Source organism: Microtus oregoni, unplaced genomic scaffold (genome assembly GCF_018167655.1).
Source record: "Microtus oregoni isolate MIOR12 unplaced genomic scaffold, Mior012 000014F_ref0000157, whole genome shotgun sequence".
NCBI lineage: Eukaryota > Metazoa > Chordata > Mammalia > Rodentia > Cricetidae > Microtus > Microtus oregoni.
In genome coordinates, this window is record NW_024543073.1 from 39,040,051 (window position 1) to 39,281,199 (window position 241,149).

The 241,149-nt window shown below is 40.3% G+C and overlaps 3 protein-coding genes and 1 long non-coding RNA gene across 13 annotated transcripts; 2 read left to right on the forward strand and 2 right to left on the reverse strand.

Moving 5' to 3' along the window:
* Window positions 1–15,637: 15,637 nt before the first annotated feature.
* LOC121455642 lies at window positions 15,638–19,638 on the reverse strand. Its single transcript, XR_005975529.1, has 3 exons — window positions 19,616–19,638; window positions 18,337–18,426; window positions 15,638–15,674 (listed from the first exon to the last, which is right to left on the reverse strand). It is a non-coding gene; the product is annotated as an uncharacterized LOC121455642 (long non-coding RNA).
* Window positions 19,639–33,434: 13,796 nt separating this feature from the next.
* Cast (calpastatin) lies at window positions 33,435–132,450 on the forward strand. Of its 9 annotated transcripts, none has more exons than XM_041663347.1 (31): window positions 33,435–33,754; window positions 43,341–43,403; window positions 54,267–54,338; window positions 82,842–82,901; window positions 86,348–86,413; window positions 86,940–86,978; window positions 89,185–89,298; window positions 91,608–91,697; window positions 95,516–95,584; window positions 96,939–97,034; window positions 98,314–98,394; window positions 98,995–99,033; window positions 99,705–99,791; window positions 99,922–100,011; window positions 100,941–101,042; window positions 104,099–104,182; window positions 105,352–105,399; window positions 106,951–107,046; window positions 108,151–108,243; window positions 110,031–110,132; window positions 110,784–110,867; window positions 113,992–114,042; window positions 114,204–114,275; window positions 120,668–120,766; window positions 123,413–123,517; window positions 125,126–125,218; window positions 126,424–126,459; window positions 126,964–127,056; window positions 128,090–128,161; window positions 130,680–130,740; window positions 131,866–132,450. In XM_041663347.1, exons 1-30 carry the CDS (start codon window positions 33,680–33,682, stop codon window positions 130,725–130,727), a joined length of 2,319 nt encoding a protein of 772 aa, XP_041519281.1. In that variant the 5' UTR covers window positions 33,435–33,679; the 3' UTR covers window positions 130,728–130,740; window positions 131,866–132,450. The 9 variants fall into 9 exon arrangements, with proteins under 9 accessions (XP_041519281.1, XP_041519283.1, XP_041519285.1 ...); XM_041663349.1 differs by having other exon boundaries at window positions 33,436–33,754; window positions 106,954–107,046; XM_041663350.1 differs by lacking the exon at window positions 33,435–33,754 and adding an exon at window positions 34,223–34,380.
* A 1,443-nt stretch (window positions 132,451–133,893) lies between these two features.
* On the reverse strand, window positions 133,894–167,843 carry Erap1 (endoplasmic reticulum aminopeptidase 1). The gene is made up of 19 exons (XM_041663346.1): window positions 167,775–167,843; window positions 163,871–164,414; window positions 161,877–162,015; window positions 159,233–159,367; window positions 156,909–157,029; window positions 155,744–155,898; window positions 155,057–155,170; window positions 153,827–153,958; window positions 153,414–153,545; window positions 153,225–153,296; window positions 151,853–152,007; window positions 149,795–149,874; window positions 148,884–149,067; window positions 141,965–142,121; window positions 141,095–141,279; window positions 139,528–139,689; window positions 138,701–138,841; window positions 138,227–138,308; window positions 133,894–136,243 (listed from the first exon to the last, which is right to left on the reverse strand). Exons 2-19 carry the CDS (start codon window positions 164,395–164,397, stop codon window positions 136,091–136,093), a joined length of 2,826 nt encoding a protein of 941 aa, XP_041519280.1. The 5' UTR covers window positions 164,398–164,414; window positions 167,775–167,843; the 3' UTR covers window positions 133,894–136,090.
* A 54,565-nt stretch (window positions 167,844–222,408) lies between these two features.
* On the forward strand, window positions 222,409–227,388 carry Gtpbp6 (GTP binding protein 6 (putative)). Of its 2 annotated transcripts, none has more exons than XM_041663448.1 (10): window positions 222,409–222,742; window positions 222,995–223,129; window positions 223,380–223,450; window positions 223,817–223,947; window positions 224,534–224,604; window positions 224,826–224,984; window positions 225,234–225,442; window positions 225,627–225,775; window positions 226,700–226,852; window positions 227,070–227,388. In XM_041663448.1, exons 1-10 carry the CDS (start codon window positions 222,418–222,420, stop codon window positions 227,191–227,193), a joined length of 1,527 nt encoding a protein of 508 aa, XP_041519382.1. In that variant the 5' UTR covers window positions 222,409–222,417; the 3' UTR covers window positions 227,194–227,388. The 2 variants fall into 2 exon arrangements, with proteins under 2 accessions (XP_041519382.1, XP_041519383.1); XM_041663449.1 differs by having other exon boundaries at window positions 225,309–225,442.
* The last annotated feature ends 13,761 nt before the right edge of the window (window positions 227,389–241,149 follow it).

Consider the following 241,149-nt stretch of genomic DNA (forward strand, 5'->3'; position numbering starts at 1 on the left):
GAAATTTATTCAAAAGAGATAAAGATGGACATTTCATATTCATCACAGGAAAAAAATCCATCAAGATAATGCCTCCATTATGAATTTATATGTCCCCAATACAAGGGCACACACATTTGTAAAAGAAACATTACTAATGCTTAAATCACACATCAACCCCCACACACTAATAGTGGGAGACTTCAACACCCTACTCTCACCAATGGACAGATCAGCCAGAGAGAAACTTAACAGAGAAATAAGAGAACTAACAGTTCTTACGACTCAAATAGACTTAATAGATATCTGTAGAACATTCCACCAAACACAAAAGAATATACCTTTTTCTCAGCACCTCATGGAACCTTCTCTAAAATCAACTACGTAATTGGTCAAAAATCAAATTTATTTATTTATTAAAGATTTCTGTCTCTTCCCCTCCACCACTTCGCATTTCGCTACCCCTCCTCCAATTAAGTCCCCCCCTCCTCAGCCTGAAGAGCAATCAGGGTTCCCTGCCCTGTGGGAAGTCCAAGGAACCCCCACCTCCATCCAGGTCTAGTAAGGTGAGCATCCAAACTGCCTAGGCTCCCACAAAGCCAGTACGTGCAGTAGGATCAGAAACCCAATGCATTGTTTGTAATAGCCAGAACCTGGAAACAACCTAGATGCCCTTCAATGGAAGAATGGATGAAGAAAGTATGGGATATATACATTTTAGAGTACTACTCAGCAGCAAAAATCAAATCTTAACAGATACAAAAAAATTGGAGTAAACCCTGTATCTTAGCAGATCACCATGACAAAGTTAGAAAACAACAACATAAATTGTAGAAAACCTACAAACTCATGAAAACTGAGTAAAACTCAACTGAATCTCTACTGGGTCAAGGAAGAAATAAAGAAATTAAAGACTTCTTAGAATTCAATGAAAATGAATGCACAACATACCCTAATTTATGGTACACTATGAAAGCAGTGTTAAGAAGAAAGTTCATTGCACTAAATACCTACATAAAGAATTTGGGGATATCTTACACTAGTGACATAATAGCATACCTGAAAATTCTAGAGCAAAAAGAAGGAAACTCATCCAGAAATATGAGATGCCGGAAAATAATCAAATTGAGGGCTGAAATTAATAAAAGAGAAACAAAGACAGCAATAGTAAGAGTCAAAGAAGCAAAGAGTTGGCTCTTGGGGAAAATCACAAGGTAGACAAACCTTTATCCAAACTAAGCAAAAGACAGAGAGAGATTTATACACATTAACAAAATCAGAAATGAAAGGGGAACATGACACCAGAAACTGAGGCAATCCAGAGAATCAATAGGTCATACACCAAAAATCTGTACTCCACAAAATTGGAAAATCTAAAAGAAATGGACAATTTCTCGATAGGTACCACATACCAAAATTAAAGCAAGAACAGATACAAAACTTAAATAGATGTATAACCCCTGTAGAAATATGGGCAGTCATTAAAGTCTCCCAACCAAAACAAAGTCAGGGAAGGATGATTTCAGGGCAGTTCTACCAGAATATCAAAGAAGAGCTACTACAAATACTCCCCAAATTGTTCTACACAATAGGAACAAAAGGAACATTACCAAACTCTTTTTTTAATTAAAAATTTCTGCCTCCTCCCTGCCTCCCTTCTCCCCCTCCCCCTACTACTCTCCCCCTCCCTCTCCAGTCCAAAGAGCAGTCAGGGTTCCCTGCCCTGTGGAAAGTTCAAGGTCCTCCCCCCTCCGTCCATGTCTAGGAAGGTGAACATCCAAACTGGCTAGGCTCCCAAAAAGCCAGCACATTAAGTAGGATCAAAACCCCGTGCCATTGTACTTGGCTTCTCATCAGCCTTCATTGTTCGCCATGTTCAGAGAGTCCGGCTTTATCCCATGCTTTTTCAGTCACAGTCCAGCTGGCCTTGGTAAGCTCCCATTAGATCATCCCCACCGTCTCAGTGGGTGGGTGCACCCATCGCGGTCTTGACTTCCTTGCTCATGTTCACCCTCCTTCTGCTCCTCATTTGGACCTTGGGAGCTCTCAGTCCAGTGCTCCAATGTGGGTCTCTGTCTCTATCTCCATCCTTTGCCAGATGAAGATTCTATGGTGATATGCAAGATATTCATTAGTATGGCTATAGGATCGGGCCATATCAGGCTCTCTCTCCACAGCTGCCCAAGGAACTAGCTGGGGACATTTCTCTGGACACCTGGAAACCCCTCTAGAGTCAAGACCCTTGCCAACCCTAAAATGGCTCCCTTAATTAAGATATATACTTCCCTGCTCCCATATCCATCCTTCCTTTATCCCAACCATCCCATTCCCCCAAGCTCTCCCCATTCTCCCCTTCTAACTTTTCTCTCCCCATCTCCCCTTTCCCCCATCCCACCCCACCCCCCAGTTCCCAATTTTTTCCAAGCAATCCTGTCTACTTCCAATATCCAGGAGGATAACTCTATGTTTTTCTTTGGGTTCACCTTCTTATTTAGCTTCTCTAGGATCGCAAATTATAGGCTCAATGTCCTTTATTTATGGCTAAAAACCAAATATGAGTGAGTACATCCCATGTTCATCTTTTTGGGTCTAGGTTACCTCACTCAGGATAGTGTTTTCTATTTCCATTCAGTTGCATGCAAAATTCAAGAAGTCATTGGTTTTTACCGCTGAGTGGTACTCTAATATGAATATATTTCACACTTTCATCTTCCATTGAAGGGCATCTAGGTTGTTTCCAGGTTCTGGCTATTACAAATAATGCTGCTATGAACATAGTTGAACAAATACTTTTGTAGTATGATAGGGCATCACTTGGGTATATTCCCAAGAGTGGTATTTCTGGGTCTTGGGGTAGGGTGATCCCAAATTTCCTGAGAAACTGCCACACTTATTTCCAAAGTGGTTGCACAAGTTTGCATTCCCACCAGCAATGGATGAGTGTACCCCTTACTCCACAACCTCTCCAGCAAAGGCTATCATTGGTGTTTTTTATTTTAGCCATTCTGACAGGTGTAAGATGGTATCTCAAAGTTGTTTTGCATTTCCCAGATCGCTAAGGAGGTTGAGCATGACCTTAAGTGTCTTTTGGCCATCTGAACTTCTTCTGTTGAGAATTCTCTGTTTAGTTCGGTGCCCCATTTTTTAATTGGGTTAATTAGCATTTTAAAGTCTAGTTTCTTGAGTTCTTTATATATTTTGGAGATCAGACCTTTGTTTGTTGCAGGGTTGGTGAAGATCTTCTTCCAGTCAGTGGGTTGCCTTTTTGTCTTAGTGACAGTGGCCTTTGCTTTACAGAAGCTTCTCAGTCTCAGGAGGTCCCATTTATTCAATGAGGCCCTTAATGTCTGTGCTGCTGGGATTATACATAGGAAGTGGTCTCCTGTGCCCATGTGTTGTAGAGTACTTCCCACTTTCTCTTCTATCAGGTTCAGTGTGTTCAGACTTATATTGAGGTCTTTAATCCATTTGGACTTGAGTTTTGTGCATGGTAATAGATATGGATCTATTTTCATTCTTCTACAGATTGACTTCCAGTTCTGCCAGCACCATTTGTACAAGATGCTCTCTTTCTTCCATTGTATACTTTTAGATCCTTTATCGAAAATCAGGTGTTCATAGGATTGAGGGTTAAAATCTGGGTCTTCTATTCGATTCCATTGGTCAACTTCTCTGATTTTATGCCAATATCAAGCTGTTTTCAATATTGTAGATCTGTAATAGAGTTTGAAGTCAGGGATGGTAATGCCTCCAGACGTTCTTTTATTGTATAAGATTGTTTTGGCTATCCTGGGTTTTTTGTTTTTCCATATAAAGTTGATTATTGTCCTCGCAAGGTCTGTGAAGAATTTTGATGGGATTTTGATGGGGATTGCATTGAATCGATAGATTGCTTTTGGTAGAATTGCCATTTTTACTATGTTGATCCCCCCAATCCAAGAGCAAGGGAGATCCTTCCATTTTCTGGTATCCTCTTCAAGTTCTTTCTTCAAAGACTTAAAGTTCTTGTCAAATAGATCTTTCACTTCCTTGGTCAGAGTTACCCCAAGATATTTTATGCTATTTGTGGCTATCGTGAAAGGAGATACTTCTCTGATTTACCTCTCTGCATCCTTATCCTTAGTGTATAGGAGGGCATCTGATTTTTTTGGAGTTGATCTTGTATCCTGCCACATTACTAAAGGAGTTTATCAGCTGTAGGAGTTCTTTGGTAGAGGTTTTGGGATCGCTTATGTATACTATCATATCATCTGCAAATAACAAAAGTTTAACTTCTTCCTTTCCAATTCGAATCCCCTTGATCCCCTATGTTTTCTTATTGCTATTGCTAGAACTTCAAGCCCTATATTGAAAAGGTATGGAGAGAGTGGACAGTCTTGTCGTGTTCCTGATTTTAGTGGAATAGCTTTGAGTTAGCTGTTGGTTTGTTGTAAATAGCTTTTATTATATTTAGGTATGACCCTTCTATCCCTAATCTCTCTAAGACCTTTATCATAAAGGAATGTTGAACTTTGTCAAATGCTTTTTCAGCATGTAATGAAATGATCATATGGTTTTTTTTTCTCTCAGTTTATTTATATGATGGATTACATTGATAGATTTGTGTATGTTAAACCAGCCCTGCCTCACTGGGATGAAGCCTACTTGATTATAATGGATAATTTTTCTAATGTGTTCTTGGATTCGATTTGCCAGTATTTTATTAAGAATTTTTGCATCGATGTTCATGAGTTAGATAGGCATGTAATTCTCTTTCTTGGTTGGGTCTTTGTGTGGTTTTGGTATCAGGGTAACTGTAGCTTCATAAAAGGAATTTGGCAATGACTCTTCTGTTTCTATATTGTGAAAAATATTAAGGAGTATAGGTATTAGCTCTTTTTGGAAGTTCTGGTAGAATTCTGCATTGAAACCATCTGGTCCTGGGCTTTTTTTGGAAGGGAGGTTTTTGATAACAGTTTCTAATTCTTTGTGACTGACAGGTCTATTTAGATCGTTCACCTGGTCTTGGTTTAACTTTGGTATATGGTACTTATCTAAAAAAATGTCCATTTCTTTTGCATTTTCCAGTTTTGTGGCATACAGGCTTTTGTAGTAAGATCTAATGAGTCTCTGAATTTCCTCTGTGTCTGTGGTTATGCCCCCCTTTTCATTTCTGATCTTATTAATTGCGTGTTCTCTCTCTGTCATTTAATTAGTTTGGATAGGGGTTTGTCGATCTTGTTGATTTTTTCCAAGAACCAACTTTTGTTTCATTGATTCTTTGGATTGTTTTCTGTGTTTCTATTTTGTTGATTACAGCCCTCAGTTTTATTATTTCCAGTCTTCTACTCCTCTTGGGTGAGTCTGCTTCTTTTTTTTCTAGAGCTTTCAGGTGGGCTGTTAAGTCTCCAATGTGTGCTTTCTCTGTTTTCTTTATGTGGGCATTTAGTGCTATGAACTTTTCTCTTAGCACTGTTTTCATAGTGTCTCATACCTTTGAGTATGTTGTCTCTTTATTTTCATTAAATTCAAAGAAGACTTTAATTTCTTTCTTAATTTCTTCCTTAATCCAGGTGTGGTTCAGTAGTTGACTGTTCAGCTTCCATGAGTTTGTCGGCTTTCTGGGGGTAGCATTGTTGTTGAATTCTAACTTTAATCCGTGGTGATCCGATAAGACACAGGTGGTCTCTAAAATTTTTTTGTATCGGTGGAGGTTTGCTTTGTTACCAACTATGTGGTCAATTTTCGAGAAGGTTCCATGAGCTGCAGAGAAGAAAGTATATTCTTTCCTTTTTGGGTGGAATGTTCTTTAGATGTCTGTTAAGTCCATTTGCTTCATTACCTCCATTAATTCTCTTCTTTCTATATTAGGTTTCTGTCTGATTGACCTGTTCATTGGTGAGAAAGGTGTGTTGAATCTCCTACTGTTAGTGTATGTGGTTTGATGTCTGGCTTGAGTTCTAGTAATGTTTCTTTTACATAAGTGGGTGCTTTTATATTAGGAGCATAGATATTCAGGACTGAGACTTCATCCTGATGAATTGTTCCTGTTATTAGTATAAAATGACCATCTCTATCTCTTCTGATTGATTTTAGTTTGAAGTCAGATTTGTTAGAAATTAGTATGGCCACGCCTGCTTGTTTCTTAGGTCAATTTGCTTGAAAACCCTTTTTCCAACCCTTTACTCTGATGTCTGTCTTCGTGGTTGAGGTGTGTTTCTTGTAAACAGCAGACTGTTGGATCCTGTTTTTGTATCCAATCTCTTAGCCTGTGCCTTTTTATAGGAGAATTGAGTCCATTGATATTAAGTGATATTAATGACCAGTGGTTGTTGACTCCATTTGTTATTATTTTTTTTGGGTAGTAGAGTTTGTGTGTTTCCCTTCTTTGTGTTGTGTTGGTAAAGGGTCGCTAGATATCTGAGTTATTATAGGAAGCGTTGCCAATGTTCTATTCCTTGAGTTGTGATTTTCCTTCTATTACTTTTTGTAAGGCTGGATTTGTGGCTATGTATTGTTTAAATTTGTTCTTATCCTGGAATATTTTGTTTTCTCCATTGATAGTGAATTGGCTGGGTATAGTAATCTGAGTTTGCATCCATGGTCTCTTAGTTTCTAAAGTACCTCTATCCAGGACCTTCTGGCTTTCATGGTGTCCATAGAATTCCGGTGTAAGTCTGATAGGTTTGCCTTTATAAGTAACTTGACCTTTTTCCTTTGCAGCTCTTAATATTCTTTCTTTAATCTGTATGTTTTATGTTTTGATTATTATATGGTGAAGGGGTTTTTTTATCCAGTCTGTTTGGTGTTCTGTATGCTTCTTGAATATTCACAGGAATATCTTTCTTTATGTTGGGAAAGTTTACTTCCATAATTTTGTTAAGTATATTTTTTGGACATTTGAGCTGTAATTCTTCTCCTTCTTCTATCCTGATTATTCCTAGGTTTGGTCTTTTTATGGTGTCCCATATTTCCTGAATGTTTTGTGATGAGAATTTGTTGGAGTTGCTGTTTTCTTTGATCAGTGCGTTTATTTTGTCTATGGTGTCTTCAGAGTCTGAGATTCTTTCTTCTATCTCTTGTATTCTATTAGTTATGCTTGTTTTCTGTAGTCTCTGTTCATTGACCTAGATTTTCCATATCCAGCCGGCCCTCGGTTTGTGTTTTCTTCCTTGCCTCCATTTCAGTTTTCAATTCTTGAACTGTTTCCATTACCTGTTTGATTGTTTTTCTTGGTTTCCCAGGGCATCATTTACGTATTTATTCATTTCTTCAAACTTTTTGTTATACTTCTCTTCCATTTCTATAAGGGTGTTTTTTACATGCTGTTTAAGGGACTCTATCACTTTCATAATGTCAATTTTTCCCCTTCTTCTGGATTAGGGTGTTCAAGACATTCTGTTGTAAGATCAGTGGGTTCTCGTGTTTTCATGTTGTTTTTCAGATTGGTGGAGGAATTCTTGCCTTGGCGCCTGCCCAACTCTTCCTTCAAATGCTATCCAATGGATCTTATGGAACAGGATCACGTTCCCTTTCTGGCCAGGGACCTCGCTGACCAAAGGCTTACCTTGCTGCAGGCAGGCTATTGAAGCAAAGGAACTCCTGCCCACTTGTTGCCCTCAGAACCCCATCCCAGGGCCCAAACAGGCTGAGCTGGCAGATCCTGTGGCCCCGCGGAAGGGAGGAAAAAGGGAAGAGGTTCCTGAGTACAACTGGGATGGGTTAGGGAGAGAGAGACCCCAGCAGAGGGGAGCAGCCCTTGCCAAATGACCTGACCGGGGAGTGAAGGGGGTCTGGGAATGTCCATGCTCTGTTTCTGGGCTCCTGCCGCAGGTCAAGAACACACTCACCCCTCTGATGGGTCCTCTGGAACAGGATCAGGTTCCCTTGCTGTCCAGGAACCTCACTGACCAAAGGCTTACCTTGCTGCAGGCAGGCTATTGAAGCAAAGCAACTCCTGCCCGCCCCTTTGCCCTCAGCACCTCATCCCAGTGCCCAAACAGGCTGAGCTGGCGGATCTTGTCACCAAACTCTTTTTATGAGGCGACAGTTATCGTGATGGTCAAAGACACAACAAAGAAAGAGAATTGCAGACCTATCTCCTTCATGAACATTGATGCAATGATACTCACTCAATAACATACTAACAAACCAAATCCAAGAACACATCAAAATATCAACCAACATGACTAGGCTGGTAGATTCCCTTGTCTCTGATGTTAATCCCCCCCCCCAAGCTTTATACACCTAAATTATAATGCTCAAAGACAGGTATTAGGTAGTGTGCTGTTGAGTGATAATGAGATCATAAATGCAGAGCCCCCCTGAAAGATGTTAGTGCCCTTAAGAAAGAAACACTAGAGAAACTCCTTACCTTTACTGCCTGAGTTATGGTAAGAAGATGTGGCTCTCAACAGACACGGAATATGCTGACACCTAAATCTTCTACCCTCTAACCCATAGAAATGTGGAGTAACAAACCTTTGCATTTATAGCATTTTGTTAAAGAAACCTAAATGCCCCAATTCAGGCTGAAATAGAAAGCAACATCTTTAATCCATATTGATGCATAAATTGTTAAATAAAATAATAAATGCAGAAGAGAAAAATGTTTCACACACAGAATGTCAGTTAGTTTAATAGCTATTTTCTTAGGGAGGTGAGCTTGGCATTCTAGTTAAGTGGTCGACTCTCAAAGAATATGAGAAAAGCAACTTTACAGTGAGCAACTTGCGCCGGGCGGTGGTGGCGCACGCCTTTAATCCCAGCACTCGGGAGGCAGAGGCAGGCGGATCTCTGTGAGTTCGAGACCAGCCTGGTCTACAAGAGCTAGTGCCAGGACAGGCTCCAAAGCCACAGAGAAACCCTGTCTCGAAAAACCAAAAAAAAAAAAAAAAAAAAAAAAAGTGAGCAACTTGCCAAACACTGCAGATAGTAAGGGTAGCATTATACCTGATGGCTCCCATTTGGTTCTTGACAAGATCCTCCACTTCTGTGATAGTCCTCAAAACTCTATATGCACATATTAGACAAGTACTAAACAAACCCAAATTAAAGTACCTGATTTTCATTTCTCAACACATTTAAGGTCATCAAGACCAAGATAAATCTGAGAAACTTAAACATAAGTTCCTATTAAGATATGGCAAATAAATGTAAAGTAGTGTCTGGGACGGGATCTTAAAATGGGAAAAGGATATTATGAAAAGCGAAACATAAATTTAGTTAGAGTTTAGTTAGTGGTAGAAAGCGAGCGTTGGTTGATTAATTGTGACAAGTGTATCAGAGATAGTATTTGAAGAACTGTCAGATGTAGTCATGCATGCTTGAGATCCATCCCTTGGAACCCAGTTGCAAGAGGATCTGACAGAAAGGTGAGTCTGGGATCTCTAATGAAACCAGAGTAAAATGAACTAAATATAAACCAAATGGTGAGAGAAGCCACAGACAGAGCATTTAAAACCCCTTTACATAATCATTATGACTTTTCTATAACTCTATAATTACTTTAAATATACCTTTGAAAAATAACTATGAATTAACATATTAATATACACTTGAAACAGTAAAGAAGAGAGCTGATAAAATTTCCAGGTAAATGTTAGTTTCCATTTGTTGGAGGTAGCCATAATTTTGCAATGGGGCATAGTAGGTGAAGCCAAGGAACTAGGAAATCCACACAGCTGTGTTTAAATCCCAGCATGTCACATTGAGCAACACAGTCACCTGATCTTTTTGTTCCTCAGTTCCTGCACCTGTTACCTCTGGGTAATAAAACTGAGCTTAGGGTCTTAGAGTCTTTCTGAGGCCTGAGTGAGCTGTGTATAATTGCAAAATACATCATACCTGCAATTATTAAATTGTGTGCTACTATTATATATTGAATTACTAAAAACTGAAGGTGGTCTTCTAAACAGGGTAAAGGATTTTTTTTAAATGGATTTTAGGTCAGAAGCAACTTCCTGCTCAATGATGAATGCTCTATACCTATTTCCATTCTGTGAACATTCTAGACATTCTCCAGACCGGAGGGTCAGCCATGTAGGTTGAGCAATAGGATAGCTCTGGCCTAGACAACACTCTTCAAATTAATAGCCAGAATTGAATATGCCCACCCCCAAGAGTGATGTTGTTTTAATTTCCTGAGAAAATAGAAATTTGATTGAGAAGCGAGTCAGTGCGGATAAAATGACTGATTATCTGAAATCACTCCCACATTTGTTATGTAACAAAGAAAATGAATCTCGGATGATGTGTACTTAGTAATGATGATATGCACCACGAATCTCTGTCATTCTCCTGTTTAGAGACTAGTTAGATGTTCATTATTGTCCCTCATACCTAAAGGTAGCAGAGGAGACAACTGACTCAGATTTTTCAGCTATGGTCACTCTCCTGTCATTTCCATTCTTTTCCCACTCTTGTAAGCAACCTTTATGTTGGGTTAATATCTGATACAAAAATTTCAATCCTCTCCAATGCAAGCAGCTTGCTTCCAAAACTTAAGAAAATTAGATAAATTCATTAATGTGTTGATTTTGTCTAGAGTTTCCTAGGAGAAGGTGATGCACAGAAATCGACTCACTGTAGTTGGAACTTTCTTGTTGGGCCACCAGCTCCCAAATCACAAAATAGAGACTTCTTATCAATTATGAAAGCTTGGCTTTTGGCTTAGGCTCATTCCCAACTAGCTCTTATAACTTAAATTAACCTGTTTCTATTAATCTACATTCTGCCATGTGACTTTTTACCTCTTTTTCATTCTGTATGGCTGACTCTCTCTGTGTCTCCTCAGTGGCTTCTCCTGTGTGCCTAAATTTGCCCCCATCTAAGTTACTCTCTCAGCTGGGAAGTCCCACCTATTCTCTCCTGGTTAACTACTGGCTACCAAGCTTTTTATTAAACCAATCAGAAGGTGCCCTGGCGAAGGCATATCTACATGGTATACAAAAGATTATCCCACAACAACTCATAAAAATCATTTATGACAGACAGAAAGCAAAATTAGTAGTGTCATCTTTTCTAATATCTGTATCAAGTCCACCACCTCCTACTAAAAACAAAATAGTCATGTTGGAGCTAGAGAGTTGGCTCAGGAGTTAAAGGTACCCTTGCAGAGGACCTAGATCAGTTCTTAGTACCCATATGGTGGCTCCCAACCATTTCATGACTCCAGGTTCAAGGCATCTAATGACTTCTTGTGACTCCTCAGGTACCAGGTGTGTGTTTTATGCACAGATGTAGAAGACAACAAAACATTCATATACATAAAATAAAACAAATTAATCTAAAAAATTTCTCTAGGCAATAGGCATATATATCCCTGACCCAGCCCTCATTTCCTCTTTCAAGACTTCTTCACGTCTTCTCCCTTCCCCTCCTGACCTCCTCCCCTTTTTATCCTCCCCTCCACTGCTCTCCTTTCCCCTTCCCTTTCCCTCATGCATCCCAGACTATCCTCAGACTCTCCAGCCTACTCAGTCTCACAGATGCTGGAGTTACAAGCATGCGCCAGCACAAGACTTGCTTGCAGAATATCCAAAAAGCATTCAGAGTAGATGGTGTGCTGAACAAGCTACATTCCTTCATTATATAAAAAAAAAAAAACACCTCCCACTATTGCTCATCATTGTGACTCACACCAGACTTCCACCACCACACCCAAACCACACAATATTGCAAAAGATCTGGTTAGACTAATCCAGAAAATATGATCATCATGGGTGAAGCTGTGTTTCAATGGCTGTCAAATAACACTTCTCTCCAGTGTTTATAGTAGTCTTGACTCCTCTGGCAAATCACTTCACATTACATGTACAACTTTTGTCTTATTTATTTTAAAAGTTTTAAAGTTATTTTTGTTTGTGTTACTGGACTAAGCCATACCCTTACATATGCAAGGCAAGTGTGCTATCACTGACTTTAATTCTTAGTCCTTGGGTTTTCTCTTATTTTCTTCTTGTCTTTTCTGTGTCAGGTTCAGGATACCACATTACGACAACATGCTGAGGAGGCTTTTTTGCCTATTTAAAGAATCATACATAGTTACTTTTATTGAGGAAAAAAGTGCCTCTTTAAACAAAAACAATTTGGGCATATAAATAATCTTGGTTTCTTAACCCAATTTAATACTAATGGGAAATGTATTTTGTAAATGTGTGCATATAAAAGTAAACAAATCCAAAAAACAATAGATTATGTTAGATCATTTGGAATTTCTGCTCCATCTCCCTCAGATACTCTTTGGAGTGGACAGTTAATACTTGAACTTCCTTTTCCTTCCTGAGCCCTCATTTGACCAAGGCAGACTTTCTTTGAACTCACCCAAACAGGGTTGCTTTCCCTGATGGGAAGTGACAACTAGATTAAGAAAAATATCTTCAGGTGGCAGGAACTGCAGCAGGAAGCCAGACTGGCCTGTATTATGGGAACTGAGGCCAGAAATCCAGCCTCTGTAATAAGACTGATCAGGTCTCTGAGGAGGGGGAAGAAAGTGGATGTAGAGCACTTCCACATCCCTCAGCTGTGCAAGCCCTCTGTGGAGCCCTGCCCCATTGCAGTCAGAAATCTTCAATTGTAAAAGGTGTTTTATATCTCTGAAGTCATCTCCCTGGGTTTTGTCTGAATGCATACTAGATGCTTTCCTGTTTCTTAAGAACTAAAAGTTCTTGAGCCTATAATTAGTAATCCTAGAGAAGCTAAATAAGGAGAACCCAAAGAAAAACATATAGGCATCCTCCTGAATATTAACCTTCAGCAAGCGATGAAAGGAGACAGAGACAGAGACCCACATTGGAGCACAGGACTGAAATCTCAAGGTCCAAATCAGGAGCAGAAGGAGAGAGAGCACGAGCAAGGAACTCAGGACCGTGAGGGGTGCACCCACACACTGAGACAATGGGGATGTTCTACTGGGAACTCACCAAGACCAGCTGGCCTGGGTCTGGAAAAGCCTGGGATAAAACCGGACTCTCTGAACATAGCGGACAATGAGGACTACTGAGAACTCAAGAACAATGGCAATGGGTTTCTGATCTTACTGTACGCACTGGCTTTGTGGGAGCCTAGGCAGTTTGGATGCTCACCTTACTAGACCTGGATGGAGGTGGGGGTTCCTTGGACTTCCCACAGGACAGGGAACCCTGATTGCTTTTCGGGCTGGGGGGGGGGACTTAATTGGGGGAGGGGGAGGGAAATGGGAGGCGGTGGCAGGGAAGAGACAGAAATCTTTAATAAATAAATAAATTAAAAAATTAAAAAAAATAAAACAGTTAAAAAAAAAAAGAAACTTCCACTAGGCCTAATTCTTAAAAGCCCCAAAACTAATCACTACTTCAACTACGGTAACAAACACAAGTGACTGTGTTTATTTAATAGTATTGATGCCACTTTCCTTGAATCAGCAGTGATGTTTATGTTTAACTTTTTCTTTGTTTTAGTTTCACCAGCACAGTTACTTTACAATTTCTTTCATGTTTATATCTATCACCATCTTAATAAAAATCTTTCAGAACCTCAAAAAAAAAAAAAAGAACTAAAAGTTCCAACAGATTTAAAAGTTAACCAAAATACATAGGAAGTATGCAAATCAGCTTTGGATAAATTGATTTTTCTTATTTTTCTCTTATATAGTTCTCAGGAAAAAAAAAAACATTTTATCCTGCAAGCAGTCCATATAATTTGTTCACATAAGTACAGCATGAAGTTTCATTAAACAAACTTTATTACTTATTGTCAAGTAAAAACATAGTAATGTAAAATATGTCTTATAAGTGTAGAAGGATAAAAGGAACAAACCCAAAAAGTAAAAAATAAGGATTAGGAAAAATATCTTCTAATAATGGTAATCGTCTACTCATTTTTATTTAAGTCTGGAATACATAAAAAGAAGCCCAAATGTGTTTCTGGTACACTATTAAATGTGATTTTGTTTTATTTCTTTTAAAAGAAATTGACTCAAACTTAAAAATCTTGGTTTACTAAAATAAATTATTGAGAATGATTATGGCAGGTCATATATATATATATATATATATATATATATATATATTGCTTTTTTCTTCTGTATTTATCTCTCTGCCACTCTATTTCTTCCCTATTTTCTAACTTGTTTGTTTGTTTGTTTGTTTTGAGACAGGGTCTCACCATGTACCTTTTGCTGTCCTTTAACTCACTGTATAGAATAGGCTGACCTTGAATTCACCTAGATCTGCCTTCCTTTGGCTCCAGAGTGCTGGAATTAAATCTGCTCATAGTGACCAACCAAATTTTACAATATACTGATTGTACCCTGGTTTTAAAAGCATTGGGTCAACTATGTTATTAAGTACCAACCACAAGGACAGTTAAGGGAAAGCAAGCAATACCCTTGCTCTCACCTAGACTGTTCTCAGTTTGGAAGCTCTCCCCATGGGAAATTTCATTTTTACTCCTGTACTACTTTTAACTGCTACTTTTGGGTTGGGGGACAGCATTCTTTCCTGACTATGGGCCCCTATCCCAATACACTTCTCCTTACTGGTCTTCGGTGTTGGTAAAGAAAGGATCCTGTAAGCTTTCCCTTTGCCTAGGTCCCCACCTTGTCCAAAGACAGCTAGCTCAACTGTCCTCCCTGATCATAGTGCCTTCGCCCACTGAACCACACATGAACTGTGTTCCTTACTCCATCCCTGAAGTTTTCCCCATTGCTGTTCTTGCTGGAGAGGGTCTTTTCCTGTAATTCAAATCCTGCATAGTCTACATGACCCAGCACAGTCTAACCTACTATGAGACCTCAACATTATTCTGCTCCACATTTTTCTTTTCCTTTTTTGATCTTTTAAGGGCCTTTAAGCATTTCTATTTATTATTCAGTAACATAGAAAAATGTTCAGGAACAAATGTAAGAAAAAACTGCATATATTATATAGTCATATGAAAAACATGACATGACATGTACTTGGTTGATGTTTTCTCAATCATTTTTACAGCAAACACATAGCATAATAAAAGTAGCAAAGAAAAATATCTAAATTCCTGATGTTGCAAGGACTTTCAGAATTCAAGTCTTTCCATACTTTAGCACCACTTTTTATGCTCATTAATTGTTTTCTGCTAATTAATTCAGCCTAGCTTCCACTTGCAAAAAATACTGCAATATTCTTTTTTTTTAATTTTTTTTTATTGCGAAAAGAAGAAAAAAAACATAAACAAAAAACAAGTTTCCACCTCCTCCCAGCCTCCCATTTCCCTTCCCCTCCTCCCACCCTTCTCCCCCTCCTCCCACCCTTCTCCCCCTCCCCCCACTCCTCTCTCCCTCCCTCTCCAGTCCACAGAGCAGTCCGGGTTCCCTGCCCTGTGTTAAGTCCTAGGTCCTCCCCCCTCCGTCCATATCTAGGAAGGTGAACATCCAAACTGGCTAGGCTCCCACAAAGCCAGCACATTAAGTAGGATCAAAACCCCGTGCCATTGTCCTTGGTGTCTCATCAGCCCTCATTGTTCGCCATGTTCAGAGAGTCCGGTTTTATCCCATGCTTTTTCGGTCACAGTCCAGCTGGCCTTGGTGAGCTCCCCGTAGATCAGCTCCTCTGTCTCAGTGGGTGGATGCACGCCTCGTGGTCCCGAATTCTTTGCTCATGTTCTCCCTCCTTCTGCTCCTCCTTGGGACCTTGGGAGCTCAGTCCAGTGCTCCTGTGTGGGTCACTGTCTCGATCTCTATCCATCACCAGATGAAGATTCTATGATGATATGCAAGATATTCGTCAGTATTGCTCTAGGATAGGGTCATTTCAGGTTCCCAATCCTCAGCTGCCCAAGGAACTAACTGGGAACCCCAGAAGCACAGACATTAAGGGCAACATTGAATAAATGGGACCTACTTAAACTGAGAAGCTTCTGTAAAGCAAAGGACAATGTCACTAAGACACAAAGGCAACCTACTGACTGGGAGAAGATCTTCACCAACCCCGCAACAGACAAAGGTCTGATCTCCAAAATATATAGAGAACTCAAGAAACTAGACTTTAAAATGCTAATTAACCCAATTAAAAAATGGGGCACTGAACTGAACAGAGAATTCTCAACAGAAGAAGTTCAAATGGCCAAAAGACACTTAAGGTCGTGCTCAACTTCCTTAGCAATCAGGGAAATGCAAATCAAAACAACTTTGAGATATCATCTTACACCTGTCAGAATGGCTAAACTCAAAAACACCAAGGATAACCTTTGCTGGAGAGGCTGTGGAAGAACGGGTACCCTCATCCATTGCTGGTGGGAATGCAATCTTGTGCAACCACTGTGGAAGTCAGTGTTTCGGTTTCTCAGGAAATTCGGGATCAACTTACCCCTGGACCCAGCAATACCACTCTTGGGAATATACCCAAGAGATGCTCTATCAAATGACAAAAGCATTTGTTCAACTATGTTCATAGCAGTATTATTTGTAATAGCCAGAACCTGGAAACAACCTAGATGCCCTTCAATGGAAGAATGGATGAAGAAAGTAGGGAGCAATATTCTTAAAGCTCTGCCCTTTGCTTTTCTTTTTCTTACCATTCAGCTTTCTGTTCCCCATATTTTATATGCTAGCTATTACCTAATTAATTTATTTTTGACAACATCTGAGTACAGTCAAATGATAGCTATATTATACATTTCTACATGTTTGTATGATATCAAATGATAGCTATATTATACATGTCTACATGTTTGTATGATATCAAGTGATAGCTATATTATACATGTCTACATGTCTGTGTGATATCAAGTGATAGCTATATTATACATGTCTACATGTCTGTGTGATATCAAATGATAGCTATATTATACATGTCTACATGTTTGTGTGATATCAAATGATAGCTATATTATACATGTCTACATGTTTGTATGATATCAAGTGATAGCTATATTATACATGTCTACACGTTTGTGTGATATCATATGATAGCTATATTATACATGTCTACATGTTTGTATGATATCAAGTGATAGCTATATTATGCATGTCTACATGTTTGTGGAATAACTTACTTCTTTCAAACAGCTGAAAGTTCTTGATACCAGACAGAACACTGTGTTTTAGATTTAAGTGTAACTTTTAAAGAAGACAATGAAGTGTCCTTCACCATCTCCTTTCATTAACTTTGGTTCGAAGTTTATTTTGTTAGATATTAAGATAGCAATACAGCTTGCTTTTAAAGTCCATTTAATTGGAAAAAATCTTTTTCCACCCCTTTACCCTGAGGTATTGTTTATCTTTGGTGTTGAAGTGTGTTTCTTGTATGTAGGAGAAGGATGGATCATGTTTTTGTGTCCATTCTCTTAGCCTGGATCTTTTGGAGGGAATTTAGTTCATTGATGTTGAGAGACATTAGTGAGCAATGATAGTTAATTCCTGATGTTTTGTTTTTTGGTGGTGGTAGTGTGTATGTGTGTGTTTTTTCCTTCTTTAAGTTTTTCTGGTGGGAGGTTATTTATTGCCTGTGTTTTCATGGGTGTAATTAACCTCTTTGGGGTGGAATTTACCTTTTGTAGTACTGGATTTGTGGATAGATATTGGCTTAAATTTGACTTTGTTATAGAATAACTTGTTTTCTTCATCTATAGTGATTGAAAGTTTTGTTTGGTATTGTAGTCTAGGCTGGTATCTGTGGTCTCTTAGAGTCTGCCAGGCCCTTCTGGATTTTAGAGTCCTTATTGAGAGGTCAGGTAAAACAACCTAGATGCCAATCAACTGAAGAATAGATAAAGAAAATGTGGTGTATCTACACAATGGAGTATTACTCATTTATTAGAAACAATGACATCATGAAATTTCTGGCAAATGCATGGAACTAGAAAAGATTATCCTGTGTGAGGTAACACAGATGTAGAAAGACAAAAACCGTTAAGTGGTTATTAGCTGTAAAGTAAAGGATAACCAGGCTACAATTCACATACCCAAACTAAGTAACAAAAAAGGCTCAAGGTGGGGACAGGGATGACACTAATCTCACTGCAGAAGGGAAATAGACTAGACATTACAGGTAGATGGGGAAAGAGGTCTGGATGAATAATGGGCGTGGGAACAGTAGAGATCAGGTGAGGGGAGGATAGACGGAGAGAGTACTGTGAAGGACACGTAGAACCAGGAGCACCTCTGGGATAAGAGAAATCTAGTGCAGTGGAAACTCCCAGGAATCTCTGAGGATTATTCTAGCTAAGACCCCTAGAAATGGAAAGATACAGAGCCTGAACTGGCCATTATCTGTAACCAGGAAAGGCTATCAGTGGAGGAATTGGGACCCTGACCCAATCACACAACTTCTGACCTTTAATTTGATCTACCTATAAGATATGCTGGGACAAAGGTAAATTATGGGAGTGGTAAACAAATGACTGGTCCAGCTTGATACTCACACTATGACAGGGAACACACCCCTAACAAGTCCTTCAGGGTCAGGTCATAGAGCCTAGACAGCTCAGAGATCTTGGATAGACTGAACATGACTGGCAAAAAGAAAAAAAAAGTCAATGAAATGATTCCTAATGATTTTTTTCTACGCTCATAGATCATTGCCTAGCCTAATTGTTATTAGAAGCTTCACCCTGCAACTTATGGAAACAAATGCAGAGACCCACAGCCAAACCCTGCCCAGACCTTGAGAAATCCTGTGGAAGAAGGGAAAGAGGGGTTATGCAAGCCAGAGGACCAAGGACACCATGGAAAAACATGCAGAGTCAATTGACCTGGACTCATAGGGGCTCACAGAGATTGAACTGCCAACCAGAGAGCTTGTATGGGATTGATCCTGCCCCTCTGCACACGTGTTAGAGTTCTGTGGCTTGGTCTTCATATGGGACTCCTCGCAGAAGGAGCAGGAGCAATCTCTGATTCGGTTGCCTGCTCTTGGGACCCTTTCCTCTTGCTGGGTTGCTTTGCCCAGCCTTAATAGGAAAGGAGGTGCTTAGTCTTACTTAATATCCTGTCTGACTGATATACATGGAAGTCCTGCAGTTTTCTGATGGGAAGGGAGAGGTAGTGGATGGGGAGGAGTGGAGGAGGGAATGAGAGGAGAAGAGGAAGGGATGGGAAACTTAATCAGGCTGGAAAAAAAATAATTCATCAATTAATTAATAAAAAATAAAAAACTGAAAAAAGAAAAGACAATGATTTGTTTTTGAAACTGGTAACCTTGCAAACACACGAATTTCTTTGCCCACATCACATTTGCACATTTGCACACTCTCCACACTTCAGGTTCATAAAGGGAAACACACTTAAAAGAAAATGTGGAAATTAGAGGAAGTGAAAGAAAATTTAAAAAAAAAAATTAAGAGAGAATCTCAACAAGAAAACAGCAAAGAAACAGGATATCCAGTAGAAAAGGAGAGGGGAAGAAGGAAATGACTTGTGAGAAGGCAGGAGTTAAAGGGGAAGTCTGAGGTGGGAACTTTAAAGGAAAATTAATATTAAACCAAAGCCTGCTACTAGGAAAGGATTGAGAATGCGTAGGGATGTGTGTTTGCTTGTTATGTTAAAGAACGCTGTTGTCATGCCTGAAACTTTTTTTTTCTTAATGCAGTCAAAATAAAATATTCATTGGTTTTCCAAATATAAGATCAAAACACAAAATAAAGATGAGAGGAGATAGAGGGAAAAGAAGATAATTTTTAAAAGTTATTTGGACTTATCTACTTGTTTTCTTTTCTGAATCCTTGCAGCAGTATTGCCAGGTTTTCTTGGTACCCTCGTGTCACTCGTGTTGCAGAGAAGGAGAAGGCTGGTCCAGAAGAGAAATGTTCATCCCATTCACCCCACAGCTGCAGAGGCAGGCTGGCTACAAAGACAGGTCACAAATTCCTGGTCTCCAGGTGCTGTCCTCTTTCTAAAAGCCTCTCTTTTTCAGACCCCTGCCCCCCCCACACACACACACTGAGTGACACATCATTCAGAAACCTACTTTTCATTTAGCTCACTCCCACATCCATACATACAGCCAGGGCTTACCCCTGCACTCCGGGAAATGCCATGATGATGAACACCTGTCTGCTTATCTTCAATTACAGGTTTGGCCCTGGCTCTGATGCAAAGCAACGAATCTAGATTGGTTGGCCTGATGTCTATTAATACTCCTGGGGAGGTCTTATCACTGGAGAAACAAGATAAACTTAGATACAGAGTAGTATCTCACCGGAGCCTAGGAGAATACAGCCTAGGCAGTAGCTCTTTGATCTGGGGAGTAATGACTGAGGGAATGATGGTGATAGGAGGATCCTGCTGAGTCTTCTGAGAGATGCTCATCTAGCACTCAGCTGAACCAGTCCAGCTCTTTATGTAGCGCTGTCCAGTTCAGCTTTTTTCCCAAACCTATAGAACTACAGGAAAGGGTACCATGCAGTGTGTGTTCCATCACAAATGTGCAATAGTCAGCTCTTGGAATCCTAGTGGCCACAGTTTCTGTCACCACTCTTTCTTGTTTTAAGGATCCTTTACTCATTGTATCTTAAATTTAGCTTTGCATTACATTTAAGATCAATAAAGTGACCACACATCCAAAGAGTACACACCAAAGAACACTCTTGAATGAAGGTGCATGTCTCATTCGTTCTGTGTGTTTGGCTGAAAGCTGGGCATCAGGAATTTCCATGATCATTTAAGGAGGCTTCAAAGAGGAGTCACCTAACCATAGGGTTTCTTCTTGTGGGTGTGCCTGACTGTATCAGTAGCCAAATTTATAATTAGGTACTATAGGTTACTCAGTTCTACTTCATGTCTCTCCTGCAGGGCTTTAATTGTACATTATTTAGTGCTTAGGAAAAAATGAAATTATATCTACTATCTTTGTTTAAAGATAACCCCCACGTCCCATTCATTGCATAGTCTCCCCTAAAGCTTTTTATTCTTACACCGTGAATATCCTACTTATAGACTGAAGGTCAGAAATCACTTAAAATTATTAAATAAAGAAAAACCAAACATTTTAAGCCTGTTGGGAAATATTTAGCATCGGTCAATCTTACATGATCTGAACACTGTCTTCATAAAACCATAAGACAGCAGTTGCCTGCCTTCTGCTCCACATGGCCATGGACAACAGAATTCTATATGGAAAAAATATAGACTTTAGACTTGGATAAAAATAGATTTGAATCACAGCTTTGTGACTTAGTTGCGAGGTACTAAGCTATTTAGTGGACCTCTCTGAGATTCAATATATTTTTCTATAAATTGAGTCTGTTAATAAGAGCTATTGTTTTTAATCCATAACACAGGAAAACTCTAGTTTAATGGGTAGATTGATCATGTATTTTTATCCTTTTTCTCACATGGAACTCCAATAAAATGGGGAATATGAGTCTAAATCAAAAAGGAAAGTTATAAATTACGTAGATAAAGGGACTAGGATATGGGGCAGTTGCAGACATAGATATTAATGCAGTCTTACAACAGGAAAGCAGGAGTGGAGTAGTGGGAGCTGACCTGTTACAGAGTGAAGAAAGCTACAATTTGAGAGCCTTGAGGGTGGACTCTTATAGTACCAAGCAAGGTGCAAGGCCAGTTTGAGGGTTCTAATGTAAACAGAGACTACTCATTTATTTCCTGGCCACTGAGACCCGAATAATCACACAGAAACTATATTAATTACAACACTGTTTGGTCAATGGTGAAAGCATATTCCTGGCTTACTCTTATATTTTAAATCAATCCATTTCTATTAATATATATATTGCCACGAGACTGTGGCCTACCTATAATGTAAAGTTCCATCTGGCATCTGTCTCCTTAGGCAGTAACATGATGTCTCCCTAATTCTGCCTACTCTCTATATCTCTGTTTGGACTTACACCTGGTTTTACTCTGCTAAGACATTGGCAGAAATAGCTTTATTCATTAACCATTAAAAGCAGCATATACACAGAAGGACTTCCCACATCACTCTAACTTCATACCCAGGCTGAAAAGAGAGGTTTTACAGCTCATAGTCTACATTTCAGGCACTTTTCTTCATTTCACACAGCAAGGCAGATACACCATCTTAATGTTTAAAACGTTAAGTGGTTCCCAACAAAGTAGAGATTTCAGGGAGGATAAACTGTTAGACAATCAACTCAAAACACATAGTGTCTGCCTAGTAGATATTCTAAAAAGAGACAGCAACACATATACACACACACTATACACACATACACACCACATACACACCACACACACACACACACACACACACACACACACACACACACTTGGGCGCATCACCAGCATTTTGTTCCAAATGAAAACATTCTAGGGATGCAAAGAATATCCTCTGAGATGCTACAGATCAGGGGAGCCCTCACTTCACCACAAGTCTCTGACATCTTCCTCAGGAAACCCTGCATTGATGTTGAAGAATCTAGGCCACAATAGATCTTTGTTTAATTTATACAAATAACATGAGGAAAACTAAGTCAACCGTACCTTCTCTTCAAAGTTATATTATCTGATTTTTCATTTCTTCATTCAAAAAATGTTTTCAGTATATTCTTAGAGATTATCTATACATACTGTCACCAGTATTCAATCTTGTGAGAAAAGAAATAATTAACAATTAATCAACAAATACTTAAATGTCAGAAATCTGAAAATAGAATTTCAAATTTCAAGCATAGAGCTCTAATTATCAGAGTTTCTCTAATCCTTTGAGAAAAACATCTTTTCTAATTCTCTCTATATCCACCTTCAATTTATAGTGTAAATTTGAAAACCAATAAATATTGTTTATAATAGTATCTTTTCTTTCTTTTCCTCCATCTATTCTCTAAAACAAGCATTCATGGACATGTATGCACACATGCTCATCAATCACCTGGCCATATCACTGGCTCTCTATGTATGTAAATATACATATGTCAATATAGCACACCCAAGATTATTTAAGAGAGAGACACTAAGGCTTTAGATGCAAGACATAGACAAATTAATCAAGAACTGACCTAACAATTTTCCTGTCTGTTGAGTAGCTTTCATAGTGCCAGAAGGTGCTAAATAGAATGCTGGGGGTGGGAAGAAGTTTTAAGAGAATCATCCAGCAGTGATCCGTTCATGCTATTGATCTGCAAGGCAAGATGTGCCTACTGGTGAAACAGTGGCAAGACTGTTGGAAGGTGTAGTCAACCTCTTCTCAATTTGATTCGTTCCCAATGGATGAGTCTTGCTGCCCATAAGGAAATATGTGCCTAGTATTGTAAACCTGGTCAAAACCTGATAAGACCTTAGAGGGGTCTCAGTTTGGGTTTCTAATGTGTGATAAAGCAAAATGACTAAAAGCAACTTGAGAAGGAATGGGTTTATTTCACATTGCAACTTATTAGTCCATCAAAGAGGGAAGCCAGGGATGCAACTTAAAGGCAAGAAAAGATGCAGGGGCCATGGAGGAATGCTGCTTACTGACTTGCCCCTCATGCCTTGTTTAACCTGCTATCTAGAAGGACCAGAAGCCCATGGATGACACCTCCCACAGTGAGTTTTTCTGTCCTACATCAATCACTAATTAAGAAAATGTGTGATAGCCTTGCCCATTGGTCAGTCTGGTGGAAATATTTTTCCAATTTAGGTCCACTGTTCCCTACTAGATCTAGCTTATGGCAAGTTGACACAAAACTAGCCAATACAAGGTGTCACAGGCCCTAGGGGTGAATTACTGCCATTTTTCTGATAAATGGTCATGGCACCAAACTTCTAGATGTTTATGGTTATATGATATGGGATTCCCCTCTGTATGAATACCATTGGTTAATAAAGGAACTGGCTTGGCCTGATAGGGTAGAAGAGAACTATGTGCAGAAAACTAGACAGAATGCTGGGAGAAAGGAGGCGGAGTGAGGAGAGCCATGAGCCGCCAGAGGAGAAAGTTGCTACCTGGAGCCTTGCTGATAGGCCATGAGCCTCATGGTAAAATATAAAAGAATAGAATTGGGTTAAACTAATATGTAAGAGTTAGCCAATAAGAAGTTAGAGCTAATGGGACAAGCTGTGGTTTAATTAATACAGTTTCTGTGTGATTATTTTGGGGCTGAGCAGCTGAGAACAAACTAGTAGCTTCCTTACTAAAGCTATACTCATAGACTTGTGCTGCTTTCAGCCTTAACCACAGAAACTACGTAATCATACTGGTCAAAATATGAAGAATAAGGGATCATTGAGTGCTCAGCCCTAAATGAGACATTTGTGTCAATCCATGATCCTACCCAAGATTCAGGGGATTTCCTAGAATAAGGGAAAGGAAGAATGTAAGAGCTGGAGAATGAAGAAGAGTGCTGTGAAATGCTGTCTTCTGAACATGGCATGGCTGCTACATGCTATTTACCCTCTTTCACTACCTTCACATGGTCAAGTCAAGAGACTCAGACAATATTCAAGCAGTTAGCGTTAATAAGACTCTGGGTTAGGGAGAGGAGGGATATAAAAAGGAGAAGGGGAATTGAAGTGGATATAATCAGGATATGCTGATGCATGGGTAAAAATGTCAGGAATTGTAATTAAATGTAAAAATGTAGAAAAAGTTGAAGGAAGAGCCATTCTAATTGCAAAAATGAATTCTGCATAGAAGTTTATGATGTAGAACTATGTTGGAGGAAAATTATCTGGTTATTGCATTGAGTTTCAAATTCCATGAACTAATTAAAATTTGTAAATACAAAAAAATGAATATTTTTTTACAGTAGTTTAAGATAGGCTAGAGAGCAATAACCAGCTTCCCTTAGACCTCAGTGGCCAATTACTGCTTCCTCGTCACAGCGGTTGGCTTCTCAGTGCCTCTCCAAGGCAGGTGGTCTCCACTGACCCACGCCATTTTCATCTTTAACACACCATTTTAACTTGAGGCTTACAGCAGAAGACAGAAAAAAAAAATGTGGCAAATTCATATTGCTCTTTTCTTCTTCACCTTGGAGCTAGCTACAAGCTAGCTCTTTTAATTCAGTGGTCTGACTGTCCTCAAGGCTGTAATTTAGTTACCAATGAGTCTGGAGCAAAGTGAAATGCATGGGCATTTGGTGAGCATGGAGGGTTTCTTCCAAAGGTTAAGACATGTCTTCAAAGCCTGCCTTCGGCACTTATCTGTTCGCTATAAATTTAATCCATCAACTCTAACTAGAAATAGTGTAATGTATGATTACTATAGTCATCATAAGAGAATAGTCTTGAGTTCCCTGCCTCAACACATCGCAGATAAAATTCTCATCATACTTGCTGTGTCCACTAAGATTTGGCTAAACTACTGGGATGTGAAGTTCAGACACAAGGCCAGGAGGACCACATTACACTGAACAATGTTTGCAGTTGAGGATGCACAATATGTAGACAATGCACGCAGGATGAGGATAACTTTTGTTTCATTATTTAGGAAACAATTCGGAAAATTTTCATTTGCATCATAACACATTGTCACTTCCAGGCATTGAAGCCAGTTCTGAAGAATGAACAGATTACCCACTGCTTCCTGAGCTCCAGAGGTAGAAACCAAGGTGGCAAAATCAGAGGATGGAAGTGAGAAGTTGATGGGGCTGCGGGGTGGGGAAAGATGGGAGAAGCTGGAGGAGGGGAGGGAGGGGAACTGGAATTGGTAAGTAAAATTAAAAAAAAATGATTTTTTAAAAAAATAATATAATTTGGGATTTAAAAAAGAGAAATCAAGTGCCTTTGACTTCAGATATTTAAGAAATATCTCCTCTGAGAAGTCTCGTTTTCACTACCATTGACCATGCCTGTTAGGACAAATCTACAATGTCAAAATGTCAGAAAGAAACATTCATGTTGAGAGGCAAACTGGGGCACATTGGCACATTGTCCCTGTCATACATCCAGAGCCATAAGGAAATTCTGAAATTTGATATTGTAATGGAAAAAAAGAATCTTTTAAAAAACAGTTTAAGCAGGAAAGGGATAAACTTTCTATCAACATTAAAAATTAACAACATTATAGCGCTAAGCTGTATGAAGCTGACATCGCTGAGGAACATAGGCCATTTTTAATGTTTCAGCCTACTGTGTGGATTAGGAAGGCTCTTCCTCTACGGTTACTTCTGCTGCTATTAACACAGCCACACATGCCCAGGTCTGCAAACTGTTTACACAACAAAACTGAATTGTGTTTATTTGTGTCGGACTATTCCAGGCCCCTGGGATAGATCTATAAGTAAAATAGCTGTCAGAGATAGCTAAAAGATACCTTTATGGATTATGAATCCCACACCCAGAGCTTTTGGGTCAATCTAACTTGTGGTGAATTCCAGGATTCACCATTTCCTTGTGACCATGAATAAGTGATAACACACACACAGAGACTTCATGTCATAAAATGTATATTTTATATACTCACTATATATGTATTGCATGTGTGTATATAAATTGTGTCTAATATGTATCTCTTTTAATTATATATGAACAATATGTCATATAAATGTATATATGTATAAATTATACAATATATAGATGTGTGCATAATATATTTATATACACAAAAAAGAATAAATAAATATTTTCCGTGAAATTCTGAAATACTTGAGATTAGATGTGTTTAAGATTCTGGGATATTTCAAACATGTTACAGCATTATGGGGATACAATTCCAATATAAACATGAAATTTATTTATTACCTGTAGGTAATTTTACAAGTATTTTGACATGTCTGTGATTTAACAGTTCCCAATCACATAGGATATGATGAGAATTTTCTGTGTATTATCATATTAGAACTTGAAACATTTCATATTTTATATTTTCAGATTAGGAATGCTAAACCTGTATTTATAAATGATTCCCAAGTTTTTATACAGCAAATTATAGACAATCTTAAATTTCCATCGTTATTCCTACCTTCTGAAATAATCTTCTCATCAATGTTTTATCATTTAAAGTCAGATACTAGACAAGGGGGCAGAAGTAAAAGGATCATGGAAAGTTGGAGGCCAGCTTTGTCGCTAGTATGTTCCAGGACAGCCAGGCTACTTAGTAAGTTACAGGCCAGCCTAGTCTACCTAGTAAGTTCCAGGCCAGCCAGGCTACTTAGTGATACCCTGTCCACAAACAAAACAAAATCTAAAGACCATATTCATATGTGCACATATAAGTAAAAATAGCAGTTCAGATACTGAAATTTAAACATGCAGAAATAGGTCTGCATGGAAATAGGCTGTAAATTGAGTACCTTGAAGCATTCATGGGTGGTGTGGAGTCACCCTTCCTGAAGACCCATCTAGAAGACCAATTATTATGTAGGCTCCAGACAAGTTCAGAAAGTGAGCTTTGAAGGGAAGTGAGGCACACAGTTCAGAGAAAGAGGAGTGAAGGCCACTAAGCAGAAGAAACAGCTTGAAAAAGAGAGTTCTAAGCCTAGTGAAACTGTTACCAAAAACTCAGTTGGTAGTCAGTGCACAGAGCTAAGTGACAGAGCCTTTCTTAGGAATATGAGGAAACAAATCCCACTCTAGAAAGGTTATTTCTCTTTCTAGACTAAATACCAAATCAGAATTCAAATTCACAAGAGGACTTTCCAAGTAAGAAAAAAACAAAACCAGAAGAAAGCTGAATACATTTGAACTGGAGTCCTTTATACTGAGCCAAATAGTCCTTAAACTGATGGAATAAAAAAAAAAAAAGCAATGAACATAGTTGAGCATATACTTTTGTTGTATGATAGGGCATCTCTTGGGTATTTCCCAAAAAGAGGAACATGGGATGTACTCACTCATATTTGGTTTCTAGCCATAAATATAGGACATTGAGCCTATAATTCGTGATCCTAGAGAAGCTAAATAATAAGGTGAACCCAAAGAAAAACATATAGGCATCCTCCTGAATATTAACCTTCATCAGGTGATGAAAGGAGACAGAGACAGAGACCCACATTGGAGCACAGGACTGAAATCTCAAGGTCCAAATCAGGAGCAGAAGGAGAGAGAGCACGAGCAAGGAACTCAGGACCGGGAGGGGTGCACCCATACACTGAGACAATGGGGATGTTCTATTGGGAACTCACCAAGGCCAGCTGGCCTGGGTCTGAAAAAGCATGGGATAAAACCGGACTCGCTGAACATAGCGGACAATGAGGACTACTGAGAACTCAAAAACAATGGCAATGGGTTTTTTATCCTACTGCACGTACTGGCTTTGTGGGAGCCTAGGCAGTTTGGATGCTCACCTTACTAGACCTGGATGGAGGTGGGTGGTCCTGGGACTTCCCACAGGGCAGGGAACCCTGATTGCTCTTTGGGCTGAGGAGGGAGGGAGACTTGATCGGGGGAGGGGGAGGGAAATGGGAGGCGGTGGCGGGGAGAAGGCAGAAATCTTTAATAAATAAATAAAAGAAAATAAAAAAAAACAATGAACTAAAAACAAAACTGTGTTCTGTCACAGTCCTGGGGACTTTGAATCCAACTGGAAAATAACCGCTGCGGCTGCGTCTCCTGACAGCCTGGCTTGAGCTACAGAGCTCAAGATTGTTAGAAGCATTTGTCCCATGTGTCTGTGACCCAAGCTCTTGTTTTTATGAGGACATCTATCTTATTGAATCAGAATTCACACTAATTACCTCGTCTTATCCTGATTATCTCTGTCAAAAGTCTTTCTATTTATAAGGTGTGGATCTCAGTTCACTAGGTGATGTTCAGTATACCTACTTTGGATACAGGTATAGATTTTTATCTCTAAACTTGAAAAGAAAAACTGATCTAATCAAAGTAATTGGCATTGCCTAGAACAGCAAAAGGGGACAGAACCCAAACTACAGGCAAGTAAAAGATCCTGGTAAAACAAAGAAATTTCTTTGTGATACTATGTTTCTTTTCACAGAACTATGCTCTGTCTGTTTAAATAAAAAATTACCTTTACTGTGTGATCTTATGCAGCATATGCCTTTGGAGTCTACACTGGATCTAATGGAGAAATGCAATGTACATAAAACCCCTAGGGTTCTGTTGACACCATGGATGCTCCCCCCCCCCCTTAAGAATTAGAGGAACATGAAGCCACAATGAGAAGGAGAGAATATTCCAGGACAACCCACCTGGTTACTCCCAGTATCTGGTAGCAGGAAGATACAGATTTGTCTTCCCAGGTCAGATACTGCAATTCTTGAAGGGCATAGTGAAGGCTTGTCTCTGTTGGCACCTAATGTCCATCAGGACTATCAACAATGAGATGGGATGATTCACACAGCCTAGTCAAATGATGGCCCATCAAAGACACTGACTTTTAAGAGTGGAGCTCTTTCTATAGCTCCACACCTCAGGGGATGCAAAGTTTCAAGTCTCAGAAAACTTACCGAAGAAAGCAACCCATAGACAGAAGGCTCATGTGACTTCCTAATAAGCAGAAAGTACCTGATTCCTCTGTGTGCTGCCAGATTTGTAAGTACTTACAACTTTGTTTATTGTTAATATCAATTGACAAATCTAGAAGTGGAAGTTATATTTATTCTTTATATACAATCATTTGTAGTAATCCGCAGGCGGCAAAATTGTTTCGATAACCCTAGATGGTAATATTGACTTCGTGGCTGTTTTGTGAATCAAATTATTTTTTAGTGATCACTCTTCAATCATAGCAGAAGAGGAGAGATGTAAATAACTGGGTGATATTTTCAGTTCCAATGCTACATGATGGAGCAGTCTGACAACATGCTTCTGCAATATGAATTCCCTCCTCAATTTTACTTGCTAAGTTTTATGATGTTGTGCAGCACTGAATAGTGGACTGGATGTGACAAGTCATTCTGATATTTTCCAGCAGTAACAGAGACCTCGCCTTAGCTCCTAGGAATGCTTCCAGGAGACAGACCTTATCTGTTAAGCTAATTTGGGAGTTGCTCTCTCGTCACCAGTAATAATAGCTAGTGTCTGCTTGTTCCAGGTATATTCAAAGGTTAGCTCCTGTTCTCCAGACGTAATCCCAGACAGCTATAAATGACCATTCCATGATAAGAACCTGCAATGTTACCTGAGACATCTATTGAACCTGCCTTTCAGCTCAGCATCTCCATTTGCCTCCTTGTCTCTCCTTCCTCAAGTGTCCCTTCTACTAGGAACACTCCTGAGAAAACTGAAACCATCCTTTTTGGTTTATAGAAATAAGAAAAATAGCATGTGAAGGTCATTTGCAGGCATCTTAGTTTGTTTTTAATTTGGAGGAAAGTAGAGCAAAACTCATGAGTAACAAACTCTTAAGGACTCAGCTGTAGGTCTTGGATGAATCAAGTTCTTGCTTGGTGGCAGAGCCGGTCAAAAACTGCTTTTTGCCCTTATTGTTTCTTTCCTCTTCCTTTGTTCTTCCATATCAATTCTTTTCCCTCCACTCATTACACCTTTATCCATGTGCACACTTTAAGTGGGTGACCTGAGAAGCACTCTACACTCCTATGGCCTCCTATGGTCTCCAAGGAAGACACACTTTTTTTTTGCATGGATTTTATTTTACCAGTAAAATCATGCTTTGAGGGAATTTAACAATCAGAATTATGAAGCTCCTATGCAGCTATGTGCATGTTACACATGGCATAGGAGGAGAAACTGTGAGGGATGGACTTATTTTGCTTATCAGTCTGTCTATTTGTGAAGACTCTTTTCTTCTTTCAGGAAACAATAGCTATAGAGCAAAGAAAACTTGGATAAAAGGAAATGAAGAAAAACCCAAGGAGACTGGAAGATGCTGCTTCTCATCTGGAAGACCCAGGTTTTGAAGCAGTGCTTCTTCTCTAGGGATGGGGAACGGTGTAGAAACAAACAGTACCCGAAGTGGAAAAGGACTTCCCCTCTGTATGCTGTGAATATGCTCTATTATCATTAATGAATGAAAGCTGCTATGGCCTATGGCAGGGCAGAATAGAGCAAGGTGGGAATTCCAAGAAAGAGTAGATAGAGAAGGAGGCGGAGTCAAGGAGATGCTGCCTTGCTGCTGAAGGAGACAGATGTCCAGTTGCCTGGAACCTTACCAGTAAACCACGAGTCTTGTGATAAAGTAAAAAAAAAAAAACAATAAAACGGGTTAATTTAATATGTAAGAGTTAGTTAAAAATAATCCCAAGCTAATAGGCTTGGCACTGTTGTAATTAATACAGTTTCTGTGTGATTTTTTTTGGGGGGGGGGTCAGGGCAGCATGGAAACAAACAAGCAGTCTCTGCCTACATATGGGTACCTCAGAATTACTTAGAATTTCCAAACTTATCTGCTATCTGAGATAACCAAAAACTCGCAGATTCCATAGCACTGTTCCTTCCTCATCCGATTCAACCTTTGGACTACATCTTTTATGTCTATACAACCCATATTGAGAATTCCTCCTTGCCTTGGCCTCTAGAGTCTAAAGGTCTACCAGTTTCCTTCTGCCCCTGAAGTCCTCTCTCAGCTCCAAATTCATTTTTTTCCTTTTCTCCTTTTACTCATTTTCCATTGAGAAGTGATAAGTTTTTTAAAATAAATTTTTCCATTCAAAAATTTACACTTCCTCCCCTCCTACCATTCCCCTCCCCCCCCTCAATTTCATCCCTCCTTAAGAGAGGACAGGGAACCCTGCCCTGTGGGAAGCCCAAGGCCCTCCCCCTCTACATCCAGGCCTAGGAAGCTTTGCATCCAAATAGACTAAGGGTCCCAAAAAGCCAGTACATGCAGTAGAAACAAGTCCCAGTGCCTTTATCAATGGCTTCTCAGTCAGCCCCCATTGTCAGCCCAAGGACCTAGCTGGGGACATCCCTGTGGACACCTGGGATCCCTTCTAGAGCAAAGTCTCTTGCCAACCCTAAAATGGCCCCCTTAATGTAGATATCTTCTTCCCTGCTCTTATATCTGCCCTTCCTCCATCTCCACCCTCCCACTCCCCCAAGCTCTCTCCAGTCTTTCCTTTCTCCCTTTTCTACTACTCAGCGGTAAAATTAATGACATTTTGAATTTTGCATGCAAATGGATGGAAATAGAAAACACTATCCTGAGTGAGATAACCCAAACCTAAAAAGATGAATATGGTATGTACTCACTCATTAGTGGACTCTAGCCATAAAAAAAGAACATTAAGCCTATAGTCCGCAAGCCTAGAGAAGCCAAATAACAAAGTGAACCCAAAGAAAAACATATATAGATCCTCCTGGAAATTGGAAGCAAACAAGATTGCTGGGCAAAAGTTGGGAGCATGGGGGTGGGGGTAGGAATGGGGTGGGGTGGAGGAAGGGAAGAGGGTGAGGGATAAGTTCTAACCAGAGTCGAAACAGAGGGGATGAAAAGAGGACCTTGACTCACAGGGATCAAACATGTGAAAAAGGAACAGGTGAGAGAAGGCTTTCTCCGTGGTTGACCAACAGTCCCTTTTCCATTGAAGCGAGAAATCCCTTCACAGAATCCTAGAGCAGTCCTCTCCCCACCTCTGCCTGCTTTTGGCCCTGTCCTGTAAGCAGGGGAAAGTGACTATGTGTTTTTTGTGTGAGTGTTTCTCCTATGCTCCTATAAAATCCCTTAGCATAGGTCCCTGATACCTGATACCTCCTTGTAGCAGGAAACTGATGCTGTTTTGTTTTGTTTGGTTTTGTTTAGATAAATAGTTAACAATGTAACAATATGCAGAGACATTGTTGTAGGAAATTCTCTGTCTATACAGGGGATCTCTAAGATCTCCACATGAGGAACCTCCTTTCATGGTCTCAGTAACTCTTCATTAAGAAGTGAATTACTTCAACTTCTTTGAGATTAGTTTTTATTCATGGCTATAATAGGTTCTGTGAATTCTACTAATGTGAATTCTGAGTCAAGCAAAGCCTGAGCAATAGTATTGTTACCTTTAGTACATTTTGATTCTGCCAGGCTCCTTATAGCATGACTAGTCGAACTTCCATCTCTCCGGCTGTCTAAACCAGCACTCCAGCATGTTGTCCTAAGGCCAGAAGGGACGATCCTACTGCGGTGGTGCAGGCTTTTCCATTGCCTGCTGCAGGCTGGCAGACTCTTTGGGTGAGCACGCCAAGGGATTGTTAAATTTTACATCTAACCTCAAACCAGGAAGTGCTGCCTAAGTATCAGCCCAACATAAAAGCAAAACAACCTCAGAGGCAAAACCCACAGTCTTCACAAAAGGATGTAAGAGTTTAAAATATGTGCTTATCTACTGGTTTGGACCAGAGCCGGCAGGCTCCTGCTTGTAAAACATTAGGAAACTTGCAGAATTGCAATAATAATAATTATTATTAATAAATAAATAAAAAGGACATAAAACACACAAGTACCCAAGTGCATGCTCACACTCAGAGACTGATTTGTTTTTAAAATCCGCTTTCAAACAGTTCAAACTTAGGCTACATTTGAGTTAATGACAGATTGAAGGAAAGGTGTCTAATTCTCCAAATTCTTCGTAAAGAGGGTCTAGGCCACGCCCCAGTCTAACTCTCTGGTTGCACAATCGCTAGTTCGGCCTAAAGTCGCCCCGGGAACGGCAACTTCCGGCTCTCCCAGTTTGTGTCCCACCGAGACAGTTCTGGGGCTCTCCCGAGGAGGGTACAAACCCAGAGCGGAGGGCGTTAAGTTGCGGTTCTGGGCCACTGACAAGTTAGGCCGGCCGCTGTGAGCTGCGGGCAGGAAGGGGAGGGCCTAGCGGGGCAAAGGGGAGCGGGCCGCGGGCTCAGGGCTGGATCGGAAAGCTACTTCGCTGCGCTGTCCTGCCACTCCCGCCCCGATCTCTGGCCGGGGCGTCTGGTAGCTTCTGCGCCTACCCCCGAGGCTGAGCCTGCAGCGCCTTCCCCAGAATGTCCCAGCCGGGTAGGAAGCCCACAGCCTCCCCCAGGCCCCGGCGCGCTGCTGCAGACCGCCACACCCAGGAGGTGAGTAGCTCTCCAGTCTGAGCTGCCCCGGGGCTAGCGGCAGAGGGATCCTGCTCCAGGAGTGGCCCGCCTCAGTCCTGGGGCGTTGTCTAACACGTCCGGGCTTGGCACCTTCCAGGGTCCGGGAAGGGATCAGGGCTCAGTGCCTGCGGGAAAGCAGGTGGCCCGAGGCTCTTCGTACTGGGTACGTTAATGGGGTACGGGAGCTCGTGGAGAAAAGTGGGCTAGTGAAGCAGGCGTGCGCATGGGCGTAAAGTTCACTCGGGATCTCCAGAGTGAGTGGACTCGCGTCACTGGATAAGGGGGCCTGTCCTCTGTGTGAAATCGCCCCCAAACCTGTAGGGAGTGGCACCCTGAAGAACCGACACCTCTTCCCTAACCAGCCTCAGGCCAAGTCGGATGGGGCGGGGCCGCGGTAGCGGTGGGCGGATTCTAGCGTCCCTCCCCCTTAGCGCCCTCCCACCGAGCAGCTGCGAGGCGCCCAGCGGGGTGCCAGCAAGGTCCTAGCTTGGGAGTGTCAGCCTGGGGCCACCACTTCACTCTGAGTCGTCGACGGATCCCCAGCCGCACGGCAAGAGCAAGTCTGGGTTGGCGCCATGGCATTCGCAAGTTGGTGGTACAAGACGGTAAATAGAAGGAGCCTGGGCTGGGCTGGGGAAGGGACTGTTTTTACTTCGCCCACGTGGGTGGTAGAGGAAATACCGTCAGAAGTTTGTAAGGGCAGGGATGGAGACGGATGGGTGCGACCTCCTTGCAAACCTGGTTAGGCTGGGGCAAAAGGCAGAGGCTCACCCTTCTGTGGTATGCGGATGCGCTCTGGGCTGTAGAGTCTAGGAGCGAGGTGCACCAAGTTGAACGGAAAGTAATTTTTAATTCTGTCCTTTGGAACGCATGCCTGGACACAAGAGCCACTGGAGCCCAGGTCTAGTTTTTCAACTGCTAAATAAAGCTAAAAACTTAAAAAGAATGCTGGACGTGCACTTTCAAACTCGAAAGAGGAGGTGGGGGAATGGAAAAGAAGAAAACGTCAGAGAGCAACTGAAATGAAACGAAAGCAATGAAGAGAGGTGAACAATGGGCTGAGATGGGAGAGAATAAGAATATCTCACTACTCTATTTTACTTTGCAAGAGGATAAATGTGTTCTATTTGGTTAGTGCACTGAATGTCTGTCCTACCAGTTAGGTGCGATACCCTGTCAAGCTGGCCTTTGTAATGTTTTGAAACCAGGGAGCGAGGAGGTTTTAACATTAAATTAAAAACAATCTAACAAACAAACAAAAAAGGCTTCACAAACACTTTGTTGACAGAGAGACATAAGTTGATTTATGGCTGGAATTTCAAAAATTTAGGTGTACCTCCTTTCAGCATGTGCTATGGTAAAATTAATTACTAAGTAGGCAGTCGTTGCATCTAGCAACTGTGTGTTCGAATTAGAAATTGGTCACCCAGGTGTGCTAGCTTCTAGCGTGCTCTTAACTCAGTCGGCAAAGCTTTCTTTATCTGTAAAATAGCCAAGATAAACATAAGGAGTAGATTCTCTGGACATGCCACATTCATATTTTCAATGGTGCTTCTTCATGAGTATTCCCTATTATTCTTTTCTTTGCTATTTAAGCATGTAGTTTTATTGATGTGTTCTAAGAACAAAAGTTTGCTTTGAGTGATAACTGTCCAACAATTAAATTATCTGCAAATATTTATGACAGGTGTTCAACTAACAGACTTCTCCACCCAAACTCAGCATTGCCTAAAGGAAATTGTGCCAGATTCCTTAGATGAAGATGGTCTAAATCTTTTCGTTTATTACCTACTGTAATGTGCTAGCCACTTTGCTCTTTCTGCTAAAATATCCACTAGAATCCACTTTGGGAACCGTTGCTTAAAGACTTCTGCTTGATGGTAACTTGTAGAATCTTCAGCATGCCTGTGATCAAGCTTTGACTTTAACAGAAATGTACGGTGAACGACAAATGGTTTTAAAAAATTTAACAGTCACATTAACACAAATGTTTTAAGAGGTCAAATTAATGCTAGTAACATTTTTGTTAACATCCCCCATCCCAGGTAACACTTGAGCATGTAATTATGTTCTAACAATTATGTAACTCACTTCTCTTTTGTGTTAATTATTTAAAATCTGGATGTGCTGTGTAGTCTACCTCCCAATTTGCAGTTCCCACAAGAGCATTCACTTTCCACGTGGCTAGTGGCATAGCATCAGACAGGAGAGCTCTAGAGACACAGTTCCTAAACTTAAAAAAAAATGTCATTTATAAGTGATCACAGATCACTGTAAGAATTAAATAGAAGTCATGTAGTACTTCCTCTCAACAATATACATATATAAAATGCAGCTTTGGGGCATGCAGAGTTTGTTCATAAATCTCTTTCCAGTTGTTTACAGAATTAGTTTTTAACATATAAATACATATACAAGCATATGTTGTATATATTCTATGTATATACAAAATATGCATTCATTTTCCATATATATAGTTTATTTGTTTATGTACCAAGGAATAAAGATATGCAGTTGGACCCTTTTGTCCATGTATTCAGCCACAATCAAAAATAATTTACAAAAATGTGTCTTTACTGAACAGGCACCATTTTTTTGTTATTATTCTTCAAATGAAATAGGATAAAACTGTTGAAATGCCTTAATATTGGGTATTATAAAGCACACATGGGAGACTGTGCATAGGTTAGATGTAACATGTCATTTTAGATAAGCCATTTGAGTGTCTGCAGGATTTGGTTCCTGAAGTTAGTTTCCAAAAGATCCCAAAGGATGGCTGCACACACCTCCATCTCAGAGTACTTCTAGTAAATCCTATAATTAGAGTGCCTTTAGAGGGGTTCTTTAAATGCTAAAAATAATGGGAATTTAGGCACAATAAAATTTGAATAATGTAGAGTTGTGTTCATTTAAGAGCATGCTATCTGTAAAACCAGCCAAAGAAATGTAGTATTGTATATTGTCACACTGAATACCATCGCTGTCTGAAAAAAATTCTGATTATGGTAAAAAAGTCACTTCATAAAATATTAAAAAGCTACATTTAAAGAATATCTTATCAGCATTATAATTATCAGACTTAATAGTAAATTTGGGTCACATTACTAATCAGATCCCTGACTCATAAGTTGATTCTATTATCTTGTGATAATTAAAGGTGTTTCTTAGTTTAATTAGATTCATAGCCATAGCGAGAGCACAGACAAGAAGCCCAGTCATCTGGAAGACTCCATCTTTTCAACCAGGCTGGGCAAAGTGTTGTAAACTCCCATGGTAAAACAGACGACTTTGCTACAGTGAATTTGGGAGTGGGGACAAAATTATAAGGTCTGCACAAAGGGTGTAGTATTTAGGGTAGCAATAATTAAGAGGTTAAATGTCACTATTTTGGCTGGCCATCCCTGAATGGATCATTTTCCATTGCATTAAAGCCTTTTAGAGTAACATATGGTATTGTTATTTAATCAGTTTTCAAACTTCTCAGAAAGTTAATTATATTATGCAAGTGCTTTTTAAAAAGTGGTGTGGCTCTCTGGGGTGGAAACTCAGGGTGTCCATTTGAGATTCCCAGGTGAACAAGGGGGTAATTAGTTCCAAGAAGGCTATTTCAGGGCTTGCGGGGTGGGTCAGTCAGACCTTCATTTTTTCCACTTTGGAATAGTTTTAAGATGGAAATCTTTTTAGCATGACAGTAAAGTTCTGTTCCTCATGTTGTTTTATTTTCTTTTTATGAAAATTTCTAACCATAAACAAAAAATATTGGGTCTATAGTTCGTGATCCTAGAGAAGCTAAGTAATATGGTGAACTCAAAGAAAAACATATATAGATCCTCTTGGAAACTGGAAGCAGACAAAATCACCAGGCAAAAGATGGGAGCATGGGGTGGGCGTGGGGTGGGGGAAAGAGGAGAGGGGGAGAGAGAAAGGAGAAGGGGAGGGTTGGGGAGAGCTTGGGGGAGTGGAATGGTTGAGATGGAGGAAGGACGGATATGGGAGCAAGGAAGGAGATATCTTAATTAAAGGAGTAATTTTGGGGTTGGCCAGAAGCTTGGCTCTAGAGGGGTTCCCAGGAGTCCACGGGGATGTCCCCAGCTAGGACCCTGGGCAGTGGAGGAGAGGGTGCCTGAACTTGCTTTGTCCTGTAGTCAGACTGAAATATCTTGAAAATCACCACAGAACCTTCGTCCGGTGACGGATGGAGATAGAGACAGAGACCCACATTGGAGCACTGGACTGAGCTCCCAAGATCCAGTGAAGAGCAGGAGGGAGAAGATGAGCAAGTCAGGACCAAGAGGGGTTTTTCCACCCACTGAGACAGTGTGCCTGTTCTAATGGGAGCTCACCAAATCCAGCTCGACTGGGACTGAACGAGCATGGGATCAAACTGAACCCTCTGAATGTGGCTGACAATTGAGGCTGACTGAGAAGCCAATGATAATGGCACTGGGATTTGTCTCTACTGCATGTGCTAGCTTTTTGGGATCCTATTCTATTTGGATGCACACCTTCCTAAGCCTGGATGGAGGGGGGAGGGCCTTGGACTTCCTACAGAACAGGGTTCCCTGCCCTCTCTTAGGACTGAAGGGGGAGAGGGGAGGATAAGTGGGGGAGTGGGGGAGGGAGTGGGAGGAGGGGAAAAAGTGGAAATTTTGATTGGTATTATTTATAAAATAATATAAAAATTATTAAGAAAGTTTTATGACTATCATAATTTTGAAAAAATGTCTATCTGATTTTACCAGTTTAAAAAAAATTGCAAAAAGTGTTCCATGTAAAGAAACTTGGTTGGATAAATTATCACTTTAGAAGGAGCTCTAGTTCATTCAGGGGGAGTGTGTGGTGGGGCAGGGGTGGTATCAGTATGCCATTGTGTTCATGTGGGGGTCATAGGACAGTTGGGGGAACCAGGTCTCTCTTACCTGCAGTGTGGCTGCTAGGAATCAAACTCAGTTACCAGGCTTGTTGGTGAGTGTCTTTACCCAGTCAACCATCTTACTGGTCCATGTTCTCTGATATTTTCAATTTTGTTCCCACAACATTAGCTTCTAATGGACACTCCCTGATTTTTCTTTTTTATAGTTAGTAAACTATATATAGTTATCTTTTCTGTGAGTTTTGACATTTTTCAGTTTTAACTAGAATAGCTAGGATTTTGCGCTTGGATAACTCAATGCGGCAAATATTCCTGAGATAAGAGTCACCTAAAGTTTTCAAAACGTTTTCTTAGTAAAACTTTACACACAAGCAGAAGAAAAAGGATATAATGAACTGTCTGTCACAAATCAAGTTGCGTCATTAATGACGAAGATTGTGCCAGGCTTGCTTTATCATCAGAGCCGCTGGTACACGAAGTATTCTAATGCGTGTGAATTGCCACGTTAAGTATTTCGTGCACAGCCAAGTTGTAGGCCGTTGAAAAGAATGGACTTTTCATTCTACATGCAGTTAATGTGCTCTGGTGTGATCTGGTAAGAGACAGTCTCATGCACAGTGATGTGCTAGAGCACCAAACAAACGCTCACCATGGCAACTGGAGATAATAAAACATGAAATTCCTTTCCCAGCTCTTTCCTGACTTAGAAAGTAAAACTTTCATATCTATGCTTAGTTCTCATATACATTTCAGACTGATATCAAGAAGAGCTATGGAATCACTTGATTGTACTTTTATGAACAGCTTTGTCTTTGAGGCCTACTTCTATTCTTTATAGTTGTTAACTATATTCCCTCTGCCAGTGCAGCAAAAAATGTGGGCATAGAAAATTCTAAAATCTTACTCTTTCTGCAATAACATATTTTTCAATTATTCTTAATAAAAACTATTATTAGCCAGAAAAGAAAAAAAGAACCGAACATTGGGCCAGGTTCCACCTTAAAAATTGAAAATATACTGGGATAGTTACCTTTCTCTATTAAATTAGGAGAAACTAAAAGGTTGAATTATTTACCTAAGGCTACGTAACCTTCAGGGTTCTCTAGTCTGTCAGTTTATTGCATCACCTAAGAGACAGATGTGATTCTGAGCTTTTAAATCTAGGGGAATGTGAGACAGGAATAGGCTACCTAGAAAACAAAGATTGGAAAACCAACAGAGAAAGGTGAGGTAATCAGACTTTAGAAGCTGGAGAAGCTACAATAGCCATAGGCAGGAGGAACTAAGTCGTGTAGAAACCAAAATGACAATTCTTTTGGCCTGCAGACAGTATATCCTTGAGAGGCCCTGAGATCACAGAGAAGGTTGGGGTGGTGGAGGCCCATACGTTCATATCACTCTAGGTCAGTGGTTCTCAACCTTCCTAATGTTTCCTCATGTTGTGACCTCCAACCATGAAATTATTTTCATTACTACTTCATAAATGTAATTTTACTAATGTTATGAGTCATGGTGTAAATACCTGTGTTTTCTGATGGTCTTAGGTGATCCCTGTGAAAGGGTCATTTGACTACCAGAGGGGTCACAACCCCCAAGTTGGGAATCACTGCTCTAGATTCTCACAGACACTACTGGCCAAACCCAGTTTGAGATTATCCATTCTGTGAACTGGCCAGCCAAGATTTCTGATACCAACAGAGATGGGGCAGAAGGAAGCCACCTCCAGGTGCACAGCCAGGACTGCCGTTTTGAAGCAAAAGCAGCTTTACATCTCGGCCCTTTGGCTTCAACTAGCAAAGCACATACAAGCATATAAGGTTTTATTGTTGTTTTCTTTTGGAAAGCTTCAATTTGCACATGGACTCTTAAATTTTAAACCTATTTCTCAACCTTCCTTCTTTATCTAGTTTAGTGACCTAAAAAGACCAGACATACTTCATATGGGATTTTTAAAAGTTTATGGAAATAAATGCATTTAAACAAGCTTTGTAATTCATAGTCTCACCTGCCATGACCATAAAAAGAGAGGATATAATTTCCATCTGGTTAGAAAGGCAATGTGTGCATTCAGATAGTCATCAGTAAGCAAGTGCCAATCAAGTAGCTGTTTGTTTGCTTTACTGAGAGACAGACAGTAGTACACATAGGAAGGTCCTTTCTTACAAGGCTTGGAATTGGACCAGAGATGCAGGTGTGAAAATAGAGCACTGAGCTCCATGGTTGAGCAGTCTGTTTCCCCAGACTATATAGAACTATATAGCCTGCCTGACCCTGGGAAACTCCCCATAATACCAGCTCAGTTGGTGTTCTAAGAAGCAAAGAGTTCTGTTATGGTGTCTATAAGACTCCCTTCAAAACCAGTTGTTCCTGGTTCTGGATGCATAATAGAAATAGCAGAGGAATTTTAGAAAAACAGATCTACTTCCTGACCTACACAGGCACAATCTCATATCCTACACACTGGCTCAAGTGTTTTCCAAAACTCCTTCAGTGCTTGTAGCATGCTGGGCGGGAGGGAAGCCTTGCTAGCCTAACCGGGTGGTTTCTGTCCTCAGGAGGGCACTGGAACAAATCTTGCCCGAGTTTGTGACAGCTCTGACAGCTGAGTTTCTTGTGCTGGGGAGATCTAGGGCTCTGAAGAAAACCTTGTTCTTGCTTCCCAGTTTTGCTGTTAAGTTTCTGGGTGTGACTGTGTACATCTGAGTGACCTATCTCCAAGTTGAAGGACAGTTTTCAAGTAACACTTTCAATTTTTCAAGCAACTTTTTTTAGACATCACACTCATTAACCATGTAATTTACTCATTAAAGTGCATGATCAGTATTTGAAGTTTTTTTCTAAATTGATGCAACCATTCTTACAGATTGCATCTGTTTCCTCCTGAAAGAAACTTTTTATCTTTTTCTTTTTAATCCTTGGTTTCAGAAGCACACTAGTCTCACTAGTCTTAGGCACTTCTTATACTACTGGAATTTCTGGTTCTCTGCCTTTCTTTGTAGGCAGATGTTTGTTTATATCCCACTTGTCTGTGCGTGGACCTGTGTGTGTCTAGATAACACTAAGAGAGGTCTCCGGTTTCTGCAAAGCTGAAGCTCAGTGGAAGTTCGCAGCAGGATAAGAGCTCCTGCTGCAACCCTGTAGACTCCTAACTTCCTCATAGGTTTGTGTCTTTGCTGTGGGGAACTATTTCAAGCATATAATACTATGTCTTAGAATGAGGACTCTGGACAGCTGTCCTTGCCAAATTTCGGCCAGTGTATGGGATGGAATGGATTTGGAGGACTATTCCTCCTTGATGTAAGACAGAAAAAGTCTTTAACTATTACCCATCCCAAACACACATCTGCCACTAAACTCCTGCAGCATTGGCCACCTCTTCCTGTCTTAGCCCTGTGTACTTTCCCCTCTTGCTCTTTTCTGACTTTGACTTTTCCTCTAATTCACACATATTACAGATTGGTTTTAGAATCGGAAGATGTTTTGCTCTGCTGTTTTGCTTTCATGTTAGACAGCTATATTACCCTAAAGACTAGATGCAAATCACAAAATCCTATATAGATTATACCTGGTTCTATATGGCGCAATCTTCGACTAGACTGTAATCTTTAAGTATCTTGGCAGAGTAGAGCATCAGCTCTCTTTATCCATAGATGAGATGACAGTGTGTGGTCCCTAGAGTCATTACGGAGATCAAAGGGGAACACATGCCTAGTACCTAATATTGTCACTAGTTTCTTTTCCCTCATATGTGGTCCTTTAATAATATAGTCTATTCTATTTTGGAATCCGTTACTCCTTCCCTGCCCCATGCTTCTTTCCTCTGTGACCATCCTACCAGCCACATGTGGTAGCAATAAACTAAGTCCTCCGTGTTATCTTTTAGAAAGAGTACTGTAGGTTTCTGATCTGGGTCAAATATGTTGTGTATCATCCCCACATATTTTATTCACCAATATAAATGAATGAATTATAGTCAGTTATTTTCATCATTGAATTTGCTGTACTTGAATTTCAGTGAAAACATTTAACTGATTTGATATGAAATACTTACATCTTTCTTTATTGTGTAGGAAAATAATGATGATTCTATTCATGGACATAATTAAAATTTAAAATCACAAATAGTAGCAGTTACATGCATGGTCTTTCTCTTCATAGTTATAATTTCATATTGGTGAATATTTGATGGAAGAACTCTAAGAAAATTTAGAACTTTTGGAACTGATGGGTGACCTGTAAGGTTGTAGACCTTTGTTCTTTCACTACTATCTGCTTGTGCCCATGCTGAACTAATGGTTAAGTATGGCCTCACATACAATATGGTCTTAAAAAGATCTCATCTCAATAATGCGCCAGATGTTTCCCCTACTAGCAGTTTGTGCTTCAGAAATCCATGAGAAGTATACTTGCAGGGGATTAGATGCCAAAGAGGCATTACCATCAGTTTTGCACATGGTTAGTTATAAACTGATTGCCTGACTCCTAAATCAATATCTGTATGATCCTTTGGTTTCTAGAGCCTCTGAATAATGGAGATTTCCAATATTCTCTAGGGAACATAAAAGGGGTGCTTGTTTTCTTGTTTGTTTTGTTGTTGTTTATGCATTTGATCTTTCTGAATTAAAGATGCAATTGTCTTATATCACCTTCCTTTGTTAATTATTACCTGCTTTTCTGCTTTTATATTTTTAGCATGTTAACAAAACGAATTCTGGATCATCCTCTAAATCAGGAGAAAATAAAGGATCAGATGAGGTAATTTCTGTAATAGTTATTATCATTTTCTTTGTTTTGCTTTTAAAATTGTGACTCCTGTTTTGCAATATTAAATAATGATGTAGCAAGTAAGGTGTACTTATTGAATAGTTGACAAATTTAGGGATTATTTTATATGTATTTGAACTATGTTATGTCTGTGTGCATCTATGCAATGATGTTTGTAAATGTGGATTATGTAGGTGCACATGTACCCATGTGCATGGGTTTAGAGGTCAGAGGTCAGTGGCCTTCAACTTTCAGAGTCTCTGTTATTTCTCTGCTCTGTACACAACGTTAGTTGACCTAGCTGTTTCCAGGAATTCTCCTGATCTGCCTTCCATGTCTCTGGAGGAGCCCTGGGGTTACAGACTTTCACCCTATGAATCTAGAAATCTGAACTTGGATCCTCATGTTTACACAGCAAATGATTTTGACCACTGAACCACCTACCTAGTCTTAAAAAATTTATCTTGAACTAAGATGTGATTGAAGAATATTAGTCAGAAATCTTGAAAACAAAATCTCCATAGCAACCTTCAGAGAGGAACCTTTTAGATAGTTTCAATTTTAAAACAGAGCTCAGTTTTGAATGTCTTCTGATTAGAATCGAGAGTTGTTTTGTTATGAGCATGGCAAATATAAAAAGAACCCAAATACAATCGTAGGAAGGGATAGATGTTTTCAGGAGAATGCACCATGGAAGGAGAGCAGTGATGGCTTAGAATAACAGATCATTCAGAATTAGAGACAAAGGGAAGAGAACTGTTTTTATCTACGTTAGTTCAGTAGAGACACTGTAAGAACAATTCTCTGTCAGAATGGCTAAGATCAAAAATACTAAGGAAAGCTTATGCTAGAGAGGATGTGTAGTCAGGGGAACACTCCTCCACTGCTGGTGGAAGTGCAAACTTGTACAGTCATTCTGGAAATCAGTATGATGATTTCTCAGAAAGTTAGGAACTAATCTACCTCAAGATCCAGAGATAGAACTATTGGGCATATACCCAAAGGATACTCAATAATACTACAAGGACATTTTTTCAACTATGTTCATAGCAGCATTATTTGCAATAGCCAGAACCTGTAACAACCTAGATGACCCTCAACTAAAGAATGGATACAAAAAATGTGATTCATTTACACAATGGAGTACTACTCAGCTTAAAAAAAAAAATGACATCATGAAATTTGCAGGCAAATGGATGAAACTAGAAAAAAAAAAAACTATCCTGAGTGAGGTAACCCAGACTCAGAAATACAAACACAGTGTGTACTCACTCATAAATGGATAGAAGATATAAAGTCAGCCTGGTCTACAAGAGCTAGTTCCAGGACAGGCTCCAAAACTACAAAGAAACCCTGTCTCGAAAAAAAAAAACCCACAAAAAGAAGATATAAAGAAATGGGAGCATGGGGGATAGGGCGAGGAGGAAGGGTGGAGTGGAGAATGGAGGAAGGGAAATGGGAAAAATATATAGCCCAATAAAAACAATAATAAAAAGTTACAAAAAGAACAATTCTCCTTGCTTTGAGGTATATCTTTTTTTGCGCTCATGAATATCTGCTTTGATTGATGGCACCCCATTGTGTACTACCAGTGTTGACCTACTTCGTTACAGAAGTGCCCTGTAATAGTTTTGTTCTCCAGAGGGCACTGGGTTTCCATCTCTGTCTTGTTGCTGATGTTTAGAGGATTAATCTGCTGGCACACAAGAAGCAATCTTCTGGGAAGAGAGTCCCAGTCAGGGAATCATTCATTGTGAGTTGTTCACTCAAAGAACTGCTAGGGAAGAATTGTACCCTGCCCTCTGCTCTCTTGGCAGATATTCTCAGTAGATCTCACCACTTTTCCTCAGAAGAAATTGCCTCATTTTGAATGGTTAGTAGCTATATGGTCCTGAAAGACTGAATAGATAAAAAACATACAGTGGTGGTCTTATTTTTTCTTTTCATTATCACTATTGAGCAGGTGCTTTTGTAAGTTCGGGCTCTCTTCCTTCTCCTTTTCTGTTCTGGAGCATTTATATGTAAGGAGGACTTGAGAACTGGGACTTGCCATGTGCTGTGTTCTCTCCAACCTACCAATATCCACTACTTCAGAGTGTTTCTTTGTATTACGTTCTAGCCTTCAGCGTTGCTAGTGTGCAAGTGTGCATGTGTGTATATGTGTGTGTAATTCATGTATCTAACAGTGTGTTTACTGAGGCCAGAGGAAAAGTCTTTGAGGAGTTACTTCCACACTGTGGGTCCCAGAGGTCAAGCTCAGATCACCATGGATTGCAGCAAGAGCTTTGACCCAGTGAACCACCCGACTGACCTTAATTTACAATGTTTCTTACCAATGATATTTGTATTGAAAATTTTTGTTTCTATGAAATGCAAATTTTTTACAGTGAAAATAAATGTAAGATTTCATTCCATTTCCTTTAAAAATCACTAAATAATGAATTCCCATATGGAAACTAACATTTTTCATTTCTAATATCATGACAGTATTGGCCATTATTTAATCATTTTACCAACACTGCCCTTTAAATATATTTCCAAATTAGTTATCTTTTAAATTAATTTTAATTAGATAAATTGCAGGAAATTTATGTCTGAAATCACAGTGTCCTTTATTCTTCAAAGGGGACATATACTTTGTGATGTCATTCTCGATTGATGGAGAGATTAAACTAGATGCACACAAAGGGAAATCTTTTCTGGTATAGCAAAGTGCACGATAAAGTAGTTTCCATGCTGTCTTTCTGACCAATTGTATTATAATTTAGAAGCTTTAAAATCGTATCTTAAATAGACAGCATTATTGGTGTAGGCTTAGTTGCTACCACAGTTTTTGTGATATATGGATCATTAAAGCTGGTCCTACTTGTCAGAGGCTTATGAGGACTACTCAGAAGCCTGTGTGTGATGTTGTTAGAAAAGAAAAAAAGATCTCATTCTGCCAAGGCATCCTTCATTTCAAATTTTAACTGTAAAGTCATTATATATATCAAAAGTGGAGAAAAACTGTTCTCCTGACTGTTAGCATTTGAAGCAGTTCTGATGTTGTTTGATACCATTGCTTGAAAATTCACAACTCCTGACCCTGTAGTAGAGGCTGTTTGGCTCTGTTCCAACTGGAATACATAACGTCTTTCCTCTCCCCCATAGCTTAAATTATGGCTTTAGACAAAACAAATCCAGTAGAGTATAAACATGTGAAGGATAATCCATGAACCAAACACCTTCCAATATTAAGAATTTTATGAGCTCTGGGATCTTGTCAAATTCTGACTACTTCTTTTGGTTAGAGAAGATAAACATGGAAATTGATACTTAATAACTAAGATGTTTCCAAAAATAATTATCTTCTCAACAATGTCTAATGGTTTATTTGTATGTGGCAAAAGATGAGGTATTGTGACCCAGGTGATAGTTCAAGAAACAGTCTTACATTAAGCACTATTTTAACCTTTGTATTCATGGTATTATGGCTAATGCTTTTGCAGTTACTGAAGTGCGATTAGTAAAACCAGGATCAGAAAATGGGGTTCAACTTGAAGATCTGAAAAGCAAAACAGCCAGCCACTGGCTTTTAACTCAATCTCAGTCTGAAATAGTGATCCTGTGTCTGGAATCTCAGAATGAGACTGTGTCTGAGAGCTGTTTCCTCCTATTTTATAATCCTCTATAGGGCTGGAATTAAAGGCATGCATTACCATCGTTAAAGGCATGCAATGCCCAGTTTCTATGGCAACTAGTATGGCTACTGAGATTAAAGGTGCATGTTACCATAATCTGGTCTGTAAGGCTGACCAATGGGACTGTTTTAGTCTCAGATCTTCAGACAGTCTTTATTTATTAAAATACAATTGAAATGGCACTGCAAGCTACTGTATCTTTTCTTTCCAAAATTGCTGAAGGGCCTCATGAAACTAATTCTTTTTTTCAAATATGTATCATTTCTTTTCTCTACCCCTCTTCTGAAAAACATGGGTAGAATTAAGAACATTTGAATGGGTTTTCTGTTACAGGGCTGTCATTGCTACTTGGAAGGCTGAGATCAGGGGGCCTAAACTCAAATTTTGTGTGGGAGTCCTCTCTGTGTGCTGTAATTACCATTAATGAATAAAGAAACTGTCTTGGTCTGTTGATAGGGCAGAACTTAGGTAGGCAGGGAAAACAGAACTGAATGCTGACAGGAAGAAGAGTCAGCGAGACACCATGGATCTGCTGCCAGAGATAGATGTGCAGAATCTTTGGTGGTAGGCCACGATCTTGTGGTGATACACAGATTAAAAGAAATGGGTTAAATTAAGATGTAAGAGTTAGCCAATAAGAAGTTAGAGCTAATGGGCCAAGCAGTGATTTAATAAATACAGTTTCTGTGTGGTTATTTCAGGGCTAAGCTAGCCAGGTAGCCGGGACAAACAAGTAGGCCCTCCTCCTATACAAAGTCAATCTGATTTACAATGTGAGGCCCTGTTTCAAAGCAAAAAGACACATGAGAAACAGACAAGTTTGTGTTTTTGTAAAACATTTTCAAACCAGAACATGAAGCAGGAATTCTTAAGAATTGTCTCACTTTTAGGCAAGTTCAACAGTCATTTCTCTGCAGGTCTTGCATGTACAGCTCAGCAAACACTCTAGGATAGAGCAGTTACTTGCCCAGATCTCTAACCAATTCCATAAGGAGCCTCTTTGGTGCCCATCTTCCTCTTGAAGTAATTGGTGCTTCCAGGAACAGATGTGTCTCATTGTCATGAAAAGTCCTAAGTTCTTAAAACATTTTAAATGCCATATTCTGAAGGTCTCGAAAGATTTGAAGAATACCTAACTGAAATATATCTCTGTATGTAGTAGTAGGAGCGGCGGGGCTGCGTCCCTGGCACCCCGGCCACCTGGCTAGCTTGTGCCCCGAAATAACAACACACAAATTGTATTCTTTTAAACACTGCTTTACCCATTATATCTAGCCTCTTCTCCACTAACTCTCGCACCTGGACTAGCTCATTTCTTATAATCTGTGTAGCCCACGAGGTGGCTTACCAGGGAGATTCTAGCCTACGTCCATCCTGGGTCGGAGCTTCATCGCGTGCCTCTGGCCAGGCGAGGGGAGCATGGCATCTCTCTGAGGAGAGCTGTCGAGTCTGAGCTCACTTCCTCTTCCTCCCAGCATTCTGTTCTGCTTACTCCTCCCACCTATGTTCTAAGCTATGAGCCCAAGCAGTTTGTTTATTACTTAACCAGTGAAAGCAACAGATTGATATATGACACTCCCACATCATCTGTATATCTAGAAAACCTATCTAACATGACTACAAGCTTGATTAGTATGACTATCTATTAACCTATATTTCTTAATTATACATTACATTTTTAAATGAGCTACACAAACACAATGCCTTAGTTAAGATCAGAAATACATATACATATAACAAGACTGATCTTAAATTTGTATCAAGAAACAAAGATCCATATCAATGCAAAGTATTCATCTCTATAGCATATCCACCTTTAAATGTAAAGAAACATTTACAAACAATATTTGGGAATATGGGCATAGTATTCTTTAATCTGCATACTGGTGTTTATTGGGCGAAGTACTTTTTTGAGCGGTGTTCAAGGTGACCTTTTAGAGGGTCTTGGTCCATCAAACCACATTAGTCTGGAAGAATTCCACAGGTTCTCATCCTCTGTGGAAACAAAAGAAGAACCTCTTTTCCAAACAACATATCCTTAGACCCATCTTTTGAATTCAAGATACCTTTAAAACATATATGCTGGTTTAGCTTAACAGCCCATACAATGAAACATCTCTCTGTACTTAGCTCCTTCATAGACAATTATATATATATATATATATATATATATACATAAACATATATATATAGTCTCTCTGTGAATTTTCCATCTTTACATGGCATATTTTTCTTTACTCCTTTCAATCTATTGCTGTCTGTATTCTGTCTCTTTAAAGACTTTGTTTACTTTTTTAAACAATTTGCTTCTTTTCCAACTTTCTATAGTCCTTTCTTTCTCCCAAACTTATGTACATTTAGCCAACACTGTGTCCCATTTAGAGGTTTTTTTCATCTGGATTTGTCTTCATTGCATATCTGTAATTATTTTCTGACGAGAAGTGCTTCTTAAATGCTAAGCTCTTCTTTTTTTTTTTTTTTTTGGTTTTTCGAGACAGGGTTTCTCTGTGGTTTTGGAGCCTGTCCTGGAACTAGCTCTTGTAGACCAGGCTGGTCTCGAACTCACAGAGATCCGCCTGCCTCTGCCTCCCGAGTGCTGGGATTAAAGGCATGCGCCACCACCGCCCGGCTTTTTTTTTCTTCTTTAAACTTAAGTGACGCCATTGCTGGGGGAAATATGGCACTGCCTGCTTGCCCCCACCTAATTCAGCATAGCGAACCTGTTTGCTGCCTCTGAGAGCCATGCTCACAGCCCCATTTTTAGGCACACAGGCAGTGAATGTTTCCATTAAGCAAGTTGCAGCACTCTGTTCACAAACCCCATTTAAATGCTTGGTCTCCCGAAACAGCCAGAGGTTGCTCTGGCAGCACAGCCCAGAAAGCCGGCATTTCAAAAGTGCGGCTTTTTTTCTGCTACTGCTGAGTCCGGAAAAGCTCTCTTAAAGGAGCAGTGGTGTGCCACCAGCAAACAGCAAGAAGTTGTGTTAAACTCTGCATTTTTGTGCCTAGAATTCCTTTTTAAGTTTTCTCAGGTTTTACATGGATTTTAATTGGCCATGTGGGCGCCAATTTGTTATATATATAAAGGGGATTTATTAGAATGATTTACAGGATACAGTTCATCTAATCCAACAATGGCTGGTTGTGAACAGAAAGTCCCAGAATCCTTAAGTTGCTTAGTCCATGAGGCTGGAGTTCCAGCTGGTCTAGGTAGATGCTGGCATTCTGAAGAAGTAAAACTTAATGTTAGTAAAAGTATGGGCTTTCTAGCAGTGCTTAGGCAAGTAGGCAAAGAGCAAAACCTTCCTACTTCCCTGTCCTTATATAAACTTCCAGCAGAAGGTGTGGCCCAGATTAAAAGCATGTCTGCCTGCCTCAAGATCCAGATTAATAGAATGTGTCTTTCTGCCTCAAATATCAGGGTTAGAAGTGGATCTCCCTAATTTAAATTAAGTAAAATTTCCTCAGAGATGTGCCCTCCATTTCTGTATTTTAGTTAATTCCAGATGTGTTCAAATTGACAACCAAGAATAGCCATCACAGTATTGTGTATATATATATATATCTAAAAAAGTGTTCATTAATTTGAGATGGGAGACACAAGAGGAGAAGGAAAGAGGAAATTATGTAAATATAGTACTAATGTGTGAAATTATCAAAACATTTTTAATTAAATTAAAAAAATAATTCTAACTCAAAATACAAAGACCATAATCCATAGACTTTCATATTACTATTATCATATTTTTGTAGTTTATTTCTATACCTCCTCATTCTTTTTCTTCCTTCTACTCTACTATTTAAAGAAGAATAATGGGCCTCTGTGGTGCAGGCAGAGCCCTCCCATTTCACTGAGTCGAGGATAATATTCTCCAGGGTCCTTGGCAGTTGAGCTGCCCTAAACTAGAAGATGAGACTGGAACACCTTGTGGGTTTCTGCTTGATGAGCTAAATGGGAACTAAGTAATTATCAAAACAAACAAGAAAACCAAACCAAATCAAGCCAAACAAAACCCTGCCAGAAGGTGCTTGCCAGAGTGGATGTCACTGAAATATGAAACAGGGCACATTTTATTTTTCATTTAAAATTTCTATATAGCAGTAGGAGTTACTCATTAGGCCTGCTCCTTACAACATTTATCAATATTTTCACCAACCAGAATATCCCATATACTATTTTGCATTTGTAATAGCACATATTCATACTCTTACATAATAAAAGCCATTTGTACTTACTTGTGAAACAACATCATGCTGTACAAGAATTTTTATGAACAATAATTAAAGCACTATAATTGCTGGTGCTGAGGAATCTGCCTGTCTTTTAAAAAGACATCTTTTTCATGGATAATGTTTTCAAATATTATGTTTTCATGCTGTCATATAATGTTGCCATTTAATGGACTGACTATTGTGTATGGAACTGTTTAACAAACATACCAAAACCTACACATTTTAGTTAGAGTTTACAAATCATGTTCCATCAAGTTATTAAATGTTAATTAAAATGCGTGGGTTAAAAGCAAATATGAAAATAAAATGTGAAAATCTCACCAATATTGTTTCATATTGATTTTAGGGTACATTATCATACTTAGAGGTATGAAACAAAAAATGGGTGACTTCAGAACAATAAAATTTAATAATTTCCATTGTTGACATAATTTCAAAGCCATTTCCTACTGCCTTAATACCAGAAAATACTTCTGTCTCCTCCCTCAATGGTTTTCACTAAGATTGATATTATCTGCTCCTCTGTTTACCTGGATATGAATCCGAGAAACTTTGTAAGTTTCAGTTACTATTTGTACGTTAGGATGATAAGCATTTGTTTACCTTTGAGGATATTCAGATAGTGCGCTACAGTTTCTTAAGTAGTTCAACAAACAGTCCCAAACCTATTTTTAGCAGTTATTTGAGCATGCTAGCTTCCAAGTTAAGCCTTTGAAAGCTTCAACAGTCATTCAGACACAAAAGTTTGTGTAGTCAAAACTGTCGTTCATAGCATCGGATCAGTCAATTGTAGATCATTGCAAACTAGAGTCAGAACCCTGGCCCCTGGACTCTGGGATCCGTTTTTATGTCTTAAGTAGAAAGGTGGGCCAGTGCCCTCATACACTCATCTTCACTGTATGTGAAGACAGAAACGAGAATTGTTGGGTTGGGGGTAAGCTGCAATCTCACCAAGCTTCCTTGTGTGAGGCAGATGGCTTCATCATCACTGGGTATCTGGGGAATATAAACTTGAAAACCTGCTTGTTCCTTTATTTTATACTGTGCATGAATCAACTCCAATAGTGATTAAGTCAAAGTCAACAAGAATGAATCAGTGTTTCATTAAAAAAATAAATAAAATAGAGATTCCTGGAGTCATTTAACCAAGAGTGCTCCAGATTTGAATTTTCTTCTCCATGATCTCTATGACTTACATCTTCTCTCTGTTATGCGAGTCTGAATCTGTGCCTGCCTAAAGGGTGTCTTGTGAATCTGTGTCTGTGTTCTGTCTGTGTATCTTTCCCTGTGTATATCTGTGTCTTTATCCTTAGCACAGGACTTTGCTCTGTTTTTATTGAACAGCTCAGACAGTATCCCCTGGGGGAAGGAAGAGGATACTTCTCAGAAATCTTAACAAAGTTTCCTTAGGGGCTAAGCCACTGGATCTGAATGACCCCAACCGACCCAGATGACAAACAGTACTACAGTCATCATGGTTCATCAGCCAATGTCCATATGTCTATAATTTTGTGTTCAAACTTTATTGTGAATTTTACGTGGTTGGTTTCAACCTTTATATTTACTGCTTTCAACAACTGAACCATATTGTATTACTCTGGGTCAGGGCATGGAAGAGTAAATAATTCAAGATTACAGCTATGCCTTAAGTTGGGTTATAAAAGTTGATTATCTGGAAATCCACAGTAAGTAAGGGTAGTTGTTACATTGTCCTCTTAAAGGCAAAGTACACAGTAGGATGTGGTTGTGTGATCCAGCAAAAGTTCCAGTTTCAGAATGGAAGAAGTATTTTCATAATAATGCATTATCATAATATCCAACCCTTTTGGGGGATTTATTAAAATTCTTAGATTGTTAGGCTTATATTTCTCATAAAATTTGAAAACATTTTGGCCATTTTAAAGTACTTTATTTTTATACCTTCACACCTTTCCTTGGAAATTTACAGTTACCTGTGAACTAGCAGCTTGACTTCACCCTACTAATGCCCACATGCTCTTTGTACTTTCCTCTGACTCTTTTGCTCTCTGTGGTCTTTGGGGACATTTTCTGTTACCATGCCTCCAGTGTTTTCTTCTGCACTTTGTAATCAGTTCCTAATTGTACTTTCTTTACATAGATATTGATTACTATATCCATATTGATTATATGTTGATATTGATGATATATTTATAGCACAATCTCAAAACTAGGGTATTGATGTTTATGCATCATGTATACATCATTCTGGCCCTGTTACTATTTGTGTAGATCTGTGTCACCAGCACTGCAATGAAGATACTCTTGACAAGAAGACACTCTGGAAACACCGTGTGGGAAATAACTCTGTATTATATTTTGTTTGTGTTTGTCTTGACTTGTAACTTTTGGTTATTCTAGATATATATAAATAATATCTTGTTCATATATCTTTGTTCCTACCATATTGATCTCAGAATTTTCTTCTGTTTGTTGATGGCAGTCAGTATGTGTTTGACATATCATATATTCTCAATATACCTAAGTACTATGTATACTGTTTTCAGTTTCTTGATATTGTAGTAGTTTACCTTTTTATAGAAAAGTTCTCGCTTTTATTTCTCTAAGACAACATTTTCTAAGTATAATTATGTCCTTAAGATCTATTACTAAATCACCCTGCATAGATGTTGTGTGACTCATTATACATGCTCTGTCAAACCATAAAAAAGGGGGTAGCCACTATACGGGAAATGACATTTTTGGAAGGACTTCATGGTTCAATGTGGTGACTGCTCGGGTAAGGACTTTTGCGAAACTTGCTTATCTCTGTATTATTTATATATTCTTCAGGCAACACTGTGAAAATTACAAACTTTCATTTATTGTATGTGGTTAGCGTATTAATCTGACTGCTGTTTAATAAAGTGTTTTAATGTTCAGTTGTTCTCTCGAACTGAAATTAATATTTTCTGTTTCCAAGAAAAAAGCAGCCAGTTTGGGGAGCAGTCAGCCATCCAGAGTCCATGCTGGTGGAGCTGCCACAGCCACCAAGGTAGGTTATTTCTGAATCCAAGAAAACCTTTGTTCTTCTCTGCATCAGTCAGTGAGGCTCCGAGGGAAAGTCACCAGTAGACATACACCCAGGACCCCAGTCTTTAGTGTCATCCTTGCTAAAACTCTGTAAACATCATTACCAATTGGTGCGCTAGTGATCATGTACTGTAGCCCACAGGAGGCATTTATCACATAGCCACATAGGTGCTTGCTTGCTTTGATATCTGACTGAAAGAGCATTACATACGAAAAATTATTAGATATATGATTTCTAAAATGTGAGAAGAAAGAATGTAGCTTTTTAAAAAATATATTATTTGTGTGTTAGCTCCTATGTGAGCTGTTGTGCACCGTGCAGGTGCAGGTGCTCTCTGAGCCAAGAGGTGTTGGAAGCCCTGGATCTGGAGTTACGAGTAGTTCCTGTAACTGACACGCATGCTGACGTGCGTGGAAAATGAATCCAGGTCCTCTTGAAGAGCAGTAAGTGCTCTTCCCTACTGGACCATCTCTCCCATGCTGGATGGAGCTACTTCACATAGTTTGAATGATTTAAAATCTAGTAAAACCATTTATGGTATAGGTATTGATGCCATATAATGTGTTCAATAGGTATTATTATAATAAATACCTGTAAATAGTCTTAGGCTTTTTCATATACTATGAGCAAACTATTACTCTGTTCTCCTGCTTCTTCAGAAAATAAATCAAATATCTCTCATAGTCATTTATCACATCAGGTTCTCTGCTAAGCATTGTGTATACTCCCTCAGAACTTTATATTATTTATTTTTCTATTCCTTAGGAAGCAATAGTTCAGAGAGGTTAGGTAAACTTGATGTGCTCCCCTCATGAATAGGATAGAGTTTAGGTTGACCTAGGTTTCCTGAATGGCCCTTCACAATGAGAGGTTCCATGAAATCTGAGTATTTTATTTTAATATTAAAACTTCCAAGCTTTCAAACTTATGACAGAATCATTCCAACATCACTTTTCAAGTAAAAAAATAAAAGAAAATTTTCTGTTGATCCTATTGCAACTCTGTGCTGTGGTCAGATATGTACAAGATTATCTGAAACCTTATGCTATTTCAGAGTTCTTTACACAATATTTTATTTAAACAGCTTTTCTTTAAAGCTAATGATTATCCTATGAAGTCTGTTGATTTTTAAATTTATGCGATTTTTGATGAATGGTTGATGTTTTAGTGTGCCCCAAATCATCAAGGTACTCAGTCCAACAGTCAGTACAAAACTAATGTTGAGCTGGTAAAATCAAGCTAGCGCCAGTACCACTGAAATTTAAGGTCCTGAGTTTATCTTATGGACCTTTTCAAATATATCTTCTACCAGCCAGTAAAAATGGCTAGAGCATTGTAAGACGATGACTCCTAAATAACAGTTCACTGTTTTAGAGCTGCACTATTTTAACCTTTTGCTGATGCTGGGGACCCACAACACTGACACTCACTCAAGAGGTACTGCTTCCATGGTCTAACAGTCTGAAGTTTGGATTTCCTCTTACCATGTATTTTCTTATTTAAATGACTGAGCTCAGCAACAGGTGAATATGATCTTTGTTGTAATGGTTGCTGCAAAGCTGAAAATGAGATAAAATGTATGAAGCATGGCACCCTGGGCTGCACAGCCGCCAGCTCCTGAGAAACCTGCTCACATGGTACCTCTGGTCAATCCTCATTATTTGTTGTTAAGGTACTGAAGATTTTCCAAGTCTTAATTTTATGTTATTGGGGCCTATATTTAATGCCTTACAACTAATTTATGCCTTTAAAATGTAATGGAATTTATGAGGAAATCCATGTGCACAGTGGTACTTAGTGAAGTCATTTGTAGGTTCCCGAATTACTGGATGTTCAGTACTAGTGATGGGAAAACAATCCCTAGTTTATTTCTAGCATAGATATGTGATGTGAGAGGCCTTTTCCATCTTTTTTTTTTTTTCACACAGAAAGCTACCATCCCACCTTTCTGAGGTTAGGTGATCAGTAAACCTGTTCTCATTTTAGAAACAGAGGGACATGGCATAGTTGGAAACTGGAGGCATTTTGACCACATCTTTTTTTGTTAAAGGCAAACTTGAAAGATCTTTCCTTGGCTTTTATAACTGCCCTTTCTATCCTTTAATCTCAGGTTTAACCTTGCTCTTCCTTGGTGCCTTTCTGAGTCACTTTCTTCCACTAGTTTCTTGAATACTAGGTTTTGCAGGGTTTAATTCTAACTCTTTTGCCTTCTTAGTTCTTAGGAGACTTTAGGTTGCGTTAGTTGCCTTTCTATTGTGATCAAATAGGACGACTAAAGAATTCACAGAAGGGAGAATTTATTTGTACTGGCAGTTGCAGAGGGCTAAGAGGAATGGTAACAGGTGGGAACATGTAGCAGGAAGCTGAGAGAACACATCTCCAACATCAAGCACTAAGCAAAAAGAGTGAGCTAGACCTGGTGTGAGGCTTTAAACTTTGAACGTCTGCCATGAGGGCAGCACTTCCTCTAGCAAGGCTGCACCATCCAAACCTTTGTAAACAGTAAAGCAACTGGTGACTAAGTGTCAAGTACTGCAGCCTAGGGAAGGCACTTATCATTCAAACTACCACATAGGCATTTGTCTGCTTCCTTCCATACTGTGTTGAAAGGGCTGTAACTCAGTAATAGCATCTCAGGGGACAATAAGAAAAGCAGGGGTTATTAGTGTGGAATAAGTGAAGACTTTTACTGCAGAATTGCCATAATACATATAAGAAAGCAAATATTATCCTGAAACAGAGAAGTCATGACCAAATGGCAGATACAGCAGGCTGTCAAGTTTAATCCTAGTGTTCTTGATTATGGACACATTCATCATGACAGTTAAAATAACTAATAATTGTATACTTGTTGATAACTATTAAATCAGAAATAAATATGTATTTGATTTTATGCTAGTGATGTGTTTATAGAATGTTTCTGCCTATTCCTAAACAGAATTTGTCCTAACAAAGTTAATGATTATCTTCATGAGCAATATCCTGTCTGCTGTGTAATTATAGGCTTAAAAGATCTAAAATTATGACATAATTTAGATATATCTAACTCAAAATAGTTACTGAAAAGTGTTGAGCACCTAAAAATCAGTTTTCAATAAATTAATGATGAACACTGATGAAATTGTCAACTTTATATACTCTCTGATTAAAGTCAATATGACAATAATTGTGAATCATAATTTGTCATTTGGTTTTATTACTGGAAGAGTCCTGACAACTATTTCAATCATCAAAATAGCTTGTATGGATGTCTCAGTATGCTATCAGGATATAGTATTCAGAGTTATGTCTGATTAGAACACACCCTGACTACTAGTTTAGGATAGAAAGGAATTTCTTCAGGGACAGTAAATAGTTCATAGGCAACTCATAACAATCCAGCAGAAGGAGACTCAAACTTTGCTCCTGCAATACTGAACAGCATCACATAGATCTATTCTGTCTAAATCCTGCTACAACCACGGTCCAGCATTTAGCTCCATTAGGACTGGTAGCAGAGCCTGTTGCTGTCAAGCCCGTTCTGTAGAATTGCTGTTCTTATGGTTAGACGCCTCCTCACATTGTTCACCTCCAAACTCTTCTTAGCAACAACAAAAGAATTTATTTTTATTTTTGTGAATGTGTATGTGTGTATATGCCACATGAGTAGGTGCTCTCAGAGACAGAAGAACGTGTTGAATTCCCAGGCCTGCTATTTTAGGCAATGGTAAATTGCCTGGTGTGGGAACTAGAAAATGAACTCAGGTGTCCCGGAAGAAAAGCAAACTGTAGCCCTCTCTGAATTTTCCAAGTATAGAACATTTGACGAGCCAATGTAACTAACAAGATTCAATCTTTCTACAAGAGACTATGGACATAACTTTTCTACATTCTAGTTTGGGGAGACACACACTGTTGAAATGGAAAATTAGCAATATGCTAAAGATTTTTAATGTGCCATCAGCTGTCAAGTGGCAAGTCTTCACTAAAGATCGAAAGACACAGGAGAACTCTCTAATTGAACAGAAAGTTCCTCAGCAACAACCTGCCTATAAACAGAAGAAGCCACAAGCAACAATTTTTTTTTTCAGTCTGGATGGGAGAAGATCAACAAAAACAAAGCAACCTTCAGGGAAATGCTTTGCACATCTTAACTTTGGTACTACAGATATCCAAAGCTCTTGCTTTTCTTCCTTCTCCTTAGCGCCAGGAGCTGGACTAATTCTGATGTTCAAAATTAGAATCCTCTGGGTACCCTGATTCATGTGGATCATACATATACTGCAATGTACTATGAAATGGCACTTTAACCTCATAATCATATCAATACTGTTGCTTAAGGCAAGGATAAGTTCTTGAATTTAAAGGAAAATCCATTCTAAAATTAGTAATCATAAAATAATTGCAGCAAATTTTAAAATATTTTCTAAGTAACGTACAAGTGACCAACATTTGTCAATACATTCTTGCTTGTAAACTTCATGTTATTTTTATATACAATTGAATCTTTGGGAGTTATTAAAATGAGATTTCTGATTAAGGAAGTCTGGGGTGAGGCTGATACTCTGCTTTTCTCACAAGCTCCCAGCTGTTTAACTACTCTGTCTGTGTATCAATGGAGAATTTGGCCAAAGTGAACATGTTCAGCTTTGAAGTCAAAGAATCAATTCCCAGTGTGGAACAAGATGTAGTATTTTAAGTGTTAACTAGGCACAGCCAGGTGATGAAAACACCATATGATCTGAAAACCATAAGCAGACAGAGGACAACCCTCAAAGAACATGACAAGCACAGCAATGGTTGGCCGTAGAAGCAGGAAGAATGTCCTTGCTCATTTCCAAGCCTGGGAGCCCCTTTTTCCCTGGCTAACTTCACTGGACAGTTTCCTTCTAGCCCTGTGGTTACTCTTCTGACTCATCCTGGGCCCAGAAACCTTCCCCTCCACCCACTTTTCATTGAAGTCACAGCTGCCTAATGCTGGAAGCTAGGAGCCAGGACTGGAGTATGTCCAACCAAGTCAGGAGAAATATCATTCAGTAAAAACTAGGAGAATTGAAATACCCTACTTTTCCCAAGGAAAGGACAATTCTCACAATCAACAAGAAGTGAAATTTAAGTTATATTTTCATTAAGATGAATTCTAACAAGATATTTTGGGGGATTATAAAATATCACAGCTGGGCATTGTCTTACTTTACAGGCTGTATTTGATAGAAGTAAAAGAAAACTGAAAACAAGTCCATTGTGCTGGCCACCCTGAGTGGGAAGGCAGAGAGTGGCACCTGCCTCGACTGGCAGTGGGATGTGGAGAAGAACATAACAGTGAAAGGGAGAGCTTCGCTCCCCAGTGATCCCCAGTGATCACTTCTGTGTTGGTATCTCAGCTGGGGCTGAGGCCTCCACTCCTCAAACACCTGTCACCATGATTCCCCCCACTTCAATTCCAAGCCCAAGGACAAGGGTGGTTATCCTAGAAAGTTTGTGACTTTAGAAAAACTTAGATTGCCATGTGACTTTTAAAATATGGTAACTAACTGCATCAGTCACTTTTTAACTTGGTTTTCTTCTCAAAGAGTTGTGCCTTAATTAACTAATTTATTTATCTTCCTAGAATAGCAGTATCCATTTCTGAATTCACATATTTTATGCACTGGTTTCAAAACATTTTTTTTATGTTTTCAAATGTGAAATTGTATAATATTCAATGACTTAGTACAATTCATATTCTGTTAGACTGTTATTTTTTAATTTCTTTCTTTCTTTTTGTTGTTACTTAAAAAAATACCAATCCAAATTCTTACTCCCTCCCCTCCTGCCAGTCCCTTCCCTCTCCCTCCGCAGACCCTCCCCCCCCTACATCTCCAACCCTAAAGTAGTGCCATGCACCCCGCCCTGTGGAAAGTCCAAAGACCTCCCTACTACATCTAGGTTGAGCAAGGTTTACATCCAAAGAGAATAGGATCTCATGAGGCCGATATATGCAGTAGAGACACATCTCAGTGTCACTATCAGTGGCTCCTCAGTCTGCCCCAGCTGTCAACCCCCTTCAGAGGGTCTTGGTTGTTCCCATGCTCATTCACTCCCGGTCCAGTTGGAGTTGGTGAGCTCCCATTAGCTCAAGCAAACTGTCTCAGTGGTCAGTGGATGACCCCCTCATGGTCTTGAATTCTTTGCTCATACTCTCACTCCTTCCACTCTTCAATTGGATCTTGGGAGCTCAGTCCAGTGCTCCAATGTGGGTCATTGCCTCTGTTCTCATCTGTCGTTGGATGGAGACTCTATGGTGATATTTAAGATAATCATCAGTCGGACTACAGGGTAACATCAGTTCAGACACCCTCTCTTCTATTGCTTGGGGTTTTAGCTGGGTTTTATCCCTGTGAATTCTTGGGCATTTTGGGCTCTAGTCAGGTTTCTTGCTAACTCCATAATGGCTCCCTCAATCAAGGTATCTCTTCCCTTGTTCTCATATCTGTCCTTCCTTCATCTCGACTATCCCATTCCCTCAAGTTCTCCTCAACCTCCCTTCTCCATTTCCTTCTACTCCCTGCCCCCCATTCCCAAATTTTTGTCTAATTCTAATTTCCAGGTGGGTCTATACATGTTTTTCTTTGGGTTCACCTTATTACTTAGTTTCTCTAGGATCCTGAGCTAAAGGCTCGTAACCACTTATGAGTGAGTACATACCATATTGGTTGTTTTGGGTCTGGATTACCTCACTCAGGATAATGTTTTCTAATTCCGTCCATTTGCATGCAAAATTTAAGATGTCATTGTTTTACTGCTGAGTAGTACTCTAATGTGTAGATGTGCCACTTTCTTTATCCATTCTTCCATTGAGGGGCATCTAGGCTGTTTCCAGGTTCTGGCTATTACAAATAATGTTGCTATGAACATAGTTGAACAAATGCTCTTGTAGTATGATTGAGCATCTTTTGGGTATATTCCCAAGAGTGGAATTGCTGGATCCTGAGGTAGGTTGATTCCCAGTTTTCTGAGAAACCACCACACTGATTTCCAAAGTGGTTGCACAAGTTTGCATTCCCACCAGCAACGGATGAGTGTTCCACTTGCTCCACAACCTCTCCAGCATAAGCTATCATTAGTGTTTTTGATCTTAGCCATTCTGACCAGGGTAAGATGGTATCTCAAAGTTGTTTTGATTTGCATTTCCCTGATAGCTAAAGAAGAAGAACATGTCCTTAAGTATCTTTTGGCCATTTGAAATTCTTCTGTTGAGAATTCTCTGTTTAGTTCAGTACACCATCAATCTGTAGTTTTATAGGTGTTTGGAATCCGGGATTACCATTGCTACCTTTCATTAACTTCATGACTTCAAAGGGCTATTTAGGAAGTGTGCTGAGAAGGATGTCAACCATTGCTGCTCATTTTGTTAGTCTAAAAGTGACATCAAAAAGAAGACCTGCCGTCCCCTGCCGCTTACAGTACATAGGGCACATAGGACATGCGGCCTGCATCACACATTGTGGGCTTAGTTACCTAGGCTGGGGATGCCAAGCGCTACCACTAGAGAGCACCAAGGGACCTCAGTCCAGGCGGAGCAGGTTCAGTGCAGGCGTCCTGAGGAGGAGGGCGAGAGAACCGGCAGGCCCCGCCCCGCCCTGTGAGTCACTCTGAGGGTTCAGTTTACACTCGGAACCGAAAGGCGGAGGTTGAGTTTCTACCGGAATGCAGTCATCTCCTAAACCAAGCTGAGGTCTCCGGCCCTGGCATCACGCTCTGAGTGAGTACTGATTTGGGTCGCTTTGCTCCAAAACCGCCTCTGCCTTTCGCGGGCCCTAAACCTGTCTGTGCCAGGATCCTGCCTCTGACTCCGGGCCGGGGATTCGGTCTCTTACTGTTGTCATGACTGAAGCTAGCATTTCTCCCCAGATAGGCTCTAACTCTGAAGTACTTTGTTCTCCACCCTTCCTGTCTGGAACACTCTTGCTGGCCTTATAGCTGGGAAGTTATCCGCTGACAGGACAAGAAGGATTACAAAACAGGGGTTTGTGCCCCCTGGACCTCATGTTGAAAGAGTAACAGCAGCAGCTACCTAATGATTTGGCTTGACACTCTTTGGTCTCCAGCATCAGATGTCCCCCACCCGACCCTGGAGGCCTGTGCCCAGCCCCAGCCCCAGGGCCCCCAGTCTATCTGTTTCAGAGAATGAGCTTACTGTGTGTGACCTTTCAGTGTACCTGACACATACTGGGTGTGGTGGGGCAAGTGTTGTAACACGTTTGAGCTCTGTTTCCCTGAACATAAACCAAGACTGTGGAAGGATAAAGTCACTGATGAAAGTTTCACATCGATCAAGAACACAGAGTCTTCCTAGAGATTTCAGGATGTCTTCCGAAGTACTAGGGCTCCACATTCTCCACTTGTTTACTCTCTAAGAAGCAAGTTCATTATTCCCATTGTGCATGCACCTTGAGAAAACAAGAGAGAGTTTATGCAGCTTCCCACATTCAGTAGAACTGGGAGCCATGAGTCTTTAAGAACCCACCACTCCGTCAGTGAGACACGGGTGCTTATTCAGAAGCTTCCTGCATGTCATTTTTGTTTTCTAGAGGGAATTTCTCCAGTGCAGAGCGGCTCAACAAGGAGCAGCATGTACTACTCAAAGACAGAATGTGTGTTCTCTTACCAAGAGCTAATATTTTGCTTGTGGGAATGAATTTAATTTTCAATATCTGGAAGGAGTGTTAAGTTTCATGGGGATGTGGTAAGGGGTTACACTTGACTCTAAGACGTTTAAAGGGCTGAAATGAACTAGCAAAGGTTAGCATTTTCATGTCAAACTTGAAAACTCACATTGGAGACTAATGGAGAAGAAGAGGAGATGGTCATTGGAGTGAAAGATTAAAGAAGGAAAGCGTGTGTGTGTGTGTGTGTGTGTGTATGTGTGTGTGTGTGTCCGCGCGCATTTTAATTACTTCTGAGTCTGTTACAAACTTGTGCTTTACACACTGTGAGATGGTGTTTATGAAGCAGTCATTCTGAAATGAATGCTGTCTTTGTTGCAGTTCTGTTGTTTTGAGAGAGGATTCCCAGTGCATGATTACATATAATTAGCCTCCAAGTAACTTCAGTTAGACTAGAGACAGTTCTTCTAGTATCTGGTAGAACTGGATAAGAATACATCTCCCCCACAATGAAAATGTAAGAGGTATAGTATAAAACAGTAATTTAGAAGAATGAAACCAAACAGAAAAACAACAAAAATGGTGTAATTAGTTTGAACTGGTTTCTTAAAATTGGTGAGGTATTAGTTTTCCTATTGATGATTTGTAACAATGGCTGTATCTTTAAGTCATTACATCTTCTTAGGTAGAAGTACTTTGTTTCCACATATATGAGCTGTCTGATGAATCTAGGCTTGTATTCTTGTGCACACAAATGTCTTTGCATCTTCTCCCTGTTAAAAAAAATTACAGTTTCCTCATTTTGGAGATGATGTGAATCTGAAATAAATGTATTAGCATCCTTATGTTTGGACTGAGAGCAACTTTTTTTTTCAGTGTGCTGCATTAATAATAGGACTTCTGGGAAAGCACAGTTGTTCTTCATAAACAATTATATGTTCCTCCGTGGATGACTTGCAGAAAAGCACATCAGTCACCCATTGCTTTTCAACAGACAACTTTTGGCACTTTGTGTGACAGTTCCTAGTTATTCTGTTACCTTGATATTTTAAGGATAATTTACAACATCTAGAACCTTATGGCTTCTGAGTATGTCTATGTATTTGAACATTAGGTAATCGGGTACCAACTGTATTCATGCTAGTAGCAAAGAGGCATTGTTTAGTTCATACATAGTCGTGCTCTATATTGTCTACACTAAACAGTAATAAGTTACTTCAAAGTGATTGCAATAGGCCCATGAAAATAGGCTAGCATAGTTTGTATTGAAACAATATTAATACTCATGGACACATTTTCTGAAAAATAATATGTTCTGAACTACACTGAGTATTGATATGACAGTGATGATGTAGATATAAAATACATTTATTGAATCCATCTTAAAGATTAGGAAAGTAATATCACCCCCATATATTATTTCCTCTGATATATTCAACAGCTATCTACCAAAAACTTTCTAAGCATTGAGTCTTAATGCACAAAAGGTTATTACATAATCTAGTCTCGTTTGGTTGCAACAACCTCAGTTTTCAGAATTTCAGGTTCTATCCTGTTAGCCTGCCAAAGGCACAACCTCATCTTTGAACTGCCACATCATCTCCCATAGTGTCTTCCACAAAGCACTCAATCAGTATCTCTTTAAATGGGTTGCAAACATATATTAGTTTTATTTTTAATATGAATAGAACCTCGGGGTGCTCTTACATTAATATCCGTTCCTTACTTCTATTTTTATACAATATACTCTTAAACTTTTGTCATTTCAAATAATAAACATGTTAAGTTTCAAAAAGTATTTGCAACTTATAGAGTGTTATAATGAATGCATTTTATATTTCATTCTAACACCAAACAAGTCTCTTCATTAATGCAACAGTATCCAGAGACTCTGTCATATTAGAATAAAACTAATCTGGCTGATTCTAAAACCCTCCTTTGAGATTCCCTTGAGTATTCTCCCCTGGTTGTGGACTGGGTTTCCATTCGTTGTCATGTGTGCCAGTGATTTTTATTTTGTCCTGGGACTTTCCACAGCTGAGCTGGAACCCTCATAACAGCAGCTCGAACCAACTGTGAGAGTGCTTTCTCCAGCTGTTCATCTTGGTTTGCATGTATTTGTGTCTTTATTTTTCTTGACAAGAATGCCAATGTATAAAAAAAGGAGAGGCAAGCTTATGGGCATCTAGAACCCCATCCTTTTTCCATCTCTAATGATGCATTGCTTTCAGTTTAGTTCCTGATCTCATATTTGGCATCCAGAGTCAGGAGGATGCTGCCTTTAGTTAGATAGGAAGAACCCCATACAGTTGTACATACTTAGAAAATGATTTTCATGTCTCTTTCCACACAAATGGTTCACATACATTCATTCCAAAGTGTTTAATATTTGGAGTTGATAGTAGTTATATGTTTTATTACCAGTCCTTTGAATACTCTTTAAGATTTGAATTTCTTTTAAATTGTATGTATATTTATATATGGACAGGTGAATTTGAGTATAGGTGCCCATAGAGACCATTGACATTGAATGACAGATGAATTTACAGATATCTCTATGCTGCCATATCTGGGATTATACCTAAACTCTAGTCCTCTCCGAGAAAACAGTACATACTACATAATGAGTTCCAGAACAGCTCAAGCTATAGTGACCCTGTTTTTAAAAAATAAAACAAAAATGAAATAAATTGTTGTGTGAGTGATGCCCGTCAGAGTTCAGAAGTCTAACAGTCTATTAAAGAAACCCCTATGTTCTACCCACAGGCACTGCTTTTGGTCAGTCTTATTAAAAGTGTAGCCAGAGAAAGTTTCAAAAATAGAATTATTAGTCCATTTTCCAGTTATATGCCCTTTTTCTTTGCTGTACATATGAACAGGGCAAATGAAATCATTTTTTATATGCCAGCTTCAAAGACTAGCCATCATTAGTCACATAACATCATTTTTTGAGGTGTACTTTTTATAAGACACAATTTCAAAGATGTATTCATCTCAGAGGTCTAGGCCTACAAACAAGGAACTAAAACTCATGACCATAATTTAAACTGTTCACTACTATGACTTCTCTTTAATATTCTCCATCTCTTTTCCTTTGCTTCAGTTAGATAAATATCTGCAACTGCCTCATCTACTCCCTTATGTCCCTGTTCAGTTATTCATAATTCATACTTTTATCTATGAATATGACATTTTCATTCCTTTGTCTCTGAACTTTAAAACATTTCAAGTCTGCTTCAGATTACCTTGTTGTATTCAGCCCTTGGAGATCATTTCTCCAGTGTTTGCAACTGTTGACTTTCACTATCAGTGTGTTCTTTCCCAATGGCATTTGAAACAAACTCAGAAGAGTTTCAGGGAAGATTGTTTCCATGAGTTTGTCTCCTTGTGTTGTAGACTTATTTCACCAGATATTCATAAAACACCCTAGCTGTTGTCTTTTAGGTCTTATGTGTGTGGCTGCTTGTGCTTGGAACGCTTTGCCACATGGAGAGAGTGATTTGATTTCTGAATGTGTAATGGCATAGCTGTGGCTTTCCTCTTTCTCATTGTGTATTTTTAAAGTCTGGTTACATCTAGAGAAATAGTCCATTGCTGTTGCCCAGGGTAGGGATGTTGGGGTGGTATTGCTTAATATGTGCTGTGGATAGTGTGTTCTTTGTATTTCCCAAATTTCGCGAGAAACTGCCACACTGCTTTCCAAAGTGGTTGCACAAGTTTGCATTCCCACCAGCAATGGATGAGTGTACCCCTTTCTCCACAACCTCGCCAGCAAAGACTATCATTGGTGTTTTTGATTTTAGCCATTCTGACAGGTGTAAGATGGTATCTTAAAGTTGTCTTGATTTGCATTTCCCTGATCGCTAAGGAAGTTGAGCATGATCTTAAGTGTCTTTTGTCCATTTGAACTTCTTCTGTTGAGAATTCTCTGTTCAGCTCAGTGCCCCATTTTATAATTGGGTTAATTAGCCTTTTACGGTCTAGTTTCTTGAGTTCTTTATATATTTTGGATATCAGACCTTTGTCAGTTGTGGGGTTGGTGAAGATCTTCTCCCAGTCAGTGGGTTGCCTTTTTGTCTTAGTGACAGTGTCCTTTGCTTTACAGAAGCTTCTCAGTTTCAGGAGGTCCCATTTATTCAATGAGGCCCTTAATGTCTGTGCTGCTGGGGTTATACATATGAAGTGGTCTCCTGTGCCCATGTTTTGTAGAGTACTTCCCACTTTCTCTTCTTAAAATTCAACAAAAATTGACCACAAAACATACCTAAACTTATATTTCCCACCTTAATGCCAATAACTCTGTGCAAATCCTGCAGCCAAGATTCCTTTCATCTTGATATACTGGGAACCCAGTATTGGGTCTGTTTCTAATATCACCGTGAGCTAATCATCTTTCACTGTGTTCAGGGAGATCTCCAACAACTACTAGTCTAAATGATTCACATAACTTTCATTTATTCTCAGTATTTGTATATTCATAAGATATATTAAGACATTTTAATATATCTAATTCTAATACAATATTATCTATGTAAATATATGAAGTCATATTTATAAATAAAGTTCCAGAATCCCAGAGAGGTGGCAAGATTTGATTTGATTCTGATTATGGCTAGTGATTGATCTTACAAAGTCCTACACTTTATGTTATGTGCATAACTAAGCAGAATTTGTATCTGAATTCAAATAAGCATTGGAAGTCAATCTTATACTTTTATTGTTGTGCCCATTATATTAATGATGTCTGTTTTTTTTAAATAAATGTTTATGCCTACTGATTGGAATTAGAAGATCTGGTGGTGAGTTTTGTGTCAACTTGATGCAAACTAACGTCATTTGAAAGGCAGGAACCTCAATTGAGAAAATGCCCCCATAAGATAGGCAAACGTATGGGGCATTTTTAAAGTTAATTATTAATGGGAGAGGGCCGAGCTCGTTGTCGATGATGCCATCCCTGGCTGGTAGTCTTGGGTTCTATAAGAAAACAGAACGAACAAGCAATGAGGAACAAGCCAGTAAGTGGTATTCCATGGACTCTACTTCAGTTCCTGTCTCCATCTTCATGCTCTGCTTGAGTTCCTGTTTTGGCCTCCCTCAATGGACTATGACTTTGAATATGTAAGACAAATAAACCCATTTCTCCCTAAGTTGGTTTTGGTCATGGTATTTCATCATGCCAATACTAACCCTAAGATAGACAATATTAGCTTAGTTCAGCTTATTTAAATCCTTTACCTATGCAGCATAAAAGAAGTGTTAGCCATCTTTGAATATAGAAAAATATCATTAGTTAAGAGTAGAATATATTAATAGTAATATTAATACTATTATATAGTAGAATTAATAGTAGTATATAACCAAAAATTCCCTTACTATGTAGGAAATTACAGGACTTCTGTTCAAATTGAAAGATAAGTATCATTGCCTACATTATTTAACTCAAATTTTAAATAAATCATACCTTAAAACATTCTCTATTCTACTACATTTCTGCCTGAAGTGAGGGTGAGGTGAATTAGTAATAAACTGAAAGACATTTATTTGAAATAGGCACAACATAGTTCAGGACTTTGCTGAAGGTCACACAGCAGTTCAAGACCCACAGATACTCTTCTCTCTAATGTCATTATGACTCTTCAATATTTGTGAAGACTTACTTAGTTTGCCATCAGTGAAGATTGTGAATTTCCAGGTTTCATTTTATTTCATTCTCCATTTTAATTTTGTTCTTCTGAAAGTCAACTTGGATAAGAGAACCTTTATTTAATTTCTGCCATTTTAACATTCTTATTAAGAACACACAGTTTAGAGTCAGACATTGGGATGCATACCTATAATCGTGGCATTGCAAAGGCAGAGACAGTTTCGTTGAGAAAGGTAAACAAGATTAGTGTGTAATTTCTTAAAGCAATGATAACTACACAACTGCCTGCCGTTCTCGAACACCTTGACTCACCAGCTAAAGTTAATTCTTACTAGAAAAAGCTTGACTTTTTGACTTTTGTGGACTTTCATAAGCTTATAGAATTTGCAGTGACAGGACTTATAATCAGAGACACATAAGTATAGTCACTCATACTGTGATCTTCCTAGCTTGTGCTGAGAACATACATCAGCTGTGGCCATTGTCCAGTTGCTAGGCAACATTTGCATGTTTATTTTGATTACATCAGAGGCCAAAGTTTCATTTATGCTCCACTGCCAAGAACAATTTGAGTTTTGATACTCTATTTTTATCTTAAATATGTTCATCATTTTAATATATATCATAAATGTATGACATTCTCAGCAGAGATGTCATCATCCACCCCTCCTGCCAGATGATATTCAAATTGCCTCAGTCTGGAGTACTAGATATGCTATACTCTGAACTGAATATCTGCAGAATTTCCCCATATCCAAGTTTTACCTAAGTTATTTTGCTCATCTGGAATGCTTATCCCATTTAAGCATTCATCTGACGTTTTTGTAACCTCCAACTATTTTTAGCTTTTTAAGTGAAGGAATGGAATTTGTCATAGCAAAATATTAATGGACCCTGTTATCAGGTTTGTGTTTGAATGAAGGTTCCATCACTTTGAAGCCTCACTTTGCTCATTTATTAAATGCTGATAGTGATGTTTACCTCCTAAGTATTGGTTGAGGTACCCTGAAATTAGGAATGAGAAGCATTTGATCCAGTTCATAACAAGAGGAAGAGTCTGTAGCTCCTCACCTACCTGTACGTTATATTTACTAAATATGCAATGAATAGTATCTCCTTCCTTTGCGAAGCCTTCCGTAATCATCTTTTGGACACATCTTGAGAAATGCAGACTGCCTCTACTGACTACCTATGATGTTTAATTCTACAATAGGTGTTTTCATGATCAGTCTACTATCCTCTGATATATAAGTGACCCACTAGCACACTTTTGTTTTCCCTGAGATAGCTCAACTTCAACAATGGATAGCAGGTATATAAAATAGGTATGCAACTTGAACATTTATTGATAATAAATCATAAGGAAATTTTATTTTGAAACAATTATTTTCTATGTACATAATTTTGCCATTAAAGATAAAAGTCAAAATACAGACTAATAAGATGGATTTGGTTATTTATTTTTATATTAAGAATTCAGTTCTGATTGAATACTTAATACTGAAGAACATACAGCATCTTCAGGGTAGTCTGGAGTTGGTCAATGTTTTGATTTTATAATTTTCAGAGCTGAGAATGCTATTTCCATAAATACATAGTACAAAATAGCAGAAGGATATGTAGGACTATTTTTAAAAATTATTGAAAACACTCTCCTAATCCAAAGCAAAAATTCACTTAATTTTATTTTTGTGAAACTCAAGTCAACAATTCAAAGAGCAGTTTTTCAAAACCAAACATATTATTATAACACAATTCAAACTAATTTCATACTTACTTGTTAAGGAATGATAAGAAGGAAATGTTGAAAGGCTTTGTTTTCCTCAGCTAAATCATTATGTGTTTTTAAAATCAGGAATCATATGTACAGTAAAATCTCTGTAATTCATAATGGTAGCTGACAATCTCAGCTGAGGTTCTTCTGGAAGAATCTATTGGCATTTAATGATGTGATCTCATGCACAGTGCACTTTGGCTGTGTTGTATGTTCACAATCAAGGCCACAGTAAAGTCCCATCATGTGACATGGGTGGGCACTTCACAATTCTTCTTTGTAAAGGAAGAAAGTTTGTTTGTGCTTACGGTTCCAGTGCAATAGGAGTCCATTATGGCTTGGTGGCATGGCAGCAAGTGACAGGCATGGAAACAGAAGCAGGAAGCTGCAAGATGACATCTTCAATTCCAAGAAGGCCTGAAACTAAGGCAGAGCTGCACCAACATCCACTCAGGAGGATCCTGCCAAAAATCCTCAGTGGATCTTTCTGGAGCTATTAACACCTCACAGCTTGAAGAATGTCCCCAAACCTTCATCTTAATATTCTAGAGCTCACAATTATTCTTACTGAATTTGAATTATTCTTTGGTAATTTCATGTTTAGAAGTCTTTTACTCTTGGCATTTTTTTTTGTAACCTCTATGTTCATTTAGATGACCCTCACAAGAAATTGCAGTTCTTATTAAAAGCACAGTTTATTTAATAGTTAAAGGTATGCAAATATATACTATGATATGACAGCATTACACACAGTAAAGAAATCAGAATGTCTGTATATTCACTTTCTGAAGTGAATAACCCACTATTAAGAAGGAAACGTCTAAACTTGTATTCACTGGGTGCAGTATTGCTATTTGTAGAGAGTGTAGCTTTCTCTAGGAAGGCACTTGCTAGGGAATAAGGCATTTACTTATTGTTTCTTACAATTGTCCTGTAAAAAAAAAAAAAAGAGGCTTCAGGGCTTGACTGTCTAGATCTCCTTTTTCTAAGATGCTCAAAAGCTAATTAGTGAATGTAGTCGTGTAAATGGCGAAATGTTCACAGAATGTCTTATCTTTACCATTTTTCTCTTCTATTCTCTATGCGAATTTTCTCAGAGGCAAAATGAGGTGTTCATGCAGTAAAGTTCACACGATGCTCCATTTGGACTGTATTCTAATAATTTGTGTTTATTATTGTGCAAAATTCATACAAATACACATTGCGCCACTTCTGTATAGTCAGCTTTGGAAACTGGCAGGGTACGGAGTACCTGGGATAGGTCTGGCTGCTGCCTTGTGGAGTGCATATTCTTCTTTATTTCAGAGATCTTGTGGTTGCATCCTTCATTTCTTTTACATTATTTGAAGTGTGTTATTAAACAAGAACCTAGTGTGTGAATCAGAAATGAATTTCCATCTCTCTTTTACATCTAGTAGTGCTAATTTTAGAAGTTAAAAATCAGTGTTGATTTGTCAGCCTTTATTAAATTTAGACAATTGGTAGTATTAGTTTTGTATTTTGTTCCAATTGCCCTTTGCTTTAGGGTATATAAATGGATCTTATAATAACCCCATAGAGCACCTAGTCCTGCAGTCAGGATATGTTAGGGTTAATTAACATCCTGTAAGGGCATAAAGAAGCCACCGAGACTGAAACTTAACTCTTGTGACATACAATTGGTTCTAGGCAAAAAAAAAAAAAAATAATAAAAAAAGAACAGGTATTAAAACTATAGTTTACTATTTGAAAGTTAAAAATGGAATCAAGATTTCACTCAACCGGTGATTTTTGAGCTCCTTTTTGCTGCAATATACGCAGCACATAGGCACTGGAGAGAATGGGATACCTTATTTCTTTATAGGCCTATAGCTTCACTGATAAATCATGACCCTTACGAACTGGGTTATGCCTCCAGAATATATGATTACAACTTCAAGTGAGAAGTGCGAAATTTATGGATCATATCTTAAACAATTGTGAAAGGTTTCCTAGGGACTGGGGGTGATGGCATGGTGAAGAGGTCAGAGGTCAGAGGTGGGAGCAGCATGATGCTGAAGCTTTGATAATAGGTGATGTTTTACAGCAGTTGCTGTTCACCAGCCCTCCATTCATATATATTAGCTTACCCTTAAAACAGTTTTCAGAATGCTTTAACTAAGGAAAAATTATAGCTATTTTCATTTTGCCTCTGAGAAAACTGAGGCATAGAGTGACGAAATAACTTTCCTGAGTTTGTGCTTTCACTGAACTGTCAGATGAATTCCATCAAGCAGTCCTGAGGCTGGGTTTCCTCCCTTGCACTATGAATTAGAGCATAGGACTACTTGCTAAGGTTTTGATGAGATGACAGGGACTCCATCCTGGTGAAAGGGAATATAGGGTAGGGAGCCATAGTAAGAGAATAACTCAGTTGACTAAACAGATCAAATAATGAAGTTTTTCTTTTTAAAGACAGAGAGCACTGCACTCTATCCAACATAGAAGATTATTTATATTATTAGTGCAGAAATAGATGTCATATTCATTTTGGAAACATTTGTTAAGCAGCTATCCATCAGAAGGATTTGAGAGATAAATTGAAATATGGATGCCAGTGGGAGAGAACAAAGCCCAGAAACTATTAGAAGAACCTTGGTATAATCTAACTGTTGGTGTTGGCAACTAGACCAAGAGTGTGTGAAATGAAAAAGAAAAACGAAATGGTGGGAGATTGACAGCCAGCACTGCTAATACAAGATATTCTAAGTGAGATAAATTCCTTACAAGGCCAAAGCCAATGGGTGCTATGCCCATTTTACAGATGTTGAAATTTAGACCCCAAAGAGTTCAATAATTGGGGTGAATAAGTTACAAAGCAAGGATATTAACCTGAGTCTTTCTCAGTTTCCTCTTTTTAAAGTAGTCTAGTGGCAAAGCAGACTTACTGATAAGATAAAGTGAATTGCTCATACAATGGAAGATACTTAAAACTATAAAGAATTCAATATTCTGAGAAAGCAACATTTTAAAAGTCGTAGTGACTGATAGGATTATGAGTGAGTAGTAAGGAGCTTAGAGTAGGTGGAAGAAGCTTCCAGAAGGAAGCAGATCAGAACCTGAGACTCCCAAGGTGACAGCAGCCAGCTGGAAAAGAAGAGCACAGGGATAGGGCCTGATGCTTTCAGTAACTTTTAACAAAGGCAGGTCCATGAAGGACCACAGGCAGGGGGAATGTTAAGGCTGGTATTGCTACTTGGGGAAAAAAAAGCAAGGTCTAATTTATGAGAATAAAATCTAGTACATCTGATGCTCCATTCTGTCTTTTCTGAACTGAACCAGCAGGTTAAGATGAGGAGAGATTGAAGTGAGACCAGCTAGCTCCAGCAGAGGTCGTGAGAATCACAAAAGATGTGAGCATGTCTGAAAAGAAGCCAAATGCCTCTGGCAGACAAACATTAAGTTAGGGTTTCTGTTCTGCAACCAGAGAGTAAGGAACTGAGGGAATAATTTTTCTTTTAACTGGAATAAACAACAACAGAATGGATAAAGGATCATAAAAGAAGTCTATCACTTTATCAGAAGTGCTAATCCCCCGCCTTTTCCCATTTATCAGAACCTTTGGGGGCTCTCAGAACCAAAGTCTACTCAGCCTTTACAAATGCTCCTCTCGTAATCAAGAGTAAATACAGAACTAACAAGGTCCTGTCAAGTACTGTGAATGTGTTTCCCAAGCTTTATAAATGTTCCAGGTAATATGAGACAACTCTTGCTTTTCAGCTAACATCTTCTTTTAACAAAATAAGAAATCTGCCATATTTTCAAGTAGAATGAATGCAAATATTACTAAACCGGAGAGGCCCATTTCTTTTTTTTCTTTTTATTATTTATTTTATTTTATTGAAAATTTCTACCTCCTCCCCTCCTCCCAATTCCCTCCTCTCCCCCCTCCCCCTCCCTCTCTCGTCCAAGGAGCAGTCAGGGTTCCCTACCCTGTGGGAAGTCCAGGTCCTCCCTGCACCCCCCAGGTCCAGGAAGGTGAGCATCCAAACAGACTAGGCTCCCACAAAGCCTATCCATGCAGTAGAATCAAAACCCAGCACCATTGTCCTTGGCTTCTCCATCAGCCTCCACCTTCAGCCACATTCAGAGAGTCTGGTTTGATCACATGCTCCATCAGTTCCAGTCCAACTGGCCTTGGTGAGCTCCCATTAGATCAGTCCCACCGTCTCAGTGGGTGGGCGCACCCCTCGCAGTCCTGACTTCCTTGCTCATGTTCTCCCTCCTTCTGCTCTTCATATGGACCTTGGGAGCTCAGTCCAGTGCTCCAATGTGGATCTCTGTCTCTATCTTCATCCATCACCAGATGAAGGTTCTATGGTGATATGCAAGATATTTATCAGTGTGGCTATAGGATAAGGCCAGTTCAGGCACCCTCTCCTCTGCTGCCCAAGGAATAAGCTGGGGACATCTCCTTGGACACCTGGGAACCCCTGTAGAGTCAACTCTCTTGCCAACCGTAAAATGGCTCCCTTAATTAAGATATCTACTTCCCTGCTCCCATATCCACTCCTCCTCCATCCCAACCATACCATTCCCTCAAGCTCTCCCCATCCTCCCCTTCTCCCTTCTCTTTCCCCATCTCCCTTTATCACCACCCCACCCCCACCCCCGTGCTCCCAGCCCCTGTCCGGCAATCTTGTCCACTTCCAATATCCAGTAGGATAACTATATGTTATTCTTTGGATTCACCTTCTTATTTAGCTTCTCTAGGATCATGAATTATAGGATCAATGTCCTTTATTTATGGCTAGAATCCACTTATGAGTGAGTACATACCATATTCATCTTTTTGGGTTTGGGTTACCTCACTCAGAATAGTGTTTTCTATTTCCATCCATTTGCATGTAAAATTCAAGATGTCATTGTTTTTTACCACTGCGTAGAACTCTAAAGTGTATATGTGCCACACCTTCTTTATCCATTCTTCTATTGAGGGGCACCTAGGTTGTTTCCAGGTTCTGACTATTACAAATAGTGCTGCTATGAACATAGTTGAACAAATGCTTTTATAGTATAATTGGGCATCTCTTGAGTATATTTCCAAGAGTGGGTCCTGACTCCCAGTTTCCTGAGAAACCCAATCTCTAAAACTTTTAAAAATATCTTCACATACACCTAAGTAGAAAACTACTAATTGTTATATATCAGCATTTAGTGTTCATGCTCCACATTTTTCATCTGTTCCACAAATAAAGCCTAGAGTTCTGTTTTAGAAAATTAAGAATTCTCAGTTTTTTTAAAAATTGACAATATTAAATAGATTTTCCATGAATAATAACAATGTGATGAGGTTTCTTGACATATTGTGTTTAAATATTGTCTTTTATTATTCTTTGTATAATTTCTAAGCATATATAACAAAACATGTAAAATATAAAAACATTAATCCTTGATTACTCTAAAAACTGAATTTTATCTAAGTATTTGAACTGTATCTTTTATCCAGTTCGTGAGTAGATTTATTTTAATAGGTTATATATTTGAAATGTTGACTAATTTTTAATATTCCAATTAAAATGAATGATTAAAACACTGTCATAAAAATCTATAAAAAATAAACATCAACAACAACAAAAACAAATGGTCCTCTCTTCTCAGGCAGCCTCATAACAAGCTTGAGTTTGAGTGCCTGCTGGGTAACCTTTTACTTCACTGGACTTAACTCCTCGAGGCCATGGTTATGTCTAATTGTGTAGTCTCAACTCCTTGGGCAGTGCTTTTTAAACAATGGCTCATAAATGGTGAAAGACCCTCAGAGAGGACCTTTCCTCCAATGATGAAGACCCCAGAACCAGGACACTCCGAGACCAAACCACAGGATGCAATTAGCAAGAGGTTTATTGAGTAGACACAGGTACCTGCGGCGGCAAGATCTCTTGGAAGACTTGCGTGCCTGCCAACTGGAGGGCGGGCTTTTTATAGGGCAGAGCAAAAAGCAAGTTTACAGAAGCAAAAGCGTGGTTATCGGAATAGCCATCACACTGCCAGTAGCAGCTGGGAAGACCTTTGCATTGGCTGTAGGGGGAGGGAACACCTTGGACTGTCTAAGGCAGCCCTCCTCCCCCAGTCCTCCCGTAGGGTGCGTGGACGACTTCAGGTCAGCAAGGGAGGACGTCACTCTCAGCACAGGGATTTCAGGGGGGCCACGGCTGCCCCCTTCTCTGACTCGGGCCAGGGTTGCTGCCATGCCCCGCCCTGCGTCCTGCTGAGAAGTTTGCTCAGAGCTGGAGCTGGTTGCCCTGCCTAGGCCTGGCTCCAGGCTGTGCCGCAGGAGATCACCAGTCCTGCTCCCTCCCCCCCCCCTCGCAACAGCAAGCAGGGCGGTTCTGCGGTACAGCCTCAGCAAGGCACAGCCTAGAGAAGTAAAGGAGGGGCAGACTGTCAGCGTTCCTTTTGGATTTTCATAGAGTTAGGGTCAAAGAGATGGTTACTTACTGCCCCATGGTTCCAGATTTAGACTCGAGTACAAACAGATATACAAAACAAAGAACATATTAAACCCAAAAATACAACAATTAGACACAGACAACACAGACGCGCTGCGCAGCTTCGGCGTAAAGCCGAAAGCAAAATTTCAGATGGAGACTATGGGAGTCCGGAACTCCCTTCTCCAACCAGATCCATGTATCCTTCCGATACGGGTTGAGCCCCGAAGGCTCCAGACACCCCTGGAATGTCTTCCAGGGCTGCAAGGGAAAGTCCGGGCTCATCAGCCCCTTTCTTCCTCGCCAGATTCAGAGCACTCAGATCTGAGTGTACAGAGCTTAACAAAGAACACAAATGACACAGACACAGCTTACCTCCCGGTGGTGGGTCGGTAGTTCCTGGGGGGGGGGTCTTCAATTCCCGGCCAATGCACCAAATGAAAGACCCTCAGAGAGGACCTTTCCTCCAATGATGAAGACCCCAGAACCAGGACACTCCGAGACCAAACCACAGGATGCAATTAGCAAGAGGTTTATTGAGTAGACACAGGTACCTGCGGCGGCAAGATCTCTTGGAAGACTTGCGCGCCTGCCAATTGGAGGGCGGGCTTTTTATAGGGAAGAGCAAAAAGCAAGTTTAGAGAAGCAAAAGCATGGTTATCGGAATGAGGCGGGGGGTGGGCATGAATGGTTTCCTCTCTCAGCATGGATGTCTGGCAACAGTCATCCTGTTCCTATCTTATAGATATCCTGTTTTGCAGTCAACCTGCTTGTTGATGTCCTATCTTATCGATATCCTGCCTTGCAGTCTTCCTATCTCATAGACATCCTGCTCTCTCAAGCACATGGGATGTTATTACTAGAGCAGGCTGGCTGCTGATCTGGAGAATTTTTTTTTTAAGCAAACAGGACGTTCCCCCGGGAGCATGCTAGCTGCGGGTTTTGAGGAGGGGGTCTGTAGGGTCTTTCAATGGGAGGATGGTGAATTACTTTTATCAGGTCATTTCTCTGATGCTTGTTAGTCTGACTTTGCCGTATCTCACATTATAGAATCAGTACTACTCTGGGTACTAAGAAATTTTCTTGGATATTTGAAAGGGCAAGTGTTGTTTCAACTGCACTCTGGTCTGACCTGCACTGCTAGTTCCCTGGAGCATTTCAGTGTATGGGAATACTTAAAACCTGGCAGCCCCTTGACATTTCTAGGACTAATGAGTTCTAGGCATTACAGTACATAGACACAGATGAACTTCACGTTGGTTCTGGCATGCACAATTATGCATGCTTTATTTATGGATCATCTCCCAGCATCTTAGTTTGAGTTTCTATTGTGTTGAAGAAGTGTCAAGACCACAGCAACTCTTATAAAGGAAAACATTTAATTTGCTGGTTTACAGTTCAGAGGTTCAGTCCATTATTATCACAGTGGCATGCAGGCAAATATGATGCTGGAGAAGGACCTGAGAGTTCGACAACTTGATCCATAGGCAGCAGAAACGACTGTGTACTGGGAGTAGCTTGAGCATATAAGTGGCACACTTCCTCCAACAAGGTCACACCCATTCCGGCAAGGCCATACCTCCTAATAGTGCCACTCCCTATGGGCCAAACATTTAAACCCATGAGTCTATAGGGGCCATAACTATTCAAACCATGACACTGGCCTTTGTCTTTGTGGTTCCCCCCTTGCCCTCTGTCATACCTTCAGAATCAACTGTCTCAGCTGTCCTTTGTTATGGTTCCATAGTTGGGTTTTCATGAGACTCTGACTTGTAATGTGATTGTTTAACTCTTTGTCAACCTGGATAGGCTCTACCTTTCACAAAGGCATATCTGTTGATCTCACCACAGTATCCCCAGAACTTAACCGAGGTACATACTGTGTTCCACATAAACTGAAGGAGCCAGTAAACTGTGGTAAACCCTGGACATGAGATTCCATTTTCTCATCTGTTTAAAGTCTATATGTTAGTCTTTAACAAGGTCATTGCTAAGGTTCATACTCATTAAAGATCTATGAGTTAACATTTCATAACTTTCTATTCAAAATTAATATTTACATTCATGTTTGGCAATTCAGGTGGTACAAAATGAAGGCATATTCAGTCCTTTACATGAGATAATAAACATTAAACATTCTTTACCTTCACTTCTAATATAAGAGGTGAACAAGACACAATAACCCAGAGTTGTTTGGGTCAGTAATGGGGTAGGGTCATTTCCCTTGCCCCCGGTTGCCAAGAATCAGCATCCATATTTCAGTTTTAGAAAACTTAACATGTCTTAATGTAGAGCTTCCATAGAAATCTCCATGCTGAGGATAGGTGGAGCCAACTGGCCTTAGGCTAAAGTCCATTAAGACCATGCTTATTTATAGGTGCTATATGGAGAGGTTTTATTATTCTTTGTGGGCCATTCAATGTCTGCTTTATTGGACATGAGGCACACTTTCAGGGATTATTTAATGGAATAGTAGTCTGGCAAGAATAATCTGGAGATATATGATCTTATAAACATTTTAATAAATTTATATATTTAAGATGGGCTGGAAAGATTGTTCTACAGATAACAGTACTTGATACTTATTGTAGGAAGAAGACTGCTTATTCATATCCTGGCTGCAGACTCCCAAAATAATCACACAAAAACTGTATTATTTAAAACACTGCTTGGCCCATTAGCTCTAGCTTCTTATTGGCTAACTCTTACATCTTAATTTAACCCATCCCCATTAATTTGTGCATCACCATGAGGTCATGGCTGACGAGCAAAGTTTCAGCATGTCTGTCTTCATAGGCAGCTCCGTGGCTTCTCTTTAAACTGCGCCTTCCTTCTCCCAACATTCAGTTTAGTTTTCCCTGCCTAGCTAAGTTCTGCCCTGCTATAGGTCCAATGCAGTCCTTTATTGAGAGATTAACAGCTGACAGAGGGGAATCCCACATCAGGGACTCTTGCAGAGTATCCTGGTTCACTTTTAAACACACCCTTGGTGATTCATAACATCTATAATTCTAGTTTCCAGGGAACATGATATTCTTTTCTGACTGCCCACTGGACACCAGACATACACATAGTACATATACTGACATGTAGGTAAATACTCAGACAAATAAAATAAGTGATAAAACTCTTTTAAAATTTAATTTTTGAATAAAGATTTTCACCATAAAAAGGATGTTTATTTACAGAATTTGTTCCCGCTATGGTTTGACTTGGGTGAGAAAAATGATTGCACAATTGTGAACTTACTGAATTTGTGATGGAGGAAGGTCATTGGTTAAAGAAAAAGAAACTGCTTGGTCCTCATTGGTTAGAAGATAGGTGGGAGGAGTAAACAGAACAGAACGCTGGGAGGAAGAGGAAGTGAGCTCAGACTCCACAGCTCTCCTCTCGGGAGCAGATGCCTGAGAGAGACGCCATGCCCCGCTCCCGGGCAGACACATGCCATGAAGCTCCGACCCAGGATGGACTAGGCTAGAATCTTCCCGGTAAGACCGGTTCTCACAGATTATTAGAGATGGGTTGATCGGGATATCAGAATTAGCCAGTAAGGGCTGGAGCTAAAGGGCCAAGCAGTGTTTAAATGAATACAGTTTGTGTGTTGTTATTTCGGGACATAAGCTAGCCGAGCAGGCGGCAGGGTGCCGGGGACGCAGCTGTGCCGCCCCTAATTACTACAAATTTGAGTATAGATTTGCACATTTCTACCATCACACTGTGAAGGTAGAATTATCTCGTATGAGCACTTTATTCCCCAACAAATTTTACTCTCAATAAAAAATATTTCTCTACTAATTTAACTTTTTTGAAAAATCTATCTTTGTATATGTTCTAGTTTTTTTATCCCAAAGAGAATGTGAAAGGTTATTACAGTGTGTGTGTGTGTGTGTGTGTGTGTGTGTGTGTGTGTGTGCATGCTGTTGGGAGGCACACCTGATTGCTGCCTAAGAATGCTTAGAAATAAGTAAGTTCATATGGCTTTGTTTGAAAAGTCAGTGTGCTAAAACTGTGGTCTTCTATCTGTAAGTCACCGTAATTTGACTATAGTATTAGTTGAGGTCTAGGGGTAAGTGATTTTGGTCATTGTCATCAGGTAGTAACAGAGTCATCCTATCATCCCCTTTAATGGGAGTGTGAGTGGGAGGATAGCAGTAACAGGTTTTTGCTGCTTTTTCATAGCTTCCAAAGTGGCTCAGGGCTAGGCATTAGAGATAGAGTGGAGGCCAACATCATAGAGTTTTCCCAACTTCCTGACAGTCACAACTATTTACTAACAGTGGCTTGGTTAGGCAGCTTGTTCCAGATGGAATCCTTGAGCTGCAAATTCTATGAATTCAAATGTGAAGAGATTTAAGTGAACTTGAATGATAAATGCCTGTTTTTAATACTATCATGATGTTACAAGCTAAGTAATGGAACAGTACTCAATACCATGCATGCATTGACATGCTCAGGCGCCACCCACTGCTGAGGTGACTTACTTGCAGGACTCCACCTCCCTCATGCATTCCAAAAGAGGGCTATTTGTTAAGTCTTATGCTCCAAGCAGGAGCCAATATGAGACAGCAATATTCTTTCTATACCCCTGTCTCCCATCTTTTTTTCTTATATAGCATTACAAGGACAATTGTTATTCATGTTATATATTTGTTTCTTCTATTTTTTAATGTAGAGATAGATGATGATAGATAGATACATAGATCGATAGATAGAGGATAGATAGATAGATAGATAGATAGATAGATAGATGTTAGATAGATGAATGGATAGATGAATGGATGAATGATAGTTACTGGTAGCTGTGATATAATACCTGAAAGAATTTTATAAAGAAAGCAGGGTTTATTTTAGCTCATAGTTTCATGGATACAGTTCATCCCCTAACCATGCCATCCTAATGGCCCACTTTCTCCAACTAGACACTATTTCTAAAAGTTCTCTCAAAAAAGCACTAGTTGGAGACCAAGTATTTAAACACACATGGAGCTTCTTTCACACTCAAACTATGTCCCTATTAGAAATAAAGGGCTAGTAATTTTGTTAACATTTATAATGTGGCAGAAATTTTCCATAATTATTGCAAATACTTATAAAACTTGCAAAATAGACATCAAGACCCACTTTACGTATATGGAAAACTAAGGCTTAAAGTCACAATGCTAGTAAATAACAGCGCTAGCTAGGATTTAAACAGAGTTTAAAAAGAGCTCTAACAAGTGCCAAAGTGCACATTCTTTTTAAAAATAATATTAACAGGTATAACAAAGGTTACCGAACAGTTATGTATATAAACTTGTAAGGTAATTGTTATCTAATGAAGAAAAATTGTGCGTGGAAACTAAAAATCAGAATCTTTAAGTAACTGGTTAATATTATGTAGCGCATCACAGACTCTACATCTGAGCCCATTTGATCTGGTCACAGATGTTGGCCGGCAATACCTATTGGGATTTGTGAACATGGTACTACGAGCTAGGTGAAATCAAGGTGGAAAGTTAAGGGAAGTGTGGAGAAGAAAAGATGAGGATAATTTTAAGTGGGTGTCTTAGGTAGGGTTTTCTTGCTGTGATGAAACACCAATACCAAAAGCAAGTTGGGGAGGTAATGGTTTATTAACCTTAGCTTCAGCATTGCTGTTCATCACTGAAGGAAGTCAGAACAGGAACTCAAACGGCAGGATCTGGAAGCAGGAACTGATGCAGAGGTCACAGAGGGGAGATGCTTACTTGCTTCCTTCCCATGGCTTGCTCAGCCTACCTTCTTATAGAATCCAGGACTAGCAGCCCAAGGTTGGCACCACCCAGAATGGGCAATCCCCCATTGATCACTAAATGAGAAAATGCCTTGCAGCTTGATCTCAGGATCCTCAGCTGAGGCTCCTTCCTTTGATGACTCTAGCTTGTGTCAAGTTGACACACAAAACCACCCAGTACAGCGAGGGTCATGGCAAGTCTGACTTTGTTTCCTTTCTAGGTGCCTGCTTCCTCGGCTGCAACCAGCAAGTTTCCCAGTATGAGTACCACAGAAGCTAAGGTAAAGAACCTTTGAAGGGCAACCTGAGTGAATGCTACTTTAAGGTTATCATGAGCAATAATCTTGTTGACAGATGGGTTCCTTATCTTAGGATGCTCACATTATGGAAGTCAGCATCTTCTTCCTGAGTTGGAAGCTTGTGCAAATTCTCCTCTAAGAGAATTTCTATCTAAGAGGTGTCTGTTGTTTCAGAGTATTTCAAACGTGTCACTGCTGGAATTCCCCCCTTGATTACAGTTTTGAAAAGAAAAGAGATAATCTCTCTGAATACATTCCTCTGGAACTGAGGAAATAGGGAGTCTAGCTTCCTGATAACAGTAGTAATATTTTTGGTAGACATTTAGAATTGAACAAACTTATACTAAGTGACCTAAGTGACCACAGAAGCAAAGGGAAAGGGTATGGTTGTTTGAGATGCGTTCTGGTCTTGTGCCTGATAGACAAGAGTACTGTCTCTATGACTAACTCCTTAGAGCCCTGTTGGGTATTTATTTTCATATGTATCCCTCAGAATTTCAAAACAATGAAAGAGGTGTCATTGCTACACAGGGTGACCCCAGTTCTGACAGACGACTGAAGCTGCGATTACTCAAGCTGTTTCTTAGAACTGTTTCAGGGTAGAAATAAAAAAGAAGAGACATTTGTAAAATGTTCTCAACCTTTTGTGTATTCCATTATTTGGTTGTTATTATCAAATTGCTTTATCTACAGTTTTCAGCTTATGTCTGCCATCTGTGTCCCTGTCACTGTGCTGTCTCAGCAGTTGTCTGTTCCAGGGGAAGTGGCAGCATAAGTTACTACCAGGGATCCTCTTGCCTTATCTTGAATTAGAACAGTGAAAATATCTGGGAGTGTCCTTTTGCCTAAGTTTTATAAAGGTTAACTTAAATTTTATATTTCCTTGACTTATTTGAAGTTTTACCTTCATACTAATTTCTTAATTATGTTATAATTAACTATACTATCTATTAGTAACTAATTAGTTGCCTTTTGTTAAATTATTTTTAAAATCATATGTACAAATATACATATATAGATTTGTAGTACTGGGAATTGAACACAAGACCTTGAGACTTCATGTGTGCAAACAACTAAATACTATATCTTTGAGGGATGTCTCTAGCTGCCTCAACCCATTTTAACTTTGAAAAACTAAAGAAGGGATACATACAAACCAAAATGCAAAATAAAACCCCGTTGGATTTGATATCAAGGGTTAGGATAGACAGATATTTGGACTGTTTCTATGTTTTTGGTTCATGTAGCTGTTGCCCAAGGATGATCCTGCGTATTACCTGAGGGCCAGTGTTTATTTCCATGTGCCATGGTTTCCAGAGCAAGTATCAACAATCCTTGGATATCACAAATCATTTATCATGAGAATTCCTGGCAGTCAAAACAAACAAACAAAACCTTTGAAGGAGGAAGAAATATGGGAGATGGAAGAGAAGGGACAAAGAATGAGACACATGTGATCAAGTCTACCATTGTCTGATTTAGACCATTTTTGGCCTCTGTTGTTGTTCCTTGGAGTGTTTCAGTCACACAGCTCTCAGTCATTGTATCTTCATTGCTTCTTCTGTTTCTCGTGATTGCACAGTGATGACTGTAGTAGCCTCCTCTTGGAGATGTCAGGACCTTGAGCTTCAAAGGTTCACATCCGCAAATACTTTGAGCTTTTAGTGAAACGATGCTAATTCATTGAAGTAGCAACTACAGAACCTTATCCTATTTACACTTTTCAAATAGGAAAGACTATGTATAAAGAAGGGTCTAGCACACCATATGTGTTCTGTATTTTTGTCCCTGGAATGTTAGATTGGTTTTCATACCATTGATTGTAGTCATGATGCAATTCCTGAGAATATATGCATCATGGACACTGGAGCCAGACTACATCTCTGAGAATGCTATTTCTTTACCAGCTGTGGTACTGGACAGCCCTTCTTTGCTTCAGTTTCCTTATCTGTACAGTGTGAATAAAAATGATATAACACCCATTTCATACAATTGCATAAGAAAACCAACAGTGAACAATGCCTGTCTCAAAGCTCGTGCCCACTGTGAGCACTACAGCTGACCAGTAGCCCCCATGCAGCCTTGGCACTGCAGACACAACTACAGCTCTATCACACACTCTTCTTGAGAATTTCCTGGAATTTGAGATCTTTAATTATTTACTGGAAAGAGGTATAATAATAATGTTGTCTCTGCGGGTCATGACACATCACAATTGAGCTGGTAATTGCACTTAGGGAAAGCCCTGGTACCACGGTGCTGATAGACAGCCCCTCGTGCACTATTTCTCCCATTAAGATTAAGTTTGGTACCATTACTACCAAATATAATTTTTGCGATTGTTGATTTAAATTTATATTATATTAAAGAGCTTCTTAGGTCTGAATACAGAATGTTAGTTGTAGTTTAAAGTTTTCCCAACTACTATCTTGATTACCAAATTGTGAATTTGAAGTTATTGATAAATCCAAATTCTGGTAATGCTAGCTGGCTTATTTCCTTTGTAAATGATTTAATAAATTGCATTTGTGTAAACTAAAAGAGGATTCACAAACAGAGGAACACAAACAAAAATTTATCAGCAAAGACACAGTGTGAAAGGACCCCAAATTTCTTTAGAAACATTTGATAGTGAACTTTGATTTTTTTTTTGTTACTCCAAAGAGTAGGAATACAGGTGTAACTGGGAGGCATTTCATGAAGATGACTGTACCTTAACCAATACAGCACCAGAGATGATAAATTAAAAGAATATTTGACTTAGTGTCTTCAAATTATAAAATTTAAGTTGAAGCTTTGTGGACAACTTCAAATATCCAAGAGGGAAAACATTAACAGAAGGCATTAAGACTGATTTGTGGTCATCACCTTGGAATATTTAGAAACATGTATCAAGTCTGTGCTGATTTCTGTCTTCCCTCCATCAATGTTGATTGTACACATTTATGGAGGTTTTTGCTCTTTGTTTATTTGGAGAGTTCAGCTTTAGCTAGTGAAAAGTCTGTAAAACATTGTACTAGAAAGAACTTTAGAAGCATGTTTAGAACTTTAGAATAAATTTGGTATTCAGGAATATAAGACGTAATTTACAAAATTTATTTTTAAAACTACAGACAGAAGCTGATAATGACATGGGACTTTTTGTCATAGACAAATATGGGAAATACAGATATAAAAAAGATTATAAGAGCTTTTACACAAAGATTTAACCTTAAAAATTAATTTTGTAAATGAAAATCCTCATGAAAAAATATAAATACAAGCTTAAAGACTTACTTGGTCGCTTGGTGTTAGTGTACCTAAATCCAAGTAGAATTAGATATTTATTCATGTAGGAGATGTGTTAGGCTAGAAGAATGAATCTTGATATAACCATTTTAGCCCTTTATGTAGGTTGTCAGATAAAAATGAAATCACTCTTGTATTAGGCCATCCCAGTCTCCAAACAGATGGAAGGACCACATCCACATGACAAGAAAAGGCACAGGAAACAGGTGATGTGGTTCACTGTGCCTGGCAGTTCTGTGTACTAGTCACTTCAGCCTCTCAGCATACACTGTCCTCTCTAAGGCTCCAGCACGGCCTTCTTTTAGGCTTACCCACCTAGCACATGCCGTACTAAAAATAACTGCTCTGCTCTGTCCAACACCCTTTTCTTTCATACTTTGAACCCAATCCATGGCTAGTATTTCAATGATAAAAAAATTACATTTGTAACTTGGAAGTACAGAGCCTTTGGATTTGAAGAAGGAAGACTTACATTTTATGTGGCTTCTGTGTTTACTACAGTGTTATTAGTAAAACTCTCTATGTATTCTTGATGCACAGAGTAAGAAGTAATGGGTTAATTGCCATATGACTAGTAATATCTGAAGTGTGTAAGCAACTTAAGTCATAAATTTTATATTAATAATAATACCAAAATCACACATAATTGAGGAAACTCTATTACCATCTTAGTAAACTATCTCCATTGCATTTTTTAACTTCTCTTTCCATTTATTTTTTTTCTAAATTTAGGCTGTGAAAACAGAGTCTGAGAAGTCACAATCAAGTAAGGTAAATAATTTAAGTCTGTGAGTGAATTATTCTGACCCTTTTTTTAATAATAATGAATGAGTTGTTTCCTATATGGGTAAAGGAATTTGTCAGCTAATTTAAATAACTTTGACTATTCTGCTGAATATAAATCCATAGAATACATATAAAATATTTACCACATTAATTTCACGCATTGCTAAAAAGATATATAGTATTTATAGACAAAAGTATTTCACAAGTTGTTTTATTCAAATCTAGATTTGAATCAATATTTTTTTAAAGAAAGCAATGGAGCAGGAAAGGTCAAGCAGAGGAAACAGTCTGGGAAGTAAAGGTGCTTGCTATGTAAGCTTGACGACCCGAGGTCAACCCCCAGAACCAACAGCTGAAGGAGAAAACCAATTCCTGAATGTTGCCTCTTAATTTCTATTACTCCACCATGGCACATGCTTGTGCAAGCATACATGTGCACCCACAAATATACACACTCACACAAATACTCATGTACATGCATGCACCTATACACATACTTACACACATGCATACACATAGAACATACACAGGCACATATTCATGCGCACACATGTACACTCACATGCATACACACACTAATGATTTTAAAAGGACAAAGGACATAGGTAACCTTGAAACACTAGGAACAGTGTGCTGAACCTGTCCCTAAATCTTTGGAGACAGTCTTCTCTGGGATGGTGGAGATGTCATGAGTCACTCAGTGTCTTTGTCCTGCAAACAGCTATTGTTGCTTCCCTTCTGCTTGGCTGTCCTTCACAGTGATGTGGATTCCAGAGTACCAGCAGCAGCACATCTTTCTCCTCAGTGCAGTGCTGCACTTCTTTCTGTCAACTATTTAAGCAAATATGTAGATAAGACCCTAAGGTTTTCTTTAGGGCAGAGAACTGAGTGAAATACTGGAAGCACAGATATAGGTAGGGCCATGGGGTGAATAAGACCCTAAGGTTTTCTTTAGGGCAGAGAACTGAGTGAAATATTGGAAGCACAGATATAGGTAGGGCCATGGGGTGAAAAGGAAGGCTTATCTGATGCTGTAAAAGGCCTATCAGTGGACCCTGCCCTTCAGCCTTTGCATAGGGGATTCTAGAGGGAAGAATTTAGCAAGTAGGTGAAAATTGTCTTCTGTTTCATATTTCAATATTTGTGGTTTTTCTACCAAATGTCAAAAGAATTGGCCCTTAGGGGATGTGCCTATATTTCATCTCCTATTGCCAGAGACTTTTCAAGATGAATGGGTGGCAGAGAGCATAGCAAATTCAGCTCAGCAAACTTAGTGCTCACCTTAATCTTTTGATGCCATTGTAGGTTGCCTGACAACTACTGGTCAATCTTAGGGGATGTACAAAGCAGCTCAGAGGTTAGAGGAATATGTGTCTTTGGAGACATCTTAAAGACCCAGTTTTCCTTTGCAGGTGATTGTAACTAATGGAGACTGTTGGCAGGTTGTTGATGACTACAGTATATGCCTGGAGTTTCTCCTGAGGACAGAGTGGGTTAGCCTGAATTGTGTTTGTGGGCCACCTTATAATTATAATTATAAAATTAGTATATTAGTTTATTCTAACACATTTAGCTTTTACTTACTTGAAATTAACAGCCATCTGTGGCTCATGAGAAAGTAAGTGCTGTTTGCTAGGACTTGACCGTGTATATCAGTTTCTGTTGTGAGACAGGCTTGTTTCCTCAGCTGACCCAGAACCATCATGTGGCCATAGCAATGTTCAGTGTTCCCCCACTCCCTCCGAGATATGATTTTTCTGTGTAGCCTTGACTGTCATGGAACTAACTATATAGGCCAGGCTGGCCTTGAACTCATAAAGATCTCCAAGCATCTGCTTCCCAAGTGCTGGGATTAAAGGCATGTACCACCATCACCTGGCATATTCAGTGATTCTTAATGAAGGTTTTAGGAAGATTTGCTGTGTTTCAGATTTTGTACCTAAAGTATGATGGTGGTGGTGCACACGGATCTTTGTGAGTTTGAGGCCAGTCTGGTCTACAGAGCTAATTCCAGGACAGCCAAGGCTATACATAGAAATCCTGCCTTAAAAAAATTACAATGGCATTTACCTCACACTAATTGATATTTGTGCAATACAAAACTGCAAAAAGCACAGCCCTTTTTCTATAAAGAAAAATATCTGAACTGTTTTAAACCACCATCATGTTAATAATTTTTGTGTACTTTCAGACCCCAAACTTTCCGAAGCATGCATCAGATACAGGAAGTAAACATGCTCATAAAGAAAAAGAAGTTTCCAGATCAAATGAGAAGATGGTGTCAGAGAAATCAACAGAACCAAAGGTGAGCTTGATAAATATGTAACCACTAATATCAATTATCTAATATCACAGACTGAATCTGTGGGGTTGAACTGGATGCACTTGGTATTGTAATGATTTAGAACTGTTGTTGCCCTGGTCTTGCAAGATGCAATTGTTGGAATGTGGAATTATGGAGGCGCTGAGAAAGGCACACAGATAGATTTAGAGAAATGCACTGTCCAACCTTCTCTTTCTGCACACGGTGACCATCATGACAGCAGGGTAGCAGACTTTTCTGTCTCCAAACCAGAAAACTTTAAAATAAGGCTGCTTCCTAGTCCCCTCTAAACTTGGGTCAGCGAACGATTGCAAGTGCCCTGCAATCTCGTTTACTCGTTCATATTTGCTCTCTCTCTCTCTCTGTTTCTGTGTCCATCATTCTGTCTGCCTCTCTCCTCCTCTTCCCTTCCCCCTTCACTGTGTGTGTGTGTGTGTGTGTGTGTGTGTGTGACTCAATCTATGCTTGAATCTATGGACTCAAATAATTTTCCTCCTCAACCTTCAAAGCATCTGGGATTACAGAATGACTGACTCCCTCTACTTCCTTCCTAACTTTATTTATTTATTTATTTATTTATTTATTTATGTATGTATGTATGTATTTATTAAAAATTTCCACCTCCTCCCATCTTCTCATTTCCCTCCCACTCTCCCCACTACCCCTCCCTGTCCCTCTCCAGTCCAAAGAGAAGTCAGGGTGTCCTGCCCTGTGGGAAGTCCAAGGCCCTCCCCCCTCCATCCAGGTCTAGGAAGATGTGCATCCAAACAGACTAGGCTCCCAAAAAGCCAGTACATGCAGTAGAATCAAAATCCACCTGGTGTCATTATCATTGGCTTCTCAGTCCGCCCTCAGGGTCAGCCACATTCAGAGAGTCTGGTTTGATCACATGCTTGTTCAGTCCCAGTCCAGCTGGCCTCGGTGAGCTCCCATTAGAAGATCAGTCCCACCATCTCCGTGGGTGGGCACACCCCTCATGGTCCTGACTTTGCATGCAAATGGATGGAATTAGAAAACACTTTACTGAGTGAGATAACCCAGACCCAAAAAGAGGAATATGGTATGTACTCACTCATAAGTAGATTCTAGCCATAAACAAAGGACATTGAGCCTATAGTTCGTGATTTAGAGAAGCTAAATAGGAAGGTGAACCCAAAGAAAAACATATATTTATCCTCCTGGATATTGGAAGTCGACAAGATCGCTAGGCAAAGTTGGGAGCTCGGGGATGGGGGTGAGCTGGGGGGAAGGGGATGGTGGAAATGGAGGAAGGATGGATATGAGAGCAGGGAAGAAGATATCTTAACTAAGGGAGCCATTTTAGGGTTGGCAAGAGACTTGGCTCTAGAGTGTTTCCTAGGTGTCTAAGGGGATTTCCTCAGCTAGGTCCTTGGGCAGCAGAGGAGAGGGTGACTGAACTGGCCTTCTTCCATAGCCACACTGATTTTGCATATCACTATAGAACCTTCATCTGGCGATGGATGGAGATAGAGACAGAGACCCACAATGGAGCACTGGACTGAGCTCCCCAGGCCCAGATGAAGAGCAGAAGGAGGGAGAACATGAGCAAAGAACTCTCTCTACTTCTTTACACAGAATTCCTCGTGCTTATTTTGCATGAGGAAGACATGAATTCATGAAACATGAACTCAGAAATCAATTCTGAGTTAGAGGCACTTTGCCCTTAGAAAAAGAAATATCTATGAGACATTTCTCATTGAGAGCATTATGGAAGATACTACTAGGCTGGCCCACTTTACAATGCATTTTATATCAGATATCAGAGTTCACAAATATATAATTCAGGAGTTAAATACAAGAACATGGGTTTTTGGTTTGGCTAACAATATTGTTGAAAATTATTTCTAACAGGCTCAAAATTATTTTTAATTAGGTACTGGCAAAAGATACCAGGACATTTCACGTAAAATCCCAATCTGTAGCTTCTTTTAGAAGTCAGACTATGTGGAGAACTGGGTTTGGATGAGAGCAGCTGACAGGGGCAACCACAGCTCATTTGTGGGCTCCAGTTCACCACAGCACACTGAGCTCATTGGTCAGGGGCAATGGTGTTTCCACATCTGTTTACCCTGAATGAACACTGAAGGCTCTCAAGCCCACCCCTGTGTTGTGCCCAGCATTACACTACATGCAGAAGAAGCTAGCAAATTTTTTCAACAGTGATTCCATGAAAACAAACTGTCAGGTGTTGGTGACATCTGAAACTCACACTCTTGGTCATAGTCAAAGGTGCTTACTTAGTCCTGTCACTCTTCTCTCTTTGCTCTCAGACAAAATCACAAGGTGTTCCTTCTGCTGCTGGTGGGGGTGTGGTTGCTGGTGTGACTGTGACTGCAGCATCGGAGAAGGCAGTTGACAAGGTGAGTGCACATTCAGATGTGACATGATCTTTTATGTCAGACTTCTATTCTAAGAAGCACACAAAAGACAGAAATAATAGGCACTCTGTATGAATTTTTGTGAGGAAGAACATATGTTTTCAGAATCTGTAGTACTAAAGACTAAAATAGTAAGTAGTTTTGAAAACTAAAATAGTTTTGAAGTGTGTGCATCCATGAAATACTTATTGGGCACCTGGCATCTAATGGTATCAACGCCAAAGAAATTAAAATGTAAGTTGGTTCATGCCTTGCCTTCCAGACTCACAGGCATGAAGTCAAGATCATAAAACATTAATGCTTAAGTACGCATTATACTCAGCTTAGAATGTTTCCATTAGCAGTCTTACCACTAAGTCAGTTACAGCAAGGGTGTGAGTGGATAGCATGGCAAGCCTTCACATCACGAGTGTAGATGTACTGCAAGAAGTCTGCCGTGGCGCCTTGGAGGAACTCCAGTTGCAGTCCTAAAGTCTCAAACAAAGGTAAAAAGTGTGACACATGTCCTGAACATTTTGCTTTATGGTATCTTGGGATATCATACACATTACTTTAACCAAACTCACAGAAACTTTTAAGTAGAATCTCTCATATATGAGGGCTTTTGCAATAAATTGCTTATATATTATCACCGTGGTCGTAATGAACTAATATGATAATGGGTAGATGTCAGGTCAAGTTTGGATGTGTTACAACTCCTCTGTATGAGTGCTGCCCCAAGCCTCTGGTTTCCTTTGAAAGGTTGAAAAGCCTGTAGAATTCATGTGAGATAAGGGCACCTAGTTTAGGCTAGACTAAATGAATGCATTAAAAATTTGAGGTGTGATTCTGCATATAAACCAGCCCAAGTCATCAGTAAAAGCTAAGTGATCCCACTAAGAAAAGCTTGTGTAGAATTCTTTTATACATCGACTTGATTCTGGAACTTTCCATAAGTTATTTCATTTGATTTACTCCTGATTCTTTCCCAACTATGTAGGATTAATCAGATCTGTCTTAATTTAGATATAAGACATTATAATTGACTGAGAATGTGCTAGCTGCTGGGCATTAGTGGCACACGCCTTTAATCCCAGCACTTGAGAGGCAATGGCAGGCAGATCTTTGGGAGTTCAAGATCAGCCTGGTCTACAAGAGCTAGTTCCAGGACAGGCTCTAAAGCTACAGAGAAACCCTGTTCTCAAACAAACAAACAAACAAAAAGAATGTCCTAGCTACAGGTTAGCCCATCTAGTGTTGAAGTAGAGGAACTTTAACTCAAGGCAGAATAAGAGAGGCTCCTAAAGAGAGATATTTTATGAGGAAAGGGTAGATTTCATCTGACATGGGGATCCACCGCACTTTGAGAGAGCAGAGACCTTTGAGGTAGGCATGGAAGGACATTCGGGATTCCAGGTTCACAAAGGATTCAGGGTATTGGCAATTGTCAGATGAGTTTTGGGCACAAGCACATTCCAGTGTCAGAAGGCAGAGTCCAGAGGCGGCAGTAAGACCAGAAAGACAGGTTAAGGCTGCTCAAGAGAATGCTGTGGAGCATGTTAGTAGTGACAGGGGGGTAAAGGTTGCTTGGGGGCTGTTTCAAAGGTGCTGGTGAGTCATTATGTAGTGTGGCTTAGAGCTAGAATAGAAGAAAAAACTGGGAGCTAATCAAAGTTATTGCAGAGGCGAAGTCTTCACGTTTTAGAGGGAGTTAGCCGACAAGGGCAGACGTAAAGTAAAATACAGTGTTCTGGGACTTCAGAATCTGGCCTGAGTACACTGATTACACCAAAGTAAGGCAAGACAGATGCCACAACACAAAGCTTTTGGAAGTTCTCACTGTGTAGTCCACACCCAGGGTCAACTGTGAGCACGTGCCTCCTTAGGAGTGGAGTGGAGGCCTTGCAGCGCTGTCCCAGAGACTTTGGTTACCCTTGAAAGGCCGACAAGCTCATAGACTTCATGTGGAGGAAAGGGTGCCTAGTTCGGGCTACACTGGACTGAAGTATATGACAGGCCTAAGGGAGGATGTGTAGCAAACTATTGTTTGGTGCACAGAAGAAGGGAGGACAGAGAAAGAGGAGGGAAGGGAGAGAATGAAGAGAGAAAAAGGAAGAGATTGAGCTGACAGAAGGAAGAGGAAGGTGTGTGAATGTCTCTACACAAAGTGGTAACTGACTCCCCAAAGGTGGCTCAGTTCCCAGATCACAGCTTGTACATAACGGTTTTCACCACCAAAGTCATAGCAGTTGCTTGTTTAGTCTTTAGTTGTTTGCAAGTATTTACATTGTGCTTGTCAAGTACTGTCAACACAATCCTCACACTTCCTAGTTAAGTAACATCACTGTCCTCACATCATCACTGTGAAACAAAGGGACAGTGCAAGTGACTGCAAAGTTTCAAGCAGCCATGCATGTCACTGCTGGTGTACAAATGCAGGCAGTCTGGGATCTGCTTCGCAAATTTGATACTTTCAAATGATACATGACCCTGTGTGGTCCTAAATGAATGAAGCCTCATCAATATAATTCCTGCCAAAAGTTTAGTCCCTGGCCCTAGAAGATTTGGGATGGATCATCATCACAAATCAGGAACATACAGAGTGTGTGTCATTGGAAACAAGCAAAAAACCCAAGGTGACAAGACAAGGGCACAACCCAGCAGCAGAATCAGAATGTTGCTTTGCTATGGTAGGTTGAGGGATGTGAGCTGACATCTTCAGAAATCATGTCTGAACAGAGGCAGGAAGCTACAGGTAGGAAAGTTACTTGCTGTCTTTGAGAGGAACTATGGTAATTAATGATGAGGAAAATCAAGGAAAGAACAAGGATATACCAAGGCAAGCAACACAGTGGTCTTGATGAGTGGATGTGAAGACCCAGGGAACAGTGGCTACAAGGAGCAATTTCAGAAAGAACTTGGAGGGTTGAAAGGCCTAGGACAAGTATGGTGAATAAAGGCCAGGCAGTCCTGATACAGATCATGGCTTTGTTCCTTGCTCTGTGATGGAGGAAGGTCATTGGTTAGATAAAAAGAAACTGCTTGGTCCTCATTGGTTAGAAGATAGGTGGGAGGAGTAAACAGAACAGAACGCTGGGAGGAAGAGGAAGTGAGCTCAGACTCCACAGCTCTCCTCTCGGGAGCAGACGCCTCAGAGAGATGCCATGCCCCGCTCCCGGGCAGACACATGCCATGAAGCTCCAACCCAGGATGGACTAGGCTAGAATCTTCCCGGTAAGACCAGTTCTCACAGATTATTAGGGATGGGTTGATCGGGATATCAGAATTAGCCAGTAAGGGCTGGAGCTAAAGGGCCAAGCAGTGTTTAAATGAATACAGTTTGTGTGTTGTTATTTCGGAACATAAGCTAGCCATGTGGGCAGCCGGGGTGCTGGGGACGCAGCCCCGCCACCTCTTATTACTACAGCTCTGCAACCCAGGGAAAGTTGCCTCATCTCCTTTATCTTCCTTCTTTTTCCTCTCTCAATCTTTTCCTTCCTATCCCCCTCTGCTTCTTTTCCCTCCCTTTCTTTCTTCTCTTCCATCTCTATCTCTTTCATATACCAAACAATATTTTAATTGCCTTTCTATAAGGAAAGCCTTTTATCACAAATCAGATACATACATGCTCTCTTTCACATCACTAAATAGGCTTCACATTTATAGTTAGTTCTGAAACATGCAAATTGCTCTCCAGAGCAGATCAGGGGACTAGTACATGATCTAAGCTATTACATTTGAATAATTCATCTCAACTGTGTCATAAAGTTGTTTCATAAAGGTATATGAAAGTTTTTAAAGTCCTTCTAATTTCCCACTAGAAGAAAGAAAAGAAATCATTAACGTCAGCTTCACCAGTGGAGTCCAAAGTAAACAAGCCATCTGACAAGGTATGGACATCACATCAGTTCATCATCAGACATCTGTCCTCTGCTGCTTGTCTCAGTCTGATGTCTTGTGATTTTAGAGCAAAAATTTAATGACTTTGAGTTTAAAGAAATTATGACCAAGTTGAAAGTGAGGCCTTCACACTGTACCGTTTCATGATAAAAGCCTGTTTGAAACTCTAATTCCAATACACTGAGATTATTAATAGTTTCTTTTTTTTTTTTATTTTTCGAGACAGGGTTTCTCCGTAGCTTTTGGTTCCTGTCTTGGAACTAGCTCTTGTAGACCAGGCTGGCCTTGAACTCACAGAGATCCGCCAGTCTCTGCCTCCCGAGTGCTGGGATTAAAGGCGTGCGCCACCACTGCCCGGCTAGTTTCTATTTTTAAAATCTGTTCTTTAGCAACATCATAACTGATTAAGACTTGGCTTTGCCCATCACTTGGTTGTAGAGTAGGGACATCTTGAGAGTTAAGTATTACCTCTCTAAGTATTCCGTATTGGTAAAGAATATAAGGTACTGTCTAACTATTCTGTATTGATAAAAATATAAGGTACTTCTTTGAAGTCTATCCCCTTTCCAAGAAATACCAACAGTAACTTAAAAAGGAAAAATAGTCCAAAGTTAGTAGACCCTAATTTCTATTACTTATATTAAGTACTATAAAACCATCCTAAAACCATCGTAGGGATGTGGTCATCTTCAGTGACACTTTTAGTCTGTAGTGAGGGTCTTTCCATTTAAGGTGCCTGTCCATACTGAGTTATCCATAACTGCAAAGCAAGGTGGTAGATTCCTCTCATTAATATGCTGAGTTCATGTTTCAAACTAAACTGACAGTTCATATATATTTTACCATTGATCTCAAATGATTTCTCTTCAAAGCTATCTTTGGGCAAGCAAGTGAGCAACAACAATGCTCATCACGAAATGGATAAACACAGGAGAATTCATTTTTAAAAATAACTTCTATTTGGAAGACATGCTGTCTACGGATTATGTACTATGAAACGTGGGAGTGGGGAAATGAAAAACAACAAGTGCCAAGTGGCTAATTCTTGCATTTGTTTTTCTTTTTCGATTTTAACTGTCAGTATCTTGACTTGATAGACATTGTGAACTAATAAATTTGTTGCTGTAATTAATGACTTGGTACATTTTGAAATGGTGATTCTTACCTCAATGTAGCCTTTTATCTTTCCAACTCAAAATCTGGACTCTGTATCTTTATAATAAAAATGGGCTGAATTTTAACTACTTTTGGAAAAGTTACAGTACTTGATAAATTTTTGTAGTTAAAAATCAAGGGCAATATATCTACCAAATAACATTTACATTCTTTCTATTTCATTTCCAGTCAGACATGGATGCTTTAGATGACCTGATAGACACTTTAGGGGAACCTGAAGAAACTAGCAAAGATGATTCATGGTACACTGGACCAGAAGTTTTGGTATGTAATTGGAAGCCAGTAAGAATTCATCTTCAATGGATAGGCAAGCACATGAAGCTGTGACTGTTAAGCATAGGAGGACATATCATATTCTGTTGAATATGTCGAAGCAGGATGGTATCAACATTGATAATAGAAACCAAAAGTTAGTGGTCAGCGTGGAAACAGTGTGCCTTGGGACAGCTACACAATTTCATTGGTTCAGAAAATATCTGATGGTGCTAGAACTCTCACTGACTAGGTCAGAAAGTCTTCTTTTCTGCCCTTTAGATTTGATGTAGTGGACTTGAATTTATTTTGAGTTTTATATCCTTATAATCTGAGTTAATCTATTCTTACTTTTCAAAAAGTAATGTAATTTTATTTCCTGATATTAAAAATGTTGTTAATTAGATGAAAATATTTTCAATAGATACCATTAAATATTTGTTTCTACAATTTATAGTAAATAGAAAACCAGAGAAAAAGACAACTCAGTAGAAAATTAAGAAGTTGTTTGGACAATGAGCAAATAACATTCACCAGGGAATTAGGAAAATGACTTAAAACATGGTGTGGTGCCGTTTGTATGACCAGACTTCCAAAAATTTGAAAGTCAGACAACTCAACTAAGGCACTAGATACTAGAAATAAGTGTCCCTTCAAGGGAGAGCCTAGGAGCTTTGCCAGTGTATTCTGCAAGAAGCTTATTTGGCAGAACATTTGGAAACAATATTAGTTAACAGAATATAGGAAGCTACTCAGTGCTTCCTAAAGGGAAAGTGGCTTCCTTATGCATCAACATGGATATAATACAAAGCCATAATTTTGAATAAACCAGACCAACAAAATTATATTATTTATATAGCATTAAAAAACATTCAAAGTTATGGTATATAATATTTATGAATAATCCCATATGCAGAATATTTTTAAAATATGATCCACTTAAATGTCTAAAAATTGATAAAATTACATTTATCATGGTATAAGAAATAAACCATAGATGAGATGAAAATATTTTAAAAAGTAACAAAGTTTTACTTCTAGAGTTTATGAAGGATAAAAAACACAGAGAAAATGGTGGAAATGATGGACTTAAAGTGCTATCTATAAGACTAATTAAATAATTGTTAGCATACCGTAAGAACTTTTGGGGCATGTTCAGTTTTAGCTTCTTAATGATTTATTTTCATCTCAATAGTTACAAAAAAATTAGTACTGGAGTATCCTTTCATTTTATATATCATTGTCAGCATATTAATGGCATAATAAATCTTCATGTGTGATTTAATTCTAGGATCCAATGGATTCTACCTACCTGGAGCCACTGGGTATAAGAGAAGGAACTATTCCTCCAGAGTACAGGGAACTTCTGGCTGTAAGTTTTCTTCTACTTTTATTTCTTTCTTGGAAGATAATTTCCTATTAATATCAAAGTTTAGAAAGTTGAATGGGGCATATACAGTGGTTAATAAAAAATGTGCTAACCTTTTAGAACATCCCTGACGATGTATTACAAACTGGATAGCTTAAGCAAGAAAAATGTGTCATCTGCTGTTTCCAGAGTCTGGAAGTCACAGTTAGGATCTTGGATAGCTGGCTTCTTCCAAGGACTCTTGAGAGGCAGCTTCTTCCAGGCCTGTTTGCTAGGCTTGTTGATGGCTATCTTCTCCCCGAGTCCTTTCACATTGCCTTCCCTCTGGTTGCTCTGGGCCTCAGTTTGCTCTCTTCATAAGGACATTAGTTTCACTTGATAAGGATCCCCACTAATGTCCTAGCTTTACCGAATTTCTTATTTAGAGATCCTATGTCCCATAAGATACCATTCTGAGGTTCTTTGGAACTTCAGCGTATCTGTGGGAAATTACGAACAGTTATATCATAGTATGAACAGTATAGTTCATAATAGACTGAGAATACATTTTGTCAATCAGAAGAATTAATTTTGACTTCTCACTTTCTTTCATTTTTGTTTCAGAAAAAAGAAGGAATCACAGGACCTCCTTCAGACTCCCCTGTGAGTTTGTGTTCATGTATTCTCAGATCTGTATCAATGCGGTGTATCTTCCTTTGGGGGTATAGAACTACCAGTCCCAAACTGGGTTTGGTGATGCCGTTCTGTAATCCCAGTTACTCAGGAGGCTGAGTTCATGGACAGCCTGGGTAAATTATACTCTGTCACAAAATCAAAAGTAAAATGTTATCTGGGGATATAGCTCAGTGGCAGAGTACTTGTTTAATGTGCCCAAAACTCTGGATTCAATCTCCAGGATCAGACAAACACAATAAAAAAGCTGGAACAATTCTGTATCTGAAGATGATTACCACACCAATCTCTTAATCAGATAATGTTTCTTTTCTATTTCTAGAAAAAAAGGTGGGCATGGGGCTGTTTCACTGTTCCTTGGCCATGTATATGTATGGAGGTGGAGTGATGAGGTCAAGAAGATAAAAGGATATAGTAAATACTGATAATTATTAGTATGACGAGCACATATAACCACATGTAACTCGGTTAGAAGGAGGGAAAAGGAGAAGCCACCCACTCCCTTCCAAACATGGCTTCCTTCTGAGTAATTTCGTTAATGTTTCTCACTTGGTATCTAAGGAATGCAAAAAAATGTTTCTTTGCGAGACTTCTAATCTCTAGTTTGGCAATTAGGAGTTATTCTATGCTCTTTTCTCTAGAAACCCATGGGACCTGATGATGCTATAGATGCCTTGTCATCTGACTTCACCTGTAGTTCTCCGACTGAAAAGCAAGCTAAGGAAGAGGTATTGTTTTTAGCTCTGTTAAGGAAGCCTCTGCTAGAAAGTGTCTTGGATGTAAAAATAGTATTTTAGTTCTGTTTATAACAATTGAACTTCCATCACCTATAAATATCTATTGTATTTTCTTTTTCAGAAATCTCCAGATGAGGTTTCTAAAGCTCAGTCTGCTGGAGTGACCAGAAGTGCTGTTCCTCCCCAGGAGAAGAAAAGGAAGGTGGAAGAGGTACGCTCTTTCTTAAATAGCCGGAGCCCAGATGACAACAGTTATTTGCCTGATTTTGTTTAATTATGAATAATTTTAGAGCATAACCTTTACTATTGTCATACAAGACCATTTCATGTTGTAACACAGAAACAGACACAACTCTTGAAACATGGAATCTTAGTCTTGAGTTTCTCAAGGGAGCTTTGTGGGTCATTTTAGGGATGTCAGCAAAGCTGTTTCTGCTGCCTCAGCAACAAGCTGTAACCTAACTCTGTCTTCAGGGTTGATCCTTCAGCTCCAGGCTGGATGTGGGCACGTGTGCCCTGTGTGAGGGGTGCTGATAATGCTAAGGGCCATTTCTATCAGGGCTGCCTCTGCTTTGGCCCTGCTGGAGGGAAGAGTTTATTTTTATCTCAATGGCTGGGAGAGCTGTGGGGAGCACCACGCCCTGGCAGTGGGAGTTCTCAGAGCCCTGACATTGTCTTCAGAGGCCACTTCAGCTCTCTCAGTTACTTGAACTCAGCTGTTTTGCTGAAGGGCCAAGCTTTCAGAAGACATTTCAAACACATTTTTAAAAAAAGAAAGAAAAACAGGATTGTGCAAGTCTACTTGCTTGCAGCTTTTATTTTGATAAGGGTCTTTTGTAATATCCTTTTTATTATAATCATATATCTTACTTGCAAAATAAGTCTTGAGTGTACCCTCTAGCTGTATTATAGGAACAGGTCTGGTGTCTCAGGCCAAGCTTTCATTCATCGGTAAGTCCTTTTTCTTCCTCTTGTAATTTTCAAATAATGCTTCCTATCTAGTAATTTCTCAATCCACAATTCACCTTCTGTATTTAAAATGTATATTTAACAAATAAATGATTATATGGATTCTCTAAACTCTAAAACTGAAGAATTTTCTGTTTTGTTTTTATGCACTGACTTTTTCCCTTTTAACAGGGTGTCATGAGTGATGAAGCCCTACAGGCCCTATCAGAGTCACTGGGCACCCGGCAGCCAGACCCTGAGTGCCACATTAGCCAAGACAAACAAGTCAAAGAGGTACTGACCTGTAATTCATATATGAAGCTGAACACTGGCACAGGATGAGAATTCTTTTACATTGTTAGAATTGAAAATGAGCAACTCTTCATTTTCTCACTTTTAAATCTGGTAAATGTAGGTATTTGTTTCTGGACAGTGAGAAACCATGGCAGATGTTTAAGTGTTTATGTAAAACATCTACTGTGTTAATGCTTGAAAAGTGAGCATGTGGCTCAGTGGTCAGGTACTGACTTGGCCTGTGCAAGGACCTGCGTTGGAATCCAGCGCTTCAAGAATACAAAACCTTTTCGTTCAGTATGTTGGCATACATCCATGATCCCAGAACTTAGGAGGCCGAGGCAGGAGGATTATGAACATGTGAGATCCTGTCAGGAAAGAAAGAGGAATGGGGTGCAGGGAGAAAAAGAAAGAAACACTAATCTGCTTTCTCACAGCTAAGGAGGCAACAAGATAACAGTAGTGCTGAAGTGAGAATCTGTGAAATTTGTTTTTGCTAGGTATTGTGAGTTTGTGTTTTCAGAAGAGCTTGTGGAAAGAGGTGATCATGGAAGAGTGTGATGAACCTTCTGTATAACTGTGGGGAAGAAGGTTGACAAATCGTCTCAGGTTAAAACAAACTGAGCAACAGTCACAACTGCTTGTTTACTGGAGCTCACAAACACTTGAGGCACATTTGTCTCATAGCCTCCCAGCCCTTAGCAAACCCGTCCAAGCCTGTAGCAGGTAGAAGTAATGATTAAGTTGTGATTTCAGGAAAAGGACAGATGTAAACCTCCTGTATCTCACAAAGCAGGAATCCTGGAGCGAGACAACCAAAGGTTTTAGGAGCACTACCCTATCAGTTCAGGGAAAGAAAGCTGGCAAGTAGCAGTGTCACAATGCCCCTGACTCTTCTGTCACTTCCTGTTCTGAGTTGTCAGGGAAGGACAGTCTCCCTGACTCCCAGGAACTCTGCCTGAGTCTGAATTGGCCCAGATCTATTATGGGCCAGTTTCTGTCTTCTACTTTTTGGGAGGGCTCCCCTGCTGCAGTATGGCATGAGAAGCTTCATGATGCTGAACACAAGGGAGACGGAGAAACAATCCCTGCCCTTCAGGACCATGTGATGTGCTCAGAAGAAAGGGAACATGGGTCCAGATACCGTGAGGTGCACATTACTCAGAGCCTGCTGTCTCTAAGGATGGTGGTCTCGGTGGAGCCTGGGTGTGACCAGGAGGTTCTATGCCATGAATCTATCACCTGGGGGCTATGGATTTCACTTTTGTCAAGGCTTTATATAAATAATTAGAATAATTTAATAAGACTACACACAGACAGACACACACACACACACACACACACACACACATATATATAAAACTACATATATATATATATATATATATGGAGCGAAAATGTGTAAACCTAATAGGAGAATAGGATAGTCTAACTAACCCAGTCACTAACCCAGATGAATAATTGGAAAACAGTGACGTAAAAGGAACTCATGCAGCACCATGGGTAATGCCGTTGCTCTCCAGATTATGTATAGGAGTGTGTTCACTGTCTTAGAAGCTAGTGAGTACCAAAACACTAATAAAATAACTTTCCACTTATGTCAGGTGAGCTTTCTCCTAGTCCTCAACGACAGCTATTTCATAAGAAGCTCTTCCAGTCCTCTAAATTCTTGAGCTAATTCGTGGAGTCAGGGGGTGATCATTCATAATGAATAGCCTTGTGTTTTGATAAGCCTCACACCAGTCCTTGCTTCTCATCGGAGTCCAGGGGATCCTAGCACCTCCCACGTTAGGCAGCACCTATACAAACAATGGAAGTCTCCAGAGAACAGACCCAATCCCACTTATAACACATAAACTTTGTTTTGCCTACAGTGATACCTTTTAAGCCACCTGATTTTTAGGTATGTATACCTGGTCCAGCATGTTTGCAGTATGGTAGACTTCCTTTTGTTCTAACTTCTGTTCCTTTGGTGTCTTGTATGGTGTAGCCATTTTAAAAACATAAGGAGCAAAAAAGAAGAGAAAAAAGAGATCTATCTGTATGTATATCTGCTCATAGCCTGGAAGTATAGAGACAATCTTCCTGTTTGGATGACCCTTGCTATTCACGGAGTCTTCTTTGGGACTAGACACAGCACACCTCCCTGAGTTGGGCAGTATTTTTGCGTATCAGAACTCCCACTGACAATAACAGAGTAAAATCTGAAGTTCGAAAATAAGCAAAAAACTTTCCATTCTAAACAACATACAATTCTAATCCCAGAACAAAAAGTGCCTGGCTGATTAAAATTGCTTGAAAATTTTTAAGACTTAATCAAAAAATTAGCCAGTCCAGGGTTGAGGTGAAGATGGGAGCAGTGGGTTGGCTCAGAATTTGCTGAAGTTATTGTGCTGGCTACCTTAGGTTCTGAGTTATAAAGCCTTGTCTTGAAATAGATACAAATCCTTATACATGGGATGTTACAGGATTCCATTACAGACGCTATACAGGAAAAAATAGTAATTTCTGATGTGTTTGCTCCTGGTTCACTGATCTTGTGAAGTAAGTCCTGTTGAAAGGAGTCCTTTATAAATCAGTAAAGCCAGTTCTCCATGAAGAAGCCACATTTATGACTGTCTGCTTCCCTCAGTGCTGAACTGGATGAGAGAACTGGATATGTACTTATCTCTCTCCTTAGCTAACTGCCCTGTTTGGGCATAGATGGAGCTATTAAAATAATTGCAGCTAACTTCTGCCCTGTGCTTACTGTCCTCCAAGGAACGTTTATTTACTTTGGTGACCCTTCAAAGTTAATGAGCTAAGGAAGGATTATTAGCCAGAGAGGCAACACTCTCAAGGGTGCCATGATTTCCTAAATCTTGAACCAAGCAGGGAGTCTATCCTAATACCTTCTCACAACTGATCTCCACAGACTTGCACTTTGTGGTTTAGGGAGCATTCCAAATACTTTAGCCCAATTCTGAGTTATTCTGTAGCACACGAAGTAGGTGACATCAGTTTCTATTAATTATATCATCTAACTGCTGCTTTTTTCTCCTCTTCATTTTCATCAGGCAAAAACAAAAGAAGAAAGGAAAGAGAAATGTGGTGAGGATGAGGACACAGTCCCCTCTGAGTACCGGTTAAAGCCAGCTGTGGTAAGCTTTCCGCAGAGCAGGACTTCACAGTCCCCTCTGAGTACAGGTTAAAGCCAGCTGTAGTAAGCCTTCCGCAGAACAGGACTTCACAGTCCCCTCTGAGTACAGGTTAAAGCCAGCTGTGGAAAGCTTTCCGCAGAACAGGACTTCTAAAGCAGTCATTAAAGGTCTAACCTATTTCACTGTTTGGAAGGAGGAGAAAACATTTTCTAAATTGTGAAATTTCATGTTCAAGACCTAAACAGTGTTTAAAATACAAAAATGATTTTTATCCCCATCCTGTTTTGGAGAATTGAGGCAGGCTTTCGGAGGAGCCTTGACTAGCCCCGAACTCCCTCAGTAGGTAGTGGAGACTGCTTTCAGTTCCTGATCCCCTCTAGCTCACTAGGTAGGTAGTGGAGGCTGTCCTTGAGCTCCTGATCCCCCCCGAACTCACTTGGTAGATAGTGGAGACTGTCCTTGAGCTCCTGATCCCCCCGAACTCACTTGGTAGGTAGTGGAGGCTGTCCTGAGCTCCTGATCCCCCCGAACTTACTTGGTAGTGGAGACTGTCCTTGAGCTCCTGTTCCCCCCCCCCCCCCCCCATACTCACTAAACTCACTCAGTAGGTAGTGGAGACTGTCCTTGAACTCCTGGTCCCCTCTAGCTTCCAACTGCTGGGATCACAATCTTGATCCTACATACTCAGCTCCAAGGGGTAGCCAGATGACTTAGTGGGTAGACATGCTTGTCACAAAGATTGACTACTTAAGTTTGAGCCCTGGAAGCCCATGGGATATGAAACGAACTAACCCTGCTCTCCCATACACACAGTAAATACTCAAAACCAACCCATTGACACAATTGTACTATTCTTGTAAAAGTCTTTTTTGTTTCTTTGTTTTTAATTTTGTTTTTTTTTTTACCTTTTTGCCTTAGCAAACAATAAATCTTTCAGTAACTTGTAATGAAAAACAAATGGTAGCATCCTTAGAAGTGTTTGGACTTTTGAACAGATTCCTGTGTTGGTACTTACAGAAATTAAATCTAAAACTAATTCACTCAAGTATAATAATAAAAAAAATAAGCTTACATCTTACATCCTGGGTTTGCCTCAAACTAACATAAGAGGGGACATGAAAGCAAATTTTTCTATTTTATCTCCAATAAATTTCTAATTTTATTTTCAGGATAAAGATGGAAGACCACTACTGCCAGAGCCTGAAGAAAAGTCTAAGGTTGGAAAATAAGATTTCCCTAACACTTACAGATAACAGAAATCTATAGTGTAAATTAGGATCTTTTTAAAAGATCACATATCACACACAACCTAGTACTGAGGCAAATTCTGGTGGTAGCTCAAGGCTGAGGCCTCTGCTCTTTTACATATATTTTAATGATGGTTTCTCTTTTTTTTTTTTTTTTTTTTTTTTTTTTTTTTTTTTTTTTTTTTTTTTTTTTTAGTTTTTTCGAGACAGGGTTTCTCTGTAGCTTTGGAGCCTGTCCTGGCACTAGCTCTTGTAGACCAGGCTGGCCTCGAACTCACAGAGATCCACCTGCCTCTGCCTCCCGAGTGCTGGGATTAAAGGCGTGCGCCACCACTGCCCGGCTTTAATGATGGTTTCTCATTAAGCAGCATTACCAATCGTTAAGAGTTAATATATCATTTTAGCATTTAATTTAGAATTGTATATAGTAACTGTGTGAAATACTCTAACAGTTTTATATTGCCTTAAATATACATAGTTTCCAGTCATGATGACACCAATCAGCATTTTTAATCACCTGCTATACGCTTAACACTGCTCCAAGTGCTTTTCTTTTTTCTCCATTTTCTTTTCTTCTCCGTTTCATTTTTAATGAGCCATCGGGTAGAGTTAACATTGCTTGCATGAGCCCATTAGAGCATCTCAGTAGATATGCCACTAGAGAAAAATAGCCTCCTGTGTTCTGACGCCTGGTAGACCAGGTGTTAACTACCAGTAGCTCCTTAAAGAGTTCAGTGGCTTCCTGCCCTGCTCTTCCATCTGGGATGGAATGCTGGTGAGCTCAGTCTTGTGCAGGTAACTGAACTTAAGCCACTGTGAGCTCATGAGTTGTAGCAACCATGTTTTTTGTAGAAAAGCACACTCCTCCACTTCCTCTCTTTCTGCTCTGTCTTCCTTTTCACTCTAGGGTATTTTCATAGAATCCCTGCATTGACTGGCTTTGCTGGAAGAAACAGAGCTCTTAAGCTTTCCTGACAGAAGCCGTTTTCAATCCTCTCCAACTTTTCCTCCCTTCCCTTTCCTAGGTTATAGGAAATGAGTACATGAATGGTGTTTACTCTGCTTTATTCTGAAAGGAAGTCGTTAAGGACTAGGAAATTATGAATAGTCACTTTTAAAACTGCAATTCTTCTTTAAAACAGGATATCTTATTTGAATAAGGTCTACAGCAATTCCTTTTGTTACTTTGAAAAGTGACTTACTCTACCTTTTTAATAATTAAAACTTTATTGAAAAGTACTTGTAAATATAAAATCATCCCAAAGTCTGCCCCTCTCCATGGACTTGTGTGTGGTTCCTGGAGCCGACCTGTCAGGTGGGTAGGAAACCTTTGTGCTTTCACAGTGGCGAGTATTCTGTTCTTGTGTACCTTGCTTTTCTTACATCGATAAATGAAGAATACACTTTATCAAGCTAACTTTTGTTTTTAGATAATACAGTGCAGATAAACTATATCAACCAAGGGGGGAAAATGCTTTTACAGAGCACAGCGTCTTCCTAACACAGCTTTTCTTGTTATAGCAGTTGAGTGAAGCAGAGCTGATAGGGCAGCTTTCAGAAGATTTCGGCCGATCCACATATCAGGACAAACCATCTGTACCAGCTGAGAAAACAGAAGTATGCTTCTTATAATGTCTTAGGGGGTTTAATGTCCATTCTTACTCTGAAAATGTGTGAAGCCAAAGTTCTTATTACATAGAGAAGCTGATTTTAAAAGCCCATGGGCCACGTTTTGTACATGATGCTTACATCTTGCTTCTTTCTTGATGTATTTTCTGTTGCCCTCCTCACCCTAGTATTCCTAAAGTTTAAACCCTGCAGTCATTCCTTCAGGAAAATGCTTCTATCTGAGCTTTCCTTTTCATTGTTTCTAGTGAGCTGGTTTAAATAAAATTGCCACACCTCTCAGTTCTTCCCATCCTTCCTGAAGGATGTTTCTAGTTACATCATTCCTCTGCTCCAAACCTGAACTTTGCACTTCCTATGAACTGATTCTGTTCATGCCCTTAGTATATGCTTGCCACCATGGCTTCCCTTCCACCATGCTTACTGCATCACTGTTTTACTCAATGGGAAGGCTCTGCAAAATGACCTTTTGTTATTGGTGCTTTCCTTCCCTTGATCACTACACCCCTTACTAAAAGGAATTCTCACGGCAGTTCTTATACTGGTGCTTCTCCACCCTAACATCTATCAATGTACAGTCTTAAGGATGATGAGAGTACACTTTGGCATGGCTCTTTCTCCCGGGTGCTTTGCTAAAGTGTCTGGATTAAAAGCATTTGAAAATTACTGGGACCTTGCCTCTAGAATTCCTCATTGCATTGTGGTGAGAGTCTAAGAATATATATTCCTCAAAAGATCTCCAGTACCGCTGAGGCTACAGGTCCAGGGACCACTCTGAAACTCCTATTCAGTATCATTCCTTACATTCATGCATAGATTTGTAACTGCTGTATGCTCTCGGATCAGTCCTTGAGATGTTGTGTGTATTTTCAATGTTCTCCTTTCACACATGTGAAACTGAGTCTGCCAGTTGCTATTACAGTTACTGAAGAGGTTTTTTTTTTTAACATGTCTTGGCATGCATATTGCTAAATAAGCATTCAAAAGAATCATGTTTACAACTTACATCTTGTAGTATGTAATTGAGCCACCATTATTCAGTTTTATTAGTCAGGTAGTTCTAAAGTTATTCAGAGTGCTTGCTTCTTTTCCCAGAAATCAAAGGACACATCCCCTACCGTGTCTGAGACTGTGCCTCAGGCCTCCATGTGCAGTATTCAGGCGGCACCACCCAAAACAGCCTCAACGGTGAGTGATGCCCTTAGCACTGAAAGGGTCTTGAGCAAGCTCTGTTCTCTCTCTCCCCACTCTCTACTGTGTGTCGCCCTAATATTATGCCAAGAAAATGAAGTGAGAGCTCATGCAGAATTGATATTTATTGTTCCTTGGGTTTCAGGGCTGTGCCAGAAACCTCATCTGTACTTAACTTTAATTCAGGTGCTGCCTGCGGCTTTGCTTTTCTTTTCTGAACCTCCAATAGTCTACAGTCCTCCAATAATCCGTGCATTCTGAAGTTTGACAGAAAGGCTGGTGCCATATTTCTTCCTGGCTTTGCATTCAAATCATGACCAGGATCCTGACCCTCCCTTCCCCTTTGGAGGAAAGATGGCAGCATCCCTCTGCCTGGCCTTTATTGTTTCTTGTCTTCTAATTTTTGAATGAAGTGTGATATTTGACTAAGTCCATGTTTAATTTTGATTACTAAGGGTTTCATTTCTATTCTCTGACGACTCAGAGGTCACTGCTCCACTCTTAAAAATCTGAATCCTGAATGAGTAGCCTTCCTCTTACAGGACACATGTACTCCAGATCTTGCATAGTATCTTCTCGTTATTGTCTGTAGGAGTAAAGATTCATGCTTCCCAGGGATTCCTTAACTGACGTGCATTTCCTGCTAGTCTCATCATTCGATGTTGATAAGGACACTGTAAAGTCTTTCCTGATCACTGTCATGTATAGGTGAGGACTGCCAGGCTTTATGTTGACCTTGAGCAGCTTTCCTGTTATCCTGGTCCTTAACTGGGATGAGAATGAGAAATATGGTCCTCCTCTTGGATATCCTCCAGGCTTGTATAGATATGAGCCAGACCTCAAGTTATGACACAGTCTGGACTTTTCTGTATGGAGAACTTCAGATGGAGCATAGATGAAGGAATCTTCTTTTCTAGGAATTTACAAAGGCAGAGTCACACTGAGAATAAGAATAACATATCCCATGGAAACCAGTGTGGCAAAAATTAAAGTTTTTGGTGTGCTTGGGATATGTTCATTTAGATGGTTTAGAGAACTGTACAATAATAATACTAAAAAAAAACCGTTAATGAATGGTGCTTATTCAGGTTAAGTGTGGTGTATTGTTTTCTATTTGTGAAAAGCGTTCTGACCAGGAGACATTCAAATAATTTTTAATAATCACTAAGGAACATTTATGATGCATCGTTTGGAAAGCCAGAACCTGTTCTCTCACTTGGTCCATACCTGATTTCTTCATTTCCCTTTACATGCCTCATCTGTGCTTCTTGTTTATTTGTTGGAATGTTGGCATAGCCAAATCTGGCTGATAGCATCATGGAGTTAGCACATTTCATTCTGAATATCAAGAATCAAGTAGGTCATTGTCATTCTGCACTGAGGACAGTCAGTCACAAACAGGAAGATCCTGAGTCAACTGTTAGTCATGTGATTAGTGAAAGTGCCAGGGAACAAACATGTGCCTCCTCCCCAGGGCCTGGCCAAACTTGGTGAGAGATCCTGCCTTCTTTCCCTTCTGTCAGCTTCGGTTATCTTTATTTTCTGGGTCAAAATTCCAGCTGGATCTTTTAAGGTTTTTAGTATTAGTATATAAATTGCATACACAGTTTTTAATAAAAGAAACTTCCTTTAATTTTTTAACATTCTTAACGTTTTAAAACCTCCATTCTAATGATATTGATGGTTCACATTATTAAAGATTACAGAGACCTGAAATGAGCATGAGCCTTTCTAAATTGGTAAGGATGAATAACAACTTAGGTTTACCCTCTGTGTCCTTGCAGAAGGACATGGTGCCCGATGATGCTGTAGAAACCTTGGCTGGAAGCCTAGGGAAAAGGGAAACAAGTCCAGAAGATGAAAAACCTGTGGTGGATAAAGTTAAGGTAATGGCAGCTCAAATGCTTCTACAAAATGACATATTAACCATGCCTCCCTACTTTCTAATAAGTTAAAACTTTGCTTTTAAAAATATGTCTGTAAGCCGGGCGGTGGTGGTGCATGCCTTTAATCCCAGCACTCGGGAGGCAGAGGCAGGCGGATCTCTGTGAGTTCGAGACCAGCCTGGTCTACAAAGGGAGTTCCAGGACAGGCTCCAAAGCCACAGAGAAACCCTGTCTTGAAAAAACAAAAAAAAAAAAAAAAAAAAAATAAATGTCTGTAAAGCATGCTCAGTCTTTCTTTGATACTGCACATATCCTCTTTAGTAAGCTAATCCTTAGGAAGTGCTAATGTTGATCCACTCCAGTGGCTAGGTAGCATACCTGTGTCCAAGTTTGTGAATCCCCATCTTTGTCTACCTGTATTCATCCTTTTTCCTAAGAAAAGTAGCATGTGCTTAGTACTCCTTCCAACCTTCCCTTAGCCCAGCAACCTGCTAACCTGAAAACAGTGTTTAAGTTTAAGCTGTTGACGATATGTTAAACAACGGCCATATGCATGTTTGAAGCTAACAACAAATTACCTCAAATTTAAGATCTGAGGAATGCGTTGTATAGGAGGAGATACTAATCCTAAAAATTACTTCTTGTTTTTAGGAGAAAGCTAAAGAAAAAGACCTTGAGAAACTTGGTGAAAAAGAAGAAACAATTCCTCCTGACTATAGACTAGAAGAGGTCAAGGTAAGCAGATGAGTAGTATCCCATTTTGTTTCCTAACTGAATGTTATGTACATAAAAAGGGGGCTGAGAGCAGATCTGGAATATAAACTTCCCATTTCTTTATGTTCTGACCCTCAGTTGTATTGTTGCTAACACTATGTTAGAATACCAGATAAGGAACTAAAACATATTCTTTTAAAATTTGTTAATTTTAACTTTGTGTGTGTGTGTATCCTGAATTTATGCCTTTTCCCATTCTTCTCTTTCCTCTTCTCCTTCAAATTCATAGCCTCTTTTGGTTTATTATTGTCACATATGCAAACATACACACATACATATAAGTTAATATATAAATAAATCTAATGAGTTCATTTAGTGATGCTTGTCTATATGTTTGTTTTTAGGGCTTAGCACTTGGTTTGGATAAGCAATTGTTGAGCTCATCCCTGGGGAATATTCTTTCTACCCCTCAGCATTAATTAGCCCCTATAATTCTTCATCTAGAGATGGGACTCCTTGAAATTTCTCTCTTCCACATTAGGAAGTCAGCTGATATTGTCATTGTTCAAGTCTTGTTTAGGCAACCATATTGTTGAGATTTCATGAGTGCAGCTTCCCTGTCATATACAGAAGATGCAGCTCTGCAGCAGAGATCCTGCATTTTGGTCAGTTGTAGCTTTTTGTAACAGTCCCCATCCGCTGCAACAAGAGATTCTTTGATGAGGGATGAGAGGTACACTTATCTGTGGAGATAAGGATTACTGTTAAGAGCTCAGTTAAGATTGATACAAGTAACATATGAACTTAACAGCTTCTATTTGGGAATATATATACAAAAATAGATATGCACACAGTAATAATTGATGAAAAAGGCTACAAGTTTGAAGGAGAGTGAGGAGTGATTTATGGGAGTGTTTGAAGGGAGAAAAGGAAAGGGAGAGAGATGTTGTAATTAAAATAAAATATCAAAACCAATCAGAGAATGCAGTTAAAGGAAATAATGGTTTGTGAGATTTGCAGTAATAGCCATGGATATCCGTCAGCCATGGATACTCGGCTGTGTTTATGATACCAGTCAGAAATTCTTTCCTATGTGTCAAGACTTAAGTCCAACTAGAAAGCTGATATGCATCATCGAGATATGTATCACCACTTTACCTTTAGGAATATCTTGTCATACTAGTCCCTGTAGTTCATACCCTTCACATCTGGGTAGTGCACCTTCAAATACAGCAGAAGCTAGTTCCCAGGGAGGGGCTTCCGGGCCAATTCATCCAAGTCCTGTGTCCAAAGTTGTAGTGGTGTCAGCAACAGGGGCTTACCTTCAAATTCTGAGAGGCAGCCAACGGTGACAGCAATAAAGAATAAAATATATTAAGTAGGCTTTTCTTCCTTTAATATAAAGGAAACCTAGCATCTAGGCTACCAAATATTTTCCCTTTAGACATGTGGTTTCTTATAGTACCCCAAATATGGGGCTATTAATTTGCAGATTAAACAGATAAACAAAACCCAACATGTACAATTACTTCCTTTGCAGAAAACTTTTTAATCCTTAAATATAAGTTGAAGACATGAGAACTTGTTAAGCACTGAGTAAAGTGATAAGTTGACCTGTCCTCTTCATACTGAAAAGACAGGATGTATAGAACAAGTAACCAATGGAGAGACCCCGTTATGATCAGTTTCATTGTGCATTTTAAACAGAGCAGACACATAGGCAGTTGAATAAATAGTCATCTTCACGCCACGCCACTAGCAGGAAAGTTCAAGTGTACTTTAATTGCAGTCATGAGAAGCTGAATTCATAGTTCTCAGCCATCTACAGCTCAAGATCTTACACTGAATTCTCCTTAAAGTTTTTTTATTCTGGACACTTCTGGATTTTATATTGCAACCAAAAGTGATAGAGTTTCTATTATTCGCAGCTTTTATGTACATTGTTTTAATTCTTCTGGGTATTTTCAAGGACACAAATCTATCTGTCTCTGATCCTAGTTCCATAGAAGCAGGCCGTGTGCAGTTAACTCAGTAGGAAGCTGCCTTCACTGAATCTTAGCAGTGCTACTTCAGGGCCCCTTTATTTAGTGCTAGTTTTGTCCTCTGACCTTATCTCACATTGTTAGTAACACATTGCTTTGTCACATTTCCAGGTTGCTGGCTTGACTTCTTGTTTCATTAGCTCGGCTCACATTAGAAAGGGTCTGCTCTCTGAGGTCAGACTCAAATTTCCCCTTCCTGCCACCAGATGATAAGGCAGTAGAAGGTGGATTTCAATTTTAATGCATAGCACAGGAGCTCCCAGGGTCCCATGCCTCACTTGTGATCTTTACTGCCTTTTCAGGTGAAACATGGTCTGGAAATAGTAGATTCCTCCTTTAAAAAAGGGCCAAACCTAAAAGTGAATTCAGAGGGCGGGAAGAGGCTCGTGTTAACTATAAGAAAGCAGCAGATCAGATAAACAATTACACAACACATTTGAAATACAGAAAACAAAGCAAAACATTTTGATCACTTTTCTAGGAGAAATCTTTGTCCACACTGATTTATTTTTGTACATGTAAATAAATGGAATTTATCATTTATTTATAGGTATTTTACTAAAGATTATTGTTATTATTTATTATTATTACGGTTTTGTTCTGTTATTCAAAAGTGCTACTTAAAACCACATATGAAGCTTAGCATATCTAAGTACTAAATTTGAGTGCTCCACCCAAACACAAGCTCTCTGAGGGTTGGAACTTCAGCTGACTTTGTATTATGGTCCCAGTGTTCCTTTATAAATAAGAGGTTTGCTGACACACCTCTGAAACGTACTGCTTTAGTAGTTCACGTGTGTGTGTATGTGTGTGTGTGTGTGTGTGTGTGTGTGTGTGTGTGTATTTCTGTTCTTCTGGGTCACAAGCCACATTGACTGTGCTGTTAGACTCCGTGGCCAAGGAAGGTTTGATGCATATAAGTTGGCTGTGGATATGAACTGAATTACAGTGGATATATTCTCTATTACAATAATGATTCTTTAATGAATGAGCTGTGTTAAAATATATAGTAGGTTTAGCCTGTTCATTCCTTGTCTAGTGTATAGGTTCCGTGTTTGAGATAACATGTAAAATAATTAATGTTATGTTTTCACTATGAATAGGATAAGGATGGAAAACCACTCCGGCCAGAAGAGTCCACAGAACAACTTTCAGTAAGCAATGTGCTTCTCTGAGTTTGTCTTCTGTGGCTGCTACTGCTAATCTGGGAAGGGCATAGCTTTCCCATTTAGTGAGTTTATCAGATGCGACAATGGTGAATAACAAAGAGGAAGTATGCCAGCATTGATTTTATTGTGTTTTCTGTTTTTTGCAGCCCTTGAGTAATGAGCTCCTTCTTGATGCCTTGTCTCAGGACTTCTCCAGTCCGGCAAACATATCGTCTCTTGTAAGTATGAAGCGCCTGGTCGAGAAATTTTCTCTTTTTGCCCTTTCTTTCTTTCTTTCTTTCCTTTCTTCCTTCCTTCCTTTCTCTCTTTCATTCTCTATTCCTTTCTTTCTTTCTCTAGTTTTTTTGAGTTTTATGTGTAGACCTTGGAACTGTAATACTGAACTGTGTCACCCCCCTCTCTGAGACACGTCTAAGCAGATTTGAGATAAGGCAATTTACTTTTTAAAATGTTCTTTTAGAAAGTTAACATTGTAAGTATAAAAATTATAGTTAACGAAATAGAAATAACTAAGTTTGGTAAATATCAAATAACAGGTTAGAAAATCATTTGGTACACTGTTACAAACTCTAGTGACAAAGTCTCATATATTGGCTTGTAAAATTCAAATAGAATGGAATAACTACTGTACATACCATCCTTGTTGGTCATCGTAAAATAGAACAGAAATTATAGGGAAAGTAGAATTTTTAAAATGTTCTCCAAATAATACTAAAATTAAGAAATAAATTCAGAATACACTACTGATAATAAAACAACATAAAATTAAATTTAAAAAAATAGTCAATGAAGTATTCATGTATTTCCCACCATTTGTCTTTAAAAATAAAACAAGGTAAATTTGATGAATCTGATATCTGTGGAATTTTAATTTCCCAAAGTAATAGTATGGACAGTAGGAAGTTTCAGCACTGAACACATGGCACAGAGCCACGGCCTCATTTCTAACTGACCAGAAGCTGTTCCTTTAGGTGGTTTGTAAAATACTAACAAGTGTACATGCATGTCAAAGATAAATTCTGTTTTTATATTTCAAAGCCAATTATTAGTTGGTTCTTATAAATATCAAATCTTTAAAAAGTACTGGTGAGTATAATAGAGGAAAACAATACAGAAACCTCAATTTAATGTAAAATTTAAATTTGATGTAACAGAAAGATGTAACAGGCATTACAAGAGTTAAACTGATTTGGGGGAAAATTGCACATAAAAATTTAAAGAAATTCTAGACAAAAATACAATCAGTACAATTCATAACATTTAAACAAAACAAAACTAAAGATAAAGGGAGAACTGTTCACAAATTCCTTCCACTAGACGTAAAGGGCTTGTTCTTCTAAACATCACTGTCTAGGTGATTCCTCTGTGACATTAGTATGTCCTGAGAAGGAGGACGTTCTGCAACGTTGCTTCTTACAAACAATCATTGTCACTTTAAAAATCTCATCAAATATGACAGTGTCAGTCAGTAAAGGTCACTTTAGTTGAAAGGTAAAAAAGTATTGGCATGCACTATAACAATTATTAAAGTCATTATTTGCAAAATCTTAGATATTCATTGACAAGGAAATTGGCAATATAGCATAGTAATATAGCCACTATCAATAATAAAGTAGCTATGTTCGTATGAAAGATTTATTTATAGGCCAGGTTTGGTGGTGTATGTCTCTAATCCCAGCAAGAGGCAAGTGGATGTCTGTGAGTTCAAGGCTAGTCTGGTGGACATAGTATGATCCTGTCTCAAAAACTGCCACAAGGCTGGAGAGTTTTCTCAGTGGTTAAGGTCTTTTAACCACTTGCTCTTGCAGAGTACCCAGGTTTAATTCTCAGAACCTACATGGTGTCTGTAACTATAGGGAAGGTATATGATGCCCACTTCTTTGCTTCACAGGCACCAGGAATATATATGGTGTATATATCTACATGCAGATAAAACATTCATATACATGGAATAAATAAATTTTGAAAACAAAACTATATATTTGATATTTAACATATATTCATGCTTTAAATAAAAACCTTGAAAGAGAGGCAATCCCTTTTGTTCACTGCCAAGAACAAAATGTTGAATATGACATAAGAAACTTTTCTAAAATTATAAAACTTTGATTTCTGTTAAAGGGAAAATCATTAGCAACAAATGTAAAGTAATTGACAAACATTCATAAGGAATGCCTGCATAGATTGTTGGTATGACTGTTATATAAAAGACATATATATGATATCATGTATGCTAGCTTCATGTTAAAAACAAATCAATAAATTTTATTAATAAGAGATTCTAAACTTACATAAAAAGCACAAAATAAAAAATGAATATAAAAATAAAGGCACAGAAATAGAAATATGTTTATCTAAGATGCATTCATTGTTCTCAATAAGTAATGACTATTCTTTTGTATAGTTAATAAATTATTTTGTCATTAAAATATCACTACAGTACCTTCTATAACTGAGTAAAATTATTCTAAAATGTATTAGAAAAGTTAATTTATAAAAATAAGAAACCATAAGTATTTTTAAATGTTTTAGGTGTTATTAACCCATTAAACATTTGGGGCTTTAGTACAGTAATGGTAAGTAAAAACTATAGTCCAAGAATTAACTTACAGCAGAGTGCACAGGAGTAAAATAAAAAATCAGTGTAGATGAGGAATGTAGCATACTAAAGGGAACCAGGGATAATTTGTTGCACATGGTGTAGATGAGGAATGTAGCATACTAAAGGGAACCAGGGATAATTTGTTGCACATCATTTAGAAGAAACCACCGCTGCTGGCTTAAGGCATATAACTCACTGTGCCTTTGGCAATTATCAGAAGTGAACACATAATATAAAAGTTTAATTATGTCAATAGCAAACAGGACTATGTCCATCGTTTTCAGCACTATGTATTCTTATTAGAATGTGCCAGTGCTGTGGATTTTTTAAGACTCATTTATTTAAAAAATGAAGTAAATGTTTCTTAATGGTATAAGAAAGTATTTTGAAATTTTAACATAAGAAATGATAAATATTTGCAGAGATAGTTTAAACATCACTTAAAATTACATAATTTATAAATATATTTTGGCATTGTACTTTGCTCTATTAATATATGCAGATTTTCCAGTCTTTTATATCAGTTAAAAATAAGTTTAAAAATTTCTCTTACATGGAATTCCTCTCATCAATGACTGTAATACCGAATATCACAATTTTTAAAGATCTAACTCTGTCTATCTGGAACTTCAGATATGAGACTGTGTTCCATCCTCTAACCTCCAAAGTCCTCCTCAATTTGGCACCCCCAGACCTCTGTCCATCTAAGGAAAATGGTCTCTAAGCTACTATCATAACTTTGATAGGTCTTTTCCCATTGGCACTTCCCATTACGTCTTGCCTTTGATCTTGAATTCATTTGAACAGAAGTTAAACTGCGAAAAAGATTTTTTTAAACACTCCCAAAAGACATGTCTATAACTTATATACAGCATAATTTAAAAATAATTTATTTTTTAATAACCCAGTGTCCAATAAACACATAAATAAGCCACAGAACTCTGAATAGATTGTTGGATGGCATTTAGAGTAACAAATGTGAAATAGAAAGAGGAAATCATTGGTTGGACAGATGTCTCAGTGGTTAAGAAAACATACAGTTTTTTTATTATATATTTTTATTTTTTAAAATTTCATTTTACATTCCAAACACAGTTTTTACCATCCCTTCTTCCTCCCCCTTCACCTCTCCACCTGAACACCCCCATCCACTTCTCTCAATGGGTAAGGGCTCCCATGGGGAGTCAACAAAGTCTGGTACATTATGTTGGGCCAGAACCAAGACCCTCCCCCCTGCATTAAGGCCAAGAATGGTATCCTATCATAGGGAATGTCCTCCAACAGGCTAGCTTGTATACAAAGGATAGATTCTGGTCCCACTGCCAGGGGTCTCTCAGATAGTCCAAGCTTCACCACTGTATCCCACATATGGAGGGCCAAGTTTGGTCCTATGAAGGCTCCACAGCTGTGGGTCTATAGTTAATGAGTTTTCAAGAACTTGATAGAGCTGTCTCTGTAGATTTCTCCATCATGATCTTGACCACTCTTGCTCCACGCTTTGACTAGATTCCTGAAGCTCAGCCTGGTGCTTGATTGTGGATCTCAGCATCTGGTTCCATCAGTTACTGAATGAAGACTCTATGATGATAGTTGGGGTATTCACCTATCTGATTACAGGGGAAGGCCAGTTCAGGCACCCTCTCCATACTGATAGGAGTCTTTAACTGGAGTCATCCTTGTAGATTCTTGGGAATTGCCCTGGCCTGGTTTTTCCCTAACCCCATAGTGACTCTCTCTATCAAGATCTCTTTTCATTGCTCTCCTACTCTGTCCCTCTCCCTGCTCAACCATCCCATTCTCTCGTGTTCTCATCTCCCACCCCCTTCCATTTACTGCCTCCAACCCTAGTTTACAATTTCCTCTAATTCCCCTTCGCAGGGCAATTCATGTGTCTCTCCTAGGGTCATCCTTGTTCCCTAGCTTCTCTGGGGCTATAGACTGTAGTCTGGTTATCCTTGGTTTTACACCTAATATCCACTTATGAGTGAGTACATACCATGTTTATCTTTCTGAGTCTGGATTACCTCACTCAGGATGGTTTTTTTCTAGTTCCATCAATTTGCCTGCAAATTTCATGATGTCATTGTTTTTGACAGCTGAGTAATATTCCATTATGTAAACGTATCACAGTTTCTTCATACATTGTTCAATTGAGGGACATGTGGGTTGTTTCCAGGTTCTGGCTATTATAAATAATACTCCTATGAATATTGTTGAGCAAGTGTCCTTGTGGTATGATTGAGCATCCTTTAGGTATATGCCCAGCAGTGGTATTGCTGGGTGTTGAGGTAGGTTGATTCCCAGTTTTCTGAGAAACCACCATACTGATTTCCAAAGTGGTGGTACAAGTTTGCACTCCCACCAGCAGTGGAGGAGTATTCCACTGACTCCACATCCTCTCCAACGTAAGCTGTCATCAGTATTTTTGATCTTAGCCATTCTGATGGGTGTAAGATGGTATCTCAGAGTCATTTTGATTTGCATTTCCCTGATGATTAAGGATGTTGAGCAATTCCTTAAATGTCTTTTAGCCATCTGAGATTTTGCTGAGAATTCTGTGTAGCTCTAAACCCCATTTTTAATTGGATTATTTTGTATTGTGATGTCTAGTTTCTTGAGTTCTTTATGTATTTGGGAGATCAGCCTTCTGACAGATGTGGGGGAAAATCTTTGCCCATTCTGTAGGCTGTCTTTTAGTCTTATTCACCATGTCCTTTGCCTTACCCCAAAAACTCTACCCAGACACTCCTACAGCTGATAAACACCTTCAATAATGTGGCGGGATACAAGACTAACTAAAAAAAAAAAATTCAGTGCCCTTCCTATATAAAAATGATAAACAGACTGAGAAAGAAGTTGGAGAAATATCACCCTTTACAATATCCACAAGTGTAAAACATCTTGGGATAACACTAACCAAACAAGTGAAAAACCTGTATGACAAGAACTTTAAATCTCTAAAGAAAGAAATTTAAGAAGATATCAGAAAATGGAAAGATCTTCCATACACTTGGATAGGTAGGATCAACATTAAAAAAACAGCAATCTCACCAAAAGCAATCTAAAGGTTCAGTGCAGTCCCCATTAAAATCACAACACAATTCTTCACAGACCTTGAAAGAACAATATTCAATTTTATATGGAAAAACAAAAACCCAGAATAGCTAAAACAGTCCTGTCCTGAGGGACTTCCAGAGGCATCACCATCCCTGACTTCAAGCTCTACTATAGAGCTATAGTGATAAAAAAAAAATCTTGATATTAGCATAAAAACAGACATGTGGATCAATGAAATAGAATCAAAGACCCTGACATTAATCCACACACCTATGAACACCCTATTTTTGACAAAGAAGCCAAAATGGTACAATGGAAAAAGGAAAGCATCTTTAACAAATGGTGCTGGTGTAACTGGATGTCAATGTGTAGAAGAATGCAAATAGATCCAAATCGATCACCATGTACAAAACTCAAGTACAAATGGATCAAGGACCTCAACACAAATAGAAGAGAAAGTGGGATGTAGCCTTGAACTCAGTGGCACAGGAGACAACTTCCTAAATATAACCCCAGTAGCAAAGACACTGAGAGCAATAACCAATAAATGGGACTTCCTAAAAGAGCACATACTGTTCTGTCAGAGGACCCAAATTCAGTTCCCAGCACCCACAAAATGCCTCACAACCTTATGTAACTACAGCTCCAGGAGACCTAAGGACCACTTATGACTTTCATGGGCAACTGTATTCATATACACATACAGCCTTATAGATACACATACTTACATGTAATTAATAATAAAAATAGATCTAAGAATATAAAAATGAAAAATTGTAAAAATACAATAGAAGTGGAAATGAAAAAATAGTGATTTAAAGATTGCTACAAGGTATGCATTTGAATAAAGGGACTAAGCAACCAAGCAGTTTTAAGAGTTGTATTTTAAATGAAGATATCATGGCCATAATATTTTATGTAACATGTTAATAATAATGTTTTTAATAAAAGGACTTTGATGATGCCAAGCTTTCTGCTGCCATCTCTGAAGTAGTTTCCCAGACTCCTGCTCCTAGCACCCATGCAGCAGCCCCAGTACCTGACACTGAGGTAAGTAAATTACCTTTCTTGGGAAATATTTCTAAAGCAGCCACAAGAAAGAAAATAAAGCACCTGTCTAACACAATTGTATAGGAAAAATTATTAGAAAGATCTGGCACCTTGTATTACAGAAAGACTTAGATGATTGGTGTTTTTGAGAAACAACATGTTTCTCTCTCTCTCTCTCTCTCTCTCTTTCTCTCTCTTTCTCTCTCTCTCTCTCTCTTTCTCTCTCTGTCTCACATTCTCTCATTCATATATATGAATATATATGTGCATATATAATACAGATAGATATGGATAGAGGAGGATCTATCATCTATCTATCTATCTATCTATCTATCTATCTATCTATCTATCTAATTACTAGATTAAAAAATGCCCCTAGGTTTTCTCAAAACTGATTTCCTTTGTCTTTCCTGGCCTATTCTGTAATTTACTACCCATCATTTGATCCCATTTATTGTATGAAATTTCTGAGCATTTGAGCTATTCTGAAAAAAAAAAAGACAAGTGTGTCATGGAATTGCATTGTTCTTCCACCATTTCAAAAGTGAAAATTTGTCCTTTTTATATCAGCATTAGAAAATTCACAGCATTAATATTGCTTTAATTGTGTCTTGTGATGCAAGACTATGGGACCAAAGCTTTTCCTGACTTCTTTGTCTATGGTGCCAAACCAGACATTATCCATTGAACATAAAAAGACAAAGAGATACCCTTAACCAAGTCTCATCCTCTCTGTTGAGAGAAGTGGCTCATTTGCTATGTGAAGTTCCCTTAGTGGCATCAGCTTTGCTTTCGTTCCTTTTGATGTGATGTCAAAACTTTCTTAATACAGTGGTCTTGGATTCTGATGAATTTTTATCCTGTTGGGTCAGCTCAAGATCATCTGAAAATATCCAGAGAGCACTGACAAAGTCCAGACTAATCGCAGGTAGCTCCACCATTTACAGCTGTGTTCCTGGACTCTAATGGAAATCAGTTGCTTAAAACAAGCAAAATACTCCCTTCCATGTGTGTATGTTTAGTCTACGTGACTAAAAGGTGCAGCAGAAAGAATCAGTGAATCAGCCACTCTCATCGCTGCAGTTCTTTTCTCAATCCAGATGTAAGCCTCTGCCTTTCAGGATATTTTTACAGGGGTTCCTTTCCTTTGCTTTCCCATTAGAGAATCATGTATATGTGTTTAGGATGTCAGTAAAACTAAGTAAAAATGTTTATTTTAATGAATTATATGTGAACGTCAGAGTTAACTATATTATCATAATTCTTGCAAATTTTCTTTGCTGTGTCAGGCAATCTTTCAGAAAAATTACATATGTGCAGAGTATCCTAAAAAAAAGTTTTCAAAAAGCTTTGTGCCTAAATCACCATTGCAGGAAAACCTTCTTGAGAAGAACCTAGCAAAGTATAAACATGACTGAGAATGGCAGGAAAAAATTTACCATGCTTTCAGTCCAAGGACCTGGCTTTCCACTCACTTCTTAGCAATGTGTTTTAAGCAACTAGCTTAGCTTCCCTGTGCTTGCTTACTTCTAAATTATACTGATGTGTTAGTTACCCGGAGGATAACACTTATTTGCTGGGGAACAAATGTATGGGATAATGTATGATGGCCCATTTTCAAAATAATTACAGAACAATGCAGAACACATCACAGCAGGGTGTCTTGTAAAATATAGACATTAAAACATTTTTAATTGGATCTATATGGACATAAAGTAAATTCATATAGATATAGACAGCCAATATTTTACACCACCTATATTAAGAATAGTTTTAAAAGGTTCATAGAACTTCACTATAATAACAAGATCAATAACAATGCATTCTTTACCTAACTGAGTGTCAGCACACATTCCTCTCAGCCATGTGATTGTAGGTGTCACTCACTTTTCCTAGCTGAGAAAACTCAGGTTTGGGAGATGAATTGCCTTACGAATTGTGCAGTAGACAATCTAAAATGAAATGTTGTTTTAGTTAACTCAAACTGTGTTGATCTGGTGGTTTTCTTCCCCTAGAGTACCTTCCATTAATTTCTTCAGTTTAACTATGATGGGCCTCCTGCAAGTAAAGAAAGAGATTCTCCACTAGTTCCAAAGCTCTCTGGATTCTTTTAGGAACTCACATAATGTGTCAGAGGCATGTTTTCACTCAGTAACTTAAACCGAACTTCTGTGGGGTTTGTGCTCCAACAAATGGCAGAATAATGGTACTGAGTTTTATGGCTCTACTTTGTCATGTTCCTCCCCCATCTGATCTTAGAGTAACCACAAAACAAAGACATATTTATGTTCCACTGAAAATCTGCTTGCTAGCCATCCGACTACACCAGTGGGTTAAAAAGGAAAGTGATTTGTTTATTTATGGAACCTCTAGGTAAGATTTAGGTCACTTATGTGGGTGCAGCCCCTGCTATTTCCACCAAAAGACTTCCTTAACCTGGTGGTATTTCTTTGAGGCATCTGGGTAGGGAAGGCAGATGCTCTCACTGCTCTTTGTCTCTTCCACCATCAACATATTCTGTGCTCTGATACTGTCTATCCCTGTGACTTACTCCTAGATGTCTATAATAAAATGGTAAGGTTCCTGGGTGATTTCCCTGAACAGTTTGGCCAACTTATAACTAATTCAGAATTATTTACTTTTTAGCATGGAGACAAAGAACTCAATGACGCATTGGATGAACTCTCTGACAGTCTTGGGCAAAGACAGCCTGACCCAGATGAGAACAAACCAGTAGATGATAAAGTAAAGGTAAAAGATATTTTCCCACCCCACCCCCACAGACTCTGGCATTGTCTGGAGGTGGTTAGCAGCTGGGCCATTTCATCTAATTTTCCTGTTTTTTGGTGTAGGTTGTAATTTTTTCTCACTGAAAATTATATTTTCAGTACACACTGCATAACAGGAAACATTCCTGTTTCCAAATTTAATTTTAAAATGAAAGCATAGCTATGTTTTAAGGTTTTTCTCTTCCAATATTTTTTCCTGGTCTTATTTGGGAATAACAGCATATTACTCAAAGGCATATACTTGTTGAGTGGCTACACTTTGTATTTGTAATGGCAGAGATCACACACAGCACAGGTTTCCCCTGCACCTCTTTTGCAAGCATAACTGAATCTGAATTCAAACTGTATATAAAAACTTATACTCTGCAGAGATATGTCTAGATGGTCACAATAAACTAACTGAACTATATTCAATGTGTATAAACATTTATATTTAGAATACAATATTTAACAAGCCATTTCTTGATCAACTGACTTGATCATATTTTAGAATCAAAAAATAGCTGGAGTTAGCTCAGTAGGTAAAGTGCTTGCCACACAAGCCTTACAGCGTGAGTTCAAATCCTTAGTCATTTAGTGTGATTGTCTATAATTCCAGCCCATACACAGAGATCAAAGGCACAGATAGTAGATCTGTCTGTCGGCAGCTAGTAGGCCACCTAGCCTGGAATATGCATAGCAAAAACAATAGACCCTATATCAAACAAAGTAGAAATTGAGGAATGACATTCAAGATTGTTCTTCAACCTCTATATGCATGCTATGGCATGCACATGCCTGTGCACACACACATGCACACACACACACACAAATCATACACACAAATCATACACACAAAAATAATAAAATGAAATTATAAAGGAGGTAACTTTCTAAGCATCTGAAAGAAACAATGTCGCAAAGACAGGACATTATCATTTGCATTCTCTCATCATTGTCTGAATATTGAGATTAACTTTACCTTTATTTTAAAAACTATATTGTAATGCTGCAAAGAGATTGATCTGTACTCAAAAAAATCCGTGATAGAGACCAGGGGATGTCACAGGTAGGGATTGTTAGTGTTCGGGTATCTATACTGGCCTGCTCTTGGGTTTTTGACAAAATAAATCCTTATCTACAGCCACTGAGAACACACCCTGTGCACATTTGCTATGTTCCCTTTTAAAAGGCGAGCCTTACCCACTTCCTGTCTCTTTCTCTCCCTTTCTATCTTTCTTTTTCCACTCTTGTCCCCAGGGACTGGTCTCTGCCACCCTCTCTGCCCCTTCTCTCTTTTCTTCCAATAAATGTGCTATGTGAGCCTTGTTGCAAGGCATGACTTCTCTTCGTGGCATTTTTAAATATATTACAAAGTTGGTTCGAACCCATAGCACGGCAGTGATAGTAATGAGTCCTAGCCACTAGACCACTGATATGGGCATGTTCACATTTTCAGAAGCTCTTGCTTACTGTCCATTTTGTTGCTTTGTTTAAGTTTTGCTTCAGGAAAATACAATAGCTGTAGTGTCTGCACTTTGAATTGTGAAGAAAGAAATGAACATCCTTTTTTCCTCTACAATGTTTATAGGAAAAAATTAAAGCAGAACATAAAGAGAAACTGGGCGAAAGAGACGACACCATCCCACCTGAGTATAGGCATCTTCTGGACAATGATGGGCAGGTAAATTAAGGCGCACAGTCTAGATCATGCCACTGCTCTCGCTTCTCTGGAGGTGAATAAAGGCTTCACTCTTACAGCACATAAAAACACATCATGACAGTACTTTCACTGTCTCTTCAGAGGTGATAAGCAGGGTTTCTACCCTCTGCTGTATCTTCTTAAAATAGTCCTATTACTCATGTTCCGAGCCCTGATGTTGAGTTGTACTTCTTGGCTCTTGATAATGATTCCAAGAATATATAGTTAAGAGTTAATTTTTCAAGAACAGTCTCTAAAAATGACCGAAGCAATGAGATGTCATAGGAAGCAGTCTGTGTGTAAAGGAACCAGAGGAGGGGCCGTGGTGAACAAACTGAGGGCCAATAAACAAGACTCCCCCACACTTTGTCCTCTTTTCCCACAGGATCTCTAAACTTTTGTTTCTTTAAGCCAATTTGACTGCCTCTCCTTTTCTCTTTGGGGATGGATGAATCATCCTTCTTAGGCCTGCTCATCAAATGGAACAAGGGAGTCCAGGTGCCATCTGTATGCTCTGAAATCTCAGTGGGGAAGCCCCTCCTTGACCAAAGTCTCAGTGTTTGCTGGAATAGGACTCCTTCATTTTGCTTGCATTAAGTATTCCTAGAAATTCTGTATCCTGCTATCATTCACGCTCCCCCGTGTTGATATTACCATCATTGGAAGTGTTTCATTTAGTGCCCTTGCTTTACGATGGATAAAAGCCCTATATGTTAGTGGTACTTATAATCCTGTCTGAAAATAATCTTTAGATCTTTGAAAATACAATTAGCATCAGGCTTGGCGCAGACTTTTAGTCAGGTATTTGGAAGGCTGAAGAAGAAGCATTAGAAGTTCAAGACAAGCTAAGGCAATTTAGTGTTTTTTAAAAAAGCAAAACAACAGCAACAAACAATAATAAAAACAAAAGAGGGTAAGGTATGTAGCTCATATAGCTCAAGTGGATATAAATTTTATTATCTGGTGGCAAACAATTTCTACATAATCTCTGTACCACTTCCAGAATCAAATCCTTGTATCCCCGTGGCTACTGAAAGGGCTGTGAAGGTAAAGATCTGGGAGAGATCTGGGTTAGGTGCTAAGGTTATCAATTCTGTACAGTCCTTGAATTCTAAACATACTGTCTATGACTAGGGGAGCCTGTACAAAGAGACTGTGGTTAACCGAAAGTCTTCCTTATTTTTAAGGACAAACCAGAGAAGCCACCTACAAAGAAATCAAAGGTAATACCATGATGTATACTTTCATTGTTTTTCATATAGGTGTGGCCTTTTTTTAAGCTTTAAAGAAGCTAAACATTGTTAAATATTTTTGTCCTGTGACAATGTGTGCAGATAGGCCTATATTACTAACTCCAATTTATTTCTCACAAGAGCCGTTTAAAAATAGTACCAGCTTTCTGGGTGAGGAAACTTGTAGGAAAGAGTGTAAGATGGATCTAGCATAGTGGTACATGCTTATAATCCCAACTCTGGATAAGGGACATGGAAAAATAAGAGGTTCGCGGTGAGTTTAAGATTGGCTCAGCCTACACGAGACTGTCCCCTCACTGCCTCTAGGAAAAAGAATAGGAGAAAATGAAGACGCTTAGATTTTCATGCTTCATGTCCCCTTTAGGTAGTGTAGTGTTTTAGGGAAATAAACAACAGTAAGCATCTCTTCTTAAACACGTTTTCCTGTTAAGAATATGAGGTGATAATCTCTATGTGGCTCTACCAATACCCTAGAAGCCTGCTCATGACCAGGACCCCATTGATGCCCTCTCTGAAGATTTGGATAGCTGCCCCTCAACTGCAGAGACCTCACAGAATACAGCAAAGGTACTGCGTCTTTTCATACTGATTTCTTTGAAATACACATGAGCATGTATGTATACATCTATGTGAGTTCAAGGTCTGCTGGTATACAGATCAAATTCCCGAACAGTCTCCAAAGCTACAGAGAAACCCTGTCTCTGAAAACAAAAACAAAGAAACAAAAACAAAATCAGAGCTCTTTTTTACTTACGTTGACTTTTATATGCCATGAAGGAAAACAAAAAACCCCAAACCCCTGTTTTCAGTGTTAGCAGAGAAATGAATCTAACCATAGACACTGTTACATTTGAAAGCTGTACAGCCTTCATGCAAAAACATAGGACATTTATCAAAGAAGAGGAAACAGGAAAGGATAGATTGGAACAGAGTGGAGAAAAAGAAGGGGATGAGAGGAAATGAGTGGGAAAATAAAGTGAAGGGAGACAAGGGGAAAAAGAGGAAAGGAAATGAGACAGAAACATCAATTAGGTGTTTCCAGAAGAGAGAAGCAGGAGGCTGAGAGAGTCTGTAAATTAAATCAGTTGGTGGAGAGGACATGATCATGAGTTAGGTTTAATGCAGCCAAAACAGCAGCAAACAGACTGCAACATCCACCCTTCCTGTTGTGCGATTTATGAGATGTGCTTTATAGATTAAGTGCACCACAACTATTGAATTATACATTTGTTTTCATCTTACTAACATATATTAATGGGAGAAAACAATGGGTTTTCTGCCTGGCTCTGATTTTTTTTAACCTCTGGTTTTCTAAAAGAAAATTGTGGGGATACATTTGAACATGGGTTCACATGAAATGATGGGATATATTAAACACCAGGGTAACCCACAGTTCTCTCTTATTAGCCTTTTTTATGTCCTGACTAAAATATGGGTATAATCACTGTTATTTTAAAGATTAGTACCAAGCTACTCATTTTTATTCAGTTAAGTTGGGGGTGTGCAGGCTGTTAACAGGAGTAGCCTGGATTCATCTAATGATCCAATGTCTCCGTGGACTGATGATGGCAGTAGTCTCATTACACTTCCATTGTTTTAGGAGAAGAGCAAGAAGACGGGTTCAAGTTCCAAAGCACCCAAGAATGGAGTGAAAACAAAGAACTCGTCCAAGGTAAACATGGCCATAAATATGTCAGTATTTGCTTAACAATTGCAAGGAAGTAATATTTATCTGTTAGCTAAAGCTTGATGTTGTAAGCTATTTAGAGAGAAAGACTCTTAAGTAATAACTATCCCCATGCCTTACTAAAAAGATAGATGGATGGATGGATGGATGGATGGATGACGGACAGACAGATAAGTAAATAAGAAATCCATCTCTTGGGGGCTGGAGCAATGACTGAGCTCTTAAAAGCACTGACTGTTTCTGGGGATCTGTATTTGGTTCTCAACACCCACATGTAACTCACAACCATCTATAATTCCTGTTCCAGGAATAGAATGCTGTTCCAGCCTCTGGGGGCACCAGGCATGCATGTGGTACACAGACATACATGCAGGCAAAATACCAGTACACATAAATTTTTTTTTAAAAAAATTCAAAAAGTTATCTAAGTTGAAACTTTAAAGATAGATATGTATGTATATATAATGTTTTTAAGTAACTTGTGCTTTGAAAATATAAATGAAATGTGTCCTTCAAACAGTTCAAACAGCATGTGGCTTGCTGTTATTACTGCACCACCAGAGCATGTGATTTACATAGATTTTATAACATGAAGATTATTCTAGCTTGATTTCAGGTACTATAATATAACATCAGGACCAAAAAGTACCTTAATGGAAAAAAGAGTTTGTTTGGCTTACACTTCCAGATCACAATCAGTCATTGAGAAAAATCAGGAACTCAAGCAGAAACCATGGATGTAAGGTTACTAGGTAGCTCTTTCCCAGACTCCTGCTGAGCCAGGCTCACTTTTCCAAGACTAATGCTGCTTACAGTGGGCTCAGCCCTCTTATATCAATTGCAAGATCGTCCTCTACTGACATGCTCACAGAGCAGTCTGGACTGAACAATCTCTCAGCTGAGAATCCCTTCTCAGGTGCCTCTAGGATGTTAAGTTGACAGAGCTCTAACTAGGACACAGGTAATTTATAAAGTTAGGGAAGGCATTAGAGTTTTCACAGTATTAATTGGATGGTGTTTGGGAGGGAGATTAGTAAATAATAAGACAATCCATATAATGACCAACATCATGTCACTGTATACTTGAGATAGTTAAGTTACAAAGAGAAAATCTTATGATCGATTATCATATTGCTTTGTTCCTCTCATGAGTCAGTGCTTTAAAATAGGAATCTGTTGCGGGGTAAAATGCTCACCTCATGAGTCAGGAAACACAGAAGAGATGGGATACCACAACCCTGATTGAGATATGGTCACACCCTCAATGGCTGGCCTAAGTAAAAGTCGTTTTACACATGGTTCTTAAGGGGCATTTAATATCCAGTTCATATAGCAGTACCTAACTTTCTGTGTTGTACAAAGTAGGATGAGAACTAATGGGTGGAAGTTACAGGTTTAAGCTGTGCTGAGAACTGGGGCATTTGTAGAACTAATGGGTGGAAGTTACAGGTTTAAGCTGTGCTGAGAACTGGGCATTTGTAGCATCATGGTTGCACATCTCCTATCACTAAAATTTCTCAAGCTGGAGTCAGAGATGGATATTGGTTCAGACAATTTTTAAGTTCCTTCCAATTCTATGTATGTCTTATTATTTTTTTTTTTTTTTGGTTTTTCGAGACAGGGTTTCTCTGTGGTTTTGGAGCCTGTCCTGGAACTAGCTCTTGTAGACCAGGCTGGTCTCGAACTCACAGAGATCCACCTGCCTCTGCCTCCCGAGTGCTGGGATTAAAGGCGTGCGCCACCACCGCCCGGCTGTATGTCTTATTTTAAATAACTACAATCTTTATTTGGACCATAATGAAAAATAAAAGACCCTAATAGACTAGTTACTCTTTTCTTTTTGAGATTATAATTAAATCAATGTGCCCTTCCCAGGTCTTCCTCCAAACTCTCCAATATATCCTCCCTCGCTCTCTTCCAAATTCATGGCCTCTTTTTTTCATTGATTCATCAGCACGTCTTACGAGCAAGCTAATGAAGTCTTTATGTAACTGATTTCATCACAGGATACAAGAATATTATGTCTCAGGTTAAATTATTAATCCCTTATCTTTTAATTATAATTACAAAAGTGCCTGACCAACCCATTTACAAAAACCTACACAATGGAGATGAGTTAGCTAGCCCCTTCCCAATGCAAAAAAAGATGGGGTCATGGTGGGATGGTGAAACACTGTCCTAATTCCAGAAACACTCTGCACTTGAAAGTTTTCTTGTACAGACAATAAAAAAATAAGTTTAAAGTAGAAAATTTAGGATGATTTAAGGCTACTTATAGCTTATAACTAAAACCTGAGTGGAAAGGACAGAGTCTGTTTGTGTCAAAAGAAGAAAAACATAAACTAGGCTATTTTATCCCCAGCTCTCATCCCACCCTCTTTACTACCTGTTTGTTTAATCCTTAGAAGCCCTTTTTTTTTTTCATTAAACTTCCCTGGTGAAACAGTGGTTTAGCACTGATTTAGAAATGAAAGCACTGACTCTAGCTTTGCTTCCCCCTTAGAAGACAGAAGAAGCGTCCACTCCAAAGGCTGACAAAAAGGAAAGTTAAAGTTACATGTTTGGTAAGTTGAGTTTTTACTGTAAATAGAAATAACTGGCCATTCTAGCAGCTTGCATTATGGGAAGAGACATGAAGTTTATCTCTTGAGTATTTCATACTTGTTGTGGCCTACTCTCAGGAAATGGTGCAAAGTTCAAAGCAATCCCTTCTCTAAAAGGCACTAAAGGGTTTATTGTGCTACTAGAATTTAAAAACAAAATTTATGTGATTAAGAGCTCTTTAAGAGCTGAGTAGTGATGGCACACACCTTTAATTCCACCACTCAGGAGATGGAAGATGGTGGATCTTTGTAAGTTCATGGTCAGCATGGTCTACAGAGTGAGTTCCAGGACAGCCAGGGCTATACATAGAAGCCTGTGTTGGGAAACCAAAAACGAAAAACAAAAACAAAACAAAACAAAAAACGTTTTATAATACTCAGACTTTTAAAGAAAATAATATATCAGAACCTAGTAGAGTCTTTGAAATCCAGATAATTGTACAGATTTTTGTTGCAAAGCAGATTAATGTATTACAATTTGTAGCAAAATGACATTAATTGGTTTCTGAAATAACAATCATGCTGAGTGGTAGAAACCATAGAGTTTGGGAACCATAGTTTAACCTTTTAACTTTGTTAATTTCGAGAACAATGATTGATTCTGACCTATCCTTCAATAGATGGGTTCTGGCCTTCTTATAAGCCATAAAATGAAACTGCTTACCCAACAAAGCCAAAAAAAAAAAAAAAAGAAAAAGAAAGAAGGGAGGGAGGGAGGAAAGAAAGAAAGAAAGAAAGAAAGAGAAAGAAAGAAGAAAGAAAATGGGGCTGGCATGGTGACTGAGCAGGTAAAGACGCTTGGCACCAAGCCTGACCACCCAAGTTCCATCCTTGGGACCCACATGGTAGATCTACAAAAGTCGCCTTGTAACTTCACTTTCACACTGAGACATAAACTCCCAAATGAAAATGTGAAGTGGGAACCTTTTAAAAGAAAAGTGTGGGTTAAATTGGCTCCGCTTTCCCCACGATCCATGTCATGCTCTGTAGAGGAGCCAGTGCACACCACCTCCAGCTGCTGCACATCTTCTCAGTTAAATAAGGGTTTTACATTAAGAAACTAATCGTATTTCCTTGTATTTTCAGGGTATCTGAATAAAAATTTTTCAACTGGTGGATGGTGATTTGAAGAACAAAGGCTTTGGTGACAATTTTTTTGGGTGGCTTCTAGACAGTGGTATTTGTGATGTCTTTGGACATCTTAAACACTGGTTTGTTATTCTTTTTCAAAAAGAAAATGAATTTCTCTGGTTCACCTGTGTTGCTATATCAGTATGGATAAACTTCAAAGATTTTTAATTACCTTTAGGTGGGAGAAGGAAGCTTTATATTTGTAAGAAACATATTTCATAGTTTCTTAAAACACCAAAAAAACCCAGAAAACCTTTGCAAACTTTTGCACATTATACGTTCAGTGCCTGTAAATCTCATTATTATTTTTGGTTTGCACTTAATTTTTTTAGCATTTGAAAAATAATGCTCTCATCTTTTGTCAGTATTCTGATTTTTTATTACCTCTTTTTCTCTTGGGCTTTTGAACTGTATTTGATGTATCTTTGGGTTAATGTTGATAAGTCAAATATAAAATATTGTATATTGGGCACATAACTCCTTTGGCGCTGCTAGTAATAAATTAATGATAGATAACCTGGGTAAACCAGGGAACACCAATCTTTCGTACCTGATCTCTCCTTTACTAGGAATGAGGACAGAAGAGACTTGAGACAGAGAGGACACACTAAGACTTGAATTAAGTCAGCAGAAGAGCAAAGCACAGGCTAGTGATGTCAGTGCACAGCAAGTTTCAGCAATAAAGTTGGGATTCTTAGAATACTCATGGGGTTTGAACTATATTGGTTTACCTAAACTGTGGTTCCACTCTCTACATGAACCCCAGATTGCAATCATTTGCTTAGAGACATTTGCCACATTGTCTATATGTGGTTTTATAGGAGTCAAATTTATGAAACACAAAAATGGATTTCTTTAAAAATAATGTACACACACACACAGTATGTATATAATAAAATTTAAAATCTGCTTCTATATCAAAGTAGGTTAAGGTATCCTAACATCTTTGAATAGTATCTCAGAGTTTTCTGAGCACTGCAGTAGTGTCAATGATGGAATTTTGATTAAAAAAAGTTCCTTCTATATTTCTTGGCATTGTATGCTGGAAAAGATGTCAGGTATATATAAACCAGACTTCAACTTTCTTGTTTCCAAAGATCACAGCCTTTGATACAAATGAAAAGATTTTTTTGGGATTTAATTAACTTTACTAAACATAACTAACATCACCAGTAATTCCTGGGGGGGGGGGAGTGGAGGCAGGTAAGACCAAGCAAAAGTAATAATACTTAAATTGAACGTGATATTTGTAACTGTCTCCAAAAGTACAAATCATCCATGCACCATTTAGATATCAAATTAAACCCACACAAGTGTTGAATTCCTAGTTCTATAAAAAGGGTGGTCACTGTTCTGTTTTCAAGGCACTGACAAGAAGAAAATATACTGCCTGAGAGATTTGAACCTATGGTGTCTAATACTTGACTCTGGGCAGTATAGATGTTTGTTCCTTTTGTTTCTAAAAATACACTGAAACCTTTGACATTGACAAATACACCTCCAAGGCTATGGCTGTAGTATACAAATGTCCATTCACATATAGCAATATTCTTAAATGATGTAACGAAATAACATAAATTTAAGAGTACCTTTAAAATCTCATGTACACTTAAGGTACCTAAAATAGTTTTCTTAATTGGGAAATATCCTCAAGAATTGGACACTCACAGTGACTTGCATAAGCCATGGGATCTAAAGAAGTCCTTTTTTATTCTCTTTTACCTTTTATTTTTAAATTCATTTGGTCAAAAGAAAATAATTGCAGCTATTTTCTTTGAAGTAAAGAACAGGTGGATTTTATTACCAAACAGTTGTTGCACATGTAACATTTTATCTGTTTAGGAAATGGGATTTTCCAAAAGTAAAAGTGACCAAATCAGTATTTGTGTTTCTTTAATCAAGATATAAAATGCAATTAAAGGAAAATATTTTACAGGAAAGTCTTGGCTGTATGTTCTTTTTTCAATGTACTCTGTGAAAAAATTAATAGTAGATTACTTTTATTTTATTCTCAAGCCTTCATAGGCAGTCAATATAAAAAATAGAGTTGTAAACACATTTGTTGTGGTTTGAATATGAAGTGTCCCTCCAGGAGACTCACATGTTGAAGTCTTGGTTCCCAGTTGGCAATAGTAAAAGAGGGGACTGGATCACGAAGGCTCAGCTCCTTAGTAGGTTAATCCATTTGCAGTCACCAATTTATTTATGACTTCATTCTTGAATGGGCTATTAGGAGGTAGGTGTTAGTTGGAGGAAATAGGTCTAGTCTGTGGGAGTATGGCTTTGACAGAATGCTGTGATACAGTATATGGTGTCCCCAGACACCTCTCTGGTCCTTCTATTTTCTGGCCACTAGTGGGTAACCATTCTTCCCTGATAACTGTTAAGGTAGCCATAGTATCTCGCCGTGGGCCAGTAACAACAGAGCCAGCAAGCCTTAAGCTAAAAACACTGAGACAAAATCTTTTCTCATTTAAGCTGATTACCTCAGACATTCTGTTAGAGCAATGAAAATATAATTGAGCCCCCCACACCCTAAACTCTCTCTTTTCCATCATATATTACAGCATTATATTTTGACATCATTCCTATTGGTTATATTCATTTATCCTGTAATGTATGCTATACATCAAAAAATTCTTATATAAGACTTAAAGAATTCTTTCCTTATACTAATATAAGCATGCTATTCTTATTATCCTTTCGTAATGAGTCCTCAGAGATGTATTCACAATAAGAGCCAATGTGAGTTCTTCAGGAATTTAAAACACTATTCCCTTCTTAAGGATTTGTCTTTCCAGGATATCTTAAAATGAAGGTATTCTGTCTGTTACCTTATCAAAACTCTGTGATAACTTCTGAAAGTCAAATTCAACAGCTTGGCCCTTTCAGGTAAGTTCCTAGTACCTTTAGATAAAAAGTCAATTTTGCCTATCATGGTATTAATCATATCAATTAATGCCACATACTTCCATACTGATATAACATTCAGAAGGAAACTAAAACCTAATAACAAGTAAATTGAGGTACCTCCATAGGCATATAGGCCACTTGTGATTTCTACCAAAGTGGCAGCAAGAGTTCCATTAAAAAAGAAACCTGCCATTTTACCTCTTGGCCAGCAGATGGCGCTGTGTCCGAGTCGCGACTGGAATCAATGCCCGCCCAGCGTCCATTCTGAGAATACCGACAGCCAGGAAAGGAGTCTAATCGCAGAACCAAGAGAGCGAGCAGAGGACTGCCGCTCATTTTTAAAGAGAAATAGACCGTGCCCCAGTGGGCTGGTATTTCAGCGGCTATTGGAAGGTGCTCCTGCAGCATGAAGGTTATTTCCGATACAGACCTGAGTACACTGTTTTGTTTTGTTTTTTTTTTCAGAAGTGAGGTTCAAAAGGAAGTATGTGGCTCTCATATTTGACTTACCTAAGGAAGCTTCTAAATGCACATTTTTACAGAGTTCAAGTAGGGTGTGTAAAAATAACCAGTCCTACCATGACAGGTATCACCAGGTTCCTGCTCTTTCCCTTGCCCTGAATGCACAAGGAGGAGGCAATTACCACAGACAAGAAATAGAAAAGGACTGTGTGGGAAAGAAAGCTATCTCAGAAGTAAAACTTCTACCCTCTCCCTCCTGGATTCCAACTCCAAACTCCTAGTCTATCAGTAAAAACCCAGAGGGCAAAGATGCCTGGTTAACTGGACCCTGCATCTCAACACCCATACAGCAGCCAGGAAGACAGGGTGGACAGTAGATTTAGGGAGAGCAATAGGAGGGCTGGCACACTGCCGTTTTCCAGTGAGGCTCATGATCCAAGTACTTGCTACACACGTGCTTCACTACCCACAGTCTTGCAGAGACCTTGACGAATGACTGACACAGAAGGCACAGAGCTTTGCGAGCTGTGGGGTGGAAGCATAAAGTATGAAATGAGAAGAAGCCCCCTGGCTTTTCTGTGGCAAGGAACTGGGCACTTGGGTTTACACAGCAGGGCCACATCTTAGCCAGACCCATGGCAGCAACAGACATTGAAGACAAACTTTTCTCAGACATGATCAAGTCAAATGAAATAAGAAAATATCTTCAGTGGGAACCAAAACAACCATCTTTAGCTTGAAAATACTCAAATTGAACAAAATTTTGCTGATTATAAATCACAGGAACTTGACAAGAAACAAACTGTCACATTTCCAACTTCTCCTTTTGCAGCCATAGCCTGATTTTTTCAAAATTCTTATCCATCCATCGTATGTTTTCCTCAATGGCCTCAATGGCTTGTTGAACACAACGGAGCTGAGAACCATTCTCTTTCAAGGAGCTAAAGAATCCTTTTACCTTGGGAAGAAAAGGTGAATTTTAAAAGCATTAGTTTGTTACATTAAGCGAATGGTTATTTAAGGGCAGTTACAAGAAAAATCAAGCCAGCATTTGGTAACATTATATATAGAAGGAAGTCCAAGGGGTCTGAATACGTTTACATATAACTTAAGTAAACTACACAAAATGAGCTCATGACACATGATGTCAGATTCTTTTTCTCCTGTAGCTCTTATTTATTCGCAGTTGCCAGACTTTAAAATGCTTTGCATATACCATTTCACAATGAAGGGTTAATTGACTGTGTCCATTTAATATGAATTCTGTTATACAGAGATGCAGAGTTAAGTTTTAAATATGATATCTGAAAGGCAGAATGTGCAGATGTTTTCTTTGCCGTGGAAAACATTATCGATGATATAAATGCAGTCTTTCCTTTGGGTCTGGCCTATATTAGTGCCAACACTTTGAGGAATGGGCTCTTAACAAGTTACGGTGGTAAGATTCAAAACTTTGCCAATATCTACATAGAGTTGTCCACACTTCTGGAGAGATAGATAAGAGACTGCAGCACTCTCTCCTCAAAACGTATCTTTGTTCTTGTTGCATCCCTAGGTATCTCAACTCTTAAACTCAAATGATATAGACAGGCTGCTTTTACCAACGTACTGAAAATTGTACTATTTCCCTTCACCTTCAAGGTTTCTTAACAATAACCCATAATTTTTCAGTATTATTAATCTCTTATTTGTAGTTAGTAAGCAAGTATAGGCCACTATGTATTTTTTTTTATTTAGCATGAATTCCAGACAGCTAACTCCTCAAAAACCTATATCATAATACCATGTTATGAGTTCTCCAATAGCAGGAGAAAGTGTGACTTTTAGAAAGATCGAGTTCCAGTGAGAAATGATGCAGAATTGTTTTAAAATTACTTGGGAGTCCAGTTTCTGGGGAAGAGAAGAGACACTCCCTTCTCTGTGCCCTGCCCTGTGCTTCAGCTCTATGTACTGCTGTAGAACACAAAATTGATTCCTCATCACTTTGGGTACTCATCAACAATCAGACATCAATAATTTCACTTCACTTATTGTTTGAAATATTTCATTATCCTCAAAGAGCCCATTGTGATGTTATGGCTGAAATGTGGACTTCTACAGAAGCTCAATCAAAGCCAGCCTTTAACAGTTCTCCTGACCCCAGACTGTGTCTTCTGCCACACAGATCCAGCTAAGTACCCAATTCAGACATGCCTTTCTGCTTAGAAGGGTGGAAGAATGTCTCTTTTTGTAGAACTTATATATGCGTTCTCAGTCTATCTTACCAGACAGTTTCATACCAATTTCTTATTTTTGCCTGACCACTGGGAAGCTCCATAACTGTCAAATGTCATTGCAATAGGAATCTTCATTGTAGGGTCCTCATATACTTATCTCCTGTCCTCCTTGCAGCTTTGCATTCTTTGATATTTATTTTACAGATGAATCTTATAGATGCCTAAGGTTCATTTGGGAAGTACATGATGTTATAATTGAGAATAGAAATAAGACTTTGGATACCGAAGCACCTGGGTCCTCTCTGCCTCTTTCACCACCTCAGCCATCTGTACCTCTGGGATTTACTTTTAACTTCTCTAAGTTCTTTAAGTTGAAAAGTTTTTGTTGTTTTTCATTTTGTTTTGAGACAAGATGTCACTATGTAATCCTAACTAGCCTGGAATTTGTTTTGTTGACTAGGTTGACTTTTAACTCGGAGATATCTGCCTGCTGCTGCCTCCAAAGTGCTTGGATTAAATGTGTATGCCACAAAACCTGGCAAAATCCAAGTTTTTAATTGCAGAGCAAAGCTTGTCTCATGAGAGGCATATACACGGGAACTCAAAACTTGTATCAAATGACAAGATTCAGTCTCAAAATACCACAAATGTGTTCCTGCTCTTTTATAATAGCTAATTGATACTTAAGTTCAAAAGATGGAATTTCTCACACACATGCCCCTTACCTCTTCAAGACGTGCTCTGGTGGAAAACTGGTCTGTTGTTCCCATAACCATGTGAGCTATAGTTGCTGAGCCAAGTTCAAACCTAGAAATGACAGAAGCTGTCCATTCAATTTACATGTTAAGTGTCTTATATATCCTATAGCATTTCAACAATCTATTTGTAACATGTAATCCATATCAAGAGTTAATTAAGATTAAGAACCTAAGGGAAATGACAGCTCTTTGCACGGCTGTAAGAGTTAGGGGAAAGCTGCACTGACCTTGCAGGAGAAAGGTAGATCAGGTAGAAAGCATCACTGGGTGTATGGGTTAGCAATGGACTCAGGTTATAAATTACATAGGGATATTTTAATTTGAAAAGTTAGCTTCAACCTAAGATACTCCTTCATATAAATAGCAAAGGTTAAACACACACATGGGGTAGGGGTGTAAAAGAATGCATTCAGTCCCACCACAATTTTTGGCATTACTTACTTTTGTACAAGTTTATTCCAGTTTTCCCTCAGAAACTTCCAGGCCAATGGATACCCCACTGGGTTTCTGCCAATGTGTATGAGAATATGTGGAAATTCCTGAGTTTTTATTATCTCTCCCTTAAAACTTTGATCTAGAAGCCTATAATGATTAAAAGAAGAAATGTTACTAATGAATTATAACTGATTGAAGAATTACAAAAATGTTAAATAAAATAATTTATAAAAGAAATAATTCTGTTTGTCAATAATAAAGTCCTAAAAGGTAAACTGGTAGTCTCGATAAACTCACTCGAGCAACATGATTAAAAGCTAACATTTACATAGTGTCTCCAAGACCTACACCATATATTACCTCATTTCTTCAAAACAATTTCTAGAAGTATTCCTAAATATTTCAAATATGTTACACACAATACACACGGCTTAAATATTTTCCCAATACTTCATTTTAAAAACACGGCATCCACTGTCACAGTGGGTGGGTGCACCCCTTGTGGCCCTGCTCTTCATTCTCGAGAGGGAGGGGGAATTGAGTGGGGGGAGGGGGAGAGGGGTAGCGGAGTGGGGGGAGGGGCGGGTGTGGGAGGAAGGGGAGGGAAATGGGAAATGGGGAGGAGGCGGTAATTTTTCAAAAAATAAAAATAAATAAAAAAAAGAAAAGAAAAGAAAACATGGCATCCTCATTGTGTGTGTGTCCATATGCCCATTTGTTGCAGTGTTTCCAGCAGAATAAATAATTCCTGGGAAACAGAGCAAAAACTAGCACCATAGTGATCTATGTCATTCAATTTTTCCTGGCCATGTGGACATCAATGCATGACTCACCACTGAAGCTTCTCTGGATCTTGGCTTGTGCAGAGGGCAAATTCAATTTGGCTTTTTTCAGTACTAGACAGAGATGACTGATATTTACTATAAAGAAAATCCCATCCTTCTGTGCTCTGGGCCCCCACAGCAAACACTGCCAAGGTCACATCAATAGGGAGGCTATGGGAAAGAATAAAACTATAAGATTCTGAGACAGAGCAAGTCTTCTTTATCACAGGCTCACACCTGAAAACATAAATTACTGTTTCCTTCTGTTATACTTAAAGAAAATAGGCAAGAGAAAATGTCTAAAATTAGATTTGAGCAGTTTCAGAAATACAGTTATAAATATCACTCATACATGCCTACACATCTATCTTTTAAATGATAAGAAAGATATTAAATTCACATTCAAAATTTATTCCATATAGAAGTCAGGAATCTCAATAGCATTGTGGTTGGTAAACATGTCATTTATAATATGAGCAAAGAGGTCAAGACCATGATGAGAACACCTGCTGAAACAGTTTACCTGAGCTAATGGGAGCTCACCAACTCCAGCCAGACTGGGAAGGAACAAGCATAGGACCAAACTAGTCCCTCTGAATGTGGTTGACAGTTGCATGGCTGGGGCAGACTACGGGGTCACTAGCAGTGGCATCAGTATTTATCCCTGCTGCATATATTGGCTTTTTGGGAATTCATTCTTTTTGGATGGATACCTTGCTCAACCTAGATATAGTAGGAAGGGCTATGGACCTTCCCCAAAACAATGTGCCTTACCCTCTCTGAGGAGTGGATAGGGGATGGGTTGGGGGGGGAGGTGGCGGAAATGGGAGGAGGGAAAGGAGTGGGAACTGGGATTGGTAAGGTAAAATGAAAAAAGATAGTTTGTTTTCCTTTTTTTGTTAAAAAAAATGTCATTTTTAAAGGCATGTATCCAAATGGTGCCATAAATTATTCCTGGATGCCATTAAGTTCCAAATACAAAAGGGCTAGCAGGAGTTGAGACTGAAGACACTGCAGAACCTATGTTTCCAGTGTGAACAATTACCAGATGCCCTGGTCAGGGTTTTTGAAGACAGAAACTCCTGCAAAATACGTTGCCTCTGTTCTAGCCTGGCATGGCCATGTCCATTCAGTCATCTTATACACACTACATAAAGTAGAGTTACTCTAATTGTGCTTTTTTTTTTTTGGTTTTGGTTTTTTGAGATAAGGGACAGGGTTTCACTGTGTAACAACCCTAGCTGTACTAGAACTAGCTCTGTAGACCAGGTTGGCCTTGCACTCACAGAGATCCGCTAGTACTGGGATTAAAGGCATGCACCACCACCACCCGGCATCTGTAATCATGTTCTAACTCTACTTAAGACATTGATTTTTAGGCATAGAGAAGTTCTTTGTTGCATTTCTTAAAATAGAAAGTTGAGAAATTTGAAAGTATTAATTTGAAAGGTCCATTTATTTTCCAAAACCGTGAAGTAGGGAAGACTTGTCTATCCAGCTTCTCCCTATGGTTAATGCCAATGATGAGAAACAGGAGAGATACCCTTTTTATACAACCTGTTCAGTGAGAACTGACCTCAAGTTTCCATTGGATACCTTCCACTCTCTGAAATAGCCCTCTGCCTTCTGCACGCAGGGCTGATACTTCCGTACACATGCGAGGAGGAGGAGCTGGCTCCTGAGCATCCTCTCTGAGACAGATCCCTCATCTGACCACATCTGCTTATCAATAAGGTCCTTCAGCAGCCTGAGGAGGAAGGCCTGTGAAGGATGATGGGAAAAGTGACAGGTATTATGGGTAGTGTCACAGCAGTCCATAGTCACACAGCCTACTTCTCCTGGTGATGAGAAACATCACATAAATACATATTGATGTATTTTTAATAATTTTAAGCGAGTGGTCAAATGAAAATAATCTTTAAAGCTCAACCCCACTTCTTTAAAAGTTTGAAACTCTAATTTAGTTTTAAAAGGGAAAAAAGCAAAAAAAATGATTTTAACATTATCACAGTAATCATTTCTAAAATATTCCATCTACTTAAATCAGGATGAACAGACTAAACTTATGAGCAAAATATACAGATCCTCACAATATTTGATTAAAGAAAGTAGCAACTTTGGGTCTCTTCTTCAAGTGCCACTTAGAATCCTGGAGAACATCAGGATTAGTAATTATAGCATATATGTCAAATCAAATAAAATACTTGTGGGGGAAAAACATGAAAATTAAGTACATACTCTACCATCACTATTTCTATTTAGCATCAAAGTCTAACCTTTGCTAGTCAATCAAACTGAATTTTTATTTGCTTTTCCTTAATGGATAAGAGGACATATATGTCTATTTTTATGTATTATACATTCAAATACATATAATAATAAGCATGTTTTTATCCATAAAAAATTATAATTATCCTTTAGCTATTTGATTCATCTCAGGCATTACCTTGAATTGAGTTTCCACGTCATTCATATCTCTTTTCTCCATTAACTTATACATAGGTATCAGTTCATTCAAACCTTGGAATATAGGCATAATTTTTGTTTCATTTTTCAAGTACAGGGTTAAATCCAGGGCTTTTTCAACTGATAACTTTCCAATGCTGAGCAAGAGACAAGATGGTCACAGGTTTATAGGAAATCATCCTTTCGTTTCAAAATATATTATGATAACCTTCCAGAAAAGCAGCAATCATTTTTAAATAATGAATTTTGCAGTAGAATAATTTCTGTTCCACACAAGATGACATTGGGAAAGAAAATTCATAAAGTCCAGCTTGTGACTAATATGAAATGATGCATGTTAGTGTCTGTAACATAGAATACACCAAACTGTGTGACCTTTCAGCCTAAGCAAAGAACTTCAATACAAGATCCTTCAGGGATCCAGGTCAGTGAGATTGCTGCTTAGAAAAAATAAGAATGCTTTTCATAAATGCATCTTCTCTGTTCAAAAATACCCTGAATAGCAGACCCCTCTGGAATTCCAATTGCAGTAGGCCATGCAGATGAACTTGTGTTCAAGAACAAGCAACCTTTAATTTCTCTCTGCTTTTTTCACCTTAGGAGACTCATTGTAGTAATATGAGGACCAGAAGGAAGGACTCTACATTCAGGGTAGAGAGATATGGAATCTGAGAATTACAGAGCTGTTTCAACCTACCCAGAGGGTGCACTTGGAACTTCATCACCACATGAAAGATGAAGGCATTCATGTTTCCGGTTTGGAAAATATTTCCTTCCCCAATTGTAAAACAGGAAGGAAAGAGTATGTTCACTCTGGCCTCAGTTAGTCAAAGATCATTTGCCAGGGCCAAATTACATAAACTATATTCCATAAAGATGCATTATCTTTAAAAGATAAATCTCTCTTTTGATACAATAGATGTAATGTAAACAAATGGACCTGCATTAATTTGTCTCACAAGAAGGCTTCAAGAGGTTTAAGAACCCAGCAAGGGAGAACCCCATTCCTATAGCACAGACAGAAAAGCTGCTGGACAAAGCTGTAGAAATAGGCAAGGGGTTCACTAGGATGCTCTCAAGGCTTCCTGCACATTTGCCTTAGCCTGATTTGAGTTATTAATGAGAGAGATTAAAATACAAGTTTTGTATTTTACATCAACTAGCAATTAAAGATAGAAGGTTGAGCTTCAGGCTAAAGCTATGTTGCATTGTTGAAAGAACTTGGGGAGAAAGCAGCCTCTGTAGGAGCAGGTATGAGGGAGGGACCACCAGGGGAGCAAGCCCAAGCCAGAGACCTCTGTGAGACCAGGCCCAAGCCAGGGACCTCAGCAGGAACAGGCCTGAATGACCTCCAGGATTGCAGAGCAACCATCTGAGCCTTGGATCCACAGGCACCTGGAAGGCTGATCACCACACAGCACAAACTACACCAATCAGAGGAAAGGATGGATAGACAAGGTAAGAACATATTCAGAACCACAAAGAACAACATGACACCAACAAAAACTAGTGGCCCTACAACAACAAGATTTGAACAGCCAAATATAGATGAAAAAGAGGAAAACCACCAAAAAAAAAATACTGTTAAGAGAATGTTTGAGACCCTTAAGGAGGAAATGAAAAAGTTCCTGCAAGAAATGGAGGAAAAGACAAACAAAAAATTGGGAGAAATAAACAAATCCATTAAAGAAAACCAAGAAAGGCCGGGCGGTGGTGGCGCACGCCTTTAATCCCAGCACTCGGGAGGCAGAGGCAGGCGGATCTCTGTGAGTTCGAGACCAGCCTGGTCTACAAGAGCTAGTTCCAGGACAGGCTCCAAAACCACAGAGAAACCCTGTCTCGAAAAACCAAAAAAAAAAAAAAAAAAAGAAAACCAAACATATAAAAGAAATGATTCAACTCTTGAAAACCAAACTAGAGACACTAAAGGAAATACAAACCAAGAAAATTCTGGAAATGAAAAATATGGGAAAATAATCAGGAACCATAAATGCAAGCATAAACAGGAGAATATAAGAGATGGAAGGGAGACTCTCAAGTGCTGAAGATACAATAGAGGAAATAGACTCATAGGTCAAAGAAAACATTAAATCTAATAAAATCTTAACACAAAATATCTAGGAAATCTGGGACACTATGAAAACATCAAACCTAAGAATAATAGGGATAGAAGATGAAGAAGTCCAACTTAAAAGCACAGAAAATATATTCAACAAAATCATAGAAGAAAACTTTCCCAAACTAAAGAAAGATATGCATATAAAGATATAAAAAGTTTACAGAACACCAAATAGACTGGATCAAAAAGAAAGCCCACTTGCTATACAATAAACAAAACACTAAACATACAGAATAAAGAAAGAATATTGGGGGTGGCAGAAACAAAAAGATTATTAAGAACTACAAAGGAAGAAGATCAAGTAACACATAAAAGCAGACCTATCAGAATTATACCTGACTTCTCAATGGAAACAATGAGAGCCAGCAGGTTCTGGTTACGCATTATACAGACATTAAATGGCCATGGATGTAGGCCCAAACTACTATAACCAGCAAAACTTTTAATCACCATAGGCAGACAGAACAAGATATTCCATGACAGAACCAGATTTAACCAATACCTACTAACAAAGTACTAAAAGGAAAACCCCATCACAAGGAAGTTGTTAGCTACATCCACAAAAACATAGACAATAGATGATCTCACAGCAGTAAATCCCAAAGAAGGCGAAAGCACAAAAACATCACCAACAATGAAAATTTAAATAACAGGAACTAGCTATCACTGGCCATTATATTCCTTAATATAAATAGACTCAGCCCACCTATAAAGAGATTGGATATGAACAAAGAATTAATCCTTCTGCTGTATACAAAGAACACACCTCAACTTCAAAGACAGACAGTGCCTCAGAGTAAAGGGCTGGGAAAAGATTTTCCAATCACATGGACCTAAGAAATAAGTTTGGTGTAGCTATCCTAAAGTCTAACAAAATAGACTTCAAACTAAAATCAATCAAAACAGACAAAGGACATTTCATATTAGACACAGGAAAAATCCATCAAGAGGAAATCTCAATACTGAACATCTATGCCCCAAATACAAGGACACCTCATATGTAAAAGAAACACTATTAAAGCTTATATCACACATTAAACCCCATACACTAATAGTAGGAGACTTCAACACCCCACTCTCACCACTGGACAGGTCTGCCAGACAGAAACTTAAAAGAGAAATAAGGGAACTAACAGATGTTATGACTCAAATGGGCTTAACAGACATCTATGGAACATTCCATCCAAACATAAAAGAATATGCCTTACTCTCAGCACCTCATAGAACCTTCTCAAAAATTGATCACATACTTGGTAATAAAGCAAACATCAACAGGCACAAAAATTTAGAATAACCCTATGCATGTTATTGGATCACCATGGCTCAAAATTAGACAGCAACACTAATTTCAGAAAGCCCACAAACACATGGAAATTAAACAATGCTCACATTACTCACCAATGTGTCAAGGAAGAAATATAGGAAGAAATTAAGGACTTCATAAAATTCAATGAAAATGACCACACATCATACCCAAATTTATGGAACACAATGAGAGCAGTGTTCAAAGGAAAATTCATAACACTAAATTCCTACATAAAAAAAACTGAAAAAATCTCAAACTAATGAGTTAACAGAAAACCTAAAAAGTCTAGAACAAAAATAAGCAAACTCACCCAGGAGGACTAGATGGCAGGAAATAAACTGAGAGCTGAAATCAACAAAATAGAAACAAATAAAACAATACAAAGAATGAATGAGACAAAGTTTGTTCTTCAATAAAAATCAACAAAATTGACAAACCTTTATCCAAACTAATCAAAAGGCAGAGAGAGAATATCCAAATTAACAAATTAGAAATGAAAAGGGGTACATATCAAGAGACAGGGAGGAAATCCAGAGAATCATCAGATCATATTTTGAAAACCTATACTCCACAAAATTAGAAAACTTAAAGGAAATGGACAGTTTTCTGGATAAATATCACGTGCCAAAATTAAATCAAGACCAGATAAACAAATTAAATAGATCTATAATCACTAAGAAAATAGAAACATTCACCAAAAGTCTCCCAACCAAAAACAAGACAAAACAAAAAAACAAAACAAAACAAAGAAAACCCAGGGCCAGATGGTTTCAGTGCAGAATTCTACAACAATTTCAAAGAAGAATACTCCTCAAATTGTTCCACAAAATAGAAACAGAAGGAACATTGCTAAACTCTTTTTATGAGGCTACAATTACCCTGATACCCGAAGCACAGAAAGACATTACTAGGAAAGAGAATTACAGACCAATCTCACTCATGAACACTGATGCAAAAACACTCAAAAATATTGGCAAACTGAATCCAAAAACACATCAGGAAAACCATCCACCATGACCAAGTAGAATTCATCCCAGAGATGCAGGGATGGTTCAACATATGAAAATCTTTCAATGTAATCCACCATATAAACAAACTAAAAAAAAAAACAAAACATGATAATCTCATTAGATGCTGAAAAAGCCTTTAACAAAATATAAGATCCCTTCATGATAAATGTCTTGGTGAGAGCAGGGATACAAAGAACATACCTAAACATAATAAAGGAAATATACAGCAAGCCAACAGCCAACATCAAGGTAAATGGAGATAAACTCAAAGTGATCCCACTGAAATCAGGAACAAGACAAAGTTGTACACACTCTCCAACCTATTCAATATAGTACTTGAGGTTCTAGATACAGCAATAAGACAAAAAAAAAAAGAGATCAAGGTGGTACAATTTGAAAAGCAGTCAAACTATCACTATTTGCTGATGATATGACAGTTTACATAAGTGATCCCCAAAATTCTACAAATGAACTTCTACAATTCATAAATACCTTCAGTAATGTAGCAGGATACAAGATTAACTCAAAAAAATCAGTATCCCTCCTTTACACAGATGATAAATGGGCTGAGAAAGAAATCAAAGAAACATCACCTTTTGCAACAGCCACAAATAACTTAAAACAAATAATCTTGGATTAACTCTAACCAAACAAATGGAAGACCTGTATGACAAGAACTTTAAGTCTTTGAAGAAATTGAAGAACACACCAGAAAGTGGAAAGATCTCCCATGCTCTTGGGTAGATAGAATTAACATAGTAAAAATATCAGTTTTACCAAAAGCAATCTACAGATTCAATGAAATGCCCATCAAAATCCCAGAAATTTCTTAATATAACTTGAAAGATCAACACAAAAGCAAAAAACCCAGGATAGCCAAAACAATCCTGTACAATAAAGGAACTTCTGGAGGCATTCCTATCCCTAACTTCAAACTCTACTACAGAACTATTACTGAAAACAGCCTGGTATTGGCATAAAAACAGACAGGAGGACCAATGGAACCAAACTGAAAATGCAAGTATCGATCCACACACTTACAAACACCTGATTTTTTACAAAGAAGCAAATAATAAAATGGAAAAAAGAAAGAATATTAAACAAATGGTGCTGGCAAAGCTGGATATCAACATGCAGAAGAATGAAAATAGATTCATATCTATCACAATGTACAAAATTCAAGTTCAGTGGATCAAAGACCTCAATATAAAACCAACCACACTGATAATCATAGAAGAGAAAGTTGGATGTAGCTTGAACGCTTGGCACAGGAGACAACTTTCTATCTATAACTCCATTAACACAGACACTGTGAGAAACAATTAATAAATGGGACTTCCTGAATCTGAGAAGCTTCTGTAAAGCAAAGGACATGGTCAACAAGACAAAATGGCAGCCTACAGAATGGGAAAAGATCTTCACTAACCCCACATCGGACAGAGGGTTGATCTTCAAAATATACAAAGAACTCAAGAAATTTTTCATCAAAAGAACAAATAATCCAATTTAAAAATGGGGTATAAATTCAAACAGTCCTCTCAACAAATGAATCTAAAATGGCTGAAAGACACTTAAGGAAATGCTCAACATTCTTAGCTATCAAATGCAAATCAAAATAATTCTGAGATTCCATCTTACACCTGTAAGAATGGCCAAGATCAAAAACACTGATGACAACTTATGCTGGAGAGGATGTGGGCTAACGGGAACACTTCCTTCATTGTTGGTGGGAATGCAAACTGGTACAGCTGCTTTGAATATCAATATGGCGATTTCTCAGAAAATTAGGAAACAATCTACCTCAAGACCCAGCAATATCACTTTTGAGTATATACCCAAAGGATGCTTAATCATACCTCAAGGAAATGTGTTTAACTATGTTCACAGCAGCATTATTTATCATGGCCAGAACCTGAAAACAACCTCGACTGAAGAATGGATAAGGAAAATGTGGTACATTTACACAATGGAGTACTACACAGCAGAAAAAAATGACATCTTAAAATTTGCAGGTGAGTGGATGGCGCTAGAAAATATCATATTGAGTGAGGTAACTCAGACACAGAAAAACAAATATAATATGTACTTACTCATAAGCGGCTTTTAGACATAAAGCAAAGAGAAACCAGCCTACAATTCACAATTCCAGAGAACCTAGACAACAAAGAAAATTCTAAAAGAGACAGACATGGATCTAATCTACATGGGAAGCAGAAAATGATAAGACCTCCTGAGTAAATTGGGAGAATGGGGATTATGGGAGAGGGTAGATGGGGTGGGGGGATAAAGGGAAGGGTACAGAGAACAATATATAGCTCAATAAAAAATTAATAAAAGGACTTGGGGAGGTGATGCCTTTTGAATGCTCATTATCAATCCATCACTGTCATCTCTAGAAACCAAGTATTTGAACAGTAACAGCTGCTTTCAGAAATAAACTACAACTTGATGCAGCCTGCATTACCTGACAAGCTGAAATGCGTTGTTGATGAGACTTGCCCGGTCATTACTGCTGATTGCTGTATGTGCTTCTTTTAAAAGGCCACTCAAAGAATCCCATCCATCATCCTCATAATGCACAATGTAATAGCCATTCATTCCCACATTAAATTTGATCCACTCCACTGCTTCTGGGAGGATGAGAACATCTAGAGAAAATAGGATAAATCTCAGAACCATTTACTCCCTAGATGGATAGACGTTTTTGAATCTGAGGTTATACAATGAAACTGGGGAAAACCCCAAGACTAAACAAATATCTTCTAGAAACTACAAAACAGCCATCCAAGTAGACAAATGCCAAAGGTAGCATTGGACACAGATTCTATGAGGTTTACAGAAATGATGCGATCACATTTATGACCAACATATATTTCCCACTATTGTTAACAAAGCAATGAGGATTTTTATTGCTAATCTATTCTCTTTAGTGTCATAGCACTAGATTGTTTGAATTTATGTCATTATATTTCCTTTTTAAAAATCCAATCCCTGTGAATTTTTGTAAGTGAGGGCGTGTGTGCATGTATATATATCAGGGCTGAACATTGTCTGTTCCTCAGATTCTGTACATTTTTGTCAGGAAAAGACATGCAATAGGAACACTCACTGGCCTTCCTTCCCAGCACTGAAGTCACAATCATGACGGCAACACTCACCTTCTTTGGTATTGTAACTGTTGGAGATCAGACTCAAGTCCTCACATTATAAGATAAGCACTCTACCAATGGAGCCATCTTCCAAATCCAGCAAGAATTCTCAATCGATTCCCTTTTCTTTTAACCAAAATCAACACCGAAAGAAGCTCGGTAGCTAGTTTCTATTACTTCTATACTTCTTACTTGAATTATACTAATTATTTCCATGTCAAATTACCTGTCTTTGTCTTTAGCAAAAACCTCTGGACTGTGTCTGATCGACTCGTAATAAATGTCAGGGGAACGTGCCACAGGTACCTAAAAGAAAGCAAGTACAAGTATGCATTGTTCATTGTCTTTACTCACCCAACAAGCAGCTTTTAGTACCTCTTCCTATCACATGCCAGGCTAGATTAAAACAGAGTGGTATAAGAACATTATGCCAAGACCTGACATCATGCTTAGGCTACCTTCCAGCTCAGCTACTATTCCTCCTCCTCAGACTCTAATGTAGAAAGAGAAAAGCGAGCTCAAGTAATTAATGACTAACCTTAAATAATGATTACTAGTAATGGCACAAATTGGTACCATGTCCCTCCTCCTTAATCATGTACCAAAAAGACCTATGTCACTCCTCTTCTGGAGTTTCTCAAAAAAAAACCTAAATCTGATCAAGAAGAAAGAAAATATAAGTCAAGAATTCCAGTAAAGTAGTGTCCTAAACTAAAAAAACAAAAAACAAATCCCACACACTCCATCACTTGGTCATAAAAAAGGAATGAAACACAGATATAACATGGGTGAGTCTTGAAAACATTCCGCTGGGGGAAAGAAAGACACCAGCTACACTGGAATACATGTTGTGTGGCTCTACCATAAGGAATGCCAGAACAGGCAAATTCGCTGAAACAGAAGTACATTAGGGGCTGCCAGGGCCTGAGTCCACGGTGGAATGAAGAATGGATGCTGATGGCTGGGTGGAGATGAACTAAAAATGTTAAAATAAATTGTACAGTGGTGGAAGTTACACAGTTCCGTGAATACACTATAAATCACACACTTAAAGGGTATGCAATCTATGAACTGGATTTCAATAAAGCACTGGTTTGAAAAGCCAAAAAAAAAAAAAAAGAAAGAAAGAAAAGCTGAATATGTCAAGGGACACATGTGGGAGAATTGCTGCACAAAAAAGAAAAACCCAAACTGTGTGGTGATGAAATATGAAATGTACTAAATTTTGGAGTAAAATTTTTCTATTTTGTTATAAAAACATTTTAAGACAATATGAGAAATTGGATTGGCTTTATGAATTAAATTTTGATTTTGTATAGGATTGTTTACTAATTTTGAAAATTGTGTGATGATTACATAAGTAAATGTTTTTATTTTCTTGAAAATACAACTTCTCTGTATATCTTTGTTTATATATAATATATGTAATAAGTTATATACACTATTGCATTCATATTGCGTACACACATATAGGCTATATATTATGTAATGCTTTATTTTTATATGTACATAGAGAATCATAAATCAAGTATGATAAAATTAACACATATTTGTGCAAAGCATATGTAAAAATTCTTTTCAATACTTTTGTAATGTTCTGAGTGAAATTAGTTTAAGATACAGCAAATATTTTACAAGTTACAACATATCATTTCTAATAATACTCTTGTAGGGTATGAGTTAAGGGCTTCAAGGGTATAACTCAGACTTCTAAAGAAGAGAATTGAGTGTCTCTTAGTTGGTTTTGTCAACTCCAACCAATGCCAGACACTTCTTTTTTTTTTTTTTTTTTTTTTTGATTTTTCCGGACAGGGTTTCTCTGTGGCTTTGGAGCCTGTCCTGGAACTAGCACTGTAGACCAGGCTGGTCTCGGACTCACAGAGGTCTGCCTGCCTCTGCCTCCCAGGTGCTGGGATTAAAGGTGTGCACCACCATCACCAGGCTAATGCCAGACACTTCTATGACTTAGCAGCAGCTGCTAACTTAGATCAGAGCTGACTTCAGGACAACAACTAGAAATTATATCCTATTAAACTACAAAACAGATAGCCAGGTTTACAGAGATTCAAAACTCAAAACCTCTTTAATACTTTTGAGAAAGTTGGGGTATAGGTCAACTGAGTGGAACACACAGATTCAGCTAAAACTCTTTAATACTTTTGAGAAAGTTGGGGTATAGGTCAACTGAGTGGAACACACAGATTCAGCTAAAACATTCTATGAACAGAATTTCAAAAGAATGATTCTTTCCCACCAAAAAGGAGTTATCCACTGTGAACATTACCCAGTCTCTTGGATGCTTTCTGAACCCTTCATATAGTGTTCTTGTTTCATGTGCACATTGCGCCCTCTTACAGTGATGGTTATCAGGGGAAAGCCCTTCTGCAGTGTCCATGTGTTCATCATGGTTTTCACATCTATGCCCTCCTGATGCCAGTGCTGGTTATAAGACAAAAATGGGGGGGAAATTCATCATCTGAGATCTGTGCTCCCACACTCACTACCCACTGCCAGTCTCCCCTGTTCTTCAGTTTCCTACCCTGGCTGCCCTCCCCTCCTGTTCCCACCACTGAGCCATGACTGCCTGCCTTTCTATCATGTCCTCTAAACCTATGTGTCTTGACAGGTAGGTAGTACAGTTGGCCCTGTTTGGCACAGCTAATGGCCAGGCATATTCGACAAACACAAAGCTGGCATGTGAGCAACAGAATGAGAGAAACAGAAAGGCGGGGTGTTGGGGGAGGACAGCAAGGTTTCAACACCAACATGACTATGCTGGCTCTCAGAAAACTGAGGTAGAAAAACTGGTCAGGGAATGGGTTGTGCTTTTAAAGTGACAGCTCTGAGATGGCTTGCACTTGACCAGCAGTTGGAAATACAGAAGATGTGTTCCTTGGCACTAGAAAAGCTTTTTAAAAAGACAAAAGATAAAATATTTTACTGCATAAATGATTAATAAAGCTATCCCTGCAAGGAAATAAAAATATGGTAAATAAAATTTGGTTGAATTTCTAGTCATCCATAGTTGTCTATGAAAATATCCCCTAAATTCAGATTGAACAGGGTGAGATCATTTTGTGTCTCGGCTGGTATGATTCTTGATAGCTGAACAGTTGAAAACATGAGTCAAAATGGAATTCAGTCCCTACTCTACAAGTTACCACCATGTGCTCTTAGATATCACATTCACATTACCACATTTAAAGACCTGGATAGTAATAGCAGTTGGTTCAAGGATCTGTTGAGAGGAGTAAAGATGACATGCTAATTGTTCAGCATGTGCCTGATGTGCAGTAAATATCTAAGAGCTTTCTCTGCCATTGTGTGATTTTTTTTTTCATATGTAGTGGTCTGGAAATGACTGACATCTTCTTTACTGATAGAATTTAGTCCTAGCCCACCACTGTTTTAGGGAAAGTAGACTGAAAGGAATGAATGTCTGTGAGAAGTTGTCACCAGGGTTGTGACACGCTCTTACATAGACAATTCTTAGGAAAATCTATAAAAAGGCTGTTAGCTGGTTTAGTTGGAATGCTTTAATTTGAATTGAATCAAAGTGACTTAACTGAGAACCTCAAAAAGGTTGGCACAGAGGTACTGCTCAAAGAATATGAAGTAGAATGTGCATGGGTGGGTGGGTACAGATGGAGACTTACTGAGGTTGATGATGAGTGTTTGCTTCTAGAGCAAAAGCCATCCATTGTTTGGGTACCATCTGTGTGACAAATCTGAAACCAAAAATAAAATAACACCCTCATTTCTGTGGAAATCACTTTGACTCTTTGTGAAGGAGTACCATAATAGAGGAAAGCAACAACAGAAGAGAGGTCTCTAGCACTACTCACACTCGCCATGCTATTCCAAAGGTCCTCGTTTTTCGTGTTTTTATAACTATACTTTTGGAGATACTGCACAATTCCTCTTTTAAATGTATCTGCACTCAGATAATCTCTTAGCATATTCAAAATACAAGCCCCCTGAAAAGATAAGACAAATAATCATTAGGTATAGTTTGTACATTTCAACGCAGCTGCATTATTTTTTTCCAAATTTTCAACCATAGAAAGAGTAAAATATTGACCAGAATCTAAGCTTTAGGATTATGGACCAATCTACAGGTTCAACCTGAAAGACTCAAGTCAGCTAGTATCGTTAGGAGTCCCTGATGGAGAGAAAGCTATTGCACACCTGAACTATAACCCTTCTGTCCAACCACTAATGAACACGGTCCAAACAGTCCTCTACAGTCTGCTTTTACCTTTTCATAAGAAACATCATCAAACATTTCCCGAATCTGTTCAGGGTTCTCCACAGGTGTGGACACAGGGTGCGAGGAATTGAATGCATCGACTTCCATTGCACTGAAACACTTGCCAAAGAAATGTTCTTCCTATCGATAAAAAGAATAAAAAGGAAGAGGGGAAAGTATCATCCCTAAGCTACATTTAGATAAAAAAGAATGAACGGAAGAAGGCTTGATCTATGGTAACAGAACTAGAATTTCAATTTCTGTGTCAACTGATTTCATATTTCTAGAATTAATACTTTGCTAAGCTTTTTAAAGAGCATCCAAGCACCTAAACACTGGTTGTAAGTAATTTATATTTTATTTATTTGGGGTATTTACCACTTTAGAATAAAGTTAATCTCATGTTAACCTAAAAACAAGACCATTCCACTTACAGCCAAAAACAAAAAACAGAAAAGCAAAATGTATAGTTATTCCATCAAAGCATATATATTTAACTTTAGGACCATGTAGTGAAAAACAGTAAATTAAAAACAAATTCCAACCTCAGCTTATTTTCTTGGAACATTCAGCCAACTGTGTATCCATATCATTTTTATTATTAAAGGTTATGTAGAAATGGGATACACTTAAGATGCATGGCACTATAACATAATATGTACCTATAATTATAACTATTTATAAACAGATTATGGGTACAGATATGTGAAAAAGGGAAATAAAAACTACCCATCAATGAAAATTATACTAAATATTAAATTTTATAGAAAGTGAATTTATTTTTGTTTGCTATTTATGATTTTATTGTGGTTAACACATGGTATTTGAATATACTTCTGAGTTCTAAAACATTAAATCTGTGAGCTACAATTCTAGGTTGATAATGTAATGTATGTTTACTTCAGCCATAATTCATGCAATCTGTCAATTTAAATTCTGTACAGAATAACAGTAATATGCACCTAATATTTAAATAGCAATGAGCAAGCTGAAAGTTGGGAAATGTCACAGAACACTCAGCCTATTATTAGGTCTATTTCATTAATGTTAAAGGAAAATAATACAATTTAATACTTTATTTATATTGAAAGTTCATTTAGCATTTTCAAACATGATTCATCTCTAAACTTTCAATGAAGTTATCATTTCTATAAATTATATATTCAAAAATTTATTTTTGCAAAAACAATAAAAAATAGATTAGCCTAAAATATAAAAGCATAAACAACAACCACGTACAACTTTTAGTTCAGGATGGGTCACAGTGACAGACACAAACTCCATAAACTTGGCAAATCCTTCATTGAGCCAAAGGTCATTCCACCATTCCATGGTGACCAGATTCCCGAACCACTGAAACAAAAGCAACTCTGCTTATTTTCAAATTTATAGAGAAACTGTATTATCTGCTATGTATTATGGCAGAAATAGACGCAATAAACTTAGAAACACGCAACATGACCATCAGCTTATAAATGCAAACATATTTATTAACTATTTTATCAGAGTAAAAAGAACTTTTCAACATTCATTAAAATCATGAAACTTAATGCTGTAAGGAAATAGCTCTTCTATGAAATGACAAGGTATACATGATAACTATATGAGTAGCTTTATTTGTCCCAAAAAGAGACATGAACATTAAACCACACTAAGAATAATTCCTGAGAGTGTGGCTGCTAGATTTTGTATTCTTCAGTGAAGGATCTACCCATATGCCTGTGGGCAGCACTAATTATATTTAATTATTATCAAAAAATAACAACAAAAAACTAAAGAAGACATGAAGTTGGGAGATGGATGTTTTGCTAGGAGGACCTAGAAAGAATTGGATGGGGACAGAAATAGATAAGATCCTATGTTATTGTATACACTTATGGAATCCCAAAAGGGGGGGGGGGGAGATGTGTGACTAAGTGTTCTTACCTGGTGAGCCAGTTCATGGGAGACAGTCATTGTGATGCCAAGCTTACTGGATGCAGATGACTTTTCCTTATCATACAAAAGAGAGGATTCTCTGTATGTGGTCAGACCCCAGTTCTCCATAGCACCAGACTGAAAGTCAGGAATTGCAGCAAGATCTTGGGCAGGAAGAAATACAGCTCATTATGAATTTCACAGAAACATACTCTCCAAAACATACAAAATAAACATGAAAATGAATGGATGTTAGGATAAAATGAAAAGCTAAGCTATGCATCCAGAATTAGGGAGTTCCAGAGGAAAGAAGCTTTCCTTGTGGAGAAAGAAAGGTTCCATGACTATCATGTTGCTACCCAAATGACTCAGACTTAGACTAGAACCTCTCAGGACATCCATCCGATTCTCTCCACCACCCCTCCCCACACACTTTATTTGATAGTGAGATTGAACCAAGGTCCCTGTGCGTGCTACACATGTGCTCTACCCTGAGATATATGCCCATGCCTCTCTTTACTTTTTATTTTGAGACAGATCTCACTCCATTTCTTAGTCTGGCCTTGAACTCACAATCCTCTTGCCTCAGCCTCCTGAGTTCCTGGGAATACAGCCTGAGTAACCACTCTTGGCTCTATCTCTAATATTTAGACCATGAGTTTGGAAACTGAACAACTGAAAAGAATTACCTTCATAATCCATTGTATTTTGGATACCTACAGCCACATATCTAAAAACTCAATACCCAATAGCTTTGAAGGTTCATAGTAAATCTGCATTTTCTTATTCTTATGCTAGGCAAATGTACTCATTCAGAAAAGTTTATTGAGTTGCTTTCTATTCTCCTGTCAAGTATGTACTGATAATGACAAAAAAAAAAAAAAAACCAGCCTCTGTACTCTTCTGTCTCCTCTATAACACCTGAATGCAAAGCCATCCTCAGGCCACATTGTCAGGAACTGTACATTGATGTACAGTGATTTATCATTAGTAGTTTATCGTATAAATCAGAGGTGAGGGGATTCTCGGAAGGATAAACCTGTTGTTTAAACTTTGCTGGGAACTTCATTATGTGAAGAGCATTGTGGAGAATGATGGGGATGCAGAAGTAATAATAATATGGTCTATGTTGGGGACCATCAAATACAACGCGGAAATGTCTGTAATATGCTACCTTGCTTGGGTAAAGGATATGGAATGCTGAAATAATCCTCATAAAATTCTAGAAGAGTCACTGCAGCATCCAGAGCATAATCTGCTTGATTTATCTTGTCTGGCACAGCATACACAGAGACCTAAAGAGGAAGGCACAGGAGAGTATTCAAATAACATAGTGGCTTCACCACACAGCTGGGAAGAAGAATGACTTTAATGATTCTTACTACAGAATATGGATGTTAATGTTATAGAAGACATTTGGGAATTCCATTATTTTAATTCTGTCTGCTCCTAATCAACTTTATTTCCAAAAACAACTACAAAAAGCTACAAATATAGGTTTAAAGCAGTTTCCTGAAATGTTTTCATAGTATGACAATACATATGACTTAGAAAGCAGGATGTCAACTGGACCAGGCAGTGGTGGTGCACACCTTTAATCCCAGCACTCAGGTGACAGAAGCAGGTGAATCTCTACTAGTTCAAGGTCAGCCTGTTCTTCACGAGCTAGTTCTAGGACAGGCTCCAAAGCTACAAAGAAACCCTGTCTTGAGAAAAAAAAACTGAACCCTAGGAAGTCATCAGGGCCTTTCCTCTGTGGATCATAGCCCAACACAGATGGAAGTAATCGGGGCAGCACAGACAGCCTTTCCTCTGGGGATCCTAGTCCAACACAGATGGACTGGAGCTCTTGTTCTCATGGCACTGAGAGACTCCAGGGACAAAGGATAAAATCCAGGTCCTGGCCAAGGTAAGAATAGCAGAAGATACCAACCCTCCATAAAACCACATTCCAAAAGCTACTTTCTCCGTGTATGGATAAACTAAAAATAAGTTGCAATTCTCTCAACAAAACTGCAAGTAAACAAAAAAAGGCAGGGAGAAGGAAAGGAGGGAAGGAGGAAAGGAAGGAAGGAGAAAAGGAAGGAAGGAGGAGAGGAAAGGGTTTGCTATATTGGTATTACACAAAGGAGAATGGGAAAGTCTTAAAGAAATTGTAGTTTAAAATGAATCTTTTTTTTTAAAGATTTATTTATTAAGCATACAATGTACTGCTGGCAAGGTGGTTGTCAGTCACCATGTGGTTGCTGGGAATTGAACTCAGGACCTCTGGAAGAGCAGCCAGTGCTCTTACTCTCTGAGCCATCTCTCCAGCCCTAAAATGAATCTTTATAGTACTTAAGAGCTGAAACTTCAGTAACTGGATAACCTAAAATCTTGAAGCTAAGACTATCGTTTAAAGTGATCTTTGGATTGGAAGAACTCTGTCACCTGGCAGGAGTGAAGACATGTTTTCTAGAAGAGTCCACTTTTGACTGAGGAATAGCCCATAATAAGTGCAAAAAACAAGATACCATGAACAAGAGCCTGCAGAAACAAGATGGACAAAAATGACAGATATGACGATGGCCATGGCCAGGATGTATATATAATATGTATACTTAATGTGTTCCAAGGAAGAGAAGGAAGAGAAAAAATGTAAGCATTACAAAAACCATGCACAATAGATTCATAAAAAACCTGCAAAGCAATGGGCAGGTTAGAATATTCTTTTCACTTAAGGCACTAATCCTCCTTTCAAATATCCACAGCACTAGAAGAACAAATAGTAACTCAGAGTGGCCCAGCTACTCCGACCTCATCACAAACGCAGGAAGTAACTTCAGCTCTCATTTAAGATGTTTCCTTTCTAGACCATGTGACAGCATTATGAAGGTAAAAGTGCTGAGCCCAGATGAAAATGATGCGTGAAGCATCTAATATCCAGCATTCTAATATCCTCTGATATAAAATGCTCTTCCAAAAGACTCCTTCTACTCCAAACCAGCAAGCATCTTTATCTTCTCTCCTCCCCACAACCAGTACCATTTGTTCAATGCTGTGGACACTTATAACCAGAAGCAAGCTTAGAAACCTCTGCTAGTTGTACTACAACTTATTTATTCTTTGTTTGTTTGCTTGTTTTTTTGTTTTGAGATAGGATCTCACTCTGTAGATCTAGCTGGCCTGGAACTCATTATGTAGACCAGACTGGCCTTGAACTGGTCAGAGATCTAACCATCTCTGTCATGATGCCTGGACAACTTATACATTTAAAAGAAACATGGTCTACATTCCACAAGGAAAATAGTCAAGGTCAGAGAGCCAATTAGCGCAGATTCAGATAACTCATGACTTACACACGCCGTGGGCATTCTACGTTTTTATTATTAGGACATTGCTATCAGGTAAGCTTTTGTGACAATAGAATCATTAACTATTCTGTTTTTCCTAAGGCTGAGGGATTCTCAGGAAGCAGGAGCAACAGCACAGGTTGATCATCTTGTGAGGCATGCTCACCTTGACTCCACTCTTAGTCATCTTGCTCACAGACTTAAAATCGGAAATAATGAAGGCCACCAAGTAGGTGCTCATCTTCACGGTGATGTCAAAGTGATCTTCTATGAGTCCTTCAGCAATGTTCACAGATTTCACCTATTATCAGAGTAAATAACCACATAATCTAATCACTCAACACACTGGCACACATTATAAAGAGAAATTTCCCAAACAGACATATTGAAAGGAATAGCATGGTATTTCTTTAATTACTTTGAAATCTGACAAGAATTTAGATGTCAAGGTCAGACTATTTGATTCAATTTCTTTTTTATTTGGATATAAGTATACTCTATACTGGGCAAATACATACATAACCATTTGCTACCTAAAAAGAACTTCTGATTTTTTTATTAGTTGAAAGTGCCCTATGACTTTTCCTAATATGAAAATTCTCTTCCAATCTCAGTCTTGTTTTATTGAAATAGGTTTTAAGTACAACCAGGGTGCTTGCCTTGAAGAACAGTTGCATGTTGGTGGGAACATTCTAAGAGGCATGGTCTCAGAGAGAAAGCCTAATACTTCAGCACAATAAGTTTTGAGGTGAGAACTTAGAGAAAGAATCAGCCTGGGGAAGAGCATGTGGCCAGACACTTTCCTACAATCCATCCCATACCTGCCCATTTTTGTGCCTTCATCCTTTCCCACCAGTCACTAAGTATTGTACTTGCTGGTCACCTTCTGGTCATTTCAACCAGTCGTGCTGAACAAGTTAGCTTTACTCCTCAAGAATCTCAAGATACTCTTTCTGTTTAAACGGCTTCTACATATGCACAGTCAAAATTTCCATCTTTGATGTGCTAATTAATAACAAAGGAACTTAATTGTACTAATCTAAATTAAGGATGTGCTTAAGTCCCTGCCAGCTGCCTAACTTTCAATGTTCTCATGGTATAAAGAATTGGACCTTCCATTCCCTCAAAATACCCATTGTTCTTCCTCTCAGCTCCTTATCTGTGTGGGACACTGGGCCATTCCAGTTAGATTATTTCAGTGGGAAACTTTCCTGCTCCAGGAGCAAGATGGCACTAGGGGCTTTCCTGTGCTCACAAGGCAGATCCTGGATACCCCATGGATTATGATGCCGTTACCGTTGTGGTATTTCTAGAGCTCCCTGCCTTCCATCTGGAAGCCTATGATTTTTTTCCACAAATTTCTTGGTGTTCTTTTATTTTCCTAGAGATGGGACACTCTCATTTGAGAATACACTACTGTACTACAGAACAACAGCATGACATTGCGTGTCTATCTCAAATTTATTCCAAGAAGGCAGTCTAATTATTTGTTTATTTATATACAAAAGTGGGAACAGGAAAAGAGCTAAATAGTAATAGTCTTCAAAGGACATAGAATTCTAGGATGGGCAGAGTTTTGCTTGATAACAGGATCTTTCAGGTGTTCAAAAGTAGGTACAGAGTTGTAATGTTGATGTGCTTATTTTGGGGTTCTGTGTCCCTTTGTCGCAGTCACCATAATGAAGTCAGACACTCTTTAGAATCCTAGACAGATTATTCTACCCTGGGTCTCACTTAATGCCAATCAACTGCAAACCACAACAAAACCATGTGTTTCCCAGTGAAAATGATCACCACTGCAGCTGTGCTGGACTCAGTGGCCATAATCATGAGACAAGGGAGGTAGGTGATTGGTTTTATTCCTTTGGTATGGACATCTTCCTTCCACTTTAAAAAATCTGAGTGAGTGCTAGCCACACCTGCCTTGAAACTAGAGAAATGACTTCTCATAAGGGAGTTAAGGCATCTATTACTATTCAGCTATGACATTACAGGCTCTGAAAAGACTACTGTTCCTTTGGATGTTTATCCAATGTCACACATACAATTATCTGCTGTATAGTTAATGTAATCAGAGATTAAATGGAAATTATTATTACTTTATTTATTTTTGAGATTTTAATATAATCACATAATTTCCCCTTCCCTTTCCTCCCTCCATGCCCTTACATACACTCCTCCATTCTCTTTCAAATGCATGGCTGCTTTTTTCATTCATCATAGTTATATGAATCTATGTGTATATTCCTACATATACCCTGATATAAGTCTGTTAATGCTATTTGTATGTATCTTTTCAGCTTCTTTATTTAGTGTCATGTATTTAGGTTTGGTTATTTGGTTTTGGATAACCAACTGGTGTGCTCTTCCCTTGGGGATTATTTCTCCCAGACTCAGCATTCCTTGGCTGTCTGTAATTCTTTGTGTGGGGTTGAAGCCCCTCATGAGCTCTCCCTGTTCACATTGCCATGTATAATGTTGTCCTTGCTCAGCTCATGTTCAGGCAGTTAGGTCAGGGGAAATTATGGGGGTGAAAGCACTTGTGAAGGAAACTATGTGTTAAACCTGGTATGAACTCCTGACAATTCCCTCCATGTGTGTAAATTGTGCTGAGAACCTGAATTTTTAAGGGACATTGTTTTCCTTGGTTATCAACAAAATGTGGCTTGAAACAAAAACATTTGTTGGAAGTGAAGTGAAAAGTTATTAAATATAACTGTCAGGAAATAAAAAAGATAAATGAAATGTTGGTGTATTGGACATCACAGAGAAGGGCAATTTTCCCAGGAGCAGATGCTGTTCACACTCACCAAGGGCATATTGGAGATGGCCAAGTGCTTTGGTTCCCTCCTAATCTTGATGGAGAAACTTGCTTTGAGTGCAGGCTCATCAAAGCAGGGAAACGCCATTCTAGCAGCTGTGGGCTCAAACTGTGTTGATGCAAGTATTCTACAACCACAAGAAGTGAAATGAAATCAGGGTTGTGCACCAAAGTCTCCAGAGTAGGTATTTGCATCTTAATTCCTAGAGTTAATTTAAGATCTTAGATTTGATTACTAAGTTTTTTTAAGACAGGTATTGCTCTGGCTTGCCTGGAATTTGCTATGGGTACCAGGCTGCCTCAAATTCACAGAGATCTACCTGCTGTGGGAGAATGCTTTTGCACACTGCAAAGATTTGTCACATGTATTGGTCTAATAAAATGCTGACTGGCCAGTAGCCAGGCAGGAAATATAGGCTGGGGGATCATGTGCCTTTCAAATCCTGAGAAATAGAGGCAATCCTTCACCTAATGAAGCTTTCAGACTGATTTGTGTTTTTCTCTATGTTCCCTTAAAAATCAAGAAAGCATGGAAGGTAGACAGGACAATCTTGTGTACCCTGTATAGCTAGCAAACTGTGGGGAGGTGGAAGGGGGATGGGAGGGTGTCTCTGCAGGTATCCAAACAGGGATAAGAATGAAAGCCTGGTGCAGATTGACTTTATCAACCTGGATCACACTTGGGAAGTTTAACAGGTCGTTTATTCCCAATGTATAATTTGGGGAAAAGTTTCCTGGTGTATTACAATCCCCATTGCACAAGGAGATGTTATAGGAGGCTGCCAGTTCATTTCCCTCCTATAACAAGGAAGAAAAATTACATTGAAACTCAACTCAGGGCACATGTCATTTCTTCCAAGAAGATAGTTTCTAGGGATACGCTACCTATACTAGTTTAAGGGCCTAAGGGTCTGGCCTGGTGTCCTCATACAGATAATGTAGAGATCATTTGAACTATTAGCCACCTCTGGTCCTGGTTGTGGAAGCTTGATATAGCCTGGCCCAACAGATGATACAGATCACCGGGCTGTTAACCACTTCCAAGTCTCAGCTTTCTGGACAGAACAGGCCTTTTCTCTTTCCCATTGGAAAGACAATCCTTTGTGCTTAACATTCCTGGTTTCTCTAGAGATCTGTGGGCACAAGGACCTTCCTGTTATGCTCCCAACAACAAATATCACTGTGTCCTGGCACCTACAGTTGTATTGATCCTGATAATTGTGTCTATATTCTGTTTCTGATGAGGGTATCAAAAATCTTGTTGCTCCCAATAAATTTGCCATAATCTCAGTTTTGCTGTGGCCCATGACGAATTCCTTGGCTGGTCATACCAGGTAACCTTGGCCCAGAAGCACAGCTGCTTACATTTTCCAAATGTATACTTTCCTTAAAAGCAGAACTAAAGCATATGACCCGTGAATGCATGTTGGGGTCCTGACTTCCAGTATGTCTAAGTGTGACCATATTTGAAAATGGGGTCTTTGCAAATGAAATAAACCTAAGAAGAGGTTATTGAACTCAAGCAATATGACTGGTATTATAATTTGGAAATTAGAATTCTAGGTACACAGAGCACAGGAAGAATAAGAGCAGAGAGGAGCAGGAGACAACAAAGCAAGGAGAGATTTCAGCCAGAGTCAGAGGAAACACAGGCCTTGTTCTAGCCTCCAAGCCTGCGAGAAAAATAAAGACTAAGGAACCTAGTTTTTGGGAACTGTCCTAACAGGTCAACTAATACAAAGAATTAAATATATATTATAGTTCAGAAATCTAATTATATAAACGAATAGATATTCAGTTTGTTAGATCTGGAGAAATGAAAATAGAAGGGAAAAATAAGGTGAAAAAAGCAAAGAAGATTTAGTCATTTTTAACAGGTTAAAGACAAAAATATGACTGAACAGAATTCGGTTAGAAAGGAACAAACATCTAAATGATAGATTTAGTATGGGCACACTTGAAGCTGAAAATACTTCCTGTTACCTCATTTCTCCTTCCTGGGTTCTGTAGGTGCTTTTATAAAATCCATGGAAGCTCTCAGAAAGGTTCGCAGCATAGTTGATGATAACTGTGTACAGGGGTCCAGCAAGGAGTGGTTGGGAAGCCAGCAGTGCAACTTGCTCGTGGGCTGGGTACTCCAGGACTCTCAGTGGTTCTTCAGACAGCCTATCTTCAGCTCCTCTCTTGAGGGTAGCCTTAGAGATTCTCAGCTGGTGACTATGCATGATAATGACGCTGGTGGGCTGACTGGCTCTGATTTCTACCTCTGTTGTTCCCCAGAAGGTCAGAGTGCTAAGGTTTGCATGGATCATGAGATCATAATGAATTGGAATGATATGCTCAGGAAGTCTCATGTTATTCCAAGGGAATGGGGCCCCATTACTTGCTTTTGGAGATGCTGTATCACTGCTCTGACACCAAGAGAAAGATGGCACAGCTAAAAACGTCAACAGTAAGGAAAATAGAGAGGGCATGCTTGTAAGTGGCCATTTGAGGGGCAGAGACACCATCTCCTTGCTCAAATTACCTACAGGAACAATAAAAGAAAAATTTAGAGAAGCAAATTTAAAAGCCAGTAATATTAAAAGTTATGACAGCATGTCAAAATACATCAATCAATAATTAACAGACCAGAGGAATCTTCCAAAAGTTTGAGATATTAAAAATTGTCTCCCTTGTGCAACTGGGAGAACTCTTCGTTCTTCTTGTTTGCCTAAGCTAGCCTCACTGTGTGTCCATGGGTAGGCTGAAACTTGTTACATAAAGCAGGCTAGCCTTCCGAGTGCAGTGATCCTCCTGCCTCTGTCTCTGAATAATAGAACTGAAGCACAACTGGCTAGCAGAACTTTCAGACACACTATAAAGCATCATTTGACTCTATATTTTTAACTGTATTTTAGTTCAATTAAAGTAATAGAATAAAATAACAAAGTAATAGAACAAACTTTAATTTAAAAAAAAGAAGAAATATTAGAAGGTCTAGAGTCGCTCAATAAATGGACATTTGGGAATTAAACAGGTAAAGGCAGTCAGGCAAAGCCGCAGCAGAATATGATCAAAGCACCATCGCTCATTCAACCTCGGTGCAGTCCTGTAGTACTCTTCTGCCCTGGAGTCAGACTCCAGCTCTGCTGCAGCCATGGCTACAATGATGTCCCATAGACCCTATAACATGTCAGCAGCTTTGAGGTTGACTTGTCTGAATTGAAGTGAGGTGTCCACAATACCAAGCAGGGGAAAGAAACAGCAAGAAAATAAACAGTTCAGCTTCTGCAGTAGGAGACAGGCCTTGCATCCTAGCAATACTCACAACATAGGATGTGGGAGTGTTTTCATTACAATAATAACTTGGTATTGGTAAGAATAGAATGACATTTACAAAGCAAAAGAGTAAATCTAGCTGCAGTGACTGTATGGGTGATTGGTGTAATAAAAAACTGAATGGTCAATAGCTAGGCAGGAGGCAGAGGTGGGATTTTCTTGGACAGAAAGAAAGAGGAGGAATGGAGGAGCACAGGAGACAACAGGGGACATGTCAATTATATTTTAATAAAACACTGATTGGCCAGTAGCCAGGCTGGAAGTAGAGGCAGGACAACCAGACAGAAGTAGAGGTGGGTCAATGAGAACAGGATAATTCTGGGAAGAAGGAAGTCCTAGTCTGCAGTCATGACCCAGCTACAGAAGAAACAAGATGTGACTGCCTTGTCAAATAAGGTCCCTAGCTGTGTGGCTAACTCAAACAAGAATTATGAGCTAATGTAAGTTATAAAAATTAGTTAATGAGAAGCCTGAGCTAATGGGCTAATCAGTTTATAACTTAAAAAAAAGTTAAAATTTGAAAGTCAAGTGATAGAGAGCAATACTGCATCTATCTTCACATCTTCCACAGCACCTAAAGGACAACTTGCATATGAGAGGTGTTTCACTGTTAAAATCCCCTGGCTAATCCCCACCAATCTGAGATCATTTTCCAGTATGTTTAGATCTTTCCTTGAAAAGTAGCTGTTCTCATCTAGTGTAAGTGTTCATTTCAAAATAGCATTTCATAGTTCTGAATAAAATTCTAAGATTTGGCTTTATTAAACATTCTCTAAGAATAACACATGGGGAATAAGCTCCCTAAAACAATAATTTATTCAATACATGCAACTGCTTCTCTAACAATTAAAAGAGCAGAGGTCAAAGTGAAAATAAAAACTACTGAGCTCTGATGAAGCACCACCAGCATTTCACACTTGTCATCTTGATCTAGTAGTTTATAATCACACACACACACGTACACACACACATACACACACGTACACATACACATGTACACACACACACGTACACACACGTACACACACACATGTACACACACACGTACACACACACACGTACACACACACGTACACACACACGTACACACACACACATGTACACACACACGTACACACACACGTACACACACACGTACACACACACATACACACACACACACGTACACATAGGCAGAATGGCTTTTAGTCTTCCTTTCAGCACCGACTTATGACCTTGGTGAGGTTACTTTAGTTCTTGTTTCATTTTCTTTATCTGTAAAATGAGTAATACCTCCCTCACAAGGTTGCTGTAAATATCAAATATGCTTAAGTTTTTTCAATAATGGATAACACAAGTATTTATTAAGAGCCTATGTGTGATCTTTGTAATTTTAAGAACACTGTAAATTACTTTTCTTTTTCATATGATGAAAAATTGTTCATTGTTAACTTGTGGCAGGCTCTATCACCTAACTTTAACTCGAGTGCCATTACAGAAATCCTACTGAGCTGTCTGTGATGATTCTGACTTTCGTGCTCCTCAAGGAAGTTAACGGCAAGTGTTTGGATGATGTCCCGTTTGTATTAGGCCAACCAATGCAAAACAAAGAACAATCAGGAACACAGTTCTTCCTAACTTCCCCCAGTACAATCCAAACAGTAAAGTTAACAAGCACTGGAAACAGCTCATCACTGCTGGCAAATTATTTCAATGTGGATTTAAAAGCGTGTAAAAATACTAGAAATTTTCTATTAGGTCCACCTTAAAAAGCTTCTAATTCAAGATATATTTCCAAATCTGGGCAGGAAAGGGATGGAGATGGGAGCTGTGACAACTGTGGCCAATTTAAGATATTTTTAAATTGTTTCCCATATACGAAACCTACAGTAATTCTGGCATTCAAAAGAAAAACACAGTTTTCTTTCCAAACCTGAAAGAACTGTCATCAAAGCTTAAGAAAACTTTTGCTTTCTTGCTCCTTCCCTTCCTCTTATGAAATTACTCTGGCAGCATACCTTGTGAGTGAAGCGCCCAGGAAAAGCACTCACTCTGCTCAAACACAGCTTTGTTTCTATAAAGGTTAAGTAGGGACTCGGTGGTGGGGTTCGCAGCAGGAAGTACAGGAGTCCGAGGTAAGGAACTGGCCTTCAGGACGTGGCTAGCGCCCCTGAGCCCGTTCGCGGGAACACCCTCAAGGCGCCCTCCAAGGCCTGTACCCCAGGTCCACCCCGCCCTCCCTGGTCGCCATTAGGCCTTAGTTTAGGGGCTGCAGCAGCTGGCCAGCCTCCAGCTGCGAGGTGGAGCGTGGCCTGAGGCCGGCCAGCCTGACTGTGACTCGAGCTGGGGAGTGCTCGGTGTCTCCGAGCCTTCGCCTTCCCCAGGTCACCTGCCCGGGTCCGCCTGCCCTACGCGCGCTGAGAAGCGCGCTGCGGACCCCTGCTCGCGACACACCGCGCCAGTCCTGGTCCTGCCGACTGGAGCCTGGGTCCCTCCGATGAGAGCTATCCAGAGCCCTCCCGCAGCTGCCCGCAGCCCGGTACCCCGCCGGCCCCGCGCTACCCTCGGCCTGGCCAAGACGCCTCACCTTCACCTCGGCCGCCAACCTCGCTCTCCGACCGAAAGTGAAAGTGGAGCTGGGCAGTGGCAGCGAGGGCGCGTGGGGCCAAGGAACCGGCAGACTCGGGTTATCTCCGACCGAGGCGCTAAAGGAGGACGAGCTCAGGGTGCGTCCTGACCAGGGCTACCGCATCTCCGGGGCCCAAATTTAGGAACCCGGATTGGAAATGAATGCTTCAGGACTGGCAGAGCAATCGGCAGGGAGGCGCACCCCGCGGAACGCAGAGTGTTTTTTCCTGTGTGTCTTACGGTGTGTTTAGTTTGTGAACTTCAGTAGTGAAATTATCTCAGCAATGTGTAAAGTTGATGCTCAAAGCAGTGCATTCAAACTGGTTTTTACCTGCCAAGCCTGAAGGGACACCCATTGGATGGAGAAGATGTTCATCATTTCCTTTCTGCAAGTGACTGATAGCCTTGTCCCGCCCCTCAAAAACACCCGGAAGTCCCTTGTTGTGGTTAGTCCCCGGAACTAAACCACAGTCCGTGCACCATGGAGATTTTTTTATTTTAATTTTAATTTTTAATTGTCTTTTTTTCTGGAATCTGTTTTTTTCCTGGAATAAATTTTGCTTCTGGTTTATTAGATTTTGGTGGTCTGTCCCCAACTTTGCACAACCCCCGTAGACCCAACAATACAGAAATCCCTTGAAAATACAGGAAGACTTTTCTCTCGCCATCTCCCCTTACCCCCATCCCACCCCACCCCCAAGATCCCAATTTTCTCCCCTGCAAATTTGTCTACTTCCCATAGCCAAGAAGATAACTATATGTTTTTCCTTGGGTTCACCTTCTTATTTAGCTTCTTTAGGTTCACCAATTGTAGACTCCATGACCCTTGTTTATGGCTAGAAACCAATTATGAGTGAGTACATCCCATGTTCATCTTTTTGGGTCTGGGATACCTCACTCAGGATAGTGTTTTCTATTTCCATCCATTTGCATGCAAAATTCGAGAAGTCATTATTTTTTACCGCAGCATAGTACTCTAGTGTGTATATAAAGGAGGGGGGGAAGTTGGGGAAACAAGAGGATTGGGATAAAGGAAGGTTGGGCAGGGGAGCACGGAAGCACAATTCTTAGTTAAGGGATCCACCTTAGGGTTGGCAAGAGACTTGACCCTAGAGTGGCTCCCAGGAGCCCATGGTGATGTCCCCAGTTAGTCCCTTGGGCAGCGGAGGATAGGGAACCTAAAATGACCCTATCCTATAGCAATACTGACGAATATCTTGCATATCACCATAGAACCTTCATCTGGTGATGGATGGAGATAGAGACAGAGACCCACACTGGAGCACTGGACTGAGCTCCCAAGGTCCTAATGAGAAGCGGAAGGAGGGAGAAGATGAGCAAGGAAGTCAGGACCACGAGGGGAGCACCCACCCACTGAGACAATGGGGCTGATATATTGGGAGCTCACCAAGGCCAGCTGGACTGGGACTGAAAAAGCATGGAATAAAACCGGATTCTCTGATCATGGCGAACAATGAGAACTGATGAGAAGCCAAGGACAATGGCACGGGGTTTTGATCCTACTTCATGTTCTGGCTTTGTGGGAGCCTAGCCAGTTTGGATGTTCACCTTCCTAGACATGGATGGAGGGGGGCGGACCTTGGACTTTCCACAGGGCAGGGAACCCTGACTGCTCTTTGGACTGGAGAGGGAGGGGGAGAGGAGTTTGGGGGAGGGGGAGAAGGGTGAGAGGAGCGGGAGGGAAATGGGAGGCTGGGAGGAGACGGATACTTTTTTTTCCTTTTCTCAATAAAAAAATAAAAATAAAGAAAATACAGGAAGAAGTCACTGTCTCTGTGTGAACTGGGCAGGAAAGAGCTGGCCAATGGGCAAGGAAAAAGGTAACAGCACTGCTCGCTCATTCTGGCTTAGAGTTGTGCGGTTACACTGTCTGTGGTTTAGTTTTAAAGTATCAAAGAGCAATACAGAATAGAGTGTAAGAGTAGATTTGGCAGCATTGACTTCTATTTCCAAACACTACCTGTGATTTTGAAAATTCTGATCTTCGAGTTGAGAATTAAAGTTTTAAGTTTAGTTATAGCATCTGTAAAATAAAAACTAAGGAAACTACCAAACTCAGTAAAACTCAGAGGGAAAGAGAAAGGACATCTACCATTGCTAGAGGCCCCTAGTTCGTTTCCTGGCTGTGCAGACTCCCGAAATAATCACATAGAAACTATATTCTTTGAAACACTGCTCAGCCAATGACTCTAGCATATTCCTAGCAAGCTCTTACATATTAACTCAACCCATTTCTCTTAATTTGTATTTTGCCACGAGGCTCAGGGCCTACCAGCAAGGCTCCAGCTTTGTACTGTCTTACTCCCCTGGAAGCTCCATGGTGTCTCTTGACTCCACCTTTTTTTTTTCTCAGCATTTAGTTTAGTTTTCCCCACCTCGCTCTACTCTGCCCTATCACAAGCCAATGCAGTTTCTTTTTTAATCAATGGAATTACAGCATACAGAGGGGAATCCTTCATCATCACCTCCCCTTTTCTCTTTAAATGAAAAGCAAGGTTTTAATTTTAACATAGTAAAATTACATATAAAATCAGGTATCTAAAAAGAATTACAATTACAATATTTATATCTACTATATTTTATTATAACTAGGGAAAACTATAATTACAACTATATATTCTTCAACTCCATCAAAGACTCCAGAAGGATATAATATTACCTAAGTAAACAACTTCCAAAACTCTAGAATTGACAAAGACATCTCGCTGCCAGGACAGTCACTCAGATTTTTTTCTGTATTGTTGGAGCATCCATTCCATCTTCAGCCTACAGGCCCATAGTATCCAGAAGACTTTTCCATGAAGCAGGAAATTTCAAAGACAGTTCCACCTATATTGGCAGTTTACAGTCACTTTCTTCTGTGTTCTACAGAATGTCTGACAGACTCTTTCATGAAGCAGGAAGCCTGAAGGACTGGCTCACCTTCTTTAGGAAGCTTCAGAATGTCCTGAATGTCCAATTCATATAGGATAACATCAAGCACTCCAGGCAAGGGCAGTTTCTTGCCCAAATGGCTAACCAGCTCCATAAGGAGCCTCTTCTGTGTCCATCATCCATTTGAAGTAATTGGTCCTGCCAGGAGCAGAAGTGACTCATTGTCATGAAAAGTCCTAAAATTTTAGAACATTTTAAATGCCATATTCTGTAGGTCTCTGAACTTAACTGAAATATATCTGTATATATCTAGAAAACCTAACATGACTACAAGCTTGACTATTATAGATGACTATATATTAACCTATATTTATTAATTATACATTACAGTTTAAATGAGCTGTGCACACAATACCTTTATCAAGAGCAGAAATATACATATAATAAAATTGATGTTAAATTGATCCATACTAATGCAAACTATTCATCTCTATATCATATCCCTTTTTAAATGTAAACAAACATTTATAAAAAACCATTTAGAGAGTTTGGGCATCATTCTCTCCAAACTGCCTCCACTTTTTGTTGAGTGAAGTAGCTTTTGGGGTTGTTCACAGTGACCTGTCACAGGGTCTTGGTCCATCAAACCACATTAGTCTGGAAGGAATCCAAAGGTTATCATCTTCTGTGGAAACAAAAGAAGAACCTCTTTTCCAAAGTAACATGGCCTTAGACCTAAATTCTGAAATCAAGAATTTATATGTTGGTTTAACTTAGCAATGAAATGCCTGTCCACATTTATCTCCTTCACAGTCAAAAGATTCAAAGAAAACACAATAATAAACATAATCCAGACTCTCTGTGTATATTCAATCTTTATGTGGCTTATTTTTCTTAATCTATTACTTTTTCTACAAGTTTAATATTTATTTTATTATCTTTACTGCTTTAACCTATGACTATCTGCACTCTTTTATATTACACTTACTGTCTATTTACTCTTTTTTCTCTCTCCCAAGCCTATGTATATTTTTAAAACACACTGTGTCTTGTTTAGAGGTCTTTTATGACTGAATCTGTCCTATTGTATATCTGAAATCCTTTTCTGCCCGGGAATGCTTTTTAAAATACTAAGCACTTCTTAAAAAGCTAAGTGTCAGCATGACTAGGAGTAAGGCTGCTTTGCCTTTTGGCTGCACCCAGTTGAACATGGCAGAGGCATGGTCACTCCCTCTGTATGCTGCACACATCACCCCAGTTCCAAGTATGCAGCAGCTCTATGTTGAACCATTAAACAGTTTGTAATATGCTTTCTTAAAAACCCTATTTAAATGTCCCTTGGCTGGACCTCCTGAAAGAGTCAGTGCTATCTGTGCTGACAAACAAGGATGCCTCTGTTTTGAAACCACGTGATTTTTATTGTTGTTGTTGTTTTGTTTTGTTTTTGCTACCACTGATTCAGGAAAACCTCTCTTAAAGGAACTGCAACATGCTTCCAGCAAGCAGAGCCCATCCGAAAAAATGCAGCTAAACTTTGTTTATTAGTGTCTAGAATTTGTTTCCAAGCCCTCTCAGGTTTTATATGGATTTAGCTTACACACGTTGGAGCACCAATCTGTTGTTAGAGGTCCCGACAGCCCAGACTCTCCAAATAATCACATAGAAACTATATTATTTGAAACACTGTTTGACCAATGATTCTAGCACATTCCTAGCAAGCTTTTGCATATTAAACCAACCCATTTCTATTATTTTATTGTTTACCACAAGGCTCAGGGCCTACTGGCAAGGTTCTGGCTGGCAGTTTAATGTCTTTCTCCTCTGGCTTCTCCATGGTGTCTCTTGGCTCTGTATTCTTTCTCCCAGCATTCAGTTCAGTTTTCCCCACCTAGCTCTACTCTGCCCTATCACAGGCCAATGCAGTCTCTTTATTAATCAATAGATATCACAGCATACAGAGGGGAATGCCACATCTACCTACCAATGGAGAATAAGACCACTATCACAGTTTAAAGTCAGTTTTGAAACAAACTTTAAATACTGGGAAGGAGGATGGGCTCTGACTTGGTTTATACCCATGTCCTGGGAAATGGACCAAAATCAAGTATGACAAGAGCTTAAAAAGGAAAACCCATAACTCATTGCATTTCCCATTAGGTCCAATCAGGGGCAAGCATATATCCAGACATATTTCCTGCCAACATACATCCTGCCCAAATATAACCATGCATGTCCAATGCTGATGGGTCAAACCAACTTGTTTAGAGGACTAAAAATATGTGGCTTTTTATTGCTACGCCCATGTTGCAGAACCCCCAGTAGACCACAGAGCCAATTTCTGATATAAACACACAAGGGTCCTGGTTTGGCAAGCTTGAGCTCTGACCACAACTCTCCAACATACCAACACAGTGAATGGAGGAAGTCCTGCAGCAAACCCTGGGGATGTCAGGCTTTTAAAGGAAAAAAATCACAAGCAGGGAGTTACATGCCTTGGCACATCAGGATTGGGCCAAAAGTTATGGGATAAGGTAATTTTTTAAATCATTGGTCAAACTATAAGCATGAAACCACTGTTGACAGAATATCTACAAGAAGCTGGGGGACTATCAAGGACAGAATATCTGCAAAAATGTCTGGACCCCTTTAAATTTTATTTACCTGTCTTCTAATTTTCTGCATCTAGGGTATTTGCTCAAATTGTGCTCCTGCAGTACATTCTCTGTGATATGGGATTTCCCTCTGTATGTTGTGAATCACTGTGGCCCTTGGATTTCAACAGGCATGGTTCCCAATACTCCCATGGCAACAAGGGCCATGGACATCAACACAGACCCCAACTACAGCAGGAATATGAAACCAGGCATGACTCTCCGCAGAAGCTCTGGCTGGAGATCATCATGGACCTGGTGGCAGCACAGGCCATACAGATCAGTGGGGTCATGGCAGCAGCATAGCCCTCAGATACCAACATGGCCCCAGGTAGTTAATAAAGAAGCTTCCTTTGGCCAATGGCTTAATAGAATATAGCCAGGCTGGAAAAGATATATAAAGAGAGTAGCTGGAGTCAGGTAGAAGTCATGAAGCCATCGCAGGAGACAGATGCAGGCACACTGGTCGGAATTTTACCAATAGGCCTCACAACCTTGTAGCAATAATATATATCGCCAGCAGGGAGTCATATTTCTCTTTCACAGAAGTGTAGGAGTACTGAACACTAAGTCTTCATGAGTTTTCCAGCCCCTGTGAGCAGCTGGACGTATCCCAGACTTCTTTGGCTCTGCCCTTTGAAAAGGTCTAGATATGCCTGTATACCCTGGTAAGTTATGCTCATTGTCCCTTTCGACTTAGAATTTAAAAGCTAGCATGCAATTTTAGGTAGGTTCCACCAGATGGCACAGTCTCCTGGCTTAGGACTCCTAGATCCATGAAAGTAAGAAGTGGTATACTGATTTGCAGTTGCTGCAAAGGGTAGTGTCTTTGGTTCTTTACAGATCTAATTTTTGGATCTTTTGATATGATCAGGTATGAACTTAGGGAGACTGAAGCAGCCTGGGAAACTAGAAATATCCTTTTAGACCTGGGAAGTCAATGGAGAGGGAACTGGAGTCCTAACCCTCAGAGGAGCCTTAATTCTATTTATCCCCCAATTCACTCTCAGCAGGGGTCACCTCATCATATCTGCCAACCATCTCTCACCATCTTGCCCTCCATGTTGAACCAAGAGATTCTATGGGACAATGGTCTTTTATTCTATCTCTTGCATTATTTTAATAAAATGCTGATTGATCAGTAGCCAGGCAGGAAGTATAGGCATGGCAACCAGGCAGGAAGTAGAGGTGGAGCAATGAGAGTCAGTCTGCAGTGTTTCCCAGACACAGAGGAAACAAGATGAGAATGCATTATTGATAAAAGTAGCAAGCTACATGGCTAACACAGACAAGAATTATTGGTTAATTTGTGGAAATTAGTTAATAAGAAGCCTGAGCTAATAAGCCAACCAGTTTATAATTAATGTAGTAGATGTCAGTGTGTTTCTTTGGGACTGAAAGACTGTGGGACTGGGCAGGACAGAAGCCTCTGTCAACAAAGAGTCTGTAAGGAACCCCTGCATCCTGGCGAGCTAAGCCAGAAACCTGCAGAGATCTGTACCTGTCAGTGGGCCATGCAAGAGCATGTCTGCCTTAGGAAGGGACAATTGGTAGGTCTTTCTCAGACAGGTAAGAGGCCAGTTCTAGTTATACTCAACACTTTCTCCTCAGTCTTTCTCCAGTGTCAACTTTAGCTTCTAGAAATGGACGGAGGGGGGAGGACCTAGGACTTACCACAGGGCAGGGAACCCTGACTGCTCATTGGACTGGAGAGGGAGGGGGAGAGGAGTGGGGGGAGAGGGAGAAGGGTGGGAGGAGGGGGGGAAGGGTGGGAGGAGGGGGAGGGAAATGGGAGGCTGGGAGGAGGAGGAAACTTGTTTTTTTTTTCTCCTTTTCTCAATAAAAAAAAAAGTTAAAAAATAAAAAAAAAAGAGGGTGATGGATCACCATGCCTTTCCCAGATTATCCAGAAGACGGTGATAGTTTCCTACATAGTAATGTTAGCAAACAGAAGAATGGCATAGATTCCCTTCCTGTACCCAAAGCAGGCAGAACCGGGTGGTAGTTCCCCCAATTCCTTAACAAAAGCATACTCAATGTTCCCAGAAGAGACCACTTGAGCCCCAAGCAGTATTCAAGTATTACAAAAGAGGGCACTATGCAAAACATCCAGAAATGAGTGACTGCTTTCTATTCAGTACCATCTGCTTAGAGTAAATATCCACATACAGTACCCAAAACTCCCAGGATAAGGCAATAGAGCAGTATGTAGCACCAAAACATCCAGAAGAGGATGATAGCTTCCCATAAAGTACTGGCAGAGACCAGATGGGAGTGATATCTTACCTTGTAGTACACATAGTAGCCAGAGAAGTGTTATGTTCTCAAGCTGACACCTGGGAAGCATCCAAAGCAACCAGATAAGGACAATAAAGTTTCATACAACATCCTAAGCATCCAGAACTGGGCAATAGATAGCCCTTGGTGTACTCAAAGCATTCTGAAGTGGGCAATAAATCCAGTTGTAAAAGTCATAGAATACTGGAAAGAACAGTAGATCTTCATTATTAGTGAGGGGTGGGAAGGAGGGGTTGGGGAAGGGGTATCAATAGCTATCTCCTGTTGGCTGCCACTATAACACAGGCAGGGTTGCAGGTTGCTACTGATATGGCATGGGTGTGTGAGATGAAAAAATATGAAGGAATTCTCCACTTTATACTTTCTTTCCTTTGCTTCAAAGCCTGCTTTTTTTCTCTCTGTTCTCTCTCCCTAAACTGCACATATTTCTTATTTGTATGCTTGTTTCAACATTGGAGTCAGAAATGGAGAGGCTCCTGCTCCTCCCTGCAAGGTCCAGAGCTTTTGTCTCTGTAGCATGAACACAGACAGTCCTCAGCACCAGAGCTTGCTGAATTCCCCCATGTCCATGGTACACCCTTGCAGATGTTTTCCCCTTCATACGGGGTTTCTTTCCCACCAGGATTGCTGTTCCTTTCATGGAGGACAGCCACACCTCCTTGAAGACCCTGCTTTTGCTGTTTCTCCCCCTGCACACGTGTGCTCATACGGCTCCAACAACCAAATGCACCATGTAATCTCCTATTCCTTCCCATCTCTAGTATGGCTCCAACAACCTAATGCACCATGTGATCTCCTCTATTCCTTCCCATCTCTAGTATGGCTCCAACAACCTAATGCACCATGTGATCTCCTATTCCTTCCCATCTCTAGTATGGCTCCAACAACCTAATGCACCATGTGATCTCTCCTATTCCTTCCATCTCCCAGGGGTATTATCCTGTCTACAGAAGCCTAAAAGACCCACTAAAAATATGTTTCTATATCTTAAAATTATGCTGTTAACTCTTATCTTAGGAATTAAAAGTTTCCCTTCAGGCCTATATAATTCATAACAAAATATTCTTCTCATGGGAAATTTTTGTGTGTTGATTTCTCCAGAAAACATCATTAGAAAGTTTGTTTGTGCATTCTAGTGTGTTCAACAAAACCTCATATATTTTTTGGTGTTCTATTTTATTAAAAAGCTGTTTCTTGTTTTCCCCCTCCTCTAGATTCAGGCATATTTAAATTCTTCCTCTAAGATCAGTGTCAAATTGAGTTTCATGGCACAAAGAGCAAAGCAGAACAGCCAAAAAATTAGACTTGTTTGTGTACACATTTTATGCCTCAAGATTTATAAGTTTATTTTATTGAATTTGGTTAAAAATCTGTTGAATCTATAAAAAGGATAAACTTAAAACTATTAACATATGATTGACATATAAAAATCTATACATAGGCTTTAATCCTAGCACTTGGGAAGCAGAAGCAGGTAGATCTCTATGAGTTTGAGGTCAGCCTAGGCTACAAGAGCTAGTTCCAGGACATCTAGGCCTGTCTCAAAAAACCAAACCAAACCAAACCAAGCCAAACAGTAGCTTGCTGCCATATCTAGATGGCTTCATGACTTGTCACCCACTTTTGTTAGGGCTGGAGAAGATGAATGTCATGTGCCTTCACCACCATGTAATTAAAGGTGATCACATTGAATGGGCCTACCAAGGAGACAACAATAAACAAATCCTGAATATAAGATATTCAATGATCTACACAATTATACCTTCCTTTTACCTCCTGTGATTTATGGCTGTGTCCTGTTTTATCCCTCTCAAAGTAAAAAAAAGGTACCTTATTTTTGAAAGATCTTAAACCCTTTTAAGAAGAAATTTTGAAATTTTACACTTGAATTATTATTAAATTAAATTATTATTTAAAAAATTATTAAAATCTGTTTAAGAAAAAGCTTCTAAAACCGTTTACTATTTTTAAGGCATTAAAACATTTTCAATTCATAAAATATTTATTATAATATACTCTTGATAAATAAGTAGCTTTTACAACAACAAGCACCCATTTCTTTTCCCTAAGCTTCAGCTTCCTTCTCAATTCTGTTTGTGAGTAAAATTTAGGCAACAGGCCTCACTCTCCTAGAAATTAGACATAGTTTATCTTGTTACCAATCTTAGAAAAGAGATAAACTTACAAAACAGATTTCAAGGCAACATTTTCCTGTTCCACTATTAAAGAAATTCATTCTGCAATGACTACTCTCAGTAATCAACCAACTATGTCTCCTAGTAAATGATTAGATTTTTTTTAAAAAAAGATATAAAGTTTAAACCTTAAGTTGTGCAGATCTATAAAAAAATGTTTTAGGGGCTAAGAAGATGTATGTAAATTCAAGTTATAGAGGTCTGAGAACATTAAGACCTGGGTTGTGAGAATCTAAAAGGGTGTTTTGAAATAAATGGATGGATTCAATTTGTAAAGGTATAAAAATGGCTTAAGGTATAGAAAAAGTGGTTCAGATTTCTTTCCCCTTTTATGCCATTATTACACTAAGATTTCAAAATTTCAGAGTTTTAACATTAACCCATTAAGTTCTAACAAATTAGTAATCTTATTGTTTAGTCACAGCTCATGATTTTATGTCTCCTTTGATTGTCCTTTAAATATAGGCTTAAAGGTGCTTTTCATCAGAGTAAAGACATATTTGTCCAGTCTCTATCTCACTGAACATAGGAAAAAGTGTTCATGCTTTTTACCTCAGAGCTATAGGTTTTCCTATGACCTCAAGATCTAAACCTTTCAGCTGCTTTATAGATGCCAATTAGCTGCCTTTTCTACAATATGGATTCCAATACAAGGTTAATGTTAATATATCTCATACTTTTATCTCCTTTGGTAAGCTATGAATTTTATACGTTTTAAGAAATCAAAGTCATGAGGTTTGAATCCATCTGTTGACAAATCAAGCAAAAAAGGTTCCAAATGTAAGATCTTGTTAAGCTTTTAAATTTTAAATTTTAGTTTCTGTGCCTTAACAGATTTCCACTTGGCTGACAATCACAATCCAGGGAATACCTGTCAACTATGAGCTACTGAGCTCTGGACTTGCTGAAAGCTGTTATGAACCAGCCCAACTGATATGAATGTTCCTGGAATAGCTAGATGTTTCTGATAATGGCCCGTTGCCCAGTCTTTGACAAGCCTTCCAGCCTTCCTGGGTCCTGACAGCCTATGTCCCAGTTCATCTGAAAGCAGCACATTGTCCCTGCCCCCATAACAATTGCTAAATAAGGATGTCAAAAGAAAACTGCCTGACAAAAGGGACAAAATGTATACCTATAAGACTAATTAATATACCGAAAGATGAACTCAGATTTATCAACAGGTAGGTTCATTACAATTGTTCTATAATATGATAAAAATACACTTGGCATGCTTTATACAAAACAAAGAGATATTGTCCATCACTGGTCCTTTGGCCCTTCTGCTTTTTCTTAATTACTATTGGCTCTTACATCATGGATATAATAACTAAATGATAGTATCACTAACCTGATGATTATTAGATCCTAATGTAAACCAGTACCCATCATAGAATCAAGAATTTGACTCAGGATACAATTTCAAAAAAAATTCTAAGTCCCAAAGAAGAAGTAACTTCCTGGGATTCTGAGAATTATAGTCCTTGAAGTTCAACAACAAAGTCTCATGGAAAAGTAAGGTGACCTATGGATTTTGTCCATTCAAGCCCCAACAAAGCCACACAGCTAGGAAATCTCCTGATGGTGGCCCTGACCAGATTCCACCTTGATCAATACTTAAAATTGTAATAAAAGCTAATTTTAAATTTTACATTTTGTGTGTGTGTGTGTGTGTGTGTGTGTGTGTGTGTGTGTTTCAAATCTGGGACAAGATGCTAAGGTACCTATTTAACATATCAAAGCTGGACTTGGCTTCCAGGTTCTCCCAATGTCCCTCAGTTTCCTACCTGTTACATAGTATGGATCCTATAACCTGTCTTAAATTTAAAAAACAGAAACAAAAATGAATACTAACAATGGCTGTACCTTTGCTAATTTTCAATTCAAGGCCTTCTGCTCACAATGGGAAACTGACCACCACATGGGGATTCCTTACAATCCCCAGTGCCAAGGGATCATAAAACAAAACAAAACAAAAAATAAAAAAAATGAAAAACCAAACTCTAAAGGCTCAACTCAAAAACAAAAATTAACATAAAAACTTGAAACATCCTCCAATCTTGCTACACAGTGTTACCCCATGGATAAAATATGAAAGGGACCTGATCCTCTCCTCACAACAAAAAGGGATTTTGCTTGTGTTTTATTTCATAGAAAGGACCAGCTAAGGTTTATTTGGATCCAGCCAGAAATGTTGACATCACCCTGCCAACCAGAAGTGTGTCCTAACTCTTAATGACTCATCAGGGACAAAGCAGATGGAAATAAAACCACTCTTTGCAGAATCTCCTGAAAGAACATTCATAACCTAGTGGCCACTATCCAAGTCATATGCCCCTCAAGGCTACCTGTATACTATTTTAATCACAGCCTTTGTTATATTTCAGGCCTGTTGTCTCACTGCTCACCCCCCTAATTCTCAACCCAACACCCACTGGCATTTTTCCCTTCAGGAAACCCATGAGGACAAAAGAACCAAGAGATTGGATCAATGGATTGCCCAACCAAGGGTGCTTTTGCTGTCTCAAAATCTAAATAATCATCTCACAATTATTTTATGTGACCCTGGAGTAAAAGATTAAATATAGGAGTAAAACTATATCCCACTGGTTATACTGCAGATATTTGTTTTTCTCAACAGCTTGTGTGTACCTTCCACTCCATGCTGACACATAAAAAATTTCTTAAACAGGAGATACAGCTAAGAAGAAATGCTCAGTTTACCCTGGCTACAGCATTTTCAATGTGTTGCTGACTTTTTTTTCCCTTTAATATCCACTCGAACACCTCTAACTGTTTCTTTTGTGCATCAAGTAATAGACTTCTGCTGACAGTTGTACTGGTCAATAACACTCTCCTTTAGCCCAGGACCACAAAAAGTTTCACTGCTTCTTACCTGTCAGACATTCTCTTATTTGACCAGCTCATCAGTTTGCACTTCCAATCAGGACAAGCCTACTCATTACCAATGTCTCACTAACAACACTATTTTCAGGTAAGCATGTACTGGCCCTCTGCCATGCCTCCATGGCCTAAAACCGAAACCGAGCCAAGGACATCAGGATTAACACACATACCCCAACCCACCCTCACCTCTTCTGAGGGCAACCTCTCAGCATTCCCTAGTTCCCGATCTTGGTGGAAACTGCAATTGTAGTGCCTGCCTATGCGGCACCTGCACTACAGGACCATTGGTGAGCCTCGGGCAAGGGACTGGAGATTGAAACACAGAAAGACACACAGAGACAGCACAGACAAAGACACACATGCCACTAGTCACTGGTAAAGAAGCCCTTTTTCAGATAGCACCACAGAGGCTTATATACCCAACACAGTCAGGTGGTCCAGCAGGTGAAAACCTCATCTCCTGATCCTCAGTCAAGGACAAAGCAATGTGTGCTTAGGAAACAGAGCAGGACACAGCTTTCAGTACCTCAAATCAGAAGGCCAAGTAAAGGTCACTAGCAGGGCAGAGCAACTGGAGGCCAGGACTCCAAAAGGTCCCAACAGCCCTCTCCCTTCTTTGGTGTAAGGGGAAGATAACCACCTGAATAGACACCCCATTGCCAGGGCTTTGCATCTCTGTTGTGATTACTCCACAGGTCTGTTGGGAAACATACATACATTTATTTATTTATTTATTTATTTATTTTAGTTTTTCGAGACAGGGTTTCTCTGTGGTTTTGGAGCCTTCCTGGAACTAGCTCTTGTAGACCAGGCTGGTCTCGAACTCACAGAGATCCACCTGCCTGTGCCTCCCAAGTGCTGGGATTAAAGGTGTGTGCCACCACCGCCCGGCGGGAAACATTTATTTTAAAGTGTGTTATTTTTGTTTATGCTACATTTGTTTAACTCTGTAAATCTGTAATCTTCAGCTTGTCTAAACTACCTGATGGTTTTAAAAAAGAAACCTGAATGGCCAACAACAAGTCAAGAACAAGGATAGGTGGGGCTGGCAGGAAAAGAGTTTAAATAGGGGAAATGAGGAAGAAGAGCAACAAGAGAGCAAAGAGGACATCAGAGCCAGCCACCTATCTACCCAGACAAAAGTAAAAGAACAGAAAAATTCCAGAGGCAAATGGTAGATAGAATAATATATGTTAAGGAAAAATGGCAAGAAATAAGCCAAGATAAGGCTGAACATTTATAACTTAGAATAAGCTTCTTTGTGATTCGTTTGCGAGCTGGACCTTGGCATACCTCCCCGCAAAAATCAAAAGAATAAAACATTGCATGACATTTTGACACCCAACATGGGACCAAATTTCCATGTAGGGCCTAAGAAAAAAAATATGCACAGCTCCCTTTAAGAGGCAATGATGCTCAGCCAGCAGTGCTAAACACTATCTAGAAATGGCCAGCTAAGTAAAATCTACATGTGGCAAAGGAAATACTGACTTCCACAGTTAGAAGGTTTGGTGCGGTTCTCAGTCATGAGAGGTCTCCAACAGGCCACAAGCTTTAGGCATGGCTTTCACGACCCAACCTGAGAGTGGGCAGAGCTAGCTACTAGGGCATGCAGAAGATTTAGGTGTAGCTTAACAGTCTAAAGTTTGCTTTTACCTTTAAAAAAACCTAAAAGATATGCAGGAAAAGATATCTAGACAGAAAAAGCTCTAAACAGGTTCCACTGTGTTTTACGATGTGTGTAGGCTTAAGAAAGAAAGAAAATGGGTATAGGCAATCATAGAAAGAAAGAAATAGATTAGAAATTAATAATTTTTTGGTTGCTGAAAAGTAAAGGAAATCTGCTGAGAGACCTCAGATTGAAAGAGGGACTGTTGTGTAGTAATATGGGCGGCGGGGCTGCGTTCCCAGCACCCCGGCCACCTGCTCTGCTAGCTTATGCCCGAAATAACAACACACAAACTGTATTCATTTAAACACTGCTTGGCCCATTCTCTTCTAGGCTAATTCTCACATATTAATTTAGCCCATTTCTAATCATCTGTGTGTAGCACCCCAAGGTGCACTTACTGGGAAGATTCTAGCCTAGTCCATCCTGGGTCGGAGCTTCATCCTGGGAGCGGGGCATGGCGTCTCTCTCAGGCGTCTGCTCCGGAGAGCAGAGCTGTGGAGTCTGACCTCACTTCCTCTTCCTCCCAGAGTTTTGTTCTGTTTACTCCACCCACCTATCCTCTAACCAATAAAATGGGCCAAGGAGGTTCCTTTATTAGCCAATGACCTTCCTCCATCACTGTTGAAACAAACATATATAGATACTTTGGGAATGCCTAAACTTTTAAAAATTCAAAAATTGTATTTCTCAAATGGAAATCAAAAATTCTTTGGAGAAGCAGATTTCCTTCTCTTTATATAGGAAACAAGAGGTCATGGATTCATTCCAGATCAATATGAATCTGGTTTGATCAGGGGAGTTTTCCTAAAACTTGACAGGTAATATCTATCAACAAAGGTTATAACTGGTCTTTCTAAGACAGTCATTATCTAATTTTTTCTTGAGAACTCCTGGAGTTGTCTTCAACCACAGCTAGCTGGAAGCAGTATGGGGAGGACTGTGCCCACAATCCCAAGAGAAAAGGAGGCATGGGTGGTCTTTCCTTATGTTGTGGATTATGGATTTTTTTATATTTAGGGAAATACAGGAATAAAGGATAAAAATACAACTGATAAGCTCAGATATTTTGCATTGGCATGGATTTTGGTATATGTGTATAAATTCAAAGTCAATTTTGTTACAATGTATATATGTTTTAATTCTTGTTTAAAGGATTTTTGTTTATTGATACCAATTTAAAATTATAAAAACATTATATATATATATGTTTTTATTCTTGTTTAAGGTATTATACCTATGCAGTTCATTTAAAAATGTAAGGTAAAATTCTAGTTTTTGGTAACTATTACTATGAACTATTTAGGATAATCAAGAAACACAGCTCAGTAGTTAGTCATCTATAACAGTCAAATTTGTAGTTATGTTAGGTATGTTTTCCAGATCATATAGAGATATATTTTAGATAGATAGTCTACAAATACTTCAAAGACCTATAGAATAAGGCATTTAAAATATTTTGTTAAAGTTTTTCATGACAATGAGATACAGCTGCTTCTGGTAGCACCTATTTACTTCAGAGAAGACATGGGCATTGAAGAAACTCCAAATGGAGTTTGCTTTCACTGTGGCAAGGTTAAATACTGAGCAAACAAACTGTTCTTGTCTTTGACTGCTGACTATGTGATGTACAGACTGGACATGCAGGACTCACAGAAAAGTGACTACTGAAGACTTTGCCAAAACAAGGCTGAAAATGCAATGTTACCAAGGACCTTTGGGTGATTGTCCAGGCAGTCAGATGTCTCTGTCATTTCTTGAATTTTTGCAAGTCATTTGCAATGAATTTTTTTATTTAAATAACATATCCTTCTGGTGCCTTTGATGGAGTTGAAGACCAGATAGTTATAGTTGTAGTTTTTCTTAGATATAATAGAAAGAAAGTTAGATATAAAAGTTTGGATTTACTAAGATAAAATATATTATGGAGTATTTTCCTTAAATTTCTCAGACATAAATGAGTTGGGATTCAGTACATTGGGAATATAATCTTTACTTAATAATTGTTATTGTATACAATATTGCTATGTTAAAATTAAAACTTTGTTGTTGTTTAGAAAGAAAAAAGAGGAAATGTTGGGGAATATTATTTTAAGGTGTAGTGACTTGTTTATGCTGTATTTATTTAACTTTGTGAAGCTGTGATTTTTTCCCCCTGTTTAAAACACCAGATGGCCAAATCAAAACTTTAATAGCCAACATCAAGGCAGGAACAAGGATAGGTGGGTCTGGCAAGTAGTGTATAAATTGAAAAACTTTCAAGAAACAAGCCAAGATAAGGTCGGATGTTTATAACTAAGAACAAGCCTTCATATGGTTTTTTTGGGAGCTGGGTGGCACCCCCCAAAATATCAAAAAAATAAATCATCACATGGCACAGGTCTATATATATTAGGAGGAAGATGTGACATGGATACTACAAACCAAAGACAAGGTATATTCCTTCCATTTCTAGTAGGAATAGGACTTGTCATCTCCCTTTAATCTGCCTGGGCTATAAACATTGCCATTGTCCAGACACATAATTGGGCTGGAGACTTCAGAAACAGACTGGATTGGACTGTGGCATCCATGATGAAAAACCTTGGATCTTTCCAGTGGTAGATGAATTCTAGTGCTGGGGTTATGCTCCAAAAAAACAAGAGCATTGGATCTAACACCTGCCAAATATGGGGGGGGGGACTTGCTTGATATTGGAGAAAGCCTGTTGTATCTATGTAAATGGATCAAATATTGTTGAAACTAATGTCAATACCCTCAAAAAGATCCCACAAAGACCTGCTCTCAAAATTTCAGGTCACAGAACAACTTAGCTGGTTCAGTAACCCCTTGTTTTCCTGGCTCCTGCTCTTTATCAGTCCTCTAATTATGTTGTTTTACTTTTGATGCTTCCCCTCTTCCCTCTGCCACCTTATTCAGTTTCTCCAATAGGAGATCACTGACATTGATAAATTTATCACTGACCAGTGTATTGATGAGGCGAGCAGGCCTGCTTTTCATCCCACATGGCTAGCTTTACACCGGGAAGATTCTAACCTACGTCCATCTTGGGCCGGAGCTTCATGGCATCTGACTGACTCTGCTTTCTTCCTCCCACAATTCTGTTCTGTCTACTCCACCCACCTAAGGACTGGCCTATCAAAAGACCAAGGCAGTTTCTTTATTAACCAATGAAAGTAACACATAGACAGATGACCCTCCTACACCAGACCAGGTCATGGTTCACTAAAAGGTCCTGGGCCCTTCTGACACAGAGAACAGTTTGCTCAGAGCATAAAATGACACATCTCCTTTATAAAATAAAATAGGGGAGATGTTGAGAGGTTCTGTTTGCCAGAGGTTGCAGTCTACCATGACCTGGCAGCTTTCTCCAGTTCAAAAACATTAGGAACTCCCTCCCCAGTGAGGACTTCCTGCTCCCTAGCTGCCCTTATCTGGAGGATGTCTGTAGGCCTGGATGACTGACCTTATTTTAAACCTTATATCTAGACCTGAATGTCTGATTTAATTCAAGTATAACCTTTGACAAAGATTCTTGCTGATTCTCTTTCCCTGCTTCGCATATGATAGTTAGGTATTGTGCTCCGGCTCTATGACAAGAGCATGACACTTAATTCAAATATTTCCCCAGGTGTCCCAATCCTATATATTTCCCATACTATGAAATAATTACTGAAACGATCTCCCAGAGGGTTTTGTCCATCATATCCAGATCCATTTGAACCCAGTTCCCCAATTCTTCTCCCTCTACCCTCATGGAGTTATAGCCAACAATCTTGAGGAAGAAGGAAACCGGTTCCACTTATGAACCTCACAAAGAGAGAAATAAATGTTATTTCAATATTTAAAGGAACCAGAGAGGGCAAAATATTCCCCATAAATATACAGAAAATGTCAATAGTTTCCCATGCTATACTTTCAGTGACCAGAAGGGCTATAGATTCCTATGTAGTACTGAAAGAATCCAGGTGAGGGGGATAAATTCCAATGCAAATACTTATGTAGTATCCATAGCCTCCAGAAGAGGGCAATAGATTTCCACACAATACCCACTGCCTTCAGAAAAGAGCAATGAATCTCCTTGAAATTACCAAATTACTTAGAATTGCTTGATAGATTGATTTGTGTTTCCCAAAACACCAAAAAGAGGATAAAGGATTCTCCAAGCAATACCTAAAACATATAGAAAGTGTGATGGATACATTTTGCAGAAGAAGAAGGGTGATAGCTTCCCTTATAGTATAATGAGTGACAAGCAGAGTATGATAGAACCCCATGCAATATACAAAGCACTAAGAAGAGGACAAAATCATCCAGAAATGAGGAATATATTCCCCATTCAGATTCAAAAGTACCCAGAAGAGGACTATAGCATTCGAACAGTACCCAAAGAGCCCAATGTTCAAGCATTAGCCAAATGATAAGGATTGGTCCCTATACAGTACTTAAACTGTCCTCAACTGTGCCATAATAACCCATGTGGTAGTAAAGTATCAAGAACACTACCTCTCAGGAATATGCATAGCAATCAGAAGAGGGTAATCTATTGCCAAGTACTACCTAAAACATACATAACTGAAAAATATCTTCTCAATCTGTACCTTCTGGTACCAGAAAAGGGACAATAAATTCCTATGTACTACACAAAACATCAAAGACATGGCAATAGATCTCCTTGCTTTACATCAAGCATTCAGAAGAGTTTGAGGCCAAATAGATCTCCTTGCAATGACCCAATCACCAAGAAGAGATTGTCATGCAGTTCCCAAAGCACCTATAGAAAGATGCTGTATTCCCAAAGAAAATACCAGTTGGTCACCCATGCAGTACCAAAAACATTCAGAAGAGGGTGATAAATGCATATTATTGTACTGAAAGCACTCAGAAAAGGGCAATTGTTCCCCATGCAATAACTGAAGTATTCAGAAGAGGGCAATAGCTTCCCATAAGTGCTGTCAGTGACCAAAACTATATGATAAAACCCAATGTAGTAACCAAAGTACCCTGGAGAAGGTGAAAGAGTATAATGCAATATCAAGAACATCTAGAATAGGGCTTTAGATCCTCCTGTAGTACCCAAAGCTCCCAGAAAAGGGTGCAAGATTCACATGTAGATTCCATGCAGTACCCAATTCATTCAGAAAAGGACACTAGAACCCCACATATTATCCAAAGAATTTGGAGGAGAGTGATTGATAATCTTATGTTGTGGGAACTCCTTTAGCCAATAGCCTTTAAGGTATTTGCCAAATTTTGGCATGATTTCATGTACTGTATATGCAAACAAAAAGTGTGCACACAGAGGACTGTGGAACACTCCAATTCTGTGAGTATACCCCCTAATAAATAAAATTTTACTATATTCCATTCTGGGCTAGTGTGGCTATCAATGGAGGAACTCCTACAGGGAATGTTTAATAGCCCCACCTTGTACCAATATTGTGGAAATATTGTAAATATTATTTCCACTGGAAATAATATGTAAACAATTTCTTAAATCTATAGATTATCATTACATAGATGACATTTTGCTATCTGATTCAACCCTAGATACTTAGGAATCTTCTTCAAAGATTCAAAGTAAAGAAAGTTTTGCCTAATTGGGGATTGCAAATTGCTCTGAGAAAATAAAAAAAGAGATTCTATCAATTGTCTAGGTTGTAAAATAGATTTACAGAAAATTAGAAAACAAAAATCACAAGCTAGAAGAGATCAATTGTCGACTCTTAATGGCTTTCAAAGATTGCTTGGCGATGTTTTCAATCTACAGCCTAATTTTGGGATAATACCTGATCTAAAACTCATATAAACAAAACCTTAGATTATAAGGGGATGTCCTACTTGTTCTTTCTATAACCAATCCCCACTACTACTCACTGGGAGTACCAAAAACTTACTCAAAAGAATGAAATCTGGGTGATTGATGTGTTACACTTTAAAGAATTTGGAAAATTAAAATATGTACACACCATTGACACCTCTTCAGGTTTTCAACAGGCAACTGCTTTGAGCTCAAAAAAGTCTTATTCACTAATCACTAATCATTTACTAGATGTTATGACCTGCACAAATAAATACAGACAGTAGTCTAGCACATGTCTATAAGATAAACAGTTTTTTGTTCAGTGTGGTTGGATTTATATTGAGGTCTTTAATCCATTTGGACTTGAGTTTTGTGCATGGTAATAGATATGGATCTATTTTCATTCTTCTACAGGTTGACATCCAGTTTTGCCAGCACCATTTGTTGCAGATGCTTTCTTTCTTCCATTGTATATTTTTAGCTCCTTTGTTGAAAATCAGGTGTTTGTAAGTTTGTGGGTTAATATTTGGGTCCTCTATTTGATTCCATTGGTCGACTTCTCTGTTTTTATACCAATACCAAGTTGTTTTCATTACTGTAGCTCTGTAATAGAGTTTGAAGTCAGGGATGGTAATGCCTCTGGAAGTTCCTTTATTGTATAGGATTGGCTATTCCTGGGTTTTTTGTTTTTCCATATAAAGTTGATTTTTGTTCTCTCAAGGTTTGTGAAGAATTTTGTTGGGATTTTGATGGGGATTGTGTTGAATTTAAACATTGCCTTTGGTAGAATTGCCATTTTTACTATGTTGATCCTACCCATCCAAGAGCAAGGGAGATCCTTCCATTTTCTGGTGTCCTCTTCAATTTCTTTCTTCAATGCCTTAAAGTTCTTGACAAATAGATCTTTCACTTCCTTGGTTAGTGTAACCCCAAGATACTTCATGCTATTTGTGGCTATCCTAAAAGGTGAAGTTTCTCTGATTTCCCTCTCTGCTGCTCTATCCTTTGTGTATAGGAGGCCTAGTTTTTTTTTTTTTTTTTTTTTGTTCATCCTGTAACCTGCCACATCACTGAAGGTATTTATCAGCTGTAGGAGTTCTTTGGTAGAGTTTTTGGGGTCACTAATGTACACTATCATATCATCTGCAAATAACAAAAGTTTGACTTCTTCCTTTCTGATTCAAATCCCCTTAATCTCTTTATGTTGTCTTATTGCTATTGCTAGAACTTCAAGCACTATGTTGAAGAGGTATGGTGAGAGTGGAAAGCCTTGTCTTGTTCCTGATTTTAGCGGAATGGCTTTGAGTTTCTCTCCATTTAATTTGATATTTGATTTAGTCAGTAGCTGTCTTTCATCTAGGAGAGTTGGTACCAATGTTGAAGTCTCAAGAGCTGGTACAGGTAGGTGCTTGGCATTATCTGGAGAACACTTTGTGAATTGGTCTTGGCCCAGGCATCAGGAGTGACCTGGAAAATATGTTTGAAACTGTCTAGGATTAGCAAAAGGCTCTGGAGACTGTTAGTTTTGTTGTTGTTGTTTTGTTTGTTTTTCACAAGACATGATTTTGATACAGCAGTAAAATTTTTCCAGGAACCTGTAAGAGAACTGTAACAGATTTCCATCTTGGTGTCATAGCAAAAGGCTATTGCTTTGGTTAAGACAGTTAAAGGAATTGGGAATCCTGGATTTTCAAGATACACCCGAACCTGTCAGGCACACCTGTCTGTATTACAGCAAAAAAACTTTTCCAGGAACCTGTACCTTAAATTGTCAATTGCCATTAGACAGATCTGGGAGGGATAAATGAGCAAAAATGAGACAGCTTTTTAGCTATGCAGGCAATCCCAAATCCTCTCCTAGTCCTTGGAGAACACCAGTCTTAGATGCAGCCATAGCTCTTGAGTACAAGAGGCCTCAAGAGTTTAGTCCACCCGGCCTGGCAGGATGAAAAGATCGATTCCAGGAAGCTGAGAAGATGAAAGGCCGCTTTTTTGCTTTGTGGTTTGCTTTGCTAAACCCAGAGGCAAGGCATGGAGGCAGAAGGTCTTCTGTCTTCTTGGAGGAGCTAAAGGATGCTGCAGAAGCTGTATGTCTATATTAGAAGTTCTTGTTTAAATGACATAATCTCAGATCTGTAGAGGCACTTGAGAACCAGGTACCATTACCTGTTATTTTAAACTGGGCACATAAGCTAAATTTAGATGTTTTTGTATTTAATTAGTTACAATTTACTACAGTTTACAGAATACTAGCACTACCAAAATGGGGGCTAGCACACGTGGTTGCCATCACCAAAAATGGTGGTGAGGTCAAAATGGCGGCTACTCACAAGTCTGTATTTTCCCAGAGCTGCTGCAGTCTGGAAGGACACATGCACACAGAAACATAAATTCGCATACACAGATATCTTGTCGCCACATCATTTTAACAGACAGACAAATAAAGCAGTTTTAGAGCAAACACTGTAAAGGAGGTGGGGCAAAGGCCAGGAAAGCAGAGCAGACAGCTTGGGGGGGGGGGGGGGAGCCATTGTGTAGTTAATTTGTTAGATAGCCCCAATTTAAAAGGATTTTTTGTAAAAGGGCGCTTAAGGGCGATTTGGAATCGTAAAAAACCCATTGTAATGCATGCCTAGTAACCCAAGTGTTTTCACAGCCTGTCCACTGAGACAATTCTGGAGTCTAAGGTGGGGCTGTGAAAATTGAATGTCTGGCGTCCCAGATCAATCAAAATTCACCCCAGGGAAGCTTTCGCCTTGTGGGTCAGGTTTCCAGCACTGGCTCAGGGCGTCTTTGGAGAACCCAAAAGCGAGTGGGTCACCGCAAACCCTACCAGGCATGCACTTTAAAAAAGGAGCTCACCTGGAGCCTACTTAGGAAGGGCGGTTGCTAGCAAGGCCCTGGGCCCTGAGCCTGCGGTGAAGGGGGAGGGGAGGACGACACTGGAGGACGACGTGGACGCTTTAGGTGCCTGGGCAGGCAGCAGCAAGTGGATGGAGGCCTTGATCCCAGGCGGCTCCAAGACTCCGTGCACTGAGTCTTGCTCTCTGCCTTGCTGCTGGTACCCCTGCAGTTGAGGCTTGGTGCCACATGGCAGGAGTTCTGGTTGCCCTAGCTCTTCAGGGCATCACCGAGTCAGGTTAAGTCCACTCACAACTGGAAACCCTCTGACTGGTACTGTACCGGAGAGCCTTGAGCCTTGTTTGTGTGGGAGTCTTAGAAAGAACTACATTTGCATAGAGAAGATCACTGTGGGAACGTGAAGGAGGAAGATTATTCAAATGTGAAGCTTTAAAATTAAAAGTGTCTTATAAACTTAAATCCGTAGGTCATCGCCAGGCTCGTGTTTCAAAGCTATTGCAAACAGTGGCTTATGGTGCTGAACCTGTGTTGTGAACCCAGTGAACATTTAAAACATCCTTGACAATGGAGCGCCCTCTGTTGGTACTGAATGTAAAAGCAGGGTGTAGCTGGGGTTTTAAGATTTAAAACGAAACACTTCTCACAGTTTCAAAAATGTATATATGCTGGAGTGCATTTACTAGATTTCCTTTTTAGCTAGAAGGGTTTGGCTGCATTTGTGTATATTTCAAGTTGTACAATTATTAACAATTAGCTGTGTGCCATAGATCCTAAAGAAATGAACTAAAGATGACACTTGTCAGAAGTTAAAAATTTGTTCAAATAAAGGAGAACGGGAAGATAAAGTAACCAAGGTTACAAACATAGAAGAAGTGTGAAGGGAAGGGATGGAGCTGAGAAAAAAAGAGAAATGGGGAGTGCTTGTTGGTTATACTTTCTTTTAAGTTGACACTTACTATAGTAGTCATCTGGAAAAAGGAACCCTCAACTGAAGATTTAACTGTCACATTGACCTGTGAGCATGCCTTGTGGGTATTTTCTTAATTGCTTTTGATGTGGGAGGGACCAGTTCTCTGCTGGGGAGGGGTGCCATCCTGGACAGGTGGTCCTGGCCTGTGTAAGAAGGCAGGCTGAGGAAGTCAGAGGAAGCAAACCAGCAAGGGGTATTCCTCCATTCTTCTACTTCACTTCCTGCCTCCAGGCGTGGGCTTGAGTCCTCCCCTTGCTTTCCTGGACGATGTATAAACCATAAGGTAAAAGAAATCTCTCTATACTCCCTCTCATTCTGATTTTGGACATAATGTTTATCACAGAAACAGAAATCAATCCAGGACACAATCAGAGAGGTATGACGATTACTCCTTATATAATATAAAGACCAGGTGTTTAGTGCAAAGATAGTCCAGTGAGAATAAATTTTCGTTAATTATTGTGTCCAAGAAAGATGCATATAAATATGGATCTTGGCCTTATACTTGGTAATGAAAGTTTGTGATTTTGCTTTAAAATCTTACTTGGCTTTTTTTCTCCAATAAGGACTATCAAAAACAGGATAAACAATTAGTATTTTGACATGTAAACTATGAATAGTAAAGGCTGATATTTAAATAGCATTTACAGCTTCTACAACTAACCTGTAAGGCTGGAATTACTTCAGTCTTATTTTGCAAATGAAACCCTCAAACTGGGTAGTTTAGAGCAAATTTCTCAATTTAAATATGTGGCAGAATTTGCATTAAACTTCACTCCACCCTTCAGTGCCATAATCTTTCCTTTGCACTTGCTTGTTGTGAAGGCTCTTTGGAATTAATGCTTCACAGGCATTGCATTTCCTTCCTCATTCATTCTGTTCCCAGCATCTTGCCATCATATGTATGTTCATCCGACAATAGATGGAGACTGAAAAGGTATTTTTCATAGTTATTGTTTTAGTAGTTTTCATGTCAAACATGAGGTGCTTGCAAACAATTTTTGAAAAGTTGACTTAAGCTTATAAGCTGATAAGCTTCTCTCAGGGGAGTTTGCACCAAGAATGAGGCCAGTTTAAGTTCTATGATAACTGAGCAATGAGGACAGGCAGGGAATTTGAGGGAAGAGGGTTTTGTGATTTGGGTCCTATAAGGTGGGAGAGTATTGTAAGCAGGCTGGGTTAAGGTTTATAACAGGGATACCCTTAGGTATATTACGTTCTTTAAAGAGAATGCCGAGCAGTACATAACATGTCATAAGAGACTGATTTATGCTTCTTGCAATTTAGGCAAAAAAAATATAGTCTTATTTTGATATTTTGAATTTTTACAAGACAAACAATCATTTGTTTTCTTTTTGTTTTTCATAGTTGGATATTTGGCTAGATTGCAAAAAAAGTTTTTGCTTGATTCAAGATTCCTCAAAATACTGGAATCCTCACATTTTTCCAGTACTCATGAATAGCTTTTCAATAATAGACTGATACTAGCATCCATTTAACATTTAACAATCCTGTTCAAAGGGCTAATGTTCCCAAGTCACTGTTGGTCCTGAAGTCAGTTTCCTCCTGTGGAGCTGAATTAAAATGGTTTCTGTAGAGCTTGAGCCATCCAAGTCTAATTCTGTGTGCAAAGAAAAGTTATTTCTAAACTTTAACTATAGTTTCTTATAGTGCTACCCATTATAATATTAAATGTGGGAAGGTTAAGTATGCTAAAATAATTTTTATTTGAAATCTAAACACTAAAAGATTTGGGATATATGTTTTCAGAGTATCCACAGAGTATTTACATAGCAGATGCAACTTGTTTAGATTTTTAGGAAGTTAATTTGCCACAAAATACCTTCTTCAGTGTCTTTTTCTTTTTAGTTTGTTGACAAGGTTTACATCAGAATTCTTTAATTCCACATCGTCGTTGTATTGTAAAGCAGCTCCTGTGCTCCTGTACAAGTATTTCCAGCCTCTGAACACTGGTAATACTTTCTGATTCAAATATGCTGTTCTGGGCTTAAGTAAAACCACACACATGGTATGGCATTTGTGTTTACTTTGTTATACTGTTTTCTTTTGAGACTGTATAAATGAATAATGAATGTTGGGAAGCTTGGACTTTATACACTGCCCCTATGAAGAAAAATAAGGAAGGCCCTCTGGAAAGTACTTTAGCAGATTTTCAAAAGACTGAACATATCATTGATATGTTAGCCATAAATTATTCCCCTAAGATATACTTAAGAGAATAAAAGCATACATTCATATACAAAAAGACATTTTTCAGCTATAAAAAGAAAGGAAGTACTTATACAATCTGTTTTATTATGACCATCCACGTTGTATGTGAAATGATAGCTTAGTCTGGTTTGTAGTTGTGTGCTCCTGATGACTAATGAAGCAAGTCTTCGCAGATATATATGTAATATATCTATCTATATAGATAGATAGATAGATAGATAGATAGATAGATAGAGATAGATATAGATATATATGTTATATATATATGGCTTTTACTTTTGGTTATTTTTGTTGAGTTATTAAGTTCTTTGTTGGGTATTAATATTATATATAATACTATATAGTATCTTAACTGTTGGAAGCTTATTAAACTTAACATGACTTACAAACATTTCCTCCCATTCTCTGAATTATAGTTCTACTTTTTAAGTCTTCAGAAAAATACTTTGATAGTCTTAGTTCATTCTTTTGTTTCCTTTTAGAGTCTCATAGTCTTCACTACGATACACTCTGAGTTAATTTTGGTTTTGATTCTTTAGTTTGTGGCTGTTGTGTTATTGAAGTCTGTGTTATCACTGTTATTTGACTGTGGGGTTGATGACGGACTCTGCATTCTGGTCCATTGGTCTGCACTTCTGTTTCTTACACTAACACCGTTGCTGTGTGGATTGTTGTTGCTTCATGGTGAGTTTTTAAATGATTAAAGGTAAATCCTTCAACTTTGTTCTTTTTAAGATTTTTCATTGCTACTGTGGGTCCCTTGCAATTCCACATTAATTCTCTAATCAGTATTAATTTCAACAAAAGTACTCTGGGCTTATAAAATAGCAGTTGAACTGAATATATAGATCAATTTTTGTTCTTTATTAGTCCTTTAATTCAATGAACACTAAGTAGCTTTACATTTATTTAAGCCTATTTTATCTTCATGTCGCTTTGAAGTTTACTGAATAGTTTTGTAGTTCTATTGTTTCTTTCTACTTATTTTATTTTTAATGCTGTTTTAAATGAAATGGTTTAATTTAAACTAGTTTTTAAGAGTGCTTAATGCTGACTTATTGACATGCAACTGATATATTTATATTGATAGCATATATTACTAATTGCAAAATTTATTTATTTGCTTTTGGGGTATTTTTTTAATATTTTCATGCAAATTATGACCCACAAAATTAGCTGCATGTTTCTGTTTCCAGTGTGAATGCAATTTTTTTCTTACAAGGTGCTTCATCTAGAATTTGTTCATTAATATTGATTATAGAAAATGGCTTTGTGTTGATTTTCTCTTAGAGGAAAGAGAATGTCTCAGGTTTTTTTTTTTTTTTTGAGTAATCTGTTGTAATCTGCTGGTCTGGTCTGTCATGTAGGTACCCTGTCCCTTTAAGAGACAAACTCTGCCCAACTTTCCCTCTTCTGCCAAGGTAAGCTGATCTCCCACCTCCTTTCCAGTTCTCTCTCTCTTTCTCTTTCTCTCTCTCTCTCTCTCTCTCTCTCTCTCTCTCTCTTCTGGAGAGACAGCTTCTGCCTCTCTCTCTTCTCCCCCTTCCCCTCCCCTTCCCTTCTCCCTCCATAACCCAGTAAGTAAATTCTGTATCCCAGCTCTCTCTGCATGGTGTATCTGTTTGTCTCTCAGCCACCATGGTCTCTCACCCAATAAGGGGACCCACCGAGACCTCCGGTGGCCTGCCACTGCCCCTCATGGGACCACTACCCTTCGTGGGTCTAGCCTCAGGTCACCATCTTATAAATGATAACATTGGTGCCTGACTTGTCCAGGCTCTCTCCGTGCTCCCTCCTGCCTGTGGGCAGGCCAGCGGAGGACATGTGGGGATCTTGGACTTGGACCACTTTCCAACATCCTGTGCCTGCTCCATCACTGCAAGGTAAGGTCAACTTCTCCAAATCAGCTTTCACTGACATTCATCTCTGATCATTGCCCACAGCTGAGGACTGAGATCTGGCTTCTCATTCTCACACTGTAGTTCTTGTCACTATAGTTCCTTGGCTGCTCAGAGTGGACCTCAGTCCCCACCCTCTGAGGTGATGAGCCTTGAGCTATCTCTTGACCCTCACTCTATCCTGAAAACGTTTACAGGTATGTAGAAATTGAGTCCTCACATTTCTTACCCTCTTGCCTTGGGCAATAGACCTAAAACTTTGGGTCCAACCTCTACCCTGGAATTTCTTTTACAGACCTTAAAGCCTCTGCCTTACTCACAAATTTCTAGCCTTACCCACCTTTGCACTAACAAGTGGCCTACTTACCCCTTAAATAAAAAGCTCAAGTGGGAACTTCCTAATTCTATCAGCAAACAGGCAGATTAATTTTTTTTTTATCCAGTCATGCTCCAAACTGTTTGTGTCCAGCCAGCATTCCACACCTGTCATCTTTTACTTTCTCTGGGCAGCCTCACCCCCACCAATCTGTAAATACTTTTTTTTTCTTGCTTTTATTCTGTCTCTGCCACTGGAAAAAATAGCCGGATTCACAAGGTGCCTGTTCCATTCCCAGCCCTCACTCCCTGTGGCAGCTGGCATGGTAACTGGCATACAGCAGCTGGCACTGCTGAGTAATTCTGTGTCTACTTCATGTATAAAAGAATGTGTGCATGGTGTCACCACACAGATGTAATTCTATTTTAAATGTTTGTTCTACACAGCCTTTATATCTCTCTTGCTATTTGTACCTATTTAAAATTCTTGCCACAAAACTGCTGAAGAAATAGAAACAGTCATCAAAAGTCTCCCAACCTAAAAAAAAAAACCTGGGATCAGAAGTTTCAGCTCAGAATTCTACAAGACTTTCAAAGAAGAACCAATACCAATACTCTTCAAATTATTCCACACAATAGAAACAGAAAAAGCAATGCCAAACTCGTTTTATGAGGCTACAGTTACCCTGATACTCAAATCACAGAAAGACATTACTAAGAAGAATTACAGAACAATCTCACTCAGGAACATTGATGCAAAAATATTAAATAAAATACTGGTAAATCAAATCCAAGAACACATCAGAACTATCATCCACCATGATCAAGTTGTCTTCATCCCAGAGACGCAGGAATAGTTCAACATATGAAAATCTGTGAATGTAATCCACCATATAAACAAACTAAAAAATAAAATCCACAGATCATCTCATTAGATGCTGAGAAAGCTTTTGACAAAATACAAAATCCCTTCATCATAAAAGTCTTGGAGAGAGCAGGGATACAAGGAAAATACCTAAACATAATAAAGGCAATATACAGCAAGCCAATAGCCAACATCAAACTAAATGAAGAGAAACTCCCAGAAATCTCAGTGAAATCAGAAACAAAACAAGGTTTTCCACTTTTTCTATAATTATTCAATATAGTTCTTGAGGTCCTAGCTAGAGTAATAAGACAACAAAAGGAGATCAAGGGGATGCAAATCAGAAAGGAAGTCAAACTCACTGTTTGCTGACAATATAATAGTTTACATAAGCAATCCCAAAAATTCTACCAAGAAACTTCTACAACTCATAAACACTTTCAATAATGTAGCAGAATACAAGATTAACTCAAAAAAAAATCAGTAGCCCTCCTGTACACAAATGATGAAAGGGCTGGAGATGAAATCAGAGAAATACCACCCTTCACAATAGCCACAAATAACATAAAATATCTCAAAGTAACTCTAACCAAACAAGTGGAAGACTTGTATGACAAGAACTTTACATCTTTGAAGAAAGAAATTGAAGAAGACACCAGAAAGTGGAAAGATCTCCCATGCCCTTGGGTAGGCAGAATTAACATAGTAAAAATGGCAGTCTTACCTACAGATTCAAGGCATTGCCCATCAAAATCCCAGCACAATTCTTCACAGACCTCAAAAGAATGATACTCAACTTTATATGGAAAAGCAAAAAACCCAGGATAGCCAAAACAATCCTGTACAATAAAACAACTTCAGGAGGCATTGCAATCCCTGACTTCAAACTCTACTACAGAGCTACAGTACAGAAAACAGCCTGATATTGACATATGAGCAGACAGGAGGACCAATGAACTGAATAGAAGACCCGGATATTAATTCACATACCTTTGAACAACTGATTTTTGACAAAGAAGCAAAAAATATCAAATGGGGAAAAAAACCATATTTAACAAGTGGTGCTGGCATAACTGAATATCAACATGTAGAAGAATGAAAATAGACCCATATCTATCACCATGCACAAAACTCAAGTACAAATGTTTCTAAGACCTCAACATAAAGCCAGCCACACTGAACCTTATAGAAGAGAAAGTGGGAAGTACACTTGAACGCATTGGCACAGGGAACCACTTCCTAAATATAACCCCAGCAGCACACACACTGAGAGAAACAATTAATAAACGGGACCTCGTGAAACTGAAAAGCTTCTGGAAAGCAAAGGACACTGTCAATAAGACAGAATGACAGCCTACAGAATGGGAAAAGATCTTCACTAACCCCACATCATACAGAGGTCTGATCTCCAAAATATACAAAGAATTTAAGAAATTGGTCATCAAAAGAACAAATAGTCCAATAATAAAATGGAGTATAGACTTAAACATAGAACTCTGAACAGAGAAATCTGCTAGATGTCTGAGTTATTGTAGGCATTGTTGGGTTCCTTGGGCTGTGATTTTCTTTCTATTACTTTCTGTAAGGCTGGATTTGTGGCTATGTATTGTTTAATTTTTTTTTATCCTGGAATATTTTGTTTTCTCCATTGATGGTGAATGAAAGCTTGGCTAGATATAGTAGTCTGGGCTTGCATCAATGGTCTCTTAGTTTTTGCAGCACATCTATCCAAGACCTTCTGGTTTACATGGTTTCCATAGAGAAGTCAGGTGTAAGTCTGATAGGTTTACCTTTATTAGTTACTTGACCTTTTTCCTTTGCAGCTCTTAATATTCTCTCTCTATTCTGTATGTTTTGTGTTTTGATTATTATATGGTGAGGGGATTTTTTTTGATTCAGTCTATTCAGTGTTCTGTATGCTTCTTGAACCTTCATAGGAATATCCTTCTTTAGGTTTGGAAAGTTTTCTTCTATAATTTTGTTGAATATATTTTCTGGGCCTTTGAGCTGTATTTCTCCTTCTTCTACCCCTATTATTCTTAGGTTTGGTCTTTTTATGGTGTCCCAGATTTCCTGGATGTTTTGTGATGAGAATTTGTTGGATTTGCTGTTTTCTTTGATCAATGCATTTATTTTCTCTATAGTGTCTTCAGCATCTGAGATGCTTTCTGCTATCTCTTGTATTCTGTTGGTTATGCTTGTCTCTGTAGTCTCTGTTCATTTACCTAGATTTTCCATATCCATCCTGCCCTCAGTTTGTGTTTTCTTCATTGCTTCCATTTTAGTTTTCAAGTCTTGAACTGTTTCCATTATCTGTTTGATTGTTTTTTCTTGGTTTCCTAGGGTATCTTTAGGGATTTATTCATTTCTTCAAACTTTTTGTTATTCTTCTCATTCATTTCTTTAAAGGAGTTTTTCACATCCTGTTTAAGGGACTCTATCTCTTTCATAATGTCTATTTTTTTCTACTTCTTCTTGATTAGGGTGTTCAAGTCTTCCTGTTGTATGTTCGCTGTGTTCTGGTGTTATCATGTTGTTTTTCAGATTGTTGGAGTAATTCTTGCATTGGGGCCTGCCCATCTCTTCCTTCAAATGCTCTCTGATGGATCTTCTGGTACGGAATCAGGGCCACTTGCTGGCCAGGGACCTTGCAGACAAAAGGACTAGCTTGCTGCATGCAGGCTTAGTCAAACAAGGGAACTCCTGCCCGGTTGCACTTGCCACCCCGTCCCAGAACCTCGGCCCCTAAACAGGCTGAGTTGGGGATCTTACAACTCTTCAGAAGGGAAGGGGTGCCTGGGAGCAAGCTGGGATGGGATAGGAAGAGAGAAGCAGTAGCAAGGGAAAGAAGCCCCTGCAGAATGATCAGAAAATTTAGGGGGTTGAGGAGTGTCTGTGCTCCCTTTCTGGGGCTTCTGGGTCAGGAACACACTCACCTCTCTGATGGATCTTCTGGTACAGAATCAGGGCCACTTGCTGGCCAGAGACCTTGCAGACAAAAGGACTAGCTTGCGTTTGCAGGCTCAGTGAAACAAAGGAACTCCTGCCTGGTTGCACTCACCACCCATCCCAGAGCCTCAACTCCAAAACAGGCTGAGCTGGGGGATCTTATGACCCTGCAGAAGGGAAGTTTTGCCTGGGAGCAAGCTGGGATGGGATAGGAAAAGAGAGGCTGTAGCAAGGGAGAGAAGCCCCTCTCTGATGGATCTTTTGGTACAGGATCAGAGGCATTTGCTGGCCAGGGACCTCGCAGACAAAAGGACTAGCTTGCTGCTTGCAGGTTCAGTGAAACAAAGGAACTCCTGCCTGATTGCACTCACCACCCCATCCCAGAGTCTCAGCCTCAATATAGGCTGAGCTGGGGGATTGGGCTATTAATTTTTTGAGTTTATCATGCTATATCACTGAAGGTATTTATCAGCTGTAGGACTTCTCTAATAGAGTTTTTGGGTCACTTTTGTGTACTATCATCTCATCTGCAAATAGCAAATGTTTGACTTCTTCCTTTCCAAATTGAATCCCCTTGAGTTTCTTTCATTGTCTCATTGCTATAGCCAGAACTTCAAGAACTATGTTGAAGAGATATGGAGAGAGTGGACAGCCTTGTCTTGTTCCTGATTTTAGTCTAATCACTGAGTTTCTCTCCATTTAGTTTTATGTGTCCTTGAGCTGGAGTTCTTTTTCTTCTATCCCCATTATTCCTAGATTTGATGTTTTCTTGGTGTCCCAGATTTTTTGGAAGTTTTCTGTTGAGAATTTGTTGGGTTAATGTTTTCTTTGACCAATGAATCTATTTCCTCTATAGTATCTTTAATAACTGGTATGCTCCCTTCCATTCTGCTGATAATGCTTGCCTCTGTAGTTCCTGTTCATTTCCCCTAATTTTCCATATCAGGAATTCTCTTGGTTTGTATTTTCTTAATTGGCTCTCTTTCAGTCTTTAAGTCTTGAACTGTTTTCTTCACCTGTTTGATTGTTTTCTCTTGATTTTCTTGGGTTTCTTTTAGAGATTTGTTAATTTCTTCTAATTTTTGTGACTTTTAATCCATTTTTTAGGGAATTTTTCATTTTCTCCTTAAAGGTCTCCATTATCCTCATAAAGTTATACTTAAAATTATTTTCTTCTGTTTCTTCTTGATTAGGATGATCAAGTCTTCCTGTTGTATTACCACTGGGTTCTGGTGAGACAATGTTGCGTTTTGGGTTGTTGGATGAATTCTTGTATTTGCCCCTACCAATTTCTTCCTTCATTTGGGGCTGGCAGTATCTTTGCCTCCTGGTCCAATCTTTGCAGTGGCTCTCTGTGACTTTGGAAACTGTTCTTAGTCTGCTGTGTACTGTCATTGTCTATGTTTCAGGGAATCCCTGAAGCCTCTCCTGGCCTGCTCTCTTGGTTTGCTCTCTGTGTCCACTCTGTGAAGTCATAGCTTGTGCTTCAGAGTTCCTCTCTTGACCTTATTTGTGTAGTTGCAGCTTGTGTTTCAGCATTCCTCTGAGGTTGTGGGGGATTATGAGGGTTTGGGGGTGGATTGGAACTTGTAGCTTTCATGGTCTGATGAATGTGATGAGAGTATTAGAGCAGTCTACCTGCAGGAAACTCACCTGCTGTCTGGCTAAAGAAGCAGAGGCAGGTGGGGGAGCATCATGGAATTTTGCCCCACTATGGAGGTCCTAAAGAGTGGGGTGTCCTGTTGGGTGGGTGGTCACTCATTTCTTTGTCTTCTTTTTTAGTAGCATGCTGTATTTCAGAGTTCCACTGTGGATTGGAGGACCCAAGTATTTGTGGGTAGAGTGGGGCTTGTATCTTGCAGAGTCCAAGGGATGGGATGGGAGTATTGTGAAAGACCCCAGCTTAGCTGCTGTAATGCCATTTTGCAAGGCTTTCACACAAACAAGTATAAGTTCAAGGTAAAGTCGGTACTCCTAGGCTGCCAAACAGGATATCTGTGGTCAGACATCAGGCCTACGAGGGGAACGAAAAGTTCTGGGAAAAACTACATGTGCCCTAGATAGAGCCAAGTCAGCTATTATCAGATCTTCATGTCCCCGAGGAACTTGTCCCCACGTGAACCCATTGCCTCATCCAAACTGACCAATGGGATTCCTGTAACCATGCTTCTACTTCTATATGCCTGCTCCGCCCACCCATTTCCATATAAAAGACCCCCTGCCCAGCCTGATGGTGCGCAAGTCTTTCAAATAGACTCTGGCGCCCGCAGGTACCTGTGCACCCCTCAATAACAAAAACCTCTTGCCGTTGCAGCCAGTGGCCTCAGACTGTTCCTTGGGTTCAGGGGTCTCCTCCTGAGGGAAGGTCCTCTCTGAGGGTCTTTCAATTGGACCAGTCTACTTGCAGGAAACTCACCTGCTGACTACCTAGAGAAGCCAAGGCAGGTGGCAGAGGGGCCTGGAGTTTTGCTCCTGGTCTAGAGAGCCTAGAGAGTAGGGTGTTCCACTGGGTCAGTGGTCACTCTCCACTTGGTCCTCTCTGTGTAGTAGCAGGCTACTACACAGATCTTTTCTTGACTATTTAAAGTCTTTTTTCCATGTAATGTGTAGATTACAGGATCAAAGGCCAAAGACTATATGGAACACAGTAAGATGTCATTGTATGTGGAAACTGCAGCCCTGAGTTGATATCCCTGCCCCCATTTGAGATGCTTATCTGCAAGGAAAACATAATAAAATCCCTCTGCTCCTGGAGCGGGGAAGGAAGGAATTTTAAGTGCATGGTGACCAGTCCATGATTCCTGCCAGGGTCAGGTTACAGTCCCTTCGCAGCCCCCTCCTCATTTGGTGCCATGTTATAAAACCAGCCCAGCAGACAACAAAGAGAAGCTGTTCCACTTCAAGCTCGTGCTCTGTGTATTCATTCAACCTGGACACCCTCTGCCGAGACTCTTGGTTCCAGCCCACACTGGCGTGGCATCTGGAGGTCCAACCGAGATTGGAAAGTGAGGTAAGTGGACTGGGTCGTCCTGTAAGCTGGCCAGGACGCATTAGGGAATTATATAGAATTAATTAATTAATTAATTAAGAAATATGGGGAATATTACGAGTAAATCAGAGTTAAAGTTTCAGTTAAAGAGATTATTGAAAGAGCAGGGAACAGCTGTAAAAACTAAGACTTTAGAAGATTTTCTTAAAACTATAGAGACGTGGAGTCCCTGGTTCGTCACCAGTGGGGCCCTCAATATTTCTGAGTGGGAACAGGTCCGCGGGGATCTTCAAAAAATGTTGAGAGAGAAGGGGTGTGAGGTCTTGCCAATGGTCACGTTCTCCCTTTCCCAGCCTGCTAAGGAAAGGCCTGGTAAGGTAGAGGAGAGAAAGATTAAAAGAAAGCTAAAACCTCCAGACAGGGGGGAGGGAAGTGAATCCCGGGACAGAGTTTCCTCTGAGAGTGTAGGGGCTCATCCCAAGCAAAATTCTTTGGCGCAAACATGCCTCTACCGTGTTGTAGTTGGAGTGGCAGGGCTGCGTCCCTGGCACCCAGCCACCTGCATGGCTAGCTTTACCCAAAATAATTACACGGAAACTGTATTCTCTTTTTTTTTGGTTTTTTTCGAGACAGGGTTTCTCTGTGGTTTTGGAGCCTGTCCTGGAACTAGCTCTTGTAGACCAGGCTGGTCTCGAACTCACAGAGATCCACCTGCCTCTGCCTCCCAAGTGCTGGGATTAAAGGCATGTGCCACCACCGCCCAGCGGAAACTGTATTCTTTTAAACACCACTTGGCCCATTATATCTAGCCTTTTCTCGGCTAACTCTTGCACCTGGACTAGCCCATTTCTTATAATCTGTGTAGCCCATGAGCTGGTTTACCAGGAAAGATCTTAACCTGCGTCTGTCTGGAGTAGGAGAATCATGGCGACTCCTTGACTCAGCTTCTTTCTCCCAGCATTCTGTTCTGTTTACTCTGCCTACCTAAGGGTTGGCCTATCAAATGGGTCTAGGCAGTTTCTTTATTAATAAGAAATCACTCCCACATCATTTCCCCTTTTTCTGTTTAAAAAAAAGAAAGGCTTTAACTTTAACATAGTAAAATTACATATAACAAAACAGTTATCAAGTAAGAATTACAGTTACTTTATCTTTTATCATAACAATGGAAAACTATAACTACCTATCCATTCTTCAACTCCATCAAAGACTCCAGAAGGATATAATATTACCTAAGTAAACAAGAACTAAGAAACTTCAAACTCTAGAAATGACAAAGACATCTTGCTGCCTGGAGAGTCACCCAAAGTTCTTTTGTACCATTGGGGCATCCATCTTCAGCCTTCAGGCCCATAGTATCCAGCAGACATTTTCATCAAGCAGGAAATTCCAAAGACAGTTCAGTCACTTTCTGCTGTTTCCTGCAGAATGTCTCGCAGACTCTTTCATGAGTCAGGAACCCCGAAAGACCATCTCACCTTTAGGCAAGTTCAACAGTCCTCTCTCTGAGGGTTCTCTTTGTCTAGTTTATGCAACAGTCCAGGCAAGAACAGTTTCTTGCCCAAATGGCTATCAAACTCCATAAGGGTCCTCTTTGATGCCCATCTTCTTCTTGAAGTAGATTGGTGCTGCCAGGAGCAGAGTGTCTCATTGTCATGAAAAGTCCTAAGTTATTAAAACATTAAATGCCATATTCTGCAGTCTTTGAAAGATATAAAGAATGTCTATCTAACTGAAATGTATCTCTATATATCTAGAAAATCTAACTAACATGACTACAAGCTTGACTATTACTGATGATTATCCATTAACCTATATTTCTTAATTATACATTACATTTTTTAATGAACTACACAATCACAATACCTTAATCAGGATCAGAAATACATATACATATAACAAAATTGACTGTAAAATCCATACCAATGCAAATTATTCATATCTATATCATATCCCCCTTTAAATGTAAAAGAACATTTATAAACAATATTTTCGGAACATGGGGGCAGTTTTCTCTCTCCAAACTGCTTCCTGCTGAATGGGGGCGCTGTTAATCAGATCATTTAGGGTGTAACCTGTGTGCCAGATTTATCTCAGTTGGCAGTTGAGTGAAGTAATTTTTTGAGGGTGTTCACAGAAACTTTTCAGGAGGTCGTGGTCTATCATACCATATCGGGATAGATGCAACCCACAGGGTCTGGTCCTCTGTGAAAACAAAAGAAGACCCTCTCCAAAGCATCATATCCTTAGACCCAAATTTTGAAATAGTAATACCCTTATATCCATTCTGGTTTAGCTTGGCAGCCCATGTAATGAAATGTGTCTCTGTACTTAGCTCCTTCACAGTCAAAAATTTTAAAGAAAACACAATGTACATAATCCAGACTCTCTGTGAATTTTCCATTTTTACGTGGCTTATTTTTCTTTATTTCTTTAAATCTCTTAACTATCTGTACTCTGTCTCTTTAAAGACTTTACCCTTTTTTTAAGACATTAACTTTATTTTTTATATTCTTTTTCTTCTTTCTCCCAAGTCTATGTACATTCATCCAACAGTGTCTGAATCTGTTTTATTGTGAATTTGTAATTTTTTTTTGTTACTATCAAGGAGCACTTTGTTTTGCGCCTTTAAATCACTAGGCGCTTAAGAATCTAAGCTGTGGATGCATGCCTCGTGGTCCCGAATTCTTTGCTCATGTTCTCCCTCCTTCTGCTCCTCCTTGGGACCTTGGGAGCTCAGTCCAGTGCTCCTGTGTGGGTCTCTGTCTCTATCTCTATCCATCACCAGATGAAGATTCTATGATGATATGCAAAATATTCGTCAGTATTGCTCTAGGATAGGGTCATTTCAGGTTCCCAATCCTCAGCTGCCCAAGGAACTAACTGGGAACCTCATCTTGGGCACTAGGGAGCCCCTCTAGGGTCAAGTCTCTTGCCCACCCTAAAGTGGCTCCCTTAACTAAGAATTGTGGTTCCGTGCTCCCCTAGCCACCTTTCCTTTATCCCAATTCTCCTGTTTCCCCAGGTCCCCCCTCCTTCCCTTCTACCTTTTCTCTCCCCATCTCCCCTTACCCCCAACCCACCCCACCCCCAAGATCCCATTTTCTCCCCGGAAATTTGGTCTACTTCCCTTAGCCAAGAGGATAACTATGTTTTTCCTTAGGTTCACCTTCTTACTTAGCTTCTTTAGGTTCACCTATTGTAGACTCCGTGGTCCTTATTTATGGCTAGAAACCAATTATGAGTGAGTACATCCCATATTCATCTTTTTGGGTCTGGGACACCTCACTCAGGATAGTGTTTTCTATTTCCATCCATTTGCATGCAAAATTCAAGAAGTCATTGTTTTTTACCGCAGCATAGTACTCTAGCGTGTATATATTCCATACTTTCTTCATCCATTCTTCCATTGAAGGGCATCTAGGTTGTTTCCAGGTTCTGGCTATTACAAATAATACTGCTATGAACATAGTGAACAAATGCTTTTGTCATTTGATAGAACATCTCTTGGGTATATTCCCAAGAGTGGTATTGCTGGGTCCAGGGGTAAGTTGATCCCGAATTTCCTGAGAAACCGAAACACCGATTTCCAAAGTGGTTGCACAAGATTGCATTCCCACCAGCAATGGATGAGGGTACCCGTTCCTCCACAGCCTCTCCATCGAGGCGTGCATCCACCCACTGAGACAGTGGAGCTGATCTACTGGGAGCTCACCAAGGCCAGCTTGACTGTGACCAAAAAAGCATGGGATAAAACCGGACTCTCTGAACATGGCGAACAATGAGGGCTGATGAGACACCAAGGACAATGGCAGGGGGTTTTGATCCTGCTTAATGTGCTGGCTTTGTGGGAGCCTAGCCAGTTTGGATGTTCACCTTCCTAGATATGGACGGAGGGGGGAGGACCTAGGACATAACACAGGGCAGGGAACCCAGACTGCTCTGTGGACTGGAGAGGGAGGGGGAGAGGAGTGGGGGGAGGGGAAGAAGGGAGGGAGGAGGGGGAGAAGGGTGGGAGGAGGGGGAGAAGGGTGGGAGGAGGGGGAGAAGGGTGGGAGGAGGGGAAGGGAAATGGGAGGCTGGGAGGAGGTGGAAACTTGTTTTTTGTTTATGTTTTTTTTCTTCTTTTCGCAATAAAAAAAAAAGAATCTAAGCTGTGACATTCCTAGGTCAAAAACAGGTACTGCCTGCTGGCCCCGCCCAGTCCAACATGGCGGAGCTGCTCGTGCCTCTGATCCTTACACATTACAGTAGCATGGTGGGCCTCTGAGCCACAGCATACAATGACTTCCTTTTAGGCACACAGCTAGTCTAGTTGCCATCAAACAAATCGTAGCACTTTACTCCAAATGCTCCATTCAAAAGCTCTGTCTTCCGCAGGAGCCAGACAGAGATCACAATGGCGACACAGCCCAGAAAGCTGGCATTTTAAAACAGCCAGTTTTTTCCTGCTGCTGAGTCAGGAAAATTTCAAAATGGAGGATGTACCTTTTTGTGCTAGCTCTGGGGCCGCCAGGTAGGAGCGGCACTTAGCACTTTAATTCTGAGACTGAGCATGCAGCACAGAAATTCTTTTCATCCAAGTTACATCCAAATCTGACACGCAGAGCACTGCGCAGTCTGAAAACAGTGTATGGCTCCATGCTCTTCTGCCTGTCTAAGCCTGATTCTGCAGTCTGCCCAGGTGCAGGCGGGGAGCGCTGAGCCATCAGCACAGTCTCAGAGCACTCTCCTTCCAATCCCAAGCAGGAACACAAACATCCAGTCCCATAAAATCCATTGAAATGCTTTAAAGCCAGAGTTCACACTGGCCGCACAGCCCCAGGAAGCCCCGCTTTAAAATGATCGAGCATTTTTTTCTGCTGCTGATGCTGAATCAGGAAATCTCTCTATGGCACGCCACTAACAAACAGCAAAAATCTGTGTTAAACTCTCTCCCCCTTATTTTTAAGCCTTCTTAGGTTTTTAAGTGGATTTAGTCCATCACGTAGGGCACCACTCTGTTGAAATAGGAGCGGCAGGGCTGCGTCCCCGGCACCTGGCCGCCTGCACGAATAGCTTTACCCGAAATAATTACTGTATTCTTTTAAACACCGCTTGGCCCATTATATCTAGCCTTTTCTCGGCTAACTCTCGCACCTGGAATAGCCCATTTCTTATAATCTGTGTAGCCCACGAGCTGGGTTACCAGGAAAGATCTTAACCTGCGTCTGTCTGGAGTAGGAGAATCATGGCGACTCCTTGACTCAGCTTCTTTCTCCCAGTATTCTGTTCTGTTTACTCTGCCTACCTAAGGGTTGGCCTATCAAATGGATCTAGGCAGTTTCTTTATTAATAAGAAATCACTCCCACATCACTACCCTTCTTTGTCTGACTTTGAAGAGAGCTTGGGGGAATCAACAGGTTCAGAAGAAGAAGTTTTGGAGGGAGAAATCGCAGCACTGCAAAGGGAATTATGCAGGGCCAGTTTAAAAGAAAAGACAAAGGGGAACTCTGGGGAGCAGGAGAAGCCCCCTCCTTATCCTCTTTCAGACCAGTTCAGGACCTCTCCGGCCCCCACTTGGTTGGGCTCTGAGGAGGCTCTGCTAGGAGGAAGCTCCCAAAGGCGTTAAGTGCTACCCAGTGATTGCCCTTGCTGTAAAAATTCCTGACCTTAACAATCCAGGACAGAGCTGCCAGTCCTTCCATTTGTCAGATATCTCTTGTAGCTTGTTTGGATCCACTTTGGCTTAAGTTTTCCTCCTCCATAGTGTCCTTTATATGAATGATATACTTCTGGCAACACCAACAAAAGAAGAAAGCTTACTAATGTTTGCAGAGGGACATGGGTTCATTTTGGCCCCAGAGAAGGTGCAGATGCAGCCCCCCTATTCCTATCTGGGCTTTCAAATCCAATCCATTGGGCTTCAGTCTCAGAGGCTGCAGCTGGATTGCTCACATTTGCGGACCCTCCATGACTGGCAGAGATTATTGGGAGATGTTCAGTGGATCTGTTCCTCCATTTCCATTTCTATGGGAACTCTTAAACCCCTATATGACATGCTACGTGGGGACCCTTCCCTTGCCTCCCCCAGGATCATGACTCCAGCGGCAAAAGAAGCCCTATATGCCTTGCTTGATGCTCTTGAGCGAGCACATCTGGGCCGCCTTGATTATGCCCACCCTTTTTATTTCATGGTCTTTTTTTCACAATTTTCTCCTACTGGAGTTTTTTGGCAAGGGGGACCCATTTATTGGCTGCATTTACCTGCTTCCCCTAAGAAGGTGGTGACTCCATATTATGAAATGGTTCTACAGCTCCTATGGAAGGCATATGATTTTAGTTTACAAGTTTTTGGCAGGATCCCAAATAAATTTCTAATCCCTTATCAAAAAGAGGAAATAAGAAGGCTACAGAAGGTTCAAGATGGATGGACCTTGTTCATCGCCACCACTGAAGCCATTTTTGATAACCATTATCCTGATTCCTGTTTAATTTCCTTTTTTAAGAATCATCCTGTTATTTTTCCAAGAATTATTAAAACCTCCCCCCTTAAGAGAGTATGCTCAATGTTCACTGATGGTTCTTCCAAGGGCTATGCAGTGGTAGTCTCTGATTCCATTAAAGAAAAGCAGCCCCTAGGTCCAATTTCTGCCCAAGCTGCAGAACTCATGGCCTACCTTATGGCCTTTTCTCTTTTCAAGGATCAACCCTTCAACTTGTATACTGATAGTATATATTGGCAAGGATTGTTGGGCCATTGGAAACCTCACCATACATATTACCTGCCTCTCAGGTTTCCCACCTTTTCGTTCAGCTGCAAAGTCTTATATGCCAAAAAGTGTTTCCTGCCTTTGTTGGCCACATTCGGGCCCATACTGATCTGTCAGGGCCCTTGGCAGAGGGAAATAAGCTTGCTGATTCCCTCACCCACCCAATGGCATTGTTCCTTTCTGAGGAACAACAAGCCCGTGATCTTCATGAAAAGTATCATTTAAATGCCTCTTCTCTAAAGTTTCACTCTGGCTGTTCTCTAGCCACAGCTACTCAAATCACGTCTCAATGTCCGGCTTGTGCTCCATTTCATAATGCCCCCAACGAAGGTGTTAATCCTCCAGGCCTCCATCCTAACCACCTTTGGCAGATGGATGTTACCCATTTGTCCCAAGATGACAGACTTAAATTTTTACATGTCTTTGTAGATACTTATTCCAAGGTAATTTATGCCTCCCTAAATTCAGGGGAAAAAATTAAGGACGTTATTGCCCATTGCCTACAGGCTTTTGCCTATATGGGCATCCCAGACTTTTTAAAAACAGACAATGGACCAGCTTATACCAGCCAACGGTTTCCAAAATTTTGCCAAGAACAACAAATTACACATACCTTTGGAATTCCACATAATCCCACAGGACAGGCTATAGTGGAGTGCACACATGCTACCCTTAAACAGTTCTTTTGTAAAATAAAGAAGGGGGAGTATATCACCTCCCCAAATACCCAATTATCTACAATTTTATACATTTTAAATTTTTTAACAGTAGATAAACAAGGTCTATCAGCAATGGAAAGACACTGGGCAGAAACCCTCCCAATCTCTGGGCTGGGTTATATGGAAGGATAGTATCATGGGACAATGGCAATCACCCACACCCATGCTGGCTAGGGTGGGGGGGGGAGAGCCACTTGTGTCTTCCCTCCAGGAACCAAAAACCCATCTAGGTGCCGGAGCGGAATGTTCGGCCAGTGGAGTCGGGCCCTACTGGCCATGATAATATGGGTTCAAGTGAAGAACATCGAGGGAGGCCTGAGATGGGCACTGGTGAGGAATCCACCCATACTGATGCTGGTAAGTAAAATAAGCTCTGTTTTTCCATCCTTTTACTCCACCAATTATACCTTGGGAGTTCCTGCAGAAAATACAGCATTAGAAAGATCCTCACTGGGTAATTTAACATTTGATATATCCCATGCCCTCTGCTTCTGGAGGATTAACAATAAATATTTCAGCGATGCCTAGTATCTTCCTTTCTGGACCATGTGTGGTCCTTAGTAGTTATTCTCTGGGAGATTTCTCTTCTAATTCTTCTGGACATCCCTGTTTTGGATTGAGAGATATCTTTTACCCAATAAATTTTAAAAGAAATGTTTCTGGACTCCCTACCCCTCCGAGACCTTATGTTGGAAGATGCCATAATCCTTCAAATTATACTTACCGTTGCCTTGGGGAAATTGTGCTCCTAAGGAACCATGGAAATTGGAGGGAGATAAATATTTATGGTGGTTACCTTTAAAAACTCCTTGGGAGGGGCCTTTGATTTTTCCTATAGAAATCCAAATATGGCAGGAGTTTCACCTATGTTTGCAGGCATGTTTCTCTGTGGCCCTCGTGTATGTACAGATATTAGAACTTTAGCCCTTCAAAGGGGCTTGGCCTTCAATGCCACAGCCCGATGGAACACATCAGACATCTTTGAAACCTCCCTCCAGATTAATTATGCAGCAGGAATGAATTTCTCTATTGTCAGCCTAGCTTGTGTTCTACCTCCCTTTATGTTTGTTTCCTTTAATGGATCGGTCGGGGAGGATGGTGTCCTTAATTGTTCTTCCAGCTCCTGCTTTTTGAGCAATTGCTGGTCCCCGACAGATGAGTCCATGCTGATGGTGAGAATTCCTTCCCTGGTTCCTCTGGTGGTAGAAGACCCACATGATGGATGAGAGCTTATCTTGTATAGAGAAAGGAGAGACTTTGGGATCACGGCCGCAGTCATCGCAGCTATCGCCATATCAGCCACAGCCGCCACCATTGCAGAAATCACCATGTCCCAGAGTGCAGCTACTGCAGAGACTGTTAACACTCTTGCTGCCCGTGTTACCCAGGCCTTAGAAACTCAAAATACCATTAACTCACATATTCAATTGGGGATGTTAAATTTAAATCAGCAAACGGCCTTATTCCAGGAACAGATTAATGTGTTGTGGATGGTGCAACAAGCCTCTTGTTCTCATTTTTATCATTCTGCCTGTGTAACCCTAATGGAAGTGAAAAATATGTCCTTTGAGGTGCAACGCCTTAATGCTTACCTTAGGGGTCCTTGGAATGATTCCTTTGTAAACTTTACCCACTCTTTGGTACATCAAATTATTACAATTAATGAAACTCGTATTGAACCTGTATCTGCTGAGGGATGGTGGAATACTATGGCCCAGATTGGGGGTTGGGCACAGCGATGGGGAGGTGCCTTATCCCTGGGGATCTTGGGACTAGTAGGGGTGGCAGTAGGTCTGCTCCTCTTAAAAAGTGTCTTAAACATCTTTACCCTGACTGAGCTTGTCCACCATCAGGTGTTACTCAGTCTGACGCATGACTCTCCTGGAAGTCATGAAGTGTGGCTACAGATGCTGAAAAAATGAGGGTCTCCAAGGACGGGCAAGCTGTGCGGAGACCGCCCACCTAAGATAGGGCATCGGGGGCCCTATGACGGGTAAGGGAAGGTACTTCTCTCGCAGGACCTAAGACAGGACCCCTCATTATAAAATAAAATTGGGGGAATTGTGGGAATTGCAGGCCCAAGTTGATATCCCTGCCCCCATTTGAGGTGCTTATCTGCAAGGAAAACATAATAAATTCCCTCTGCTCCTGGAGCGGGGAAGGAAGGAATTTTAAGGGATCACCAATCCGTGATCCCTGCCAGGGTCAGGTTACAGTCCCTTCGCAGCCCCCTCCTCATTTGGTGCCATGTTATAAAACCAGCCCAGCAGACAACAAAGAGAAGCTGTTGTACCTCAAGCACGTGCTCTGTGTATTCATTCAACCTGGACACCCTCTGCCGAGACTCTTGGTTCCAGCCCGCGCTGGCGCGGCATTGTATATAGATAATTGCACTAAAATAGCATATTGTACCTTTTTCCCCTCAAAAGTTTGTGATTCATTTTAAACCTAATGTGAGTTGTAAATATAGTGATTTATTTACCTGAATTGAAAGTATGACAACTAGTTGCGACTTAGAGTAGTAGTTTCTGGCTAGATGCCAAGGAAATTTTCACCCACAATATGCTTAATGTAATCCTTGTCTACTGTGCTGCTCCTAAGAATTGCAAACTAAATGCATAAAATGCAGATCAGAATTAGAAAAGCGAATACTGGGGTGAGACACATTTCTGGGTCCTCTAAATACAGCAACAAATGAAGGTTTTGGGAGAGAATTAGGTATGTTAGTTGAGAAATGGTTATGACTTCGTTAAGGAGACTAAGTTTCATGTTTTTTAATGTATTGGAGACACTGCCATGTTCCTCTAAGTTCTCTAGCCCTTGGGATACTTACAGTACTGAACAAAATTCTGAGGTTATGGAGCTTGTATAGGCCTTGAAATAAAACTGGTACCTATAGTTTGTAAGATGAGAAATGGCAGGAAGTGTTGGCATTGAGCAACATTTTAGTTGGAGCAGCCCAAGAAAACCTTCCTGATTTGCTTACATGTGGGGTGTAGTTTTAAGGAAGTGAGGAAACCCAAGTAAAAAGCTTTCTGCCTAGGAGAAATGTAAATATAGTGATTTATTTACCTGAATTGAAAGTGTGAAAACTAGTTGCAAAATTCAGAGATTCTTTTGCTGTTGTAATTTGTTGCATTTCTCCCCCCCCCCCCCCGGGCTCTGTTGAGAATCACTGAGGGCATGGATCTATTCAGGTTAGGCATGCTCTTTTCCACTGGGCAACTAAGTAGGCCATGGTGTAAGAGCCACTCACTATCCACGGCTCCTCATGTGGCTGAAGCAGGGGGTTGGTTTGCCAGCCTATGAACACAAAAAGCCCTCTTTTCAGGAAAAGAAAATCACAATTAATGTTAGTGTTTTCAGAATTCTCAAGTGAGCACACAGCCTTGAAGTCAGAGAGTTCTTCCTGCCTCTGTTTTGTGGTTTTTGTAAGATAGGATTTTTTTGTATCCCAGACTCATGAATCTCTCTATGGGTTTAGGCTGATCTTGAACTTCTGATTTTTTTAAAATCAATTTACAAGTTACATGTGTTTTGATTTATTATGCAGACAGATAACCAAGTACCTAATTCTCTTCACAGACTGATATTACAAATATTCTTCATGATCTGGTCAAAAGCAAACTCCTTAAAAGAAAATAGTGGACAAAGAGAGAAAAGGTAGGAATATTAACAATGATGATGAACTTAACTCTGCCACATGAATGATTTTTGGAGCTGGCTCAGCAGTTAAGAGCACTGGCTGCTTTTCCAGAGGTCCTAAGTTCAATTGCCAGCAAGCACATTGTGAAAGACCCTCAGAGTGGTCCTTCTCTCAGGAGGAGACCCCTGAACCCAAGGAACAGTCGAGACCACTGGCTGCAAAGGCAAGAGGTTTTTTTTTTTTTTTTATTGAGCAGTGTACAGGTACCTGCGGGCGCCAGAGTCTATTTGGAAGACTTGCACGCCTTCAGGCTGGGCAGGGGGTCTTTTATATGGAAACGGGCAGGCGGAGCAGGCATACAGAAGTAGAAGCATGGTTACAGGAATCCCATTGGTCAGTTCGGATGGGGCGATGGGTTCACTTGGGGACAAGTTCCTCGGGGACATGAAAATCTGATAATAGCTGACTTGGCTCTATCTAGGGCACACGTAGTTTTTCCCAAAACTTTTCATTCCCCTCCTAGGCCTGGTGTCTGACCACAGATATCTTGTTTTGGCTGCCTAGGAGTACTTACTTTACCTTGAACTTATACTTGTTTGTGTGAAAGCTTTGCAAAATGGCATTACAGCAGCTAAGCTGGGGTCTTTCAATTGTAGCTGACAACCATCTATAACAGGATCTTCTGGTATTTAAGTGCACATGCAGAGCACTCATAAATAAAATATGAGCACCCATACATAAAATACAAATATACTTAAAGCGATTTATTTATTTTTATGCGTATGAGTGTTTTGCCTACATGTATGTAAGTTCACCAGGTGTGTACATTGCCCTTAGAGGACAAAAGAGGGTATTAGATTCCCTGGAGCTAGAGCCAGAGCTGGTTGTTGGCTGCCCTTGGGTTCTGGAAACCAAACTCTTCTGTAAAAGCAGAAATTAATGGCTTAACTCACCCTTCATGGCTGAGTTATTTCTGCAGACACAGTCCTGGTATCCTGGTATCCTACTCAACCTTGAGAAAGGAAAATTGAGCACAAGGCTTATGACTGTAGTCCCAGCATGTGTCTGGCCTAGACAGGTAGAATACCCATGAGTTGAAGGCCAGTCTGGTCTACAAAGTGAGGCCCATGCCAGTTAATAGCATTGGGATCACAACTCAAAACAGAGAGAGAGAGAGAGAGAGAGAGAGAGAGAGAGAGAGAGAGAGAGAGAGACTATACTGAGAGAGAGGACATTATACTAAGTAAAATAAGCCAATCACAAAGATATACTAAGTACTACTGGTCTAGGGAGGTAGATAAATGCCAATGCAGGAAATCCAGTTTCAGGAAAGTCTGAGCTACCTGAGACTGTCTTAAATAAATTAAAGAAATAGGCATGACTTTAATCCCAGCACTCAGGAAACATAAAGAGGCAGTTTGAAGCTAGCCTGATCTAGAGAGTTCCAAGACAGCCAGGGCTATATAGAGAAACCATCTTGAAAAAAAACCAAAATGAATAAATTAATTCATTAAAAGGCTGGTTGTGGGAACTCATACCTTATTCCTAGCACTCAGGAGGCAGACTCAAGTAGATCTCTATGAGTTCAAGGCCATCTTAGTCAAAATAATGAATTTCAAGACACCCAGGGCTATGTAGAGACACCCTGTCTCCAAAAGCTCCTACCACCCCAAAATAAATGAACTAAAGGAAAATGGTGTGTGATTATATTTAATTACACGACACACTTAGTGAATAAGAAAGTCATAGAGACTAACTACAACCATGTTTGTCAGGGGCTTTTGGGAGAAATGGGAATTTGTCTAGTAGACATTGAATTTTAGTTTTCCAAGATGAAAGTTATGGAGATGGATGGTGGTGATGGGCACATAATACTTTGAGTACATTATATTTAATACCTATGAGCTGTAAGCTTAAAGTAGAAACTACACGATATAATCTTACCATAACAAAAATAACTAGAGAAGTATCAACAGAAACTCAAGAGATTAAACAAACAAACAAGGTGTGGGAGGGAAATGGTCAGATTATCCCACAAACTCCCTAATATAAAAAACCAAGGACAAATTTTTTTTAATCCTGTTCTTTTGAGAAAAGTTCTCACTCACTATGTAATACATGTTATCCTGACATTTCAGAGTTTCCTAAGTGCTCCTTCTCCTTTGTTATAATGTAGATTGCCTGGGGAAAGGTGTTTTCCAAAGCTGGTGACTTAAGTTACAGGTGTTTGGCTAGTTCCATGTCCCCTGGAAAGAGAATATTAATGAGTATCCACCTTGGTTTACCTGGGGGTTAAATGGTGTTTTGTATAATAAATGTGGGTAGATCTTCAGGAATGGATGAAGCCTGAGATGCCCTTCCGAGATGACTGTGTGAACTCTGTCTTGTTGTTTCTCGTGCCTCTGTACCAGTCCAGTTAGGGGAAAAATAGTTTCTATGTTGAGGCCATGGGCCCTGACATAATGGTGCCAATAACACGGTGTTGATCACTGAACCCTGAGAAAAGCTGGAGAAAGAATGGAGGAGAACATGAGCCTCATCTGCGAACCCCCCCAAAACAAGAAAGAAGTAACTAGACATGAGGAACCCACGAAAAGTAATCAGTGGATGCGTGAATAATGTGTGCCTAGATAACAAAACGGGACGGTAATATTGGGAGTAAAATTTATAAATATAGAAATATGGGACAAGGAGAAAGCAATCAAATGGCTATCCAGTTGATAGAAGATATGTTAAAAGACAGAGGAGAGAGAGAGTACAGCAGCATCAGATACAAGAATTTTTAGAATTCATAGAGGAGATATGCCCTCAGTTTTCCTAGTGTAGGACCTTAGACATAGCCATATGGAAAGAGGTGGGAATGAGAGTCCAACATTTTTGTAATTTTGTTTCCAGACTAGCACAGGCATCTAATAGGTTGATTGGAGACTCAGAAGCAGGACAGATAATAATTAAACGGTTAGCATTTGAGAACACCAATGCTATATGCAAGGCGGCTATAAGACCTTTGAAGAAACAGGGTAATGCTGAAGATTATATCTGAATCTGCTCAGATATTGGGTAATCATATACACAAGGAATAGCATTAGCTGCTGCTTTACAGGGAAAGACAATTAATGATGCCTTATCCCAGCAGGGAGACCTAGCCCCAGGGAAAATACAAGCTCAGGAATGCCTCGAGGCTGTTTTGGATGCAGTCTTATGGGACATCAGGTCAGATGATGTTCTGATAGGAGAGCAAACCCTAGAACTAGAAAAGAATCAGGATTGTGTATGAGATGCAGGAGAGGAAAGCATTCGACTAGCTAGTGCAGATCAAAAAGAGATGAACTAGGAAATTCCCTTTCAGGAAACGGATTCAGAGGCAATCCAGAAATCTGAATCCCCACATGGAGATCTATATAGGATCTTTTCAGAGCCACCCCCAGGTAGCACAGGGCTCGACGTCAGTTCAGTCATTTACACAGTTCTAACAGCTGAGATGGGGATGCAAGTTCTCCCCACAGAAATATTTGGGACTTTACCAAAATGCACTGTGCGATTACTGCTAGGGAGAAGTATCTCAACTATGCAAGGGATCTTAGTGGCTCCTGGAGTCATAGATGCTGACTTTGAGGGAGAGATCAAGGTGATGATTCATTCACCAAATGGAGTTTCCATAGTTAAAGCAGGTCAGAGGCTTGCATACTTAATATTACTTCCAGCTGTGCAAACCAGTAATCAGAGTAAGAAAGAAAAGAGAGGAGAGGATGAATTTGGTTCATCTGATGCATTTTGGGTACAGACAATAGGCCCTCGGAGACCAGAACTCACTTTGTTTATAAATGGAAAAAGATTTTTCTGGCATCCTAGATACTGGCACAGATATTTCAGTTATAACCGCCAGCCAGTGGCCTTCTAAGTGGCCAAAAACAGAGACTATTACACAGCTACAAGGAATTGGTCAGACTAGAAATCCTGAGAAGAGTAGTAATGAACTGCATTGGGAAGATGAGAAAGGCCACGAAGGAACTTTTACGCCGTATATTATTCCTTATTTACCTGTGAACTTGTGGGGCCAAGATATCTTGTCCAAAATGGGAGTATAACTGAAATATCCATGCTGGGAAGAAGGAAAGTCTGGCAGACACCATGAATCTCCTGCCTGAGATGGACATAGGCTAGAATCTTGCTGGTAAGCCACATTCACGTGGTGATACACAGATTTAATAGAAATGGATTAATCAAGATGTGAGAGTTAGCCAATAAGAGGATAGAGCTAATGGGCCAGGCAGTAATTTAATTAATACAATTTCTGTGTGGTTATTTTGGGGGTTAAACTAGCTGGGCAGCTGGGACAAACAAGAGGCCCACTCCTCACTACAACAACCTAGGGGAACCAGGAAGCTGCCAAGATGACCACGAGTGGGAGGAAAGAGGGAAAACCACGAAGGGACTCACCGGGGAGCAGTTTAAATAGACTGGGGGAGTGATCAAGATTTGGCGGGCTGCTTTGACCCTCCTCCAGGGGAGGCGCCAAGGGTTGGCAGGCGCAGGGGTGTGGCCTTCAAAGATGGAGGGCCAAGACTGGGACTCACAGTAATTCTATGTGCTTGGATATCTGGGAATATCTTAAATATCCAGGCTTTTTGCCTGGACCCTAAACACTGACCAATTGCTTGTCAATAAAAGTAATTGCAGGGAGGCAGACCCCTGAATTTACATAGGAAAACAGCCTGGGGGTGCGGGAGAATTGTCTGTAATTGGTCAATTATGTTATAAATAAATGCTGATTGGCCAGGCAGGAAGTATAGGTGGGAAAACCAGACAGGAAGTAGAAATGATGTAATGAGAACAGGAGAATTCTGGGAAGGAGGGAGCTGACTCCTCCCATTCCTGCCCAGACCACGGAAGTGGCAGGATGTGATCTGCCCCACTGAAAAAGGTACTGAGCTTCATGGCTAACATAGATCAGAAAAATGGGTTAATCAAGATGTGAGAGTTAGCCAGTGAGAGGCTAGAGCTAATGGGCCAATCAGTTTATAATTTATAGAGACCTATGTGTGATTTTCTTTGGGGCTAAACAGTTGTGGGGTACAGGGCGGGACAGAAACCCCAACAAACAAACAGGCACCCCATTCATGTTACAGTCTGGCAGTGAGAAACTGTCTTCACACATAGCTAGGGAAGTGTAATCAGTAAACCCCAAAGCATAGGAAAGACAGTATTCAGTAAATGATCAAATATCTCAGAAATGTGGGAATTCTCAAATTTGTAACGGAAAGGGAATCAGCTACTGCAAAAAATGCAATAATGCCAATTTGCCCTGTGTCTTGGTTTAAACATCCATCAGAGCTCTTAGCTCTGATTAGTTGCCTTGTGAAATGAAAGTGGTTTTAATTACTGAATGATTCTTCAGTTTCTAGCAGTGGTGGGACCTCCAAGGACCTTCCTATTTCCCCTCCCTATGAGAAGCCATGAACTGCAGGCAGAGGGCTGGGCCTCCCAGGTTCTACTTTCCCCGTGTATGGGGCTCATGGCCTGCAGTTAGGGGTTGTGGCCTGCCAAGTCCTACCTACTCCTCCACTGTGTGTGAGGGCATTAGGTGGCAGTCCATCTGTGAACTTCCTGGTCACCCAGAGTGGGCATACCCACAGTCTAAGTGAACCACTTGGGAGGGCGTGGGCTGCAGTTATGGAGGAGCACCTCTTGTGAACTTCCTGTCGATAGAGCAGGATACACCCTGGTCCCAACTGTGAGAGGGCATGGCTGACTGTGGTACCCCTTACAGAATGTGGCGCTGCTGTAAGAAAAGACTGACATCAACCAGCTGACCAATATCTTCTACTGCAAGTTCTGGAAACTCTACAGAGGTCATGACCTGTTCTTTGACGCACTTGACCTGGAAAGGCAGAATGACCGTGTGAGCTTCGGTGGGGACAACGATGGGGCCTCAGGTGAGGTTGGAGCTCAGAAGTACAGGGGCTTAGATACAGACTTTGACCTGGTGCAGCGTAAAGACCACAGTGAGCTTGGGTGGGGGTGGGGCCTGGGGTGAAGGCAGTGACTGCAGTGCGGGGGGGGGGGGGGGGGGGGGGGGGGCAGAGGGTGAGGGTGGGTTGTGGGGCTGCGAGATGGAGGGAGGGGCCTGCGATGGAGGGGGTGGGGCATCGGGATGGAAGGGAAGGGCAGGGATGGGGCCATAGGGTAGAGGGTGAGGCCTGGGATGTGGCAGGGGTTAGAGTGTGAAGCTGTCAGATGTAGGGGCAGAGGGTGTGTCCATGGGCAAAGGGCAGGACTATCAAATGGAGGGGCTAGAAGGGTGAGGTCTGGGGTGGAGGGTGGGGCTGCCAGTTGAGGGGCAGAGTCTTAGGCAGAGGGAGGGACTGTGGATGGAGGGGTGGGGCCTGGGGTAGAGTGCAGGTTTCAGGGATAGAGAGGCAGAGCTAATGGAAGAAGGGATGGGGCTGTCAGATCTAGGGGCGGATCTATGGTGTGGAGGGCAAAACCATTGGCAGAGAGCAGGGCTCAGGTATGGAAAGTAGTATTTTGACAGAGGGGTGGGGCCTGGGATAGAGGGGCTGTGCTCAGGGATGGTGGAGCAGCCAGGCTCCAGTCATCAAGTGTAAAGACTACCCTGCCTGGTTTTTCTTGCGACCATCTCCTCCGAGATGATTGGCAGGATCTTCTCGTGCACCTTGATGTGGTAGGTGCTTCTGTGCTGCGTCATGTGAGGTCCTGTAGGTGTCGAGGAAGGGGTGGTGGTGGTTCCAGAGTGTCAGTGTCTCTGGTCTCTGTCATGTGACCAGGGTCACAGTACCTGTGATACCTTCTGCTCCGTGGCTGCTGTTTGGGCTACATGTCCCACGTCACTGTTGGTGGTGGGCGGTCAGTGGGTGATTTTGTCACTGTGAGTGATGGGTGGGGCTGCTCTATTAGCAGTTATCTAAACCCCACGAGAGGCCCCATGTTCCCTGAGCCCCACATGTAGGCAGAAGGTGCAGTAGGATGGAAAAGTCAGCTACATGGACTTGGTGTGGTTCCTGATCTCAGATGAGGACAAAAAGACACAGACCAAGTGGGCAGATTCTAGGTCCACCGTCTATGACCATCTGTGGCCCCTGTGTTGTCACTCCATATTCTGTCAGATGCTCTTGTGGGATAATGGGCAGCGCAGTTAGATGCTCATGTGTGACTTGGGGCAACACACAGCAAGATGCTCATGTGTGACACGGGCAACGCAATCAGGAGATGGGTCAGTGCCTCCACAGCTAAATGCACACGGTCAACTAACTGTCACCTGAGTTCTGTGCCAGGAACCCATTTGAGGGACGTGACTGAGCTCAAGGCAAAAGGACCCGACCATGACACACATACACACATGCACACAAGTCACCTCGTGCAGTCCCAAGCGTGACACACACACCACACATACCCACATATATATATACATCACACATGCACGCGCATGCATACACATACACACACAGGTCACCTCAGCTGTGGTACCGGACACACATACATCACCTTCGCTTTGGAGAGCGTCTGTGTGACTGCACTGCAGCTGGGGCTAAGGATATGCGTGTCCGATGTACCACACAGTGTCCCACACAGCGGGTTAAGTCATAGTCCCCAGCCCTTTGCTGTTGCAGGTCTCCTGGACTTGGTAGGTATCCTCTACCCGGGACCGGAGTGGACCCGCCTCCCGCCAATCAGAAGCCTATCTCTAGGGCAGTCGCTGGGAGCCCCGCCTCGCCGCCTTTGAGCGCTCAGACTTCCAGTCCTCTGTTCGTGGGGGGCTCTGGCTCTTGCACCCCCGTCCCCGCCTTGGCCGCTCGCCCCACCCCTAACGGCCCAGCCCCAGTCCCCATGGCCGTGCATCCCGGACGTCCTCCTGGGCTCAAGTTCTCGCTTAGCCCCGGTGTTGCTGTTCGCCCCACCCCCAGGCCCCGCCCCTGCCAGCTCCTCCCACTCCAGGGAACGCGCCTCCTTTCCGGCCACGCCCCCAGCATGGCGGCTGCGCGCGCTGCCGTACGACCAGCGCTCAGGCTCTTGCTTAGCCACGGCCTGGCCCCTCGCTATGCCCCGCCGTGCCCGCCACAGCCGGCCCGCGCAGGCAGCGTCAACATCCGGAGCCCCTGCGGCGGAGTTAGGAGCGGCTCCCACGTCCGCAGCTGTGAGAGCGGGGCCGGGGTGGTGGGGGAGGACGCAGAGGAGCCCGAGGAGGAGGAGGAGCTGCTGAGCCGGGAACCACTGCTGCCCGCTGCGGCCCAGCGTGTGTGCGTCCTACATCCTGACGTCAGGGGCCGCGCCGGAAGGAAGGCGCACGACACAGGTCAGCGGAAGGGCGGGGCGGGAGGAGACAGGCTGTGTGGGCATGGGTTCCGAAGGGAAGGTATGAGGAGAAAGAAAGGTGGTGCGGACGCCTTGAGAGGCGCACAGGGGACAGGGGAACTGCTATGGGCATCAGCGTGGAGTTTTGGTGGGGCAGGCGGGGTTTGTGTGTGCTAGCCAACCTGGGATCCATCCCCAGGGTCCATGCGAGCTGCGGCTGGACGCCATCTACCCCCCGTCTGTCCCCTCACAGAGTATCAGGTGGCGGAGGCTGCCGCGCTGGTGCGCGCATTGCATGGCTGGTCGGTGGTGCGGACCCTGGTGGTGCCCACGGGGGTCCCAGACAGCAAGTTTGTCTTTGGCAAAGGAAACTTCCAGGAGCTGACGGGTAAGTATCCCGCCCCTTCGTGTGACATGCTCCCTGCCCAACTGGTGTGCCTGTGCATGCATGCGTGTTCTTGCTATGTGAATGTGTGTGCTTCCTTCTGTGCAGTGTTACAGTGTTACTCAGCATGCACACGCCTCAGTGTAGCTTGTGCATGGTTCTCAGTGTGCACGTGTGTGTACCTCCCTCTTTGTGTAGCATGTGCACACCCAGACTTGCCTGCAACTGACGGACCCCTCCCCCTACTCCTCAGAGAAGATCAAGGGATCTGTGGACATCACGTGTGTGTTTCTGAATGTAGAGAGGATGACAGCTCTGACCAAGGTATGGAGTGTGTGATTGTGACCCAAGTGTGTCAATTCCACCCCTTCCCCTGAACCCCGTGTCCTGACCTCACCCCTTCCTTTGGCCCCGTGTCCTATCCTCACCCCTTCCTATGTCCCTGTATCCCCTGACCCTCCTGTGTCCCAACGTTTCCCTCCCTTTGAGCCCCAAGTCCCCGTCTCACCCCGTTCTCTATTCCTGGGTCTCTGACCTCTGTGTCCTGGCCTCACCTGTTTCTCTGACCCCAGGACCCTCATTCCCCTGACCCGCTTGTCCCAGCCTCATCCCTTACTCTGCTCCCTCTCTCCTGGCACCCATCTCCTAGCCTTTCCCCTTCCCCTGACCCTTTTTCCCATTTCCTGGCAGAAGACCCTGCAGACTGCCTGGGGTGTCCATGTGTTGGACAGGTTCACTGTGGTACTGCACATATTCCGCTGTAATGCCCGCACCAAGGAGGCCCGGCTGCAGCTGGCTCTGGCGGAGATCCCCCTGCTCAGGTGGGTTACACCTTCTCTGGTGGGTCACTCCTGAAATTACCTGGCACAAGTTAAAAGGAAACGCGGAACAAGTTAGGGGGTGTGCACAGGCCTGGGAAGTCAGTGTGCAGAGAAAGGGAAGAAGATGGCACGTCCAGCTTTTAAAAACTGCCTAGCGCATGTACACAGGGGTTGATATGGCTACTTCATATGCAGGTGACGGGACTCAGGCAGACGTGCAAGGGCTTAGCTGAGTCATACATGGATCACGGGAGGCCCTTTAACATCCCTGGGGGCCGTTAGGCACTTCTGCCTGGGGGCTTGTCTGCACATGCATGGCACCTAGAACCTGGAAGTATCAGCTTTATGTGGCTGAAATCATTACAACCCCTGCCCAGGCAGGTCACCCCACACTCCTCCTCATCCAACACCCTTCCTCACCCCATACCCCCACATCCCCTTCCATACAGAGATACCAGCTGCACACCCCTTGGTGGTTGACACCCTATTCTGTCCAGTGTGCCCTAGGAGGGCTTGGCCTTGACCTGAGGACCCAAGTGCCAAAACTCACTAAGTGACACCTACTAAGCATATATTTCCATCCCAGGTCTACCCTGAGCAGCTGCTCTGCCCAACCGGACCAGCAAGGAAGGGGCTCACGGTACATCATGGGGTCAGGTGAGGGTGCCACATGGCCTCCAGTGGGGAACACAGTCCAGGGCAGTGGGAACACCAGCCAACCAGCTGCAGAGTTTCCCAGTTGTCACAATGGGTAACATTAGTTACATGGTGTCCAGTGGGGGATACCAGCTACATGCAGTGGGGTGCACCCACAGATACACCCCTGGGACCCCCTGCACCTGGCTCCTACATACCAGTTTGCATATCCATGTTCACAGGAGAATCATCCACAGAGCTGTGCCAACGGGCACTGAAGGAGAAGGAGGCGAAGATCAGGCGTGCGCTAGTGCGGTTGCAGGAAAAGCGGAGTGTGCTAAGGAAGCAGCGCTTGCGGCGCGAGTTCCCCATTGTGTCTGTTGTCGGCTACACCAACTGTGGTGAGGGTCCCTGGGCTGCAGCCCTGCATATCAGCACAGTAATGCGTAGGTGGGTCCATGGGGTGCAGCCCCACATCTCAGCACAGGGCACATGTGGGAGGGTCCCTGGGGGATAGGACCCATATCTCAGCACAGGGCATGTGTGGGTGGATCCCTGGGGTGCAGCCCCACATCTCAGCACAGGGCAGGTGGGAGAAGGTCCCCAGGGTGCAGTGTGTGTTTCCCATTCTCAAACTGCGTCCGCTCTAGGGAAAACCACACTCATCAAGGCCCTGACGGGGGAGGCCACCATGCAGCCATGTGACCAGCTGTTCACAACCCTAGATGTCACAGCACATGCGGGGTTGCTGCCATCATGCATGCCCGTCCTGTACATGGATACCATTGGCTTCCTGTCACAGCTGCCACATAGCCTGATCCAGTCGTTCTCCACCACGCTGGAGGACGTGGTGCTTTCGGTGGGTATCCATTTGTCTGCATGAATGGGTATCCTTGGATCTGCCTTTTGCTTAGGCCAGATGTCCTGGGATCCACCCTCCACATGGACTTGGTGTCCTTGGTGTTCCTCGGGCTAATACTTCCTGTCCCCTGCTGCCCCTCCCTATGACACTTCTGGCCCCTGACTGTTCCTCCCCATCACAGGATGTTATCCTGCATGTGAGGGACATGAGCCATCCCAACACAGAGCAACAGAAGGCCAGTGTCTTGTCTACACTGCAAGGTCTGCAGCTGCGGCCTGCGCTCTTGAACTCCATGTTGGAAGTTCACAACAAGGTGGATCTGGTTCCCGGGTAAGTTGGGCAGGGGGAGGCACGTGTGTCACTGTTTACACTGCAGGAATCTTCATGGTGTCCTCACCGCACCTGTCCTTGATGCACCTGTTCTCACTGCACCTCTCGTCACTGCATCTGTCCTAACTGCACCGACACTCTGCTCACTGCAGCTGCCCTCACCACAGCTGTCCTTGCTACACCTATTCTCACCTCATCTCAGCTGACTACAGCTGTCCTCACTGCAGCTGTGCTCACTGCACCTGTCCTCACCTCACCTATCCTCACTGCAGCTATGCTCACTACACCTGTCCTCACCGCAACTGTGCTTATTGCACCTGACCTCACTGCAGCTGTGCTCACTGCACCTGTCCTCATCTCACCTGTCCTCACCACAGCTGTGCTCACTGCACCTGTCCTCACCTCACCTGACCTCACCGCAGCTGTGCTCACTGCACCTGTCCTTACTGCAGCTGTGCTCACTGCACCTGTCCTCATCTCACCTGTCCTCACCACAGCTGTGCTCACTGCACCTGTCCTCATCTCACCTATCTACACCACAGCTGTGCTCACTGCACCTGTCCTTACTGCAGCTGTGCTCACTGCACCTGTCCTCACCACAGCTGTGCTCACTGCACCTGTCCTCACCTCATCTGACCTCACCACAGCTGTGCTCACTACACCTGTCCTCATCTCACCTGTCCTCACCACAGCTGTGCTCACTGCACCTGTCCTCATCTCACCTATCTACACCACAGCTGTGCTCACTGCACCTGTCCTCATCTCACCTGTCCTCACCACAGCTGTGCTCACTGCACCTGTCCTCATCTCACCTGTCCTCACCACAGCTGTGCTCACTGCACCTGTCCTCATCTCACCTATCTACACCACACATGTCCACATAACCCCATGGTTCCTCTTACCCACTGAACCTCTTCCACACAGGTACAGGCCCCCAGGGCACCATGTCCCGGCCGTGTCTGCACTCCTGGGCCATGGGCTAGACAAGCTGAAGGCGACACTGGAGGAGTCGGTTCTGCAGGCCACTGGCCGGCGGGTGCTCACCCTCTGCTTACGGCTTGGGGGACCCCAGCTCTGGTGAGTCACAGGGTGCTTGGGCGGTGGGCTATCACATACATAGATACAGCTGATTCCTTGCCAGGGACATGCCCCACTATCTACATGCTTCCCAGCCTGCACGATGCTGATGTCAACTTGGCTTCCCAGCCTGCAACCACCCTTTGCCCATCGTCAGGCACCACACTGACATCAGCCCACTTCACAGCATGCACCACAGTGGTCTCTTTCTCTACAGCTGGCTGTACAAGGAGGCCAAGGTGCAGCAGGTGCAGGAGCTGCCCAACACTGACATGGCCCATGTGACCGTTATCATCAGCCAAGCCACCTATGGCCGTTTCCGGAAGCTGTTTCCTGAGTGACAGCCTGGAGTGGGGTGTGGATACAGATTCTGGCCATGGTATTGTCCCACCACTTTTTCTTTCCCAGCTGTTCCCTGAGTGACAACCAGGACCAGATATGGATTCAGCTCGTGGGAGGGTGTTTGTGGATGGCCCCATGTAGTCCTCCTCCTTCCTCCCTGACTGGCAGCTCATTAAAGCAGGATTTGCACTTTGTTCCCTCTCTTTGGCTGGCGATGTGTGGGCTCTGTGGGGTTCTGTGTCACGGGGGAAGGGGAGGGGAGTGTCTTTCACTGGAGAAGGGAAGGGATGGGGAGTGTCTGTATCACTCGGGGAGGAAATGGGGAGGGTCTATTTCACTGGGGAAAGGGGGGTAGGGTCTCAGTTGAAAATGGTGCTGTGGCTGATCCAGGACAGGAGGACTGAACACTGCCCTCCCACAGCTCTCCCCACCTGTGTTCTGCCCCTCCATGTTCTTGGATGATACACAGATTTAATAGAAATGGGTTAATCAAGATGTGAGAGTTAGCCAGTAAGAGACTAGAGCTAATGGGCCAGTCAGTAATTTAATTAATACAATTTCTGTGTAGTTATTTCGGGGGTTAAGCTAGCCAGGCGGCGGGATGCAGCTCTCACCCTCTACTACACTCCGTAAGATTGATGCCAGCTCAAACAGGCCGCCTGCAAGGGATAACGTCACAGCATGTGACTAACAGATGACATCCCCACAGACCCCATATGACTGCCAGATGACATCCTCACAGACACCCACCCCCATCTGACAGGTGACTTCAGTGCCACCCATTCCTAGCTGTGTCCCAGGTGGCACCTGGGTGGCCATAACTCCTCATGGTCTCCAAGTACTAAAGCAGCACCTGCGTATTCTTCTTGTCGCCCCATCAGTAAGGGATCCCTGGCCACAGCTCCGTGTGATGGCCACAGAGGTCTCATCCTCATAGGACACAATCACTTGCTGACCATGCACTCACAGCTGCCGCTGTGATGTCCTGTATGGGAGTGAGGGAGGGGTTGGTTGATTGAGACTGAGGATTGGACAGCTAGGGGCCCACACACCCACAAGGCCACACCCTGGGCGGCCACGGATTCCTTACCGCAGTGCCCGTGCAGTTCTCACCCCGACATCACTCACCCATGCCCTCCTTACCCCACCCCACATGCCCTGCAGTGTCCTCCATAGCACAAATGGAACATGTGTGGGTGTCTGGAAGCCTTGGGGGTCCCCCTAGAGGCGGGAATCACCCGCTTGTGCGCTGTGACAGGAAGGATAGCCCCCAATGAAGCTTCTAGGAGGGTTGAAAGGAGCTGGGGGGAAATGGGCAGGACACGGGGAACCTGGGCTGTCAGATACAAGGTCCTATAACCTGCGTGGGTGGTCGTGGGTAAAGGGGTCGTGGAGAAGAAGAACCGACAGACAGAAGGACAGACAGATGGAAAGAGCCCAAGGGACTCCGTGGGGTCCTTAGGGCCAGGACAAACACATGTTGGCTTTGACGTGTGTCTGTTCAGAGAGCCATGACACCATGACATACTGCCTGAATTATGAAGCCCTTGGTGTTGAGATGGTCATAGGTGAGTGGGCGTGGGGGAGGACCTGCTGGTGATGGACAGGGCAGGGGGTTGGGGGAGGTGTAGGTGATGCAGGTGAATGGGGCATGAGGGAGGGTCCTGGTGATGGGCAGGTTATGGGGAAGGAACTGAGAGCCCCAGGGGCAAGGTTAGGGACCCCGTGATGGACAGGTGGAGGTGACTGTGAGTCCCAGGGTGCTGTCTAGGTTTTGGTGTGTCCTGGGGTGCTATGCATGGTGGTCACAGTGACACCCCAGGAATGAGCCCTGACCCGCCGTCTGCCCCAGACCCTTGACGTGATGAAGCAGCTGGAAGCAGGGGTGTCTGGATCTGTGGATTGCTCATGTGCAGAGTGGCTTGCAGAGGAATCTGCACTTTGAACACACGTTCCCCCCCACGTCCACTGTGCTGGACTGGGGGGGGGGGGACCAGGAGTAGCTGGGGGAAGGGTGGAGATTAATGTATGTCATCATGTGTCCCTTAGATGTCCCTAGGGCACCCTCACCAAGATCTCCGAGTGGCTGGACACACCCCCATGAGGTCATCATCCTGGCCAGCAGAAATTTTGAGGGGATGACAGGAGACTTGCACAAGTACCTCATAGACTGCATCAAGAACGTCTTCGAGGACTCTCTGTGTCTGCGTGGGGTGAGAAGGAGGATTGCGCCGGCCAGGGTGAGGAAGGCCTGGTATTTAGGCATAGGCATGTGGCCTCAGGGTGAGGAGGGCTTAGGTGGGTGGACATACCATGTATGTTGGGGACCCAGAAGCAGCAGAGGAGGACTGGTGCGGGAGAATTGTCTGTATTTTGTCAATCATGTTTTAAATAATTGCTGATTGGTCAGGCAGAAAGTATAGGTGGGAAAACCAAACAGGAAGTAAAAATGATGCAAGGAGAACAGGAGAATTCTGGGAAGGAGGAAGCTGATTCCTCCCACTCCTTTCCAGATCACGGAAGCAGCAGGATGTGATCGGCCCCACTTAAAAAGGTACTGAGCCACATGGCTAACATAGATCAGAAAATGGGTTAATGAAGATGTGAGAGTTAGCCAGTGAGAGGCTAGAGCTAATGGGCCAATCAGCTTATAATTTATAGAGACCTATGTGTGATTTTCTTTGGGGCTAAACAGTTTTGGGGTATGGGGGGGGCAGAAACCCCAACAAACAAGTAAGCCAGCCCCTCATGTTACAGGGGACACCAAGGTAGTTGGGAGATACGGATACAGTGAGAGGGGACACAGAGTAAGTGGGGGAGCACTGAGGCAGTTGGGAGGCACAGAGGCAGTTTTGGAGATACTGAAGTAACTGGGGGACACCAAGTCAGAAGAAGACGCCCAGGAGTGGTGTAGTATTAAGGGGCGGCAGGGCTGCGTCCCCAACACCCCAGCCGCCTGCTCAGCTAGCTTATGCCCGAAATAACAACACACAAACTGTATTCATTTAAACACCGCTTGCCCCATTTCTATCTAGCCCTGACTGGCTAATTCTGATATCCCGATCAACCCATTTCTAATAAACTGTAGCACCGGTCTTACCGGGAAGATTCTAGCCTAGTCCATCCTGGGTCGGAGCTTCTGGCGTGTGTCTGCCCGGGAGTGGGGCATGGCGTCTCTCTCAGGCGTCTGCTCCAGAGAGGAGAGCTGTCGAGAGTGAGCTCACTTCCTCTTCCTCCCAGCGTCCTGTTCTGCCTACTCCTCCCACCTATCTTTCAACCAATAAAATGGGCCAAGGCAGTTCCTTTATTAGCCAATGACCTTCCTCCATCAGAGTGGGGGATGTCTGAAGCATCGCAGCCCATGTCCTCAGGACACTCTATGTCACTTGTCATTCACCAAGCTCCGCATTGGGTGCCAAGTAGTCCCTTAGCCACCTGTAGTCAGTGAACCAGGTGTTCCTGGGGTCTCAGCGGGGGACAGGTGTGTTTGCCCAAGAGGGGGGAAGATAGGAAGGGGCAGAGGGTGGGGTAGAGTAGCCATATCCCTGGTCTCCATGGAGAAGCACCTGGATTCCAAAGCCCTTCACACCCCCCCAACAATCTTCGTGACCACATGACCACAGCCCCTTCGGTGCCCACCTGCCATGAACCTCCCGCGGGATTGGCCTTGCCATCACTGAACCTGTTGTCTGTCCATCACTGAACCTGTGTCTGTCCAGCTGTGCGAATCCCAGTCCAGGAGGCCCAGGCAGGTGCCAGCGGCCACCACTTAGCTGCCCTTTCTCTTGCAGCCCATGCGGTGTCCTGGGGGGTAGAGGGTCATGGGGCACGGACCCGGTGGGCAAGTTGCCTTGAACGGGGTAGATGAGGGGACAGAGGGCTAGGGGACATAGACGAGGTGGGTCAGGGGCCTGGACTAGGGGTCAGCAGCTCCACATCCCAGGGCTCCTCACAGGGCCCAGGGCTTTCACCCAAGGCCCAGGCCTCCTCCCCACTTCCCTCAGGTCCAGCACTGCTCCCCCAATCACACCTGTATCTCTCACTTTCCCAGGTATACTACTTGCACCTGCATGCTGTGAGCACTCTCCTCTCCCCTTCACCCAACCACACCTGTTGTTCTCACTCCCCACCCAGTTGTCTCCTCCCAGCATTCCCCACTCCCCTACCCCCACACCCATTGCCACTCTCCCAGATCCCCCCACACACAGCCTTTGCCCTTACTCAGGCTCACCATCTGCACCTGCCCACTATGCAGCGGCACAGTTTGTGGGCAGATGTCCACATAAACTGGCTGCCCTGTCACCTCCTCCGACACAGGACATTCACCCATCCTTTGCACATCACACATAAGACACATGCACAGGCCAGAACATTCATAACTGCCAATGACCAAGAAGGTTATGTAGAGTCCCTGCCCCTCAGAAGATGACCTTGCCCGTCAGTAGGTGACCCTGCCCCTCAATAGGTAAATCTTCCACTCAATAGGTAATCTTGACCCTCAGCATGGGATCTGCCTCAGTAGGTGACCCTGCCTTCAGTATGTGACCCTGGTCCTCAGTAGGTGATGCTGTCCCTGAGCAGGTAACCCACATCTTTGCCCTCAGTAGTTGACTCTGTTATTCTGTGGATATCCCAGCCTTCAACAGGTGACTCTGCCAACCAACAGCTGTCCTGGGTCCTTTGCAGCTGTTCTGTGCCTTAGCTGGTGGCCATAATCTTCTGCCAGTGTCCTGTGTTGTCAACAGTTGATAATGGTGCTCAGGAGGTGACCTTGCCCCTCTGCAGGTGTTCTGTGTCCTCAGTAGGTGTCCCATGCTCTCAGAAAGTGGCCCTGCCCTTCTGCAGCTGCCCTATGCCTTTATGAGATGGCCCTGATATTCTGCAGATATTCTGTGGCTGAGCAGGTGCCCTTGCCCTTCAGCAGGTGCTGTGAGCTCTCACCAGGTGGCTCTGAATCTTAGCAGAAGGCCCTGGTCCTTAAGATGTGTCCTATGAAAGTGTACTGCCACTTTGCAGATGTACATGTTCTGTGCCCCTCAACAGGTACACCTACTCTTCTGCAGATGTTCTGTGACCTTTGTAGGTATCCTGTGCTCTCAAAAGGTGGCTCTGGTCATTTTCCAGTGCCTTGTGTCCATTGCAGATGGCTCCGATACTTAACAGCCATCCTTTGCCCTGGGCAGTTGGTCCCTCCTTTATTCAGGTATCCTGTGCCATCAACATTTATTTGTTCTTGCCTGTCTGCAGGTGTTATGGGACCTCTGTAGGTGTTCTATGTCCTCACCAAGTGGCTGTGTCCTTTTGTAGGTGTCTTATGTCCTCAGCAGGTGGCCTTGACCTTCACCAGGTGGCTCTGTTTTGCAGGTGTCCTGGGCCTTCAACAAGTTGCCTTACTCTTCTGAAGATTTCCTGTGTCCTCAGCATGTGACTCTCACCTGCAAGTGGCCCTTGTCCTTAACGGCTGTCCTGTGACCTCAACATTTGACTGAGCTGATTTGCAGTTGTTTTTGGGTCCTCTGAATGTGTTCTGTGCCTTCAGCAGGTGTACAGACCCCACAGTAGGTGACCTTGGTCTTTAACAGCTGTCTTGTGACTTTACCAGTTCATTCTTCGGTTCTGCAGCTGTTCTGGGTCCTGTGCAGGAGTTCCATGCCCTCAACAGGCAGCCCTTCCCTTCTGAAGATGTTCTGTGCCCTCATTATAAAACCTTGCCCCTCTGAATTTGTTCTCTGTCCTCTGCAGTTTAGGACCTAACATAATCCGAATCCTAACTCTACACTGACTCCTTCCTCTACCCCTAAACCTGATGAGTGTTTGTCTCTGAGGGCACTGTAGAACAGAAGGGGGCAAAACTGTAAGAATATTCAATAGAATTTCATAAAAAAATATAGATTTAATGTAAATTAACAACAAAAACTCTCCATTTTATATAAAACTGCTTTAAACACTACTTTGTAAGATGGTTTTCCTTGAATCTATCCTTTTCCACAACTGGAAAAGGTGCCTACTATGTGTAATTTTGAAAATATGATCACCCAAGACATACTGCTTTTCTTATTAGAACAGCGTGGAGATGCCTTTCTGCTATCATGGTACAAAGGATGTTTCACTGAATAAATAAATATAGGTGTCAACACCCATGTATTAGTGCACAGATCTGATGTTCTGTCCTGTAAGGCCCATGGGTAATGAAATAATAATGAATGCTTTTTTATTTATTTATTATTATTAACAATTTCCACCTCCTTCCCTAATGGAGGAAGGTCATTGGTTAAGTAATAAAGAAACTGCTTGGGCTCATAGGTTAAAACATAGGTGGGAGGAAGAGGAAGTGAGCTCAGACTCCACAGCTCTCCTCTCGGGAGCAGACGCCTCAGAGAGACGCCATACTCCTGGCTCCTGTGCAGACACACGCCATGAAGCTCCGACCCAGGATGGACTAGGCTAGAATCTTCCCGGTAAGACCGGTTCTCACAGATTATTAGAGATGGGTTGATCGGGATATCAGAATTAGCCAGTAAGGGCTAGAGCTAATGGGCCAAGCAGAATGGGCCAAGCAGTGTTTAAATGAATACAGTTTGTGTGTTGTTATTTCGGGCATAAGCTAGCAGGCGGCTGGGGTGTTGGGGACGCAGCCCCGCCGCTCCTCCTTACAACACTTCCCTCCTAATTTCCTTCCCGCTCCCCCTTCTCCCCCTCCCTCTCCCTCTCCAGTCCAAAGAGCAGTCAGAGTTCCCTGCCCTGTGGGAAGTCCAACATCCTCCCCGCTCCATCCAGGTCTAGGAAGGTGAGCATCCAAACATACTAGGCTCCCACAAAGCCGGTACATGGAGTAAAATCAAAATCCAGTGCAATTGTCCTTGGCTTCTCAGTCAGCCCTTATTGTCCGCCACATTCAGAGAGTCTGGTTTGATCACATGCTCCATCAGTCCCAGTCCAGCTGGCCTTGGTGAGTTCCCATTAGAACAGGCACACTGTCACAGTGGGTAGACGCACCCCTCGCAGTCCTGACTTCCTTGCTCATGTTATCCCTCCTGCTCCTCATTTGGACCTTGGGAGCTCAGTCCAGTGCTCCAATGTGAGTGTCTTATCTTCATCCATTGCCAGATGAAGGTTCTATGGTGATATGTAAGATATTCATCAGTATGGCTATAGGATAGGGCCAGTTCAGGCTCCATGTCCTCAGCTGCCCAAGGAATTAGCTGGGGACATCTCCATGGACACCTGGGAACCCCTCAAGAGTCAAGTCTCTTTCCAATCCTAAAATGGCTCCCTTAATTAAGATATATACTTCCTGCTCCCATATACACTCACTCTTCCTCCATCCCAACCATCCCATTTCCCCAAGCTCTCTCCATCCTCCCCTTCTCACTTCTCTCTCCCCATCTCCCCTTACCCCCACCGCACCCCCACCCCCAAGTTCCCAATTTTTGCCCGGCAATCTTGTCTACTTCAAATATCCAGGAGGATAACTATGTTTTTCTTTGGGTTCACCTTCTTATTTAGCTTCTCTAGGATCACGAACTATAGGCTCAATGTCCTTTATTTATGGATAGAATCCACTTATGAGTAAGTACATACCATATTCATCTTTTGGGTCTGGGTTACCTCACTCAGGATAGTGTTTTCTATTTCTATCCATTTGCACGCAAAATTCAAGATATCATTGTTTTTTACCGCTGAGTTGTACTCTAATGCATACATATTCCACAATTTCTTTATCCATTCTTCCATTGAAGGGCATCTAGGTTGTTTCCAGGTTCTGGCTATTACAAATAATGCTGCTATGAACATAGTTGAACAGATGCTTTTGTAGTATGATAGAGCATCTCTTGGGTATATTCCCAAGAGTGGTATTGCTGGATCCTGGGGTAGGTTGATCCTGAATTTCCTGAGAAACTACCACAATGATTTCCAAAGTAGAAAATGGAGACTTAACAGCACACATGAAAGCTCTAGAAAAAAAAAAAAGAAGCAGACTCACCCAGGAGGAGTAGAAGAGTGGAAATAATCAAACTGAGGGCTGAAATCAACAAAATAGAAACACAGAAAACAATCCAAAGAATTAATGAAACAAAAAACTGGTTTGTAGAGAAAATCAACAAGATTGTCAAACCCCTATCCAAACTAATCAAATGGCAGAGAGAGAACATACAAATTAATATGATTAGAAATGAAAAGGGGGACATAACCACAGACACAGAGGAATTTCAGATAATCATATCTTACTACAAAAACCTGTATGCCACAAAATTGAAAAATGTAAAAGAAATGAACATTTTTTTAGATAAGTACCATATACCAAAGTTAAACCAAGACCAGGTGAACAGTCTAAATAGACCTGTAAGTTGTGAAGTATTAGAAGCTGTTATCAAAAACATCCCTACCAAAAAAAGCCCAGGACCAGATGGTTTCAATACAGAATTTTTTAGCAGAACTACCTATACTCCTTAATGTATTTCACAATATAGAAACTGAAGAGTCAACCTTATTACTTAATGGTATACTTTATGGTTTTCACAATTCTGTTGAAATACCAACAGAGAGTGAGAAACTCACTTAGCTCCATAAGATAGATGCCATTCTTTTCTCTTTCTTAATTGGAAATCTCAGGTAAGAGTTCTTTAAGTAGTCAAACAATTAGAAGTAGTTTCACAAATGAGAGCTGTTGCTTTTCTTCACTTTTAACTTGTACTTGAATTCTTCTGTGGTATGGTCCTTCTGTCTTTGTGTTGCTTTCAGTGGTTAATAAAGGAACTGATTTGGGCATGATAGAGCAGAACTATGTTAGTGTAGAAGATGATATTCTATTGACCCCCAAACAGCAGAAGTTTGTGATATCCTTTTATGTATTTTTAATTCAGACAGAGTAAGACTAGCAGGCGAATCTCATCTTATGTTAAAATGTTTAATGAACATGTACTACAGATACTGTGCAACCTTGAAATGATTGTCTTCATGGGTCTTAAACACTAGCAAAGCAATAAAACTAATTACTAGAGAACAATAAATACCTTTCATGAAATTCATTTCTTGATTTATTGTCAGTTTTGTTACATTGTAGTTCTATTTTGCTAATATGGCTAATAAAGAATATTTGAGATAAAAAAAAAGAAACTGAAGAGTCATTGCCACATTCCTTTTATGAAGCAATAGTTACCCTGATACCAAAACCACACAAAGACTCAACCAAGAAAGAGAATTACAGGCCAATCTCACTCATGAACATCGATGCAAAAATTCTCAATAAAATACTGGCAAACCGAATCCAAGAACACAACAGAAAAATTATCCATTATGATCAAGTAGGCTTCATCCCAGAGATGCAGGGCTGGTTCAACATACAAAAATCTATCAATGTAACCCATCATATAAATAAACTGAAAGAAAAAAAACATATGATCATTTCATTAGATCCTGAAAAAGCATTTGACAAAATTCAACACCCCTTTATGATAAAATTCTTGGAGAGATTAGGGATACAAGGTTCATATCTAAATATAATAAAAGCTATTTATAGCAAGAATGGAGAGAAACTCAAAGCCATTCCACTAAAATCAGGAACACAAGGCTGTCCACTCTCTCCATACCTCTTCAATATAGTGCTTGAAGTTCTAGCAATAGCAATGAGAAAACATAAGGGGATCAAGGGGATTCGAATTGGAAAGGAAGAAGTTAAACATTCGTTATTTGCAGATGATATGATAGTGTAAATAAACGACCCCAAAAACTCTACTAAAGAACTCTTACAGCTGATAAACACCTTTAGTAATGTGGTAGGATATGAGATCAACTCCAAAAAATCAGTTGCCCTCCTATACACAAAGGATAAAGAAGCAGAGTAGGAAATTAGGGAAGCATCACCTTTCATGCTAGCCACAAATAGCATAAAATATCTTGGGGTAACTCTAACCAGAGAAGTGAAAGATTTATTTGACAAGAACTTTAAGTCATTGAAAAAAAAATGAAGAGGAAACCAGAAAATGGAAGGATCTCCCTTGCTCTTGGATTGGGAGGATCAACATAGTAAAAATGGCAATTCTACCAAAAGCAATCTATAGATTCAATGCAATCCCCATCAAAATCTCAACAAAATTCTTCACAGACCTTGAGAGAACAATAATCAACTTTATATGGAAAAACAAAAAACCCAGGATAACCAAAACAATCCTTACTATAAAGAAACTTTTGGAGGCATCACCAGCCCTGACTTCAAACTGTACTATAGAGCTGCAGTAATGAAAATATCTTGGTATTGGCCTAAAAATTGACAGGAGGACCAATGGAATTGAAGCAAAGACACAGATATAAATTCACACACCCATTAACACCTGATTTTTGATAAAGAAGCTAAAAATATGTAAAAAAAAAAAAGGGAAACATCTTCAACAAATCGTACTGGTATGACTGAGATTTGACATGTAGAAGAATAAAAGTAGATGCGTATCTTTTGCCGTGCACAAAGCTCAAGTCCAAATGGTTAAAAGACTTCAACCAAGAATCTGAATCTTATGGAGGAGAAAGTGGGAGGTAGCCTGGAATGCATGGGCGCAAGAGACCATTTCCAAAATATAACCCCAGTAGCACAGACACCAAGAACAATAATTAATACATGGGACATCCTAAAACTGAGTAGCTTCTATAAAACAAAGGACATAGCATGGTAAAACAGCAGTCTGAAGAATGAGATAAGATCTTCATCAACCCCACATCTGACAAAGAACTAATTTCTAAAACATGCAAAGAACTCAAGAAACTAGACATCAAAAGAACATATAATCTAATAAAAAAAAATGGGTACAGACCTAAATAGAGAACTCTCAGCAAAGGAGTCTCAAATGGCTGTAAAACACTTAAGGTAATGCTTAAATTCATTAGCCACAGAGAAATACAAATCAAAACTACTCTTAGATAGCATCTTACATTTGTCAAAATGGCTAAGATCAAAACCACTGATGACAGCTCATGCTGGAGAGGATATGGAGTAAGAAGAGGACTTGCTGATGGGAGTTCAAATTTTACTGCTACTTTGGAAATCAGTATGGTGATTTGTCAGAAAATTAGGAATCAGTCTACCCTCAAGACCCAGCTATACCACTTTTAGGCATATACCCAAATGATATTCAACCATACTACAAGGACATATGCTCAACTATGTTCATAACAGCATTATTCATAATGTTCATAGCCCAGAAACAATCTAGGTAACCCTCAACCAAAGAATAGACAAAGAGAATGTGGTATAGAATACTACTCAGCAGTAAAAATAAATAACATCTTGAAAATTGCTGGGAAATGGATGGAACTAGAAAAAACCATACTGAGTTAGCTAATCCAGACCCAGAAAGACAAATATAATATGTACTCACTCATTAGTATATATTAAACATAAAGCAAAGTCTAACCAGCTTACAGTCCACCACCACAGAGAATCTAGACAACAATGAGGACCCTAAGAAATCCACCTTAAAGGGAGAAAAACAGCAAGATCTGAGAAAACTGATAAGATGGGGTGTAGCAGGGAGGGTGGAAAGACAGGGTAGTGGGGAAAATGTATAGCTCAATAACAAAATTTTGAAAAAGAATGAAAAGATTACCCTTTCCTGAAGATGTTGAAAACATTTGTGGAAATGCTCAGTAAGAATCACAGGAAGTATGCAATTCCTCATAAGAAATGAATAAATAAAAGAGTTAAAACCATAAGTGAATGAACTGAGTTGGGATTATCATCTGGGTATGCAGAAAAATCTTCTAGTCCAATGTCAAAAATTAAAAGTACTGTGACCGTACTTTTTTTCTTTCTTTCAAAAGATAAAAGTTTGCACCCGATTTTGATGGTAACAAAAATGTAAACTTTTATTTTTTATTTTTAAATTGTTTTTATTGATCTGTATTTTTTCTCTGCTGCCTCCCTTCTTCGCCTCTCCCCTTCTATCCCATCCCATGATTCAGATGTTTCCAAATTACTCAAAAGACCTTGTGTTTTTCTACTTTCCATGTATGTCTCCTTTGGGTCTTTTTGATGTCTAGGTTCTCTGTGATTGGGAATTGTAGGATTGATTTTCTTTCCTTTATGTCCACAATTCACTTATGAGTGATTATATATTATATCATATTATATTTGTCTTTCTGGGTCTCAGTTACCTCACTCAATATGATGTTTTCTAGATCTACCCATTTGCCTGCAAATTTCAAGATGTCATTATTTTTTCTGCTGTGTAAATTTTTTCTGCATTGTGTAAATGTACCACATCTTCTTTATTCATTCTTTGGTTGAGGGACCTTTAGGTTGCTTCTAGGTTCTAGATATGACAAATAACAGTGTTATGAACATAGGTGAACACATGTCTTTGTGGTATGATTGTGCATCCTTTGGGTATATACCCAAAAGTAGTATTGCTGGATCTTGAGGTAAATTGTTTCCTAATTTTCTGAGAAGACATGAGAGAGATTTTCTAAAGTGGCTAGATGGCAGGAAATAATCAGATTGAGATCTAAAATCAACAAGAAGGGAACAAAGATAATAATTCAAAGAAACAATAAGAAAAAGAGTTGGTTCTTCTAGAAAATCAACAAAATAGACAAACCTTTATCCAAACTAATCAAAAGGTAGAGAGAGAATATCAAAATTAACAAAACTAGAAAGGAAAAGGGGAACATAACAACACATATGGAGGAAATCCAGGGAATCATCAAGTCAAACTTTGAAAAACTGTACTCCACAAAATTGAAAAAGTTAAAGGAAATGGACAATTTTCTGGATAAATATCATTACCAAAATTAAAACAAGGCCATTAAGCAAATTAAATAGACCTATAATCACTAAGGAAATAGAAACAGTCATCGAATTATCCCAACTAAAAACGTCCAAGAACAGGTTTCAATGTAGAATTCTACAAGATTTTCAAAGAAGAAATAATACTAATACTCCTCAAATTGTTCCCTACAATAGAAACATTGTTAGACTCTTTTTATGAGGCTACAAACACCATGTACCAAACCACACAAAACATAACTATGAAAGAGAATAACTGATCAATCTCTCTCATGAACATTGATGCAAAATTACTCAATAAAATACTGGCAAACTGAATCCAAGATCACATCAGAAAAATCATCCACCATGACCAAATAGGCTTCATCCAAGAGATGCAGAGATGGTTCAACATATAAAACTCTATGTCAGTATAATCCATCATATAAACAAACTGAAAAGGAAACACATGGTCATCTCATTAGATTCTGAAAAAGCCTTAGGTAAAATACAACACCTCTTCATGATAAATATCATAGACAGCAGGGATACAAGAAACATCCCTAAGCATAATAAAGGCAATATACAGCAAGCTAACAACCAACATCAAGCTAAATGGAAAGAGACTCAAAGTTCCCACTGAAATCAGGAACAAGACAAGGTTATCTACTCTCTCCATCATCTGTTCAATATAGTACTTGAGATTCTAGCTAGAGCAGAAAGGCAACAAAAGGAAATAAAGAAGAATACTCAGCTTCATATGGAAAAGCAAAAATCCAGGATAGTGAAAACAATCCTGTACAGTAAAGGAATGTCTGGAAGCATCACAATCCTTGACTTCAAACTCAACCACAGAACTACAGTACTGAAAACAGCATGTTACTGGCATAAAATCAGACAGGAGGAACAATGGAACCAAATCAAAAACCCACATATAAATCCACATACCTATAAACACCTGACTTTTGACAAAGGAACAAATAATATAAAATGGAAAGAAAGAAAGCATACGCAACAAATGGTGCTGGCATAACTGGGTATCAACATGAAGAATAAAAATAAATTTATATATATTGCCATACACAAAACTCAAGTCTAAATGGCTCAAAGACCTCAGCCTAAAGCCAATCACACTCAACCTCATAGAAGAGAAAGTAGGAAGTACACTTGAATGCATTGTCACAGGAGACCACTTCCTAAT

Bases quoted from the DNA above. Each gene is read 5' to 3' on its own strand.
- Erap1 (XM_041663346.1), bottom strand. From the start codon at position 164,397: ATGGTGTCTCTGCCCCTCAAATGGCCACTTACAAGCATGCCCTCTCTA. The intron at 149,875-151,852 runs GTAATGTTCACA...GCTTTCTTTTAG, and splicing joins GAAAGCATCCAAGAGACTGG to GTACCTGTGGCACGTTCCCC. The intron at 141,280-141,964 runs GTAATGCCTGAG...CATCCTTCACAG, and splicing joins ACGTGGAAACTCAATTCAAG to GCCTTCCTCCTCAGGCTGCT.
- Gtpbp6 (XM_041663448.1), top strand. From the start codon at position 222,418: ATGGCGGCTGCGCGCGCTGCCGTACGACCAGCGCTCAGGCTCTTGCTT. The intron at 222,743-222,994 runs GTCAGCGGAAGG...GTCCCCTCACAG, and splicing joins AAGGAAGGCGCACGACACAG to AGTATCAGGTGGCGGAGGCT. The intron at 224,605-224,825 runs GTGAGGGTGCCA...CCATGTTCACAG, and splicing joins ACGGTACATCATGGGGTCAG to GAGAATCATCCACAGAGCTG.
- Cast (XM_041663347.1), top strand. From the start codon at position 33,680: ATGTCCCAGCCGGGTAGGAAGCCCACAGCCTCCCCCAGGCCCCGGCGC. The intron at 91,698-95,515 runs GTGAGTGCACAT...ATTTCCCACTAG, and splicing joins CGGAGAAGGCAGTTGACAAG to AAGAAAGAAAAGAAATCATT. The intron at 123,518-125,125 runs GTAAAAGATATT...CAATGTTTATAG, and splicing joins CAGTAGATGATAAAGTAAAG to GAAAAAATTAAAGCAGAACA.